Source organism: Ascaphus truei, chromosome 1 (assembly GCF_040206685.1).
Source record: "Ascaphus truei isolate aAscTru1 chromosome 1, aAscTru1.hap1, whole genome shotgun sequence".
Classification (NCBI taxonomy): domain Eukaryota; kingdom Metazoa; phylum Chordata; class Amphibia; order Anura; family Ascaphidae; genus Ascaphus; species Ascaphus truei.
Window position 1 is genome coordinate 321,656,136 of NC_134483.1, and position 276,346 is coordinate 321,932,481.

Here is a 276,346-nt window from a genome sequence, read left to right on the forward strand (position 1 = left end):
CTATTGCTGTAAGCTGAGAGAGCCGGTCCGTGACATCACACGCCGTTTGCATGCAGAAGAAGTGGATATACAGCAGCTGACTGGAGCTTCCTTACTGCGTCTTAACCCAGAGTGGTTAAATTGCTTTTTTATTCCCTGGAGCATGTGAGTGTGTTGGAGCCTCCTTGCTCGAGTGTATTATTAATTAAATTGTGTTGCACTATATTCTTTCTTTTTCTTTACATATGCTGCTTTTTTCGTATTGAGATTCCCAGTGATTGTTCCACCTTGGAATATTGCGCTTTGTGTCCTCCCCTAGACGTTGCCTTGAGTGATTGCGAAATCACTCACACCAGCTGCATCTCCTCTTGGTGATATTAATTTTGTTTATTTTTAATAATATATATATATTTTTAAGGTTGTGCGCTTACTTTCCTTGCACCACATGTACACTATGAGTAAAAATTGTTTTGATATATTTTTATTTTGCCGATGTTTGCGCAGAGAGAGTGGTGGATCTCTCTCTGCTGCAAACACATATCGGCAGAAACGGCCTATCGGCAGGTTATCGAGAGCCAGGCTTTTTTATCACCGGCTCATAGGCGTTTTGCTTTCGCAGTGATTCGCCAGGGATTCGGCCCTTCCTGAATACTGCGAGGGCAAATCGCCAAAATCATGCTTATAGGGAACACTTGGCGAGAGCACTGTTTCGGCTCTTACTGCATAGAGCCCTATATCTTTTATTAAACGGTTATAGTTTCATGTGTATAGATATTGATAACCTGTATATGAACTGAGGGCTTTATAAGTCAGCGGTGCGCAAACTGGGGGGCGCAAGATTATTTAGGGGGGACGCAGGCTGCGTGCAGCGAAACCTGGGGCGGACAGAGCTGTCCACAGGCGTACAAGCTCCATGCTGCTGCTTCTCTGTGACTTGCTGCAGGGCCGGGGCTTCTCTCTGCACACAGACATCCCCGCCTCCTCCTCCTCCTGTCTGTTTTCCCACTGGAGCATGCTTAGTACTCCCCAGGTGAAAGTGTATGACTTATGAGTGTGTGTTGTGATTGAGTGTGTGTTGTGATATGAGTGTGTGTTGTGATTGAGTATGTGTGCAGTGTGTGTGGGTGTTGTGATTGAGTGTGTGTGTTGTGATTGTGTGTTTGTTGTTATTGTGTGTGTTGTGATTGAGTGTGTGTGTTGTGATTGAGTGTGTGTGTGGTGTGTGTGTTGTGATTGAGTTTGTGTGTTGTGTGTGTGTGTGTGTGTGTGTGTGTTGCCTGTGTTGGTTGTGATTGTGTGTGTGTCTGTGTTGGTTGTGATTGTGAGTGTGTGTTGTGAGTGTGTGTTGTGAGTGTGTGTGTTTTGTGATTGTGTGTGTTGTGATTGAGTGTGTGTGTTGTGATTGTTTGTGTGTGTGTTGTGATTGTGTGTGTGTGTTTGTGTGTGGTGTGTGTTGTAATTGAGTGTGTGTGTTGTGTCTGTGTCGGTTGTGAGTGTGTGTGTGTTGTGATTGATTGTGTTGGTTGTGATTGAGTGTGTGTTGTGTCTGTGAGTGTTGTGATTGAGTATGTGTGCTGTGTCTGTGTTGTGATTGTGTGTGAGTGGGGTGTTATGATTGAATGCAGCGGTCCGCAAACTGGGGGGAGCGCAAGATTATTTAGGAGGGCGCAGGCGGCATGCAGCGTCAAAACCTGGTGTGCGCGGGTTGGCAGATGCTGTGCACAAGAGGACAAAAAAGTTGTGGGCTGGCGAAGAAGCTGTGCGCGGGCAGGCAAAGAAGCTGTACGTGGGAAGACGAAGAAGCTGTGCGCAGGCAGGCAAAGATGCTGTGCGCGGGCAGGCAAAGAAATTGTGCGCCGGCTGGCAGGTGAAGAAGCTGTGCGTGGGAGGGAAGGTGAAGAAGCAGTGCGCAGGAGGGCAAGTGAAGAAGCTGTGCACATGAGGGCAGGTGAAGAGGCTGTGCACGGGAGGGCAGGTGAAGAAGCTGTGTGTGGGCAGGTGAAGAAGCTCTGTGTGGGCAGGTGAAGAAGCTGTGCGTGGGCAGGTGAAGAAGCTGTGTGCAGGCGGGCAGGCAAAGAAGCTGTGCGCGGACGGCTGAACAGGATAGTGCAGGTGGTGGCCACGTGATGATGAGAGTGTGCACGTGCTGGGGCTTCGGGAGGTACGGGGGAGGAGCACGCCCCAGCGCTGTGATGTCTAACGCCCCTCCTTCCGGTTTCTTCCCTGCAATAGCACTGTGTTCCTGCTCTCATCCGCTGGGAACCTGCTTTGCTGTGATCCTCTGCAAGTGAAAGGGTATGCTGCCACTATATCACTCATACTATGAATGTACAAAAATAATTTTAAAAAAAAGTAAAAACACAACATTGAAAACGGATAAAATAAATAAATACATAATAGTGTAGGTAGGAGATTGGATGACACTGGGGACAGCAAGCCAAAGAGCAGGTAGAAAAAAGGCAAATGGGAGAAGGAAAAAAGGGAGCGGGAAGGGAAAATTAAGGGGGGGGAAGGGAGGTAGCAATAGGATTGTGTTTGTGCACGTACGCTCTCCTAAACTTGGTGCTTGGGGAGACAAACAAAATTGACTGAAGCGCGCTCAGCAGCAGTCAATACACACACACAGCCACACACAAACACACACAAAAATAGCCGAATCCACGCTTGCAAAATTATGCAGGACACCCTGTGCTCATGCTTGGAGAGTTGGTGATGTCACCGCTCTCAGCAGCAACGTGAACACACTTCAATTTTGCAAGCACGAGCTGTTGGAATATGTAAGTATTTAGACATATTTGTATTTACATTGTATACCGTTTAATAAAGGTTTTTTTTATTTTTCATGTGATTTTGATTACATCAGGCAGGGGGAGCCCGAGAAATTTCATGGATGAAAAGGGGGGCTCAGCATAAAAAGTTTGCTCACCCCTGTTCTAAGTCATGGATTCCGGAAGACCCAGATGGCTACTAGTTTGTGTGTGTTTGTCCGGAGGCCGTACTTGAAAGGCTCAGAGATGCCTAGGTGTTAGGACAGAAAGACCACTGCCATTTTCCGGAGTACCCATATCCTGGCCTGACACATGGCAAGCTAACACCATTTGCCAAAATCCAGACTCTGTGGAGCCTGAGCAGAGGGTGGGCTCAGTATGCAAAGAGGCGGAGGGGCCAAGTTAGCCCATGCCCCCTTGCTACCTGAGAAAAGGTGCCGTCCTGTTTTACAATACTGGCAAATCATTGATTGGCTGGCAGGAGAATTTCCACGCACTGATAAGCTGCCAGGTTAGTGTATGAGGTCCTGAATGCTTAAGAGGGCCTGCAGCCAAAGGATTCCAAGGAGATTCCAAGTGCCACACCAACAGCGGTGAAGTAACAGATGTCCAGGACTTTTTGTGAGTAACTGCAGGTCATTGTAAAGTGCTCTTAAAAGGTGATCTGAAGGAATTTTGTTCCGGAAATGGATTTATTCGTTAGCCCCATGCCCAGTAAGTGTGTTAATCTTGAATTGTGTAACTTTGTGTGTCCCTCTTTTATAAGAAATAAATTACCATTTATTTTACCATCTTGTTTTGCCCAATCAAATGATTCCAGTTATAAAAAGGTGTTGTAGAACCTGGTCTCAAGTGACAGGTCATGCCAAAACGTTCAATATGGCAGTGATTTTATCAAAGCTGCTAGAATAAGACTCAATTAATATAAATTTTGCCAGCTCAAAAAGGAATAAAGTTGGAGACTTTCAAAGCTTTCAAAGGAACCAAATTCCAAAATAATCTAAGTGTTAAAACAGATAAAAGAACACTCCAGAACACAGTGATTACAATTCTGATAGCATGTAATTAGCACACTGGGACTCACTACAAAACAGCTTAATGAATTGCAGAAAAAGATATCTGTCTAGAACAATTAGAATGCTATCACATGGTGCAATACGGAATAAGAGATACTGTCCCGGATCTGCCTGGCAACACATGACAGGTGCTATGGGATTGGATAAGAAGGAAAATTGATAGAATCTGGAGAGCAACTGTCAGTCTGAGAGACAAAGAGGGAGACCAACTGTCAGTCTGAGACAGAAATGGGTAGTGACAGTCTGAGTGGCACACAGAGAGACAGCACAGGTGACAGCTAGAGGGATTATGACAGGCAGCCTGACACTCACAGAGGTGAAAGAAGAGATTGTAGGAGACTGCTAACCAAGGAAAGAGAAAGTGAAAGACAGCAGCACAAATACATCCCCTACACACAGATAAAAGAGAGAGTAGAAGAGCCCACAGCAAGAGAGATCCAGATACTTGCCGGAGGGAGGAGGGAAGGGTTTACAGAAAACAAAAAGGGAGGTGAATTGGAGGCTGTGAGGGGAGGGGGGGCAGCATGTACAGTTCAGATATACATAAAGTTCTATTTGATTACACATACAGCATCCTTATTGAATCAAGCTTTAAGAGGTGTTAGTAGAGATACAGTAGTCCCCCATTCTTGTAGTGGGAAGCCCATGCCCAACTCTCTCTCCCAATTTAAAATATATGAGAGTTTAGTGTCTGGGTACATGTCCTCGGGGAGATCATACACAATGGAGATACAGCCTTTGTGAATAAGTGTCTTAATTGGAGTAATCACTAGAATTCAGAATTGGGGAAAGCATATTTCACTAAAATGCTTAATGTGAAAAATGCTAATGTGGATAAATGTGCCAAGACATACACCAATTGCAGTCAAACGTTGCACAGTACTGCTTTGCACTCCCCCAAGCTATCCTTAAAATTTCATGGCCTTTCATAACATGCACTGCAAATTATGTACATTAAGCACTTTCTGAAAGTGGAAAATGCATATAAAAAAGTGCTTAATGTGAATTAAAGTGTCACAACATAAACCGATTAACTTCCAACTTGGCACATGATATGCTGTACAATCCCCACAACTATCCTGAGAATTCGATGGCTTTAGCTAACATATACTTCAAATGTTGAAAAAGAGACTGCTGAGTCTCCTCCTGAGCTCAAACCACCATTACTACACCTATATACATGTATAATCAATGAACCTTCAATGATAAATGTCCAATTAGTCACAGTGATGTGGAGATGCCAAATGATAGTTCATATATCTTGATAGTGATCACAGATGGCACTGTGTCCCTAAATTTCAAGTGACCGGCAGTAAGGAATAATTCTCACATATAGATAGCACAATGGCATTGGTATTGATAAAGATAAGAATGTTTGTAGTACTCACAGTATGTGACTATTCAGGACTCCTCTGTAGTGTGCATCTCCGCTGGTGATGATTAGAGAAAACAGTTCCTGTTGCTCCACGTGGATACGGGAACCGGAAGAGCACAGTAAACGAAAGCGGGGACCAGACAATGAGGCTGCTAGTAAAATCGAGGTTTTTTCATATAGTGCACATAACAGCATAGACAGAAGAAGGTGAAGTATCCCTCTTACGCGTTTCGAACTCTTACAGCGCTTTATTAAAGAGTAAAATACTCGTGAACTGACTTCCTTGATATAGACAGGGACATGGCTCCGCCTCCAACGTTGCATGCCCTCCGCCAATGAGAACGGGACCTCGTGAGGGACCCGGATGGTAAACAGAGGCGGAGAGAAACGCAAATGCACCACGAAGGGGAAGAAGGGGGAGGAGAGAATACCCGAGCTTCCAATCAGAAGGGCAGCCAAAGGGCAGCCAAAGGGCAGCCAAAGGGCAGCCAAAGGGCGTGAGCCGTTTGCTGCCGTTCGCTGATGTTAGTTGATGTTAAAGTGATGTTGAAGCTGCTCTATTTCTATCTGAAACACATAAGCCCTTTATCCCCTGTACCCAATTTTCCAACTTTATCTGTCCATGAAATGTCTATGAATTACCTGTATAACCCTGTTCTTTTATCGTAACCATGTATTTTTTATAACTCTGTGCCCAGGACATACTTGAAAACGAGAGCTATCTCGCAATGTATTACTTCCTGGTAAAACATTTTTATAAATAAATAAATAAAAAATCAGAAGTACACAACATTACATGACATATAATTAAATAAATACTACAGAAAAAAATATATAATGAAATGAAAAGTTATAAAAACAAAGAAACACCATCCCCTGTACCGTAAAACAAAAAATGGAGTACTAGAGTATAACAAATATTACCTACCTATTATGTTATACTCTAGTACTCCATTTTTTGTTTTTGGTCCCTCACGAGTTCCCATTCTCATTGGCGGAGGGCACGCAACGTTGGGGGCGGAGCCATGTCCCTGTCTATATCCAGGAAGTCAGTTCACGAGTATTTTACTCTTTGATAAAGTGCTGTAAAAGTGTGAAACGCGTAAGAGGGATACTTCACCTTCACCTGTCTATGCTGTTATGTGCACTATATGAATAAACCTTGATTTTACTAGCATCCTCATTGTCTGGTCCCCGCTTTCGTTTGCTGTGCTCTTCCAGTTCCCGTATCCACGTGGAGCAACAGGAACTGTTTTTTCTTTTGCTAACATACACTGCAAATTATTCACATTAAACAATTTTTGTAAGAGGAAAATGCATAATGTGAAAGTGCCTGACGTGTCTTAAAGTGTCAAAACATAAACCAAGTGCATTAAAACCTGAATGAAGAGGGTCCCTCCGGAGGGGATGCCTCGGGGTGGCCATTTACCCACAACTGAAGGTGTGTCTTAATATAAGGAGTTACCGTACCTGCAACACCTGGATACAGTGATCCAATCCCTGAAATGCATCAGGTAGGCCAGCGACTGGGCCAGTTCCATTTACCATAATGTCCTGTAAGGTAACCCGAACCTGGGGTATGACATTTGTGGGGCATGGGTGCAGTCAGCTGCAAAGCTGTCCATGTTCTGCAGGGTCTCAGGCCAGGATAAGTGAAGTGTATTATCCCTGTCCTGATGTTGGGAGAGTATGTGCAGTCGGCTGGGTGACCTCCTAGAATCCTGCCCTCAGAGGTTTAATGGGAGCCCTGCTTAGGAATGCCATCTCTGGGAAAGTGTTGTTGTATTTTGATCTAAAAAGATTGTAAATAAAGATTGTTGTATCCCCATTGAATACTGGTGTGGAGTATAGTTTTTACCCTAACGGGGTGGAGGTACTGTTATGAGTTGAATCATTTTTAGAGTTGGGGATGGTATTTCTGCCATGATATGTCTCCCACAGAGGTGAAAAGCCCACTGAGAACAACCAGGCATATCTTTAGTTGCTCCATGTTTGCCTCACAGGTGGCAAACAGTACCCATAAGGTGCTAGGTAAGTGCCAAGGTGGGTACTTACAGGTCTACACCTGAGAATATGGAGATTTGGGGTAATTTAATCCATTTCAGGAAGAATCAGGTTATTGTTAACCTTTTCCAGGGAGATCTGGAGTAATGTTATCCAACTCAGAGATTTCGTGTCAATATCAGGATCAGTGAAATTAACGTCAATCAGGGAGACTCCTTAAAGTACTGGGAGACTACGGTGACTGAGGTTATGATATATCAGCATCCCCTAGGGTGTTGAGGCAGGGATTGACATTGTTCATGGAGGGCACTGTATAGAATGTGGCCTAGGACAGGTTTCTACCACTACCTGGCTTAAGTATCATCTGCCAATACTGTTAGGGACATCCTGGCAGCTTGGAATTAGATGAGATTGCATGAAGTGAGATTTGTCCCGCCCAAATGACTTTGGATTCTCTGGTGATACTCTGGATGAGCTAGAAGTGAATGTATGAGGTGAGAGTTGTCCAGCCCAAATTACTTGGGTCTCTGGTGATACTCTGAACAATGATTGAGGTGTGTGTGAAGGTTGAGAATGAGGGATGGTATGTTGAGAGTCCCCCCTTTAAGGTACCCTGTTTGGGAGGTTGGTGGTCACTCACAAGGGTACCTCTAATGGGTTGGCCTGAGTGTAACTACTGATTTTCCCCTATCCACATCCCCTTTACAACAGCTTTCATAATAAGTACCTCCAAATCAGGGAGAGTGAAAGGAGGGACATGCACTCACATGTTGCATTCATTCCACATACATCCACAAACACACAGCTTTGGCCCCCTAGTTTAGGGGGGGGGGGCACAAGGGTTAAATAAACATCACTCAAATAACTCCACTTACACAGGGAATGTGGTAAATGGTTAGTCCATTAAACAAAATTATGTACATATAGCCCTTATTAAAGTGCTTAATGTGAATAATTAGCAGTATGTTAGAAAAGAAAAAAGAGAAGCGCGTGCCCCATAGTGCAAATCTGTTAAAAAATGTAATGCCAAACTTAAAAGGTCAATAAATGCACTCCCACAAACAGAGCTGAAAAATCAGCAATATAGAGAAATGAATCTCTGGTGGTTACTCATCTCGGGTCAATACCAGTCTTCCAATGTGTATAGTAGAAGGAAGTCCCCGTTATAACCAGCACAGGACAGTACAGGGTAAGCAGAGAAAACACCAGCTGCCAGATCGTATACATGTGAATCACAGCCTTCCGGTATACAGAGCGCACCATGCACTGGAGCTGCTGGTAGAGAGCTCGTGGACGTCAGCGTGCGTGATGATGTCAGTCGTCATTTAAATCCTGGTCCCAACGCGCGTTTCGTCACCACCACGTGACTACATCAGGAGACGAAGAAATTCACATTAACCACTTTGCATTAAGCATTTTTCACTTTCAGAAAGTTCTTAATGTACATAATTTGCAGTGCATGTTATGAAAAGCCACACATTTGTCAGGACAGCTGGGGGGAGTGCAAAGCATGTACTATGCAAAGTTTGAAGGCAATTGGTGTATGTCTTGACACATTTATCCACATTAAGCGTTTTTCAAATTATGGGGCCTATGCAGAGAGCAGCGCTAATAGCAATCTCGCCATTTTACGGCGAAAATCGAGCTGAAAGCAGCAGAAAAAGGCAAGTTTTAAAAAAAGCGCCATTTTTAATTTTTTTTTCTTGAAATTCGCCGCGCGGCTGGAGAGATCCTAATCTCTCCAGTGTTTTTTTCTGCCGTATGCAGAGAGCCGCGAACGCCATCTAGTGGCTGTTCGCGCCAAAAAAATGGCGCGATTTTCAACATTTTTCCTCTCCACCAAGCAGCTGGCGCTCCGCGGCCGGTGGAGGGGAAAAAAAAAATCGATTTTTTCCCCACTAGTTTCAACAGCGCTTATAGCGCTGGTTGAAACTCTCCATATGCAGAAAGGATTGTAAATGCAGTTTTATGCCCTTTCTGCATATGGAGAAAAAAACTCTCCAATAAAGCTAAATTTTATTTCCCTCTCCAATTATAATTAGCGCTGCTCTCTGCATGAGGCCCTAAGCGTTTTAGACTGTTTTCCTTCAGAAAGGGCTTAACGTGAATAATTTGCAGTGTATGTCATCAAAAGCCAAGGAATTTTCAGGATAGTTGCGGGCAGTGTAAAGTATGTCTTCTGCCAAGTTTGAAGGCAATTGGATTATGTTTTGGCACTTAATCCACGTTAAACACGTCCAAATTAAGTATTTTGCCCTTCTTAAAGTGCTTGACGTAAATAATTTGCAGTGTGTGTTAGCAAACACCTTGAAATTTTCAGGATAGTTATGTGCTGTATACAGCACATCATGTGTCGAGTTTTAAGTTAATCGAGGTATGTTTTGACACTTTAATTCAAATTAAGCACTTTTTATTATGCATTTTCCACTTTCAGAAAGTGCTTAATGTACATAATTTGCAGAGCATGTTATGAAAAGCCATGAAATTTTCAGGATAGCTTGGGGGAGTGCAAAGCATGTACTGTGCAAAGTTTGAAGGCAATTGGTGTATGTCTTGGCACATTTATCCACATTAAGCGTTTTTCACATTAAGGGGCCTATGCAGAGAGCAGCGAATTTTAAAATTGGCGAATTTATTAAAAAGTAGCTTTTTTGGAGAGTTTTATTCTCCATATGCAGAAAAGTGCGAATTCTGCTATGTTTAACATGGATGCGTGTGGCGAGTTTAAATTGGCGAGATGCGCGCTTCAGAAACGTGTAAAAACAAATTCGCGCCTTTTTTTTCCCTTTGCAATGGCCGCGAGCGGCAGCTTCTTGCCAGTTTTTTCTGGCGAGGCAAAAAGGAGACAATCGCGCCATTTTATTGGCGCGAACAGCCGCTAGATGCCGTTCGTGCCTCTCTGCATACGGATATTTTTAAAACTGGCGACATTGAGGTTCTCGCCAGCCGAGAGGCGAGTTTTACAAATAGAAAAGAAAAATTGGCACGTTTTTCGGAACTCGCCATTTTCTGCTGCTTTCTGCGCGATTTTCTCCAAAAAATGGCGAATTTCGAAATAGCGCTGCTCTCTGCATAGGCCCCTAAGCATTTTAGTCTGTCCCATTTCATATTTCATTTGTATATTTGTAATAGATCTTAAAACTCCTCAAAATGGTGTGTTAATCTCGTAATACCATCTTCTTGTAATGCGTTAAAGCTTTTATTGTTACATCCAGTCAGAAAGTGCGGTTTAAAAAGTAATGGTTGGAGTAGGGAAGAGAAAATAAATGGTGTATATAGCGCTATAAGACTCAATAAATAATAAACCAGTGTATGTGAATTATAAAAATAGTGTGTGACCCTACACAATACCTAAATATAATAGGCTAGGCTGCCAAGTATTACTAACCCAAAAACACAGTTAGTGAAAAGCACAAAACAAACAATACAGACCGGCGCCTAAAGAGTCCAATGGGAATAGTTACAGTCCAATGGTAATGAAGTCTCAAGAAGTTGAAATCCAATCTTGCACTTCCAAGCTCCACAGCAAGATGTTAAACCGTGCATGTGATGCAAAGAGAGAAAAGACAAAAGAAAACCATCATAGTGCAACACTGCTAAAATGATATTACGTATAAGACAAACAGGACAGGACAAACACTAGACAAACACAAGCAAGGCTGACAAATAATATAAGAGTTAATTTAATACACACAATAAAAGGACCACTGCAGATGATGGATCCGGTGGGTAAAACCGGAATCCTACTTACAGAACGTCCACAGAATACACCCAGAGATATGCGGTGAGTGATGAACAGCTACAGCCTCAGGTAAACACGTGTCATCCAGGGGTTGCTCCAAACGATGTCCCTTGCTCCGCGACCGGATGTGCATCACCGGGGGTGGGTCTGGAGATCTCCAAGCACTGTCTGCCACTCCGTGGCCGGAAAAACGTCACTGGGGGCGAGTCAAAGCACCGAAACCCCCTTCTCTTAATGCAATGCTGCGATAGCGCTCCTGCAAGTCCCCTGCCTTAGTCCAAGGTATAACTCGAATAAACTGCCCAACGCATTTCGTGCGCATGCGCACTTCTTCAGGGGTATTTGATCACTAGACATGGGATGTATATATACTGACAGAACTAATACTATTGGATAAGGGGAAAACTACCCACAAACCCAATGATCTAATGTGATTGGTCTAGATAACTGTCAGTCATGTCTTGTGTAAACACAGCCTCACTAACAATAATTACAAGTAACAAACGATCACACAACAATAATACTAACACACACAAAATCACCTAAAATGCTTACAAACTCTAAAATGAAGTTATATAATAAAAATCAACATATTATATACATCCTGTCTTAACTCTATAATGTATATGATATTCACAATCAGATGCACGCAAACTGTCTGAACTCGTAGGGTTAATTAAATCCTGGGACACTGTTTCAGTCCGGCTCCACCCCCCTTGTGGACCGGACCGCTCCTTTAGGTCTGACTCCGCCTATTTTGGTCGGGGGATGTACCTCAAATGAGTATTTAAAGACTCACCGACAGGATCAAACTCCTATCCCTCTTCCCCCTGATGAAGCATGTGTAACACGTGAAACGTGCGTCGGGGAATGTAGGGCGTCACGGCAGTGACGTCAATTCAAGTGGCAGCATCCAGATCACAGCAGACGAGCAGGCTTGTATCGTGTAGCGGCATTTTGATTCAATGCACTACTAAATGTTAATCGCTGCAAACATTGAATGTGTTTATGGCATAGTACTGTAGGCTTGAATATTTCACTGCCTATTCATCATTTTCATCTATGCTATACACTAATAGAGCTAAGTAGAGATGGTGTATATATTCCGGTAGTGTGTGTATTACGGCTGCGTCTTCTGAGAACCAGCATTAGCATATACTGCCAGTGATTAACACACACCACCAACCTTAAAGGTGTTTTGAATTTACTTTTTCTGTTTATTCGTGAGAACACAACCACTCTACTGCTACATCTTTATGGTTACAAAGCAGACTCTGTTATATTACACAACACTCTGCTACATAACTGAGTATATACAATGTCATAATATCAACATAGATGCGTAGCATCGTTTCTCAGTTTATATACACGAGAGTTAATTAGAGGCTAGAAACACCCTTTCCTAAGGGGTTTCAAGGTAGCATCTGGTTTTTACAGAGTTCTTCTTTGTCTGCTGATCTATTATATCTACTCCAACCTACATAGACATGGGCAGTTGTCTCTGATACAATATTAGCCTATCTCTGTAGCTTTTCATTGTATACTTATATGTCTGGATGTTTGGATATGAATAGCTAAATAGATTGACCTATTATATTTACCTTAATACACTTACTATTCATATCAGCCACATCAATATGGGGATTTTTAATACTGCATCTGTGTTTTTAAGGTCGATATAGACATAATAAAATGTTATTGTTTTTGATTTCTGGAGGTGATTCTGACAGTACTTACTTGCTGACGCAGCAATTCTGCAGGACAATCCTTTATGTCCATCAATATACCACATATGATTAGAGTGCTGTTTATAGAGGGTTGCCTTTCTGATCAAATCTTTTTTTTGATCAGCACTGTTAATATAATGGTCTAGATAACTGTCAGTCATGTTTTGTGTAAACACAGCCTCACTAACAATAATTACAAGTAACAAACGATCACACAACAATAATACTACTGCTGCGGCCAAGTTTATTCGAGCATTTGCCCGTTCTTGGCCGCAGCAGTAGCCTGGCGCGCGCCCGAGGGTGACGGGTGCGCGCCGAAGCAGCGGAAGAGCGCCCTCCGATCGGGGCGCTCTCCCTACTGCTGCCGGGTCCGCCGGGTCCCCCGGAACCCCCTGCCGCCGTCCCGCGATCGCGGGACACCAGGGCTCTCTCAGGGAGCCCTGGACGCGCGTGCAGGGGGCGCAGGCTCCCGAAGACGCGTGACCGCGCGTCTATGACGCGCGGCACGCCGAGGGGCGGCCACTAGCAAGCCGGGAAATCTCCCGGCTTGCGGTACCGGCCACACTTTAATAAAGTGTGTCGGTAGTGTAACACACACAAAATCACCTAAAATGCTTACAAACTCTAAAATGAAGTTATATAATAAAAATCAACATATTATATACATCCTGTCGTAACTCTATAATGTATATGATAGTCACAATCAGATGCATGCAAACTAGATGGATAGAGGAAATGTGACATGCTGTTGTCAGTCTACCATAAAAATACATATAAAAAATGCTATATCACTATTATTATTTTTTTAAATAAATAAGTGTTAAAAATATAAATATATTATTTTAAAAAGACTCCTAGTTCAAAATCAATGTTAAGGCCATTAGGAGAGAGGGTCTTCAGCTCATAAATCCAATAAGCTTCACGCCTACTGATTTGATTGAGCTGGTTCCCCCCTCTCCAACTAGCTGGCACTGTCTCAATGGCTTGGCATCTTAATCCAACTGGATTCTGGTTATGATGGATGCGAAAATGGTGAGAAACACTATGTGTCGTTAGACCTCTCTTGCTATTGTAAATGTGTTCATATACCCTTCTTTGGTAGCACCTCCCTGTTTGGCCCACATACTGTGGGCCTCAGGGGCACTGAAGTAAATATATCACAAAAGAAGTATGACAGTTAATAAAGGATTTTATGGTATAGATTTTGGAGGTCACATTGGATCTGAAGGTTTTAGTGTTACAGCTAAATGAGCAAGCAGTGCATTTAGTGCATTTAAAAAAGCCCTTGCTGGTATTAGTTAATTTAGATTTAGAATGCTCTAAAGGACAGCTGGGGGCCAATCGTGATTTAATATTCAAGGCTTTCGTAAAAATAATATTAGGTCTAGCCGGAAGACATTGTGCTAATGTGTTATCACATAGAAGAATTGGCCAATGCTTATGTAAAATCTGGTGGATTTTTGGGGCCATTTCATTATATTGTGTAACAAAGGCCAAATTTCCATTAGGTTCTTTATCTTTTAGTATATTCTTACTCTTATATTCCAAAAGGGTATTCCTCTCTATTTTATCTACCTGCAGAGATGCCTCTGCAAGCAGATTCTCAGGATATTTTCTAACCCGAAATTTTTCCTTCTTTTAATTCGCCTGAATAGCAAACTCCTCCTGATTGGAGCAGTTGCGCTTAAGGTGGATGAGCTGTCCCTTAGGAATATTACATATCCAGCCAGGATTATGCTGGCTGTCTGCCCTTAGGTAATTGTTCGCCTGAACCGATTTAAAATAAGTCTTTGTCTGAATCTTATTGTTACTTACAGATATATTTAGGTCCAAGAATTCTATGTGTTGTTTGTTGTGATTAAAAGTAAAAGAAAGATCCCTATCGTTATTGTTAAGATAATCAAAAAACAAATCTAACTGTTCCTGGCTACCAGACCAAACAAAAATCACATCATCTATGAAACGGAGCCAGAGCACCAGGTGTGCCCTGAGTGGACAGTTGTTCCAAACGTACTGTAATCTTCTTCCCAACTGTCCATGAATAAATTAGCGTAACTCGGGGCAAACCTGGTGTCCATCGCCGTGCCACGTATCTGTAAAAAAAATTGTGAATTAAATTGAAAGTAATTATGAGTTAAAATAAACCGGATACTATCTAACAAAAATGATTTACGTGCTGCAGAAATAGTAGGATCTAATTTTAACTTGCGTGATACAGCCTGACCACCCTTACTATGGTTAATTGTTGTATACAGAGATGTAACGTCTGCAGTAACCCATATATATTCAGGCTGCCACTCTAGATCTCTCAATATCTGAAGGATATGTGTTGTATCACGCAAGTAGGATTTAACCTGATGGACCAAAGGCTGAAGGTGATAGTCTATAAACTGTGACAAATTGGAAGTGAGAGATGCTATACCAGAAATAATAGGTCTGCCAGGAGGTTGTCTTATATTCTTGTGTATTTTAGGGATGAAATAAAAAATAGGTGTCTGTGAAAATGGTGAATACAAAAACTCGGACTCATCATGTGATATTGCTCCTTCCTCGAGGCCTTTACTTAATAAAGTTTTGAATTCCCTTTCATATTGACCCAAAGGATTAGCAGCAAGGGGGAGGTAGGTGGCGGTGTCTCCAAGTAATCTCATTGATTCTTGTATATAATACTGAGTATCCATCACCACTATACCTCCCCCCTTGTCAGCAGGTTTTATAACAATTAATTTATTGTCCTCCAACTGACATAATGCTGTCTTTTCTTGTAAATCAAGATTGTCTTTTTGAATTTTATACGATCTACTAGATTTCTCCAAATCTTTAGTCACTATTTCAACAAATAAATTTACCAAATGGCCTTGTGCAAATTTTGTATAAAAAGTAGATCTTTGTTTAAATTTTTTTGGTTGAATTGTACAAGTCTCTATGTCACTTGACCTCTTATCCATCTGGTTTGTGATGGCATCTTTCAAAAAATATTTCTTGAGAGCCAGTTTGCGTGCAAATTTATGAACATCAATATGAAGATTAAAACTATTCAGCCCACAAATTGGTGCAAATGTAAGACCTTTACCTAACACTCTTTTCTCAAAACTGGTGAGTTCATGTTGACTGATGTTAAAGATATTTTGATGTATACTACTATCTTTTAATTTATTTCTATTAACACCTCCTCTTCTTCCCCTGGTGCGTTTTTTTCTTTTTTTGCAATTTACAGGGGGTTGAGGGTCTATATGTGATTTTATTATCTCTACCTGTGGGAATATATGCTTCCTTTCCTTTCTCCACTCTAAAAAAGAGAAGCTGGTTTTGGCTCCCTTAGTTGGTAATGGAGTAAAGGAGACACTGTCCAGCTCACTTTCAGACTCTATTTCTGAAAGAACATGATATTTATTACTGGCCAGAACAGCTTCATGTTTAGCCTCTAATTGTACATTGTATATTTCTTTTGCTTGTTTTTGTTTTAAATACTGATTGGTGTCATGTTGGGGTAACACCCTTTGCGGTTGTGGGATAGGGACGGGAATTGGTATGAGAGGTAGGTAATGAGGTTTCTTAGGCTTATTTCTGTTCTCATTAGGAATCAGATTACTCTTCTCTATCCTACTATGTTTGGCTCCCAGATGTTGATTGCCATTTTTATCATTTGTCTTTTTAGCCTGATTGTCTTTACTTTTTTTTATTCCAGATCCTTTGGCAACCAGTGTCATAATCATTCTTGTCCCTAAAGAACTTACTCTGCTTAGTACCTACTATTTCTAGTTCAATCTGATCTAGTCTCTTTTTAACTGTAGGTTCAATTTCTTGAAGTTCTTTATTAGTTAAAAAGGGTCAAGTTGGATTTTAAAATCCTCGATCTCATCATCTAGCTGCATTAATGTTCTCTTACGTTGATGTATTAACAGCTTCATTAATGCAAAAGAGCAATTGTCTAAAATGTCATTCCATTCTGGAAGAATGGTACATTTTGTGTGTCCACAGTTGGCACTTTTTGAACTCTCTGCGTGTATTCTGTGGACGTTCTGTAAGTAGGATTCTGGTTTTACCCACCGGATCCATCATCTGCAGTGGTCCTTTTATTGTGTGTATTAAATTAACTCATATTATTTGTCAGCCTTGCTTGTGTTTGTCTAGTGTTTGTCCTGTCCTGTTTGTCTTATATGTAATATCATTTTAGCAGTGTTGCACTATGATGGTTTTCTTTTGTCTTTTCTCTCTTTGCATTACATGCACGGTTTAACATCTTGCTGTGGAGCTTGGAAGTGCAAGATTGGATTTCAACTTCTTGAGACTTCATTACCATTGGACTGTAACTATTCCCATTGGACTCTTTAGGCGCCGGTCTGTATTGTTTGTTTTGGAGTAGGGAAGGGCCCAGAGTCAAGCCAGCCTTTATGTCCTATTTGTCCCAATAGAGGAGGGAGCAAGAAACAGACAGGTTGCCATAAATTTTACTAAGGCTTGTGGGTTTGGGTATTCAAAGTAAATTTGCAAGTGGAACAGGGAATAATGTATATTCAATTTCCACCCATCTTTTAAGATTGATAGTAGTATGACAGTTAATGAATGCCAAGATCTTGGCAGCTGATAGGTATAGAGTAAAATAAGGGGGGGTTAATCAGCCTTAACAGTAAGTCTTTCCAATATAGTCTTGTAAGTTACTGTTTTTGTTTCCAAAAATATGCCATTATTTTTGAAGGACGGTAATTGGAAGGGCCTGGAAAACGTATAGCAAAGTGGTAAGTACTGTATATTCATCTGAGGTATGGCAATCCTGCCCGGTCAGGAAATCCCCAATTTATCCCAGGAGTCCATGTCCTCTAGAAGTGTCTTAAATAAAGGGAGTTAGTGATCTAAAATAAGATTATCTGGATCCATATAATACGCATAACCAATTAATTTATTGAGCGATTATTTTCAAAGGCATGAAAACTAGGATTTAAGCATTTCCTTCAGCTTCTGGTGAACTCCTATAGCAAGATACTCTGATTTAGTAGTGTTAATATTGAAGTCTGATATTACACTATAGTTCTGTAAGGCTGTTTCTAAATTTGGTAGACCAATGGGTATGGCTAAGAGAATATCATCGGCACATAAACTCAATTTATACATCAGCCTGACCCATCGTGTGTCCCAAAATGTCTGGATTATTCCTTTTACTTATTGCTGTGGGGTTCAATAGCCAATACTAAAATCAAAGGAGAAAGCAGGCAGCCCTGGCATGTGTCATTTGATAACGGAAAAGGCTCAGAGAGGTGGTCCACCATGTTGACTCTTGCATTAGGGGATTCATAGGGGGCAGTTACAGCCCCCAAAACCCCACTCTAAAAGCCAAAGGTCCCTAGTATTTTAAACATATATTGCCAGTTTAGTCTGTCCCAGAAGAGGAGAACTAAGGGGAATTTTTGTGTGGCATATGCATAATGTATAAGATCTATATTTCACCTGGTGTTGTCTGCTACTTGCCTTCTTGGCACAAACTCTACCTTGTCAGGGTGAATCAGTGAAGAAACGATGGCCCCTAACCTAGTTGCCAAAATCTTAGTGCATAACCTTGTGTTTATGAAAAGCAAAGATATTGTCTGTAGTTTGAACCGATTCTATGATCTTTCCCCTCCTTAGGGAGTGTCACTATGTTTGCCTTCAACATCTCAAATGGGAGTTTTACAAGAGACATACCGTATTGGCCCGAATATAGTGCCTTTTTTCCCCCTAAAAATTTAATTCCGAAAACTGTACTCGTATTATATGTGTACCCTAAAACCTTTTATTTTTCATGTAGAATATCTTCAAAACTTTAGGGTCGTATTATATGCGAGACCATACTATATTCGGGCCAATACGGTAAAGTTATTGAATACAAGAACAAGGTACGGGGACAAAATATTCACAAAAGTCTTATAATATTTATTAGAGAAGCCATATGGGCCAAGTGACTTAATGGTTAAGATCTTTTATAGCTGAGGTCACTTCCTCCCATCTAATAGTGGTGCCTAATTTTATTTGTTTCGATTCATTGACTTTTGGAATAGAAAGTTTACTTAAGAATACATTGATAAGACCTGATCTTGCAGGATTATCATTTCCATCGGTAGTTAAGTTATATGGCTTGGAGTAGTATTGTGTAAAAGCCTAGTTAATTGTACATGGATTTTAGGCCAAGTCATTGTTTTGGTTCCTAATTGAAGTTATTCTATAATTATTTAGCTTTTTCGGAGCTTTTAGACCAACAGTTTTTTTCAAAAGAAGAAGAGGTTCCAGAAATAAGCTCCAGAGGGATGACCAGCATGATGAAATAAATAATCTCCTCAAGAACACAAGATATGAGCAGGAGGATGAAGTTAATATATATCTGTGTGAAATTTGTAATACTGTACAGTATGTAACATTATTTTATAACTAAAGTATCTGGTAACATGTAATGTACTTTGACATCTTATTCTTACACACATATATTGTAACAGCAGTTTTATTTGTTATATTAACACAATTTTTATATATTCACCTGTGTTTGCGTTTCTATGTCACACTCCCCAAAAAGAACGTGAAATTGTTGTATTTCTTACAAATGGGCATCCTAAAAAAATCCACAAAATAAAATACATTAGAATTAAATAAAAACAAACATTTTCCCAAAAATGCACTGATTGTCAATGTGGTTATCTATACCCTCAAAGGGGCATTCCTCCAGAATTCTTAGCATTGTGCACCATGTCAAGAGAGCAAAGTATCCATCTTTGCTAATTATCCTAAATTGTGTAAGGTAGTAAAATCCGAGCAGGATGTAATTTCTCTCCAGAAGGACTTAGATAGACTGGAAATTGGACACGTAAATGGCAGATGAGGTTTAATACAGATAAATGTAAGGCTATACATTTGTGATCATTTGTCATCATATATGTTTTGTCAATGGGATGTAGCATTGGGCACCCCCTGTCTCTTGTTGTATGCAATTGCCACACTCAGTAGCTATCTGGTTGACATAAATATATATTCATCATGTGGTGGGTGTGGGAGTTTGAGCTAGCTGGGAATGTGTGTTAATCTATTTCTGACTGGTAGCAGTCAATTGGAGGCTGTGGCACCTCCCCCCAGAGCTCACTCCTCCTCCTTCACCTTTTTAACTTGGGAGGTCATTTCATTTGCTGCAGGAACAAGACCTATAATGGTTCTTCCCCTCTTACAGAGGTAAAAGGAAGGGTTCACAGTGTAGTGTAATGTAGGACCTGCATTAATTTGGTTATACCTCGACGTTGGTATGCAGGCTTATGACGCTTTGGCCAAAGGGTTAACCAAATAACCAAGTATTTAATATTATTATTATTATTGAAGTATTTTACTTTATACTTTTCATCATATATGTTTTGTCAATGGGATGTAGCACTGGGCACCCCTGTCTCTTGTTGTATGCAATTGCCACGCTCAGTAGCTCTCTGGTTGACATAAATATATATTCATCATGTGGTGGGTGTGGGAGTTTGAGCTAGCTGGGAATGTGTGTTAATCTATGTCTGACTGGTAGCAGTCAATTGGAGGCTGTGGCAACTCCCCCCTGAGCTCACTCCTCCTTCACCTTTTTAACTTGGGAGGTCATTTCATTTGCTGCAGGAACAAGACCTATAATGGTTCTTCCCCTCTTACAGAGGTAAAAGGAAGGGTTCACAGTGTAGTGTAGTGTAGGACCTGCATTAATTTGGTTATACCTTGACGTTGGTATGCAGGCTTATGACGCTTTGGCCAAAGAGTTAACCAAATAACCAAGTATTTAATATTATTATTATTATTGAAGTATTTTACTTTATACTTCTCATCATATATGTTTTGTCAATGGGATGTAGCATTGGGCACCCCCTGTCTCTTGTTGTATACATTTGTGAAACAGGAATAAACAGGCGATTTACAAATTAAATAGGAAAAAATTAGGTCAATCTCAATCCTTGATGGAGAACATTTACAGTAGGAGTGCTTGTAGAAAGCAGGCTTGTCAATAGTGCTCAGTGCTAGGCAGTAGCTACAAAGGCAAATAAATATGGATAGAAGAGAAGAAAGCATAATTTTGCCACTGTATAAAACATTAGTAAGACCACACGTTGAATATTGAGTTATGGGCACCATTCCATAAAAAATATATTATGAACTAGAAAAAGTATAAGGAAGAGCCACCAAATTAATAAGGTTATGGAAAATCTGATTTATGAGGAGAGGCTAGCTAAATTAGATTGTTTACATTAGAAAAGAAGCATTTAAGAAGGATATGATAACTATAGACAAATATATTCAGGGTCAATACAAGGAACTTTCAAAATAATTATTTATCCAAAGTGCAGTACAAATGACACAAGGTCATCCCTTATAGTTAGAGGAAAGGGGATTTTACCAGCACTATAGGGAAGGGTTCTCTACAATAAGGGCAGTGACAACGTGGAATTCACTACCCATTGAGACTGTGATGGCAGATTCAATAGATATATTTAAAAAAAAAAAAAACTTTGGACATCTTTTTTAGAAAGGAAAGGTATGTGGGGAAATACCAAATAAGTAAACATGGGTAGGATGTTGATCAAGGAAGAAATCTATTATTATCAGCCATTATTGGAATCCCTCAACATTGTCATTGGTTTCCCTATATGCACCTCTTCGTGATCATTTGACATACTGTATATATATTATCAAATATTAAGGCCGAGTGGTATGGTTACCTTGTAATTTTTTTCCCCATTAGAATCACAAAGAAATTTATTTTTCCCCTTATAAAACTTAATTGGATAATGTTTCACTGGGGTTTGCCTTCCTCTGGATCAATATACTGTAAATACAAATAGCCTAAATGTAGGCTCCGTGCCGGGTGCAGAAGAGGGGGGATGGCCGCAGTTTTCTGACCACCGGGGCTCCCTCTTGCCTCTACTGCCAGGAGGGTGGGGGGTAGCCGGGTGAGTCGGGTGCCACAGGAGCTCTCTCTGGTGTCCATGTTAGTCCTCACACTTGCGCGGGACATGGGTTGCACATGCACAGGGTAGTGGGAGTGCAGCTGCAATTAGCCAGGCTCCGCACAGGACTATGAGTCCCAGGAGCCCCAGGTGCTGTACATCACGTGGGGCCCAATAGCAAATAGGGCTTCAGAAGCGCGGAGAAGCAGGGTTGATACATTTGGCGTGCTGAGGAGCACATCAGTAGGGAGCAGTACACATAGGAGAGAGGTAGTGTTCCAGGTGCCAGTAGCCCTGGGACTAGGCCAGCTTTCCCCTGTAGGCCCCAGCTAGTCCCCGACTCATGGTAGTGCCAGCACATGGATAGGAAAGGCCCTTTTAGCTAAGGACACCCCCCTTTAGTGTGCTGTTAGTGCTGCTACAGTGACAGAGTCACACAGCGATCTGTGGCCTATGGTCTGGGATCAGACCACGGGTCATTATAGACACTAATAGGGACACACTGCAACGGGAGCTCCCTCAGAGGCGGATGCCTTCGTGGAAGGAGCTGAGAGATCGCGTCATGGGATCACTCTCCGGTCCGACGGGTCAACGCTGCAGTTTGGCCTGGTCTGGCCTAAGACCAGGAAGGTACCCAAAGTGCACCACTGGCCATACACAGGGGTAGCACTACTCCTCACACACTTTGGGGTGGGCCTGTCTTGTGGACACCAGGTGGTTAGGTGCCGAGAGCACCCTCATAACTTTGGGGAAACCTCACAAGGGTGTGGATCAAGTGGTGGTTATACAGTGGGGGTACTGTGTGGGTACGGCCTTGTGTATTATCGTGTTGTCAGTTATATGCCAGTAAATATAAGTTCGCCATATGGTGTGTATCCTTATTCCTTACTGGTTGGTTCATGTGAGGGGTCATCCTACTGCGTTAGGATCTCTCTCAGGTGGAGGAGCTGTATACCAACGAATGTGACCACCGCAGGCTCCCACCCCAGGCCTTCTGTAAGCCACGCAGGTACGGATGCACAGGTAGTTTCCCTTATACACAGGGAAAGGGGGATACATACTGTTCAATTAACTTTGCTTGTTGCTGGTACATGCTGTTTGATGTGTATTGTCCTTCCTTAAGACAGAGTATACAGTATCTGTGTGGGGTGTCTCTACCACATGAGTCAGGGTATTGATTTTTATACAAGAAAAACCTTATCAAACGTGGCGCTCTGTATACTAAAGTGAAGTGAGTAAATACAACAGTGAGGTGTAAAATCAACTTAATAAAAAATTAGTGATACTCATACAAACACATGTAACAAATGCTGCTGTAACCCGGTGTAGGACTGCTCTCTCAGTCTTCGTGACAAGTGGAAAGGTGTAGATCATCAGGAAGCACAAAACATGTGAAAACAAAACACAAATACTGATGGTGCCAATAGTAGTGATAGTGGCGTGGGTAATATATTAGCAGGTCTATATGCAGAATACTCACAAACGTGAGGTGATTATGGACACGTAAAGGTATCTTTGGGAGGTGTGCTGCAAACAAATGCAATCAGGATAGCAATCTGTCATCCACCAGATGGATCACTCCAATGGACCTTAGTAAAAGATAAAACCGGACATTGTGCAGACTGTATAGGATAATTTATAAGTGGTCAAAGATTTACACTCACATGGTCAAAGATTTAAAAAAGCATTCAGATCTCACGCAGTGGATCTCTGCAACCGGTTGAGTGGTGTCTCTGCTATCCCTCTGTGCTGGCGTGCGTGTCACGGATGCGTCTCACCGAGGACCGGAAGTGACGACATCCGCTTCCAGAGGTTCCGGTTGATGCAACAACGTCACTCTACGCGTTTCACCTTCTCGGTTTCTTCAGTAGTGCCGTTAGTGGTAAGTATGAAGCATATATACTACAAGCTAGACTCTCATAGGTGGAAAACAAACAGGATAATGTCTTAAACTGAGATGGCCAAATTGTAATGGTGGGCGGATGGTAAATCGCTACACCAATCATATGCAAGTCCTATGGTGTGTAATTGGGACCAATTAACTAAAAACAATGAATCGTATACAATGAATAATACATGTTAAAAACAAAGTGAGCAATTACCTTGGGTAACCTATCTAAAGTGAAAGCTCATACTAACTAAAATACATAGGGGAGCAGAAAATTACGCTCTCTGCATCAGACATATGCTAGGTTCGTATATTGTTTACTCTTCTTAGTAGAAAGAGCTTCCAAATATATATATACACTACCGACACGTTTTATCCGAGCACAGCTAGCACCGCAAGCCGGGGGATGCCCCGGCGTGCTAGCCGCACTACCTCAGCGTGCCGCGCATCACCGATGCCCTGGTGTCCCGCAATGTGGGGGACGGCGGAAGGGGGTTCCGGGGGACCCGGCGGACCCGGCAGCGGGAGGGAGAGCGCCCCGATCGGAGGGCGCTCCTCCGCTGCTTCGGCGCGCGCCCGGCACCCTCCTGCGCGCGCCAGGTTACTGCTGCGGCCGAGAACGGGCAAATGCTCGAATAAACTCGGCCGCAGCAGTATGGTCTTGGACTGGTCTGGACGCAAGTTTGGTCACATGGCAGCGATATATAGATGACATAATCTTTGTGTGGAAGGGTTCGCCAGAGGACCTGAATATGTTTCTCATGTATCTAAATGACAACGAATTGAATTTAAAGTTTACATCCACTATTAGTGATTCCTCCGTGAACTTCCTGGACCTTACTATTTACTTAGAAAATAATCTTATTAAGACCAAAAATTTCTTCAAGGATGTTGACGCCAATAATTACATCCTGCAGTCAAGCTGTCATCTGAATGTGGATTGCCAATATACCATATGGCCAATATAGAAGGTTAAAACGGAATAGTTCTGATAACAATGTGTTTGAGGAACAATCAATGGTGTTATCAAGGACGTTCACGGAGAGACAATACAAGGATGATGTCATCAGAAAAGCATGGGCTAAAACTGTTAGTACATCAAGGGAATCAATGCTGACCCCTACAACTAAGAGTCCACCTAGTGATGTTATACAAGTGCCATTTATCACACAGTATAATAGGGATGCACATAAGATCAACAACATCTTAAACTCACATTGGTCTATATTGAAGAATGATCCCATCTTTGGAAAACATTTAACAGAAAGAGTTAAAATGGTATATAGAAAAGCTCTGAATATTAAAAAAATTGTGGCCCCCAGTGCCATGAGGAGACATACTATATCCAATCGCCCAAACTGGTTAGACCCCCCGAAAGGATTTGTTAACTGTAAAACGTGTACTGCCTGCAATTATAGTTCTAAAACTATTAATAGTTTTAAATCTAACATAACGCACAGAATTTTTAATATCAAACAACATCTGAGTTGTAGATTTAATTTTGTCATATATCTCATTGAATGCGACTGTGGCCTGCAATATATTGGCAAAACTATCCGCCCTCTTAAGACCCGCATATTAGAACACATTGGCAATATCAAAAGGAAACTCACAACACACAGTGTTTCTAATCATTTTTTATTAGTGCATCACTCAGATCCCAAAGAGTTAACCTTCAAAGCCATAGAACAGGTTATGCCAAACTGGAGGGGTGGCAATAGAAATGCAGCTCTCATCAAGAGAGAATCGTTCTGGATGTTCGAATTAAAAACTATGTCCCCCTCTGGTTTAAATTTAGAATTCGATATTAAACTGTTTTTATAACTGTACTTGAGGACATGAACTAACATTTGTTTCTGTTCTCTCAATAGATTGTTCCTTCTACATACGTATATCTAAGTTTACTTTTATTATTTTAGCCTATGTTTGATATTGATTAGTTTTGTTTTAAATCTACTCTTTTATAGTTTAGGATGTGTTTGGATCCTGCATATGTCTGATGCAGAGAGCGTAATTTTCTGCTCCCCTATGTATTTTAGTTAGTATGAGCTTTCACTTTAGATAGGTTACCCAAGGTAATAGCTCACTTTGTTTTTAACATGTATTATTCATTGTATACGATTCATTGTTTTTAGTTAATTGGTCCCAATTACACACCATAGGACTTGCATATGATTGGTGTAGCGATTTACCATCCGCCCACCATTACAATTTGGCCATCTCAGTTTAAGACATTATCCTGTTAGTTTTCCACCTATGAGAGTGGAGCTTGTAGTATATATGCTTCATACTTACCAATAACGGCACACCTGAAGAAACCGAGGTGAAACGCGTAGAGTGACGTTGTTGCATCAACCGGAACCTCTGGAAGCGGATGTCGTCACTTCCGGTCCTCGGTGAGACGCATCCGTGACACACACGCCAGCACAGAGGCATAGCAGAGATACCACTCAACCGGTTGCAGAGATCCACTGCGTGAGATCTGAATGCTTTTTTAAATCTTTGACCATGTGAGTGTATTGGATTTTATCTACCCTTATAAATTATCCTGTACAGTCTGCACAATGTCTGGTTTTATCTTTTACTAAGTTCCATTGGAGTGATCCATCTGGTGGATGACAGATTGCTATCCTGATTGCATTTGTTTGCAGCATACCTCCCAAAGATACCTTTGGTGTCCATAATCACCTCACGTTTGTGAGTATTCTGCATATAGACCTGCTAATATATTACCCACGCCACTATCACTACTATACTGCACCATCAGTATTTGTGTTTTGTTTTCACATGTTTTGCGCTTCCTGATGATCTACACCTTTCCTATTGATTTTTATACACCTTGTTTGTTAATATTGTGTTTACTTAGTTTTTAGTGCGTTAGGAGCACTATTTATAGCATGGGCTCAATATTTACAGCATATTAGCCTGTTAATCCCTATTCTCCTTCTATATTTCCTATATGCATGAGGAGCAGACACAAGGTGTTAGGGTCACCATCGTGAAGCTCATCTCCTTCTCTGCAAATCTTCTTAAATCTGAGCAGCTGCTAATCCTATGACCACTGTCAAATACACCAGAGAGTCTAAGAATTATTACTGAGTGAGATGCAAAGTTTCCAATTTTTTTTAATTTTTATTGTGTACATCCTCACAGAGTATCCTGGTGACATCGCAAGTAAAAAGGAAGACAATAGGTTGATCTTCCACAGATCCCTTATAACACTGCACAGACAGGCTAGTAGAATAGATAGCAAGAATATGGTGCTTGTATTTCTAAAGGGAGTGGATTAAGGGGAGGACCCTGGTAATTGCACCCAATACTAGGATAGAACAATTACCTAAAATGCCCTATGGGCAAAACAATAAACTTTTATTAAACGTATATATAGACGCACATTAATACGACGCAATAGATCAGAAGGTGGTAAAAACAACTAAAACACAGGCACGGGTATATAAGGAGGTAGTGATTAGATAGATATCAATAATACCACTAAATAAATGAAGTCCTCCTCTGATAGCTCCGGTAGGGGTGGTATGTGGTGGGAGTAATTATGCCTAAATGCAGATAGGCCGATATGATGCACATAAGATGCTAATGATTTATGTTAATGATCAAGAACGCGGTACATACAGTGGCGACAGCCTTTATTCTAACTCGGCTAGCTCCGCGAATTTCAGATTATCCCGGTTATGTGCGGTTTTGTGTCGTTTTCGCCCGGAGTGTATTGCGTTATTTTCGTGCCCGTGATTTAAGCATTTTATTCTCGCTGTCTGCAATACTGCAATGCCGTGTAGAAACTCATGGGGGCGTTTGCGAGCTGTTGTCTTTGAAGTCTAATACCTTCGCGGTTCAACCTACTGTACGTCAGTCTGTGCGTGCGTGCGCGCGCAGTAATAGTAAAATTGCATATTTAAAGTACATGCATTTGCGTGCTGTGCTGCTGTACGGTACTGTATGTCTCATTTGAAAATGCACAGGTGTGTACAGTACTGTAGCAGTGTAAAGGGAACCCTCGCTACTGACATTGTTTGAGTAGCCCTTTTGGCAATATTGTATCTCCTTTCACATGTCAGTGCTACACACTGTATCAAACATTTAGAAACCATATACTGTATCATTCCATATACTGTACTTGCCTGCCCTGTTAGAGGGTATAGAGCTACAGTAGCCTAGAATTTATTTGGGATACATACTCCCTTTTGGTCTACCCTTCTACCCTTCCTCCACCTTATTTTTAATTCGCCGCTAACATAGGATTTGGGTTCCAGGTCTCTGCTCATTCTGACTTAGCCGCGCTGGTTTGAAACGGCTTTCTCCGCCATTACGGTCAATGATAGGCCCTTCCTCGCCGGCGTGACCCTTTCTCGTCGCCATTACTGGTCGGACCCTGTTGGGGTCAAGTGAGAGGGTTCCTAACATCTAGAGGCAAAATGAATTTTATTTCTAGGTGCCCTAGAACAGAAGTTCCCACGCCAATTGGCCGTAAACTTGACCGAGGCCCTAGTTCCCACGCCAATTGCGCAATTACCCTGACTCCGTTCTGTTGCCATGAGAGGGTCACTATTTGCCATGCAATCCTGCCTGAACTAGGACTACATGGTGACCGAATCTGAGCCCTCTAGGTTGAACAGAACCGGAGTTATGGGTTCCAGGTTTCTGCTCATTCTGACTTAGCTGTTTCAAAGCAGCGCGGCTTTCTCCGCCATTACGCTCAATGATAGGACCCTCCTCGCCGGCGTGACCCTTTCTCGCCGCCATAACTGGTCGGACCCTGTTGGGGTGAAGTTAGGGGGTTCCTAACATCTAGGGGCAAAATACATTTTATTTCTAGGTGCCCTAGAACAGAAGTTCCCACGCCAATTGCCCTAGTTCCAACGCCAATTGCGCGATCATTGCTCTTTTTTTACAATGTTGCCGATCTTGCGGCTTTGCGGTCTGGCAGTAAAAAAACAGTGCAGCAAGCCTCGACATTTGTTACACTGTCAAAGGAGCAAATGGAAACAATGTAAGACAAATCAACATGTTCTTTTATTGGTGGAGTCAGTACAAAAACATTTATTTACAAATACTGTACAATGTTGAAACATTTTAAGTGCACAGCAATTCAAAACATCAACAGGTGTATGGTTTACTGCTACAGTACATGTGTGAAAACATTTGTCAGTCAGTATGGTTTACAGTCACATGTTTTAAATACAATACAGTACATTCTTTAATATCTTTAAAATATAAATATATAAATATATAAATATAATTTTAAATAATCCGTTCTGTGGGTCTGAGTGGGTTGAGATTGCACTAGTACAGTCCTAAAGGGCAGCAAACAGGGCAGGTTTTCAGGGCAGCCTTGAAAACCATGCCTGTTTGCGGCCCTCAGGGAGTGGAGTCGTGCATGTCCTGTGTAAAAAAACACACAACAACGCTTTGCTCATTTTCTGCAGTTACTGTAGTCATTGTGTTTTTAATCCGTCCCTAGCCAAGCGTCAATCGGCTGAGTCACCCTACCCTACCAACCCCCTCTCTCCACAGAGTCGTTAATCTTGTAAATATTGCCACCCCCGTCCCAACCCTTAGAGGCTTTGTTTACGGTGACGCTTTGGAAAATCCCCTCTCGAATTTGAAATGTAAATCTGATGTGCACAGCAGTGTGAGAATTGAGAGTAAAAAAATCATTAACTGATTCATGTTGTTTTTTCATTCATTCTTACACTACAGTAAACTGATATTTCATCAGGGAAAAAAAATGCAAAGATAAAAATAATCATGAATAATACATACTGCAGCCTTTATTAAATTCTTCTGGCAGATTTGAAATCGGAGAAACATTTACAAAACATTTGTAAAACATGGAGATACATGAAAAATGGACATTTATACTGAATGAATATTAATTAATAATATATATATATATATAGAAAATCTAATGTTTGTTTTTGGTGCCTGAGGCACAGGGAGTTAAAGTGACTTGCTTTTTATGTACTGTATTTGGGGGTTGTATTTGGGGGTTTATTCATCAAATTATTATGATGAACTGCCTTTTGAAATTACATTAATGTTAACTATTTCAGCCACACACCTCCAGAGTCATTCATTTTCTGCAGTTACTTTAGTCATTGTGTTTTTAATCCGTCCCTAGCCAAGCGTCAATCGGCTGACTGCGCCTGCGTGTACTCTAATCCTTTTACAGATGGGAGCTTGCTGCTTACAGCGCATGAGTCACCCTACCCTACTAACCCCCTCTCTCCACAGAGTCGTTAATCTTCTGCATATTGCCATTGTGTTCTTAATCCGCCCATAGCCGAGCTACAAAGACTCAGTGCGCCTGCGTGTAATCACACCATCCCCCCTCCTAACCCTTAGAGGCTTGCTTTGTTAACGGTAACGCTTTGGAAAATCCCCTCTCCAATTTGAAATGTAAATCTGATGTGCACAGCACTGTGAGAATTGAGAGTAAAAAAACCATTAACTGATTCATGTTGTTTTTTCATTCATTCTTACACTACAGTATACTGTCGGGGGGGGGGGGGGGGGTGTGGTCAATTATTACGAGAACCAGGAATGTGAATAAATATTTATTATATTTCATCAGGGAAAAAAAAATTCAAAGATAAAAATAATCATGAATAATACATACTGCAGCCTTTATTAAATTCTTCTGGCAGATTGAAATCGGAGAAACATTTACAAAACATTTGTAAAACATGGAGATACATGAAACATTTACAAAACATTCTTATTCATTGGTGCACTGTAGGGGTGGTTGTCAATGATTATGATTCGCAGGAAAGTGAATAAATATTTATTTTATTTTATCAGGAACCAAAAAATACAAATATAAAAATAATCATGAATAATACATAATGCAGTCTTTATTAAGTTCTTTTGGCAGCTTGAAATTGGATAACCATTTGGAAAACATTTGGAAAACATGGGGAAACATGAATAATGCACATTTATAAGAATATTATTTAATAATATATACTGTAATGTACTGTATAATATATGTACTGTATACTGTATATACTGTATAGTAATATTATTTTTTCCGTCATTTTCTTTTCCTCATTCTGTCTACAGTACAGTAGTTCATTGAGAGAGGAGAGGTTTTGTGTACATCATTACTGCTGTTTATATACTGTACATTTTACTGTACAAACAGATTAGACTGGACACAAAAAACCACCTCCCCCCAGGCCACCCTTTTTTCCTGAAACGACAAGAAAACAAAAAATGAGTGCAGTTACTGTACTGTACTGTACACTGGCGACACACTTTATTCGAGCTCGGCTAGTCCCACGAATTCGTGTATACCCGGGTGTATTGAGGTTTGTGACTGTTTTCTGCCCGAGTGCATTGGGTTATTTTCCAGGCAGGGATTGAAGCATTTTATTCCCGCTGGCTGCAATACTGCACAGTATATATATATATACTGCATTACAATTCATGAATTTATGCCATCTGGTAGACACGCGAAGCATTGCAGCCTATTAAATCCTAATCATTATCATTTAACAGATCAGCCGCCCGTCAGCCAGGCATGAACCCAGGCTGGGAAGGCAAACGCAACGGGGCTTGTCAGAGGTGAGGAGCGGCGCATTCCAGGTATCTGCCAGGTACATACTGGGTATTTGCTCGAATAAAGTGTGTCGGTGCAGTATGTGCGTACTGTATTATGGCATTGTGTGATGTGTAGAACTACTGTAGGTGGCTGGTGCTGCTTTCTCTGGAAAGAAAAAAATGGAGCAGTTAGTAGGTAGTTACTGTAGTACTGTCAAACTAGTCTACTGTATACTGGAACTACTGTATACTCTGACTACTGTTAAATTCTATGTACTGTAACCTGATGGCTGGTGCTGCTCTCTCTGTAAAGAAAAAACTAATTACTGTATACTCTTACTATCTGGAAAGAAAAAATCTGTGCCATACTTACCTGTATCATACTGTACTTACAATACTACAGCGCAGTACTACTTTCCTGATGCTTGCCCATTACGCGTGATGACAATGGGCAACACAGTGGCAATATGGTCTATATATTTATTGCAGCGTTCCACGGTGAGTACATCGTTCCAAAAACTCATTATGCCTTTCAACAACTCGTCCTTTTTGGAGGGTTTCGCCACTTTCCGGATATGGTCCTTCAGCTGATGCAGACCATTTCGATCGGATTGAAGTCTGGCGATCTGTCATTGGAAAGAAAGGACAATTGGTTTAAGAGCTAAAAACAGTGGGGAACAAAAATGGGACACGGTCTACTGCACTTACTCCGTTGGCGTCTTCACCCAGTTGATGCCGCACTCAAGGATATGCGCCGTTGACGCGTTGTGCTTGGGATCGTTGTCCTGGTAGAAGCGGTGACCATTGGGGAACTCGCGTGGGATGTATTGCACTATCTCAGGCACAATGTTGTCTTGGAAGAAAGCTTTATTCATGATTCCTATAGCAAGAAAAGAAAAGTGCTCAAAAAACTGCACAATAGAACAGTACAGTGCATACGGTAAGGCAACACTAGTAAAGTACAGTGCATTAGGCGACATTATACAGTGGCGACCAACTTTATTCTAACTCGGCTAGCTCCGCGAATTTCAGAGTATTCCGGTGATGTGCGGTTTTGTGTCGTTTTCTCCCGGGGTGTATTGCGTTATTTTCGCGGCTGTGATGTAAGCATTTTATTCCCGCTGGCTGCAATACTGCAATGCCGTGTAAAAACGCAAGGGGGCGTTTGCGAGCTTTTGTCTTTGAAGCCGAGAAATTCATGAATTGTAATGCAGTATATACTGTATATATACAGTATATACTGTATAACAACAACCCCTATAACCCCTAACATACACATACAGTATTGTATATGCACTTCAATGATACTATAGGCCGTCCCCTGGCGAGATGTGTTTGCAGCAGAGAGAGATCCGCTGCTCTCTCTGCGCAAACATCGGCACATTAAAAATTCTTTTAAATACATTTTTATTCATAGTGTAGATGTGCAGGGGGTCTCCGGAGCTGAATCGCGTTGGTTTCAGGTCTGGGGACCCCCTGCTTCTCGATATAAAGCCCCCTTTATGAGGTGCCGATATCCCTCTGCATTTAAAGGTCCCGATCACGTGACCGCGGCATGTAAACAAAGCAGAGGGATACCGGCACCCCCTAAAGGGGCCTGTATCTCGGGTAGCAGGGGGTCCCTGGACCTAAAACCACAGCGGTTCAACTCCGGAGACCCTCTGCACATCTACAGTATGAATAAAACACATATATAAATAAACACTCATTCCTTACCTTTGCGGCTATGTGCTACGGTAACGAAGCAGCATGACTGTATTTTTAATAATATTGTACAGTGAGCAGGGTGTTCCCTGAGCCACAAATCAAAGCTCAGGGGACCCCCTGCTCCTGCACAATATTATTAAAAATACAGAAATGCTGCTTCATTACCATAGCTGATAGCCGCTAAGGCAATGAAGGGGTTAACCCACCGTGCCCGCTTTATTGTGGGTAGCGGGGGTGGGTGAAGGGGGTATTTGGCCCTTGGTGTGAGTTTAGGACTTGCCGGGGGGTTGTGGGTGCACTTAACCCCTTCACGGCCGTAGCAGTTAATACCGCTACGGTCATGAAGGGGTTAACCCCTCCCGTTACCCCCCTGCAAGCCCTAAACAACCATCGTTGGGGCTAATACCCCCTTCACCCACCCCCGCTACCCACAATAAAAAAAATTCACACACAGAAGCCGCCCAAAAAAAAAAAAAAAAAATCTAAATAAATAAATAAATACATGAATATAAATAAATAAATTTAAAATACATTTTTATTCATAGTGTAGATGTGCAGGGGGTCTCCGGAGCTGAACTGCATTGGTTTCAGGTCCGGGGACCCCCTGCTCCCCGAGATACAGGCCCCTTTATGAGGTGCCGGTATACCTCTGCATTTAAAGGTCCCGATCACGTGACCGCAGCATGTAAACAAAGCAGAGGGATACCGGCACCCCCTAAAGGGAAGCAGGGGGTCCCCAGACCTAAAACCAAAGCGGTTCAGCTCCGGAGACCCTTTGCACATCTACACTATGAATAAAAATTTATTTTATATGTATTTATTTATATTCATGTATTTATTTATTTATTTAGATTTATTTATTAATTGTGCTGCTGCTGTGTGTGAATTTTTTTTATTGTGGGTAGCGGGGGTGGGTGAAGGGGGTATTAGCCCCAACAGTGGTTGTTTAGGGCTTGCGGGGGGGTAGCGGGTGCACTTAACCCCTTCACAACCGTTGCGGTATTAACGGCTACGGTCGTGAAGGGGTTCAGTGCACCCGCAACCCCCCCGCAAGTCCTAAACTCACACCAAGGGCCAAATACCCCTTCACCCACCCCCGCTACCCACAATAAAAAAAAATCACACACAGCAGCAGCACAATTAATAAATAAATCTAAATAAATAAATAAATACATGAATATAAATAAATATATATATGTATATATATATATATATATATATATATATATATAAAACAACAATCCCTATACATATATATATGTATATATATATATATATATATATATATATATATATATATATATATATATATATATACAGTATATACACACATGATGAACCAATATACAAATAATGTAGAAGGGTTGTCAAAATCATACTTTACTACAAATAACACTTCTCCATACAGACACACTACATTACAATGAATTTCCTTTAATAATCCTAACTGATCTTACAATCTAAATCATCAAATGCCATTGAAAAACCTCAAATTCCAATCAATACATTGCATTTACATTGTATTTATGATGCATAAAATCTATGCACCATATACATTCTGCAAATGAATGTGAACAATATCATTGCAAGCTAAATACAAATACTGTACCTCCAAACAAGTGAACTATTTTAACCAATCAAGTAAACAAAAATCAATATATAAGTACCAACCAGAAAACAAAATTTAAAACCAAGGCTAACCCTTACAATACCAAGGATTACATCTATCTAATTGTAAAAAACATTATACTGTACACACATTGAAGCATTGCAATAAACAACATACAGTACAGTACATCCCCTGTATCTCCCTGCCTTGAGTGTAATCTGTGTAAAGCCCCCTCCCCCCTAATGTTTCTGTTAAATCTCCCTGCCTTGAGTGTAATCTGTATAAACCCCCCTCCCCCTAATGTGTCTGTTAAATCTCCCTGCCCGTGTTGCTGTGAGTGCAGTCTATGTAAATGTGGGGAGGGGGAGTGGGTTATAACCCCACCTCCTTGACTGTGATCTGTGTAAAGCCCCCTCCCCCTAATGTGTCTGTTAAATCTCCCTGCCTGTGTTGCTGTGAGTGCAGTTTATGTAAATGTGGGGAGGGGGGGACCCGATGTGCATACTGTAAGGTCTAACCACCCTCACCCACTACCCACATACCGTTACCCCCCCCCCCATCCTGGCCATGGCCCCTCCGCTTCTGAAAAACAGACACAAAAATTAAAACATCCAAAGTAATGTCCCCTAACCCCTTAATCACCATAGCAGTTATTAACCGCTACAGTCATTAAGGGGTTAACCCACCCTCACCCACCACTCGGGCGCCTACATACCCTCCCACACTAACCCCGGAACTCACGGTGCTCACTACGGGTCCGCGGTGCCCCCACAGAAGTGGGACCACACATCTTCATCCCCGCACCTACGGGTCGGCGGTGCCCCCACAGAAGTGGGACCACTCAGCTTCATCCCCGCAGACTACGGGTCCGCGGTGCCCCCACAGATGTGAGGCCACCACTTCATCCCCGCATGTGTCACCCGTGGAACCACCAGCCTGATACCCGTGAGATACCCGTAGATACCCGTGAGATACAGGTGGTCTCCAGAGGTCTCACGTGGAACCACGGAACAAACCCTGAATGTAAAAAAAATAAACCTGGCCTATACATTCAATACATACACCCCCCCCCCCCAACACCTACAGTACAATAATGTGCAAAATAACTATTATCCAGAAATGGATAATAGATTAATTGCCCATTATTATAAACATTAACTAGCATATTCAAATAAATAATAAAGTGCTATTGACCTCATCAATAAGAAGTCTCCATCGCCAGCAACATTCTTGTCTTGTCCACAAAATACATTGCCAAAACAAAGCCAATACATTGCAATTACATTCAGATATCAATTAACCCCTTAAACACCTTATCGGATAATAACCGCAAAGGTAATTAATTGTTAAGCCACACTGGCTCGATACCCACCCTTCACCCATGAATTTGTACAGTGGCTTCATCATGCAACTATATATACAGTATATATATATATATATATATATATATATATATATATATATATATATATATATATATATATATATACTGTATATAAAGATAAATCAAGGCACTTCAAAGGCTCCAAAGAAATAGGTGCTTGTTCAACAAAAATAACAGGAAACCAGGTGTCCCACCAAGGAGACAAAAAACAGCACTCAAGGTATATTCAAAAGTGTATTTGAAAAAAAGCAGGCACATATAAATCCAACGTTTCGGTCCTGTATAGGACCTTCCTCAGGGGAGTGCTGGAGAACACTGCCCAAGGAAAACATATATACCCATCACCCACCTTTGTGCATAATCAAGAACCAACTGATTGTAATTAAAAACGGGAGTACTGTAGGCCCATGGGAGCCCTGTCATCACTGTGCAGCAGCTCAGCCTCACCACTCCTCTGTTTACATTTAGCTATCAATGCCAGACACACCGCACATGTGCACCTGCGGGTGGAGCCAGTGAGCACACCAGTCATTCTAAGGCATCCCCCGTTACCATGGCGACGCAACTAAAGCGTCTGTAACCATGGGAGTGTAGGCAGAAGCAGACTGCAATAGGGAGCAGGGGCACTGAGCCGTTTGAACATGATGACGTCACATCACCAGCAGCAACAGGTCCTGTAACCAAAATGAAAGTGCAGTATTAAAAACCCATGAAGAAGTGAAAATATATACTCCAGATGCACAGTATTACTAAAAATTGTGCAACAATAATAAATATACTAATATCACTCTAACATGCTACCAAGAGAAATGAATAGTGAATGCAGATTTGCTTGTAAGAGTTTGAAAAAGCAGACATAAAGGAAAGGAAGGAACAGGAAGGGGGAGTGGAGGGAAAGGGGGATGGGAGGGAAAGGGGGGAGGGGAAAGGGGAAGATGGAGGGAGGGAAATGGGGGAAGGGGGGGAAAGGGGGGAGGAGAGGAAGGGGTGCTAAGGAGCAAAAATGGGGTCACATAATAAGGCAAAAATAAGCCCAAAGATGAATACAGAAACAGATAATTCTAACTACACAGAGGTGACAGATGGCAGTAAGATCCCCAACTTTAACTCATAAATGTATCTCCCTACAATGATACTACTGTTGCTACAAAAGCAACCCAGTTTAAAATCCTCATTAAGTCCTCTGGGTGCCATAGTATCAAGTTCATAGATGAGCCTTGTTTCCAATTGCAGTAATAATTTTCCTCTGTCACCACCACGAATGGACGTGTGCGCTTGCATAATAGGCATGCACCTCAGCGTTGCAAGGCTATGCTTAAAGTTTTTAAAGTGCCTCGCAACTGGTTGCAATTTATGGTCCTCCAATCCAGTGTTGTCGGCCAATGCCTTCCTAATAGATGATCTATGCAGACTAATCCGCTCCTTTAGCATGCGCGTCGTTTTACCGACATAATATAGTCCGCAAGGGCACCGGATAAAGTAGACAACATATCTACTTTCACAGTTCATATAGTCCTGAATAAGGCGTGGTTTGCCACTATGGGGATGTGAATACTGCGTGCCAAGAATAAGGTATTGGCAGTTGGTGCATCCATGGCATTTAAAGACATCTTTTTTCTTACTCAGCCAAGTTGTAGGTTTACCATATTTTTCCACCGGGTCTGCCCTAGTTAATGTATCATCTCATTTTGAAGCCAGACGCCGAGGAGGAAGGACCTCCGGAGAAGAAAGAAGACCAGGGCGTGGCCGAAGAAGGAAAGAAGACCCCGCCCCGCCCGGAAGAAGATAGAAGAAAGAAGAATACAGATGAAAATGAAGATGGATTACAATTAGAAGACCTGTGGATTGATTTGGATTTTTAGTTTAATATTTATTTTTTTGAATGGTTTATTATTTTATGGGTTCCTGTGCCTGGTGGATTGGTTCGTGAGTAAGGTGCGCAATGGGAGTCGGTGGGGGCAAGTAATGGTAAGTGAACTAAAGAAATGTATTTTATTTAACTTGTTAATTTTTTTTAAAGCTTTTTTAACATGTGTATTTTTTTTTTGTGGTATATCATTTCTTGCAACTGTATGTATGTATGTATATATGTCTAGAGAGATATATACATACAGGGTAAGAAATGATGTTGTTTTAAAAGCCCTCTTTCATGTGTTTTAAAATAATTTGTCTTTAAAGTATTTAAAAATTAGATAGATGTAATTGTTGATATTGTGTGCTTGTGTTCAGGGTTAGCCTTGGTTTTAAAGTTTGTATTCTGGTTGGTACTTATATTTTTTCACATTCTAAATTGTTCTGCTCCAGGCGTGAATTAGTTAATTGTTTCATTGTTCGGGATGGACTGTCAATTGTTTAGGGATGTAAATAATGATTGCTAATTGATTTTTGTTTACTTGATTGCTTAAAATAGTTGACTTGTTTGGAGGTACTGTGTTTGTATTTGGCTTGCAATGATATTGTTCACATTCATTTGCAGAATGTATATGGTGCATAGATATTATGCATCATTTATACAATGTAAATGCAATGTATTGATTGGAATGTGAGGTTTTTCATTGGCATTTGATGATTTAGATTGTAAGATCAGTTAGGATTATTAAAGGAAATTCATTGTAATGTAGTGTGTCTGTATGGAGAAGTGTTATTTGTAGTACAGTATGGTTTTGATAACCCTTCTACATTTATTTGTATATTGGTTCATCATGTGTGTGTATATACTGTATATATATATCCAACGATGGTTGTTTAGGGCTTGCGGGGGGGTAGCGGGTGGGGTTAACCCCTTCATGACCAGAGCGGGATTAACTGCTACGGCCGTGAAGGGGTTAAGTGCACCCGCAACCCCCCTGCAAGTCCTAAACTCACACCAAGGTCCAAATACCCCCTTCACCCACCCCTGCTACCCACAATAAAGTGGGCACGGTGGGTTAACCCCTTCATTGCCTTAGCGGCTATCAGCTATGGTAATGAAGCAGCATTTCTGTATTTTTAATAATATTGTGCAGGAGCTGGGGGTCCCCTGAGCTTTGATTTGTGGCTCAGGGAACCCCCTGCTCACTGTACAATATTATTAAAAATACAGTCATGCTGCTTCGTTACCGTAGCACATAGCCGCAAAGGTAAGGAATGAGAACCCCCTGCTTCCCGAGATACAGGCCCCTTTGGGGGGTGCCGGTATCCCTCTGCTTGGTTTACATGCCGCGGTCACGTGATCGGGACCTTTAAATGCAGAGGGATACCGGCACCTCATAAAGGGGGCTGTATATCGGGAAGCAGGGGGACCCCGGACCTGAAACCAACGCGGTTCAGCTCCGGAGACCCCCTGCACATCTACACTATGAATAAAAATGTATTTTAAATAATTTTTAATGTGACGATGTTTGCGCAGAGAGAGCAGTGGTTCTCTCTCTGCTGCAAACACATCTCGCCTCCGCCGGCCTATAGTATCATTGATGTGCATCTACAGTACTGTATGTGTACAGTACTGTATGTTAGGGGTTATAGGGGTTGTTGTTATACAATATATATATACATATATATATACTGCATTACAATTCATGAATTTATGCCATCTGGCGGACACGCGAAGCATTGCAGCCTAGTAAATCCTGAACCATTATCAATTAACACATCAACCGCGCGTCAGCCGGGCATGACCCGTGGCTGGGAACGCGGCATGCTCAGGATGAACAGCGTCGCATTCCAGGAACAAGCCAGGGACAAACCCGTGATTTGTTAGAATAAAGTGTGCCGCAACAGTATTTGATACATTTTACCTTCAAAGATGACAATGCATCCCGGTCCACGCCTAGAGATGGCACCCCACACATGCAGCTTCACAGAGTGTTTTGGCCTCGGCTTCAAAGATATGCGGCCTTTTTTGTGGAACGCAAATCTTGCAAATCTCTCCAGCGACACAGTAGACTCATCAGTGAAGATGCAATCCTGGAAAGTCTCACCACTGTCGATCCATGCCTGGGCCTGGACCACTCTTTTGATTTTGTTTGCGTCCCGTATCATGGGGTACGCTCTGTAATGACAAGGAATAAAAAAATTTAGCGGCACAGTACAGTTTGCTAAACAACACTTTTACCTCCTGTACTGTCAAGTACTAACCTCACAAGTCCATATTTCCATCCAGTCCTGCGTCTCATCTTCTTTATGCTGCTCTCGGATACAGTCAGATTGTGCTTTTCCTGCAGAGTGTTTTTAACCCTTAATGCACTCCTCTCATCATTCTCCTCACTTATTTTGTCCACCAGAAGTGTTGTCTCCCTACAATGTAAAGAAAATATATTGTTTTATTAATATGCAGCATAATAAAATGTATATAAATATAATGTTGTAATATAAATAGAAATATACAAAAAATGTATACTGTTGTACTGTAAATATAAATATACAAAATATATATATACTGTTGTACTATTAATATAATATACAAAATATATATATATTGTTGTAATATAAATATAAATATACATCCTATATATACCGTTGTACGATAAATAGAAATATACAAAAAATGTATACTGTTGTACTATAAATATAAATATACAAAATATATATACTGTTGTATTATTAATATAAATATACAAAATATATATACTGTTGTAATATAAATATACATCTTTTATATACCGCTGTAAGATAAATAGAAATATACAAAAAATGTATATTGTTGTACTATAAATATAAATATACAAACTATGTTGTAATACAGAACTGTACTGTAGATGCACTGTACTGTATGAACAGTACAGTACATACAGTTTTCTATATTTTTTTTGTTAAGTTTTATAAATATACTTACGCGTTAGTTACCCTTGGTGCCCTTTTGCGGTCTCTGTTTTTTCCGTATGCATGATAGCACACGGTGGTTGCTGGCACAACGAGGTCAGAAGTAGCTAACCAGCGCTGGATAGCAGCAATTCGGTGTCCGCTCGTGTACATCTCCTTAATTCGCATGCTGAGATCCTTTGAAATCTTCTTAACAGGCATTGCTGCGAGTAGAAATAAATACAAACACAAGAATGTATATTCGATGTTTAGTCGATGTGTATTCTATGTGCAGTCAATACACAAAATGGATGGTGTATTTATACGGTAATGACTCACATTAGAGTATGCCCACTTTCAACACCTGTACCTGGTCGCCATACATAAAAGGTTACACACTTTGCATAGCCCACCACTCCATGATCTTTATCTGAACTTGCCCTTGTCCAGATACTGCATTGTGCCACCTGCTTCCATGGAGCAACCCCGATTCTATGGACGCAGGAACCCACTCGCTTCTGCCGTGCCTGTCAAGCTGAAAAAGCGAAAGGCGGTTGCCGTTTCCACGCCAAGGGCAAAGCGACAGGCTAAGGCCAATAAAGAAAACCTTCTGCTGACCCCAAAGGTTAAGGGTTTTCTTAGACGTAAGCCTCATTATGTGAAGAAGATATACGGTGATGTACTCTCGACACAAAACGATTGGCAGCCAACCCATCGAATCCGTAGACCACTTCCTCCCATATGCTTCGACGACTCTGCTGTTGCTGTCCCGGAAATCTTCAGCCCATCTTCTCCACCCCCATCTTCTCCGGTTCCATCTGACGACGCTGCCGCCTCTGAAATCGACGGGTCACTGTCTCCTTTGCTCTTGGACGACTCTGCTTCTCGCCCGGAAATCCAAAGGTCACTTTCTCCATCCCTATTCGACGACGCTGCCGCTTCTCCTCTACCGGGTATCCACAGGTCACCTCCTCCACTCTTCCTCTATGCCGCTTCTGTCCATGGAACCCCCATCTCATCCTCCGTTGCACCCATCCCCCCAGATGTCCAGACGCCATGCACAAGAAGCAGCTCGTTGGACTGGATGCTGAATGGGATAAGTGTGGATCTCCCCGGGAATTCTATTGTGCTAGCAAAGATAGATCTGCTTCTGGAGACCATACTAAATGTGGAGCAACGGATGCTACAAATGGATCAACGTATGGATCGACGGATGGAGTAGATAGAGGCTGACATAGCGGGCATACATTATTTGCTCGGTGCTAATGCCCCTGTTTCCCCGCCCACGGAGCAGGGGGGTGACATGGATGTGATGAATGAGACCTTCGACCCCCTTCCATCACCAAGCGCACCCCTCCACCAGAAGATGTAGTGTACATGTATGCCGTTGAGGAGGACATGACAACCCCGTCAAGACCACGCCAGGAGACAACACGGCGACCATGACCGGAGGAAAGCTTCCTCACAGACAACCTACCATCGCCCTTCGCCTCAAGTACACCTGCTCCCAAAGACCTACACCTGCTCGCATCGAAACGGTGCCCGACATCACCCTGTGCGATCTGCCACCGAAGCTCAGGGAGAAGTATAGGGTGAAGAGTGCTGGTGTACCCCACAAGTATGCCTTGATCATTTTTAAGCACCATGTTCCCTACTCGTTGTACTGCGACTGGGCCTTCAAAGTGAACTACGATGGGAATCGCGTAAAAAAGGCGCTTCCTGTCAATTTAAGGAAAAACATTGTGGAAGAAATGCGGCGCGTTTATCCAGTTACAGATCCTGTAATGAAAGGCGTTCGAGACTGCATTTATGGCGTTTTGCGCCATGCAAGGAATCGGCCATGGATGGACAATTATAGAGGACTTTCTGTGAGACCATACTGTTGTGCTGAACTGTATTGTACTGTACATGTATTGTCCTACAGTACCTGCTGTATTTAAAAAAAGGAGATGTTGTTGTGTGTTTTTTTACACAGGACATGCACAACTCCAGTCCCTGGGGGCCGAAAACAGGCACGGTTTTCAAGGTTGACCTGAAAACCTGCCCTGTTTACTGCCCTCTAGGACTGTACTGGTGCAGGTCTGACTGACAGTGTTGCGCACAATCCCACTGTACTGTACTGTAAACAGTACTGTGTTTCTTTAATAAATGAGATGTTACTTAAAATGTTTCAACATTGTACTGTATTTGTAAATAAATGTTTTTGTACTGACTCCACCACTAAAAGAACATGTTGATTTGTCTTACTGTACATTGTTTCCATTTGCTTCTTTGATAGTACTGTATAACAAAATACAGTGTTTCTAGAATGTCGATGCTTGCTGCACTGTTTTTTTACTGCCAGACCGCAAAGCCGCAAGATCGGTAACATTGTAAAAAAAGAGCAATGATCGCGCAATTGGCGTGGGAACTAGGGCAATTGGCATGGGAACTAGTGCAATTGGCGTGGGAACTTCTGTTCTAGGGCACCTAGAAATAAAATTTATTTTGCCCCTAGATGTTAGGAACCCTCTCACTTGACCCCAACAGGGTCCGACCAGTAATGGTGACGAGAAAGGGTCACGCCGGCGAGGAGGGTCCTATCATTGAGCGTAATGGCGGAGAAAGCCGCGCTGCTTTGAAACGGCTAAGTCAGAATGAGCAGAAACCTGGAACCCATAACTCCGGTTCTGTTCAACCTAGAGGGCTCAGATTCGGTCACCATGTAGTCCTAGTTCAGGCAGGATTGCATGGCAAATAGCGACCCTCTCATGGCAACAGAACGGAGTCAGGGTAATCGCGCAATTGGCGTGGGAACTAGGGCCTCGGTCAAGTTCACGGCCAATTGGCGTGGGAACTTCTGTTCTAGGGCACGTAGAAATAAAATTCATTTTGCCCATAGATGGTAGGCACTGTATACCACTGTATACTGTAGAAGACACATAATGTAAATGATACTGTACAGTACATGTAGAATAAATGCATAGTTTTATTTTTTCGGGTTTATTACACAGTATACTGTACGGCCGGATAACATCAGCATACAGTACAATATTATCCATCGAAATCCTCCCATTAGCCGTTTTCTTTTCTGAGGAAAAACAAAAAGAAAAGTTTTAATGTACAGTAATGGTCAGCCCTCTAAAGAAGTACCCAGCCAGCCCCACCAATAATTATCTCCTGTTCATATGTGCATGCGCCTAGCGTTTCACCAATAGTTCACTATCTGCAGTAAAGTACTGTAGAAGCCGCTCAGCCAATGATATTGCTTACAGGAGAATCGCTTGACTTTTGAATCGCACCGATATTTATACAGTATTGTCAAAATAAAAAAAACACAGAAAATAATACGGCAACAATACAGTACTCACCATAGAATTTCCCATTAAGCTGGCGCCGGCGCCGGTCCACTGCTAGTCCAGCTTTCTTGATCATCCACGTCGATAGTTTGCAGCGGGACTAGTCCACCTGTAGTCAGCTGGTGAGGCTGGAAATTGCTTAGGTACATGCAAGCTTCATCAAAACTGCACGCGAAATCTGGCTCAGCCTCAGGCTCAGGGTTGTCACTGACGGTGGGACTGTTATTGGAAGCCGGTGCTGGTGCATTGCTTGGCAGCGACTGTCGCTTCTTAGTTGGTTTTAACACGACCCTTCGCCTTTTGCCGCCTTCATGATCATAGATACCAGAAAAACCCGGTGATAGACACCAATACCCTCCAACAAATTGTGGCTCAATACGATGAAAACAGGGATCGCTACATAACCTATTCCTTACTGCACGCTTCCACGTATGAGGAGTTGGCAAAAATTTGTAAAAGTCATAGTTTTCGATAAAATACTGATAAATTTGAGCAACTGTTGCCATCTTATCATCTGTTGCATTAATCGCGGCCCATATCAAATACGTGTAACTTCTGTCGGGTTTTTGGAAAGCGGGCTGCACTTGAACACTCATGGCGGGCGGTCTCTGGAGAATACTGTAACTGAAACTGGTCTTTGTCTTTCTTTAATATGAAAAGCCTAAATTGATACATTTTTGCAACCTCTTCCTTCAGTCTCAAGGCCAAGGCCAAGTTACAATGGCACACTGTGGTACAGTATCTTTTTTAAACGAAACACCTGCAAGCCGACACATTACTGGTTCGGCGCATTACAATTCATGAATATCTGCCATCTGGCGGACACGTGAAGCATTGCAGCCTATTAAAATCCGAACCATTATCAATAAACGCATCAAACGCGTATCAGCCGGGCATGACCCGTGGTTGGGAACGCAAGATGAACGCGGCATGCGCCAGGTGAACAGCGTCGCATTCCAGGAACAAGCCAGGTAAAAAACGGTGATTTGTTAGAATAAAAGCTGCCGCAGCAGTAGGACTTTTTACAGACACAGTTCCTGCCCCTTGGAGCTTCCAATCTATGTTTTTGGTGCCTGGGGTACAGGGAGATACAATGACTTGTCCAAAGTCACAAGGAGCTGACATAAGGAATTAAACTAGGTTTCCTTAATTCAAACAGTGTAAGTTACACCGTGTCTTTACTCACTCATCCACTTCCTATACTGTATAACAAAAAAAAGATGTTATTTACTCCTAAAATGTGAGCTAAATGCAAAATTCTATAAGCATTGAAAACTACTGTTTCTTTATTTAATTCATGCTGTTTGTTGATGAAAGTCATAAAGCGAGTTCACAGTAATTCCCATGATGTACTTTTAATCTAACTTATCTTTTCATACTGTGCGTAACAATCCATTGGAAATTACAAGATACTGTAGAGAAAAGCATGGACGGATTTTATTAGAGAAGTTGATTTTGGTCTCATGTAAGAGTGCATGCACTTTTCAATATAGGTTCATACATTTACAGCTACACTATTAATATTGTATAATATACAAAAAGATTAAGGAGCCTATGCACTAAGCTCCAGGGAAAAAAATCACCGGGCTGTTTTGCCAGTTTTGACAGTATTGCTGTCATGATATGCAGAAATCCCAGAATACCTGTCATAGCAACATTTGCAAAACAGACGAGTAGCTGGCGACGTGATGATTGCCTCTCTGAAAAGGGTTCACCCAATGATTTCTTTCTGCTGAAAAGAGAGAGCTGCCTCTCCCTGCACAAATCTAGCCAGAGATCAACATGTTTTAATATAAAATGTAATACTAGTGTATTGTAGCAGGGTGTCTCCTGAGCAGAACCTCATTGATTTGAGGTCCGGGGACCCCCTGCTTCCCGAGATATAGGCCCTGTTATGAGGTGCCGGTATCTCCTATGCATTTTATTCCCACGGTCACATGACGCGGGACATTTAAATGCATAAGAGATACTGGCACCCCATAACGAGGTCTGTATATAAAGAGGCACGGGGTCCCCAGGCACATCAATGTGGTTCTGCTCTGGAGACCCCCTGCTCATCTACACTAGTAATAAAAGTTATATTAAAACAGCTGCTACCCACAATAAACATATAAAACACAACAACACGAATAACCACCTCCTCTACCCCCACATGATTGATACCAGAGGCCGTGGGTGTCTGGGGGTACTCGGGTGGTCCCTGCGGGTGTATGTGGGTCCTCGGGTTCTCCCTGCGGGTGTATGTGGGCCCTCGGGTGGTCCCGCGGGTGTCTGAGGGTGCTCAGATGGTCCCTGTGTTTGTCTGGGGGCCCTTGGGTAGTCCCTGTGTGTCCCAGCTGGCCTGCAGTACCAATCTTGTGTCCACAATTGTTATTACAATACATTTAAATAAATACAAACCCCCCAAACACATACAGTACAGTACTGTAATGGGCAAAATAACTATTATCCAGATATGGATAATAACTCATGTGCCCATTATTAAATAAAACATTAGCCAGCTAGCATAAATAAAGTAAATAAACCTTTCTAGTTACCCTTATCATCATGAAGGGTGTCCTCATCAGCATACTGCAGTTCAATGTCCTCCGATGCCAGCAAAAATACAATACAAAATAAAATCTAATAGCACTAACCCCTTAATCACCTTAGCGGTTAATAACCGCTATAGTAATTAAGGAGTAACCCGCCCTCCCACGATACCAACCCGGGAGGCCTAACTACCCACACCGGGACCACTAATACCCACCCTGAACCCATTGATTGGCATAGCAGTACATCATACCCATATAATATGGGCATAATAAGACACTATAGCAGTCAATGGCCCCCCTAATAAAAAAGTATAAAGGGGGAAAATACACAATAATAAAAGACATACACAAGCACCTAAACATCCCAATTCAAGTAATAAAAGCACTAGCCAACCAATTAAATAAATAAAAGCACTAGTCAACCAATTCAATAAATAAAAGCATTAGCGTTTAGGTACAGATAAATACATTATCAGTCAATGGGCAATGAAAAACATAAAAATAAAAAATACAATAAAAAAACCTGTAAAAATACAATTACATACATTCAATATTTTTCTTACTTTAGAAGCATTGACCCTCCGAATCCCGGCGTTTCAGAAAGCTCTTGTACCGCAATGTCATCAAAGTCAACCCAACACCATCCACCTTGAAGATCCGGAACAGGTAACAAAATTCTTCTTTTTATCTTCTATCACCTTCTTCTATCTTCTTCTGTCATTATTTATTTTATGTACTATCTTTCTTCATCTGTCAATTCAACCCCATGGTAAGTCCCAATGGATGTTGTCTTGTCATCTTCTTCCTGTTAAATGGGGCGTCCAGGCCTTATATAGGGCCTGTGATGTCACATTTTCAGGTCAGATGGTACAGCTCCAATCTGATTGGATGCTGTATCATGTGCCTGCCTCTTTTTTTTTGGTTAACGATGTGATGTCATCTCCAAACGAGGTACATCACATCCTTCAAACCACATGGCTATATCACATGGTGAAGCAACCAATGGGATTGTCTTCAATCCCATTGGCTGTAATACAGTAATACAGTGGCAGCCACCTTTATCCTAATGTGTCCGGATCCGCGGCGCTCTGATAATCGCGGGCAGATGCGGTTTTTTTTTTGGTCCGGAGTGAATTGCGTTATTTTAGCGATCGTAATATTAGCATTTTATTATCGCTGTCTGCAATACTGCAATACTGTCTAAAAACTCAGGGGGGCGTTCGCGAGCTGTTGTCTTGGGAGTCTAATACAGTACTTTAGCAGTTCAACCTACGTCATTACACAGTCTGCGTGTGCGCACGCAGTAATTGTAAATTTGCATATTTATACATGCATGTGCAGTGCTGTATGTCTCATTTGAAAATTGTTGAAACGCATAGGCGTGTGGCGTGTGCTGTAACAGTGTCACATTTCGGCATATACAGTACAGCGCTCTCTCCTCGCTCGCCCCCGCACACACACAGGATAATTTACTGCACTGCAGTATTTCAACTTCTTATCTTATCTACAGTACTATACACCTCTCCCACACCATTCCATTGAATGTGTGTCTTTCTGGTTTCAATCACATTCCTGCTTGATAGCTGATGATTACTGCGCATGCGTCTGAAAGTTCACCACTGCTTGCTTGAGTGAGTGACCAAAAAAAAAATATATTTTTTTTATTCTCCTCATTTTTTTTTTTTTTTTTCTCCACAAGCCTGCATAAACCATCTTGATATTACGATATTCAATCTGTGCTGTAGCTTTTGACTGCGACACTGCATTTGACTGCACATGGTTGATTTGTGTGTTTTTTAAGTACTGTATTTGGGGGTGTAGGGATCAAATTATTATGATGAACTGCTATTTGAAAATATGCCATTTCTTTGAACTGCAGTAGAGCTAATCATTCATGCTGCTGTACCCTTTACACCCCTCCCCCATGCACACACACAAGGTTCGCTCAAGGATTTGAAATTATTATCGACAGTCATTCAGTTTCTGAAGCTTGTCATTGTGTTTTTAATCCGTCCCTAGCCGAGCATCACCTCTCTATGCGCCTGCGTGTAATCCTCTTTGAGATGGGAGCTAGCTGATTACTGCGCATGACTCACCCAACCCCCCCCCAACCCTTTGAGGTTTGTTTACGGTAACGCTTTGGAAAATTCCTTCTTGAATTTGATATGTAAATCTGATTTGCACAGCACTGTGAGAATTGAGAGTTAAAAAAACCATTAACTGATTCATGTTGTTTTGTCATTCTTTCTTTTTCTTTGGTGTTCAGTAGGTGTGGGGGAGGGGGGTTTGTTGTCTAAGATTATGATTATCATGAATGTAAATAAATATTTATTTTATTTTATCAGGAACAAAAAAAACAAATATAAAAATAATCATGAATAATACATAATGCAGTCTTTATTAAGTTCTTCTGTCAGATGGAAATTGAGGGCCGGCCGGTGGATAATCATGAATAATGCACATTGATAATAATATTAATTAATAATATATAATATTTAATAATATATATATATAGTAATATGATTTTTTCTGTCTTTATCTTCTTCCTCATTCTCTGTACAGTACAGTAGTTCATTGAGAGAGGAGAGGTTTTGTACACATCATGACTGCAGTTTAGATACTGTACACTTAACTGTACAAACAGTTCACAGACTGTACACGATAGCCCCCCTCTCCCCCACTCCATCCTTTTTTTCTGAAAAGACAAGAAAACAAAAAATTAGTGCAGTTATGTGCATACTGTATTATGGCATTGTGTGCTGTGTAGTACTGTCAAACTAGTCTATACTGGAACTACTGTATACTCTGACTACTGTTAAATACGTTGTAACCAGATGGCTGGTGCTGCTTTCTCTGGAAAGAAAAAAATTGAGCAGTTAGGTGCATGCTGTATTATGGCATTGTGTACTGTATAGCCTCTCCATATTGGACTACAGTATGCAGATAGTACTGTCAAACATGTCTATACTGGAACTACTGTATACTCTGACTAAGAAAGAAAATATCTGTGCCATACTTACCTGTATCATACTGTACTTACAATACAACAGTACAGTACTATACCATACTATCTTCCTGATGCTTGCCCATTACGCACGATCACAATGGGCAACACAGTCGCAATATGGTCAATATATTTATTGCATCGTTCCACGGTGAGTACATCATTCCAAAAACTCAGTATGCCTTGCGCCAACTCATCCTTTTTGAAGAATTTCACGACTTTTCAGATAAGGTCCTTCAGCTGATGCCAGACCATTTCGATAGGATTGAAGTCTGGCGATCTGGCGAAGGGTGATATCAGTGACCACTAAAGGAGCCCTTGTTGATGACATCTAGAGTGGAGGACAACGTTAATCAGACCAGTACCTGCTGTGACGGCCGTGGAGCAGATGCTGTTGCTGTGAATATCTTGTCTGACCCTATGACCCAATGTGGTCTGAATGCTCACAAATAAAGGCACGTATGTAAGTGGAACTTTGTTTTTAACATTAAAAACAGTACTATACTATTTTGCTTTCCCCCTTTTTTTGTATATGGAATTTCCCCCTCTCTATGTGGATCTGGAGTACCTGTCTGGAGACATAAGTTGGTAACTTTGAACAACCACAATGCTTTCAATTCGCGTTAAACACGTGAGTGCAAATTTTATAGAACTTCCAGCATTGAAGCTATTTTGTTGGAGTAGACATTATTGCCCTATTTTGTGTTTCTACTTTCTTTTACATGTCCTGATGTGATTTGCGCACCTATTTCTCCTTCATTTGCTGATTGAATTTGGTTTGAATTCTACGTCAGGAGCTACACTCATTAAGGATAGTATATCATCTGTGTTACCATTGATTTGTTGTGATATTATTTGCGCTTGATTTTTTCTTTTCACGTTCCAAAAACTCAGTATGCCTTGCGCCAACTCATCCTTTTTGGAGGGTTTCACGACTTTTCGGATATGGTCCTTCACCTGATGCCAGACCATTTCGATAGGATTGAAGTCTGGCGATCTGTCATTGGAGGGGGAAAAAAAGGACAATTAGTTTAAGAGATACAGTACACATTAAAAACAGTGGGAAAAAATGAGACATGGTTACCGCACTTACTCCACTGGCGTCTTCACCCAGTTGATACCGCGCTCAAGGATATGCGCTGTTGACACGGTGTGCTTCGGATCGTTGTCCTGGTAGAAACGGTGACCATCTGGGAACTCACGTGTGATGTATTCCACAATCTCAGTCACAATTTTGTCTTGGAAGATAGCTTTATTCATGATTCCTATAACAAGAAAAGAAAAGTGCTCAAAAAACTGCACACTAGTACAGTACAGTGCGTAAGGCACAAGCGTGTGACATACATTTTACTGTACCTTCAAAGATGACGTTGCATCCTGGTCCACGCCTAGAGATGGCACCCCACACATGCATCTTCACTGGATGTTTTGGACGTGGCTTCATAGATATGCGACCTTTTTTGTGGAATGCAAAGGTGGCAAATCTCTCCAGCGAAACAGTGAAGATGCAATCCTGGAAAGTTTCTCCACTGTCGATCCATGCCTGGGCCTGGACCGCTCTCTTGATATTGTTAACATCCCTTATCATAGGGTACGCTCTGTAATGACAAGGAATAAATAATTTTAGAGGTACAGTACAGTTTCTTAAACAACACTTTTACCTCCTGTACTGTCCAGTACTAACCTCACACGTCCACATTTCCATCCAATTCTGCGTCTCATCTTCTTTATGCTGGTCTCGAATACAGTGAGATTGTGATTTTGCTACAGAGTGTATTTGACCCTTAATGCACTCTTCTCATCATTCTCTTCACTTATTTTGTCGACCAGAAGAGTTGTCTCCCTACAATGTACAGAAAAACAACAATCCGGTAAGTTACAGTGCAGTAGGCCACAAGCACAGCAAATCATTTGCAGTAAAAAAAGTATACAATTAGAGAGATCTACTCAATATATTGTTCTATTAATATGCAGCAATATAAACAATATATATACTGTTGTTATATAAATATACCGAAATAACTAAAAAATTAGATACAGTAGATCTACACAATATATTGTTCTATTAATATGCAGCAATATAAACAATATATATATACTGTTGTTATATAAATATACCGAAATAACTATAAAATTAGATACAGTAGATCTACACAATATATTGTTCTATTAATATGCAGCAATACAAACAATATAAATACTGTTGTTATATAAATATACCGAAATAACTATAAAATTAGATAGATCTATACAATATATTGTTCTATTAATATGCAGCAATATAAACAATATATATACTGTTGTTATATAAATATACCAAAAGTACTATAACATTAGATAGATCTACACAATATATTGTTCTATTAATATGCAGCAATATAAACAGTATATACTGTTGTTATATAAATATACCGAAATAACTATAAAATTAGATAGATCTACACAATATATTGTTTTATTAATATGCAGCAATATAAACAATGATAGATATACTGTATTATATAGTTATATAAATATACTTACGCGTTAGTTACCGTTGGTATCCTCGTGCGTTGTTTGGTTTTTCCGTGTGCATGATAGCACACGGTAGTTGATGGCACAACGAGGCCAGAAGCAGCTAACCAGCATTGGATATCTGCAATTCGGTGTTCGCTCGTGTACATCTCCTTAATTCTCATGCTGACATCCTTTGAAATCTTTTTTACAGGCATTGCTGCGAGTAGAAAGAAATACAAACACAAGAATGTATATTTGATGTTTAGTCGATGTGTATTCAATGTGCAGTGAATCCACAAAATGGATGGTGTATTTATACGTTAATAACTCACATTTGAGTACTGCACGCCCACTTTCAACACCTGTACCTCATCGCCATACATAAAAGGTTACACACTTTGCATAGCCCACCACTCGATGATCTGTATCTGAACTTGCCCTTGTCCAGATACTGCATTGTGCCATCTGCTTCCATGGATCAACCCCGATTCTACGGACGCAAGAAGCCACTTGCCTCTGCCGTGCCTGTCATGCAGAAAAAGCAAAAGGCAGGAGCCGTTCCCAAGCCAAGGCCAAAGCGACAGGCTAAGGCTAATAAAGAAAACCTTCTGCTAACCCCGAAGGCTAAGGGTTTCAATACACGTAAGCCTTATTATGTCAAGAAGAAATACGGTGATGTACACTCAACGCAAAACAAATGGTAGCCAACCCATCGAACCCGCAGACCACTTCCTCCAATACACTTCGACGACTCTGCCGCCGCTCTCCCGGAAATCTACAGCCCATCTTCTCCACTACTCGTCCACGATGCTGCCACCGCTCTCCCGGAAATCCACAAGCCATCTTCGCCACTGCTCTTCGACGACGCTGCCGCTGGTGCCCCTGAAATCCACGGGTCACTTTCTCCATTACGCTTAGACGACTCTGCCGCTTCTCGCCCGGAAATCCACAGGTCACTTTCTCCATCCCTCTTCGACGACGCTGCCGCTTCTCCTCTCCTGGAAATCCACAGGTCACCTCCTCCACCCTTCTTCGGCGACGCTGCCGCTTCTCTCCATGGAACCCCCATCTCATCCTCCGTAGCACCCATCCACCCAGATGTCCACAGCACGCCATGCATAAGAACCAGCTCGTTAGACCGCATGCTGAATGGGTTAAGTGTGGATATCCCCGGGAACTCTATTGTGCTGGCAAAGATAGATCTGCTTCTGGAGACCATGCTAACTATGGATCAACGGATGCAGAAGATAAAGACTGACATAGCGGGGATACATCATTTGCTCGGTGTTCATCCCCCTGTATCCCCAACGCCGGAGCAGGAGGGTGGCATGGATATGATGAATGGGACCTTCGACCACCTTACATCAGCAAGCGCACCCCCTCCACCAGAAGATTTTGTGTACATGTATGCCGTTTAGGAGGAGGATAACATGACAACCCTGTCAAGACCACGCCAGGAGACAACACGGCGACCAAGACAGGAGAAAAGCTTCCTCCCAGACAACCTACCCTCGCCTGCCGCCACAAGAACACCCGCTCACAGAAGCACACCCGCTCCCAGAACCCAACCTACATACGCTTGCATCGATACAGTGCCCGACATCATCCTGCGCGAGCTGCCCAGTCCACTCAGGGAGAAGTATAGGGTGATGAGTGCTGGTTTACCCCACAAGTATGCCATGTTAATTTTTAAGCACCATGTGTCCTACTTGGTGTACTGCGAGCGGGCCTACAAAGTGAACTATGAAGGAAATCGCGAAAAAAAGGCGCTTCCTGAAAATTGAAGACAGACTATTGTGGAGGAATTGCGGCGCTATTTTTCAATTACAGATCCTTTAATGAAAAGCGTTCGAGACGCCATTAATGGCATTTTGCGCCATACAAGGCATTGGCCCTGGAAGGATAATCTGGTGGGGTACGCATTTGTTTGACTGTTCAACTGTTGTTTATTTTTTGTAAATGTTTTGACTTGCTGTACTTTAATAAAGGAGATGTTGCGTTTTTTAAATTTTATGAATAAAGATTTTTTTTTAATAACACCATACTGTTGTGCTGTACATGTTTTGACTTTCTGTACTTTAATAAAGGAGATGTTGCGTGTTTTAACTTGTATAAATAAAGAAATGTTTTTACTTACTGTACACACAGGACCTGCACAATTCCAGTCCCCGAGGGCCGTAAACAGGCCCGGTTTTCAAGGTTATCCTGAAAACCGGGCCTGTTTGCGGCCCTCGAGGACTGTAGTTGTGCAGGCCTGACTGACTGTTCTGTACACCATCCTACTGTAAATGTTTTGACTTGCTGTACTTTAATAAAGGAGATGTTGCGTTTTGTATATTTTATGAATAAATAAAAAAATTTAATAACACCATGTGACTGTAAACCATACTGACTGACTGTAAATATTTTGACTTTCTGTACATAAATGTTTTCAGTAGCAGTAAACCATACACCTGTTGATGTTTTGAATTGCTGTACACTTAAAATGTTTTTACATTGTACAGTATTTGTAAATAAATGTTTTTGTATTTACTCCACCAATAAAAGAAAATGTTGATTTGTTTTAAATTGTTCCATTGTCTCCTTTTATACTGTAACAAAATACATTGTTTCTAGAATGTACAGTACTGTCCAGGCATACTGTACTGTATACTGTAGGCATGCTCAGTACTGTACATCACAAGAGTATTAAAACAATACATGCTGTATGGGAATAGAATACGCATATCTACTGGAATACATGTAGAATAAACGCATACTTTTTATTTTCTCGGGTTAATTATACAGCATATATATAAAAAAGTATTGTATACGGTCTGAAAACCTCAGCATACTGTTTCAGGTATTCTATCCTAATCAATAACAACAGCCACTAAACTGTAGACTCCGGTACGTGGTTTTTTAAATCCGATTCAGCAATTTGCAGGCATTGTTACACAAAGCTATATTATCCATCGGAATCCCTCCATTTGCCGTTTTCCGCATGAGATGACAAAGTTTTCATTTCTGAGGAAAAACAAAAGGAAAGTTTTACTGTAATGGTCAGTCCCCTAAAGAAGTTCCCACAGTCAGTCCCACCAATAATTTTCTCGGGGCGTCTCCTGTTCACATGCGCATGCGCCTACCGCCGATGTAATGACATGCATATGCGTTTCAAGAAGGGTCCAATGCGCATGCGCCTAGCTTTTCACCAATTGTGCAGTATCTACTGTAGAAGCCGCTCAGCCAATGATATTGCTTACAGGAGAATCGCTTGACTTTTGAATTGCACTGATATTGATATTTTCAAAATAAAAAAAACAGAATAAAATACGGCAACATTACTCGCCATAGAATTTCCCAATCAGCTGGCGCCGGGCCACTGCCAGTCCAGTATTCTTGATCATACACGTCGTTGACAGGGACTACTAAAACTGTAGTCAGCTGATGTGGCTGGAAATCACTTAGGTACGTGCAAGCTTGCTCGAAACTGTACGCAAAATCCGGCTCAGGCTGCAGGTATCCGTGCGTGGACAGACAGCAAGGGTTGTCACTGACGGTCGGACCATTATTGGAAGCCGGTGCTGGTGCTGGTGCTGGCGCATTGCTTGCCAGCGTCTGACGTTTCTTAGTTGGTTTTAACACGACCTTTCGCCTTTTGCCGTCTGCATGATCATAGATACAGGAAAAACCCGGTGATACACACCAATACCCTTAAATAAATTCTGGATCAATATGAAAAAAACATGGATTGCTACATAACTTTTTCCTTATTGCACGCTTCCACACATGAGGATCTGGCGAAAATTTGTAAAAGTCATAGATTTCGATAAAATACTGATAAATTTGAACAACTGTTGCCATCTTATCATCTGTTGCATTAATCACAGCCCATATTAAATAAGCGTACATTCTGTCGGGTTTTTGGAACACGGGCTGCACTTGTACACTCATGGCGGGAATCTCTGGACAATAACCTGACCAGAAACAGGTGCTTGTCTTTCTTTAATATGAAAAGCCTAAATTGATACATTATTGTAACCTCTTCCTTCAGTCCCAAGGCCAATTTACAATAGACCACTGTGGTATTAAACGAAACACCTGCAAGTCGACACATTACTGAAACGCATTCGTTTTACAATTCATGAATATCTGCCATCTGGCGGACACGCGAAAAATTGCAACCAATTAAATCCGCATTCCAGGTATCTGCCAGGTACATACTGGGTATTTGCTCGAATAAAGTGTGTCGGTGCAGTAGGTTACATTAGTTCAAAAGGATGTGACATTACTTTAAGGGATAGGCCCCTAAGTATTTTCTTCCTTCATACCACAATTAAATAGTCATGAGCAGAAGGATATGTCTATTGTGATAAGTCTACATCTTAGAGACTGTAGCAATACACTTGAGTTAATTTTCAATTGTTGTGTTAATGCTACTTTTTAGTTTTGAGGGCTTTAGACACATATTTACTAAATGGTGCTATTTCATAAGACATTGCTGCCAATTCATGGACAATTCATCAATTAAAGTATTTAAGAATGTTCATTTTTGGTCGCATTCTTTGTGTGTTAATCAGGTGCACAAATAAGGGATCTGTGTTAAATTGGATACGCTCATTTGCATATCATTATCCAGAATGGGGAAAGGTAGAACGTGTCTGAGATTTGAATGTACTTATAAATCCTATCATTGGTGTGCTAATATAACATTTACCCGTGTGCTTATGTTTCACAAATTAGGCTTCCTTGACAGTTTCAAAGGGAATGCATTAGTTGGAAGTGACCATATGTTTGCCAGTTCCATGCAATCACTTAATCTTCTATTTCTAGCAGAAAATGTACCATCTGGAGCTACAATTGTAAGAGCTAAGACGAGTCAAATGTACTTGCTGCAGGCGGGGTGAAATTAATAAAAAGTTTGTAAGAATATAATAATAGGTAAACAATCAGGATATCTCACCCACTAAGACATAATTTACATGAATCAACCCCTTTTTTCCCATTTCCACTTGAATACGACTAAATGTAGCCCAACAGTCCAGAAAACTTTGCTTCAAGGGGTGGTGCATGTGGCGGTAGGGAGGGTTTGGCCCGGGGTTAACGGGGTTACCCCCCAAGGGCCCCCCTCTAACGTCGCCAGGGAGACAAGGGGTTAACTGGGCTGAGGCCCAGAAATGTGATTTTACCCTTGTTATAACCTGTAAATGTATTCTTCCCTGTTCCATTGTAATGTCTGGGTTAATCAGTACCTGCATAACACACACACTGGGTCATCAGGGGTTAATTGTGTAAGCCCAGTGGGCTAGTTAATGCGTTATCTGTGTATTCCCTTTGCCTCATGGGCCTGCAACTGCCTGTGTCAGAGTGTAAGTGATGTCTGGAACATGAGGGGAAAGGGGGGGAATATTTTGACCTGTTTTGCCTGCCAGCAAGGTATTCTGAGCTGGGGTCTTAGAGAAGAGAGGGTTTTAGCACCCCACATGATAGATGCAGATGGGGGACATATATTTTTGATAAAGTGACTTTTTGCAGTTTGTAGAAATGTCCAGAAACCAAATGGTTTGCCTCATCTGAGTCTAGTCACTTGCCTATGCACGCTTCCTCTCTCCCAGTGCATATCAAAAGGGAGGTGTGAATTGGCCAGATTGGAGCCTGGCTTCCCAGGGGAATTGTTTATGCGGGAAGCAGGCAAAAGGAAGGGAAGTGTTTGTTATTCACACCTTCCAGCAAAAGGTATTTCCCAACAGGATATCAAAAGTGGGTAACTTTATTAAATATAAGGATACTATGAGATGTCCTTGGCTGAACCGGCTAAGAATTACATAAGTGTATTGGCGAGAGTAAGCCGATCTTGGGAAGTCTAAACATTGAATATGTAACTGCTGCTAAATGCCAGATATTAATATCTCTATTAATGTTCATATTACAATGTAATTTTTGGTCTTCCTACGAGCGTCAGGTGTCCCAGAATGCAGTAATATATCTCACCTGACTGTATGTATTACGGAGCGGAAGTTATGCAATGATTTGCAGTAAATATGAACTTTTGGTTAAGTCTGAGACCCCCCAGAGTTCTACTGCAGATGTGCCAGCTAGCAGGGGGGCCTGTCCTAAAATGTGTTCCCCCACCAAAGATTGGCTGGAGATAATTGCAAACCAATCCCAGGGTCTTAATGTTACAGATAGAGGGACAAAGGGTTTATAACCTGCTGTTTCCCATCTATCCTTTGTCTTCATTTTTGGTCGCCATGCAATGTCTTGGGCTGATTGCTGGATGAAACTGCCAGTTCAGATGGGACTGTTTTCATTATTTTCATCTTTTACGTAAGTGTCTATATTTTGCCTGTTATTGTATAATCTGTTGTGTTCACCTTTATCAAGGAATAAATTCTATTTATCATATCTAAGTCTCGTCCCAGTTCAAACCCAGGTATATATATATATTTATATATATAGTTTTTGGTGTACAATTACAGCCTGTCGCAAGCTCTCGTGACAGGCTTGTAATTAACTGGTGGCAGCGGCGGGATTGAACTGGACCTGGATTACAGTATTCTGCGGGGTACTGTGATCCAGTGGGAACTTGATGGTAATTGCAAGTTCCTGGGACTAAAGATATTGAACACACAGTGTACAACATATAACACAAGATATGGCACCTCCTCACTGTTCCCCTACTTGTGAGAAGCATTGCCTCCAGAACCAAAGTGCCGGCCATCCGTCTGACTGGAGCCGGGCACTGAGACCAGAGGAGTGCATCAAGTCGGCGCGGGGAACAGCAGCCAGCAAGGCTGAGAGAGAGACAGCAATCGGTGAGCATGAAACCCGGCAGGCTGAGCAAAGATCCACAGCTGCAGCTGCTGTAACCATCACACCGCCCGGAGAGCAGGGAAGGGACCCAGCTCCGGGACGGCAGAGACTTGTGGAGGGAGCGGGTGGTCTTGCACCAGGAGAGGTATTGGCCGTTGCGGCGGCCAGTCCATTTTACCCAGAATTGCTGGCCCTGATGTTTGCACACGGAGAGATGTCCCCAGCAGAGCGGCTCGAGCAGCTGAAGCTGGCGATGATCCGACCCACTTATCCCCTCCCAGAGCCCGGCGCTCCAGCAACTCCGCTCTGGACTCCATTGCCCCTTGCTGGGGTTAGTCCACCGGCGGCGGAGAAGCCCTGGAATGAGCCCGGCGCTCAGGCAACTCCGCTCTGGACTCCGTTGCCCCTTGCTGGGGTTAGTCCACTGGTGGCGGAGAAGCACCGGCAGTCGCTGCGGCACTGCCAACAAATGGGCCACAATAATGCCCAGTGCCCTGACCGTGCGCGGTCAGGCGAAGAAGCCCCTCAGGGCCAACGCTCACGAGCTGCGGAAAAGATGACCCAGTTAGCGGCATCCTCTGATGGCTCCCGCCCAGCCGGGGCGACAACCCTCCTCGGGACGTCTCCTGGAGAACCTGGACGGGCTGCATCAGCAACAGTGGCGGAGAGCAGCGGCCATCCACCTGATCCCGGCGGAGAACCAGCGGCGGCGGCAGAGAAGACGCCGCCACTCCAGCATCCTGCCGGCGGCAGTTTTATTCGGGGGGAGGGACAGGGGTTGCGGGAGGGGGTTATTTTACCAAGTTTGCATGGAGCTGAGTTCCTCCACAAAGACCTGGGACCCTTGTCCTGCACCGTTTTACCTGTACCCAACCCGGGCGCTGTTGCGGCAGCGGCCCGGCGCTGCCCAGCCCAGATGGGGCCGGCGGCGGCCGCTCCAGTCCCCCTGCAATTGGGACCAACGAAGGCGGCGGTCTCTGCGGGGACCAGCAAGGTAAGCCAGACCAAGTCGCAGACTGACTCTGACTTATGTTTCCCTATGACTGTACCCTGTTGTTTCACTCTAGGGGTGACTGGGGGGTGGCAGGAGATAGGGGCACCAGGGGAGGGGAAGGAAGGGCAGCTGGTAGGGCAGTCAGGATTCCCCATTACCCTGGCGGGGCAGCAAGGGGACTCTCAGTTAAGAGCCCCACTGTTGCAGCCTTGCTCTGGGCTGGAGGTATCAGGGGTTGTGGCAAAGTTAGACCACCCCCGGATTACCTGCCAGCCAGGAGCTAAGGTGGGTGCATCTGCACCAGCAACCCTGAGCTCACCTCCGGTAATGGGGGCACAGCTTCAGGGAGAGGGGCTCGCCCCTTTAGCACCCAGCTCTAGGGTAGGATTGCCTGGGAGAGGGTTGGGTGGGCCAGTGGGAACCGGGGAGGGAAGGCAGCAAGTGAGCCAGCCAGATTTCCCCATTACCTTGGCGGAGCGGCAAGGGGACCCTCAGTTAAGAGTCCCACTGTTGCAGCCTTGCTATGGGCTGGAGGTGTTCGGGGTTGTGGCAAAGTTAGACCACCCCCAGATCACCTGCCAGCCAGGAGCTAAGGTGGGTGCATCTGCACCAGCAACCCTGAGCTCATCCCCGGTAATGGGGAGACAGTGTCAGGGAGATGGCCTCACTCAGGTGTCCCTAGGGTCCAGGCTAGGATTAGCTAGGGAGAAGCGGAGTGAGGGGAGGCTGCAGGTAGGTAGCCAGCAGCAGATCTCAGTGAGAGAAGGAGGGCTAGTGGTAGCCAGGGAGGGAAAGCATCAGGTATTGCAGCTAGAGTTTCCCGTTACCCTGGCAGAGCCCCAGGGGGTTTCTCAGATCAGCAACCCCCTGTTGCAGCCTAGCTATGGGCTGGGGGTATCCGGGGCAGTGGCAGGCTTGTGCCACCCCAGGGATACCTGCCAGCCAAGCGCTAAGGCGGTTGCATCTGGAGAGATGCCCCTGAGCTCATCCCTGGTAAGGGGGAGACAAGGTCAGGGAGGTAGGTGCACTCAGGTAGTTCCAGGGTCTGGGTTAGGATTGCCCAGGGAGGAGAGGAGTGCAGGTGGGCTGCAGGGAGGTAAGCAGCAGGCTGAGGTGCTGGGCCTAGGGGAGGCTAGGCAGGGAGGCACCGTGGAGCAGGGGGAGATAGGAGATCAGTGGGGTGTGAGGCAGCTGGCAGAAGCTAGGGATGGGCTAGGTAGGCAGAAGGTCCCTTGTTCTGACTGGCCAATAGTGACCCCTCTGACAGAAACCCCTGGGTTCCCAAAGGAGAGGCTGTGGGTAGATAGGCAGCCAGGGAGGAGAGTCATGAGTATCGCGGAGCAGCTACAGGGTGGCACAGAGCCAGGGCAGGTAGAGTCCCTACAGAATAGTGACATAACCCTTTCCCCAGACTTGGTTGACAGGGAAGCGACGGTCTGTGCTGGATAGCTGGTCTCCTGCAGATGCAGAGACATGCCAGTCTCTGGGCAGTGTGCAGCCTGGACTGCACCGGGGCCCCTTCACCACGGACTTGGTTCCCAAGGCACTGGGTGGGGGGCAGAGGGAGGCAAAGGAGAATGCCCGGCAGCCAAGGTGGAGCCCTGCTCCCCAAGATCTGGACTTTACAATCCACTGTGTACTGGTCAATGCTGGAGGACAATTTTGCCAGGCCAATCCCTCAGGACGTATTGAGTGCGTCAAGAGCGCCAGTGGTATCCCAGGGCCATGGGGAGGCCGCTGGGGTACCAGGGGCCCTTGAGCAGGGGAGGTGTGGCGGTAGGGAGGGTTTGGCCCGGGGTTAACGGGGTTACCCCCCAAGGGCCCCCCTCTAACGTCGCCAGGGAGACAAGGGGTTAACTGGGCTGAGGCCCAGAAATGTGATTTTACCCTTGTTATAACCTGTAAATGTATTCTTCCCTGTTCCATTGTAATGTCTGGGTTAATCAGTACCTGCATAACACACACACTGGGTCATCAGGGGTTAATTGTGTAAGCCCAGTGGGCTAGTTAATGCGTTATCTGTGTATTCCCTTTGCCTCATGGGCCTGCAACTGCCTGTGTCAGAGTGTAAGTGATGTCTGGAACATGAGGGGAAAGGGGGGGAATATTTTGACCTGTCTTGCCTGCCAGCAAGGTATTTTGAGCTGGGGTCTTAGAGAAGAGAGGGTTTTAGCACCCCACATGATAGATGCAGATGGGGGACATATATTTTTGATAAAGTGACTTTTTGCAGTTTGTAGAAATGTCCAGAAACCAAATGGTTTGCCTCATCTGAGTCTAGTCACTTGCCTATGCACGCTTCCTCTCTCCCAGTGCATATCAAAAGGGAGGTGTGAATTGGCCAGATTGGAGCCTGGCTTCCCAGGGGAATTGTTTATGCGGGAAGCAGGCAAAAGGAAGGGAAGTGTTTGTTATTCACACCTTCCAGCAAAAGGTATTTCCCAACAGGATATCAAAAGTGGGTAACTTTATTAAATATAAGGATACTATGAGATGTCCTTGGCTGAACCGGCTAAGAATTACATAAGTGTATTGGCGAGAGTAAGCCGATCTTGGGAAGTCTAAACATTGAATATGTAACTGCTGCTAAATGCCAGATATTAATATCTCTATTAATGTTCATATTACAATGTAATTTTTGGTCTTCCTACGAGCGTCAGGTGTCCCAGAATGCAGTAATATATCTCACCTGACTGTATGTATTACGGAGCGGAAGTTATGCAATGATTTGCAGTAAATATGAACTTTTGGTTAAGTCTGAGACCCCCCAGAGTTCTACTGCAGATGTGCCAGCTAGCAGGGGGGCCTGTCCTAAAATGTGTTCCCCCACCAAAGATTGGCTGGAGATAATTGCAAACCAATCCCAGGGTCTTAATGTTACAGATAGAGGGACAAAGGGTTTATAACCTGCTGTTTCCCATCTATCCTTTGTCTTCATTTTTGGTCGCCATGCAATGTCTTGGGCTGATTGCTGGATGAAACTGCCAGTTCAGATGGGACTGTTTTCATTATTTTCATCTTTTACGTAAGTGTCTATATTTTGCCTGTTATTGTATAATCTGTTGTGTTCACCTTTATCAAGGAATAAATTCTATTTATCATATCTAAGTCTCGTCCCAGTTCAAACCCAGGTATATATATATTTATATATATAGTTTTTGGTGTACAATTACAGCCTGTCGCAAGCTCTCGTGACAGTGCAGATGTTGAAACCATATGTAGCCCCCCTTTGAGAACTACTATTTCAGTAAAGGGGTTAACTGGCTTAATTAGTTAACTGTGTGGGATAATTTATGTAACACACCTCTCTATCATTTGGTGCAGGAGAGATGTCACTCCCTTGTAGGTCTTGTGACCCGTGATGTCACTATAGGGAGTATAGTGGGTATATATAGCTCCACCCAATGTTCTAGAAACAGGTTCTTCAAAGTTCTGACTGGGATCCTCACTGCGAGTCCTGTAAATAGTTTTTTTGTGTATAGCTAAGTGTATTAAGATGTGTCCTGTCACCGTTTATTGTTTTTAGTTAGAAACGTGCCCATTAAGTAAGCTCCAGAAGTAAGGGTCCAAGATTGTTCTCACTATTGTAAAGTAACCTTTTTGTTTATAAAATTTCCTGGTGCCCATCTTTGTTATATTCAAACATCCATGCCCAACCTGCACTTATCCAGCACCCTGCAAAGGCCTGAGAGACTGATCACTGCCAATGTATATTAGTAAATCTTATGTAAACTCCTTTGGAGCCAGGTAAGGAGGGTTAAGCATATATTATATTGTCAGTGAATCTGCTGGTCTGAATTAAATGTGTAGAAATGGGTACTGCATGCACAAGCCAAGATCCGCTGCGGATCAAAAAATGTGCCCATCTCTATACATGATATTAAAGAGGCATAATCATGTTGAACTATGGTGAGAATTCTTTAAATGTATTGTTTGTGTTGTGAAATCAGAAAGAGGAAGAACGTCTTCAAAACAAACTTCTGTCTTTATAAGATCATTGAAAATACAGCAGTGGCATTGTTCAACTCGGATGATATTATCGGAAAGGATTTTTTTTTTAACCCTACATAATCATTTGTAGTGAAAGGACCCCTTCATTTGCGCTCTTACAACATAAACAGGACATTAACTTTGCTCCGTTTACAAGGTAGCAACAATACTATTAGCGATTTGACCATTAAGGAATGCATGTGCTGTAAAAAAAAAAAAAAAAGGAGTGATATTACTGTAAGTAGAATTAATTATGATGATATACTTGATATAGTGCATTGCATTGGTTTTCTACTCAGAATGTGATAAAGTACTCAAATGTCATGAATGCAGTAATCTGTCTCCTGCAATAACACTGCCCATTCCCTTGCCAAGCAAATATACTTGACTTTACATATACAAACTGTCTAACCCTCAAGGCCTATTCGCCACTTTTAACTCCATTCTCCATGCCCAACTACACCTGCACCCCCTTCTACCCTCACGGCCTAAGACCTCGCCACCTACTTCACAGTCAAGATTAAGTCAATCAGGCATGATATCTCTTCATGTCAAGCTCCACACGCAACACCTATCTCCTCTCACACACCTAAGTCCACCTTCAGCTCACTTCCCCCTGTGACTGAGCATGAGGTCTCTGTGCTCATCATCTCACCCTACAACCTGCCCCCTTGATCCTATTCCCTCACATCTCCTCAACTCATGGTCTAGCACACTAAACCCCACCTTTCCTCACCTTTTTAACCTCTCTCTCACCTCTGGCACATTCCCATCTTCCTTTAAATATACACTCATCACGCCCATTCTAAAGAAACCCTCTATTGACCCAGCCTCCCTCCCTAACTACCGCCCTATCTCCCTTCTCCCCTTTGTCTCCAAGCTACTTGAGTGACTTGTATACAAACACTTAACTCACTTTCTCCCCTCCAGCTCCCTGCTTGACTCTTGGCAATCGGGCTTCCATTATCTACACTCCACTGAGATAGCACTAACAAAAGTGGCAAATGGCCTACTCCCAGCTAAGTCTAAGATCAATTCCCTTTACTAATTCTCCTGGATCTCTCTGCTGCCTTTGACACTGTTGATCACCCCCTTCTCCTGCAGACTCTCCACTCTATTTGTAAGGGCTGCAACAGAGGATACAAAGGTGCCCATAACAGACGGTATCCTTCATAGCATCACGCAAACAGGCCATAATTTGCTACTCATGCTATGAAACTACCCTATTCACAGCTTTCACATTAGCAGTCTTAGGGACATTTAGAATAAGCAAACTCATAACAATTAACACATCAGTCTGCTGAGGGGCTGTAGATAACCAAGATGTAGTAGTGGAGGAGAATATATTAAGCATCCTGATATAAAGAGCAAAAAAACTGTTCAAAAAGCTACAGCGATGTCAGAAACTTACAAGAACATCGGGCCACAAGGGGGAGAAAAATAACCCACCCATGAGAATAGGTTCCCCTTAATACAAGACCACTTTAAAAAGATCTTGAAATAAGTAAGAGATTTGAGAAATGTAAGAAATAAAATAAAAGGCAGAAAGGAATCATCAAGGTTCAATGTATACTAGTGATGTACCGAGTACCCGGAATTACCAGGACGCGCAGTTGTGTCAGTCTCCTACTTGGAGCTGTTTTAATGTAGTGCCTTAAGTCTCCTGGCTCTATTTATGCAGACGGCATTAGCTTGATAAATACAACAACAGACAGTGAGTCTGCCTCTCTGCTATATACAATACATGATATATACACAATCTGAGCCTTTCTGCTGGGTAACTCTATGTCAATGGTACTGTGAGTACCAGCTCAACTATACTGAGGGTTATTGTGGATTGATTGCGCCTGTGTCAGCGTCACTTCTCAAGCATATGCATTTAATACAACGATAGGTGTTCGCTGCTATATATATCATTGCAGGATTGCTGTGTCTTTGACCAGTTAAAGGCTCACTGAGTAGGATACGGTTTCCTACAGTCTGCATACACTGGCGACACACTTTATTCGAGCTCGGCTAGTCCCACGAATTCGGGTATACCCGGGTGTATTGAGGTTTGTGACTGTTTTCTGCCCGAGTGCATTGCGTTATTTTCCAGGCAGGGATTGAAGCATTTTATTCCCGCTGGCTGCAATATTGCACAGTATATATATATATACTGCATTACAATTCATGAATTTATGCCATCTGGTAGTCACGCAAAGCATTGCAGCCTATTAAATCCTAATCATTATCATTTAACAGATCAGCCGCCCGTCAGCCAGGCATGAACCATGGCTGGGAAGGCAAACGCAACGGGGCTTGTCAGAGGTGAGGAGCGGCGCATTCCAGGTATCTGCCAGGTACATACTGGGTATTTGCTCGAATAAAGTGTGTCGCAGCAGTACATACTCCAGAGGGGTTAATACCCTGACTTTCAGCATCCACTGTCCTGTCAAACCCAGGAATATTGTATTTGGGTTTGTACAATCATACATTTATTGACATGGTTGCACGCTATTGAATATTTAATTCATTTTTTTAAAACACATAGTACACTACGTTTGGTAATATATGTTTTAAGTAAATTTATTAAAAGTTAGATTTTACATTATGTAGGTGTGCAGTTAGTGAATTCTTTAGGGGACTCATTCATTTTGTGTTCCCCTTCCCCCTCCTTTTGCCCTATACTAGTGATGTACCGAGTACCCGGAATTACCCGGTACCCGGCGTTACCCGGCAGGTTTTCAGCTACCTGGACATTACCTGGACCCGGCAACTGAGAAGTGGGCCCGGCGCCGGGTAATACCCGCCGGCTGTCCAATAGAAACACTTTTGCTCCTGCTCCTATTTAATTCAGGGGTCGGAAAAGGCAGCCTACTGTGGGGTCTAATAGTTAGAACAGGTAAGTGCTGGCTCGCCTAGCTTAAGCGAGACTCACAGAAAATCAGTGAGAGCTTACATGTCTGCGCAATCTGAGGGCTGTTCTATAGTGCGCGCGCTTGCTGCACCGTGTGCGCGCGCAGCAATTATAGATGGCTGAGGTTAATCAGCCTTTCTATAAAAGGACCACGCACGTCAGTGAGCGTGCAGCCTGCCGACAGGGGGGAAGAGTTGGAAAATAAAGATTTCACGCCGCTACCACTGCTGAAATGTATGTATATGTGTGTGTGTACTGTATGTATGCATGTGTATGTACTGTATGCTTGAATGTGTGTGTATGTGTCTATGTGTGTGAGTATGTGTGTATGTATGTGTGTGTCTGCACGTGTCTGCACGTGTCTGCACAATGTTAATAAATATTTTATTTTTACAAATGTGTTTTTTTTAAATAATAAATAATAAATTACACATACATACACATACACACATGTATACACACACACACACACACACACACACACACACACACACTACTTTTTCTGCCTGTCGGTCCCGGCAGCACGGACTGTACACCCACAAAAAGCGTGTGGCACGTGCAAGCACGCGCGCACGGCCACACACAGTATAGAACGGCCCTAAGCCCTGAAATACCAAAAGGGACCCTGACTTTGATTTAATTAAACGCAAAAGTACTACAAATTGTAATGTATATCTATAGAGCAACATTTATCTCGGTGCATGTCTCTCACTCCATTTCCTTTCCTTTCTATTATTAGATTAAAGTTTAGTCATAATCATTTTCCTGAAGTATTCCTGCACCTTACACAACCCTACAAATCCATGATTTATACACGAATATAAATGTTGTTATTTGCACGCACAACCCTTTTTGGTTAATTTATTATTTTTTTAAATAAAGATGCTCTCAGTAAATGAATGTACTTTTTCCATAATAACATATGTTCTGTATGTGCAGCACTAAGGTTTTTTGTTTAACTTTGAATATAAGTTTTGCACAAAGTTGTGCATTAAACACTTGCACTTGTGTTACTTTTATCCCCATCCATCTACCTACAGTATGCAGCCTACCACACACCAAAAGGTTTGTGATTAATACTGTAGGTATACAGCTGGTCTTACAGAACACAAACCTGCTAAATAATACATTATGTATATTATAATTTAGGGCCCTATTGATCTGTTTGAGGTCATAAACTATTGCTTGTTCTGCTTATGAACTATGCGAGTCATGAGAACAGCAGGAGGATACAGTACACCTCTGCTTCCCTCCCAGTACCACCACGCGTCTTTTCCATGTTGCTCCCACGGGTGACAATGAATTAGTGCCCTGCCGCGCCCAGTGCTGTTACCTCCCACCACCCAGGCAGAGGCTTGGCGGGGGAGGGAAGGCAGAACAGTGAGGGAGTCACATCACTTATATCATGTGTTAGTGATTGAAGAGGCTACCAGAGATACTGTACTGCTCCGTCTGTCAGACCTGTGCCCAGAGGAAAAGAGGGACCAGAGTAAGAGTCCCTTCTCTAATGCCCTCAGGGGTTGGAAGCACAGCAGTAGGCGCACATTGTGCACAAGAGGTAAGTGGCTATACTGTATCCATCGGGTTGGCATCACACAGTGTGGGGACACTATTAGAGATCAAGTGGATACTCAGCAGTTAAGGCACAATGGTGTGTGCAATTGCAACTTTGTACTTTCTCTTACCTGCAGGGCAGAATAACCTTCATATTCCAGAATCATTTTCAGACTTCACAGTTCTTTATATCAATGAATGTTCTGCAAGTGGCTATGGCAGCGAAAGGGTTAACCCAGCCCAAGTCAGTGGCATCTCTAGTGCCAGCCAAAGGTTATAACAGAGTTTAGGCAGTGGGCAACCATTGATAAAGCAGCAAGGTAAGCTCAAGGAAAGGAAGACAGGGCAATTGGGAATATATTAACATCTTCAATGTCACAGGGACCGAAGCAAAGTGTTCCTGGCTGCTCTGGCACTGAATGGGGTTACAGTTTTTCCTGGTTTACACGACTACACAGGGGAGCAGATTTTTCAAAAGTCGTGATGCTGGCAGAATATATTATTATTATTGTTATTATTATTATTACCTTATAATAACCATTATTATTATTTTTTAATGGGTAAGTGTTAATTCTTTGTTTTAAGCATCAGCAATAATATACACTTGTTACACATGTGTACTGTAATTATGCAGATACTTTTTTTCGCAAGGTTTTTAAACATTATTTGTAACATCCTAAACAAACCTTGAATAAGCCTTATGTTGCTGAACTAATTTTGCATTGGTCACTGTCTAGGAACATATTGATGGAGGATGTATTTATTAAATTATTAATATAATAGTAACTCACTGGTAAATATTAGTGACAAATTTTCTTTTTGAAAAAACACATAGCATTAAAAATATAGAATATTATTGGAAATAATATTCAGCATAGAAATACATAAATAAATATGAAACTTTTCCTCCAGTAAACTAGTGCAATTGGTTAAAATTTCTGTTTTGTTTGTACTATTCACGAAGCATTCATTACAATACTAAACTTTGGAATAGCTGGTAAATAGCTGGAATCATTTTTTTTTATTGCGATCATAGAGTTGAAGGGTTGGGACATATTGTGTATGATAATGATTTATGCTGTAATCTTTTTGATGCAGGGACTTCCTTTTACTACAGTAGTACTCTTATCAGTATACTATATATACTGCTATGTTTGAATTAGTCATTATGCCCTTTTTTTAAAAAAAAAAAAGGCTGCATATGCAGTATACTTTGTTATACTTTACCATGAAATAACAATATTAAACTGTATTTCCATGTTGCAATTTAGCAAAACATTGCCTATCACAAAATTACTGCTTGTTCTGAGTAAAACACGATTTTACTGCCAGTTCCACATAGTTAACAAAACAACCCAAATTATTAATGCCAAGGACTCATTACAATGCATTTATTTCTATTGCTGAGGTGATACATATTTAATGTTATTTACTAAATCAATAGCATTTGATACATTTCACCCTATAGATTCAGCCCTAATACATCAAATGAATCTATAAATGTCACTAGTGTGTGTAAATATATATATGTGTGTAAATATATATATATATATATATATTATATACACACACACACACACACACACATGCAGGGTTGCAGACCTGTCTAAGACATGTGAATGTGCTCATGTGATATTTTTATTTGCTATGTGCGATACGTTTTTTTGTCTCCTTTTTCACCCACCATAACTTTTATAAAGTATGGTAAACCTATCCAGCCATGAAAATTGCAAAGCCAGTACAACCAGCCTCACACTGATGAGACCCAAAAGGTCAAAACAGCTGTCTGTGAGTGGTTTGACTGGCTCTGCATCTAATCCCATGCTGTGCTTAAAAGCTGTGTGAACAGCAGAGCCTTTGCTTATAAGGATTCCATGTAAAAATGGATTTCAGACAAAAAGTGACACATTGTGTGCCCATTTGCATGTCATTTCCCAGAATCCCTTGCCGCAGTGGTAGCACTGTATGCTAGGTGATAATCATGAAAGGCAGGGTTCCAGACCTGTCTAAGACATGTGAATGTGCTCATAAGTATTGTATTTTATTGTATTGTATTGTATGTCTTTATTTATATAGCGCCAAAAGTGTACTCAGCGCTTTACAAAGAATACAGTACAGGGAATTAAAATAATACAGTAAGTGCAGCAAAATCAAACAATAGGAAAGGAAATCCCTGCCCGAAGAGCTTACAATCTACGATGTTTTATGGGAGACTTACAGAGACAGCAGGTGAGGGAATAAGTGCTGTGTATGGCAGTGCTTGGCCACAATGGGTGGTAGGAGTGGCCGAGTGTGGGATAGCAACCATGAGTGCAGGCAATTGGGATGCTTAACTTGTGTGGTGAGTTTTAAGGTTAGTGAGTATTAGATCAGAAGGTTAATACCATTTACAGGGGAAGAAATGGCAGGGATGCATGGGTGAGTTTGGGTGTGTTTGTCTTGGTTCAGGCTTAGGGGTGATCCCCAGCAGCAGGAAGGAGTAGATAGAGGGTGTGAATAGAGGATTTGTGTGGGGTTTTTTTTATTGAGGGGTAAATAAGTTGTTGGGAGAGAGGTGTATAAATAATGGTGCAGTGGAGAGTGGGGAAGTTGGAGAGAACAGAGATGTTCACAAAGGAGTGAGGAAACTGTAAACAGAAAAAGCAATAGGGAGGGCATTGTGAGATGCAGGAGGAGAGACAGGCCAGGTATTGGAGGATAGGAAGAGTACAAAGAATCAGAGCATTTAGAAAATCAAGTTCTCACAGCTGCAGAGTTGTTGTTGTGCAGTCAAGATCTTCCTCCAATCTTCACCTCCAAATTAATCTCCAAAATTATCTCCACACTTTCAATGTTACACTTTAAGATGTTACACGTAGCCATATGGCTCACAGCCAAAAAAGCCTGCCTTATATACTTGAACACATTCACGTCTAACAATTAAGGGAGGGGTCTGCCTATTCAGTTCATACCAGTTAGATGTTAATTTGATTAAAGTTCCTTCAATTGTTAGATGGAAATCACCCCAGTCATACCTGTTTGAAGAAATCAGAGTATTAGTCCAGATTTTTAGAGAGCATCCATGATTAAAGATTAATGTCCAAAATTATCTCCACACTTTCAATGTTACACTTTAAGATGTTACACACAGCCATATTTTTATCTGCTATATGCGATACGGTGGAGGTTGTTTGTCGCCTTTTTCACCCACCATCTTATATAAAGTATGTATATATATATATATATATATATATATATATATATATATATACACATCTGCGTTGTCCCAAAGGCGGACAGCTTGATGGGACTCCCCAAGAGCTGCTCCCCTCTGCAAAGGACCAGCGTGCTTAGGGTAAACATTTGCTAGTAATTTGTGGAACGTCAAACCCACCCTCTGGAATGTTAATGAGCCAAGAGGGCACAAATAACTTTTTGTTCCTAGCTGCATTGAAAATCAACCACCCCAGTGTACATCTGCATTGCCCCAAAGGTGGACAAGATAGCCTTTGGCACAGCCAAAGGGCAGCCAAAGGGTGTGAGCCTTGTGATGTTAATGCTGCTCTATTTCAATCGGAAAATCACAAGTCCTGTATCCCCTGTACCCAATTTTCATACTCTATCTGTCCATGAAATGTCTGTGAATTGACTGTTTAACCCTGTTTTTTTTTAATGTAACCATGTATTTTTATAACTCTGTGCCCAGGACATATTTGAAAACGAGAGGAAACTCTCAATGTATTACTTCCTGGTAAAACATTTTTTATAAATAAATAAATTATATATAATATATATATATATATATATATATATATATATATATATATATATATATATATATATATATATATATATATATATATATATATATATATATATATAGTGGTAATGTTTGGGGTTTCTCAGTTTCTTGGGTATCTGTGTGTTTATTAACTTTGTGCAGCTGGTCTCAGCTTTTTTGGGAGGTTAGTGGCCCCTCCCCCGAAAGGTTTAAGCTCACCCCTGCCCACTTTCCAAGTTGGCAGGTCTGTTTCATTTTGCTGGGTTACGACAGATCCAATGCAGATCATTCTTCCTGTAATTATACAGGTAAATAAGAATTTTAACTCAGGTAGTGTTAGGACCTGCTACCGGTTAATGCCTTGAAGTTGCAGCAGGCTTTAGACGCTTTGGCCAAAGGGTTAAACTAAATTACCCTTTTTCAAGAGAATTTATAGGTATTGCACTGTGTATTTTTGTCACATTGGAAGTAGCTTTGGGCATCTTTGTTTGTTTTTGTTGTAGTCAGAGGGTGCAAGGTTATGTATAAGCATTACTGTAATTTGTTAAAGCAATAAACTGTATAGGGAAGTATTAAAGTAGTTTACCAACATGGCATTTATGGCTTTAAAAAAAATAAAGCAATGATGGGCGCGCCATGAGAATACAATGGCTCATATATTAAATTCAATTGCTTTAACTGCAGAACAAAACATAGGAAAATATTCAAGCATATTTACAACTGCACTTCTAAATATGCAATATTTGGAAATGTTTTACTTGAAATCCCCTAAAAAAAAATTACAAACACCTACCAGCACTACAATAGGTTATATTAATAAAATCGAAATACATACTGTACATTTCCTAGAAATATGGTACAGATAAAAGCCCAGATAAATTCTACCCTCCCAGTTGTCAAAACTATTTATCTCCTAACATCTCATAGGATAAAGATATTCTGAGTTATTAGATTTTGACCAGTTGTTGACAACTGAAAGTAATTTCCCGGTCCAGGAAAATTGGTAGGTAACGTATTTATTTTTGTTTGAAATGCTCAAAAAAAACCATACTGCTTTAAAAAATGAAAACAAGATGAAAGGGTTCAAATGTCATGCTTGCCTCAAAAGGGTTAATGAAATCAATAAGTCTCAATTTTAATGACAAGATGAATGCTCTAAGTACAATTTTCTGCCATTCTGTTGACTAGGGAAAACTGATTAAAACAACATTTTTGGTTTTTACATAGGCCAGCAGGTGAAATGGGAAATGGCTCCATGAAACCCAAACCACAGCCAGATGGACAACTGGTGAAGTTCTCCATCAGCTCGTGCAACAACAAGCTCCTCCATGTTGATGCTGTTAAAGGGAAAGTGCGGGATCTTGAAAGAGAGCTGAAGAAGAAAGACGAGGAGTTGAAGAATAAAGAACAAATATGTCAAGATCTGCAGGAGCAGTTCAGCAAGCAGACCCAGGTGATTGCAGAGATCAGCGAGGAGCTTCAAAGCAAGTGTGTCCAACTTAACAAACTGCAAGATGTTATCATCACACAGGGTGGGAACACCCTACAACCACCCACCCTTAGAATATTGCAAGCATCGCCAACCAAATCACTACAAGCGTCACCATCCAAATCTTTGCTAACATCCGAATCCAGAGTTTTGCAAACATCACCATTTAAGACTTTGTCGGGTCTGTTCAGCAATAGTAAAAGAAAAGGGGCAAAGGAAGGTGTTTCTGCAGAACCTACCACCAGGACGTATGACACAGCTGGTCAGTCAAGGTTCTCATTTGAGAAAGCACGGGTTAGAAAAGATTCCAGGTAAGCTAAGGCCTTCTTATTTCAAGGAGAATACATCACAAGTTAAACGAGCGGTGACCAACTCAAGTTCTCAAGGGACACAAACAGGTCAGGTTTTCAGGATATCCCTACTTCACCACAGGTGGCTCAATCAGTAGCTCAGTCATAATAATTCAGCCACCTGTGGTGAAGCAGGGATATCATGAAAACCTGACCCGTTGATGACCCGTGAGCAGTTCAATTTATCTTAACTTATCAATGAAGTTGTTGGGTTCTTTAGAAATTTTCAATCACCCTTAAAGTAACTGTTTTACTTATTTGTATTTTGTTAAAAAAAAAGTAGTATTTGTTTTGCTTTCTTCATGAACACAGGATATCAGCTTTTTCTGTATTTATCTGTGATTAATAATGGTATCTTAATTACTATACAAACAATGGACAAAACAAAAAGAACAATTTTCCCGTGGTTTTGTGGCCTGACAAACAGTCTTATCACCAAACTACATTAGATGAAGATTGTAATAGCCCACCAGTGCATTTGCTTACTATGTACATTTCACTTAAATATGCTACTATATTTCTTTTCATTCTAAGAGGCACTGCTTCTTTAAGAAGGTGTTCTAGGCCTCAAAGTAGGTAGAGACTCTCAGTACTAGAATACAGTGCTGCATGTTCATACTATATCTGAAGGGAGGAATTTATCTCTCTGGTCATGGAAGAGCTAATTATACTAGATTGAGACATTTCAGTGTTCCAGATGTTTGTAGCTTTTGCTTTGCCTTCTCCAGTATCCTGAACCACTGTAATATTCTAATATCATCATGTAGCCTTGTGTGGCTAAAAACCTAGATTTATTTAGACAATGAAGGCAGGACCTACCCAGCGATGTCACATTCTTGTTTGGTTGATGCAACTGTATATAAGCGTTCTCTCTCTCCCTCTCCCTCTCTCTCTCTCTCCCTCTCTCTCCCTCTCTCCCTCTCCCTATGTATTTCTCCACCCACTCACTGCCCCCCTCTCTTCCTCATGCCGCTCTCTATCTTCCCCCTCACTCTTTCCCCCTCTAGATCACTTTTCAATCCCCCTCTCTTTCACTCAACTCTCCTCTCTCTCTCTCTCTCACTCTTCCCCTGTTTTTCTCACTCTTCCCCTCTCTCTTACTCATCCTCCCTCCCGGCTTTCACCTCTATCTCACTCATGTTCCTCTTTCTCCCCCTTACCTATCTCTCCCACCCTCTCTCACTCACACTCCCCCATCTCCTTTACTCACTAAATGCCCCACTCACTCAATCCCCTCTCACTCACTCAATCCCCCCTCTAACTCACTCACTCACTCAATCCCCCTCCTTTCAAACCCACTCAACCCCTCTCCTCTCTAAATTCTCTCTCTCCTCTTCTCCGTCTCTCCCCCTCTTCTCTCTCACTCTCTGTCCCTCTCACCTCCCTTTTCTTTCGCTCTTCCCCCTCCTCTTTCACTCTCTCCCTCTACTCTTACTCACTCCTCTCTCAATGCCCCTTGTCGCTCTCACTCCCTTTCCTCCTTCTCTCTCTCTCTCCCTCCTTTCTCACTCTCCCCCTCTCACACTCAATCCCCCACATGCTCTCAATACACCTGCCACCCTCACTCAGTACCCTCTTCTCTCACACAATCCTCCCTCCTCTCTCACTCAAGCCATCCTCATTCAATCCTCCACTCACTCCTTCCTCCTCTCTCACTCACCCCCCCCCCTAAGAATTTTACCTTCGGGGGTAGGGGGTAGTCATCTGGTCCATTGGTGGAGAGGAGCATGAGCCCCGCAGGAAAATGCAGAATTGGGCCCAACTCCTGGGCTGGCCCAACTTCCGGCACCAGTTGGGTACACTGGGAGGGGGAAAGTGATTGGCATGAGAGGGTTCTGCAGCTGAGGAAAGCAGGAGAAACATAGCACACAGTGGCCCCAGTAGCCGGAAGTTAGGCCCAACCTTTGGCAGGGTCAAACATCCAGCGCTGGTCAGCAAGGCCCCGCGGAGCCGCCATGCATAGGGCATTTGTCCCAGATCTCCCCCTGTAGATGTCCCTGATATAAACTTCTTTATATGAACAACAACATATTGCCATTTGAAGCAAATTAAATAAAAGTAATCAAAATTGATGCACCTTATTACATTGACACACAGTGCTGTTTATGTAAAATTGATGCATATTCCATCAGTGCTATTAAGAATAATGTGTTATTCATATTATTAATATTATTATTATTATTATTATTATTATTATTATTATTATTATTATAATAATAATAATAATGAATAAAGTTCAAAAATATTAAAGGGTGTAATGGCCAACCATTCCCAACCAGAACGACAAGTCAATTTTTTTTATTTATTTATCAACTCAAAATGTGTTAGCATTATTACAATGAGCTAGTGCTGAAATCAGCCAACTAACTAAAGCCCACAGTTCTTTTGAAACGTGATTAGAATATTTCAGTTTATCCTTACTGGTTGGAGCTGTTGTTATGAGGTTTTGGTTGGCTGTGGATAAAGACATTGGTACACAGAAGCTGTAAGATACATGCATGGTCGGACTGGTCAATTGAAACCCAGTGAAATACCCAGTGGGCCCTGGCTTCAGGTGGGTGGACCACTCTCCACCTCTTTGGTTCTCTCCAAGAGGTGTTGCATGCTCAGATTGGATCTGTTTCATGACAAAATGTTGATGAATACTGCCTCACTCCTGTCCTGTGCTAAAGACCAGTTGTGAGGGAAACAAGAGGAGTGGGGCAGTATTCATCAGCATGTCGTCATGAAGAAGCTGATTGAATGGGTCAGGGAGAAGCCCAAACTCTTGGCTGAAACATTCCTGCTCCCTCCTTGTGTCACACACTCTTCCTCTTCCCATGTCATCCACTCTCTTCCCCCATGTAATTCTGACCCCTACCCTTATCACTATCTCCCCTAATCCATGTCACTATCTCCCCAATATCTCCACACTTACCCCCACTCATATCACCCACTTTCTCCAACTCGTATCCCCCACTATTAACTCTCATATCTTCCCCTCGTCTCACATCTTCACTCCATTCCACCTCATATCTTCCACTCTCCTCCCCATTGTATTTCAACCCCCACTCCATATTTTCCCACTATCTTCTTCCCCATGCACCACTGCTTCCTAGGTGTCCACTGCTCCAGTGAGTCTACAGTATGTAGGAGTTTATGTACTGTTTGTTTGCATATATTTGAGATATTATGATCCTTTATTTGTAAAACACCAACATATTCCACAACGCGGTACAGTGGGAGTACAGAGTGACATCAATTTCATAAAATGAATGACATACAAATACAGACAAATTAGTGCTGATACAGAAGGTAATGAGGGCCCTGCTCATAAGCGCTTACAATCTAGAGGGAATAAGGGGCAGTGTTGAAACAAAACGTAAAGCGGCTGATGATTGTATGGTGGAGTATGCCTTAGGATGGAGTATGGTCCAACCACACAGCTGGATCTATTAAAGTTTTGGTTTGTGGATGTTAGGTGGTATTAGATAGTATGGAGTTTCATACAACCGTACAGCTCGTACCAATAGGGCTGGTGGGTGGATGTTAGGCATATGTCAGATAGGCTTCCTTAAAAAGGTGAGTCTCTATAGAGTTTTTGAATGCTTAAAGCTGGGAGATACTCAGATGGAGCATGGTGGGGAATTCCAGATAGAGGGAGCAGCACAGGAGACGTTTTGAAGGTGGGAGTGAGAGGAGTTAATAAACAAGGAGGCAAGGCGGATGTTAGGGACAAAATGGAGGGGGAGTTTTGGTATATATATATATATATGGGGATGAGGTATGATATGTAAGGGGGGAGGGGCACAGAATCGTTGAGACATTTGTAGGTGAGACTTAGGTTTTAAATTTATTCTAGAGGATATGGGAAGCCAGTGTGAGGATTTTCATAGTCGAGCAGCAGAGGTGGAGCGGTGAGTGAGTTTGGCAGCAGCATTTTGGATGGATTGGAGTTGGTACAGACAAACGAGGGCATTGCCAACTAGAAGATGGTTGTATAGTTAGGGGGAACAGGATAAGAGAGTATATAAGGGTTTCAATTGCTGCATGAGTGAGAAAAGGGCGTATCCTCTCAATATTTCAGAGGTGGAGGTGGCAGAACTTAGTGAGAGCTTGAATGTGAGGAATGAAGGTGAGTGTGGTCAATGATCACCACTCGGCAGCGGATTTGGTGTGTTGATGCAATTGTGTTACTATTGACAGGGAGGGAGAGTTTGGGTGTAGGGGTGGCAGTGAAAGAATTCTGTTTTGGACATGTTAAGCATCAGATAATGGTGGAACATCCAGGAGGAGATGGCGGATAGACAGATGGGACATGGGACAAAAAAGAGGGGAAGAGGTCAGGGGAGGAGAAGTAGATTTGGGTGTCATTATCATAGAGATGATACTGAAAGCCAAAAGATTTTATTAGTTCACCAAGAGAACGAGAGATATAGGGCGGTAGTTAGACTGATAAGGCTGGATCAAGAGATGGTTTCTTTAGGATGGACATAATGAGTGCATGTTTGAAGGGAGATGGGAATGTGCCCGAGATGAGAGAGAGGTTAAAAAGGTGAGTGAGGGTGGGGCTTAGTGTGCAAGAGAGAGCGGGGGAGATGTGAGGGAATAGGATTAAGGGGGAAGGTTGTAGGGTAGGATGATGAGTGGTGCACAGAGACCTCATCCTCAGTCACAGTGGAAAATTAGCTGAGGGTGGATTTAGGTGTGCGAGGGGAGGTAGGTGGGGCATGTGGAGCATGACCTGAAGCGTTGTCATGTCTGATAGACACAATATTATCTGTGAAATAGGTGGCGAGGTCTTGGGCCGTGAGAGAGGAAGGGGATGAAGCTGCAATTGGACAAAGAAGGGAGTTAAAGGTGGCAAATAGGCATTGAGGGTTACAGAGTACAGAGCTAATATGAGAGAAGAAAAGTAGGTTTGCTTGGCAAGGGAAGGAGAGCAGGAAATTGTAGTGGAATAAATCTGCTGTAGAGCGTGATTTCCTCCAGTAATGTTCCGGAGTGCGTGAGCACTTTTAGAGCTAGCGGGTCGAGCTTGTGTGCCATGGTTGTGATTTAAGTTGTCAGGGGCGATGTGTGGTGGCAGGAGCTGTCTTGTCTAGGGCTGATGAGAGTGTGCTGTTGTATAGAGAAGTTTCCATTTCTTGGCAGGAAAGGTTACAGAGTGGAGAGGTTGTAAATCTATATCTATAAAGATTTTTATTTAAAGTTTTTTCCCCTGACAGATACAATCACCTTGTACGTAGGAAAAATGGAAAGAGGAACTATTCATCAAATTGCCAGATCCCACAGTTAATTACTATTCAGTTGATTGTCTTTTAATAATTGTTAGAATCTAGTACTTCTTCTATTACTGCTACTACTACTAACTCATTCTATTTGTGCAGGTATAGTACATTATATTTTGTCAATGCTCAAATATCTTGTCCAAGGTATAGTCAAGGTCCAGACTTCAGAGAAATATTTTTTACAATGGAAGTGCCCCTTTCCAACAAACACATGCAATTTTGGGCATATCCCATTGCTTATAGTTTTAGTGTATTAAATAACAAATACACACTGAGGAGGGGGGGGGCAATGGGGGCAAAGAGAGTGGCAATGGGGCAAAGAGAGTGGCAATGGGCGAAAAGAGGGTGACAAGGTGGGGGATGGAGGGGCTGTACCTCTGCTCTCACTTCCCAGTTAGTGCAAAGGCAATCATGAACCTATTCATTCATGAAGAAACAACATTGCAGACTGTGCAGGGAAGTGGCACACTTGATATGGTTGTGTAGCGCACAGCATCCAAAAACGAAGGCAGGTCTGGCGAAAACTTTCTTTATTTAAAGCAAGGCATAAAAAGAGGGATGCAGCCCTTCAACGCGTTTCGTGCAAAGCACTTTGTCAAGAAGTGCCTTTACACGATATACAGCCACTTAAATACAAGAGATCGCTCAACTCTCGCGAGATGCGATGACATCATCAGACCGCTATTAACCAATGAGACAACCATACCCCGCGCATGCGCGACGCGATCGAGCCCTGCACAACAACAATCACGGCAAACCACCTGTCTCACTGCAGTTGCGTGTATCTCAGCTGGTAGACACACCGCTAATCAGGAGACCAGCCCTGGCTGCTTAAACCGTGCATACCGGACCCTCCGCCCCGCGCATGCGCAAATAGGTGCTCTCAAATGCCTTCCCTATTGATGAATCAACGCATACGAGCCGCCAAAAATAATATGGCATACTCACATACATCGTCCCACCAAGAGAGGCAATAACAAATTAATACAATGCATATATAAAAAAAGCGATCTGTTTCTACACATACTGCGATGAGTTCGGCCATCAATGTAACCATATATCAAAACATGAAATATAAATTTTTATTATCTATAAATAAAACTAAACTAAACTTAAATATGACCTTAAAATAAAAAGTATACTGCTATACTCATGTAAAAACAAATGTGCTCCCTACTGATGACTGATGATCATTGTATCTAAATAAAGCAGTACTTGAATATTAATATTTTACTGTTGTGGAGAACCCAATAGGAAAAAACATGAGTGACAATAGAGAACATCTATTCACACAATTATATACATGAGGCATTAGTATGAGTTATTATGCTATGAGGTAACAACAATATAATACACTTGGTTGTTATATATTCGTGCCTATTTTTGAGCAACTTTTTTTCCCCATATTTGTTTTTACATGAGTATAGCAGTATACTTTTTATTTTAAGGTCATATTTAAGTTTAGTTTAGTTTTATTTATAGATAATAAAAATTTATATTTCATGTTTTGATATATGGTTACATTGATGGCCGAACTCATCGTAGTATGTGTAGAAACAGATCGCTTTTTTTATATATGAGCGATCTCTTGTATTTAAGTGGCTGTATATCGTGTAAAGGCACTTCTTGACAAAGTGCTTTGCACGAAACGCGTTGAAGGGCTGCATCCCTCTTTTTATGCCTTGCTTTAAATAAAGAAAGTTTTCGCCAGACCTGCCTTCGTTTTTGGATGCTGTGCGCTACACAACCATATCTCTGCATTTGAACCACACGGCGGCACGCATTGGAAGGGAGATTCTGGAGGCTAACAAGGAGTGAGTACCTAAGAGGGGGCTATCCCAATGAGGTGAAGGAGATTGTCCTAGGGCTGCTTCCCCAACCTTCAGGGCTTTCTGATGCCCCCCACCCCATCTTTATGGACTGAGTACATAATCTATGATGCCTTAATACCCAGTGTTCTCCCTTTCCATAGAAGCACACATACAGCACTGTGAGCACCATTGTTCTATCTCTAACAAAGTGGCACACTTGAGCCTGTCACGTGGCTCCCCTCAATGCATTGTGGGGCACACAACTGACAGATCATGACTGCATCAAGGAGGAGGGACTGGGGGAGAGAGGAGTATGTTAGAGGTAATGTTAGTACCGGGCACCAAACAATCTCACGATCCACGACAAAGGAGATGGAGATCCAGATTTGGCCCGCCGTCTGCCTATTCGCAACTCCCACATTAGTGAATAATCCTCAAAGAGGGGAATTCAAAGTGTCTACTTTATAAATCTTCCCAGTGTCAAAACTGGGGCAAATACAGTGCACAAGAAATGCACCAGATTTATCAAAGGAAAAACACAGTCTGTTTTCAATGGGGTTTCTTTGTTTCCTTTGAATCTGGTGCTATTTTTCCCCGTAGATTTGCTGCATGTAAACTTTGATCACAATCTGGACCATTCAACTACCCGGATATATCAATGAATAGTGGAAACTGCAACACGTGGTGAAAAGAAACCGCACTTAAATTAATTGACCACTTGTTTTGTGGATAGATTCCTTTGTGAGTTTTCGCTGGTGCTGTCAACTACAAGATAATTAAAAGGCTTAAATATGTAATAGGTCTGCTCAAATATTGATAACACGTGGCAGATTTCTGAAGAGAAATCACAGGATGGATTCTGCCCACCTACGCATTTCTATTACTGGTGAAAAGTGTAATTGTTGTTTATACAATTCAAAGAATGAAGCATTTCAGGATTGTTGAATAGAAAGTAATTACTAAAACATGTGGAGATTAAAACTGTGCTTAGTCCTCAATGCACTGTACAATTATTTTTCAGTATAAACTTTGTTGATGCAATTGTGAGGGCATAAAAAAGTCTGGACCAATTAGTCAAGCTCTGAAAACTGGTTTGCCATTCATTTTATGACATCAGTCAGTTAGTATTGATGGAAGAAAGTACGTTGCACCTAAAGTCACTTTAGCTCCCTGTGCCTCAATCACCAAAAACATAGATTGTAAGATGACCTGGGCAGGGACTGTGTCTGTAACATTCCTATGTGCTGCGTACCGCGCACTATACTGTAATTGTGAAGCACTTTGAGTCCCATTGTGAGAAAAGCGCTGTAGGAAATAAAGTTATTATTATTCTTTACCCTATTTCAGTAACTGAACTGAAGCAACATTGTAAAAAAGAGTGGGCCAAAATTCCTCCACAACGATGTGAGAGACTGATAAAGTCATACAGAAAACAATTACTTTACGTTATTGCTGCTAAGATGGTTCTACAAGCTATTGAATCATAAGGTATAATTCGTTTTTCACACATGGCTTCTCCATTTTGGCTTTATTTTTGTTAAATAAATCATGACACGGTGTAATATGTCATGTGTTGTTGTTCATCTGAGGTTGTATTTACCTAATTTTAAGACCTGCTAAGGAACAGATGATTGTTATTATATCCTGATAAGTAAAACCATAGAATTCAAAGAGGGTGTACTTTCTTTTTCACACAACTGTATATATATATATATGTATATATATATAAAATGTATTTATTTATAAAAAATGTTTTACCAGGAAGTAATACATTGAGAGTTTCCTCTCGTTTTCAAGTATGTCCTGGGCACAGAGTTATAAAAATACATGGTTACATTAAAAAAACAGGGTTAAACAGTCAATTCACAGAGATTTCATGGACAGATAGAGTATGAAAATTGGGTACAGGGGATACAGGACTTGTGATTTTCCGATTGAAATAGAGCAGCATTAACATCACAAGGCTCACACCCTTTGGCTGCCCTTTGGCTGTGCCAAAGGCTGTCTTGTCCACCTTTGGGGCAATGCAGATGTACACTGGGGTGGTTGATTTTCAATGCAGCTAGGAACAGAAAGGTCCCACTGGGGGACCGAAACGTCGGTTTTTGTGTCTTCTATCAAATATAGAACATTTTTGATATACTTACCTGTGTGCTGTCCCTTGATGTCGTGTTGCAACCGGTATCGTATGGTCTATATATATATATATATATATATATATATATATATATATATATATATATATATATGTATATATATGAAAAGAAGAAAACAAACATGCGCACATCTAGTGTATTATTGATATAAAGTATATATTAAAAGAACATGAAATCAACAGATGCCCACTCACAAAAGTGCTGAAAAATCAAGCATATATGAGATTGGCTCTCATTTGCCAACAACGCTGTACTCCCGATAACCACAAGGTCTTCAGCGTTCTCCTGTGTCACTACACCAGGCGACAAAGTTTTTTTATATGTATGTATGTATGTATGTATATATATATATAAATATATATGTATATATATGAGAAAAGGTTTGTGAACCACTTGGGATTTTCACATATTTCAAATCTTAAATGTCATTAGATTCTAATCTAAGTCCTAATAATAGATAAAGATAACATGATTAAACAAATGACGCAAAAACATGATACATTTTCAACATTTATTTATCCACAAATGATCCAACATTCAATATCCATGTGTGAAAAAGTATGTGAACCTTTAGATCCAATACCTGATGGCATCTCCTTGAGCAGCAAATACTTCAACTAAGCGTTCCCTGTAACTGTTGGTCAGTCTCTCATATTGGTTTTGAGGAATTTTGGCCCATTCGTCCTTACAGAACTGCTTCAACTCAGTGACATTTGAGGGATTCTTTGCATGGACAGCTCGCTTCAGGTCCTGTCACAGCATTTCAATCTGGTTATAAGGGATCTGTCTGGGTACCATGATGGCCTACGGACCAGGTCATATCATGCCCCAAGTAAGATAGGTGCTGACAGAAAGTCAGCCTCTCTCTGGTCGTCTATTGCCAACAGCTGCTTCTGGCCTTTAATGGCAAGCAGCTGCTCCCTGATATTGCTTGTTCAAAGTACTCGTTCCCTGTTCATGCTTGAACTTTGCCCTTGTTCCTGCGTTTTCCTGCCTGTGTTTGAACTCCTACTTGGACCTGACTACCCTTGCCTGCCCAGAAAGAACAGTGTAAAGGGGTGCTCCTTAATTGGATACAAGTGCTTATTTAGTCAAAATCTGACAAGACAATATAAAGAAATAGTGTGATAATCAGTGCAAACGGATATGTGAAATATAAATACATACATGAAATAAAAACACAATGTGAGAAATATAGTGATGTGCACATTAAATATTAATGGTGAAAAAAAGGTAAAAATGCAGCTCAAAACCCTATGGAGAACTGTCCAGAATTCTCCTTGTGGAACAGTGTTGCAAAGATTGGGGAGCGCAAATGTCACCAAATATGAAAAACACAAAAATACAACATGGTGCAATATATTCCAAGCTGAGTATGAACTACCGATTATGATCTTTAAAATTGGGACTTATATTTTCTTAAATATAAACCAGCATGTTCCAAATCACTTTGGTAAGTATTCTCAGGCTTAGAATGAGTAGATAGGCAAAGGAAAAGGGGATCCCCCTTGTGATGCTTGCCAGGAGAAGACTATGCCTTAGTTTAAATCATCATCATCATCTTCATAGCCATAGACAGTTTATAAGACACAGGATTCCAAATGTCCAATGGTAATAAAACAAAACCCGTGCACACACCACTAGCCTATAGTAGGTATATCTTATGTGGTGATCTGGGTAATAAGTGGTGGACTGATCACATAAATGAAGTAACAAATTCTAAGTTACTCACTGCTGACCTTGTGGGATTTCCTGGTCCTGTCGGCGTGCTCCTACCCAGGAGTGTCTGCAAACAAAGTAGAAAGAACGACGGTGCATCTGCTACTAATGAAGAAAAATTGTAGACCAAAAGCTGCAAAGTACTAGGTGCAAAAATTTATTAACGTTACATTAAAAACAGCAAAGGATTAGAATGAGTAGACAATGATCCTGGAATCACTCGTGGCATATGCGATTGACCCTGGCAGCGGAGACTGATTGGAACAAGAGGGCTTTGAAGTCCACTTTCTGTCAATGCATTGAGGAGAAACTGAAGGATGAATTAACTTTCTGGGTCCTTCCCACTGATGTAGAAGACATGATCTCCCTTTGCATTTCCCTCGATCTTTGGATTAGGGAGAGACGTAAAGAGCAGGATCGTTCTTGCAGGGTCTGGTCTGTTCCGTTAGCTCTACCACTTCAGGTCCCTCCTAATGAAGCTTCAAAAGAACCAACGGAGCCCATGGAATTGGGCAATATGATTCTCACTGAACGGGAGAAGCAGCGCCATCGCTCCTTGGAATTGTGCCTCTACTGCGGCGAGAAGGGCCAAATGGTATGAGCCTGTCCTAATAAATTGGGAAACGCCAGTGCCCATCTCCCAGTCGCCTGATGGCCTCCATCCGTTTTATCTTGGCTGGATTATTCAGTGATAACCAAGGCCTTCGTGTATTCTGGAGCCGCCGATATGTTTGTGGATAACGCCTTTGCTCAGCAAGTCAATATCCCTTTCCAGAGAAAAGACGTCCTCTATTGATGGTAGACCATTGGGATTTGGGGCTGTTTTGCAAAAGATGGCTCAACTCAAAGTCACGGTCGGTGTTTTGCACCACCAGGTCCTCCAGCGGGAAGTTATCCATTCCCCAATCCTCGATGTCGTTCTGGGGCTTCCTTGGCTACGTACTCACAACCCCCGGATTAACTGGGTCTTGGGACAGATACTAGCTTGGGAGTCTGCCTGCTATGAGAAATGTCTTCCACCCTGTCATCCTATGGGGACTCTTCTATTTCCTGAAGTTGAAGGCTTACCCATGCTCAAAGCCTATTATTCTGATCTCAGGCGTGTCTTCGACAAAGGACAGGCTAAGGAACTACCTGTGCATCGCCCCTTTGATTGTGCTATTGACCTTCCTGGGATTACTCCACCTCACGGACGTATCCTCTTTCTGAGACTGATGCTAAGGCTGAGGACATACATCGATGAGAATCTACAGCGGGGATTCATTCGCAAGTCCTGTTCTCCTCTTGGTGCAAGTTCCTTCTTTGTGGTGACGAAGGATGGATCCTTGAGGCCTTGTATTGACTACCGGGGTTTGAACAAAATTACTGTCATAAACCAATATCCTCTTCCTCTGATCATCAAATTATTTGATTGTTTACGTGGGGCATCCATTTTTACGAAACACAACTTAAAAGGTGCTTACACGCTTATAGAGATAAAGCGAGGCGACGAGTGAAAAAAACGCTTTTAACACACGCTATGGACAAATTACAAATGCCTGGCAATGCCCTTCGATTTATGCAATGCCCCTGCAGTGTTCCAGTTTTTTGTGAATTAGATTTTCAGAGACATGTTAGACTCCTCCGTTATTGTATAACTTGATGATATCCTCATCTATTTTAAGACCATGAAACAACATCATCAGCATCTTCTTTGCTAAATTCAAGAAGTGTGATTTTGAGACACCCCGGCTTTCCCTTCTTGGCTACATTATCTCAGCCCAGGATCTAGAAATGGATCCTACCAAGGGTTCTGTGGCGCTGGACTAGCTGGTACTAGCTGGTACAATAGTGATTAAAAGCTCTCTAGGGATTTCATGGCTTCTAGAACTATTACAGACGTTTTTTTTTTTATTTCTCCAAGATTGTTGCACCCATCGTGGCTATGACCAAGAAACAGAAACCACATTAATTGGTCTCCGCATGCACAGACAGATTTTCTGAAGCTGAAAAAGCTCTTTTGCTCTGCACCAATCTTGAAACACCCGACCCTCTTCGCCATTTCATCATTGTAGTTGATGCCTCTGATGTTGGAGCAGGTGCAGTCCTGTTACAAAGAAGCAAATTTCAGGGTCAGTTACATCTGTGTTCCTTCTTCTCAAAAAAATTCTCTCCTGCGGAACACAACTACAATGTGGGCAATCGTGAGCTCCTAACCATAAAAATGGCTCTGGAAGAGTGGAGAGACCTTCATGAGGGAACCGACTTGCCAGTCATGATTCTTATGGATAATAAGAATTTGGAATATATTGAGAGGGCACTCAGGCAAAACACTCGTCAGGCAAGATGGGCACTCTTTTTTAGTCGCTTTAATTAAGTGATCTCCTACAATTCCAAGAATGTGAACGCTGATGCCCTATCCCGCCAGTTCTATAAGGATGGATTCTATATAGACACTACGGATAAGGGACCCATCATTCCCCCATCTAAAATTGTGTCTGCTATTACCATGCTCCAACACATTCAGAAATCTCAGGCCAAGTTGCCAGCTGGACTCTCCATTCCTCTATCCAAGCTCTTCATTCCCATTTCTCTTTGGCAGGAGGTTCTATGATGGGGACACAAACCCAAACTTGCAGGCCATCCAGGAGTCCGGAAAACACTTGACTTTCTCAAGCGGACTTTTTGGTGGCCAGAATAAAAAGCGGAGGTACAGGACTTTCATCTCTGCCTGCAGTGTATGTGCCCAAACTAAGGTCCCTTGAACGCTACCTTGTGGGCTTCTGCAGACGTTGCTGATACCTTCCAGTCCTTGGACACATCTTTTCATGGACTTCATTGTGGAGTTTTCTCCCTCTCACGGCATGACAACCATTCTCATTGTCATCGACCGCTTCTCATTTTGTGCCCTCTTTATCCATACACGCAGACATCGTTACCAAGGAGGTATTTCGTCTGCATGGTCTGCCATTACAGATTGACTCAGTCAGGGGGTCTCAGTTCATATCTTCATTTTGGAACTCGTTCTGCAGGCGATTGGGGTTGATCTTCATTTCTCGTCTGCATACCATCAACAATCTAATGGGCAAATTGAATGTAAAAACCAATCCCTGGAATAATACCTCAGGTATTACATCAATGAAAGACAGAATGTTTGGGCAGAGCTTCTACCACTGGCAGAGTTTGCCTGCAACATGACTCCTTGGACTACTCTTACTTCTTCGCAGCATTGGGTTACCACCCCCGTACCCTTCCCCTCCACTTCCCAGCTGTGTTGAGTATCTTGGACCCTCTAGTCCTACCTCTAGGTACAGGGTTAAACAGTGGGGTTAGATACAGGTATGCGACTTGACCATGGTATCTCCCCATCAGAACCCTCATCACTTGAAGCCCAATCCCGCCAGTCCATGGAAAATTTGGGCATCTCACTTTGCTTACCCCAACTAGGACCCGGTGGATGTGACTTTGACGGGGCATGGGCAGAGGCCCGGGCAATGGCGCTAGGGGCTGTGATCATAGGATCAACATAGTCCATCACAGTGTCTCTTAGTCGGGCTATGCCGCGACCTGTAGGGATTCTCTTACTGTCTCTGGCGGCAGCTCGCCTGGCTCCTCTCTTGGCCACTTGTTCTTGGAATCTTCTAAACTCTTCCTCCTCTATGCCTGATCTCCTAAGGGAATCAGGTAGGCTTCCGGGCCTAAGCTCCGTGTCAACCTGGAAGTGATGTCATCATGGGTCGTCGCTGCAGAGTCTCCATACACCTCTGGATCCCGCGCTGGAAGTGCATCACTCACCGGAAGGGGCGGCGGTGGATCTGGGTGGTTACGGACGAGCAGGTAGGCCGCCAGACTCTCTCTCTCTCCAGGTTCTTCTTTCACCTGGCGGAAGTAAGGGGATGGTGGTGTCTTACCGCTCTGCTGGCTCACGATACACTGCGGTTCTGCAGGAGCAGTCGCGAGTCCCATCTCCGCCACACTGGGAGTCGCCACGGCCGTGGGACTTCTACGCGGCTCAGGCCACACCAGCGCTTGCTGTCGGGGGATCTCCGTACTCATCCGCTCCATCTCTCTGGTAAGTGGACTCATCTGTCTTTCACCGCTGGGGTGTTCCGCCGGCCGGCACATCCCCACCGATGACAGGCTGTCTCTCTCGTCATCCGACGAGGATGGCAAATGCACCTTAGCTGGGGAGCCACATCTTGTCTTTGCTGCACCATTAGTGGTATTGGTATAAAGCGGGCCTGCACTCCGTTGGGGAAATTCTGGATAGCTCGGCCTGAGTCCCTTCCGCATGGGTGATGTATGGGACCAGGGCAGCGTTCACATCAGCTTCCTCCACCTCGATCAGCATCGCTTGAGATCACTCTCACGGAGTCACAATGGCGGGGAATGGCTCTGCAGGCCAGAGGTAGAATATGCCACACTGTTGGCATCTTGCTGTAGTACTTGGCGTGGGCCCCAGTGCCCTGCATTGTAGACACAGGCACCAAAGGTACTTGCGGCCCTCAACCTCCACAACTAAGAAGCCTCCTGGAAGCTGGCATGTAGATACACTCAGATCAGCCATCTTTTGCGCAGGGGTTGATTCAGTCAGCTTGCTTGCTCGATAATTTGCTCCTTCTCTGTCGCCAGCCAAACAAGAGTGAGTGTTTTGTGGCTCACTTCCTGCTACTCCTTCAGCTTGGATGGAACACTGGGATTGGCTCTTGTCGTGCCCCCTCCCTCTGGTGGATGGTAGAGGTGGTGCACTCTATTTCTTTGCGTGACATGGGCTCGTCTTTTGGCCAGTCACAGCACAGGGGGGCGCGGCCACGGCTTTCGCGCCACTTTCCTCCTTTAGGTGGGGTTCTGGTTTTGGTGCCAGGACACTTGCACATCTCTGCAAACATTTGTCACACAGTCTGTTTGCATGCAGCACGTGCGCAATCTAGGCTTGGCGGGAGTCGCCATTTTGGATCCTCTGCACCACGCGGTGCATGATCTGGCATAGCAGTCACCATTTTAAACTCCTCAGTGTCACACGGGGCACATGTACCTACAGCCGCCATCTTTTGTGAACCCACTAAGCTCACGGTAGCGCTACTCTTACTGCCATTAGGGCAACTCGTTCCTTTGTACATAATACACTCAATTTTAGCTCTAACCAGCTATAAAACTCATGGCATACCCCATGCTAGGCAAAACGCTATCTTATGTGCATACTGCAAACAATTTCAGACCAATACAAGTACTCTACGGTGTGTATTCTGGTTACTGGCTAGTGTACTTGGGCTTCCCTGCAGTTCTTAGGCATCAATCTACTTTTGGCCACTTATAGTGCAGATCCTATACAGAAGTTCCTGTCCCAAGTTAACCAGGCTACACCCTAGGCATCCTACAACTATCTGCCTCAAGGTGACTAGGACAGCTATTGCTTTGTATCCAGATCTACATCACCCTCTTAGGGCACCGGACTACCCCTAGTTTCTGATGCCCTTCCTTCTTCAGCACTTGCTCTGGAAGCATACATAACTCTGTCTGTTTTGCTTTGCTGAAAACCTGTCCTGATTATCTCAGCAGTGCTTCCAATTGTAACCCTCCTACCCCACCCAATCTCAGATAGGGTCTCCTAGGGAGTCTAATGCTCAGCTGCATGTCTCAGTGTGGTGCGTACCTGCTGGCAACAGGGGGCCCTGAGTCTCCCGCGATGACATGGGGGAGAACAGGACAGGCTTCTGGGGCTGTTCCTCCGTCTCTTCTACTGGTGCAGCACCTCCATCTCCTGCATCCCCCAGCTGTATGGGGTGAAGTACCTACAAGAGAGTTCTCCTTCCCCTCCTCCCGATACACCACTCTCAGGCAGGAGTATAGATAAAAGTGCAAGAACTTTATTTGTCTCTTCTCCTCTCAGTAGACAGGTTACACTGCAGGCTGTCTTCCCTCAGGATGTCTGTGACCTCACTCCCGGCCGAGGGCACCAAGAGTTGGTCTAGCTCTTCCCCTCCCCTCTAGGCAGGGTAGGAGGTATGGGGTGCACACTCTCCCTCCCCGGAGGGAGGCCTCAAGCCTGCCAGTCCTGGCAGCTCTGTCTGTGTCACCCTTGTCCCTTCTACTCCAGGGACAGACTCACACTAAATAGGAAATGGCAATACCATAAGTACTCCAACAGGCACCGCCCCTGTTCTTCTGATTGGACACAGGGCCTGATGACCTGTCTTCACTGCCTCAGTGTACTGCCTCAAGTGGGGAAAACCCATGATTGATCCTCGCACACCTTCCCTTACGCAGGGATTATTTGCCAGGAGGAGGGCAGACCTATAGCCCAAATCACACAGGGCTACACTACTTTACTTCTTTTTCCTACACAGGTGCATCAGAATAGTTCAGAGTTATATATCTTTACAAAAGTGTCTATTATTTTATGAAAAAAGCCTACATTTATCCTACAAGAGTAATAATTCCCTCAGAACAGGGCTTCGACTCGGGCCTTCAACTCTTCCAGCCAGGGCATTATTGGCCAGTAATGCCCTGTTCTTCGGGGATTATTACTTAATTAATGTCAAGAGTAAGTCATTTTTATCTAAGTAGTAAATATGTCAGTCAGTGACTTTTTTCAAGCTGTAATTATATGGCAGCACATTGAATATATTACATCACAGGTAGTTTGCTGTGATACATTTGTAGAAGCAGCATGTGTAGAGCCAGCAATGATAAAGTTCACATGTATTCCAAAATCAGAGAAAGGTCTCCCGACGGCAACTGTTTTAAGAATAAGATAGAAACCACGTGAGTGTTTAAAAATAATTGTTTGATTATTATTTTGTAGCAGATAAAAAAACAACAGTTTGTAAAACCTCATACAGCAAATACAAATATCACTTGTGAGAACATTCACATGACACAGACAGGTCAGCAACCCTGCTTTCCCCCATCATCTCCTAGCATACAGTGCTTCGACTGTAACTAGGGATTATGGGAAATGACATACAAATGACCACACAGTGTCACCTTTTTTGCATGTAATTTCCCAGAATCCCTAGCTGCAATGCAAGTATTGCTTGCTAGGAGATAATGGTGAAAGGCAGGGTTGCAGGCCTGTCTGAGATACGTGAATGTGCTCACAAGTGATATTTTTATTTACGGTGGAGGGTTTTTGTCAATTTTTTACCCACCAATAGTTATATAATGTGTGGATAAAACCTGATAACAACTATTCACCATTGCTCCCTGTTGGGTTACCTTAAATATTTTTTCCCCATTTTGTAGCATGGCAAACAGGAATTATACATTTATGAATGGAATCATGATGGTTTTATCAGTGCAAATACAGTATACCAGTAAAATAATGTGAAGATTGTAGGAAAACAAGAGTAAAACACGCTTTAGTTGTTATTTCTCTGCAGCCGGCTAGAGTTGGTAGTACAGCAAGTTAAAAAAAAACATCTTTGCCTATGTAAAAAAAAAAAAGGGCTGAGTCTTTAAGTGTAACGCCAGATGGAATGCTGAATGACTTTCATCCCAATTAGCTGCCTGGGGTTGCTCATCTGGGAATACAGTACTCTGGCAGGTTGCTCAAGTCACAAAGCAATTAGTACCGAACATACCATAGTGTTTTTGCTGGATAGGTTAAAAGGACTAATAGTAAGGTTTTAATTGATTTTTCTACCTCCAGACTCGTAGCTTTAATTAGCAAACAGTGGGGCTTATGTTAAGGCTTCAGCGTAGTCTTGCACAGCAGTGGAATCTGTCGGCCACAATACAAGTCTTTTTCCGTCCTACGGCTGCCTAGTGATTTGAGCACCATTGCCTTGTTTGAACTTCTCAACAATCCCCCTATTCTATGAACTCCACATGCTATTCTGGGGGGTTATGCAAGACCTCAAACAAGCAAGGGATTCAAAGAAAAAACATTATTTCACAGGATACGTCATTCTTACATTTATATATGTCACATTTTTTTTCAACTCATAGAACTGAGTCTTTCAGCATTGACATTAAGTTTTCATTTTCCCTTTCTGGATCATTTTCTTTTTTGGTGGAAAAAGTTAAAGCTATTAAAATCGATGAAATATTTAAAAAACAAAACAAAAAAACATTTAGGCCGATATCTACTAAGTTGTGCAGTGCCGGAAGGCACCTTATGGCCCATTCAAGCCCTATATATTTTGAAAGATCATTAGGTTGGAACTAATGAAATTGGCTAATGTGTCAGGATTCACATCCAGACATGTGAGCCAGGCAGATGTACGTGAATAAACTTAGATCATTTGGATTTTGTGTCTATTAAACCTGGTCATTAATCTGTACATTAATCATTAACTTGTACATTTTCGCACGGACACCCACTACAACTACATTTTAGGCCGCTGTGTGGTTCATGCCATGGAAATTCGTGCGCTATGGAAAGTTTGAATGCATATGAAGAAATCTTGCTAAGAAAGTACATTATAGTAATCACCCTCCTTACAGTAAATACCACAAAACGACTTGATCCAATCAACTCAGGGTGAGGTGTTTAAAGAAGAATTACATATAGAAATAGAAAATAGAAATAGAAAAATATGTATGATGTATGCAGAAATATGAAACTATTGTAACTATTTTATTCTCACACTAGTCAAAATTAATTCCGTTTTTTGTACTATTTACACTTACACTTTCATGAATAGTACTAATGTTTCAGACAAGCTACAGTACACAGAGAAACAAGCTTTAATGTTTGACTTGTTATGGTTTCACGTGCATAGTGATCTTTTATTTTCCTGAAAAGTGTCATCATAATAATCAGTGACATCTCTATGGGAGACATTTACAGTATCTACAGAAAATGCCACTTATAAGTGACAAACTGTAATTAAGATAGAACTGCGGCCACCAGCAACACAATCAAGATACTGTACAGTAGAATCTCTGTGCGTCTATAAAGGATAGTCCTATTGAATTCCACGGATTTTAAAGAGTTCCTTAAAGTTACAAGTATATCTCTAATTTAATATTTATTTATTTATTTATAAAATGTTTTACCAGGAAGTAATACATTGAGAGTTACCTCTCGTTTTCAAGTATGTCCTGGACATAGTTAATATGACAATTAATACATGGTTAAAAAAACAGTTACATAAATGAACAGGGTATACATTATATACAATGCATTGCATGCAGTTAGAGAGGATGTATATTATAGGCGTATGTAACAGTTATGACCAGATTAAAATGTGAGAGCCTTAGTTTTGAAAGAACTTAAACTGGTGGTGGATGTGAGAGTGTCCGGTAGGTTGTTCCAGTTTTGGGGTGCACGGTAAGAGAAGGAGGAGCGGACGGATACTTTGTTGAGCCTTGGGACCATGAACAGTCTTTTGGAGTCTGATCTCAGATGATAAGTGCTGCATGTGGTAAGGGTGAGGAGCTTGTTCAGATAGATGGGTAGCTTGCCCAGAATGTATTTGAAGGCAAGACAGGAAAGGTGAACTTTGCGCCTAGACTCGAGTGATGACCAATCTAATTCTTTGAGTATTTCGCAGTGATGTGTGTTGTAGTTGCATTGGAGAACGAAATGACAAATTGAATTGTAGAGGGTACCAAGTTTGTTAAGGTGGGTTTGGGGTGCCAAGCATATACTATATCTCCATAGTCTATAATTGCCATTAGCATCTGCAGTGAGATACGCTTTCTGACCAGCAGGCTTAGGGAGGATTTGTTCCTGTAAAGTACACCTAGTTTGGCATAGGTTTTGGATGTCAGGGTATCAATGTGCATTCTGATTGTTAAGTCAGAGTCAAACCATATGCCCAGGTATTTAAAACTAGTAACAGGAGTTAGGGTGGTGTTAGCGTTGGTTCTGACCTGGAGCTCAGTCACTGGAAGCTTTAAAAATTTAGTATTGGTCCCAAATGCAATTGTTACAGTCTTGTCAGTGTTTAAAAACAGTTTGTTTTGGGAAATCCAGTTTTCGAGTCTCAAAAAGTCAGACTGAAGTATGTGTTGAAGGTCGGAGAGGCTATGGCTGTGTGCATATAGGATTGTGTCATCTGCATACATGTGTATTGATGCTTCCTTACAAGCTGTCGGAATATCATTGATGAACACTGAGAAGAGTAGGGGCCCCAGAACAGAGCCTTGCGGGACGCCACAGGTGATATCCAGGGGGTTGGAGTTAGAGCCTGAGATGGACACATGTTGGGAACTACCTGATAGGTAGGACTGAAACCAGTTTAAAGCATGCTTACCTATTCCAGAGCTCTGGAGTTTGTTAAGCAGAATAGCATGATCAACAGTATCAAAAGCCTTTGCAAAATCTAGGAATATTGCACCAGTGAGTTGACCCAGTTCCATTCCACACTGGATTTCATTGCAAACTTTTAGCAGGGTAGTTACGGTAGAGTGTTTGGGGTGAAAGTCAGATTGGAATTATCTAGGGAAATTTGTCTTGTTATAGTAATCGCTTAATTGGGAGTGGACACATTTTTCCATGACTTTAGATAGGATTGGGAGAAGGGAAATTTGCCTGTAGTTTGAGACAGTGTTTTTGTCCCCACTTTTGAAGATTGGGACAACTCTGGCAGTTTTTCAGGTCTTAGGGATATGCCTGCAGACAGGATAGAGTTGACTATGGAAGCAATTGGTTTGGCAATGGCTGGGGCACCAAGTCTTAGGAACCTAGATTGTAGTAAGTCAGGTCCACATTGGCTGCTTAGTTTTAATTTCAGGAGCGCTTGTGTAATCTCCCCTTCGGATACTGGGCCAAATTGAAAATTGTGGGCAGTGTTGGGAGGGGGTGGGGATATATATGGGTACTCCCAGGATGAGATTCAGGTTTGTGGTTTGTGTTGTGTTTCGCTAATAATTTATTAGCACACCCCACAAAGTAATCATTGAATGCATTTGCAATGTCAGTGGGTTTTGTCAGAGTAATATCACCCTTAGTGATATTACTTGGATGTTGATGGTTAGAAGACTGGAATATATTGTTGATAACCTTCCAGATGTTAGCTGGGTTTGATGAATTCTGGTGGAGATTGTCAGAGTAATATTGTGCTTTTGCATGCCTTCTTTGCCTTCTGCACATGTTCCACAGGCATCTGTAGTGATTGAGATCCTTGGTAGTGCCAGTTACTTTGTAGCTTTTCCACAAGGCATCCCTGAACTGGTAGAGTCCTATATGGTCAGGTGTAACCCATGGAAGGTGGGCACCCCTTATCTTATTCTGCGTAGTGGAGCATGGGTATCGCAGAGTTTTAAGAACTTGGATTGGAAATAGTCGAGCGCAGAATCATGGTCGGGAATTAAATCGATTCTGTGCCAAGGGCAGTTGGTAAGGTCAGCCAGAAACTGTTGTGGGTTAAAGTTTCTAAATGTTCTAGTGAGAAGAACTTTAGGGCTTGATTGGGGCAGTTTAATTTTCCTTACACAGTACACTATTGCATGGTCACTGAAAATGTCAGGAAGGATGCCAGAGTATTGGATTCTGCTGGGATTTGAGGAGAGAATCCAGTCAAGCAGGGCATGGTTGTGCAATTTCAGGTTTGTCCATGTGGGTTGGGAAATTAGTTGTGATAGCTTAAGCGATTTGATTTGTATCTGGATTTTGTGGTTTTTAGGGTCAAGCCAATTGAAGTTGAAATCCCCAAGAACTAGCAGCTCACTCTTCTCATTCAGAGAGGAAATGTAGCCAAGAAACTGGGTGATAACAGTCAGGGACTGTAGAGGGGCTTTAGGGGGGAGGTAGATGCCAGCAACCAAGATGGGCTTAGAAAATGGGAGGCAGATTTTGCCAACTAGGATTTCAAAAGAGGGTGGGCTTGCGGAGCAATATAGCAGTGTAAATTGTAAGGTGTCCGCAATATAAAATAACACCCCTCCTCCTCTCTTTGACCTATCTCTACTAGAAATAGAGTATCCATGAATGGCAATATGTGCATCAGGGGTTTTAGGGTTTAGCTATGTTTCTGTAAGAACAATGGCTTTTGGTTTATGCATAAGGTACATTGCTCTTAGTTCGTCCAATTTGGGCAGCAGGCTCTGGATATTCACATGGGCGACAGATAGCCCTTTTTGGAATTTGAAGGGGGTATTCTCAGGGGTATGAGACAGAGTTGAAATGGGAGGGTCTGGCTTAGGTTCAATATCCCCTGATAAAGAGAGTAATAGTAGTAGTAGAAATTTGAGTAGTTGTTTGCAAGTTGTAACTTTATGATGTTTGCCATTTGAGTGTGCGGTGTTTGGTGTGCACACCAAATAATAAACATAATAGTACAGTGTCTAGATAAATTGGAGTGTTTAAAACATAACATTCAATATTTCAAATTAAAATAGTCAACTAATGGTATGGAAGGGGGAGGGGACGGGAGGCAAAAGTGTTCAAAGATCTGGTATAATCAGATCAGAAATATTAAGTGGTGAGTGCTACCAAACGCAAACTATAGCTCAGTAAATCAGTACTCCTCTAATATATGTTGCTTGGATGCTAAACTATGCTGCATTTTACACTATATCATAGTTTGAATAGCAGCAAATATAAGCAATTTATATATACACATGCACTGACAAACACCAACTGTGTTGTATATTTAGGCAATGCAGTGTATAGTGCTAAATTATTCAGGTGTGGCTAGTATAGCTGTAACATATGACCAGATAAGTAGTAATATGCAGATATAAAGCCACAAAACCGTGGTGTGCTTATGCATAAGACCAATGTCCTATATAATGTCCAAACCTGCGGTTGCTACAGTTGGCAGCTACCTTGACATGCAAATGAGGAGTATCAAAAACCAGAGCTGTTTGCGAGCAGATGCAATAGAAATGATCATTTCGAAGTACTTGGTTAGTCATACTGAAAGCAAATATTATATCAGTAGTGCCACAGCTCTTATCATAAATTTATTTATTTATGATTATTTATTTATTTATTTATAAAATATTTTACCAGGAAGTAATACATTGAGAGTTACCTCTCATTTTCAAGTATGTCCTGGGCACAGAGTAAAACAAATAATACATGGTTACAAGTACAGTTACATAAATGAACAAGGTATACATTATATACAAGACATTGCGTGCACAGTTAACGAAAATATATATTATGAGCGTATGAAACAGTTATAGACCAGATTAAAGTGTGAGACAGCCTTAGATTTGAAAGAAATTAAGCTGGTGGTGGATATGAGAGTCTCTGGTAGGTTGTTCCAGTTTTGGGGTGCACGGAAGGAGAAGGAGGAACGTCTGGATACTTTTTTGAGCCTTGGGACCATGAATAGTCTTTTGGAGTCTGATCTCAGGTGATAGGTGCTGCATGTGGTAGGGTGAGGAGCTTATTCAGGTAGCTGGGTAGCTTGCCCAGAAAGTATTTGAGGGTGAGACAGGAAAGGTGAACTTTGCGCCTAGACTCTAGTGATGACCAATCTAGTTCTTTGAGCATTTCGCAGTGATGTGTGTTGTAGTTGCATTGGAGAACAAAACGACAAATTGAATTGTAGAGTGTGTCAAGTTTGCTAAGGTGGGTTTGAGGAGCCGAGCCATATACTATGTCTCCATAGTCAATAATTGGCATTAGCATCTGCTGTGCAATACGCTTTCTGACCAGGAGACTTAGGGAGGATTTGTTCCTGTAAAGTACCCCTAGTTTGGCATAGGTCTTGGTTGTCAGGGTATCAATGTGCATCCCGAATGTTAAGTGGGAGTCAAACCATAAGCCCAGGTATTTAAAACTAGTGACAGGTGTTAGGGTGGTGTTAGCGTTGGTTCTAATCAGGAGCTCAGTCACTGGAAGCTTTACAAATTTAGTCTTGGTCCCAAATACCATTGTTATAGTCTTGTCAGTGTTTAAAAACAGTTTGTTTTGGGAAATCCAGTTTTCGAGTCTCAAAAAGTCAGACTGAAGTATGTGTTGAAGGTCAGAGAGGCTATGGCTGTGTGTATACAGGATTGTGTCATCTGCATACATGTGTATTGAGGCTTCCTTACAAGCTGTGGGAAGATCATTAATGAACACTGAGAAGAGTAGGGGCCCCAGAACAGAGCCTTGCGGGACACCACAGGTGATATCCAGGGGGTTGGAGTTAGAGCCTGAGATGGACACATGTTGGGATCTTCCTGATAGGTAGGACTGAAAACAGTTTAAAGCATGTTTCCCTATTCCAGAGCTCTGGAGTTTGTTAAGCAGGATAACATGATCAACTGTGTCAAAAGCCTTTGCAAAATCTAGGAATACTGCACCAGTGAGTTGTCCCCGTTCCATTCCACACTGGATTTCATTGCAAACATTTAGTTACGGTGGAGTGTTTGGGACGAAACCCAGACTGGAATTGGCTAGGGAAATTTGTCTTGGTGTAGAAATCGCTTAATTGGGAGTGGACACATTTTTCCATAACTTTGGATAGAATTGGGAGAAGTGAGATTGGCCTGTAGTTTGAGACAGTGTTTTTGTCCCCACTTTTGAAGATTGGGACAACTCTGGCAGTTTTCCAGGTCTTAGGGATATGGCCTGCAGACAGGATAGAGTTGACTATGGACGCAATTGGTTTGGCAAAGTCGTAGGAACCTAGATTGTAGTAAGTCGGGTCCACATTGGCTGCTTAGTTTTAGTTTGAGGAGCGCTTGTGTAATATCCTCTTCAGATACTGGGCTAAATTGAAAATTGTGGGCAGTGTTTGGAGGGGGTGGGACTGTAGGGATACTCCCAGGATGAGATTCATGTTTGGGGTTTGTGCTGCGTTTCGCTAATAAGTTAGTGGCACACCCCACAAAGTAATCATTGAATGCATTTGCAATGTCAGTGGGGTTTGTCAGAGTAATATCCCCCTTAGTGATATTACTTGGTTGTTGATGGTTAGGAGGCTGGAATATATTGTTGATAACCTTCCAGAAGTTAGCTGGGTTTGATGTATTTTGGTGGAGATTGTCAGAGTAATATTGTGCTTTTGCATGCCTTGTTTGCCTTGTGCACATGTTCCACAGGCATCTGTAGTGATTGAGATCCTTGGTAGTGCCAGTTACTTTGTAGCTTTTCCACAAGGCATCCCTGAACTGGTAGAGTGCTATAAGGTCAGGTGTAACCCATGGAAGGTGGGCACCCCGTACCCTTATTTTGCGTAGTGGAGCATAGGTATCGCAGAGTTTTAAGAACTCGGATTGGAAATAGTCGAGCGCAGAATCGGGGTCGGGAATTAAATCGATTCTGTGCCATGGGCAGTTGGTAAGGTCACCCAGAAACTGTTGTGGGTTAAAGTTTTTAAATGTTCTAGTGAGGAGAACTTTAGGGCTTGAATGGGGCGGTTTAATTTTCCTTACACAGTACACTATTGCATGGTCACTGAAAATATCAGGAAGGATGCCAGAGGATTGGATTCTGCTGGGGTTTGAGGAGAGAATCCAGTCTAGCAAGGAATGGTTATGCGATTTCAGGTTTATCCGTGTGGGTTGGGAAATGAGTTGTGATAGGATAAGTGACTTGAGTTGTATCTGGATTTTGTGCTTTTTAGGGTCAAGCCAATTGAAGTTGAAATCCCCTAGAACTAGCAGCTCACTCTTCTCATTCAGAGAGGAAATGGAGCCAAGAAATTGGGTGATATCAGTCAAGGATTGTAGAGGGGTTTTAGGGGGGCGATAGATGCCAGCAAGCAAGATGGGCTTAGAAAAGGGGAGGCAGATTTTGCCAACTAGAGTTTCAAAAGAGGGTGGACTTGGGGACCAATTTAACAGTGTAAATTGTAAGGTGTCTGCAAAATAAAATAACACCCCTCCTCCTCTCTTTGACCCATCTCTTCTAAAAATGGAGTATCCCTGAATGGCGATATTTGCATCAGGGGTTTTAGGGGATAGCCATGTTTCTGTAAGAACGATGGCTTTGGGTTGATGCATAAGGCACCATGCCCTTAGTTCATCCAATTTGGGCAGCAGGCTCCGGATATTTATATCGGCGACAGATAGCCCTTTTTTGAATTTAAAGGTGGAATTCTCAGGGGCATGGGACAGAGCTGAAATGGGAGGGCCTGGGTTAGTTTCAATATCACCTGCTAAAGAGAGTAATAGTATGAGTAGAAATTTGGGTAGTTGTTTGTAAGTTGTAAATTTGTGGTGTTTTCCATTAGAGTGAGCAGTGGTTGGTGTGCTGGTTTTTAGAGTTCTCCACCAACATTCAGTAGATAGTGCAAGGCTTTTGAGTAGTCCAGGGTGTATGGTGATGTTGGGTGTGGGCCAGGATGGAGGAGTATGTAGTGGATAGAGGATAAAGACTGTATGTATAAGACATGTACCGCAAGTTGCACTCAGAGCTAAACTAGCTACCTCATATATGTAGCAGGATCCCCTTTACCTGCTCACAAAAGGGAGAGCTGCCTCTGCATTGCCCCTGCATTGCTCCATCGGATCAGGAGAAGTTGCCACGGCCATTTTTGGGAATCAGGAACTTCAATTCCCAGAAGTCTCGGGCGAGAGTTGTGATGGACATCTTGAAATGGCACTGCATGTAATGTTGGTGTCATTATATTATGTACAGTTAGGTCTGGAAATAATTGGACACTGATACAAGTTTTGTGTACCAAAATAAATTCAAGTTACAGTTAACTAATGAATCAGCTTTAATTTGAGGGTAATCACATCGAAATTGGAGAAAGGGTTTAGGAATTACATCTCTTTAATATGTAGCCCCCTCTTTTTCAAGGGACCAAAAGTAATTGGACAATTGACTCAAAATATGTTTCATGGACAGGTGTGGGCTGTTCCTTCGTTATTTCATCATTAATTAAGCAGGTAAAAGGTCTGGAGTTGATTCCAGGTGTGGCGTTCACATTTGGAAGCTGTTGCTGTGAACCCACAACATGCGGCCAAAGGAGCTCTCAATGCAAGTGAAACAGGGCATTCTTAGGCTGCAAAAATAAAGAAGAAAATCCATCAAAGAGAAAGCAGGAACTTTAGGAGTGGCCAAATCAACAGTTTGGTACATTTGGAGAAAAAAAGAACGCACTGGTGAGCTCTGCAACACAAAAAGGCCTGGACGTCCACGGAAGACAACAGTGGGGGATGATCGTATGATCCTTTCCATGGTAAAGAAAAACCCCTTCACAACATCCAGCCAAGTGAAGAACACTCTCCAGGAGGTAGGCATATAATTATCCAAGTCTACCATAAAGAGAAGACTTCACGAGAGCAAATACAGAGGGTTCACCACAAGGTGCAAACCATTCATAAGCCTCAAGAATAGAAAGGCCAGATTAGACTTTGCCAAACAATATCTAAAAAAGCCAGCCCAGTTCTTGAACAGCATTATCTGGACAGATGAAACTAAGATCAGCCTGTACCAGAATGATGGGAACAAAAATGTATGGAGAAGGCTTGGAACGCTCTTGATCTGAAGCATACCACATCATCTGTAAAACACGATGGAGGCAGTGTGATGGCATGGGCATGCATGGCTTACAATGGCACTGGGTCACTAGTGTTTATTGATGATGTGACAGAACATGGAAGGGAAGGGGAGGGTTAATTCCCACTTGTGATGCTAACCAGGAGTAGGCAATGTTTGATCATGATATAAAAATATAAACATCTTCATAGCATAGGACAGTTCATAAGACTCAGGATTCCAGATAGTCCAATGTTAAACACACTTCCATAGATTGTGCCACTAGCCATATAGGTAAGTCTTATGTGGTGGTCTAGGTAAACGTGTGTAGGACTGATCACATAAATGAAGTAAATGGATTACTCACTGCTGACCCTGGGGATATCCTGGTCCTGTCCTGCGTGCTCCTACCAAGGAACAATTGAAGAGAGTACAGGGAAAACGGCAGTGCATCTGCTGCTGCTGCTAAAGATTGGAAACCACAAACTGCAAACCACAAAATATCCTAGGTGCAAAAATTTATTTTAGGGCATAGTAACAGCCAAAAAGAACACTCTGACGCATTTCCCGTGGTATCCCACGCTTTATCAAAGAGTAAAATCACTTACAACGATCACATACTTAAATACCCACAATTCCCTCTCCTCTCCTATGACACTGTGTAATTTGGGCCAATCGGAAGCGTGGGAGGCGTCACTCCCCTCTAGCTGGTGTAAGGCACATTAGCCTGAAGCAAACCCAGCTGTGATTCACATTGCAATTGCATGGGAGGTGAATGTATCCTCCCCTTGATGACGCGACGGCCCTTCTGGCCAATCATAGGCCTTAAAAAACGGGACGCCCTGAATGTCCAGACTGACTGACAGCTTTATCCAAGAAAAGGAATTATTCTTAACTTAGGTTCTAACTGTATATATTTTCTTTGTGTACTGTGAGGGTAATACACAGCAATTTGTGTGTTTTTATGCATTACTCCACTATAGTGTTGATAGTGGTTTTTTAATTGTCTTACTTCATTATATGGATCATTGTTCCTTTATATATTGCAGTGTTGAACAGTGCTAGACATACTGATTTAATGTGTCTTGAGCGATGATCCTAATGTTATTTGTTCTTAGGAGTATACCCACCATTTCCTTTTCTTGGATAAAGCTGTCAGTCAGTCTTTGTTTACATTCAGGACGTCCCGTTTTTTAAGGCCTATGATTGGCCAGAAGGGCCGTCGCGTCATCAAGGGGAGGATACATTCACCTCCCATGCAATTGCACTGTGAAGCACAGCTGGGTTTGCTTCAGGCTAATGTGCCTTACACCAGCTAGAGGGGAGTGACGCCTCCCACGCTTCCGATTGGCCCAAATTACACAGCGTCAAAGGAGAGGAGAGGGAATTGTGGGTATTTAAGTATGTGATCGTTGTAAGTGATTTTACTCTTTGATAAAGCGTGGGATACCACGGGAAACACGTCAGAGTGTTCTTTTTGGCTGTTACTATGCCCTAAAATAATTTTTTGCACCTAGGATATTTTGTGGTTTGCAGTTTGCGGTTTCCAATCTTCAGCAGCAGCAGCAGATGCACCGCCGTTTTCCCTGTACTCTCTTCAATGATGTGACAGAAGACAGAAGCAGTCGGATGAATTCTGAAGTGTATAGGGATATATTGTCTGCTCATATTCAGCTAAATTCAGTGCAGTTGATTGGACGGTGCTTCACTTTACCGATGGACAATGACCCAAAACATACTGCGAAAGCAACCCAGAAGTTTTTTAAGGCAAAGAAGTGGAATATTCTGCATTGGTTGAGTCAATCACCTGATCTCAACCCGATCGAGCATGCATTTCACTTGCTGAAGACAAAACTTAAGGAAGAAAGACCCACAAACAAACAACAACTGAAGACAGCTGCAGTAAAGGTCTGGCAAAGCATCACAAAGGAGGAAACCCAGCGTTTGGTGATGACCATGCGTTCCAGACTTCACTCAGTGATTGCCTGCAAAGGATTCTTGACAAAGTATTAAAAATGAACATTTTATTTATGATTGTGTTAATTTGTCCAATTACATTTGAGCCCCTGAAATAAGGGGACTGTGTATGAAAATAGTTGCAATTCCTAAACATTTCATACAATATTTTTGTTCAACCCCTTGATTTAAAGCTGAAAGTCTGCACTTCTATTGCATCTTGGTTGTTTCATTTCAAATCTATTGTGGTGGCGTACGGAGCCAAAATTATGAAATTGTGTCAGTGTTCAATTATTTCCGGATCTAACTGTATGTATATTATGAGTAATGTGTGTTTATATACGTTGGTTGTATTATTATTAGTGAGTATTGTGTGCTATGAGGAGTCAATCCCGCCTATGCTGGGATCCACTTAGGTGGAGGTGCTGCACTCCATGAGATAGCATCCCAGGCTCCCCAGGAGCGGAGGCTTAGGCTTCCTGTAAGCCTCACAGGTACAGCAGCATGCGTAATCGCCCACGGCTTCCATTAGGCATAGGGAAAGGGGGTTACATTTGGAGGCGCTGCTGATATTTCAGATTTGGGGTGCCCAAATTTAGTACAACCAAACCATGTCTCTACCGTCCCGTCAGAGGGTACGTGAATGGGCCCTGCAATGCCGAGCACCTCCCCGTCACGTAGTCGCCCTCAAACCAGGTTCGAATGTCACTCTCCTTATATGATGTGTGCTTAAAATTGTGCCAGATCCTGGGATTCACTGATGCCCGCCCCTTAGGTCTAGTCTTGGATTCCACCCTCCTATGGAGTAAGGTTCTAGTTAGCTGCAAAAAACAAAAATAGGAGCGCACGAAAATTAAACCAGAAGAAAACTGAATTAATACATATATTTTTATCATGAAAAATCATTCATCATACAAAAAATACACATAATACAGTAATATAATAATAACCTTGTCTAAATTGACACAAATAAATTATGCACGAGCCCTAGCATCACAGGAATAATGGATGTAAACACCCAAATGCACAACCCTAGATTGTGACAGGGAAGGAGAGGTGCTAGGAATGCAAGATGTTATAGAAAAAACAGACCTTAAGCACTAGAAATGGTCAATGGTGGAGCTACTACAAGCTCTAAACAGGGAGTTCTGAAAGTAATGCAGTAATAAGGTGGACAGCTGAGGTTAGCAACGAGGGGAGTTAAGAACGTGGGTGTAAAATAATATAACAGTAGGTGGAAAAGTCTCTGAGGACAGCGTGTAGAATAAAGAGGAGTTCCAATGGAAACCGCTACCTCAGATACCCCCTTAAGCTTCCCGAGTTACAGGCCCCGAAATGTGTCATCGGGGGACAGTGTCACCGCCATCTTTATAGCGTCCCATTCGTGACGTGGCCCCTATAAATATGGCTGCGACACTGTAACCGATGCCCCAAACCGGGGCCTGGTACTCGGGAAGTAGGCCCCGGGTCTCCGAGCCACAAATTTATGCGGTTCAGCTCAGGGGGCCCCCTGCTCCTGCACAATAGTATTAAAAATACATAAATGCTGCTTCCTTACCATAGCGGATAGCCGCTAAGGCAATGAAGGGGTTAAGGCAGAATTGCATGTTTATTGGGGACATTTGCCACCAATAAACATTGCAATAAACAACATACACCCCCTGTGTAATTAAAATACATAAACAACAATAAATACATTAAATACATATAGTACTCACCACCCATGTCCGGCTGCCATGATGAAGGCCATCCTCCTCTTCATCATGCCCATGGCCCCCTCCGCTGCTGCAAAACAGACACAATAATGAAAACATCCAATGTAATGTCCCCTAACCCCTTAATTACCATAGCAGTTATTAACCGCTACAGTCATTAAGGGGTTAACCCACCCTCACCCACCACTCGGGACGCCTACATACCCTCCCACACTACCCCCCCACCCCGTGTGGCCTAACCACCCTCACCCACTACCCACAAGGGAGGCCTACCCACATACCCCCCCACCCCCAGTACCCACAATAAAAACAATACAGTGATACATAATAAACATCATTATATTTATTAAATACATTACCCACCCCCTGTGCCCCCCCATAAATACAAGATTTATCCTTTTACATACAGGGTTCATAACGAAGCCCCACACAAGTCCCCGGTGGGCTGGCGGGGCACCTGACAGACCTACAGGGTTCCAGCAGCCCTTTTCAAACAGGTTCTGGAGGCCTGTTGGTGGGTCCCGCCAGCGCCACGGCCCCCAGGTGGTCTCCTTGGGCACCGTGGGCCACAATTGGGTCCCCACGGTAGGCCCAAGGATGTCTGGGAGCCCCGGGTCAGACCCACAGGTGTCTGTGGGGCCTCGGGATGTTCCCACGGGGGTCTGGGGAACTCACAGGTGTTAACTACGGGTCCGCGGTGCCCCCACAGAAGTGGGACCACACATCTTCATCCCCGCACCTACGGGTCGGCGGTGCCCCCACAGAGGGGGGACCACATAGCTTCATCCCCGCAGACTACGGGTCCGCGGTGCCCCCACAGATGTGAGGCCACCGCTTCATCCCCGCATGTGTCACCCGTGGAACCACCAGCCTGGTACCCGTGAGATACCCGAGGAGACCCACAGGTGGTCTCCAGAGGTCCCACGCAGAACCACGGAACAAACCCTGAATGTAAAAAAAATAAATCTGGCCTATACATTCAATACATACACCCCCCCCCCAACACCTACAGTACAATAATGTGCAAAATAACTATTATCCAGATAGGGATAATAGATTATTTGCCCATTATTAAAAACATTACCTAGCATATTCAAATAAATAAAGTACTACTGACCTCATCAATAAGAAGTCTCCGTCGCCAGCAACATCCTTGTCTTGCCCACAAAATACATAGCCAAAACAAAGCCAATACATTGTAATTGCATTCAGATATCAATTAACCCCATAAACACCTTATCGGATAATAACCGCAAAGGTAATTAAGGGGTTAAGCCACACTGGCCCGATACCCACCCTGCACCCATGAATTTGTACAGTGGCTTCATCATGCAAATATATATATATATATATATATATATATATATATATATATATATATATATATATATACACACACATGATGAATCAATATACAAATAAATGTAGAAGGGTTATCAAAACCATACTGTACTACAAACAATTCTCCATAAAGACACACTACAATAAAATTAATTTCCTTTCATAATCCTAACTGATCTTACAATCACAATCATCAAATGCCAATCAAATACCTCTAATGCCAATCAATACATTGCATTTACATTGCATATATGATGCATCCAATCTATGCATCATATACATTCTGCAAATGAATGTTAACAATAAAATTGCAATCAAAATAGAAATACCTCCAAACAAGTAAACTATTTTATCCAATCCAGTAAACATAAATCAATTACCATTCATTAATGACATCCCTAAACAATTTACATTCCATCCCTAACAATTAAATAATTAACAATTTCAAGCCTTTAACATAACAATTTAGCCGAGAAAAAATATATGTACCAACAAGAATACAAAATACAAAACGAAGCCTAACCCTGACCTCAAGAACACAATACAATATCAACAATTACATATATCTAATTGTAAAATACTTTAAACACACAATAAAGCATAGCAGCATAGACAAATTATTTAAAAACACATCAAATCAAGCTTTTAAAACAACATAATTTCTTACCCTGTATGTATATATCTCTCTAGACATACATACATACATACATACAGTGGCAAGAAATTATATACTACCAAAAAAAAAAACACATGTTAAAAAAGCTTTTAAAAAAATTAACAAGTTAAATATAATACATTTCTTTAGTTCACTTACCATTACTTGGCCCCACCGACTCCCGTTGCACACCTTACTCACGTACAAAACCACCAGGCACAGGAACCCATAAAATAAAAAAACATAAAATAATAAACATTACACTAAAAATCCAAATCAATCCACGGGTCTTCTACATGTAATCCATCTTCATCTGTATTCTTCTTTCTTCTACCTTCTTCCGGGGTCTTCTTCCCGTCTTCGGCCACGCCCTGTCCTTCTTCTGTAGGAGGTCCTTCCTCCTCGGCGTCTGGCTTCAAAATGAGACGAAATAGGCTTTTAAAGGCCTATGACGTCACATTTTCGTCATGGTTCCCACGGTCCTGATTGGGCCGTGAAAACCATGTGTTTTGGCCGATAAAAAAAAAATGATGACGTCACTTAAAGGCAATGAAAGCACAGCCAATCAGAATGGCTTTGCTTCAATTGCCTTTAAGATGACGTCATTAAAAGAAACATGGCCGCCCTCACATGGTACGGCAGCCAATCAGAGCGTGGGAAGTCTATCCCTACTCTGATTGGTTCTAGTACCATGTGACAGGCTTTCAATGACGTCACATCCTTTCTCCCCCAAGCCTCTGTCACATGGTATACTAGAGCCAATCAGAGTAGGCTAGTGGGCAAGACAAGAATGTTGCTGGCGACGGAGACTTCTTATTGATGAGGTCAGTAGTACTTTATTTATTTGAATATGCTAGTTAATGTTTTTAATAATGGGCAAATAATCTATTATTCATATCTGGATAATAGTTATTTTGCACATTATTGTACTGTAGGTGTTGGGGGGGGGGGTGTATGTATTGAATGTATAGGCCAGGTTTATTTTTTTTACATTCTGGGTTTGTTCCGTGGTTCTGCGTGGGAACTCTGGAGACCACATGTGGGTCTCCTCGGGTATCTCATGGGTACCAGGCTGGTGGTTCCACGGGTGACACATGCGGGGATGAAGCGGTGGCCTCACATCTGTGGGGGCACCGCGGACCCGTAGTCTGCGGGGATGAAGCTGTGTGGTCCCACTTTTGTAGGGGCACGCCGACCCGTAGGTACGGGGATGAAGATGTGTGGTCCCACTTCTGTGGGGGCACCGCGGACCCGTAGTGAGCACCCGTGAGTTTTCCAGACCCCCGTGGGAACCACCCAAGGCCCCGCAGACACCTGTGGGTCTGACCCGGGGCTCCCAGACATCCTTGGGCCTACCGTGGGGACCCAATTGTGGCCCACGGTGTCCCAAGGAGACCACCTGGGGGCCATGGCGCTGGCGGGACCCACCAACAGGCCTCCAGAACCTGTTTGAAAAGGGCTGCTGGTACCCTGTAGGTCTGTCAGGTGCCCCGCCAGCCCACCAGGGACTCGCGTGGGGCTGCGTTATGAACCCTGTATGTAAAAGGATAAATCTTGTATTTATGGGGGGGCACAGGGGGTGGGTAATGTATTTAATAAATATAATGATGTTTATTATGTATCACTGTATTGTTTTTATTGTGGGTACTGGGGGTGGGGGGGTATGTGGGTAGGCCTCCCTTGTGGGTAGTGGGTGAGGGTGGTTAGGCCACACTGGGGGAGGGTTAGTGTGGGAGGGTATGTAGGTGTCCCGAGTGGTGGGTGAGGGTGGGTTAATCCCTTAATGACTGTAGCGGTTAATAACCGCTATGGTGATTAAGGGGTTAGGGGACATTACATTGGGTGTTTTCATTATTGTGTCTGTTTTGCAGCAGCGGAGGGGGCCATGGGCATGATGAAGAGGAGGATGGCCTTCATCGTGGCAGCCGGACATGGGTGGTGAGTACTATATGTATTTAATGTATTTATTGCTATTTATGTATTTAAAATGGGCACATTCACTATTATCCCTTTGTGGATAATAGTAATTGTGGCGATTACTATACTGTATGTTAGGGGGGGGGTTATTTCTTTATAAGTATGTATGTGTTTAGACATTAATTTGGGGGGGCACATAATTGGTACTGCAGGCCTGCGGGTAACACCCGAGGGCCCCCGCCGGCCTATAGTATCATTGATGTGCATATATGTGTATGTTAGGGGTTGTTGGGGTTATATATATATATATATATATATATTTATTTATTTATATAGAGATATTTATTTATTTATATTTATTTATTTATTTATTGTGGGACTGGTGTGTGTGATTATTTTTTATTGTGGGTAGTGGAGGTGGGTGAAGGGGGTATTAGCCCCAACGGTGGTTGTTTAGGGCTTGCTGGGGGCTAGCGGGAGGGTTTAACCCCTTCATGACCGTAGCGGTATTAACTGCTACGGTCGTGAAGGGGTTAAGTGCACCCGCAACCACCCCGCAAGCCCTAAACTCACACCCAGGGCCAAATACCCCCTTCACCCACCCCCGCTACCTACAATAAACCTGGCACGGTGGGTTAACCCCTTCATTGCCTTAGCGGTTAGCCGCTAAGGTAATGAAGCGGCCTGTACATGCATTTTTCCTGCCTCGGATGCATGCCGGGGGGCTCCGGTGCAGGTATCAGCTCCGGAGACCCCCGACATCAATCACAGACAGGAAAAAGGGCTGATTTTTTCTAAGTGTCGCCCGTGCCGATGCTTCTCCTCCACCAACTTGCCAACTTTAGTTGGCGGGCTGGATTCCGACAAACTCTCCAATCCGGAGTGCCGATCAGCACCGAAAAGCTGATCGGGGCTTCCTGAATTCAGCCGGTTTAAAAAAGTGCCGATAAGTGGCTTATCGGCAGCCGGATCCCGATAATTTGTTATCGGGATGAAAAGTTGCTGATAATTCCCACTTATCGGCGCTTACTGAATCCGGAGGGCAAAAAATGGAGAAAAAATGGCGAAAAAATGCCGAAAAAGCCTTATCGGGGCTTACTGCATGAGGCCCTAAGTTCTATAGTCTAAGACAGAAAGAAGGGGAAGAGCTGTCCATGTTTATTCAACATACACAGTTAGTTTTATGGACTCTACTTTCCCACGATATAATACCAGACTCTTGATGAATATCGCAGAAACAGTTCTTAAGGGGATCAACCCATCGTATAGCCATCATGATCCGGTGCTCCCTGCTCAAGGAAGCCCTCCTACGTTTGAGGAGCTATTGGGCTTGGTGAAAGGGCATAGGGCCCATACCCTTACACACCCTCAAGAAACGTAAAGACTCCCGCAAGGGAGAGACCATAGGGGCTTCGACCCAGAAGCCTAGTGAGACGGAAAGTGCTGAGGATAACCCTCCTTCAGTGATGCCTGTCTCCACCTCCCGGGTGCCCTGGAACCCGGTCACTATGCCTAGCACCAGTGCGACCCGGGGTACATGCTGTTACACTTGCAACCAAGTGGGTCACCTGGCAAGGGTCTGCAAACAGTCGAAACCCTCCACTGCTACGGCCCGGTCCTATGTCACCCAAATGGAAGAACATCCAACTAGTCCCACCGAGACCCCTCCTACCGGTGATCCCGAACCAGAGCGTCCTCTGGAGGCCTGTAGTAGAGTGGCCCCTACAGCAATAGTGAGAGTACTAATTGAAGGGATATACGCCTCTGCTCTACTAGACACTGGGTCACAAGTGAGTATCGCAGGGGCGCGCAAATTTTTTTGTGGTGCCCCCCGTGCCTTACCTTCTCCGTTGGCCACCCCCCTCCTTACCTCACCTAACCTTACCTCAAATGGTATCAAATGACGCTGCGGGGGATGAATGATGCCAACCTTTTCCGCGAAAGTTCAAGACGTATCGCTCCAAGAGATGTGGACAATGTTAGGGACATTCTGAAGGAGATGGAGACTGCCGGTTTCGTGACCGAGTCCCGCGGTCCCTACACCTCATCCATCATGGTGGTGAGGAAGAAGAACGGCTCTGTATGCCTATTTGTGGATTATCGCACCTTAAACCGTCGCATGTTTCCGGACCAACACACCCTACCCCAAATCGTGGAAATTCTCAGTGCCCTGTTGGGCAGTTAAGGTTTAGCGTGCTGGATCTTTGTTCAGGGTACAATTAAGAAAAGACGGCGTTGGTCTGCCAACTGGGGTTCTATCAATTCACCATGATGCCTCAAGGAATTTGTGGAGCACCTGCCACGTTTCAGCGGCTGATGGAGAAGACCATCTGAGACATGAACCCCCGAGAAAGTCTGGTCTACCTGGGCGACATTATCATCTTCGGTCTGACGTTGGAGGAACATGAGGAGCGTCTCCTGAAGGTCCTAGACTGATTACAGACGGAAGGCCTGAAGTTATCGCTAGACAAATGCAAGTTCTGCAGGACCTCCATCACCTACGTGGGCCACACTATCTCCACTGATGGAGTGGCCACAGACCCCGCCAAGGTGGAAGCCATGTAAACTGGCCTAGGCCTGATAATGTGATGGTGCTTCATTCCTCCGTTGGATTCTGCAGCTATGGTCAGCGATTCGTGGAAGGATATTCCAGTATAGCCAAAGTTTTGAATAACTTATTGAAGTTATGCCCTGAAGGCTCTCGTCAGAAAGTTGGGAATCCAAGAACCCCATTTGGCGAGAAATGGACCTCTGTCTGCGGAGAGGCCTTTCCGATCTTGAAGAAATGGCTACTGAAGCCCCAGTGTTTTCTACGCCGACCCGGAACAACCCTACGTGCTGCATGTAGATGCTAGTTTCGACAGACTGGGCGCAGTGTTGCATCAAAAATATCCAGCGGGACTCCGACCGGTCGCTTATGTGAGTTGCAGCCTGACTCTAAACGAAAAGAATTACCTGATTCACAAGCTGGAGTTCTTAGCCCTCAAGTGGGCTGTAGTAGACAAACTGCATGAATACCTGTACGGGGTATCCTTCGAGGTAAGGACAGATAACAATCTGCTTACCCACATCATTACATCCACCAAATTGGATGCCACTGGCCACAGATGGTTGGCCGCGCTGTTCAACTACAACTTCACCCTGAAGTACAAGCCGGGCCCTCTGAATGTGGGAGCTGACGCTCTGTCCAGAAGGCCCGGGCAGAGCCCAGTCTCTGACGACGGAGAGTGGGAAGAGATTCCCGGTCCCGGGATTCGGGCTATGTGTTTCACAGCTGCCATGCTGGACAGAAACATAGCATTCTCTGAGCTTCAAGTGGCAGATTCACTGGGGTGTCAAGCAGGAGCACTCCAGGAGTATACTGTCGGCCTGAGGGCATGTCCGTAACTCCAGACACTGTGATAAGATGGAAAGAACTCATCCATGAACAGATGCAAGATCCAGTGGCTAAAGCCGTATGCCAGGCTATTCACGACCAGAATCCATCACTGGTGAAGAGTGCCCCAGTGGACACAGTTGCCATACTATGCGAGAATGGGATACGTTCCAGATTGATAATGCTCTACTCTAGCAGGTGATTCCTTACCACAACCATCCGGATATAAGTCAGCTGGTTCTACCCAGGAACCTACAGTATATGGCCCTGCGTTCCCTACACGATGACCATGGACATCTGGGAGTGGACAAGACCTTTGGCCTAATATGTGACCGGTTCTTGTTGTCCAAAATGAGAGAATCCGTGTAACACCATTGCCGCAGATGCTTGCGGTGTATCCAGCGGGAAACACTGTCTACCAGAGCAGCTCCAATGGCACATCTGAGGAGCTCGGATCCCCTGGACCTCGTCTACTGCACCGACACACTTTATTCGAGCAAATACCCAGTATGTACCTGGCAGATACCTGGAATGCGCCGCTCCTCACCTCTGACAAGCCCCGTTGCGTTTGCCTTCCCAGCCTGGGTTCATGCCTGGCTGACGGGCGGCTGATCTGTTAAATGATAATGATTAGGATTTAATAGGCTGCAATGCTTCGCGTGTCTACCAGATGGCATAAATTCATGAATTGTAATGCAGTATATATATATATATACTGTGCAGTATTGCAGCCAGCGGGAATAAAATGCTTCAATCCCTGCCTGGAAAATAACGCAATGCACACGGGCAGAAAACAGTCACAAACTTTAATTTCCCCTCGGGTATACCCGATTTCGTGGGACTAGCCGTGCTCGAATAAAGTGTGTCGCCAGTGTACATGGACTTCCTGTGCATTGAGCCAGATTCGAGGGGCATCGAGAATGTGCTCGTGATCATGGACCACTACACCTGCTATGCCCAAACCTTCCCCACCAAAGACTAGAAGGCCCTCACGGTGGCTAAGGTCGTATGGAAGAGGTACTTCTTACACTACGGGCTACCAAACCGCATACACTCAGAATGAAAGCAAGCTCATCCAAGAGTTGCTGAAGCTGCTCAATATTGAAAAGTCCAGAACGACTCCTTATCATCCTACTGGATATGCTTGGTACCCTGAAGGACTCTGAGAAGGCAGGATGGAGCAAGCATGTGGAGCATTTGGTGCATGCTTATAATTTCACCAGGCACGAGTCCACCGGCTATTCACCCTACTTCATGATGTTCGGCAGAGAAGCCAGGGTGCTGGTGGCTATTCGCCTGAGGTTGTCCACCGATGGAATCTCCAAAATCACACACTACCAGTATGTACAGCAGCTGAAGGACAACCTCCAGAGAGCGTATAGCTTGGCGGAAGATACCACCACCAAGCTAAACAAGAACAACAAGCGGAGGTACGATTGTAAGGTACGATATCGGGAGCTTCAGCCTGGAGACAAGGTTCTTCTATGGAACCTAGGAATACCAAGGAAGCACAAGTTAGCTGACCATTGGAGAAACGCTCAATTTGAAGTTGAATATCAGATGCCCTGTTTACCCCATGAAGGACTCGGAAGGCAGGGTAAAGTTCTGGCATCCACATATCACCTGTTACCAATTCCTCAAGTGAGGGAACATGAAGCTGAACTTTCAGCGGCACGACAAAAAGAAAATTCAAACAGTATACTGGATCCATTATTTGAGGTAAGTGAGGATCCCTTTGAAGGGACATCTTCAAAAACCAACAAAGGATCAGGCCATGGTCCTGTCAATCAGAGACCATCCTCATTTGAAGCACAGTCGGTCTCTAGACCCAAAGAGTCCTATCAACACCCCAAAGGGTGTTAATGACATTCACTCTATGAGAGGGCCAGGGCCTTAAGCCGATGGTAGCCTTTCAGACAACAAAGAATTCAAAGAATTAGAAGAAGTTAGTCGGAGTCAAAGACAGAGATGCCCTCCAATGAGGGTGGCTTACGATTCATTAGGGGCACCCCACTATGAACCTCAGCGTTTGTCTCAGGGAAAGTTAGCCTCCATTATGGTGATTCTGACAGAAATATTGAATGCCATTTAAGTGTATATTGTTGTGCTATTATGTTTTATTATATAAGTATGCAATGCATTTTTATTATATAAACATTGTGTTTTGGTTCTCAAGCTGGGACGTTGAATTCACCACCAGGGGGAGGATGTGCAGGGTCTCTGCATTGCCCCTACATGGCTCCGTTGTATCAGGAGAAGTTGCTGTGGCCATTTTGGGAATCAGGAACTACAATTCCCAGAAGCCTCGGCCGAGAGTTGAGGCGGCCATCTTGGAATGGCTCTGCTTGTAATGTAGTGGACTACAAGCACCAGAAACCTCAGAGGGGGGACAGGGCACATGGTCTGTCCCAGCCAATAGGGTGAAGCAGCATCTTGGAGCAGGATATCCTCTGCGGGGGTCAAGGTTGACTTTGGCAGTCCTGATGGAGCCAGGAAGGAGGAATGTAGTGTCCAGGAAGCAGTCAGCTTCCTGCACTGGCCAGACCTTGCCCCTTAGGCCCCAGATTGGCCCTGTAACTCTAGTGAGTATTGCAGGGCCTGCCATACTATAGGGATTATCCCTTACTTTAGAGGCTGCAGTGTTCAGGGACTTTGTGTGAGACACTCTGGCTGGAGCTCGCACCATGTAGAGGCCTGGACCCTAAGGTTTGAGGGGGTTATGTTTGAGGCCCTGCTGCGTGGGACCTGATCCAACTCCGCTTTACAAGTATTCCCTGGTTGGGCCGTGAACCAGGAAGGTACCCACTCTTGAGTGGGATTGTTCTGTGGACATCAGGGTTTCAGGTGCCCAGGGCACCCTTAGTACTTTGGGGGAACCACCATTATAATTGTCATGTATTATCATGTATTGTTATGTTGTTTCATTATATTATGTATGAGTAAAATGTGTTTATATACGTTGGTTGTATTATTATTAGTGAGTAGTGTGTCCTATGAGGATTCAATCCCACCTATGCAGGGATCCTCTTAGGTGGAGGCGCTGCACCGCGAGAGATAGATTTGGCTTCCTGTAAGGCTCACAGATACAGCAGCACGCGTAATCGCCCACAGTTTCCCTTAGGCATTGACAGGAATCGGCGTTTTCCGCGCTCCTCACACAGAGCACTCTCTTCCCCTAGGGAGTCCCTGGACACACAAAACAATCCTACCTTACCGGCCTCTGCGGCTCCCCGCCCCTGCCGCCGTCGTGGATCACTCCCCTCTGCGATTCCTCTGCTCAGAGCCGGGTGCGCCCACGCCCTCCCACACGCACACCTGCACCCTCCTCTGGCACAGTCCATGCACGTACACGTGTTTCGGAGCGCGCTCCTTCTGCACACTCTTCTTCCTGTCCCCCAGACCTCAGGCTCTGCCCCCACACGCCGCACGGGCATACTCAGGTTTCCAACAAGACTCACCTGGCTTGTTATGCCTGCACCAATCTGCAGTGTTTCCTTGTAGCTTTCCTGTCCCGCCTCCGTTCCTGATTGGATCTCCCTACTTTTTCTAGCTCCTCTCTGCTCTCAGTCTTTGCTCGACATAGTCTCTGCATGGAAGCACTCCTGGATTCTCTTAGTGTTTTCTCAGGTTCTGACATGGCTCGTACGACTACCCCCTCTGGCTCTCGATCTCGGCACTCCTTGGACAACGCACACCCTGGTTACCCCTTGAACACGGCTTGGACTACAACCTACCTCCGCTCTCCACTCCCTGACCTCGGCAAGGCATTCTTCACTCTATCTCTACAACCGGTACCGGCAAGTATTGTCTACTTTACTACAACACTGGCAACACTGGCAGCCTGGCAACACTTTATACCACACTCCGGACACGCTCCCTTTGCTGCGGGTGCATGTATTACCACTTCCCCCTTCAGCTCAGGGGACGGGTCTGGTCTGCGGGCAGCACCGGCGTATCATTATGTCGAGCCCACAAGACGCAGACCAGACCGAACTTAAACAGTTTCTCTCCAATCTGCTTCAGCAAAACCAGGACATGGCGGATCAAATCGTGGCACTCACACGCCAGGTCGCAGTACTCTCAGCCCGAGTACCGACCGCGACTTCGCCAGTTGTAAGCCCCCACTCCGCAAGCGCAGTTAGCAGCTCCGATGTAAAGATTCCACCCCCCAAGCCTTATGCAGGTGAACCTCAAGAATGTAGGGGTTTCCTAAACCAGTGTGAGGTGCAGTTTGAAATGGCCCCCCATCTCTACAATACTGGTCGCAAGAAGGTAGCCTACATTTATAACCTCCTCAGTGGCAGCGCCCTGGTTTGGGCTTCCCCGGTTTGGGAGCGACGTTCTGACCTTACCCAAGATTACCCGGCATTTAAAGTCGAGTTCCTACAAGTATTCGATTCCCCCGCTCGTCGGGAGATGGCATCTGTTTCTCTTCTCCAGATCACTCAGGGACGTCGAATGGTGACACAGTATGCTGTGGAATTCCGGACTAGCCGAGACTAACTGGAGACAAGAGGCTCTCGTCTCTCGTATTCTCGTATTCTCGTCTCCGTATTCTGGCAAGGTCTGGCAGATCCCATCAAGGATGAACTCTCTCGCCAATCCAGGCCGGATCAATTGGAGGTCCTCATTGATTTGGCTGTCCGAGTGGATCAACGTATCCAGATACGCCGCTCAAAGCGTCAGCGCACTCGCTTCCATAACTTTCAAGTTCCTTTCTCCAGTGCTCCCAGCAGCACTCCTGCTCTCCCAAGTGTTACCACACCTCTTCGTCCTGCACTGGAGTTGCCAGAGCCAATGCAATTGGGGGTACAACGCATCCGCACAATGATACGGCAGTTCCGCCACGCCGGGGATTGTGTTTCTACTGCGGATCCATGGAGCATCTGGTTCGGGAGTGTCCACTGCGTCCGGAAAACGGGAACACCCAGTGAGTACAGAGGGGCTCTCTCTGGGTGTGATGTCTCCATGTCCCCTTCATAAAGGTGAACTCCCTAAAAAACTTACATTTCCAGTCTCCCTATCAGGTGATAAGTTCCAGACTTCTACCGCCGCTTTCATTGACTCAGGAGCTGGAGGAAACTTCGTGGACCTTGAATTCGCCAGGCTAAACTGCATACCGCTCGTGAGGAAGAAGGTTCCCATCGCACTCGTCGGTATCGATGGACGTCCCCTTACCCCGGCACACATCTCCTTAGAAACGGTCCCTTTGCTTCTGTCCACACATCTACACAAGGAGGTCTTAGTTTTCGATGCCATTCACGCTGCTGGGATACCCATCACCCTTGGTCTTCCTTGGCTACAGCTTAACAATCCTCTCATTGACTGGACTTCCTCTGCTCCCATCTCCTGGAGGCCGAGGTCAGGCGAGACTTATCAACTGCTGGCCAATACCTCTGTTCCTGAGGTTATTCTACCTTCTGTTTACCACCAATTCTGGGACGTTTTCAATAAGGTACAGTCAGACCTTTTGCCGCCACACAGGATTTACAATTGTCAGATCGATCTGGTTCCAGGCTACTCCCTACCCAAGTCCAAGACCTACCCCTTGTCGTTACCAGAATCTCACGCTATGGATGAATATATCCAGGAGTATCTCAAGAAAGGCTTTATTCGTCACTCCAATTCCCCAGCAGGGGCTGGGTTTTTCTTCGTCAAGAAAAAGGACGGGTCGTTGAGGCCTTGCATCGATTACAGGGGTTTGAACGCATAACTATTAAAAAATCGTTACCCCCTTCCCCTTATTACCGAACTGTTCGATAAATTACAGGGGGCCAAGATTTTTTCCAAGTTGGATCTACGTGGTGCCTATAACCTGGTGCGCATCAGGAAGGGGGATGAATGGAAGACGGCCTTCAACATTCGTAGCGGACACTACGAGTATCTTGTAATGCCTTTTGGCTTATGTAATGCTCCCGCTGTCTTCCAGGATTTCATCAACGACGTCTTTCGTAAGGTACTCAATATTTTTGTAATAGTATACTTGGATGATATCCTGATTTTTTCCAAAGATCTCCAGGACCATATACGTCACACCTCCTACGTCCTTTCCCATCTCCGTGAACACCATTTGTACGCCAGACCTCTACTCCGTTCCTGGGGTACATAATTTCCGATGAAGGTTTTATGATGGATTCCGGTAAACTTCAAGCAGTTACTGAGTGGCCAAGACCCAATTCTCTCAAGGCCATACAACGTTTTTTAGGGTTCGCCAATTACTATCGTAAGTTTATACGTAATTTTTCTACCATTGTGGCACCTCTCACTGCGCTCACAAAAAAGGAGCCGATCCCTCTGCTTGGTGATCCGAGGCCCTCTCCGCCTTCGAGACACTCAAGGAAGCTTTTATTTCCGCACCTATTCTCCGTCATCCCAACATTGAACTTCCCTTCGTCCTGGAGGTCGATGCTTCTGATTGCGGCGCTGGAGCCGTTCTTTCTCAGAGACCCACGCCTCAAGATAAGTTACATCCCTGTGCATATTTTTCCAAGAAATTCTCATCCGCCGAGAGGAACTATGACGTGGGTAACAGGGAACTTCTGGCCATGAAGATGGCTCTTCAAGAGTGGAGACACCTGCTGGAGGGGTCGAAAGAGCCGTTTATTATTCTCACGGACCACAAGAACCTTCTTTACATAGAAAACGCTCAACGCCTTGGTCCACGACAAGCTCGTTGGGCTCTTTTTTTTCTTGATTCGATTTTCACCTTTCCTATATCCCCGGGACCAAGAACGTAAAGGCAGACGCACTCTCCCGAATACATTCTTCTGAAGAGAGACCAGAAGAACCTTTGGAGACCATCCTTCCACAGGAGAAGATCCTCGCCACGTCTTCTTTCAAGAATTTTGACAAGAGTTTGCACTCCCAGAGATGCATTCCCAAGGACTTGCTGATTCCCGACAAAAAACTCTTCGTACCTTCCAAATTTGTTCCAGAGGTCCTGTCTTGCGGTCACTCCTCTAAATCTGCAGGTCATCCTGGTTTTAAGAAGACTACTGATCTCATTCATCAGAATTTCTGGTGGCCAAGGATGTCTCAAGATAATCTGGAGTTTACCCGAGCCTGTCCCACGTGCGCTCAAATCAAGACTCTCCGTCAAAAGCCTCAGTTCCCGACCGCTCCTGGTCCCACATTTCAATGGATTTCATCGTGGAGTTGCCCAGGTCCAGAGGTATGAACACTATCTTGGTGGTTGTGGACAGGTTTTCTAAGATGTCCCATTTTATTCCTTTTAAGGGATTACCCACCTCCCCCGCCATTCTTTGATATGATATCTTTACGGAGCAGATTTTCCGGATTCATGGGATTCCTTCGTCCATTGTTTCTGACAGAGGTTCTCAATTCGTATCCAAATTTTGGAGAACTTTCACGAAGAGATTGGGCATCTCTTCTTCTTTCTCTTCTGCCTATCATCCACAGTCCAATGCACAAACGGAGAGGGTCAATCAATCCCTGGAGAAGTACCTGAGATGTTTCATATCCGATTCCCAGGATGATTGGGCTCAACTCCTTCCGTGGGCAGAGTACACCATCAATTCTGCCAAGAACGAGGCCACCCGGGAGTCGCCCTTCTTTTTAAATTATGGGTTCCACCCTCCCTGTCTACCCATCTCCAACATACCTTCTGGAGTACTAGCCGTAGATGAACGCATTTCTTCCCTCCAAACCGCATGGTCCAGGATTCAGTCTACCCTTCTCGACACCTCTCACAGATCAAAACTACAGGCCGATCATCGTCATCGTTCGGCACCCAGTTACAAGCCAAGAGATTTGGTATGGCTCTCCTCTAAGAATATCCACCTCAAGGTACCATCTCCAAAACTGGCACCTAAGTTCCTGGGTCCCTTCTCTATTTGTGAACAAATCAATCCTGTGCCATTCCGGCTCCAACTACCACACAGTATGAAGATTTCCAATGTCTTTCATGTGTCCCTCTTAAAACCATTCATCACCAGTCACTTCTTTCCGGATCAGACTCGTAAACCGGACCCTATTATTGTCCAAAATAACGAGGAATACGAAGTTCACTCTCTTTTGGATTCTCGCCTATCAAGGGGCCAGATCCAGTTCTTGGTGCAGTGGAAGGGCTTTGGCCCTGAAGAGAGATCCTGGGTACCTTTAAAGGACATTCATGCCCCGGCCCTTCTTAAGTCCTTCAGGAGAAAGTTTCCAGAGAAACCTTTCATGGACCGTCCTGAGGCCGTTCCTGAAGAGGGGGGTACTGTCAGGAATCGGCATTTTCCGCGCTCCTCACACAGAGCACTCTCTTCCCTCGAGAGTCCCTGGACACACAAAACAATCATACCTTACCGGCCTCCGCGGCTCCCCGACCCTGCCGCTGTCGCGGAATCACTCCCCTCTGCGATTCCTCTGCTCAGCGCCGGGTGCGCCCACGCCCTCCCGCGCGCACACCTGCACCCTCCTCTGGCGTAGTCCACACGCAGACACGCGTTACAGAGCGCGCTCATTCTGCACACTCTTCTTCCTATCCCCCGGACCTCAGGCTCCGCCCCCGCACGCCGCACGGGCATACTCAGGTTACCAACAAGACTCACCTGGCTTGTTATGCCTGCACCAATCTGCAGTGTCTCCCTGTAGCTCTTCCTGTCCCGCCTCCGTTCCTGATTGGATCTCCCTACTTTTTCTAGCTCATCTCTGCTCTCAGTCTTTGCTCGACATAGTCTCTGCATGGAAGCACTCCTGGATTCTCTTAGTGTTTTCTCAGGTTCTGACACGGCTCGTACGACTACCCCCTCTGGCTCTCGATCTCTGCACTCCTTGGACAACGCACACTCTGGTTACCCCTTGAACACGGCTTCTACTACAACCTACCTCCGCTCTCCACTCCCTGACCTCAGCAAGGCATTCTTCACTCTATCTCTACAACTGGTGCCGGCAAGTATTGTCTACTTTACTACATCTGGCCTGGCAACACTTTATACCACACTCCGGACACGCTCCCTTTGCTGCGGGTGCGTGTATTACCACTTCCCCCTTCAGCTCAGGGGACGGGTCTGGTCTGCGGGCAGCACCGGTGTAACAGGCATAGGGAAAGGGGGTTACATATACAAAGCTTGATAGGTCTCTGCTCACTGCCCTGGAGCTATGGTGTCGGAACACACTCAGGTCTCCGAGTCCCAATGCTTCGTTCTCTGTGACGTCTGACATCCCAGTAAAATCTCAAACACAGGTTTCGTTACATCAAGAAATTTTTCAAGGGTGGTGACACGATCTCCGGCCTCTGAGTTTAAATACCCTCTTGTTGCCATAGAGACCATGATGCTGTTAGTCTGTAGTCATGGTGCTACACAAATAGCGGAAGTGATACTCATCTGTACTGTTTTTATGTTTATAGAGAGGCAGCTTAAATGAACAGTACATTGTATTTTCAATGTTACCAAGTTTGAGTACAGAAGGGCCCCACTTTTTGACGTTCCGCTCATACGGTGTTTCCGAATGTAAACCTATGCCCATTGCGTTCGGCGCTTGTTTAGTTTTTCCGGCGATTTTCGGCATGACGCGCTCAGCAGCTGAGTATCCGGCTCTCACTAAGCAACAGTTTTTATGCATGCGCATCCGTATTCTCTGTCAGATGCCATTTGTCAGTGAAGCAGTCGGCTTCTCTCTGCATCTCTCTGTTGTCAGCTCTGCATCTCCCAGTTTTCAGCACCGCATCTCCCAGTTTTCAGCTCTATTCAGCTCTGCATGTCTCAGTTTTCAAAGTTGAACTAATGTACAGTACTGTAGAGTACAGTACAGTACATACAATTGTTGTTGTGTTAATTACAGTACAGTACTGTGCTGTACAATGGCAACTAAGAGTAGTGGTAAAAAATGGAGTTGTAAGCCTCTTACATTAAATGCCAGGTTTGAAATAATCAAACTAAGTGAACAAGGTGTGTCTAATGCTGAAATCGGCAGAAAGCTAGATTTAGCTTGTCAAACAGTTAGTACAATTGTGCACTGTAAAGAGAAAGTGTTGAAGGAAATTAAAGTGCTACACCTGTGAACACTACAGTTATAAGAAAACGTGATAACATTATTGCTGACATGGAAAAAGTGTTAGTGGTGTGGATTGAAGATCAAGCCAATCACAATGTGCCTTTAAGCCGAGCCATCATCCAGGGCAAGGCCATAAGTCTCTTCAATACTATGAAGGCTGACAGAGGTGACATAGCTGCTGATGATTCGAAACTAGCCAGTGCTGATACAGAAGCTGCAGAAAGTTATCCACGTGAGCTTGCTAAGGTCATCGAAGAAGGCGGATACACTAAGCAGCAGATTTTCAACGTGGATGAAAGATGCCGTCTAGGACATTTATTGCTAAGAGGAGAAGGCAATGCCTGGTTTCAAAGTGGCAAAAGACAGGATTAGTGGTGTACCGAGGATTACCTGGTACCCGGCGTTACCCGGCGTTACCCGGCGTTACCCGGCACTTTTTCAGCTACCTGGACATTACCCAGACCCGGCAACTGAGAAGCGTTTGGTAATACCCGCCGTCGGGTAATGTCAGGGTAGCTGAAAATTAACAAATCACTTACCTGCAGCAATCTGAGCCAGGGAACCACGTGAACGGAGAAGGTGCGTTCTTATTGGACAGACGGCTGTCCAATATGAACGCTCCTGCTCCGGTCACGTGGTTCCCCGGCACACACTACTCTCTGCTGCTGTGCTGTGTAATGAATTCCTGCTTCTCCCACGTTGGCTGAAGACACTTCTGATGCTGCCACCACCACAGGACCTCTGCTGCTCTTCATACATGTCTCCGCGGTCTTCCTCCACCTTGCAGGTAAGTGCCAACCGGGTACCCGGCCGGGTAGAACTATTGATTTTGGCCGGGTACCCGTTTTTTTTTTATAAATCACTACAACACTAGACAGGATAACTCTCTTGTTAGGTGCTAATACAGCTGGTAATTGCAATTTAAAACCTATGATGATTTATCAATCAGAAAATCCCAGGGCACTAAAGAACTATGCAAAAGCTAGCCTCCTTTTTTATTATAAATCCCATTCCAAAGCTTGGATGACTGGTGTTCTTTTCTCAAATTGGTTCATGGACTATTTTAAGCCTACTGTTGAGGCTTTTTGCAAGAGCAAGAATATTCCTTTTAATATTTTACTTCTCACAGACAATGCCCCTAGCCACCCCAAAGGTCTAATTGGTTTGTACAGGGAGATAACATTTATGTTTCTACCTGCAAATACAACTTAGGGCCTCATGCACTAAAGTCCGATAGAAAAAATCGCCAGGGTTTTTAAATCGCCATTTTTGACAGCGTTGCTATCACAGTATGTACAGTAGAAAGCCCGGAATACCAGTGATAGCAACATTTCAACAAATGGCGAGTAGCCGGCGCCGAGATGATCGGCCTTCTGAAAAGGGCTCACCAAGCGACTTGTTTCTGCTGCAGAGAGAGAGCCGTCTCTCTCTGTGAAAATCTCGCCGGAAATGAAAGTTGTTAAATTTTAATTTAATAATAGTGTAGATGAGCAGGGGGTCTGCGGAGCAGAACCGCATTGATTTTAGGTCGAGGGCCCCTCTATTTTCCGAGATACAGGACTCGTTATGTGACACGAGACATTTACATGCATAGGAGATACCGCTTCATTACCTTAACGGATAAGGCAATGAATGGGGTTAAACACTAGTGCCATATTTATTGTGGGTAGCAGGGGTAAGTGATTTTGATGATTTTGAGAATCAAGTGGAGGAAGCTACTACAAATGTTTTGGAAATGGCAAGGGAATTCGAATTGGAAGTCGAGCCTGAGGATGTGAAAGAATTGCTTGTATCCCATGACGAGACCCATCAGATGAAGATCTTTTTCTGATTGATGAGCAAAGAAGGATGTTTTGCAAAGACGAGTCCCATCCTGATGATACTCCTGCTGTCCCTGCAGAAATGACAACCAAGGCATTGGAAGAAGCTATCAACTTTATAGAAATAGGGATGGCAGCTTTTGAGAGGTTGATCCAAATGTTCGAAAGAAGTTCTAAAGTGAATGCAAGCCTTCTAAACGCGATTGCATGCTATAAAGAAATTGTAAGGGAAAGAAGACGGCAATCCACAGGCAAATTAGAAAAAATACTGTGATGGCGGTTCACTGCCGTCCGGTGATTATAAACAAAACACCAAGCACAATTGATAGAAAAATAAAGAATGGTTGTACAACCATTTTTGCACATTAAATTCTTTATTTTTCTATCAATTGTGCTTGGTGTTTTGTTTATACCCACTGGACAGCAGTGATCCGCCATCCCAGCATTTTTTCTACTTTGAATTTCGGGCAGGAGCACGCCGAACATGCACATGGTATACAGACTTTCTATCCACTACCAGACCGGCGCTGATGTCGTGTCAAGACAGTGAGTACCAGCCGGTTCTATTTACCCTTTAGTGTGTGGAATGCCAGTTTGGTGAGGGCAATGGCGGAGAGGTTGTAAGATTGCCGTGGGACTTTCTTCACAGTACGTTCACTGGCACTTCTGCCTCCCCCTACCCAATATAGCCCCTGTCCTGATAGTGAGTCTGCTTCCACAAGGGTATTGAGATTGTGTCAAGACAGCAGGCACTAGCCGGTTCTTTATTACCCTTTTAGTGTGTGGGACGCTAGATTTTGGTGAGGGCAGTGGCGGAGAGGTTGTGGGATTGCCGTGGGACATCCTTAACAGTGTGTTCATCGATACCCCTGCTTCTCCTTACCGCAATTTAGCACCCACTTTGATGGTGAGTCTGCTTTCACACAGGTACTTCATAATGATTTTGATATCTTACAGTTGCAAGTACATTGCTTTCTGCATATTCTGGAGCATCGGTCTTTGGAGATTTATTCCTCGGTTTTTCTACACATGGCGAATTACATTGCTTTCCTACTTTAAGAAAGTACCATCACAACCTTCAACAGCAACAGCTACCCTTGAACAATCTTCAGAACCAACAAGACCCTGCAAGAGATTCATCCAATTCTCCATCATCAAAACGAATAAGATGTGTTGTCATATGATGATGAAGTGCCAGCAACTTCCTCCTTTCTAAAATAAATATATTTACAGTACAGTTCTGTACTGCATTTCTTACTCTTTACTGTACTGTTCCTTTTTACAGTATATGTTTGACGTCCTATGTGCAAGTTTTGTATTTTTTGAATTTTCACATTTTTTAAAGTTTTTCAAAGTTTTTGGATAATGCTGGGACCATGTGTGACACATTGGAGTGTAGGATTATACATTCCTAAATGCACAGTATTTGGTGTACAGTACAGTGTTGAGTGTTTGTCATGCCACACAATAAAACATGTCTCCAAGGTACCTGTACAGTTCTGTAAGTTTGAGTCTTTGTCTTGTCATGTGTGTTGGCAGGGATGCCGGTTCTGTGCTTGACTGCTGCAGCTCTATATGGAAGCTGCTGTGTGACAGAGTGATGACCACCTCCGTATTTGTAGCGCTGAACCCTCTCCACCCCCACCCTTGCACCTCACACATCACCCTCCCCCCCCACCTATATTTCACACATCACCCTCTGTGTGACTGGTTGCCATGTGATGTTTCCAGGTTGTCAGGGACGCTCTGAGATGACGTCTCTGCTTTGGTAAACCATGCACCTTCCTCTGGGCGATCGTAGAATCAGAAATTTTGCGCTTTGGCATACAATTGGCCTTTCCCTTCCGGGCTGGGTAACGGAGCGTGCACATTGTAAACGGTGCCCAATTTCTAAAAATCATTTTAAGGTAAGCAATGTACGTTAATTTTGTACTGCATGTACAGTATTGCTGGGTCCAACCTTTTCGGCGATTTACGCTTTTCGTCAAGGGCCTGGAACGGAACCCACCGTATTAGCGGTGCCTTACTGTATCTCAATAGGAAGTGCAACATATTGTGCTTATTCAGGCATTACAATGCCATGTTTTAAATAGGAAAGGTTTTGACATCCTAGGACCTGTAGGTTTATATTTTTTAAGAGAGATAAACAGCAAAGATTATACAGTAATAGTGTTAGGTAATATTCAGAGCCAGCAGATCAACTTGAAATGGTAATAACTATATAAATGTGTTAAAGGTAAAGCCTTCGTTGAAACCATTTGGATATTGTGTTTGTAGTTTATAAATCCATTGGGCTTCCTTTTTTTTTTTTTTTTTTTTTAGCAGTAGTGTGTTCAAAATGCCTTTCCTAATATTACATGTAACATGTTCAATTACAATAAGTGAAATTCCCATGAAATTGCCATTGTGAAAATTATTAACATGTCTAGTTTTTTATAGAATGTATATGTTCAATGATTCTGCGTCTGAATTCTCTAAACGTCTTGCCAATATATTGTAGTCTGCACAGGCATGTAATCTGATATATTAAACCCAGTGTCTTGCAATTGATAAAAATTTGTATCGGAATTGTTTAGTTGCGCTTGAGTTACAAAATAATTTAGCTGGTTTCAGATGTTCAAAGGCTTTACAAAAACTGCATTTTCAACATTCGACTCAGGTTTGGGCATTATATAGAACATTGGTCTTATGTATAAGCACACCACGGGTTTGTGGCTTTATATATCTACATATTGCTACTTACCTGGTCCTGTGTTATAGCTATACTAGCCACAGCTGAAGCAGCTATACACTGCGTTGACGTAATATACAACACAGTTGGTATGTGTCAGTTCATTTGCTTATATTTGTTGCCATTCAAGCTATGATATAGTGTGATATAGTGTAGCATAGTGTAGCATCCAAGCAACATATATTAGAGGAGTACTGATTTACTGAGCTATGGTTTGCATTATTTAGCACTCACCACCTGTGCACTCACGGAGATAACATTTGTGATCTGATTACCATGCCAGATCCTTGAACACTTTTCCCTCCCGTCCCCTCCACCCTCCACATTTTGAGTTGCCTATAAAATGTAAAATATAAAATGTTATGTTATAAACATTCCCATTTATCTAGACACTTTACTATTATGTTTATTATTTGTTGTGCATACTATTTGAGATATACTGTACTTATGTCCCTACCCTTAATCTTTATGTCTATTCATGCTATTTCTATCTCAGTAGTGTAGCATCTTATATACCCTTTATCCACATTGCTTTTCCTGAGCAGTCTGCATGTCTAGTTGCTGTTATTCACCATTCTGTTGAGTTCAATGGAGTCCTATTGAGCTACAATGTGTTGCAGTAATCAAACAATTATTCATCCTTATCAGTAACGCACTAACAAAATGTCTTGTCTTTTTCATTTGGTATATGCAAGTGAGAAAAAGCTTATAACAGATGCATTAAACAAGAACCAGTTTCTAAAGAGACTGGATCCTCATCAGATCCGGGATATGGTCGAATGTATGTACGAAAGGACATACCTCCAGGGAGATTACATTATCAAACAAGGAGAACCAGGGAATCACATATTTGTTTTAGCAGGTGCGTATACTGCATGTTTATCCCCAACTACAACTTGTATGTAGGCTAGATGCCATTTTTTTTAAATAACAAAAGCTGAAAACTTTCAATAAAAAAGCCAAATATTAATAGTCAAAGTGCAGGGCCGTGTGGCGATTGAAAACCTCCAAATTCACTTATACGTGGTATAAAATGTATTAAAGCTCCATTGCAAACACTGGAGCTTTAATACATTTTATCCATACCTACTGTATAAGTGAATTTGGAGTGCTACTCATTTCTTTGTGTGGATGCCTGGGAGATTTTCCTTTGAACTCAGCACCCGCAAGTATTCTTTTATATATTGTATATACCGTATGTAGAGTGCAAGTATAATTTTTCGAATGTACATTCATAACCTGTTCTATACTGCCATAATCACTCAATTGTGGCAAAAAAAAGTGATGGCATTCTGGTGAAATTAGAGACATTCTGGCAAACTATTCACACATTTGGTGAAATTATAAGCAATGTGCACTTCTTCAAAAAAGCTCAATTTAAAACCACAAAAATATTTGAGAAGCAAAATTGAAGACATTCAAACGTCTCTATTAGGTGGAATATGTCCTCATAAATAATTATAAGCTTTAGGAAATGTTTGAGAAAAAAGGACGGGTGATGCAAATCCGTTCCCTGGAATTTCCCGAGCTTTCCCTTCAAAATCTGTTCTGCGGGGTAAAATCTGCAGATGGATTGTTTAAACTTCAATCCATGCAGATTCGTTAAAATCCCCTATGTGGCTCTGTTGTGCGGAATTAAAATAACCCTCTCTGCTGGCATTAACCTAAATCCAATCCGAGGATTCTGGTTATTTCAAATCCATTGTTGTAATGTAAGAAAAAAGTACGATGGATTAATCAGTCATAGGAAATAAAATAAAAAAAGCACCGGCAGATTAATTCGTCGTTAACAATTACAAATGGAGCTAAAACTTTTTTGTAATAAAAATGTTTACATTCTGTGCAGTGAGTACATTTTTTTTCTGTCAACAATCAAATAAATGCTATGCACATTCCTACATTGAGCTAGGAAACACATGACTATTAATTAAATAGAGCACCTATGCTAAATAAGGAACATGTGTAACTTGTGTTATGTTGCTTAGTTTCACTGCAACACCTATGTTCTGGAACCTCTTTGTATGTTTATTTTCCCAGTTCTGAGGCAGCCATTACTCCTCAGTGTAATGTTGTTACATTGTTGCTTCCCTTTGGCTTCCCAGCCTGTTGCCCTGGCAACCTCCCTGCATTTCTTAGTCAGATTAACTGTTCCTGACTCCCCCTGCTAGTTGGCATAATCCTTGCCTTATTTAGCCCAGGCAAGCATGTTTCCTTTTTAGTTCTAGCAGCCATTGTGGATAGTCGTACAGTAGCTTGCCTAACACTTGGTAAAGCTATTTCAATTGACCTCTTCCTTACTTTTTCCACCTAACCAGTTCCCCCCTTTTTGTTATTGTTGTGGTTACAATAAAAGTACAAAAGAAAGAAGGACTCTGTGTGCATCTATGGGAGTGAGTTAAACTGCCTGGCTCTACTCACTTGCCACAGTGAGTCAGAACAACCTAGTTTCAAACCGTTATTCCCTGCCACAAACCCAACCTCTATTGCCCTAGGACTGTGAGGGAGAGTGGGAGATAGCAAATGCTGTATCACATTATGTAATTTTTAAATACAACATCAGGACTTGGAGCTGTATGGGTCTATTTTTTAATCAAAACTGCGCATACATACCTTTTCATGTGTATTGAACGTGTTGCTGATGCAGGTTCTGATTGTCATTTTTTACATACAACATGGACGTTATGTAATTGGTGAGTGGCTGCCAAATGATAATTGTCAATTCTGACAGAAATGTTAGGGATGGTTGTAGCACTGCTTGCCTGGCACAGCACAGATGGCACTTAAGGGTCTGGTATGTTTGGGACAAGACTACTAATATATGATGGCAAAATTGCTGATTTTGTGAATCATCATATGACATAGGGTAAGATCACGTAAGTAACTGCACGCAAGCCATGGAGATAATTAACCCCACATTGTGTAGAGCCAGCAGCCAGCCATGGTAATTCCAGCTCCAATAGCATTTATTAAAAACAGGTTGTTATTAGATGCTCTAACTTCTATCAGCCGTGCCCAGGAATTACCCACAAGTCCCATAGCAGGTCAGCATTTCAAGAGATGAAAATCTTCATATATACTTATAAGAACCCATTATTAATAATAATAATCATTTTTATTATAGTTTTGACGATCCCCCCTCCAAAAAAGACGTATGTAGTGGGGGCTGCATCTCAATTTATACTCCTCAGATCCTCCTCCTCATCTACAGATCACGTTTTTTGGTGCTAATTATTAGTCTGTTGCTCTTCAGTGATCGAAAAAGAAAATGTGGAAAAGGCAATTGCCATTTTTGAGACTGAATGGCGGAAATCGAGAGACCAAAGAAACCAGCCGATCCGAGGCAGATCCAAATGTGCAACTTTTGTTCGCCCGTCTGTACTGAAAAGGCCACACTTGTTTATTCAAATACTCCTCAGAGCTAGCATTTTACTGATGTACTGGGATTACATATGCAAAGCTTAACCTCAGCAAACATCTTGGGGCTCTGATGTTAGTGGCCATTTCAAACATGCACTTTGTACTTTTTTTCCAAGGTCATATGAAGCAGTTTATATGGACTATTGTTAGGAAGGCAATCACTAGGGCACATCTTCAATTGTTTTTTTTTTACATTTCTTTTACATCTTTTACAACAAACCACGTCAGACACATTTAATTTTAATTCTGTAGACACACTTGAATGATTTCATGCGTTTTTGTTAAATCATCTGTGGTGTGCTGTAAATATGTTTCTATTTAATGTTGTGGTAACGAGGTTTCATAAAAACTGCATTGCAAAAATGAGGGATCGTTTTAGCATCTGTAACACTCTCTTCACTTAATATAATAACAAAATGTGACCACCTAAATACTGTATGGACACAAAGGCCCAGATCCAGAAAGCTCTGTTATTGACGTAACAAAAGTTAATGCCTAGTTAAGTGCTATGGGTAACTGTAAAGCACACAAACGCAGTGTTAAGTACTGTAGTCAGCCATGATGAGCCCTAGAGTCAGCATAATGGACATTACTGCTAATGTTATGCAAATTAGATGTTCCCTCTAACAACGCATATCCACAGAGCTCCGTTAAAGTTAACACAGGGATTTAATGTTACGTTAGTTAAGCCAAAGCTAAAGTCGGTGATACTCACATCAACATGAAATAGTTCTTTAACAGGGTATGGATAAGTGTAAGACCACAGTTAGTTTTTTTTTTTTTTTTTTAACTATCGTATTGTTATTTACAGGGTTCTAATACTCTCCTGTCTTCTCTATTTTAATTTTAATGAAACATCTATTCAGTCTCTGGGTGGGGAGTAATGCTGCCTTTGGGTAAGACAGGCTTAATGCCATGTTATTTGAAGCTAACGCAAGGCAGTGCTAACTTAACATGGCGTAAAACCTATATGAATGAGATCACTAATGGCGTTAACCTCAGGGAAAATAATGTCTGTTACGGATTTTGAGAAGATGATGTTATGAGCTTTGATTTAACAGAGCTTTGTGGATCTGGATCCAAGTGATTAAGCAGCTCAGACTATAAATGTGGTGCAGGCACCTTCTCTGTGTCAGGGAAGCATGAAGCCTGATTGATTTTTATTTTTGGTGCATGACAAATATGTAGCCTTCATTTAACACTGGACATAGAGAAGTATGAGACATACACCTAGATACTCGCAGTTAATGTCATTCTCTGTCCAGTCTTGAGCAGATATTTTTGTGGTCATGTTTGTTCGAACCTCATCAACCTAACCTGGTAACAGGCCTGCTCTTCTTTTTGACCACATTCCACTGGAGGCAAACAAAAAAACGAACATGAAACATCATTCAATGATAACTCATGGGAAAAATAAATTCCTTTCTGACTCCACATACCTGTAATGCCAATCAGATATCTCCTTGGATCAACTGCCTTCCCATGTTTACTTATTTGGTATATCCCTGTATACCTTTCCTTTCTAAAAAGATGTCCGACCTTTTTTTGAAGATATCTATTGTATCTGCCATTACAGTCTCCATGGGTAATGAATTCCACAATTTAACTGCCCTTACTGTAACAAACCCTTTCCTTTGTTGCTGGTGAACTTTCCTTTCCTCCAACCTTAAAGGATGACACTGTGTAGTTTGTTCTGCCCTTGGGAAGAAAAGTTATTTTGATAGTTTCTTGTATTGACAATGAATATATTTGTATATAGTTATCATATTCCCCCTTAAATTCCTATTTTCTAATGTAAATAAATGTAATTTAGCTAGCCTCTCCTCATAAATCAGATTTCCATAACTTTATTAATTTGGTGGCTCTTCTCTGTACTTTTTCTAGCTCCATAATGTATTTTTTTTACAGAGTGGTGGTGCCCAAAACTACACTCCATATTCAAGGTGTGGTCTTACTAATACTTTATTGAAGGGCATAATTATGTTTACTTGCCTTCCATCCATTCCCCCGTTTAATGCAAGATGAGATCGTATTTGCCTTTGCAGCTACTGGGTGACATTGGGCATTATTGCTTAGCCTGCTGTCTACAAGCATTCCTAAATTCTTCTCCATCAAGGATTCACCTAATTTTTCCCCATTTAATTTGTAAGTTGCCTTTTTATGTTTGTTTCCCAAATGCATAGCCTTACATTTATCTGTATTAAACCTTATTTGCATTTACCTGCCCATGTTTCCAATCTATCCAAGTCATTCTGGAGAGAAACTGCATCCTGCCCTGATTCTACTAACTTACACAATTTCATGTCATCAGCATCTGCTCTCTATGCCAACCTAAAGGTCATTAATAAACAAGTTAAAACGCAGGCATCCAAGTACCGATCCTTGAGATACTCTACTTACAACTTGAGCCCAGTCTGAAAAGGTTCCATTTATGACACCTCTCTGTTGTCTATCTTTTAACCAGTTTTCAATCTATGTACAAATATTTTTACAGAGATCAATTTAATTTATTTTGTACACTAACCTCTTGTGTGGCACTGTATTAAAAGCCTTTGCAAAATCTAAGTACACACATCAACTGGTCTAAATTCATACTTACTTCATCAAAGAAACTAATAAAGTTAGTTTGGCATGACCTATCCTTCATAAAACCATGCTGACTATTAATGTTGTTATCCATTAGTTATTTCTGAATATTATCCATACTAAACTAAAAGTAGCTTCCCCAGTATTGATGTCAGGCTTACTGGTCTGTAATTCCCCAGTTGTGATCTAGCTCCCTTTTTAAATACTGTATAGGCACAGTGTCTGCTTTATGCCAATCTTGTGGTACTGAGCCTGTGGAAATGGAGGCCTCGAATATTAAATGTAATGGCTTGGCTATTACTGAATTTAGCTCCTTAAGAACGCTTGGATGTATGCCATCAGGGCCAGGGGCTTCATTTACTTTCATTTTATTAAGCCGCCTATGCACTTCTTACACAGTTAACCAATTGTTAGGTAATATAGAGGTTGTGGCTTTCTCCTGTGGCACTATTTTTGCAATTCATTCCTCTCTGGTAAACTCAGGTAGTTCTAATCTACGACCCATATATGCTAATTTAGGGGACAGATAAGGGGATATGTACCGCAGCAAAAGTGGTGCAATCCAAGAGCAAATGAAAAAAAAATCCTATTGATTTCAATAGTATTCTTTCCTTTGATACATGTGGTGCAGTTTTTTGTTTGTCCCAGAATTGCACCACTTTTGCCTTGATACACAAGCCACTTAGTTTATGATGAAGTTGTAATAAATAGGGCTGAATTAGGAGACAAATGGCTACTTACTGTTATATTATGACCCACCCATTGTTGCTGTAGTCAACTACAATAGGCATTAGTGTACCTAATTGTATCTCTTAATCAGGACATTTGATCATACGTGCCTTGATTAACTGACTTAACTAGTACTAAAACATACATGAGAGATTATTATTATTACACAATAAAATATGACTGAATTATTTCTACACTACATTTATATCTAAGAACAAGGGCCCCTGTGTACTGCACTCATCGGTGGTAAATATGTGCAAGTTTAGGTCATTATAAATGTTATTGTATTTATTTTTTTCAGATGGGAAAACAGAGGTCTTTCAGCAAAGCAAACTTCTAACATCTATCCCTGTGTGGACAACATTTGGAGAGCTTGCAATTTTATACAACTGCACAAGAACAGCCTCAGTAAAAGGTAAGGTTTGTATATGAAGACTAGCAACTCTTGTAATGCTTTTCCAGTACTAGCAGTTAGGAGAGGCAGTTGTGTATTTCTTAGCATGAAGGTTGTCTGAACCTATTTTGCTCAACCTGTGTGAGTTGGGGGTGTGACAGATGATACTGTTGGGTGGGGAAACGTATCAAGGTGCTTTGCTCCAATTTAGCTCCACTTGCACCCGTGAGTGCCTTTCTAAGTCATTGTAAGAGGGGTTAGGTTAGCAGAGAGTCCGTGCAACATTACAATGGGATTTTCCAATAATTACTGGGGCTGTATTCATTTGTCTTTGGGTCACAAAAAGCTGCCAGGACTGACGTGGCATAAAACAGCTGAGAATAGGTTAACAAAACACAAAACCCCAGCAAGCTCTTTTTGGGAACCCCTGAGCCCCCACAATATATATATATATATATATATATATATATATATATATATATATGTATATAAGTGTCAAAAAGGAGTGCTATTGAGCGTTGCATATGTATATAACAGACGACAGAGAAGCCCAAAACTTATATACATATATATATATATTGTGGGGGCTCAGGGGTTCCCAAAAAGAGCTTGCTGGGGTTTTGTGTTTTGTTAACCTATTCTCAGCTTCAGCAGTTTCAGCTGTTGGAGGTTAGTGACTCCTCCTTCCCATGTTTTAAGCCCGCCCCTCCCCACTTCCCAAGTTAGTAGGTCCTTTAATTCTTCTGGATATAGATCCAATGTGGTCTTTCTCCCTCCTAATAGAGGTAAATGAGAATTTTAATCCTAATAGAGGTATATTAGTATTTTATCTGGCAGTGTTAGGACTTGCGTCAAGGGTCTGCCTTGTCGTGGCTCGCAAGCTTACAATGCTTTGACTAAAGGGTTCAACTAAATGACACTTTTTCAAGAGACGATATATGTATTTTACTGTGTATTTTTGTCATGTTGGATGTAGCATTGGGCTTCTCTGTCATATGTTGTATAATTTTTATTAAGCATGATTTTTTAGTTAGCTAATACATAAAAAAGTTTTTGATAAAGTATGCTTTTTTATTTGTTTCAAGGTTGCACATGCATAGAACATTAGATGCATATGTTTTTTGCACTTCGAGTGAAGAGCAAACTTGAATACATCACATTATAAGTTATTGCTTAACTCCTTTGTAACTCTTATGGACACTCCAAATAGAATATTAAAGATGCAGGTATGAGAAGCATTGCTTAGTGTAAATGTACATACAAAATTAGCATTTGCATTCCATGATAAATAGCATTCTTGAAGTTTAAACAAGTGCAGCTGGTATTGTGCAAACTCAAAAGTAAACACATGATGGATTGTATAGCCGATTTCACATTTGAAATTGGCTTCCAGTTTGATGGTGTCTGAAGTTTTGTCTTTTGCTTCCATCCTTCAGACACCTTCTGTTCCACAGCTATAGTTCTAATTTGTATCTTTTCCATTCCCAACTTCTGTGGCAGGCTGAGTCAGAGGAGACATGCTCTGCTATCACTAGTGCATTTATCTTGGTACCAAGTACCTCGTAGCCTTGTCTAGAGATGGTTGCCAAAGGGTTATAGAAAGTACAGGAAAATTCAACACGGTTATCACATTATTCTAGTGCAAAGGGTTTAAAAGGTTGAACCATTTTCTTGTGATCAGCTGCTGCAGGCTTAGCCTTTCAAAATACACAATAATAAAAACAGAAGCTTACATAATAAGCTAAATACATTTGTAACTTGATTATGGCCATTAGTGTTCTTGAATCGGTCACGAATCTTCGTTGAATTTTAATTACCATAATTAAGTTGCTTTCAGAAATATTAAGCCTGAACATTGTTGCAATTTCCTAGTATTTAACTTAAGCGCTTTGACCAAAATGGATTACTGTTCAACTTTGACTTCACAAATTCCAGTTGCACCATGACATATCATATGCAAAAAACTATTTCGAAGAGAAAATACACTTGCTCAACTGACAACATAAAAATAGCTGGCTTACTGTAAATACTACTACCAGAGCTTAGATACTTTTAAAAGATTGGAATTGATAACCATCTTTTCAATCATTGCAAAGAATTGTTCTATATGCTTAATTGGCTTTATAAACTGCATGGAAGAATCATATTTGAAAAACGACTGTATTAATTTTGTTGAGTGTTCTAAATTATGTTTTAAAAAAAACCCAGAGAGGTTTTGCACCGGTTCTCGCACAATATCTTTGCTAGTGTCTTAAAGAGACAGTTCAAGCGGCACTTTAAAAAAAAAATTGATAACGAATTATCTAGACCATGTGACTGCGTAATGCTAAAGACCCCAACAGTATGATAAATGAATGAATAGATAACCAGATACTTGTAGGGGGGACCCCTAAACATAAACTTGATAGAAGACAGGTACTGGGTTGCAGTCCCGGATGGTAAGCTCACTGATAAGTGACGCTGTTGTAAACAATAACACCAGGAAGATTGAGCATTATAACACCCTATAACGTACCAATTGTTTTAATAAAGTCCTGAACAGGAAAACATGTATATATACCGTGGGAAAGGAGGGGGAGGGGTAGGAAAGGTAAAGGAACCTCTGCTTAAGCTGAATTAAAGTATAGGGTAGATAAGGTGCTAGACTGAGAATGTATTGATTAATGAACCAGAAGAGAAAGAACTCAGTTTAAAGTAGCACTCTATTATCTGTAGTAGGATAGTGTAGTTGATTTAAAAATATATCTTTATTGAATTAAATGTTAAAATATTGGTGCATGGAGTGGAATAAAAAGATCAATGGACACTCTGTCTGATGACTCAGAGTATTTCACATATAGTAATGACAACTTGTGTCTAATAGCTGGAACAGTGCCTGCTGTAGCAGGTCACTACCATTGATTAGACCGCTGTTAGCAGTCTAGAGATGACAGTGTCAGATGTGCTAATAGATGAGTAGTTGCATTCCCCCTGGCCAAAAGAGGAACGTAGTGTACACAGAGGCGGATTCGTTTCAATTGCTATTTGATATAGCCTAGAGCAGCAGAGTATGCTGCATAGTAGGAGGGTGATGGTCTGTAACTTTGTTTGAAAGACTCTGCTAATTCAACACCCATGCAAACAGTTACTGTGGAGAGTAAATTCAGAGTTCCACAGATGCTGGGGTAAGTATCCCTGCTGGCTAATTGTCAGCTGGAAGCATGAACCTTTATGTGCACAGAGTACTTTCCTGGATAGTATGCCTGTGAATCAGATTAAGTAGATGGCGTTCTGAACCATTCACCTCAATAATCGCAGCCTTGTGTAGTCTACCCCCTAAGAAGCAAACCTGACACTGTTCATAAGTTAAAAGAGCCCTGGTCGACGATCGATCATCTCTAGACTGCTAACAGCGGTCTAATCAATGGTAGCGACCTGCTACAGCTGGCACTGTTCCAGCTATTAGACACAAGTTGTCATCACTATATGTGAAACACTCTGAGTCATCAGACAGAGTGTCCATTGATCTTTTTATTCCACTCCATGCACCAATAATTTAACATTTAATTCAATAAAGATATATTTTTAAATCAACTACACTATCCTACTACAGATAATAGAGTGCTACTTTAAACTGAGTTCTTTCTCTTCTGGTTCATTCAGGGAAACATGTAGCAAGCGATTGAATCACTCTGAGTGCTGCACAGTCCATGCGATCCAGAGGTGAGGTGTCCCCAGGTGTGCTTCCGTCCAAGGGGTAGGCTAGTAGAGAAGGAAAAAACTGGAAGAGCACTACTGTAGGTATCAAAAAGGTAGAAAGGAGGGTGCGTATCCCATAAAAAAGATTATTTATTGGTCATGGAAAAACAGGGCAATGGAGAGCCCTACCTACCATTGCCCTGTTTTTCCATGAACAATAAATAATCTTTTTTATGGGATACACACCCTCCTATCTACTTTTTTGATACTTACAGTAGTGCTCTTCCAGTTTTTCTCCTTCTCTACTAACGAATTATCTACGCTGGCGATTGATTCATTCTCCCGTGAACGACCAGCAAAGATCCTGCTTCCCAGGGATCACTAAATGGCTGCCTTTCAGTTTCAGTCAATCATTTAGTCAGTGTAACTCAGCAGCGACAATGTATTCTAATATTATTAAGATAACGTTATCTATTGGTACAGTTTGCAACTCAAGCTGCTGGGAATATTGGCAACAAATGATCACAAACAGGAAACTGTTACAAAGACCTTGTGCGACTGGGGAGTTGGGCTAAAACCTGCTATAGAAATCAAAGGATGCTCCTTAAAACTCATTCAAAACGGCATCTAAAAGTTGAATTAAAAAAAGTAGTAAGTATTATCTAATACTATAGAACTGATTTATTAAAAAAAATAAACACGTGGGATATTGTTTGGATTGCTTCTGTAATCACAGCTACCTCTCTAAAATGACTATCCCACCTGCAATATCTGTTAGACACTGTCCCCTCAATTTACATATGTAATTGAAAACAACTTATAAAGTGTATTTAAAAATGATGGCACAAAAGCTATTTTTAATATTTGTCATGGAAGACCAGGACAATTACACCCGTGATCAGTACACTAGACAGAACTGCAGAGTGGAATAAAAATGAATTTATTGGAAAAAGCTTCTACAAACTTCCAGTACATAAGATACACACACAAACACCCAACAGGAGTAACTGGGGGTGCAACCTAAAGTCCTAGGTGCAGGGACCTCTATCCGGAAGCTTACCCTGATATGTATTCCTAACTTGTACCGTTGTCCTTGGTAGTATGGGCAGCACTGCCATGCTTTCCGCTGGATAGCAGTTTTAAATTCCAAGCCGTTGCTTCACTCCAAATAGCTCTATTCGAAACTGCACACACAGACTGCAGCTCCACCGGATGCTCCAGACCCTTGCACTGGGTCTCCTCAATTCCCATCTGCTTACTCCCTGTCAGCAATTTCAGCTCTGTCAGCACACAGCCTTCACAAAGGCCATCAGGTCCGGAATGATTATTGAGGCTAGGGAGGAGTATTTATACCGCTGTCCAAATCAGGGAGATGCCTGCAAGTCTCGATAGGAACACTAGACCTGGTTCACATGGCTCCTGACCCGGTTGATGAGATTACTGGGGTAGAAAGTGGGCATTCTGGCCCAAAATGGTATGCAAAATGGTATGCCCAAATATGGTCATTCCCATCCTTAACATAGTCCCAGGATGTAGGCAGATACAGGACAATGCTCACTCAATTCCCCTCCAGAGTCACACAATACAGATATAGCCCCAGGGCGTCCAACTATATTGCAGAACAAGTTCACTCAGCAGGTGGTTGACATCTCCCTGGTTCCTCAAAAATGGGCCTAATCCCATCACAGTATCCTGGCCTAGAGTACCAAACTCTGATGTGGTTGCACGCTCTTTAACAGAGCTTTACATCACTGTTTAACATACTTTAAGATTAACATATATAGGACTGGTACACTAAACTGCACATACATAAATAAATACATCATATCATTGATAGGTAGGGGTAATAGCGGGCTTAACTTTTATTTAAGAGCACCCGCATCTACCCCTATCATCATAATATTATTCTATACAGGAAGAGGAGATGGTCTGTGTAAAAGGGACTTATCCCTGTTTGGATAAAGCTGCCTCAGAGCTCTGAATCCATCATTGAGCTGGTTAATTGCAGCCACTGAATTAGCCAGTCTCCACCTGGACTAATCAGAGCTCTGTGAAAAAGCCTTATGTGAGACACAGGAGGGAGATTTTCTTCAGCACACAACGGTGCTGACATGAGGAGAGGGACTTGAATACACAGGAGGACTGTGTATTGACAGCAAGACACAAGGGACCGGAGCTCTTTTCCTGGATGCACAGGAACCTGCCAGAGGCAAACACACCAAGGCACTGGACACCACTGACCTGAAGGGCCACCTGCTTTAAGGTACCACTGAGACTTTGGGGTGGTAGGCTGGAAAGGGGATTATCCTCCCAGTCTTGTAAAAGAGGGACCTGGGAAAGTAAGTTAGCCCTTACAAAAAATAGGTGTTTGTTGTTTTTGTATATTTTTGTTTGCAGTGCTGTTTAAAGGGACAGGCTCAATAAAACCATATGTTAATTTCACCCTAAACGGTCTCCATTTGCATACCTCTGCACACATCTCTTACAGTCTGTTTGTAGCCACATAGCAACCCTGGTGCAGGAGTGAGATGACATTAACATGGCCACATAACAACCCTAGTGTAGGGGTGACATTACTTGGGTCATCTCCTTCCTGTAGGTCCTTTTAGGTATGGATAAAACATGGAAAGTAGGGCAGGACCTCAGTGATCATCTTTTGTTGCATGTGTATGTAGATTGGTGTAATGTCACTTTCAATCAGGATGGAATATGGGGACATTTGAAGCCTCTGAGCCTCATTCACCCTTGTGAATAACAATTCAGCCTTTGTACATTATTTATCTGGATTCCTTAATTTCTGTGCAGGAATGTCTTATACTTTTGCTATTGGGCAGGTTGCATCATTTTCATGCAGACTATTTCTTCATTATTCAGTAGTTATCTACCCAGAAACAAGCTAACAGATAGCAAGGATACTGAACACTGAAAAGAATCCAGAAGGACTATTACCCAATACTAGCAACTCTAATTGTCTATGCCTTATTTGGACAGATTCCCTACCCCTGTCCAGAGGAGTCAGACATGCCTGGGATTAGTGCTATGGGAATTGCAGCATTCAACTAAACTACAAATTACTTGTTAGCAAATCCAGATAGCTCTGCCACAACTTTATGAGTATTGCCATTTACAGTACTATTGCACTGAGCAGATTAAAGCTGCAGACCAAGCAAAATCCAACATGTGTTTTTTTTTAAATAAATCAATTCTGTAATATGAGAAAATACTTGCAGAAGAAAAAAAAATCTGAATTACTTTTTAATGTATTATAATGTAACAAACATTTTTTGTTTCTATAGCAACCATTTACAAAGTCACATCCCCTTCCTCTTCTGAAACAGGCTCTCCGGCATACCCCTTTTTGTGCCCTGCCCTCTCTAGCAGTGCATTAATTGTATCTAGTGATTGCCTGGTCACATGATCTTCCCCACAGAACTTTGCATCTTTGATCCTCCTGCTGCACTGACAGCCATTTAGTGAACCCCCAAGCCAAGTTTCCGCCGACCAATCACAGGAGAACTAAATACATACATACTGTGCGGGAAGACACCTTATGGCCCATTTAAGTGAAGGTCTTATGCAACAGCACCACTTAATAAATATATGCCATGCTCTCACCTTCCAAAAGCAGTGACCCAACATACTGTAGGCATCTGATTTATTTAAAAGAAGGGGTTTGTAACAAATGAAGGCAGACCTACTGTCCTCTGAGCCGCATGAAGAAATGGAAGACAACACGGCTCTGGGGACAGTAAAAGCTGCAGCAACCTGCATAGGATCAGCCGAAAATTGAATTTCTCACTGCCCCGACAGCAAGTGCAATGAAGCTGACTACATGTGTACAGTATATTTTGGTATATAATCTGACACAATGGGGATCATTTATCAAAGCCTCCCGGCAGCAAAACCAAGACAAAACGAGTGGGAAAAGACTGCAGCAGATTTATCAATCAAGAAAATCCCACTAGTTTAATTGTTTTCCTTAATGAATTCAGTTTCTTTGCCCTAGTTTTGCAGCCAGGAGACTTCAATAAATAAGCCCCTATATTTTGACAATGGAATCAGCAGACTTCAGGCACAGAGGGGAGGTAACATGCAGGTCTCCATTAGCTTCAATAGCAGAGACGATGGTTAAAATACACAATACCACCAAAAACATGTCTCTTTCACTGGGTCATTTTCATCCTAGATAGCTCTTGTCACAGTGAGATTATGGCAGGCTGTATAAGTCACACATAAATATATATAACAGTGGATATATATTTATCACTGGGTCTGAACTGGGACGAGACTTAGATATGATAAAATATAATTTATTCCTTGATAAAGGTGAACACACAATAATGTACAAATAACAGGCAAAATATAGACACTTACTTAAAATGGAAATGATGAAGCAGTCACATCTGGACTGGCAGTTCATATAGCACTCTTCATAGTCATCAAGACCCCAAGACATGAAATGACCTCTGGCAGGAAGACAGTGCATAGCATTTCTCTCAGCAATCAAGATGGTATAGAACAGACTGAACACTTGAAGAACTTGAAGAACATGAACAACACTGGATAAGGGCTTGACCACAGATTATATACCTTTTGTGGCCCTATCCTTAACCTTAAGTACAGGTGATTGGTTTTCAATTACCTCCAGCCACTCACTAGCCTGGGAACACATTTTAAGCCATGCCCCCCTGCTTGTTGGAACATGTGCAATAGAGCTCTGGGGTCTCATTTCTGAAGCCCCACATTTGCATCAGGAATGCCATCAGTCTATCCATTTGGAGTTCTGGCAGGAAAACCTTTGTTGAAAGGTGTGAAGTGGGACACTTAAAGACTGCTCTGGTTTGAGCCTCCTCCGCCCTTAGGTAAACAGGGAGGGTGACAAAACCCTTTGAACAATACTTAATTCCTAGACATTGGGTCACCTCTAGGGCCATCTGCTATCCTGGTATGCAAAAGAATTTCCTCTGGGTCTTTGTCCATACCTTGGGACACAGTATTAAACTTAAAACATAAACATATTAAAATATCTGGTTCCGTTGGGTCGGAACCGGAGATACACAAATGCACATTAAATCATTTTTCACTTTAATACAAAAATCTCCGCTAAAAAGAAATCTCAGCTTTTCACTAAATCCCCATTGAAAAGAACGGGCTCCGCCGCCATGGGTTTCAATCGAGCAACTCCGCCGTTGTAGTCACTGGGGTTTCCTGCCATAGACTTTCAATGGGGAACCGCCGCCATTGAAGTCTATGAGAAAATCCACAAATCTTTACATTTGTCCATACTCCGTCTGGTTGGTCTGAGGGGGCTGGAAATGGGCATGCATTAAAGCTGGAACCTTGGCAACATGTCACCCAAATCCCATCCCTCTGGGCATTCCAGAACCGGAGATATGGACTTACACATTTCAACATTTTACACTTAGTCATTTTTTCACCATGCGGCTTTTATCCCATTAGAATCAATGGTAAAAAGTCCCGAACTTTCAAGGGGGTCCATACTCCGTTGGGTTGGTCCAAGAGGGTCAAGGATGGTTCTGCAGTGATGCCGGAGCAGTGACTACAGATACCCCAATCCTTGATCCTCTGGTCCCTCCGGAACCGGAGATATGGATTCCTAAATGACAGCATTTCACACTTAGTCATTTTCAGAGCTGTTTCTGCCGCCGCCATTGAAGCCTATGGCACGACCCGCTCTTCTCGGTTCGACCCTTATCGACCCCCAGAACAGTTTATTCCCACGCCAATTAACGTTGAACTTGAGCTTTGGGAACCTGCAAAATGGTGCCTGAAAAGGTGGGAAAGTTACACAAAGGGCTATAATCACTATACCACTATTAACCCTTGTGCTCCCGGATGGATCCCAGTGTGTGTGTGATGCAGACACTGATTAACAATAAAACATGGGGGAACAGGGGAACAGGGAATATACATTTTCAGGTTATGACAAGGGTTAAATCACACATCTGGGCCTCAGCCCAGTTAACCCCTTGTCTCCCTGGTGAGGTTAGAGGGTGGCCAATCGGGGTGTAACCCCTTTAATCCCGGGCCAAATCCTCTCCATTGTCACACCTCCCCTGCTCAATGGGTGCCTGGTGCCCCAGTCGCCTCCCCCATCCCTGGGGTACCACTGGCGCCCTTGACGCACTCAATAAGTCCTGAGGGATTGGCCTGGCAAAATTGTCCTCCGACATTGTCCAGTACATTGTCCTGGCCACAGTGGATTGTAAAGTCCAGATCTTGTGGAGCAGGGCTCCACCTTGGCTGCTGGGCATTCTCCTTTGCCTCCCTCTGCCCCCCACCCAGTGCCTTGGGAACCAAGTCCATGGTGAAGGGGCCCCGGTGCAGTCCAGGCTGCACACTGACCAGAGACTGGCATGTCTCTGCATCTGCAGGAGACCAGCTATCCAGCAGAGACCGTCGCTTTCCAGTCAACCAAGTCTGGGAAAGGGCTATGTCACTATTCTGTAGGGACCCTACCTGCCCTGGCTCTGTGCCACCCTTTAGCTACTCTGCTATACTCCTGACTATCCTCCCTGGCTGCCTATCTACCCACAGCCTCTCCTTTGGGAACCCAGGGGGATCTGTCAGAGGGGTCGCTCCTGGCCAGTCAGAACAAGGGACCTTCTGCCTACCTAGCCCATCCCTAGCTTCTGCCAGCTGCCTAACACCCCACTGACCTCCTATCTCCCCCTGCTCCACGGTGCCTCCCAGCCTAGCCTCCCCTAGGCCCAGCACCTCAGCCTGCTGCTTACCTCCCTGCAGCCCACCTGCACTCCTCTCTCCCCTGGGCAATCCTATCCCAGACACTGGAACTACCTGAGTGCACCTACCTCCCTGACCTTGTCTCCCCCTTACCAGGGATGATCTCGGGGCATCTCTCCAGATGCAACCGCCTTAGCTCTTGGCTGGCAGGTATCTCTGGGGTGGCACAAACTGGCCACTGTCCATGATACCCCCAGCCCATAGCTAGGCTGCAACAGGGGGTTGCTGATCTGAGAAACCCCCTGAGGCTCTGCCAGGGTAATGGGGGACTCTAGCTGCCATACCTGCTGCTGTACCTCCTCGGCTACCACTAGCCCTTCTTCTCCCACTGAGAACTGATGCTGGCTACCTACCTGCATCCTCCCCTCACTGTGCTTCTCCCTAGCTAATCCTAGCCTGGATCCTAGGGGCACCTGAGTGAGGCCATCTCCCTGACACTGTCTCCCCATTACCGGGGATGAGCTCAGGGTTGCTGGTGCAGATGCACCCACCTTAGCTCTTGGCTGGCAGGTAATCTGGGGGTGGTCTAACTCTGCCACAACCCCTGATACCTCCAGCCCATAGCAAGGAAGCAACAGTGGGGCTCTTAACTGAGAGTCCCTTGGCTGCTCTGCCAGGGTAATGGGGAAATCTGGCTGGCTCACTTGCTGCCTTCCCTCCCCGGTTCCCACTGGCCCACCCAACCCTCTCCCAGGCAATCCTACCCTAGAGCTGGGTGCTACAGTAACGGGGCTAGCCCCTCTCCCTGAAGCTGTGCCCCCATTACCGGAGATGAGCTCAGGGTTGCTGGTGCAGATGCACCCACCTTAGCTTCTGGCCGGCAGGTAATCTGGGGATGTTCTAACTTTGCTACTACCCCTGAAATCTGGGTGTGGTCTAACTTTGCCACAACCCTTGATACCTCTGGCCCATAGCAAACCTGCAACAGTGGGGCTCTTAACTGAGAGTTGGGGAATCCTGACTGCCCTACAAGCTGCCCTTCCTTCCCCTCCCCTTGTGCCCCTATCTCCTGCCACCCCCCAGTCACCCCTAGAGTGAAACAACAGGGTACAGTCATAGGGAAAAATAAGTCAGGGTCAGTCTGCGACTTGGTCTGGTTTACCTCGCTGGTCCCCGCAGAGACCGCCGCCTTCGTTGGTCGCAATTGCAGGGGGACTGGAGTGGCCGCCGCCGGCAACATCTGGGCCAGTAAGCAACGCGACGCTGCAGCAGCGCCGGGGTTGGCACAGGGGAAACGGTGCAGGACCGGGGTCCCAGGTCTTTGTGGAGAAACACAGCTCCATGCAAACCAGGTAACAAAACCCCCTCCCGCAATCCCTGTCCCTCCCCCCACTCAGAGAGGGCTCCGGCACTTTGCCGGAATAGCGGCTCTTCCGCCGCCGTCGCCGCCGCCATGGGCGAGCCCCGGGTAGCTGCCGCAGCAGTACCCGGCGGTGATGCAGGGTTGTCGGCGTGGTTTGTAGGGCTCCGGTCATCGCTGGGAATCGCCGACTCCGCCAAACCATGTGAAACACCAACCTCCCGCACACCCCAACCCTCCCCCCAAATAAAACTGCCGCCGGCAGGATGCCAGAGTGGCGGCTTCTCCGCCGCCGCCGGTTCTCCGCCGGGATCCGGTGGATGGCCGCTGCTCTCCGCCGCTGTTGCTGATGCAGCCCGTCCAGGTTCTCCAGGAGACGTCCCGAGGAGGGTTGTCGCCCCGGCTGGGCGGGAGCCATCAGAGGATGCCGCTAACTGGTTCATCTTTTCCGCAGCTCGTGAGCGTTGGCCCTGAGGGGCACTGGGCATTATTGTGGCCCATTTGTTGGCAGTGCCGCAGCAGCTGCCGGTGCTTCTCCGCCACTGGTGGACTAACCCCAGCAAGGGGCAACGGAGTCCAGAGCGGAGTTGCCTGAGCGCCGTGCTCAGGGAGGGGATAAGCGGGTCGGTGCGGTACCGACGCCAGGAACTGGGTCCACTTCGCCGGGAACCACATCTTGCCCAACGCACACACCAGTGCTAGCTCTTTCAGGGAAAATGGACGGGCCACTGCAACGGCCGTTACCTCTCCTGGTGCAAGACTTCCGTGGTTTCCAAGACCTCCCGCTCCCTCCACAAGTCTCTGCCGTCCCGGAGCTGGGTCCATTCCATGCTCTCCGGGCGGTTTGATGGTTACAGCAGCTGCAGCTGTGGATCTTTGCTCAGCCTGCCGGGTTTCATGCTCACCTATTGCTGTCTCTCTCTCAGCCTTGCTGGCTGCTGGTCCCTGCGCCGACTTGATCCACTCCTCCGGTCTCAGTGCCCGGCTCCAGTCAGACGAATGGCCGGCACTTTGGTTCTGGAGGCAATGCTTCTCACAAGTAGGGGAACAGTGAGGAGGTGCCATATCTTGTGTTATATGTTGTACACTGTGTGTTCAATATCTTTAGTCCCAGGAACTTGCAATTACCATCAAGTTCCCACTGGATCACAGTACCCCGCAGAATACTGTAATCCAGGTCCAGTTCAGTCCCGCCAGCTGCCACCAGTTCATATACAAGCCTGTCACGGTGAGATTATGGCAGGCTGTATAAGTCACACATAAATATATATAACAGTGGATATATATTTATCACTGGGTCTGAACTGGGACGAGACTTAGATATGATAAAATATAATTTATTCCTTGATAAAGGTGAACACACAATAATGTACAAATAACAGGCAAAATATAGACACTTACTTAAAATGGAAATGATGAAGCAGTCACATCTGGACTGGCAGTTCATATAGCACTCTTCATAGTCATCAAGACCCCAAGACATGAAATGACCTCTGGCAGGAAGACAGTGCATAGCATTTCTCTCAGCAATCAAGATGGTATAGAACAGACTGAACACTTGAAGAACTTGAAGAACATGAACAACACTGGATAAGGGCTTGACCACAGATTATATACCTTTTGTGGCCCTATCCTTAACCTTAAGTACAGGTGATTGGTTTTCAATTACCTCCAGCCACTCACTAGTCTGGGAACACATTTTAATCCATGCCCCCCTGCTTGTTGGGACATGCGCAGTAGAGCTCTGGGGTCTAATTTCTGAAGCCCCACATTTGCATCAGGAATGCCAGCCAGTCTATCCATTTGGAGTTCTGGCAGGAAAACCTTTGTTGAAAGGTGTGAAGTGGGACACTTAAAGACTGCTCTGGTTTGAGCCTCCTCCGCCCTTAGGTAAACAGGGAGGGTGACAAAACCCTTTGAACAATACTTAATTCCTAGACATTGGGTCGCCTCTAGGGCCATCTCCTATCCTGGTATGCAAAAGAATTTCCTCTAGGTCTTTGTCCATACCTTGGGACACAGTATTAAACATAAAACATAAACGTATTAAAATATTCGGTTCCGTTGGGTCTAGCAGGTCCAAACTTCCCAGTTCTCATTGCCAGAACTGGGACACCATATGGTCCAAAAAGAGACTTTCTACAACCTTCGGAACCGGAGATACACAAATGCACATTAAATGATTTTTCACTTTAACCGCCGCCATTGAAGTCTATGAGAAAATCCACAAATTTTTACATTCGTCCATACTCCGTCTGGTTGGTCTGAGGGGGCTGGAAATAGGCATGCATTAAAGCCAGAACCTTGGCTACATGTCACCCAAATCCCATCCCTCTGGGCATTCCAGAACCGGAGATATGGACTTACACATTTCAACATTTTACACTTAGTCATTTTTTCACCATGAGGCTTTTCCCCCATTAGAATCACTCGTAAAAAGTCCCGAACTATCAAAGGGGTCCCGAACTATCAACTATCAAAGGGGTCCATACTCCATCGGGTTGGTCCAAGAGGGTCAAGGATGGTTCTGCAGTGATGCCGGAGCAGTGACTACAGATACCCCAATCCTTGAAACTCTGGTCCCTCCGGAACCGGAGATATGGATTCCTAAATGACAGCATTTCACACTTAGTCATTTTTCAGAGCTGTTTCTGCCGCCGCCATTGAAGCTTACGGTTCGACCCATATCGGGGGTCCAGGATTCGGGAACCCGGTTGTGGTCGAGTGGGGGGAAGCTTAGGAACTAGGGGCAAAAATAATTTTATTTCTAGGGCCCCCAGAACAGTTTATTCCCACGCCAATTAACGTTGAACTTGACTCAAGTGATTTTAACTCTTTTAAAGGACATTGTATCCGCTTTGGGAACCTGCAAAATGGTGCCTGAAAAGGCGGGAAAGTTACACAAAGGGTTATAATCACTATACCACTATTAACCCTTGTGCTCCTGGATGGATCCCAGTGTGTGTGTGATGCAGACACTGATTAACAATAAAACATGGGGGAATAGGGAATATACATTTTCAGGTTATGACAAGGGTTAAATCACACGTCTGGGCCTCAGCCCAGTTAACCCATTGTCTCCTTGGTGAGGTTAGAGGGTGGCAAATTGGGGTGTAACCCCTTTAATCCCGGGCCAAATCCTCTCCATCGTCACAGCTCTGCACCCAAAAATATCTGTTTTTGATTTAAACCATTTCTAAGTTGTTATATGGTTCAATATCAAAGTCACTGTGACAGGGTGAATGAACATCACCAGCCATATACCTGGCAAACCTATGGTTAGGCTTGCAGTGCAGCAGTGACGAGGTTAAATTTCAGTTGAGAAGGGCTGCTTAATTAGTCTGACCCCAGCTGCATGTTCAAGGTGTTTTAAAACCCCCAGGCTGTACACACATGCAGGCTAGCTGGTCAGGAGACAGGACTGAAATACTGAAGAGATTACTGCTATAAGGTCTGTTTTCAAAGTACATGTGTGATGAACTGTCTGTCTCCTGCATGCTGAAGAGAAGCTGCCTTGTTTTCTATGCTGAAGAGAAGCTATTTTGTTTTTGTATGCTGAAGAGAAGCTATTTTGCTTTTGTGTGCTGTATGTTTTTAAGGCTCAATAAATAAGCCTTATCAAGAGAACCCGCATGTGTGTTTGCATGTACCCTGCAACATATGGTTTTTGAGGTGGGATTTTGAGAGGCCCCTGCTGTTGAAGGGCCACACACACACAAAAATGAGAAAAGTGGAAGAATTTTAAAAAGAGTTTCTGTGCGAGCAGACCAGACAGCAGGGACTGTTAATGCAGGAGCAGGCCCAACTGCTATTGCAGCAGCAAACCCAGCTCCTAACCCAGCAGCAGGCAGCCCAGGATGAGCGGATTGCCAAGCTACTGACCCAATTCCAGGGTTCTGCCAGTCCAGAACTTGCGAACAAACCCCCGGTGTTCCTGAGGAAAATGGCTCAGAACGAGGATCCAGAGGCTTTTCTACTGACGTTTGAAAGGGTTGCCGAAGCCCAGGGCTGGTCTGCAAACCGCTGAGCAATCGCTTTGGCCCCAGTCCTTATAGGAGAAGCTCAGGCCGCATATCAGGGCCTCCCAGCGGACCAGGCAGTGGATTACAAACAAGTAAAACCGCCATACTGGATCGCTTAGGTCTGACCCCAGAGACCTACCGGCAGCAGTTCCGGAACCTGAAGTACACCTCTAAGATGAGACCCCGTGTCCTCGCTCAGCAGTTATTGGACTTGTGTAACCGCTGGATACAATCTGAGCAACACACTAAGGAAACTATTCTTGAACAAGTGGTGTTGGAACAATTCCTACAAGAAATAACCCCTTCCGCACACTCTTGGATAAAACGCCATGCTGTTGATACCCTAGCTTTGGCGGTCCGACTCATTGAGAACTTCCTTGGGGACGAGGACCAGGCGAGTGTCTTGGACCCGACGGATTTGGCTTTACCGGTGCTTGCGGATGCCCAAAGAGGGAGACCGGACCAACGGGGAAACTACGGCCCCTCCATACGCAACCGCCAAGTGCCACGAAAAGAGCAGTCCTTCCAACAAGGAAGAAGTCAAAATGCCGGGCACCGCCGAGACCCTCATCCCCTTCCTGATGTCGGCTTGTCGCCAAAATAGAGGAACTTCCGAGGACGTCGCCCACAGGACCCACCAGATGCCTGGTCTTAAGTATCTGGTCCAGCGGAGCGCTATCCGCGACACCCTCCTGCGAGGGAACCCTTTCCATGTTCCGCCTGCGGAGAACAAAGCCACCGGCATGTGGACTGTCCACAGATGGATTGTTCCTTCAGCAGGACCGTTGCCTCGGCCTTCACTGGAGAGAATTACAAGCCCTGGCTACTTCCAGCCCAGAATGGGGGAAAAAACGTCCAGGTCCTTGTAGATTTGGGCTCTGGGCAAACTCTGGTCTTCCAGGAACTGTTACCGCCTAACGTGTGTTCTTTTGACTCTCCATGGAGTATAGAATGTATACACGGCGATGTAAAACGGTATCCGACGGCCAAAGTCCGGCTACAGGTAAAAGGTCAGGAGGCCTACCTCGAAGTAGGAGTCGCTGCTTGGCTCCCTGTCCCCGTTGTGCTTGGCCAGGACTGGCCTTTCTTTTCGGACCTAATGGCTCCAGTCTCTCACGAGGAGCCTTATTCTATGGCTCAGGAAAACCCTGGCAAACTGTTCCCCTTCTAGCAGACCTTTTTCCCAATAGACACCGGGTTCAAAAGACTCGGAAGCAAAGACGATCTGCCAAACAGGACTGGTTGCAGAAATCTGGGTCTCAAGGTGACCATTCTAGTAGCCAGAAGTCACAAGTGATGGCTGGGGATGGCCAGAGGGAGGGGGATATGGGCCCTGGAGATTTACCAGACCTATACCTCCCTGATTTTCACCAGAGGAAGACCCAGTCCTTGCTAGACAGTATGATAAAGTGGTCAAAATTGATGAGCAGATATTGAATGCACAGGGGGTGATAGTATTCCCCAATTTTGAATTATCAAATGATATCCTGTATAGGGTGAATAGGCAGACACAAACAGGGGAGGTCACCAGACAGATATTGGTTCCCAAGGCGTTTGTTAAATCTGTGTTCACTCTAGCCCATATTGCCCTTGGTGTGGTCACCTTGGCAGGGATAAAACATTGGACCATATTTCATCCCGATTCTATTGGCCAGGGATGCATAGTGATATTGCTAAGTTATGTGCGGCATGTCCGGAGTGCCAGCTAACTAGTCCGAAGGGACAAAAACCAGCCCCTTTGGTTCCTCTACACTTGGTGTCAGTTCCCTTTGAGAGGATTGGGATAGACTTGGTAGGACTTCTAGAACCTTGTGCGAAAGGACACCGGTTTATTCTTGTAATAGTTGACTATGCAACAAGATATCCTGAGGCGTTCCCCCTGAGAACAGCAACGGCGAAGCAAGTAGCCAACAAGTTGTTGGAGCTGTTCTCACGGGTTGGACTTCCCCAGGTTAGTTGGCAGACCAAGGTACAAATTTTATGGCTAAACTGATGCAGGATGTCTTTAAATTACTAGAGTTCAAGTCTGTTCAGACATCGGTCTACCATCCACAGACTGACGGATTGGTGGAAAGATTTAACCAAACTAAAAGGGATGCTGAGAAAATTTGTAGATTCAGAGAAGAGAGCCTGGAATGAACTTCTCCCTTTTCTGCTGTTTGCAGTGCGGGAAGTTCCCCAGGCCTCCACAGGATTCTCTCCATTTGAACTGCTGTATGGCCGCCAACCCCAGGGTATCCTAGACCTCCTAAAGGAGTCCAGGGAGGAACAGCGGTCCCCTTCTAAGAATACCCTGCAATATGTATTGGACCTCTGGAAGCGCCTAGATGTGGTCGGGCATTTTGCTAGGAAAAATCTTAGATCAGCCCAGGACAGTCAGGAGAGACATTACAATCAAAATGCTTGTATGAGAGTGTTTCACCCAGGAGATCAGGTGATGTTGTTGTTACCCAGTTGTGAGAGCAAACTCCTAGCCAAATGGCAGGGTCCATTCGAAGTACTCCGCCGCACGGGTGATGTGGATTACGAGATCGCTCAACCAGGGTCCAGGAAGGGTAAACAAATTTACCATGTGAACTTGCTGAAACCCTGGAAGATGCAGCGGTCTCTATTCATCCACCCGGTGGAGGAGGAAACGGACTTGGGTCCTCAGCCCCGACGGGAGAACATTGTGGGTGACTGTGGACGGACGTTCACAGAGGTACGCAATTAGGAAGCTTTATAATGTGAAATTATAATAAGGCTTTATTGTGCATTTTCCTTTTTATCAGGAAAACATCCAAACAAGGGGGGGGGGGGACAAAGCTTCCGTTCACTTGGTAGTATTTCTAGTGAAAACACTATGCAATCAATTCACATCTCCATAGTCAAGCATTTCTCCCCAGCCCCAAACATAGCATGCAATAAGCAGATATAAGCAGTCTCTTAAGAATAAAAGTCTTATCTGTTTGTAAGCTTCTCTGCTCTCCTGGATCCGCACCCATGCGTGCACAGAAAATATCAGCATCCAGGTTTTAGAAGTCTTATTTGGTCCTTGTGGTTTGGAGGGAAAATCTTTACTGTCCCTGCTTCAGCTCCCTTGTCTTCAGGGTTTGTCAGCATACAGGTTTAGAAGTTTTCCCTGTGTCTTGAAAGCAGCTCTGCTATTTTTTGGCAGAGCTCAAGACAAGTGTGTCTCCAAGTTCAGCTCAGGTGTCAGCTAAAGAGTTCTAACTTCCTGTTTCAAAAGACAGGCTTTGTAAGCCATCTAATCAGGCAGGTGGTATTTAGTAATTAACTACCAGAGGTTAACCACCACACTGCTGGATTAAAGGCACATTACTGAACAGGGATAAGTCCCCTGTTACAGTGACGATAAAATCCCAATGGGTGCACAGTTGTCCTCTGAACAAAAAGGGGACTTGTTAGAAATAATTACACAATTCCATGATGTTTTTTCTGATTTGCCAGGGCAAACTAATTTAATTTCACATGTGATCGAGACAGCACCTGGGGTAAAAGTACGTTCCCATCCTTATAGGTTGCCTGAGAGTCGAAGGGCCCTGGTAGAGAAGGAGGTACGAGAAATGTTACACTTAGGAGTGATTGAGGAATCATGCAGTGAGTGGTGTAGTCCACTAGTTATGGTCCCTAAACCCGATGGGAAGGTAAGATTTTGTGTGGACCTCCGAAAGGTCAATGCGGTATCCAAGTTTGACGCATATCCGATGCCAAGGGTGGACGAGTTAATTGATGCCCTTGGTAACGCGGAATATATATCCACGCTCGACTTAACAAAAGGATACTGGCAAATAACTTTAGAGGAAAAGTCCAAGTGCAAAACAGCCTTTGCCACTCCCATGGGTTTATACCAGTGTGTGCTGTGTAATAGTGAAGGAATGGCGCTAGCTCTACTAGTGTTCACTAATAATATATAGTGAATAAATTCAAATCAAGTGATATATAAACATAATTCAGTGAAAACGTGATAAATAATGTGGATAAATTAATTAAAACCCCCTGCTCAAACCCAGCTGGTAGGGACTGGTTCCACTGGTCCCCCAATTCGTAGAAATCCGTTTGCAATCCAGGGGGAGCATATAAGGGAGATAAAACAAAATGCAATCTAAGTGTAGACAGTTTGATAATCTATGGGTCAATTCAGTGATGTGTCTTGGCTCGTATGTGTAGCCTACTCACAAGATGCAGATCAAATACGGGCAATAAAGCACAGTGGTCTTTGCGGGAAGGGCATCTATTCCAATTTGTAGTGGAGACCTCCAATCTCAGCAAGACAGCGGTGTATATAGGGGAGGAAAGATATCCATAGTGCAGACCAATCATAAAAAACGTAACTTTTATGGGGTTTTTAAAAATGGACACTTACATTAAAAACATTGAAACAATGCATATATCACAATGCTGTGATAGAAGAGAGTGCTGTTGACTTCTGGCTCACCCAGCACCTCCGGTCTGTGAAAACCACGTGGGACACTGCTACGCTGGACTCTCCACCTCCTGTGTTCCCTCTGGCTCCGGTCCTTGAATTGGACGCCGCTCTGTTGTGTCTCTGGAGCTCCCTCTGAGGCGTGCTGTCCCGTCCACAGTCACTGTGGTTACTGCGCATATCGGGACAGAGCTGCAGGTCGGGATTGGGGGACTTTTACTCCCTGCTGATGCTACATTTGGGTTACTGGGTCATCTATTTTCCCATAATTACTCCAGCGTAGCAGCGTCCCAAGTGTTGTTCACAGACCGGAGGTGGTGGGTGAGCCAGAAGTCAACAGCACTCTCTTCTATCACAGCATTGTGATATATGCATTGTTTCAATGTTTTTATTGTAAGTGTCCATTTTTAAAAACCCCATAAAACCCCATAAAAGTTACTTTTTTTATGATTGGTCTGCACTATGGATATCTTTTCTCCCCTATATACACCGCTGTCTTGCTGAGATTGGAGGTCTCCACTACACATTGGAATAGATGCCCTTCCCGCAAAGACCACTGTGCTTTATTGCCCGTATTTGATCTGCATCTTGTGAGTAGGCTACACATACGAGCCAAGACACATCACTGAATTGACTCATAGATTATCAAACTGTCTACACTAGATTGCATTTTGTTTTATCTCCCTTATATGTTCCCCCTGGATTGCAAACGGATTTATACCAGTTTGTGACATGGCCATTTGGACTGCATGGAGCCCCAGCCACATTTCTGAGACTCATGGATAAAGTGCTGAAACCCCATAGGGCTTATGCCACAGCCTACCTAGATGACATTGTCATTTATAGTAAACACTGGCGGGCCCATCTAAATAGGCTGAAAGCGGTCGTCAAATCTCTAAGAGAGGCAGGGCCCACAGCCAACCGTAAGAAATGTGCCTTAGGTAAGGCGGAAACCAAATACTTAGGGTATGCAGTGGGAGGTGGAAAAGTAAGGCCACTAGCCGACAAGGTAGTTGCCCTGAAAGAAGTTCCGACCCCCCAAACAAAAACGCAGGTATGCTCTCTGCTGGGTTTAGCAGGGTACTATCGGCGGTTCATCCCCAACTACTCGGAATTTGCAGCCCCATTAACGGACCTCACAAAAAATTGTGCCCCATCACAAGTGGTATGGTCAAGGGAGTGTCAGAGAGCCTTTGAGGACATAAAAAGGTGTCTATCAGAGGGTCCCATCCTTTGAAGCCCAGACTTCAACAGGCCTTTTGTAGTGCAAACCGATGCATCAGAGATACTGCACCGACACACTTTATCCGAGCAAATACCCGGTATGTACCTGGCAGATACCTGGAATGCGCCGCTCCTCACCTCTGACAAGCCCCGTTGCATTTGCCTTCCCAGCCTGGGTTCATGCCTGGCTGATGGGCGGCTGATCTGTTAAATGATAATGATTAGGATTTAATAGGCTGCAATGCTTCGCGTGTCTACCAGATGGCATAAATTCATGAATTGTAATGCAGTATATATATATATACTGTGCAGTATTGCAGCCAGCTGGAATAAAATGCTTCAATCCCGGCTTGGAAAATAACTCAATGCACTCGGGCAGAAAACAGTCACAAACCTCAATACTCCCGGGTATACCCGAATTCGTGGGACTAGCCGAGCTCGAATAAAGTGTGTCGCCAGTGTAGGGCTAGGGGCAGTGTTGTCACAACAGTTTGAGGGAGTGGAACATCCGATCCTTTTTCTGAGTAGGAAATTGTTCCTGAGGGAAAAAAACTACTCCGTGATTGAGAAGGAGTGCCTCGCAGTAAAGTGGGCAATCAAGGCTTTGAGGCATTACCTGTCAGGAGTCCATTTTACTCTGGTGACGGACCATACTCCATTGAAGTGGTTAAATAGTATGAAGGACTCCAATGCTAGATTGACCAGGTGGTATATGGCCCTCCAACCCTTCTCATTTGAGATTCAGCACAGGCCTGGAAAAGAAAATGCAAATGCTGACTTCTTTTCTAGAGAAGGGGTGGATGGTCGGGCTTCAGACGTGCGTGGCCCCAGTCACACACTAACAGGGGAGGAATGTGACAGGGTGAATGAAAGTCACCAGCCATATACCTGGCAAACCTATGTTTAGGCTTGCAGTGCAGCAGTGACGAGGTTAAGTTTCAGTTGAGAAGGGCTGCTTAATTAGTCTGACCCCAGCTGCATAATCAAGGTGTTTTAAAAATCCCAGGCTGTACACACATGCAGGGTATCTGGTCAGGAGACAGGACTGAAATACTGAAGAGATTACTGCTATAAGGTCTGTTTTCAAAGTACATGTATGATGAACTGTCTGTCTCTTGTATGCTGAAGAGAAGCTGGCTTGTTTTCTATGCTGAAGAGAAGCTATTTTGTTTTTGTCTGCTGAAGAGAAGCTATCTTTTTTTGTATGCTGAAGAGAAGCTATTTTGTTTTTGTGTGCTGTATGTTTTTAAGGCTCAATAAATAAGCCTTATCAAGAGAACCCGCGTGTGTGGTTGCATGTACCCTGCAACAGTCACCAATATGTATATTTTATTTTTCTTAAAGCAATCAGCAATGTCAGAACATGGGCTCTGGACAGAGAAGTATTTCAGAATATTATGAGGAAGACGGCCCAAGCTAGACATGAAGAATACAGAAACTTTCTGAGAAGGTAAATGGACGGACGGCAGGTGTACTTAGATACTTCTACAAAAACATTTGCTTATTTATGGACTTGGTTAGAAATTAGTTTTCAAGATATAATGGATGCACAGAATCTCAGCTTATTTGGTATTTTATTGTCGATAGTGTTGGATTGTTGTGAACTTTTCTTAGACATTGTTGAGCTTCTATGATCACAGGAGGACACCCGTCTTCTCCTTAATTTGTGTTGAAGACGTATGAGATTTAAACAGTGATACATACTACAATTAATATATCACAATATTGTTGCTGTATGCAAAACAATATATGTATGAAGGACAGAAGGAGCACCTGTTCTTTAGTTGGGTATACTGTCATGGGGGCCTGTTAGCAAAATATATGTAACATTTTGGCAAAGTGGCTAATTTGAGAGAAGCACTTTTAGTATTAGATTTTTTTCAAGCCAATAATTGTTCCAAAATGTATTTAATAGGAATGTAGGGAGATTCATTTTGCTGCTTTGCAAGTGCACCCTTGATTTCTTGCAATACTCTTTTTACTTTTTTTTTTTAGAGTACTTGTGGGGGATACTGAGAGAAAAAAAGTTACATTAACAGTTATTTCTGTCCTTTTAAAAGTGTATCCCTGTTGAAGAAACTTCCAGAGGACAAATTAATGAAGATAGTAGACTGCTTGGAAGTGGTAAGCAATTCATTCTTAACACTATAATTGAGTATATCTGTTCTACCAGTGACCATCAGCATTTGCAGTTCAAGTTTGTGAAACAGTTGCAGCTAATTTGAAGGGTTATTTACTAAGGTCTCTCAGCTTCAACACTAGGACAATTAGTGGAGATTTAAAAAAAGCCAAATCCAATTGGTTCCAGTGGGAATGGAGTTTTTTCTCTTGACCTATTTAATGCAGATTTTTGCCCCAGTATTGCAGCCAGGAGACTTCGATTAATGACGTCTCTTCATCGTATCTCTTTCCTTTCTGCTTTTGATTCTTTGTTTGGAGTATTTGTCCTTTTGTCTAAAACTGGAATAATCTGGCCAGAAATCATCCACTATTTCAAAATTACTTCCCAGTTGTCATAAAGCAACCATAACGGAGTATTGTAATGTGGAAACGTTTTTTTTATTTATCTTGTACATGGACATGTCTTCAGGAGCATTTACATTTTTAATGGAAGCTGAAGTCTCTTTCATTAGGGAGGATTCTAGGTTTGTAGCACATTCTCAAAACGGCATCACAGGCATCAAGGATCATATTTACTAAGCGGTGCTATGTAGGAATACAATATGTGGCCTTTTCAAGTGAATGCGCTGTAGGGTTTCTTCTGGCTCTAGAGGCTCTGCGTAGTAAAATAAGGCCCAATACCGCCAGCAGTCTCATAACATCCTTGTCATGGTGTCCGTGATAAAATTAGTGAGAAACAAGAAAACAAAAAGTACCACTGGTAGTATGAAACATGAAAGTGATTTTTATTTGGTTATGGGCTTGCAATAATGCATTTAACGCAGCATGCAGTTGCAGTTTATGTATATTTTTTCATTTGCAGCTCCGGTGACCCCCCTCTTGCTTCCCGAGATACTTATCTCTGTAGGTGCTGCCGGTATCTCCTTCATGTTTAAATGTCCCTAGTAACATGGGTCAATAAGAAGCCGCAAGCGATGACATCCCGGCTTCCTATTGGCCCCCAAGACATTTAAAGCCGCCATTATGTTAGCCCCAACTAGCCCTGTCGGAGCTGCTACCTGCAGAGATGCTGCCACTGCATGTGGAGGTAAATATCTCAGGATGCAAGGGGTCCCCGTAGCTGAGATTAACATAATTCAGCTCCGGAGACCCCCTGCTTTGATCGTGTAACCCAAATAAATAAATTAAACATAAACTGCATCCTGTAATATTTTTTTACAGCTCCTGTTTTTGAGTGACCCCAGTTTGCGGTTTTAAGTGCCAAACTGAATTGGGCAGTGCAAACTGTACCAATGTGCAGCAGTGGTTGGAGTGTGATGGTACTTGGGTATCACTACTTGTTTTATTTTCACACGCAGGCAACCACTATTTTTTTTTATATTTAGAAACTTACAGAGCAGTTTTACTTTCTTTTGAAAGAAAAGGGGGCATTTATTTTAAAAAGCCCATCTTTTTTTTCCACAGCGTAAATAGTGCTTACAACTTTCTAAAATAGAGTCGAAAATACCTATGCCCAAATGTTTAATAAATGTAGACTTTATTTTTAAAGGTACGGAACCATTGCTCTTTTTAAGTCACTTAGATCATTCTCTATAAACAGGGCATACATAACATGGCAAAGTGGGGGCATATCTGGGCCCATAATCTGCACCATATCTTCTGCAATTATTTTGCCTCATATTTTCACCTTTTTTGCTTTGATACATAGGGGCAAAGATAGCTCAACATAATATTTCCAAGGATGAAAGTCATATGTCAGAAAAAGATGATATCAGCTCACTATTACAGACTTCCTAATTATATTATTTGAAAAAAATAAATAAATATTAAATATATATATATATATATATATATATATATATATATATATATATATATATATATATATTAATGTAAACACTAATTGATGTGAAAATCCTGTGCTCTGTAAGAGACCATCAGAAAATGGCTTCATACTGTATGTTCTGCTTGCCTCTAACATGAAAGAAAGTAAGAGACATTCCCAAAACAATTTTGCCAAAGCACGAGAGAGCTCATTAAAAAGGCTCCTACTGTATGTGTATGTCAAACAAATTGAAAAGAGTGCACAGTAAGCTTGTTTTCTTGGGCAGAAACATGATATGGATGTTAGCCACTTCAAATCCGTGTGAGGGAGCAGCACACTTTCTTTCTGAAGGATTTAACAGAAAGAAACTATTTCAGAGGTGTTGACTCTGTCAGTCCAGTGTTCATCAACTCATTTAGCAAGAAGAAAAGCAATCTTCCATTGAGAAGTATTCAAAGACCACTTTGCACTTAAGTGTAAATTACACCAGCAATGTATCAATGCGTATTTCATAGAAATTCCCCTGGTGTCATTTTTTTTATTCCATACCTTGATGATACAGTGTTTGCTCTTCCATTTCCCAGGGTTTTGATGATGAAATCATTCTGAGCAGGTCTTCTTGGATCTGTTCCCTCCGGAGGGCTCCCCATGTAACGTTACACTGTCACAGATGTTCCGAATTAATAATTCAGCATAATTTCACTGAAGATCGCAATATTTTTTCTTTAAAAGAGGAAATGTGTTTCTAATAGAGTATTTGGAGAGCAGACGTAACCACGAGGGAATTCCAATTTGGTCCCAGATATTAAATCTAGTGGGTTGAGGATTAATGGGAGATAGAGTATATTCCACCCCCCGTCCCTCCTCCTCCCCACCTCTTCACGTTTCAGCACTTGGAATAGGAAGCATTTATATTTATTGTTAATTGTTTCAATTAATTTTTTTCCCCTAATAGAAATATGTTTAATCAATTATAATCATTTGTTTTTCTAGCCACTATATGCCAAAAAAATGCTGCATGTCTATTTTTAGCATACTTAGCATCTGTATTTTTTTATTTGCAGTCCTGAATAATTTTAGTCTAATTGCATATGATGAGCCCAACAAGCATTCGAGCAGTAAATTATCTGCCCTGCCCTTTTCTAAAGCGTTTTCATGGATTCTGCATTAAGTAATGCAGTAACTCACTTACTGTATTACAGCAAACATGTATATGGTACAGAATATATAAAGCCATACAAAGAAACACTTTCTAAATGACACCTTCTAAATTGGATGAAATAATCAGTGATTTAAAAAAGATGCCCCTTGTTTGTTAAAATGTATGATTCTGCAAACATTGGAGAACAGTTGTACCCCTCCATTTCAACCACATACACAGTGAATGTGGATTCATCCCTTTATATATGGAAGCAGTGTAGAAAATGAAATACATCACATTTTGCAAATGAACAATTTCTCTTAAATATTGCTGCACATAAAAATAATACAGACATTACGAGCCCCTTGCGCAAACGGTTTACAATCCAACTTTCTAATTGTACTTGCTGAGGCCTCAAAGAGATGGTTCTGGGGTTTGATCAAGTGTGTATATACACAGTTGTGTGAAAAAGAAAGTACACCCTCTTTGAATTCCATGGTTTTACATATCAGGACATAATAACAATCATCTGTTCCTTAGCAGGTCTTAAAATTAGGTAAATACAACCTCAGATGAACAACAACACATGACATATTACACCGTGTCATGATTTATTTAACAAAAATAAAGCCAAAATGGAGAAGCCATGTGTGAAAAACTAAGTATACCTTATGATTCAATAGCTTGTAGAACGACCTTTAGCAGCAATAACTTGAAGTAATCATTTCTGTATGACTTTATCAGTCTCTCACATCGTTGTGGAGGAATTTTGGCCCACTCTTCTTTACAACGTTGCTTCAGTTCATTGAGGTTTGTGGGCATTTGTTTATGCACAGCTCTCTTAAGGTCCTGTCACAGCATTTCAATCAGTTTGTGGTCTGGACTTTGACTGGGCCATTGCAACACCTTGATTCTTTTCTTTTTCAGCCATTCTGTTGTAGATTTGCTTGTGTGCTTGGGATCATTGTCCTGTTGCATGACCCAATTTCAGCCAAGCTTTAGCTGTCGGACAGATGGCCTCACATTTGACTCTAGAATACTTTTGTATACAGAGGAGTTCATGGTCGACTCAATGACTGCAAGGCTCCCAGGTCCTGTGGCTGCAAAAACAAGCCCAAATCATCACCCCTCCACCACCATGCTTGACAGTTGTATGAGGTGTTTGTACTGATATGCTGTGTTTGGTTTTCGCCAAACGTGCCGCTGTGCATTATGGCCAAACATCTCCACTTTGGTCTCATCTGTCCAAAGGGCATTGTTCCAGAAGTCTTGTGGTTTGTTCAGATGCAACTTTGCAAACCTAAGCTGTGCTGCCATATTCTTTTTAGAGAGAAGAGGTTTTCTCCTGGCAACCCTTCCAAACAAACCATACTTTTTCAGTCTTTTTCTAATTGTACTGTCATGAACTTTAACATTTAACATGCTAACTGAGGCCTGTAGAGTCTGAGATATAACTCTTGGGTTTTTGTGCAATTTCTCTGAGCATTGCACGGTCTGACCTTGGGGTGAATTTGCTGGGACGTCCACTCCTGGGAAGATTGGCAACTGTCTTGAATGTTTTCCACTTTTGAATAATCTTTCTCACTGTAGAATGATGGACTTTAAATTGTTTGGAAATGGCCTTATAACCCTTCCCAGATTGATGGGCAGCAACAATTGCTTCTCTAAGCTCATTGCTGATGTCTTTCCTTCTTGGCATTGTGTTAACACACACCTGATTGCTCCAGACAAGCAAACTGCTAAAACTTCGGCTTTAATAGAGGTGGTCACACTTGCTGATGATCAATTAATCAAGGGCATTTGATTAGCAGCACCTGTCTGCTACTTAGCATCTTAATTCCTATGGAAGCAGAAAGGGTGTACTTAGTTTTTCACACATGGCTTCTCCATTCTGGCTTTATTTTATTAAATAAATCATGACACAGTGTAATATGTCATGTGTTGTTGTACATCTGAGGTTGTATTTACCTAATTTTTAGACCTGCTAAGGAACAGACGATTGTTATTATGTCCTGATATGTAAAACCTTAGAATTCAAAGAGGGTGTACTTTCTTTTTCACATGACTGTAGATAGATAGATAGATAGATAGATAGATAGATAGATAGATAGATAGATAGATAGATATGTTTGGTAAGGCTAAACTCTAAATACAGCTTAACCCCGTTATACCGCGGTCCTCTGGGGCCACCCGCGAATAAATGGCCGGCGAAAATTTTTTTTTTTTGTGTGGTGGTACCGTGTTTGCCGGAGGAGGAAAGCTGAGAACTCTCCCGGCATCTCTGCTTCCTGCTTCTGCTTCCGTCTTGCGAGAGCAAGCTCCCTTAAAGAGACAGTGTGTCTCTGTGAGTGTGTGTGTGTGTGTCTTTGACTGTGTGTGTGTGTGTGCAGTGTGCTGTGAGTGTGTGCAGTGTGCTGTGAGTGTATGCAGTGCGCTGTGAGTGTATGCAGTGCGCTGTGAGTGTATGCAGTGTGCTGTGAGTGTGTGCTGAGTGTGTGCAGTGTGCTGTGAGTGTGTGCAGTGTGCTGTGCGTGTGTACAGTGTGCTGTGAGTGTATGCAGTGTGCTGTGAGTGTATGCAGTGTGCTGTGAGTGTGTGCTATGAGTGTATGCAATGTGCTGTGCAGTGTGCTGTGCACTGTGCGCTGTGTGCTGTGTGTGTGTGTGTGTGTGTGTGTGTGTGTGTGTGTGTGTGTGTGTGTGCTGTGAGTGTGTGCAGTGTGCTGTGAGTGTATGCAGTGTGCTGTGAGTGTATGCAGTGTGCTGTGAGTGTGTGCAGTGTGCTGTGAGTGTGCAGTAAGTATGTGCTGTGGGTGTGTGCAGTGTGCTGTGAGTGTGTGCAATGTGCTGTGAGTGTGTGCAGTGTGCTGTGAGTGTGTGCAGTGTGCTGTGAGTGTGTGCAGTGTGGTGTGAATGTATGCAGTGTGCTGTGAGTTTGTGCAGTGTGCTGTGAGTGTATGCAGTGTGCTGTGAGTGTGTGCAATGTGCTGTGAGTGTGTGCAGTGTGCTGTGAGTGTGTGCAGTGTGCTGTGAGTGTGTGCAGTGTGGTGTGAATGTATGCAGTGTGCTGTGAGTTTGTGCAGTGTGCTGTGAGTGTATGCAGTGTGCTGTGAGTGTATGCAGTGTGCTGTGAGTGTGTGCAGTGTGTGTGCAAAAAAAAAACGTAATTTTTTTACATTTTTGGGGTCCACGCTCAAACCACGTTATAAGCGGATCCGCGTTATAGCGGATCACGCTATAATGGGGTTGAGCTGTAGTTACCAAAACAGATGTCACAGATGTGAAAGTATGTGCATCAATTCAAAAATAAATCTAGCACTCTTGGGAGTTTCATTCATGGAATATTTAATGTGGTGATCAACGTTTCTGTCCCCATTGGAACCTCTTGACAAAGGTTTTAATACAGAGAGAGAGAGGAAAAGAGCAAAGTAGATGGTTATATGGTGTAATAAATTCATTTTGTTGGTATAAAAAGAATGGGTTAAAATAGCACACTCACGAAGCAACCTCCTGCAAAGCCTATACAAAAACCCTAAAACCCGGGGAAAATTTCAAAATAAAATTACTCACAGTCCCAGGACACCGAGGGAGAGGTCTTGGAGCGACCCGCAGGCCCCGAAGGGGAAGGGGAGACACATCCCGGGGGAAGGAGGCTGCCAGTCAGTGAGACCCTGCTGAGAGGAGGCTGCCAGTCAGTGAGACCCTGCTGAGAGGAGGCTGGCGGCCATCTTGGTCCACCCTATCTGCTCACTTCAGCAGTGCTGAAGGGAAATAGACACAGGCTGCCAATAAAGATCTGGGGGGGGGGAAGTGTAAATACAGATATTCCCTTCTCCCTCCCCTCCAAGTAAACCCTACTCTGAGCCCCACTACCTCCTTTAAACTGACCACTGGGCCCAGTGCAGGCTTAGCCCACATGAGAAGGAAAGGACCAAATTATCAAGGAATAAAGGTTCAATCAAAATCAAATAAAGAAATGTTATTAATGTGTGTGTTATCGGAACATTTTAAGAATGAGGGGGCTCATCTCAATTTAAAATTCTTCTGTTTACATAACTCCAAAAAACCCAGCTCTACTTTCAGCAAAAATTGACTGACTAACAACAAATATGCCGCCCACTAAACAACAAAAAAAACCAGCGGTCCAACGCAAGGCATCCCTCTGCTTCCAAAAACAAAGCTCCAAAGACCAAGAAGCGTCTACCGCAGGCGGAGACACAGATTCAGATCCAGACTCTGGAGAAGAGACGGACGCTCCACTTACCCACAAAGAAATTATGGTGTTTGTACAAGAAATAAAAAGCTCTTTCCATTCCGAGAGTTTCTGCCGCAGCATCAGAGAGGAGATTACATCTATAGGAGACCACATTGTGGACTTGGAGGAGAAGGTGGATAACACCGCCCTTGCACAAGAGACCCAAGCGCAAGAAATCGAGGAATTAAAAACTCAAGTCAAAACAATTTTCGAAAAACTGGAAAACACGGAGAACCGTCAAGACGCAATAACCTGCGGATCAGAGGTGTCCCGGAAGAAGTGGACAACCCCCAATTGGACGCATATCTCACTCGGCTTTTCATGTCCTTGTTACCCGAAACATCGGATGCAAAACTTCAGATGGACAGAGCACACAGGCTTCCTAGACTAAAAGGCCTAGACCCAGCAAAGCCACGGGACGTGATCACACGCCTACACTATTTCCGTATTAAAGAGGAAATATTGAGAGCCGATAGAACCACCCCAAATATAGAGCAGGATAACGTTCCACTCCTCATCTTTCCGGACTTGGCACAAATCACGCTGAATAAGCGGAGAATGTTCGCGCAGATCACCAACTCACTGCGGAACAATAAAATCCGCTATCGCTGGGGTTTCCCGTGCAAACTATTGTTCACTTATCAAGAAACGATGTACATTCTACTCTCACCAGAAGAAGGTGAGGAAAAACTACGATCATTGGGTCTACTTGAACCAGAGGATCCGGAGGCCTCTCCAAGGCCTCGTCATTCACCTAATGCACAACGCCAGGCATGGGTGAAAACGCCAACCTCTAGGCGAGCAAAGACCCAACCCACTTGAAAAACTAGAGCTGGATACTTACTTAACACCCATTTAAGATAGCAGGCAAGCCAAAACGTGGTCTGGACATAAGGTACTAATCGAGACGTGGTCCACTCCAGCAACCCACCTAAAAACTAACCAACGGTCGCGGTACCTGGAACACATCGACCAACTCGATCAAGCCACAATGAACACGACAACCTGCACATCAAGAAGTTACCGAGTTTAGTTTCTAAGTTTCTAAAGCGTGCAAGTTCCAAAACCCAGGTTATTTCTTTGTTCACTGTGAAACTGTTCTCCCAAGTTACCCACAAGTTTGAGACATTCAAAGTTTGACAATCAGTTTGAACTAATCCAAACACTTAAAGGGACTGATATACAATGTTTGTTTGAAAGTGTTTTCTAGATAAAAGTGTATTATTTGTAATATAAGTCTTAGACCGATATGATGTCTATAATAGAATTGGTCTCCCAAAGCTCAGCTACTAATTCTTTATTAAAGACTAAAATATTAAAGGTTACGTTTTAGGTAATTTTTTCCATGTTATTTATCCCTCTCCCCCTGTAGACTACGAATGCAGAGTCTGCGAAACTATAGCTGCCAGCCAACCCTACTTAATGCTTTTAAAATTGAGAAAGGATAAGTTGATGTAAACAGTTATAACGTTCAATGCCCCCCATTCTTGCTTTGATTTCCCTGATGTGTAAGATCACACACAACCCAACCCGTACTATTTGGGGTGATTTTGTTTTCCCTTTTCGAAGGCTTAGCTCCTAAACAAAGGAGCACTGCGGCGCTGAGCCGCTGGACCACTGCCCGCCCTCTCATGTTCACCACTATGGCTGGTCCCCCCAAACAATGTTTGGAAGCCAGGGTCCTCAGTTTACCCCTCCCCACCCTCTTTACCCCTCCCCTCCTCCAAGTTCTGCAAGCAGTTGTCACTATCATATAATAATATGTGTATCTCTCGTTGTATATGTTCCCATACCAGATTGTTTCCGAAGACGGATGTACCGACTCTTCAACTACATATAAGTTATCGCTCTGTTCATTTGTATTATAGAACCCTGAACCACCACCATGCCGATTAATATAATATCCCAAAACACCAAATGCTTAAACACCCCCCGAAAGAGACGTATTGCCCTCTCGGAAGCCAAAAGACTGGCAGGAGATATAATTTTGCTACAAGAAACTCATTTGAAAAAGGAAGATCAATCGCTGCTGTTCAGCAATGACTACCCCCTAGTCTACCACCCATCAGCTCCCACGAAAAAAAATGGCGTAGCTACACTTTTCCATAAAAAAATTATACTTAGTAGACAAAACCAAAAGCGATCTCGCTGGGAGAATTCTAATTATTACAGGGTCACTGGACTCCACTGATATAACAATAGTCAACACTTATGCCCCTAACGAAAATCAAGAATCTTTTTTCCAGGAACTAACAAATTTAACTCTCTCTGTCCAGAAAGGCCTTTTAATTTTAGCAGGAGATCTAAATACAATTATGGACCCAAATCTAGATAAATCTCCCAGTCTCCCCCCGCCACAAAAAATTGTTCCCTCTACTCGGGGACTTGTATCTATGACCAAGGAGCTGTTGTTGGTAGACTCCTGGAGATTAGTTAAGAACAAAGTAAAGGATTTCTCCTTTTTCACTCACCCCCATAATATCTATTCTCGAATTGACTATATCCTAATAGACCAACAAATTAGCGATAATATTTCCTCAGCAGTAATTGCTCCCTCTGCTTGGTCAGACCACTCTACACTTCTAACCAAATTGGCTGGCCTCACTACCAAAAATAAAACAAGGTCGTGGTCCTTGAATGAATCCCTACTACTGAACCCACAAAATCTCCAATTAATAGAAAAAGAACTGGCCCAATACTTTGAATTAAACAATACCCCAGAGGTTTCCTCTTTTACCCTTTGGGAGGCCCACAAATCAGTGATACAGTAAGAGGCAAACTGATTGCCCTGGCTTCTCAGAAAAAAAAAAGAAAAAACTAAACAAATCGAAACACTAACACAAAAAACAAATCAGAACTAGAATTTATTCACAAGTCAAGCCCATCTCGGAAAAATTACAGGCAGATAATCTCAGTGAGGGGCGAACTAAATCTTTTGTTGGTGTCAAATGCAGAAAGAGCTATAAGATGGACCCAACAGAAATACTATGAAAAAGTAATAAAGCAGATAGAATGCTGGCACGCAAATTAAAGCAAAAACAAGCCAAAGCTAAAATTCATAACATCTACACTAAAAATGGCTCAGTATCCCACAACCCCAAAATTATAAGTGACGCATTTAAGGACTATTACACATCCCTTTACAACCTACCAGGCCCAATGGGAGAGTCGGCTAAAAACAAAAGAGCAATAAAGATTCGAAATTACGTAGCAGAATGCCGACTCCCCACTCTAGATCCGAACGATATCATAAACCTTAAAAAAAACTATAGAGCCCCTGGAAATTATGGAAGCAATAAAATCCCTGAAAATTGGGAAGGCCCCTGGTTTGGATGGATTTTCTAATCTTTATTACAAGAAATATTCCACAACGCTCCTCCCATTTCTTACCAAATTATTTAATGAGATTCTACTAGGCCTTCCCCCTCCTAGGGATATGCTTCGCTCTACCATAGTAGTAATCCCAAAAGAGGGGAAAGATCCTCTGCTGTGCTCTAGCTACAGACCGATTTCACTGTTAAATACTGATCTAAAACTTTATGCAAAGATCTTAGCCAACAGATTAAATAATATCCTCCCTAAACTGGTTCATCCGGACCAGGTGGGATTCGTCCTGGGCAGACAAGCCCTTGACAACACAAGGAGGACAGTAAATCTAACACACGTAGCAAAACACACAAAGTGCTAATATCTATTACTCTCTTTAGACGCAGAAAAAGCGTTCAATCGATTAGACTGGCAGTTTATGTCAGCTACGCTTTCGCAGATGGGATTCACAGCCAAAATATTAAATAGCATAAACACACTATACTCCACATCAACGGCCACGGTGAGGATGAACAACTCCTTGTCTGATCCCTTTTCAATATCAAATGGAACTAGACAGGGTTGTCCGCTGTCACCTTTGTTGTTTGCCTTAGCCATAGAACCATTAGCATGCCGGCTAAGGATTAATCCCAATATTGCGGGTATTTCTGTTGGCCAGGAAGAATTCAAAATAGCTCTTTTTGCGGACGATATACTATTGACGCTCTCAAAACCTCTCACATCTCTCCCTAACCTTTTTCATGATCTATCAGAATTCGGCTCCCTCTCAGGTTATAAAATTAATAATTCTAAATCCATGGCCCTTAGTTTAAATCTCCCTAAAGAATTAGAAAAATGACTCCAACTAAATTTCCACTTTAAATGGAATTCGAACCATATTAAATATCTAGGGGTCCAATTAACAAAAGATTACTCAACTTTATACAACGCAAATTTTAAACCCTTTTTCGACCAGATAGCTAAGGATTTAACCACATGGAATCCATATATAATATCCTGGTTCGGGAAAATAACCACCATTAAAATGAATATTCTACCTAGACTCTGCTATCGCTTCCAAACTCTCCCAGTTAAAATCTGTCAGAAAGACCTAAATAATACACAGAAGAAAATTTTAAAGTTTGTCTGGCAAAATAAGCGACCCAGAGTTCGTAAAGATATTCTTTATAAGTCTAAATCAGAAGGAGGCTTAGCTCTTCCGAACTTACAAAACTACTATAGATCAGCACAGCTAGGGATAACTTATTAGCTGGCATTCAAACCCAACCGAAAGGAGGTGGGTCAAGATAGAGGACTTGATTTGTTCCCCATGTAAAATAAAAAATCTTCTCTGGCTCAATAAAAAGTCTAGACCACCTGAGATTTACAAGAACCCGGTGATATCCTTTGCCTGTAATCTCTGGGACTCCCTCAAAACCAAGTTCCAACTAACCGATACCCCTTCCTTATGCAACCCCTATTCTCGGACCCCTCCCGTCCTTTTTACACAGGAAACCCGCACTCCCATACCTGGGTTCAAAAAGGACTCACAAGAGTTAAGGATATCCTCACCCAAGGGAAAGTCCCCCCATTCGCTTCGTTACAAATAAACCATGATATCCCCTCCTCCGAATTCTTCAGATTTCTCCAGGTTAGGCATTATATCCAATGTAAAAAATGCTGTATGGTGCTCAGAAACATAGATCAAAAGCTGCAATAAAGTCCTTCAACAGAATAATTCCATGTGTAGAGATCCTAGGGGTACCAGGAGCATTAAACCAAACCAAAATCCTGTGGGATATGACACCTATTTCCACTATGACACGATGGCCTGGATGGAGTTCCACTATTGTAAGTAACAACTCCCACTAGCTAGTGTCCAGTCAGATATACCGCTGTGGAACAATAAGGTGTAAGGTGTAAGAGTAATGTTACTCACGGCTGGGTGGTCTTCCTGGTATACCTCCTCCGGTAGGTGCATCCGGTCTTCCAATGGTCACAGCAAACAATATAGGAAGGTTGGAGCACAACTGAAAACAGGGTGGAACACCCTGTTTCCACCCTCTCTTGCAGATTGTTTTTTCCACCCTGTTTTCAGTTGTGCTCCAACCTTCCTATATTGTTTGCTAGGCATTATATCCAATCAGTCTACAAGCCAAGTCAAGGATGGAAAAAAGGGAAATCCGGCGCCACAACCAGTGACAAACTCCAAGGCACTTCTGAGTAGTAGAAAAACTTTATTGCGATAACAAACGGACAACAGGCTACACCACAGTCTCCCCCTCAACGCGTTTCATGCTCGAATCTGCGCTTCGTCTTGGAGTGGGGAGATGTGGTCTGAGCCTGCATATTTAAAGTAAAAAAAGCCCGCGAAAAACGGGCTTTGAATGTTAACCTCTGAGGTACCAAAACCATTTTAACTTTATCAAGTGCACAGCTATCTTAATAAATGAATATGTCACTGCTATCCATGTAAGTATTAACCGTGTAAACACATATAGTTGTCTCTCTCTTGATTTACAAATAAGTTGTGCACTGGTAATATAACATCAGAGATAAAATAAAAACACTGAATGCAACATTTCTAGAGATAAAACCATTAAGGTCAACATAAAGTATTCAACCCCTTATTGAAGACACAGTCTGTGAATAAAACCGTGTCTGTCCATCCTCATTGTTAATAATAACATCTAAGAGAATGTTTAGATTCAAATTGTATATATGTTAGTCCTAAATGGCAGAAAAACAAAGGGGGGAGGGGGGTGGAAGGGGAGGGGGGGAAGGGGGAGGGGAGGTGGTAGTGGTGGTTGGTGGTGGGGGGGGGGTGAAAGAAAAGAAAAAGAACAACAGGAAGGAGGCAAAAAAAGTACATATACATAATAAAAATCAATAATGAACTCTAATACCAATGATTACAAAAAGAAATTAATAATGAATTACAAAGCAAGATCAATAAATGTCAAAGGAAACAACGCAGGTCCCATTCAGTATTTAGACCATTGGGTTGCAGTGTTTTAAGCGTAAAGATCCCGTGTGCTTCTCGCTGATGTAATATTTTAATACGATCACCACCCTACGGGGCAAAGGAACATGTTCTAATGCTATACACTGTAATGATCCAACTGAACCCAATGGACAAGTATTGAAATGGATAGATACTGGATGCAACATGTCTTTGTTCCGTATAAGCCTTAAATGTTCAAGAATACGTATCTTGAGAATTCTACTTTTAAGGCCTACGTACTGTTTGTTGCATTTACATATTAATAAATATACAACAAAATCTGTTTGACAAGAAATAAATGATTTAATTTTGAACCTGCGTGTCTCTTCTCTATTTGAAAAGTGAGTTGATTTAGTCATATTAGGACATATTTTGCATCGTCCACATTTATATCAGCCCAAAAGTTTTGGAAACAGGGAAAGTGGATTACCATTTGACTTTTTTGAACGAAGCATGCTAGGTGATAATGTATTTCCTATAGTTGCTGCTTTACGGAATACTACACGTGGACCTGAACACACCATTTTATGAATCAGGGGATCTAGGGCTAATGTACCCCAATGTTTCCGAATAATGGACGTAATTGCCCCTGTTTGTTCACTATAATTAGTGACAAAATATGGTGCATCAGTGCTCTCCACCGGATGTTTTTGTCTGGATTGACTCATATTCATGTTAATCAATGTCTCTCTGTCGGTAGAGAGAGCTGAATCATAGGCTTGCTCAAGATCTTTGACACATGGCTCACTGTTCTGCTCGATCTGCCCAATAGCCCAATGTGTCGTGGGTGCTCCTCCCACTTCCTCGGGAGTTTGATGCGGACAGCGGGTCCTATCAACGCCCTTCCTTAAGTATCATTTTCATCTTCAGGGTGACCACATGAGGGCAACCAGTTATACCAATACTAGATGCCTAAGTGTGATTTAAACCTTTTCATGACGTCTCTGCTTGCATGTGATGGAGAAGATCCATATACAGGTGTGATTTCTAACTAACTAACTAACTAACTAACTAACTAACCTGATAAAAACACCTTCATAGTATAAATTTGCAATAAATAAAACCATATACATATAAAAACAATGTGCTAAATTAGTGAAAATAAATATAATTGGAGACATCAATATTAGATAGGGGAAGAATAGCATAGATGTGATTCCTTTGTCTTCTACTAATTTATACGTGTGTGTTCACGATATATAAATACTGTAAATGAAGAAAGATGAACCATATGGGCTAAAACACAATTACTAAAAGACTATAAAATATTAAATAATGGCAGCTACAATACAGTACTGTAGATCAATATCCAGATTGAGGCCATATGGGGATAACATGTTGAGAGAGTGTATCCAGTAACTCTCTCTGCCTTAATCTCAGGAATGTGTCCCCACCTCTTACATCCTGAACAACACTGTCTACTCCCATTACAGATAAACCGGCTGGGTTTGTTATGATATTTAGCAAAGTGTTTCAAAACGCCATGGTTCTGAAATCCAGAGCAGATATTTATTTTACTCTAGAATACATGTTTACCAAAATCTTTTGGTACGAAAATTATATTGCTTATCGCAAGGGCATTTTAAAACATAAACCACCGAACTACAGTTGCAATTAATGTAACTTTTAATTGGAAAGGACTGTCAATTCTTGCAAGACTTAATTTTCTAGGGATCATCAGTTTCCATGTACAGTTAGACACCTGGACGAATTACACCTGTAGCAACCTAGTGGTCTGCCAGTATTCCACAAAGTATCACCATTTGTTACGTCAATAGTATCATTTAAGTTGTTACTTTTTCTGTATGTGATTACTGGTTTGTCTGAAATCTCATTGCATAAAATACAAACCTCCTTCAGGATGCTCCAGTATTTTCTAAAGATTGTATACATTTTCAATGCCCCTTTATTGTAATGGGTAATGAACACCTAGCTTCTTATTTACAATTTATATTATTCATTTTTTTTTGTAATAATGAGTTTTCTCACTTGTTCTAGGGAGGAGTCAATTAGCTTTGTCCTAAAATTATTTTCTTTGAATCTGTTTACAAGCAGTTCTGCCTATATATCCAAGTCTAAATCTAAAGTGCAATTTTGTTTAATCTGCCTAAACTGGCCTGAGGGGATGTTATTTATCCAATGTGGATGTGACTGCTACGGGAGATACCCATTTCAGTTCATCTCTTTTCTATAGATCTTAGTATGATGGGTCCTGCTCCTCTGTTGCATAAACGTAGGTATTCGATGACACTACTAAAAACCAGACCGATATCGTTGTGATTGATAAAATCTAAAAATTAAATGGAAATATTTCTAGTTCCTTTCCAAATGAAAAGCACGTCATCTATGTAGCGGGTCCACATAACAATGTGCTGTTTGATGGGCAATTGTGCCAAATATGCTTATCCTCCAATTGGCCCATGTATAAATTGGCACATGACGGGCAAATTTCGTTCCCATAGCGGTTCCGCAAGTTTGAATGTAAAATTATTTCTGGAACATAAAATAATTTTGGGACAGGATAAATAAAATTGAATTGACTAAAAAGCACGGTTGCTTTTGGGCCAGTGTGACAGGAGGAGGTTACCAGGCTATACAATAAAGGTTAAGCCCTCTGGTTACCCCTGGAACCGTGGGGTCCCTTGTAGCTACTTAAGTACATAAGCCAGGGACCAGGGATAATACATGTGGAAAATAAAGTGACCCATGCTTTTTTATCTTTTCATGTTCTCTTGGCCCTAGGACTGTGAGATTTTTTTGTGTGTCAGTTTTAGGTGGGGTATTTGGGTAGAAATGCAATTGTTTTGTTTGCAGGAGTTCAGGGGCCTAATTTACTTTAATTCTCCCTGGCAAGCAGGCATGATTTGCCGGTACGCAGGGTGAATTACACCAGAGCAACCCAGTGTCCCCACAGACTCCTGGATTTCAAGCCCAAATATACCAAATCCATTTCCCTTATAAGTATCTGGTTCCTCAAAGTATATACTTTATTAAAGTGTATGTTATAATGTTTTAGACATTTACTATAAGACTCTGTACAGTCAGCTAGGGCATTAGGAAAGACGCCGGCATGTCTGTATAGAGTCCATAGTTCAAAGGGGGGATGGGATGTTGAGAGGTGTCGGGGTGCAAAGTGGCCAGGACAAGGCTGTTCTGGCTTGGAGAACAGAGACCCCCTACGGTGAGGACCCTCTGGTCTGCCAGACTCAGTGGAGCCTGCCCAGTAGGTGGCATTGGATTGACTGGGTGAAGCAACAGAATGCTTGCTGTGTTTTACATTGGTCAATCCATATATCCCGCCCACGGGGCATTCCGAGCCGACATGACATGCCCCTCCTCTGACGTCAGCCAGAGGACGAGCCCTTTTTTCCTATTGGCTGGCGGGGACGAATTCCTTTGCTCTGATTGGTCGATCCTCCTACCTCCATGCTGAACATAGAACAGCGGAAGGTATGTAAGGAGACGTCTGGAACAAGGTTCCGCTCAGGGTAAGCCCTCACAAGCGGGCGCCCTGCACCTAGGAAAGGCTAGATCTCATACCCCAGACCCCAGTAAGTGTGTATATTTCTGTATTTTGTGTTTCTGTGTGTTTCCGAGGTCATTATCCAAATAAACCTCATTTCATTTCACTGCCTTGTTTTGCCTATTGACTGATCCCTAAAATATAAATGTGTTAAAAGACCTGGTCTATCGTGACAACCAGGTTTCCATGTTTTTTCCAAGAAATACAAACAATAAGGTGAAAAAGATATAGGCGCTCACTCTACAACCAACGTGATAGATATGGTGATTCAAGTGACTCAAAATTATATGTAACTTATATAATACAGTACACATTGCAATCCATGAATAGTGCAATAAGTGAACACAAAAAAAGTGATACAATTCAAATATGAAGTTGTGACTCCCTGCTCAGACCCTCTGCTTGGACTGTCTTCGATGGTCCCAAAGTAATGCAAGTATTCTTCCAAATCCAGGGGGAGCATAAAAGATATTCAACTAAAAATATAAACAAAGAAAACAGATAGTGTGACAGATGTGGCGATTTAGTTGTAGGTACCTCAATAAATATAAAAAAGAGAGGGACCATTGTGCAGATCAAAATAATATGAACTTTATGCTTAAAAAATATAAAAAACGCACTCACATTCTGTGCAGTAATAAAAGGCATTTAACACTTACAGTGTATGTTGCTTCAACCCGTATGTGACACTCCTGATGATGCTCATGGAAGCGAAACGCGTGGAATGACAGTCCCTGAAACTCTACACATGCGAGATGCTTTATCCAGCAGTAAAAACCGAAACCGGAAGTGACGCCGGAGGTACCGGAAATGACGTCGCAGAGCCCAGGGAGATACCGGCAGGGCTGGGACCCTACTCCAAACAGCTGTTACTGGCAGGAGAAACGTTCGTGGTAATCACAGAGACCTAGGAAGATGCCAGGCAGGGCAGGACGCCACTCCAGGACCACCAGCAACACCCAAGGGGATGGTAGTGCTGAGCTATTCCACGTCATTGAATCACTATACACTGTACTGTAAGTGTTAAATGCTTTTTATTATTGCACAGAATGTGAGTATGTTTTTGATATTTTTTGAAGCATAAAGTTCTTATTATTTTGATCTGCGCAATGGTTCCTCCCTTTTTTATGTATTGAGGTACCTACAACTCGACCCCTACATCTGAGAAAAGATTGCCTGAGTTTTGTATACTGTATGCCTAATTAATCTGTGACACTATTTGTTTTCTTTGTTTATATTTTTGGTTGAATATTTCATATGTCCCCCTGGATTTGGAAGAACACTTTTCCAAGAAATACCTCAATGCTTCTGATCCTTTTACATGGTTTATGCATGTGCATAAGGACTGCACGACACATTACCCATAGGTAGTCTTATTCCCATACTATACTGTCCATCTTACTAATTAGTTGGATACTATCTTTTAGATGTGATTTTAAGGTGGTTACTATAGGCTGAAGTAATGGTCAACATAGTTGGGTAGGTTGTTAGTTGTTGTTAATGAAGCTATCCCCGATAAGGTTTTTATGTATCTTTGGGAGGTAGCAGAAAATTGCTTTTCATGAAACTTCAATCAGCAGGTATTGGTATTCATCCAATACCTTGTGCTCTACAGCAGTGTCCAAAAGTGAACAGAATTGAATCTAATTTATCACATTGTTTTTTATATATATGTTTTTATATATTGCATATTTATATTATGAAAGGGTTTTTATCAGGTTGGTTAGTTAGTTAGTTAGTTAGTTAGAAATCATACCTGTTGTAGTCAATACAAATACTGGAAGACAGTCATTCAAAAGGAAGTAATCTTACCTGTGTTATAACACTTATAGTTTAGCTGTACGAATGATGTCATTTAACTCGTTTCATGACAGAGGTTATCAAAGCTTTCACTGAATTGCTGACCCGTCTATTATCAGAAGGGTTAACTCAATTGGTGCAGTTTCAAATGTTGAACAACAAATACTAAACAGTGTAATTCGGACTGATTTCTGATAAGTGTTATCACTGCCTTCTTAATAGGAATACTATGAAAAAGGAGATTACATTATCCGTGAAGGAGAGGAAGGGAGCACGTTCTTCATCATTGCAAGAGGAAAGGTAAAGAAAAATGTCAGCAATTTAAAAGGTCTGTTAAAGTATAAGACCTGAACTGTACAGTACCTGTATGTGCGTCTTTCCATTGGGCGCATGAATAAGTTGTCCTCACTGTCCGAGATATTTACATGTATGTACATTTATAGAGCAATTCATTATAGAATTTAAAAAAAGCATTTTATTTAAAAATGTAAACTGTATACATTTTAAATAAAGTTGGATTCAATGAAATGGGACTATTAAAACAATTGATATGTGGTTTAATAATAAAGCCACCCAGAACTGTGGAATTAGATGATCATTCATAAGGGTTTTTTTACAGCATTTTATTATAGTGAACTTCCATATTATTATTATTATTATTATTATTATTCATTTTTATTGGCTAAACATAGCAAATGAGTGAAGAGTGCTCCTGATAGTGAAATAAATGATAAAAGCAGTGATCATTCCAATATTAATGAAAATCTAAATTTTCAAACCATTTACGTAAGTGGTGACAGCAAAAGTGTTGATATTAATAACCGCGAAAGTGAATGTGACAAAAAAAGTTAAGCATTAAATATATTAAAGTGTACACGTGACACAAGTCAATAAAATTAAATGAAATGCAGCTCTTAACCCCTTTTCAGAACTTGCTCACAGATTCTTCCAAACGCAGACATCTTCAGAATCTAGGGGAGCGCAGGTACAGAAAAAAGAGAGATCAGGAAACACAATAGTGCAATACTATTTTTTCACAAAGTAGTAGTGTCGGTAATCTAACAACATCTGATGAAGCCCAGAGAGTGAAACGCGTAGAGCTGTGAAGATGCCCCTTCAGCCGGAAACCACAGACTGGAAGTGACACAGACGCATCAACGGGGACGCTGAGAGCAGTGTCAGAGGCGTTAGATCGCAGAGACGTTGTCTTTCCCAAACAGATCTTTGTCTGATATGTGATTTTTATTTGGATAAAGTGTGAGTGCACACTTTGATGTTCCGATTTTTAAACCTATAAAGTTGCTACTGTATATTTTGCTACCACTTGCCCTTTTGCATTTCTCTCTTATACCTCAAGAAACCAAGGGTAACTAAAAGGAAAACACCTGGAGTCAAAGGGTTTAAGCCACCGTTTGCCGCAATGGATTCATACCTTATATACATATAACAAAATTTAAGTGTGACTATATCACATTACCCACTCTACTACTTTGTGAAACATAGTATTGCACTATTGTGTTTCCTTATCTCTTTTTTTGCTACCTGTGCTCCCCAAGCTTGTGGAGATTTAGACATAGCAAAAGCTGATTTGACCAAAATTGGTCAAAAGATATGTGAAAACAGCACTTTAGCATGAACTCATCGGGCAGATTATCAACCACCAGCCCATCTTAGCGCACCGGGTTTGGCGTTATATCCCATTGACTTCAATGAAAATGAATGTAGAAAAGATCAAACGTAGCGGTACTTAATGAATCTGCTAGGTCATTCCTCCTACAATGCAAGTGGTCAGGCACAACAATAGTCTGCTTTGTGAAATGATTTACATAAGGTGGGATTCAGCAGTGCTGCTGTATGTCTGGTTTACACATGTTTGGTATCACACAAAATTGAACAGTGGAACAGAATAATAACTACTTAGGGAATCATTTACTACAGTCTCCTGGCTGTAAAATTGGGACAAAATCTGTGCAAATGAATTGCACCAGATTTATTAAAGGAAAAACTCCTAGGGGACCTATGCTCTAAGCATTCATAAAAATAAATCGCCGGGCCATTTTTTAGAGCGTTGTTATCACGGTATTCAGAAAGCCTCGATTACCTGTGATAGCAAAATTCCCAAAACGGGCGAGTAGCCGGCGACGTGAAGATCGCCTCTCTGCATTTCTTTCAGCTGCAGAGAGAGCTGCACAGAAAGAGCCGCCTCTCCCTGCGCAAATATCGTCCCAAATTATTGTATTTTAATATAAATTGTATTACTAGTGTAGATGAGCAGGGGTCTCTGGAGCAGAACCGCGTTGATTTCAGGTCCGGTGACCCCCTGCTTCCCGAGATACAGGCCCCGTTATGGGGTGCCGGTATCTCCTATGTATTTTATTCCCACGGTCACGTGACGCGAGACGTTAACATGCATAGGGGATACCGGCACCCCATAACGGGGCCTGTATCTCGGGAAGCAGTGGGGTCCCCAGTCCTCAAATCAACACTGTTCTGCTCCGGAGACCCCCTGCTCATCTACACGAGTAATAAAAGTTATATTAAAACAGCTGCTACCCACAATAAACATTAAAAACACAACAACACTAATACCCACTTCCTCTACCCCCACATGATTGATACCAGAGGCTGCGGGTGACCGGGGGTCCTCAGGTGGTCCACATGGGTATCTGTGGGCCCTCTGATGGTCCCCACAGGTGTCCAGGGGTCCTCCGGTGGTCCCCTTTGTCCCTGCTTGCCTGCGGTACAAATCCGGTGTCCCAAATTTATTTTTCAATACATTCAATAAATACACCCTTCCCCAACACATACAGTACTGTAATGGACAAAATAACTATTATCCAGATATGGTGTCTCGCCGCTTCTCAGCATGGTCTCACCACCTTCACTTCAACTTTTCCTGGCGTTAGGATTTTGGGAGAAACTCGCCATTCTAGAACCGCGATAGGCCTCGATAAGCTAATCACGGCTACTAGAATTGAACGAGTGTCAGAACCTGCCGATAAGGGGCTTATAGACGCTCAATCTGCGGGTTTTTTTTGTGTTTTTTGAAGGCTCCAAATTTTGGCGATTCATTATTTTATCGCCCACTTATCGAAGCTTGCAGAATTATAGTAGGCATTTTGGCTGATAAGTGCTCCATAAGTGGCTTATGAGCGCTTAGAGCAGCAATGTGCAAACTGGGGGGTGAGCTTCATTTTCTGGGGGGGTACGACAGTTATAGAGGTCCCACGCTCTCCCCCAGGCATTTAAAGTAAATGCCGGGGGACCGTGCAAGGCCTCTATAATACACTTCCCGGCGTCAAATGACGCCGTGGGGTTTACGTGACATCACGTTACCATGGCGATGTGATGTCACATGACCCCGTGCGTTGTTTGATGCCGGGGTTGAGCAGGGGGGGGGGGGGGCAGGCAGGGGCATGCACAGTGAAACGTTTGCACACCCCTGGCTTGAAGCATAGGCCCCCTATTGTTTAAATTGGATTCCTTTTCTTTGATGAATATGGCTCTGTTTTTGCACTTGTTTTTCCTTACATTTACAACTGGGAGACTTTAGTAAATAGAACCTAGTATTTCTATTTTTCAATCATTGCCAAAAATGTGGCATCAGTGGAAGATTTTCACAAAAGATTTGAAAATTTAGTTTTCCATTGTTGTTGTTTTATGCAAAAAGTGCCTGTACCTTAAGTAAAGAAAAAATTTTTTTATTATAAACTACAATCCTGAATTTTGCTTTATATAAGAAGATACGGCACAAAAATAACTCACGCACACACACACACACACACACACACACACACACACACACACACACACACACACACACACACACACACACACACACACACACACACACACACACACACACACACACACACCTTTGTTGTCTTATATGCATTTCCTAGCCAATTTAGTTCATTTTATATTAACCTACAGAACAGCTGTATATGTCATATAATACCCATTATAGACTAGGCTAGCAAAGTACCAATCTCAGGGGGCTTTCAATTAACACAAAAATATGATCTGAGAAAATGTAGGTACCAAAGAGCAGTTGATACCATGCTGTCAATGTCTAAATGCTTGCCCTTTAACCTCTTGTTTCATATGTCCCTCCCTTGTCAATACGCCTGTCCAGTATTATTCATTATTTAAAATACAAAAATGTTGCTCTTGTCAGCTGCTTTTGTTTTTTGGGATTTAATAATCTTTAATCTCACCAACCACACTTTTAAACATTATGGGTTGATGTCAGTTGGTTGAATAAAATATATGAAAAAAATATGCCGATGAGAAAAAAAACTATATTTCGTAATGAAAATAGCTGAGGAAAGTATGTATCATCCTGCTTTTCATATGTAACAAAATATTTATTATATACCTGGAATACAAGTAAAATGTGGAATCTCAGCGGAAGGTCAGTAAAAGATTGTCAGCCGTTTGCTGCCATTCGCTGATGTTACAGCTGCTCTGTTATTGTTCCTTGGTAAAATATTTCAGCTGTTCAGTATATTGAAGCATGTCCATCTTCACACGTTACCTGCTCTCCCAGCACAATCCCACTTACTTCTTTCCCAATGCCAACTCCTTCAATTAACAAGCAGCTACCGGAAACACACTAACCTTCTGATCCCCGTGTACCATATGTTTCCACTTCCCCTTCCCACTCCAATGGTGTCACGTGGCCGCTGCTCCTAATTCCGTGGCCGCCGCTCCAACAGCACATGCAGCCGGACGCTGCTCTGATGTGCCATCTTTAAATGCGCAGGACATTTAAAATTGACATGTCAGAGTGGCGGTCACAGAACTAAAAGTGCCGGCCACAGCACTAGGAGTGCCATCAGAGTGCCGTTCACAGGACTAGGAGCTTGGGGCAGCCAAAGCTCATTTTTGGCACATTGTACAGTGGAGACCTGCTTGGCCATGAGTTGTCGTGGCGGTGGACCACCGGCGGTGCTTTGGTCACGGCATATCGGCTGTGGCCAAAGGTCCCATTCTGCTTATGCAGGGCCCCAATTGCTTGAACCAACTATAGGCTGCTCTGGCCAGACCGTACATGGCCCTAAGAGGACTAAACAAGACCAAGTATGTGATCTCCATAGATGACATATATAGTTAGCATTTAAATATATTAAACGCTTTCCACAGGCATAGGTAGACAGAATTGGGCAATTGTAGAGCATCTTGATGGATCTCCTTGTGGAGTCTAGACATCCAGATTCGGTGAGTCAAGGGGTCCTAGGATTCTAACTTCCAGGCACTCAGTGGATCATACTAAATGAGTGCTGTATGCTGTGATGAGCTGTGAGGAGCTGTTCATCAGTAAAGCAGTTAGGATGCACTTGGGGAGTCACCAAGCAGAGGTGCAGAAGGACATAGAAAGAGAGATTGAGATGATGGCTATTAAGTGAACAGAAAATCCCATAACACATAAGCATAGCTGTTGTCCTGGTACCAAAAAAAAGATTTACACAGTGTTCTGTGATCTGCCGACCATTTTAAATGCATATCCAATGCCTAGGATGGATGAGTTGCTTGTCCGCTATGGACCTCAACCAAGGTTATTGGCAGTTACCTCTAATTCCAGATGCTCATGAATATTTGGCCTTTCAAAAAAAAACCCTTCGGCTTGTTCAAGTTCACTAACATGCTATTTGGTATGAAGAATGCCCCAACCACGTTCCAGTCTCCTGGAAGTGCTAGAGGGTCACGCTAGGTTTACTTGATCGACATATTAATCTACTACCAGATCTTGGAAGAACATTTAGCCCATCTTGCAGGTGTCTTATCCGGAATAACGGAATAAGGGAAGGCATTCTGACCGTTAAACCGGCAAGAATGATACAGCAAAGGAACAATACCTCAAACACTGTGTGAGTGGGGGGAAACTAAGCTAGAGCACACACAAATAGAAGCAATCTACGACTAGCCATCTCACTATACCTAGAAACAGGTTATGATGTTACTAAGGACTGCAGGCATTACAGAAAGTATGTACCCAATGACAGCAGCATAGCCAAACTCTTGACCAGCTTAAGTAAGAAAAAGCTCCCACGCAACCTTAACTGTTTCCCTGCATGCGAGGCTGCCTCCCACGCTTATAAGCCCTGGCCAGTGCTCTTGTCTTGGCATCCTGAGAATATTCAAAATTATTCATTTTCCAGATGAATGCTTCCACTTATGGGCTGGGAGCCATCCTGAGCAAAGTAGGGCTACACCACTATCGAAAAGGATTCTATCATCTGTGCACTCCGGAAGCTACAGCCCTATCTCTATGGCAGGGAGTTTACAGTTCTCATGGACAACAACCTCTGGGTGTCCAGGGAGAACAGTAAGCTGCTGCTGCTGCTGTAGAGTCTCTCCCTCCAGCAGTACAACTTCACCTTCCAGAATAAATGTGGCTGTGAACATGATAATGCTGGTATGTTGTCCTACCAGCCCAGGCTAGTGGTGGTGTCTGTGTGGACCAGGTGGCCTGTCCGTGTGTGCAGGTGACCCAAAGTCCACATCTTGGGAGTGGGAGGTGTGATGGATTCAACAGGGCTTACAAATAAAGATTAAGCCCAGCCTGCTTCTGCCCACCACCATCAGCTTAAGTCTCTGTGCTCCAGCATTATATATTAGATAACCCCTTTACTTTACTTTTTACCATTATATTAAAGCTCTTTGTCAGTTCATTGTCATTCATTGGATGATGTTCCCTTTGTTTGGTTTTAGGTCACTTAGTATTTAATTTTCCCTTTACCGTACTTGCCCATTGTATTACATTGTATTGTACTGTGCCTGTGTAACCTGGTAGTAGGAAGTGGCTATGCACACCCACTGCGCTTCATAGCTACCTGGTCTCAAATCTCTTGCCCGTTGCAGATTAGATATAGCGCTGTGTAACTGACTTCTCCAGCCAAAAGGAGCAGCACAGCTAAGGCAGGATCGATGGTTCCCACTCAGCACTGGTTTCCCGCTTCTTCTTTGGATTCCTTTGTTCGGGAGCCTGTCCACATAGGCCCGCAGGATTGACTTGGAGATTTACAAAACCACAGCGCTCCCTTATTTGTTACTGGTTTAAACCTCCCTCACACTATAACTGGGAGGCAGGTTTCAGTCATGGACTCCTTCTATTGGCCAGTTTGCAATCTTGGTTTTGCAACACCCTGGGTTAGTCCATTGTTTAAATCCCAGATTCACCGATTGGACAATTTGTAATTCAGCTCTCTCGTTTGGCTGATTCCAGGAGCTCCGATGCCTACCCTTTTCCCAAATCGAGGTGGGCATGGTATATCTACCCATGCCTGGGCTCACTTTCAGTAGCCTGGCCTGGGGAAAGTAAGTCTCATGTTGCTTGCTCTCCTCGCCTTGGTATCTGTAATCATTTTAATCCCTGAATTCCATGCAGCTAGGAAATCAGATTCCTTCCATCAGCTAAGAACATTCTCGCAAGTTTAAGAACTTTCCTTTATGCTTTCCTTAGTGCAGCCAGCCTTTCCATAGGTTTTAGGATTTTATATACTATCCCTTTTGTTTTCCTGCTCTTATCTGTATTGTTAACCCCTTGAGTAATGGTACACTATTTTTTAAATAACCTACTCTTTTAATAGCTCTCTTGCCTAGCTGATTGTAAATTAGCCACTGCATTTATTGTGTTTGGCTTTTTGCTGTGTGGTCTTGGTAGCAGTCCACATCACCCCAGGAACCACGGTGTATTTTTGTAAGTGGTCACAACTCTTTTGAGGGGTTGTGAGGTCCCAGTAACTGGTAGCCAGTGGATAAGAGGGGTTCACTTGAGTATCTTCACCGGTGGGCCTACGTGATGGCACTGTACCTTGTTTTGGGGCATTTTCGGGTAGCCACAGCTTGATTACCTGGCGGCCTGATGAAAATCATTGGTCCCTGTTGCAGGGTACATGCAACCTCACACGCGGGTTCTCTTGATAAGGCTTCTTTATTGAGCCTTCAAAACATACAGCACACAAAACAAAATAGCTTCTCTTCAGCAGACAAAAACAAAATAGCTTCTCTTCAGCATAGAAAACAAGGCAGCTTCTCTTCAGCATGCAGAACACATACAGTTCATCACACATGTACTTTGAAAAACAGACCTTATAGCAGTAATCTCTTCAGTATTTCAGTCCTGTCTCCTGACCAGCTAGCTTGCATGTGTGTACAGCCTGGGGGTTTTAAAACACCTTGATTATGCAGCTGGGGTCAGACTAATTAAGCAGTCCTTCTCAACTGAAACTTAACCTTGTCACTGCTGCAGTGCAAGCATAAACATAGGTTTGCCAGGTATATGGCTGGTGACGTTCATTCACCCTTTCTTCACATGCTCATCTTTGATGCTACTTTTTGGCTCACAAATGTGTAATTGTTGTGTTTTGTCTTGTACAGTATATTAGTTGTACAGTATATGTTGCACTTTGTTGTTACCACAGCACTGTAGTCATTTCATATAGAACCAATCTTGATATTGCCTATATATTATGGTTGGAAAGGAATATTGACAGAAAATACCTGTTATGTTTTGGGGAAGCTTGTGCATATTGATGGGTAAAAAGAAGAGAGAAACGTTGTATAGTGATTTCTACCAATTTGTTGACCATACTAGAACATTGTTTTTTCAATTGCTGTATTTGTATTCCACCTGAGTGGCTGATATTTTCTTTCACAGGTGAAAGTCACCCAGAGTGCAGAAGGCTATCAAGAGGCCCAGTTAATAAAAATGTTGGATAGAGGAGATTACTTTGGTGAAAAAGCTCTTATCAGGTTGGTAGATTTTGTATCCCCTATTTTATTTGCTCTATGGGCTGTGTAATTGACCTCAGCCACATTATCTATTTCCTACCTCTCTTCTTCTATTTTATTCTGTACATGTATTTTTTTTAATAAGATTAGCCAGTTGAATAATGTCTATTTGACTGCTAACCTGTGATCTCTTCAGCTTTATAAAGCAGAACATTTATACATTAGAATCCATTCCATGAAATATTTCTTATAGTTCCAATCAATTTAATTTCACCCCAAATATAATTTCAATTTTTTGTTGTTGTTATCAACATATTTGAAACAAGTTCTGTCCATATGGTGGCATACTTATTGCAAATAATGTGATGCATTCAACAATATTTATAATAATTAAAAAAAAGATATGCTTTGTTTTTTTTTGTTTTGTTTACTTTCCTCAAAACCTATTCTTCTGATGTGTGAGGCAACAAGATAATTACTTCGGTTTTCCAATACATTAACATCCAAACATTTAGATTACAAGATTTGTAAGGCATGGACTCCCTGATTCCTTTTGTTTAACTTCCTGTTTTACACAGTTATGAAACTTTGTATATTACTGACTCTCCCTCTATTGTCGGTATTATAACTATGTAAAGTGCTGTCTACATTGGTTGCACTATATTAATTAACATATACATACAAACATATACAGAATTTATACTCCCAGCAGTTTACAGACATACCATTTTTGCATTGAGGCTGATATCTACAAACTAACACCGACCAACACCTTCTGTTGCTGGAAGACACCTTACAGTCAATTCACTTGCCCAAATGAATAGAACCGCTTAGCAAATGAAATATTTTTCAAGAAACTACATCAAAGTAACTTCATGGTCTTATATATCCAGTATATATATATTATATATCCAATATATATATATATACAGTATATATATATATATATATATATATATATATATATATATATATATATATATATATACACAAATACAACTGTATGCTCATCTGCATGTCTTAGGCAGGTCTGCAACCCCGCCTTTCCCCATTATCACCCAGCATACAGCACTTCCACTGCAGCAAGGGATTCTGGGAAATGACATGCAAATGAGCACACAGTGTCACTTTTTGCCTCTAAAACCATTTTTAACATGGTTCCCTATAGGCTTAAGCTTGCTGCATGGTCACAGCTTTGAGCACAGCCAGGGTTAAGGTGCATACCCAGAAAACCACCCACAGACAGCTGTTTCGACCTTAATGGGTCTCATCAGTGTGGGTTGATTTTAACTGGGTTTCCTGTGGAGGGTTTTTGTCACTTTTTTTACTCACCATAACTTAACTCAGTATTATGGTATATATATATATATATATATATATATATATATATATATATATATATATATATATATATATATATATATATATGTACAGGCATACCCCGCATTAACATACGCAATGGGTCCAGAGCATGTATGTAAAGCGAAAATGTACTTAAAGTGAAGCACTACCTTTTTTCCGCTTATCGATGCTTCGGTACAGGTACTGTAGGGAGCCGGTATTGCTGTTCAGGGCGTGCTGACAGGCGCATGTGCGAGCTGCCATTTGCCTATTGGGCGAGGTGAATCAGTGCGTCACTATTACGGTGGTCTGTAGGGCAGAATAAGTGTCCGTACTCACGAAACGGGCGTATGGGCACAGGGGTATGGTGCCATTGTAAATTTGTTCTTACTCGTGAGTGTATTTAAAGTGAGTGTCCTTCAACTGGGGTATGCCTGTGTATGTATGTATAGATATAGATATAGATATAGATATAGATATATATATATATATATATATATATATATATATATATATATATATATATATATATATTATACAGTATATACTGTACATGGGCACAGATTAAATCAGTTAAATATATATTTTCCCATATTTATTATAAATCACTCTGCTACCATAACTTTGTCACTTGTATTTCTTTTTACAGTACTTTTTTCCTTTTTCTATTTACTGTAGGCACCAAAGTACACCAGAGTAGTTCAATTTTCCTGACATACCACATCACCTGACTCTGTTCTTCCTATAGCCATGAAAGTGAATCCACAATAGATATTTGCTGATGCACTTTCACAGCCAGTAACACTGCCTGATCCTGTTTACTTCCTGCATCTCTCAGGACTCTGGAAAATTCTGCTTCGAAAAGCAGTTTTCAATTTACTGATTAGTAGAATATGTAAGAAAGAACAAGGTTGTTGCATTTGTTGCTGATGGACAGCGCATCTGTTATGGTTAGAATAACTGAAATGTTTATCCTCCCTCCGTAATGCTATCTTGGAAGGAAGAGCATTTTCATGTAGAAGCTCAGACAGCGGATGGTAAATTGTTGCGTGTGTACAAGATGTCATGAACAGATTCCTGTTGATATCCTTCTCTTTAATGTCTCTTCTCTAATCTGGTACAATACGCAGTGAGGATGTCAGATCAGCTAATATAATCGCAGAGGATAATGATGTGGAGTGTCTAGCCATGGATCGAGAGTAAGTAGCACCACATATCACATTTCAAACTGTGTAATCATCAAGGGAACAATTCAAGTGTATTAGACACATTTCTAAGGGATTTTTGTTGCAATTAGTTAGATTTTCAATAGCAATAGATATAATTCTGTGTTTAAAACAAAATACATGGTGACATTTTTTTTTTTAGCTTTTAATTCATCTGATAGGCTGACCCCATAAATTCCTTCCACAAAGACTATAACACACATTTATTAACACATATACACATTAGGTCTGCTTTGTCTTATGGGTTATCCACAATTAGACTCTATTTCAGTTATTTATTTATTTTATTTATAAAATGTTTTACCAGGAAGTAATACATTGAGAGTTACCTCTCGTTTTCAAGTATGTCCTGGGCATAGTTAATATGACAAATAATACATGGTTACAAATACAGTTACATAAATGAACAGGGTATACATTATATACAATACATTGCATGCACAGTTAGAGAAGATGTATATTATAGGTTTATGTAACAGTTACAGACCAGATTAAAGTGTGAGACAGCCTTAGTTTTGAAAGAACTTGAACTGGTGGTGGATGTGAGAGTCTCCGGTAGGTTGTTCCAGTTTTGGGGTGCATGGTATGAGAAGGAGGAGCGGCTTGATACTTTGTTGAGCCTTGGGACCATGAACAGTCTTTTGGAGTCAGATCTCAGATGATAAGTGCTGCATGTGGTAGGGGTGAGGAGCTTGTTCAGATAGGTGGGTAGTTTGCCCAGAAAGTATTTGAAGGCAAGAAAGGAAAGGTGAACTTTGTGCCTAGACTCGAGTGGTGACCAATCTAGTTCTTTGAGCATTTCGCAGTGATGTTTGTTGTAGTTGCATTGGAGAACGAAATGGCAAATTGAATTGTAGAGGGTGTCAAGTTTGCCAAGGTGGGTTTGGGGTGCCGAGCCATATACTATGTCTCCATAGTCGATAATTGGCATTAGCATCTGCTGTGCAATACGCTTTCTGACCAGCAGGCTTAGGGAGGTTTTGTTCCTGTAAAGTACACCTAGTTTGGCATAGGTTTTGGATGTCAGGGTATCAATGTGCATTCCGAATGTTAAGTGGGAGTCAAACCATATGCCCAGGTATTTAAAACTAGTAACAGGAGTTAGGGTGGTGTTAGCGTTGGTTCTGATCTGGAGCTCAGTCACTGGAAGCTTTACAAATTTAGTCTTGGTCCCAAATACCATTGTTACAGATTTGTCGGTGTTTAAAAACAGTTTGTTTTGGGAAATCCAATTTTCAAGTCTCAAAAAGTCAGACTGAAGTATGTGTTCAAGGTCAGAGAGGCTATGGCTGTGTACATATAGGATTGTGTCATCTGCATACATGTGTATTGAGGCTTCATTACAAGCTGTGGGAAGATCATTTATGAACACTGAGAAGAGTAGGGGCCCCAGAACAGAGCCTTGCGGGACGCCACAGGTGATATCCAGGGGGTTGGAGTTAGAGCCTGAGATGACAAATGTTGGGATCTACCTGATAGATAGGACTGAAACCAGTTTAAAGCATGCTTCTCTATTGCAGAGCTCTGGAGGTTGTTAAGCAGGATAGCATGATCAACAGTATCAAAAGCCTTTGCAAAATCTAGGAATATTGCACCAGTGAGTTGTCCCCGTTCCATTCCACACTGGATTTCATTGCAAACCTTTAGCAGGGTAGTTACCGTGGAGTGTTTGGGGCGAAAGCCTGATTGGAATTGGCTAGGGAAATTTGTCTTGTTATAGTAATCGCTTAATTGGGAGTGGACAAATTTTTCCATGACTTTGGATAGGATTGGGAGAAGGGAGATTGGCCTGTAGTTTGAGACAGTGTTTTTGTCCCCACTTTTGAAGATTGGGACAACTCTGGCAGTTTTCCAGGTCTTAGGGATATGGCCTGCAGACAGGATAGAGTTGACTATGGAAGCAATTGGTTTGGCAATTGCTGAGGCACCAAGTCTTAGGAACGTTGATTGTAGTAGGTCAGGTCCACATTGGCTGCTTAGTTTTAATTTGAGGAGCGCTTGTGTAATCTCCTCTGCGGATACTGGGTCAAATTGAATTGTGGGCAATGTTGGGAGGGGGTGGGGCTATATGGGTACTCCCAGGATGAGATTCAGGTTTGTGGTTTGGGTTGCGTTTAGCTAATATGTTAGCAGCACACCCCACAAAGTAATCATTGAATGCATTTGCAATGTCGATGGGGTTTGTCAGGGAAATATCCCGCTTAGTGATATTACTTGGCTGTTGATGGTTAGAAGGCTGGAATATGTTGTTGATAACCTTCCAGAAGTTTTCTGGGTTTGATGTATTCTGGAGGAGATTATCAGAGTAATAATATGCTTTTGCATGCCTTGTTTGCCTTGTGCACATGTTACCCAGGCATCTGTAGAGATTGAGATCCTTGGTAGTGCCAGTAACTTTGTAGCTTTTCCACAAGGCATCCCTGAACTGGTAGAGTGCTATAAGGTTAGGTGTAACCCATGGAAGGTGGGCACCCCGTACCCTTATTCTGCGTAGTGGAGCATGGGTATCATAGAGTTTTAAGAACTCGGACTGGAAATAGTCGAGCGCAGAATCGGGAATTAAATCGATTCTGTGCCAAGAGCAGTTGGTAAGGTCATCCAGAAACTGTTGTGGGTTAAAGTTTCTAAATGTTCTAGTGAGGAGAACTTTAGGGCTTGATTGGGACGGTTTAATTTTCCTTACATAGTACACTATTGCATGGTCACTGAAAATGTCAGGAAGGATGCCAGAGGATTGGATTCTGCTTGGATTTAAGGCGAGAATCCAGTTGAGCAAGGAATGGTTATGCGATTTCAGGTTTGTCTGTGTGGGTTGGGAAATGAGTTGCGATAGGTTAAGCGATTTGATTTGTATCTGGATTTTGTGGTTTTTAGGGTCAAACCAATTGAAGTTAAAATCTCCAAGAACTAGCAGCTCACTCTTCTCATTCAGAGAGGAAATGGAGCCAAGAAACTGGGTGATATCAGTCAGGGATTGTAGAGGGGCTTTAGGGGGAAGGTAGATGCCAGCAAGCAAGATGGGCTTAGAAAAGGGGAGGCATATTCTGCCAACTAGGATTTCAAAAGAGGATGGGCTTGGGGGGGCAATTTAGCAGTGTAAATTGTAAGGTGTCTGCAATATAAAATAACACCCCTCCTCCTCTCTTTGACCTATCTCTCCTAGAAATGGAGTATCCCTGAATGGCAATATGTGCATCAGGGGTTTTAGGGGTTAGCCATGAACGATGGCTTTTGGTTTATGCATAAGGCACCATGCTCGTAGTTCATCCAGTTTGGGCAGCAGACTCCGGATATTTATATGGGCGACAGATAGCCCTTTTTGGAATTTGAAGGAGGTATTCTCAGGGGTATGGGACAGAGTTGTAGTGGGAGGGCCTGGGTTAGGTTCAATATCACCTGCTAAAGAGAGTAATAGTATGAGTAGAAACTTGAGTAGTTGTTTGAAAGTTGTACATTTGTGGTGTTTGCCATTAGAGTGAGCGGTGGTTGGTGTGCTGGTTTTTAGAGTTCTCCACCAACATTCCGTAGATAGTGCTAGGCTTTTGAGTAATCCAGGGTGTATGGTGATGTTGGGTGTGGGCCAGGAGGGGGGAGTTTGTGGTGGATAGAGGGAGTTACATTTCAATGAGGCCACGAGAAAGAACAAAGTGGAGGTAAAAGCAGGTTCATTATGCCAGAGGTAGGTAATGCTGTATGGAGCTGTTTTGAGCCAAGTGTGTGTGCAGACTAAACAGCAGGGGTGTGCCTTTACCTTGGCAAATGTTTTTCTGAATTGCAATGCTTGGGTCTATGCAGTGGGCTGAGTTAGTAGTAATGCAGGAGGTAGTTGTGTGTAGTCAGTGTTGGGAGAGGCTGTAGTGAAATAAGTTGTAAAGGGGTGGGGGGTTAAATTGTGCAGGCAAACAGCAGGGATCATAGTGTGGTCAGAATAGCTCACCGTTTGTTGCCTTGTGTAGAAGAGTTAGTAGAAAAATGCAGTCCCAAGTCACCTCTAGTCAAACTATAGTCTAACTATACTGTATATTCTCACTTAAAAGCTCACTTTAAGATGCCTCACTATTTAATGCCAATGCAGTCCTGCTAATACAGGGGGGGGGGTATTGGTTTTATACAGCTATAGCAGTCCCATGACCCTCCCCCCTCCCCAATAAAATCAGCTTGTTCCAGTTGGTCAATTAGAAGCACATAGTTAAAAAAACAAAAAAACCTTTTGATATTCACACACACCAAAATATCATTACTAAAGGCCGCTGCATAATTCTTTTAGAACAGGACTTGTAGATCAGTGTCATTTGATCTTGCTCCTTCATGCTTTTTAATTTAAGTTTCATGTTATAACAACAGTCTTTTGTTAAACTGTATAGAAGAGGTCACAATCCCAGTAGCAATCCTTAGTTTGACACAGGTATATACAGTACAGTATGGTGTTGTGGGTTTGGGTTCTGAGTTTACAGGGGTTGTGTGTGTAAATATCATGCTCCTTGGTTTTCTTTCATAACATCAAAGAATCATATGGTACTGACTTAAAGAAAGGGTAGAAAACTATTTCTCTTTTGGATTAACTAATAATAAATATTAAAAAAAATAAACTGCAGACATCTTTATAATTTAAAGATACAGACTCATTAACTAAGTACAAAAGTTTACTAAATACAAACACCTTGTAATATCTCATCTACCTTTTTTTTAAAGCTTTTTTGAGCGAGACCCCAAAAGTATAACTCTAAACAGCACAATAATTAGTAGCAATTATCACATCTAACTAATGGGGGAAAAAATACAGTGATTAAGATTGTGTTAGAAAGCAGATCCTTCAAAATTCACTGAGATAGCAACTTTTATGTGGCCTCCTCCAATTTTATTTTATTTTTAAATTTAAAATTAATGTTCTTTGATTTGCTTTCCTTTCACGTTTGTAAGTAGAACTGCATTTTTACAAGAGAACAAATATATTGGGGTGGAAGCCCCAATCAGCCAGTGCTACAGAGCTTTTTGTTAACCCACTGATAGAAAATAATAAATGTCTTTCTGCTTTTGAACCGGATCACATGATATTATAAATGCATGCTAGAGGCTGTAGGCATTAACCCCTAGATGGCACACGGTCTAGCAAGAATATAGAGAGTTGTATGGGGGAAGTCCTAAAACCCCCCCAGACCTCTCTTGTCTCCCTGAACAATATAGAACCTGTGTGCCTGGGGCAGCTCTCATATGGCAGCGGTGTACTCACATATGTCCATGGAAGACTGGCTCTGTGTGCTCCTTTGCTGATGTAGACAATGTAGACAGCACCTGTACCAATGGGTAGAGGTAGATCAGCGTGCACTACGGTGCAGGAAGAAAAATGCTGAGGCTGGACTGTGCTGTATACGAAATCCTTTATTGAGACATGGATAAAAAGAGGAGGGGAAGCATGCCCCTGCACCTCTAACGCGTTTCACCCGGCCGGGTGAAACGCGTTAGAGGTGCAGGGGCATGCTTCCCCTCCTCTTTTTATCCATGTCTCAATAAAGGATTTCGTATACAGCACAGTCCAGCCTCAGCATTTTTCTTCCTGCACCGTAGTGCACGCTGATCTACCTCTACCCATTGGTACAGGTGCTGTCTGCATTTTTACAACACTGTTCTAACTCAGACATTATGGGGCTTATTCTGTATGCTACATTGGCGCAGAACCATGCGATCTGCACGGAAAGCCCCATTGACTTGAAGGGTCTTGACTTGGTAGTTTGGTTCTCCCCTCCCAGGCCTTGGCTGCATCCATAGAGGGGCAGACGCGCGTCCGCATGCTGAGCGATCAGACTGCCTAAAGGCAGTGATCGCGTCTATACAGCATGTGGGCGCGTGCGCACGGAAGCGGGAGGGGGCGTGCGATGCATGTGAAATCAGTCAAAACTGATTTCTCGCGCGATAGGGCGGTCACGTAAGTGGTTCGCCCAATGAGGGCGATCCAGCTCCGTGACATCATTGGCCCGCCCATAGACACGCCTCCGCATGGCTGTACCCTGTATGGACACAGCCTTACTCTCTTCACCAAGGGATTAGCCACCCCGTGTATCAGTTTTTTTGCGTCTCTTTTATGTATAATATGTGTCTGTTTGTCCAACATTATTTTATCCACATTTCCTATTAAAGGTTATATCTTAGTTAATTCACATTTACATAGGATTTAGAGTGCTGATCACAGGGGCCCCTTTTTTCCTTGCCTTGGCAAGGTTCTGTCCTAATACTTTAACACACTCCTAGCAACTTATCCTCTATGATGTGACTGCTGCAAGGGCTATTCCCCTCTCTCCCTCCCCTCCCCAATTACTTAGTATATATCACCCATCATGTTATCTTGAACGTCATCAGTTATTGTCAGTAATAAATCTAACAGTATGTTTTCCTTTAGAAAATACTGGAGTGAACCATTGTTAACACCCATCACCCTTATAATTTCAGTATAACCACCTATACTTAAAAAATATATATGTTTTATGAAGTGATTTTTTCTATTCTCAAACATTATTCAACATTATAAAGTAATGGAGTTGATTTCATATAAATTACCCGATATCATTTTCACTTTTTAATACTTTAGGACATTTAATCAGACAGTAGGAACTTATGAAGAGCTTCAAAAGTACCTTGAGGGCTACGTGGCTAACCTGACCCTTGATGATGAAAGAAGACATGCCAAGTAAGCCAAGAATATTTCCTCTAGTGTCTTCTGTAACTTACTTGTACTTTATTTTATTATTTACAATAATTGTCATTTAGAAATACATAAAACATACAATGCCATTCACCCATGAGTTTTATTATGCAAAACATAAACAGCATAAATTTAGTTATGTTTCATATATAGAAAATATGATTGTATATGCTTATATTGCTCAAAATTCAAGAAAAGCAGTCTCTAATTGAAACATCAGGCCAGGATCTAAATAACAAGAACTGTCAGAAAGAGAAGGGAAAATGAGACCAGGAACAACCCTGCAAAGGTATTTATTATTATTATCATTTATTGGTAAAGCGCCAATATATTCTGCATCGTGGTACAGTAGGGGAACAGAGATTTGATTATTCATAAACAGTTACATTCAAATATGGATGTCACGGGAGACCAAGCACCTTTTTAGCTGGATCATTCATTGAGCAAAACAAGGTAATGAAATAAATTGTAATTTATTCTGCATAAATTCACATACACAATGAAACACAAACACAGATGAAAAGAACACTTACTGGGTGTCTGGGGGTCAAAAACTAGACTCTTCTAGGTGCAGGGAACTCTAAATAAGATTTTTACCCTGACCGGGACTTAGCCTGAAATCTTCTGGTTCCCAAATTGGTGTGAAGTTCCATATGCCACCACTCTTCCGAGAACATGGATGCTTTTTGACCGGGAGCTACCATCGATACTCTGGAACCGAAATCGGCATAAAATCCCAGCCACGACCGCTACGTTCGATTATTAGACCGTAGGCGCTAAAAACGGGACTTAGACTCTGGTGGGCAGACTTTCGTGGCTTGAAATCGAAGCCGGTTACTCTGCTATTCGCGCAAGAGCATCTTTGAAAAGCCTGCCCGCATTTCAACCACAAGAAATCTCAAATCTGATTGGCTCAGGCATTTCTTATAGTATTTGGAGCTTCATTCATGAAACTCATGAATGCCAATCATCGCGTGGGAACTTTCTCAGTAGCCAATCAGAGCCAAGCCGGTATAGAAATCCGGGTCAGCGGGAAATCTGAAATTGCCAAGGGACATGCGCAAGTTTGCCACCTCATCCCTGGCTATCTCATGCCACCCTCTGGGTCAGGCTCCACTAAGTCTGGCAGAAAAAATGGCAGATGACTGCCATTGTCCTCCGGACTTGGGTACTTCCCTGCCACCCAAATGGCTTTCACACTCTGGCATCCTCTGGTTACTTTGAACTCCGATGTCCAGCAGACTTACTGGCACCAACTTGGTAGCCCTGACAGTCTATGTGGGCATCGGTTTCGAAAGTCCCCCTGCCTTATAATACACAACAGTACATTACAGTATGTTACAATGTATTAATAAAAATAGACTTTAATACATCCCTAAGCCCTGGGTATGGGGAATAGAGTAGAAATGTGTACTTTTATTTCTAGCAGCCTTTATTCCCCACACACTATCTATGGGACTTAGACTGGACTCTGAGAGTCTCCTCACAACCTTATCTATGGTTGGAGCACCCACGGACCCAATACAGGTTCTGGGCTACCTAGGCATTACCTGGGGTACCCCCCTTAACCTAGGGATCCCCACAGTTATAGGGACACTTTTCATCCCTTTGCCCATTTACCTTTCTGGGCTATGCTGAAGCAGGGAAGCCTAGCGGTGAGTCACGTAAGCGCTTTCAAGGGGAGATATTGCCGGGACAATGTGCCTACATGTATCCATGAATCAGACATGATTCCCGGGTACATTTTATGGGGAACCGACAACTCCGGACCCCAACTACCAGGCACATTCCGACAACAATTCCTCTTGAAACTCATGCCCTAGCAATCTCTGCTTGCTAACATGCCCGAAAAGATAAAAACACAAAAAATATCTTTATTGCATACAGTATGTAAAAACAATACACTGTTACTGGGTCCAAGAGAAAACTCTCTTGAACCCTTATATACGGATCAGGGCATATCAAAAACAGGCTTAACCTTTATTTGAGAGACTGGTTACCCCCATGGTCACAATGGACAAACATGCAGAAACAGATACAAAGAGGTAATGAGGGCCCTGCTCGTGAGAGCTTACAGTCTAGAGGGAATGAGGGACAACTATTAAACAAAAAGTATAGTGGCTGCTCATTGTGGGATGGAGTATACATCAGGCAGGATGGAGTATGGTCCAGCCACACAGCTAGTCCCAATAATACTTGAGGGTGTGGATATTGGGGGGTGCTAGATAGGGTAGAGTTTGGTCTAGCCACATAGCTGGTACCAATAGGAAAGGTGGGGAGGGTGTTGTGGTTGTGCTAGATAGGCTTCCTTGTAAAGGTGCATTTTCAGGGAAGTTTTTAAATGACTGGAATCTGGGGCTGAGTCTGATGGTACACGGTAGGGAATTCCAAAGCGAGGTGGAAGCACGACAAAGTCTTGAAGGCGGGAGTAAGAGGAGGTGATAAGGCAGGAGGAAAGGCGGATGTGGTGGGCAGAGCATAAGGGGCGTTTAGTATATATTTCGGGATGAGGACTGAGATGTAATTTAGTGCAGCATTGTTGAGAGTTTTGTATGTTAGAGCTAGGGTTTTAAATTTGATTCTTGAGGATATGGGAAGCCAGTATAAGGATTTGCATAATGGAGCAGCATAGGGGAGCAGGGAGTGAGGTAGATGACTCTGGAAGCAGCATTTTGGAAGGATCTTAGTTGGCATAGGCAGATAATAGGAATACCAACTAGGAGAAGATTGCAATAGTCAAGGTGGGGCAGGATGAGTGAATTAGGATTTTAGTTGCAACATGAGTGAGAAAAGGACATATCCTGACAATATTTTGGAGGTGTTGAAGACAGAACTTCATGAGGGACTGAATGTTAGGAATGACGGAGAGATCATCAAAGATGACCTCCAGACAATGGGCTGTTGATGTAATATTGTTGACAGTGAGGGATAGTTTGGTGTAGGCGTGGCAGTGGAAGGAGGAAAAAGGATTAGTTCGGGTTTGGACATGTTAAGCTTCAGGTAACGGTTGGACATCCAGGAGGAGATTGCAGAGAACAGTTGGTGACACGGGACAGGACTGAGGGGAGAGGTAAATTTGGGTGTCATTGGCATAGTGATGATACTGAAAGTCAAAAGGAGGTGTAGAGTGAAAAGATAAGAGGGATAAGGACAGAGTCTTGTTGGGCCCCAACACAAAGAGGGAGTGAAGAGGAGAAGACACAAGAGAAGGCAACACTGACGGAGTGGTTGGATAGGTAGGATTTGAACCAGGATAAGGCTGGTTGCCAATTGAGTGGAGAGTGTTCAGGAGAATCGGGTGATTGACAGTGTCTTGCCAAAGGCAAAGGTCATTACACTCTACTCATATTGCTCAATGTCTCTGCAGCCATTGATAGTGTGGACCACCACCTTCTCCTTCACACTCTCCATATTCTTGGTATAGGTAACAAAGCTCTATCCTGGGTTTTGTTAGAATGGGCGTTATGAGTGCATGTTTAAAAGAAGATGGGAATTTGCTGGAGATGAGATAGAGGTTAAAAAAGTGAGTTAAGGTGGGGCTTAGTGTGCCAGAGTGGGAGTGGAGGAGATGTGAGACAATAGGATCAAGGAGACAGGTTGTAGGGTGAGAATATGAGAGAAGCGCAGACTTCATCCTTAGTCACAGGGGTAAATGACCTGAGGGTGTATTAGGGGAGGTAAGTGTTGCATGTGGAACTTGACTTGTAGACATAGAGATATCATGTCTGATTGACCTAATTTTTTCTGTGAAGTGGGTGGCGAAGTCTTGAGCTGTGAGGTTAGAAGGAGGTGCAGGTGTAGGATGAAAAGGGAATTAAAGGTGGTGAATAGGGGTTTAGAGGACAGAGTGTTAGAGCAGCGGTGAGCAAACTGGGGGGCGCAATATTATTTAAGGGGGGTGTGGGCTGCGTGTGGGGAAACCTGGGGGCGGCCAGAGCTGTGCACAGGTGTCCAGAAGCTCCATGCTGAGGCTGCGCCTCTGCTCTGTGTCTGTGTCAGAGGGGGCGTGGCTTTCCTTCCCTGCACACAGACATCCCCTCCTCCTCCTGTGTTACCTGTCCCAGTTTTCAGCAGCATGGGGGACAGGAACAGGCTTACAGTAGTACTTCCTCCCCCCAGGTGAAAGTCTGTGACTTATGATTGTGTGTTGTGTCTGTCTGTGTTTGGTGTTATGATTGTGTGTGGTGTGTGTGTTGTGATTGAGTGTGTGGTATGTGTGTGTGTTGTGATTGAGTGTGTGTGTTGTGCCTGTGTTGGTTGTGATTAGTGTGTGTTGTGATTGAGTGTATGTGTGTGTGTGTTGTGTCTGTGTTGGTTGTGATTGAGTGTATGTCTGTGTGTGTTGTGATTGAGTGTGTGTGTTGTGATTGAGTATATGTGTGTGTGTGTTGTGTCTGTGTTAGTTGTGATTGAGTGTGTGTGTGTTGTGCCTGTGTTGGTTGTGATTGAGAGTGTGTGTTGTGTGTTGTGTGTGTTGTGAGTGAGTGTTGTGTGTGTTGTCTGTGTTGGTTGTGATTAATTGTATGTTGTGTGGATTGAGTGTGTGTGTGTTATGATTGAGTGTGTGTGCTGTGATTGAGTGTGTGTGTGTTGTGATTGAGTGTGTGTGTTGGTTGTGATTGATTGTGTGTTGTGTGTGTGGATTGTGTATGTGTTGTGTATATGTTGGTTGTGATTGAGTGTGTTGTGTGTGTGTTGTGATATTAGTGCGTGTTGTGTGTGTTGGGATTGAGTATGTGTGTTGTGATTGTGTGTATGTGTGTTGTGATTAAATACAGAGATGTGCAAACGGGGGGGGGGGGGGGGGGCGTACGATGTCCAAAGCTTGGTGCTTCGGGAGAAACAAAATTGACTTTGAAGCACGCTCAGCAGCAGTCAATGCACACACACACACACACAGCCACACAAACACACACAAAAATAGCCCCGATTCATGACCCCCTGCTCGTGCAGGACACCCTGTGCTCGTGCTTGGAGAGTTGGTGATGTCACCGCTCTCAGCGGCAGCGTGGACGCAGCCAATTTTGCAAGCACGAGCTGTTGAAATAAGTATTTAGACATATTTGTATTTACATTGTATACCGTTTAATAAAGGTTTTTTTTTCATGTGATTGATTACACCAGGCAGGGGGGCCCGAGAAATGTCATGGATGAAAAGGGGGGCTCAGCATAAAAAGTTTGCTCACCCCTGGGTTAGAGGACAGAGTGAAGAAAAGTAGGTTTGCATGGCAAGGGAAAGGGCAGTGTTATAGGATGAGAATATGAATTTATAGTGGAGGAAGTCTGCTTTAGAATGGGATTTCCTCCAGTAACGTTCCACAGTGCGTGAACACTTCTGGCTTAGATTGTCAGGGTGACGTGTTGGTGATGGGAGCCATTTGTCTAAGGCTGATGATAGTGTACTGTCATATAGAGAGGTTGCTAGGTCAGGGCAAGAAAGGATAGAGATGGAGCAGTGGGCGTCAAAATGCAGAAAAATGGAGGGAGTCTAGAGTACTGTATATAGGTTTCTGAGGGAAGGGCGTGTTAGAGAAGTTAGAGACTGAGCAAAAGTGTGAGAAAACAAAGTTAAGTGAGTGTCTGTTGCAGTGAGTAGGAGAGGTTGTCCATTGGAAGAGACCATAGGAGGAGGTTAAAGAAATAAGATGGAGGTGCATGTGTAGCTGATACGTGGTATGGTGACAAAGATCTAAAGCTCCGTCCGACCAAGCGCAATTAAACATTAAAGCAACCCAATAAACTGCAAATAAATAGAGAAAAGACATATATCCTGATAGTGGAACACTCCAGGATGCCAACAAGATCCCTAAGCAAGCAATCGGACCTAAAAAACAACCAACATAATCCAGGAATGGCTGGAGCGGGGAGACAGGCGGCTGCAGCACCACAGTATGGCTCCGATTCAGAACATGAATCGGGGCGGGAAGGCAGCGTCGGTTTAGAAAGTGAGTTGGTCACAAAAAATGACATGAAGAAAGACCTGAAGAGCCTGTTTATAGATCTTAAATCCCTATTTCAGTCGGAGATGCAAGAACTGAGAAGAGACATCTCTAGCATAGGGACACGGACCGACGAATTAGAAAAAAAACTAGACTTTACAATAATAACACCTGAAAAAAACAGAAGAAACTACTACTTATTTAAAAACACAAATTACAGATTTGGCTGACAAACAAGAGGATCTGGAGAACAGGGAGAGAAGGAACAACATAAGGATCAGAGGGCTCCTGGAATCTATTACAGACTATGAAGAATTTATTACAAAATGGATGACTTCCGGATAAAACGGAGACTGAACTGCAACTTAACAGGTGCCACAGGGTACTGAGAGCGAGGCCACAGGCAGAGGATCTGCCAAGAGATATAATAATGCGATTTCATTATTACAAAACAAAAGACTCCCTGAGCCAGATCACTAGAAATACGAACCCAATCATTTTTGAAGCAATAAAGTTGCAAATATTCCAGGACCTATCTCCGGTGACTCTGGGCCAAAGCCGCAACTTTCAGCCTGTCACCAAACTACTAAAGGACAATGGTGTAAAGTATAGGTGGATTTTCCCCTTCGGATTATTGGTAGCCAAAAATGGTAAAGCTAGCTCCATGAGATCCCTGGACGAAGGTGATATGTTCCTGAAAAAGGTGGTAATAAAAAGGAAAGTCTCTCACCATGATGCAGAGGATCCAATGCCCGAGACGTCCTGGAGAGAAGACGCCCTCCACGAGGCAGCAGGGAAATGGCGACCATTTAAGAGTACTTGAGGACTTTATGAGACACAGTTGCACTTGGCACCTTTCAATTAACAATTAAAGCTACATCACCCCTTTATTCAGCAACTTGATTTCCCTTCACCCATGGTGGATTCTAATCCAGGTCTTCGTCCGAGGAGAGGAATAGATGCAGACAGGTGATTGACGGGAATGCAGTCGAGGCCCTCGCTGGGACCAGGGAGGAAGAAGAGGAAGCCTTGCGGTCGTCCGGCGCTGCCATGGATGAGGATGTGGACTTGACAGACGGCGATGGAGGTGCATGGCATCGGGAGCAGCGGACGGCACTGGAACAATGGGGATCCAGCGAGAGGTTCTGGGGTTCACAAGTCCATGAACGGGTGAAGGAGAGTCAAGGGGGCTAGGGTACTAGGGAGGAAAGGCAACTGTGTCAGGTTATCGATAAGTTCGGGAAGATTCATCCAGGTTATAAGTTGCAATACAGGTTAGGGTGGTATATCAGTGTTATAAGTTAAGATAGTATAAGGAATTCTCTCTCTCAATAGTTTATGTGGTAGCAGAGATATTAGACATGTAGTTTCTAGACCCACGAGTTAGGCAGAGGAAACATGGGCAGAGGAAACATGGGGTGTCTGCGCCCCCTGCAGGCTTATCAGAGGTACTCTTACATGTTCAGGATACATAAATGCAGGTGAGATAGGAAAGCTGAGGCTGGAGAAATGGGTAAAGGGAGAAGCCATCCATAAAATGACAGGGGTCAAGGAGGTCTCGGATGTCTAGAAGAGCTCAAAATTAGGTGAACTTCATAACTTCAGGTTATCCATTCAGAGGAGGTAGAGCTTTGTTAGAGGGCTAAATATGCCAGGGGTCATTTTTTAGAGGGCCTGATAGTATAAGCGGTTAAAGAGAGATTAAAGATAGATAGTGGAAGGAAGGTGGGTTGTTTGGAAAATAGTAATTTGTTAGTACCATACCGTTGCGCTGGGGAAGGATACGGAGCGTGGATACTCAGCAGTTCGCATGTTCCGAATACAGGGGGACCCCTGTGCCCAATAAAGTTTGTTTTGTTATTGTTGCTATATTTTATCGTGTGTTCCCCCTCCCACTCCCTATTGATCATTCTCGGTTCTTTATCTCTTTTAAAATGTGTCTCCTGCACAAACATTGCATCGTTTTTCATCTTTTTTATCTCTTTAAGGGTCCGTCTCCTTTTCACCGGTGAGTTTAGTCCATTAACACAGATAAAGCTTGGCCCCCTGCAGATGCACTTACCAGAATGCCCTCTTACTGTCTCTGTACGTTCTCGCTACCAATTCGATTGTAAGCTCTTCGGAGCAGGGACTCCTCTTCCACACTATTACTTTTATGTCTGAAGCACTTATTCCCAGGATCTGTTATTTGTTATTTATATGATTGTCACGTATATTACTACTGTGACGCGCTATGTACATTAATGGCGCTATATAAATAAAGACATACAAAGTGCCTATCCTATAGGTCATGTTTGTTGTGGTGTTTGGGTTCGTAGTTGATAGCAACCAACCTTAACTTGTTTCTTACTCTAATCTCTGCCTTCTTTAGTGCCACCTTTTCCTCGAACATCCCCTGCCAATTAAGACTTCGGATACTTTTTCTCTTCAGTGTTTAACCTGTTATAGAAAAAAAAACAATGAAAAATACATAAAAACACACGCACATAAAAATAGCATTAAACTTTCGAACACATTCAGTCTGAAAAAGTCATTCCACATACAGAAGTCTTAAGATACCTCCAGATCAGAGCATTTTATAATACATTTTCGCCCCACCCCAACTGACAAATTTTGAAAAACTCTGTATATTGGAGACAGAAACTAGGGGACTCATATCTTTGCTATATAGAGATGTGGTTTGCTCGGGGGTAGCATACGCAAGAAAGCTGAGTTATGTGCCCCAGTGGGAACAGAATCTGGGGGAACCGTAGAGGAAGGGTTATGGGCGGAGATATTCATGGCAGCGGCTAAAAGCTCAATCTGTACGACGTTAAAGGAGAACGTGTATAAAGTATTAATGAGGTAGTACCTCACCCCGTTGAAATTATCCAAATGTATACCAGGTTATTCCCCATTGTGTCCAAAGCAATGTGGAGGTAAAGCTGATCTCTTACATATGCTGTGGTCTTGCCCTCAGGTGCTGCCCTTATGGGAGCAAATTAGAGATTGGTTACAGAGGGTTTTGGACCTCACAATCCCATTGGACCCCTGGCTGATCCTCCTGAACAGGCTGGTCAGAGTTTTTTTCCAGAATACAGAGTAAATTAGTGGCGCAATTCACAACAGTGACGAGGTATGAGATCGCAGCACTATGGAAACAGACAGAAATCAGAAATAGAATTTGGTTTGTATGCCAGATGGAAAAATTAACGAGTTTGGTTAATGATACTGATCTAAATTTCTAAGAGTCTGGGTTATGTGGTTAGCACAAATAGACATTTCAGGAGTGGATGCTACACTACCGACACACTTTATTGTAGTGTGGCCGGTACCGCTCCCCGAGGGAGCCCTGGTGTCCCGCGATCGCGGGACGGCGGCAGGGAGTTCCGGGGGACCCGGCGGACCCGGCAGTGGTAGGGAGAGCGCCCCGATCGGAGGGCGCTCTTCCGCTGCTTCGGCGCGCGCCCGTCACACTCGGGCGCGCGCCAGGCTACTGCTGCGGCCAAGAACGGGCAAATGCTCGAATAAACTTGGCCGCAGCAGTACTACAATCCTACTGTGATTGTTCCCAAAACACATTCTCCACTGAATCAAGGGGGATAGAAAAAAGACGGGAGGATCATAGGGTAGGATGCCAGGTAAGGGACAGATGCGCGGCCACGCGGGAGGCGTAGCCTAGAGATTCAGAAGAAGAGAAGATCGGAACAGAAGACAAAAAGGGAGAAGGCCGAGAGGAGGACGGACGGACACCCCCCCCCCCCGTTCCCTTCTGATTTAGGTTCCAATTTTTCTTCTTTTTTTTTCTTATACGTATTTATTTTTATATAACATTTGTGTTTCATATGAATTCAAAGTTATGTCACATGGTATGATGGTAAACTTCAATACAATTTGAGTTATAAAAAAATAAGATGGACAGCTGGAGTGGCATTTGGATTGTCAATAGGTATGTTAAAGTCTCCCAGAGTGACAGTAGGTGTGTCAGAAGAGAGGAAGCTAGGCAGGTAAGCTGTCAAGAAATTGAGATGTACAGTAGGCGATAATGACAACAATAGAGGTCAATGCGTGATGCTAAGACCAATGCCAGGAGAAGAGTAATGAAGAATGATAAACGTACTTGTAAAGGGACCCCCAAATAAATGCTTGATTTAAGACAGGTAGTGGGTACGTATTCCTAGATAGTGAACTCCCCACCCGTGTAGGTAAGTATACACAACAACACCAGGAATCATGAACATTTAAAGTACCATAGAAAGTACCTAGAGTCCTGAGATCCATAATTGGGAAAACATGTAGCAAGCAAGTTACTCACTTATGAGGCTACAACGTCCATGTGATCCTGAAGTCGGGGTCCTTTCGTGTGCATCTGTCCGGTGAGTCAATGTAACAAAAAGGAGGAGAAGAGGCAGAGCACTAAAACAAGTATCCAGCAAATAAATGATCAGGAGAGTGTGTGTCCCATAAAAAATAGTTATTTAATGGTCATGTAGAAAAAAGAGGGCCAGAAAGCCCCACCAACATTTCACGCTACACAGAGTGCTTGACAAAGCTGGAAATGACCAGAGCTGAGTTTAGTTAAAGCTGTGCATGTTGCGGATTGTTCAAACACTAAGCTGCTGGGTAACTGAGTGACAATGCCACATAACTAGGATAATTTTTGAAACAGATATGAGCCCAGTCCATTAACAAGGAAATGTGGAAGTGATAGCCCTAAAACAACTATGCTCTTTGAAACAGAAGGCCAATTGATAAACGTGCATCCAGTACATATCCAGCTCTCCTCATCCTAATCTCAGAATTACTGGTATTGTAGAATCAAACTACTGTGATGTTCATTGGGTATGCAATCCTATAACTCTGACAAGATTTATTTGAATGATTAATTCATTACCTGCCAAGGGCCTATTGAATGAAAATCCCATGTCAAGAGATTGACAAGTGCTCAAATGTAATTGTTGTTCATTTATGCCAAGTAAAAAAAAAAAATATATATATATATATATATATATCTAAAGAAAGTCTGTTGCTGGCACTCAGAATAGTCATCTACGTTCAAGGTGCTTGTCCCATACACATAATGTACACGATATTACCTTTCTTGCGGAAGGTAAGTAAAGACAGCACTTCAATAGAATGATACAAATTCAGTGTATTCAGGCATGTAGACAAAAACGAGATGCACAATCCGACATTTCGGTCCTGGAGTGGCACCCCCCTTGAGAAAGGTTCAGCTCCGGGACCGAAATATCGGATTGGGCGTCTCGTTTTTGTCTACATGCCTGAATACATTGAATTTGTATCATTCTATTGAAGTGCTGTCTTTACTTACCTGCCGCAAGAAAGGTAATATCGTTTATATAATAAATATATATAGTTTTTTCCCATCCTGTTACATATAAAAGGATGTACGTGTCTTCAGATGTCAAAAAATAAATATAGGAATCAGTCCAAAAAGCATAACAAGGCCAGTATAATAAAACATGCATGTTCACAACGACAACAAGTACTGTAGATGATTTAATAAATTCCTTCTTTGGCAGAAGTAATAGTGTCAGCTTATTTCACTGGTTTCCTTAGCTTCTTCTTTTTGATGTTAGTTAGTGAATGTACAAACTTGTGTCCATTTTCATCAGTTCCTTATAATAACATTTTTTTTTCAATTCTCTTGTGTAGGAGATCCACATGTGGACAGCAGGTGAAAGCTGTGTCTTTGGAAATGATACAGATGAAAGAGACAGTTGCAAAATTTACATCCTCTGCCCCATTTGAGAATTTACAGATTATCACCACACTGGGTGTCGGTGGGTTCGGGAGAGTGGAACTTGTAAGGGTTTTTACCTTTTCAGAGGCCATCAAAAACAGTAGAAAGCAAAAATAGCTTAACATTTTACTATATATATATATATATATGTATGTATGTATGTATGTATGTATGTATGTATGTATGTATGTATATATATATATATATACATACATACATACATACATACATACATAATACATATATATATATATATATACTCTCTGTATGTGTGTGTATGTATATATATATATATATATATATATATATATATATATATATATATATATATATATATATATATATATATATATATATATATATATATATATATATATATACACACACACATACAGAGAGTAGAATACATCTGGGGAAATTCTCCATAATAACCACCTGTATATGGATAACTTAATTTCCCTAAGGGTAACTATATGGATCTTTCAACAAATTAAAGAAGCAATACTACTTTTATTATTTTTATATGTAATATTATTTGACAATGTATAATTCTGCATTCTTACCTAAACTGGCAATTGTTTAGTGCTCCTGTTATAAATCTGTAGAAATTCTGATTGTGTGGCTAATATCATCACTGTTTCAGTCAGTGTAACTCAGTAGCTACAATGTATCCTTATATTACTAAGGTAACATTATCTATTGTTTCAGTTTACAGCTCAAACTGCTGGGAACCTTGGCAACAAATAATCCCAAACAGGAAAGTGTTGCAAAGATCTTGCACTGCTTTGTGAGTTTGGTTAAAACTTGCTCAAATGAAATCAAAGGATGCTTTAAACCTCATTAAAATGGTATTAAGAGTTGAATAAAAACAAAAACAAAACCAACAAAAACAGTCACTATTATCTAATACTACAGAATTGACTTATATAAAAACCGATATAAGATTTCACGTTTTTGCTTCTTTAAGTAGTAATACGACCTGAAGCTTGAGTTGTGTGTCACTAGCCTATTGATGGAATCAGTAGCACAAATTTAGACTTGATAATGGAATACATTGCTCTAGAAACCAATTTATGAGCCCAAGGACCCTTATTCGCAGCTCCAAAAAAAAAAGATTGGGAATAGATGTACATTCATCTCCCTGATGCCACATACAGTATCTTGCTCAGGTTTTCTCTAAAAACATTCTTTTTTCTTTGTTTGTTTAATAGCCTTATTATCCTGCTGTGATGCTGCTTACCTGTGCTGGAGAAGATTTTTGTTGTCCCATAAATTTAAATGGAGCTGATCTATTATCCAGCACTAGGATATGCTTCACAACATAATGAATAAGGTCCTTAGAGCAGCGGAGTGCAAACTGAAGGGCGCGCCCCCCAGGGGGGCGGGAGATTTTTCTGGTGGGGCGCGCAGGCGGTTGCAGAGGCCCCGTGCCCTTCCCAACGCATTTAAATTAAATGCAGGGGGATCGCATGTGGCCGCGGGGTCATGTGACGTGACATCACATGCGTCAAATGACGCTGCTTGTCATGTGACATCACATCACATGACCCCGCAACGTCATTTGACGTGGATACCAGGTGGGGGAGGGGGGGGGGCACGAGAGCAGGACAAGGATGACAGGGGGCACAGCAGGAAAAGTTTGCTCTCCCCTGCCTTAGAGTATTTTAAATTATGTAGCTAATATAGTTGAATGACTTTTGTAAGTCACTTTTTTCTATGCTACAGTAGTTTTCAGGGTTTTCCATTAAGTAAATGGGCTCTAAAGATAGTGACATTACATTAGATTTTCTTATTTATCAGCGCCTGTTAACTGCAAAACTAGGGCAAAGTAAAGCACCAGAGTCTTACTTTACTTTCAATCTCCTTTTTTTCTTTTGATGAATTTGATACTGGGTTATTTTTTGCACCGCTTGAACTCAGTTTTGCAGCCAGCAGAAATAGCCCTATCTTATTCAATGTCTCCTTTGCTTTCAGGGTGACAACCAATTATTTGTTTCTCTTGGCAGGTAAAGGTAAAAAATGAGAACGTAGCATTTGCTATGAAGTGTATTAAGAAGAAGCACATTGTTGAGAACAGGCAGCAGGAACACATACATTCAGAAAAGAATATTTTAAAAGAAGCGTGTTCTCCTTTCATAGTAAAGTAAGTGTTTTACTGCATTATACATTGTACATGTCACAGTAGTGCTGCCCGCAGACCAGACCCGTCCCAAGACTGAGGTGGAAAGTATAATACCACGCACACGCAGCAAAGGGGCGTGTCCGGAGTGTGGTAATAGTTGCCAGGCCAGGAGTCTTTAGTAAGGGAACCAAAGGTACTTGCCATGTCCGGAGGTAGAAGAATTGTGGTGATTGCCGTAGCCGGGGGTCGAGGGTGCCAGAGGTCCAGGAGGTAGCGGAGCGAGCCGAGATCGAAGGGCGGAGAGAGACTGCATCGTGAGGAGTAAGCCGGGGTCCAGAGCCAGAGGAAGAGTAGAAAGCCAAGCCGGGTCAAACCTGAAAAATACGAAGAACAAGAGCACACACGAATACTAGCCCAACTAGCAGAAGCTATGCAGAGCAATGATTCCCAGGGATAACAGGGGTAATATACGTGGAGGGACCAATCAGAGAAGGAGGCAGAGCGGGGGTGTGCCGTGGAGCGCCTTGTGACTGGTGCAGGCTGTGATCCTTGCCTGTGATCAGCTGTTGAGTGTGAGAGCAGGAGCGGGGCTGCAGCTGTACATGGGGGGCGTGGCTAGAAGGAAGAAGTGAATAAATTACTGCCAGAGGCACGCGCTGTGTAATATCCTCCTGCGCGCGCCTGACAAGATGGACGCAAGAACTGGCGTCAGGCCAGATCGCCGAGTCCCACGCCGAGGACACGTCAGTGGGGAGCGAGGGGCGGCAGCAACAACCTCCGAGACAGGTAAGGAGGTGTTGCATGAGCCCTGCTTCATGACAGTACCCCCCCCCCCTCGAGGATTTGACTCTGGACAATCCTTCCAAGGCTTTAACGAATACTTCTTGTGGAAGAGTTTTAATAGTGTAGGGGCGTGAATATGACCTCGAGGCAGTCAGGTGTGTTCCTCCGGACCGTAGCCCTTCCACTGTACGAGAAACTGGACCTTCCCCCTGGAGAGACTTGAGTCCACTATAGACTGTATTTCATACTCCTCGTGTCCTTGAACAATCACAGGGTCGGGTCTACGCGAATAATCTGGAAAGAGAGTACTCTGTACAAAAGGATTCAATAACAAGGTATGAAAAATGTTGGGTATCTTCATTGCTGGTGGAAGTTGTAGACGGAAGGAGACAGGGTTAATTTGTTCCAGTATGGAAAAGGGTCCCAGAAATTTAGGTGCCAATTTTGGGGTAGGAGTTTTTAGATGAATATTTTTTGCCGAAAGCCAGACCATATCCCTTGGCTTGTATCTGGGAGAACCTTCGCGATGTCGATCAGCCTGGAGTTTGAACCTTCCTGCAGCCTCCTGGAGAGAAGACTGAACCTTAGTCCAAGAGTTCTGAAGTAAGGAGATCCGTTCGTCGGCAGCTGGCACTCCTGAGGGAGTATTGGAGATGGGAAGACGAGCAGGATGGAATCCGTAATTTATAACAAATGGGGATTCGCGGGTAGATTCGTTCTTCATGGAGTTGATGGCAAACTCTGCTCAAGGCAGCAGTTCTGACCAGTTATCTTGGGTCACGGACACAAAACAACACAGATATTGCTCTAAAGTCTGGTTGACTCTCTCAGTTTGTCCATTTGTTTGAGGATGATATCCTGAGGAAAAAGATAGTGAAATTCCGAGTCTTTTAGAAAAGGCTCGCCAGAACCTGGATATGAATTGGGAGCCCCTGTCCGAAACTATAGAAGTGGGAAACCCATGAATCCGAAAAATCTCCTTGGAAAAAATGTCCACGAGGGTGGGTGAGGTGGGTAGGCCCTTGAGGGGAATAAAGTGTACCTGTTTAGAAAAGCGATCTATAACAACTAAGATGGTATTCATTCCCTTAGATCTGGGTAATTCAACAATAAAGTCCATAGAGATATGGGACCAGGGGCATTCCGGAATGGGTAAAGGCATAAGTAAGCCAGAGGGTTTTTGTCGAAGAGCTTTGCTTTGAGCGCAAGTGGGACAGGTGCTGGTGAATTCCCGGATGGTACCAGCCATTTTAGGCCACCAAAAGGTGCGTTGGATAAGTTTCAGGGTTTTTCGGAAGCCAGGATGTCCTGCAGAACGGGCAGAATGACCACACTCTAAGATTTTGGGGTGAAATTCAAGGGAAGCATAGATCCTCCCCCCTGGTACCTCTAGACCACCCGGAATGTTCCTTTGAGCCCTAAGGATCTTGTTCAGAATGTTGAATGAGGCCGCAGAAATTATAAGTCCCTTGGGCCGAATAGTTTCGGGAACTTCTTCGGGTCTCTCCTCCGGAGAGAACTGTCTGGATAAAGCATCCGCCTTTACGTTCTTGGTACCCGGGATGTATGATAGGGTGTAGTTAAATCTGGAGAAGAAGAGTTCCCAGCGAGCCTGGCGGGAGCCCAGGCGACGTGCAGTCATGATATAAAGAAGGTTCTTATGGTCAGTAAGAATAGAAATTGGCTCTCTGGACCTCTCCAGAAGGTGTCTCCACTCCAGAAGAGCCATCTTAATAGCCACTAGTTCTCTATTGCCCACATCGTAGTACTTCTCAGCAGAGGAAAAAAAATTTGAGAAAAAAACGCAGGGGTGCAACTGGTCTTGCGGAGAAGATCTTTGAGAGAGCACGGCTCCTGCACCGCAATCCGATGCATCGACCTCTAGGATAAAGGGCAGACTCTTGTCAGGATGTCGAAGAATAGGAGCGGAAACGAATGTACGTTTCAAATTTTCGAAGGCTGAGGTTGCCTCAGGGGACCAAGCTGAGGGGTCGGCTCCTTTTTTCGTAAGAGTGGTGATGGGTGCCATTATGGTAGAAAAATTCCGAATATATCTTCGATAGTAATTCGAAAAGCCTAAAAAGCGTTGAATAGCCTTGAGGGAATTGGGCTGTGGCCAGTTGAGAATAGCATTGAGTTTCTCGGGGTCCATAGAGAAATCCTTGTCCGAGATGATGTATCCAAGAAAGGGCGTAGAGGACAGATGAAAGAGGCATTTTTCCATTTGGCGTACAAGTGATTGGAACGGAGATGGGAAAGAACGAGCCTGGTGTGTCGAATGTGATCCTGGAGATTGCTGGAAAAGATGAGAATATCGTCTAGGTATACAATAACAAAAGAATTGAGTATGTCTCGAAAAATTTCATTTATGAAGTCCTGAAAGACCGCTGGGGCGTTACAGAGCCCGATGAGCATCACCAAGTATTCGTAATGACCGCTACGTGTATTTAAGGCGGTCTTCCATTCGTCACCCTCCCGAATAAGAATAAGGTTGTACACCCCCCGGAGGTCCAATTTCGTGAAGATCTTAACCCCCTGGAGTCTATCAAACAGTTCAGATATGAGAGGGAGGGGGTACCGGTTCTTGACCGTGATCCGGTTGAGACCCCGATAGTCGATGCACGGTCGGAGAGAGTTGTCCTTCTTTTTAACGAAAAAAAAACCGGCACCGGCGGGGGAGGATGAATGGCGTATGAAGCCCTTCTCGAGGTTTTCACGGATGTATTTGTCCATGGCCTTGATTTCTGGAACGGAAAGAGGATAGGACTTTGATCTAGGAAGTGTGGTGCCAGGAATCAGGTCGATAGGACAGTCGTAGGACCTGTGGGGGGGCAAAACTTCAGCTCTAGTCTTGCAAAAGACATCCAGGAAATCGGAATAGACCTCTGGTAGGTCGATCTTGGGAGTTGACGGAACCGTAATCCCGGGGTGTTGCATGAGAGGAATGGTGCTAGAGATGAGTAGCTCCTTCGGTTTTGGGGCCCATTGAATAGGAATGCGCGCCCTCCAGTTAATATGGGGATTGTGCTGCTGGAGCCAGGGTAGGCCAAGGGTTACCTGGGTCCCGGAGGAATGAATCACATCCAACGTAAGGGTTTCAGTGTGGCCATCGGTGGAAGAAAAGGTGAGGGGAATCGTCTTGAGGGAAATGAAGGCCGGGTTCAAGGGTCGACCGTCGATCCCTTCTAGTCCGATGGGTACTCTCTTCCTAATGAGTGGAATATTATTAAGCTTCGTGAATTCCTGATCCACAAAGTTCCCACCTGCTTCGGAATCAATAAAGGCGGCCACAGAGGCGCGAATTGACGGGCCCGAAAGAGTGACTGGAAGGAAAAGCTTCTTGGGGAGCTCGTCACTGGAAAGGGGGCAAGGAGAAATGGCACCCAGGGAGAGCCCCTTTATACTCACTGGGTGGAGTCGTTTCTCGGACGCAGGGGACAATTCTGAATCAGGTGTTCAGGGGATCCGCAATAGAAGCACAGCCCACGGTCCCTTCGAAGTTGTTGCATAGGTGGGCGGGTCTGTTGAGTCCCCAGTTGCATGGGCTCCGGAGGTTCCAGGGCTGGGAACCGGGACGACTGAGATCTTGGAACTGGAAAAAACCTAGGAAAGGGGGCGACCAAAGGCACAAAACGAGGACGAAGGCGTTCGGAGCGTCGTTCCTGGAGGCGCTGATCCATCCGAATAGCTTGAGCAATCAATTCCTCCAACGTCCTGGCCTGGGATGAGCGGCGAGTTCGTCCTTTACTGTATCCGATAACCCCTGCCAGAAGAAGGCGATGAGTGTCTCCCGGTTCCAACGGGTCTCAGCTGCTAGGGTCCGGAATTCCAGAGCATATCTGGCCACGGAACAGTGCCCCTGTGACAAAAGAAGAAGGGAAGAAGAGGCGGTATCCTGGCGTGCGGGAGTGTCAAACACCTGCTGAAACTCCTGTCGAAAGAGAGCATAGTCTTGGGTTATCTCTGGCCTTAATTCCCAAATCAGGGAAGCCCAGGCCAGGGCGCCACCAGTCAAGAGGGAATACACATACGCCACTTTCTTACGTCCCGTGGTGAACTGAAGAGGTGCCATCTCGAATTGGACCTCACACTGGTTTAGGAATCCGCGGCAGGCTTGCGGATCGCCAGCATGGGGGTTTAGGTGCGGGTATCTTGGTCTGAGACGCCAAGAGATCCGGGCTGAGACGGGGAGAAAACGTCAGGTGGTGTGCACCCTGGAGAGAAAGGTTGGTTAGCCGTTGAGCTAGGTCAGAGATCTGGGTGGACATGGTTTGGTTCTGTACCACCAGGGCCGAGAGAATTTGGTCTAAGGTAGGTTCATCAGTCTCGATCTGGTCTGCGTCGATTGGGCTCTGCATAATGTCACGGTAGTGCTGCCCGCAGACCAGACCAATCCCAAGACTGAGGTGGAAAGTATAATACCACGTACCCGCAGAAAAGGGGGTGTCCGGAGTGTCGTAATAGTTGCCAGGCCAGGAGTCTTTAGTAAGGGAACCAAAGGTACTTGCCGTGTCCGGAGGTAGAAGAATCGTGGTGATTGCCATAGCCGGGGGTCGAGGGTGCCAGAGGTCCGGGAGGTAGAGGGGCGAGCCGAGATCGAAGGGCGGAGAGAGACTGCGTCGTGAGGAGTAAGCTGGGTCCAGAGCCAGAGGAAGAGTAGAAAGCAAAGCCGGGATAAACCTGAAGAATACGAAGAACAAGAGCACACATGAATACTAGCCCAACTAGCAGAAGCTATGCAGAGCAACGATTCTCAGGGAGAACAGGGGTAATATACATGGAGGGACCAATCAGGAAAGGAGGCAGAGCGGGGGGGTGCCGTGGAGCGCCTTGTGGCTGGTACAGGCTGTGATCCTTGCCTGTGATCAGCTGTGGAGTGTGAGAGCAGGAGCGGGGCTGCAGCTGTACACGGGGGGCGTGGCTAGAAGGCCGGAGGAGTGAATAAATTACTGCCGGAGGCGCGCGCTGTGTAAGATCCTCCTGCGCGCGCCCCGACAAGATGCAAGAATCGGCGTCGGGCGAGATCGCCGAGTCCCACGCCGAGGACACGTCAGTGAGGAGTGAGGGGCGGCAGCAACAACCTCCGAGGCAGGTAAGGAGGTGTTGCGTGAGCCCTGCTTCCTGACAGTACATTGTACATAGAAGGTATTCTTAAATCCTTTCCCCCCCCCCCTCGACTGTTTATTTTGTATGTTTTTCAGGGTGCCGAAAGAAAAATGGGAGAGACAGTATATTGTGGAACCGACACTAGTTAAATATGACGGTGGTCATTTATTTACAGTAAGCCTGCTTATTGCAAAACTGAGGGCGATGCTGATGTAAAAACAGCAACAATTTGCAAAAAGACTCATGCAGGAGACACTGTTTCGTTTGATAAATGAGGGACTTTTATTGCACCCAGTCTGCACCAATTATGCATCTGAGCAATTAAAAATAACCACTAAAATGTTTTCCAGCCTGTTCCACTATTAGGACCTGTTAATGTAATTTCTACTTATTTGTTTACTTACAATACATGATTTACCAGTTGGGTTTTTCTTTATATTGTGATATATTGTTCCAGTTTCAGGTTCTTTGGGTGTCATATGGTGGGTTTAATTTGATGTGGGTTCAGTCACTTATCCATTGCCAGACACATGGACAATTGGCATATATATGTTTTTTTTGTGCTCCAAAGAGAATGTGTGTAAATCTATGGAGTATTTATTAAATGTACAAAAGCGTAAGCTAGAATTCATCAGAAAATCATGTCTAAATAACCAGATTCCATTGACACTATATTCCAGAAAATAAAAACGCCATGGAACGCTTTCCTTTAAACATCTTGGTAATGGCTAAACCTTTCTCTCAGTTATGTAATATATATAGTAATCAGGACGTGTACATGAGGTATAGAAATATAAAACAAAAGATTTGTGAAAAACTAAGTATATTCTGCTGATCTGGCTGAGGCACTTCCTTGGTTTCCAAAGTTGAGTCTTCAACGCCATGGTGAAGTCCGGGAATTAGTGCAAGGTCCTGAGACAAATCAGCCACTAACTGCGACGTTTCTCAAAATCAACCAAGCGGTTTACTTGTTACTAGTCATCTTCATGAGTATGTATGTATGGTGTAAAATGTATGGCAAACCAGCATGGAAGCAGGGCACTACGGATTTCTGCAAAACTATTTATTCAGCCAATTTTTGAGGTGACGTTTCGGCAGATACAACTGCCTTTTTCAACGTCACGTCGAAAATTGGCTGAATAAATAGTTTTGCAGAAATCTGTAGTGCCCTGCTTCCATGCTGGTTTGCTGATTCTGGAGTTTTGACTGGGATTCCCTGAACCACTGTGTCAATATCGATAATTACCTTTTTGGCGGGCAGCATACATCTGTTTTATTGTAAAAAGTATGGCGTCATTCAGAAAAGAGAGCAAAAGAGAGACCTTAACACTTGTCACTTTGATTGTAAGCTCTTTGGGGCAGGGACTCCTTTTCCTATTGTTTTGTCGGAAGCGCTTATTCCCATCGTGTTACATATTATGTCATGTGTATTGTAAAACACAATGTCCCTGGATAGCGCTATATAAAAAATGATAAACACACTGTACATTCATACAAGTTGGAGTAGTGTATCAAACACATATTCTTGCTAACTAATCACTTCTACAAACTTTCCACATGAATATTTGTATTTTCTTTTGGCAACTTTTTATTTCATGAGAGTTTATATATTTTCAGATTATACCGCACTTTTAAAGATAACAAGTATGTATATATGCTTCTGGAAGCTTGTCTTGGAGGGGAGTTGTGGAGCATCCTCAGAGATAGGTAATTACTTGTCTGCTGCACCTGGACATTGACTTAAACACATAGGGGAGTAGTGTTCCTACAATAGCGTGTGCTTTGATTAGCTCCGTGTGTGTCTTTACACATAACCTGACATTTGTGAATCATTTCATTATCAAAAATGTGTCATATTCCCAGATGAATCAAACATATACAGTGTTTTTTTTTGTGTAACTATGTAACAGAAAGAGTCATTAGGTTAAATTACTACATACAGTGAATGTATTCACTTATTTAAAAAGAATGTTTATCATTGATGTAATCACATTTTAGATGTTGAAGGAAAGACTTGATGATGCAGTCATGATTTTTATAAAAGCAACAAACACACACAGATATGATCAAAGAAACCATTAATTTAGTATAGTTTGTGCAGTGAGTGTATGAATAGCTTCTGCATACAGACAGAAAATGAAATGTACAGTAGCAGTCAATCTGTAGATATTAGAGACTGAGACCAAATGTTGAAACAGTGTCATGGTGGTACTGTACATGTGTAATGTCAAGGTGTTTCTCCAAAGTGCCCTAATAAAAATGTGTATTCTATTTCCAGAGGTAGTTTTGATGAGCCCACTGCTAAGTTCTGCATCGGATGCGTAACAGAGGCTTTTGAATATTTGCATCAGATAGGTGTTATGTATCGAGATCTAAAGCCAGAAAACTTACTGCTGGATTCAGAAGGCTATGTAAAACTGGTATATAATATTTCTTTATTTTGATATGCATTGGACAGAAGTCATTAATATTTGTTGGTGATGATCATTTGAATCACTGTATTCATGTTTAGGCAAGCAATGTTTCAGGTTTGCCTAGCAATCCCATTTGAATAAAAGATCAGGTTAAGATGGGCATGTAATTACTAAGAATGAGGAGAGTGGCATACTGTACATGATTGAAAGGAGGTTTTTTTGTTCCACTAATAGGTAAATTCTTTACACTCCAAAGTGGCCATTCTGGTCTGTTTTTGGTCGTAAATCCCTATTGACGTCAATTGGCACTTTTAGCCACAAACAGCTTGAGCAGATGCTTTGGACTATTATTAAGTTTACACTTCACTCTTTAATAATACATTGTCATTGTTCTTTGCATCCTTTGAATAGGATTTTCCCTTTGATTTCTTTTAAAGCGGTAATTTATTTCATGGCATTCCCAACCCCCTATTGCAGTGTTAATTGTTCTCTTTTTATTTGATTGTGAGTCTCTCTACATATCTACACATGGGAGATCAAACCCGTTGCAAAAAGGTCTATAACAGAATATGGTTAAAATGCTAATATTTTTTTTAAGTAGCTAAAGGGCTAATAAAGCATGAAAGAAGAAGTTAATAATAGAAAAGAAAGAACCCAGTAACAAAAACAAAGCACCGTTCGTATAATTAGCAGATATTAGAGAAGCAATATGTGTTGCTCAGTATATTTGTTATCAGGTTTGAACCAGGTATTTAATTGACACTGTTGGACGTTGCAATGGAAGCCCCTGAGTTCCAGGATTAATATTATTATATGCTTGGCCTTCTTGGGTAATGAAAAAATAGTCTTGCCAGCCTGCAAGTGACAGGTGGTAACATTATTGGAGCAACATTGATTCAGGTTTGATATAACAAATATAAAGAAGCAGGACTGCTACTTACAGTATAACGGGAACTCCATTTTTTTGACATAAATATATATTCATGATGTGGTGGGTGTAGGAGTTTAAGCTAGCTGGGAATGTGTGTTAATCAACTCTGTGTAGTATTTAACAGTGTCTTATAAATAGCTAGAATGGTAATAACCGCTTATGTTTTAAATAATTCATTACATGATTGTGTAATGATAGAGAAAAATACAGATTCATACATTGATCAAAAGTACACATTTTAACCTCCTTGCTTTTAACGTTAAACATTTTACTTGTGCCCAAAAATGTACATTGGATGCATTGTCTTACAAAACATGCCACTATTTTTGAAACAGCACAGAAAAGGGTCCCTGCTGCCATATAATCTGAATGTAGGCATGTTATAACAAAGAGATTCCAGAACAACGAATGTACTTATCCTTGAAAGGAGGTAGCAAACTATTGCTTATGGAGACATAAGAGTAAAATAACGCAATCTCTAATTGCTAATGAACTCAAAAGATGTGACAGTGAGAAAGTCTTTGTTGAATCCTTAATGTAGTAATGTAACAATGTCACTTAGTAACCATCCTACAAAACCATTTGAAACAGCTTAACAGTCCATCAATATTTGCCTTAAAACAGTTAGTTAGACACCCTGCCGCTGACCTTTAACATCTCAGCCAGAGATCAGGATTTCATTCTCCTTCACAATCAGGCCAGATGTTGTGTAACAGACCGTTGGATTCCTGATGAAAGAAAAGCAGGAATAATACGCAGCTCTCACTGTCTGTACTTTAAATCCCAGGTCGATTTTGGATTTGCTAAGAAAATCTTGTCTGGGCAGAAAACGTGGACTTTCTGTGGAACACCAGAGTATGTCGCTCCTGAAGTGATTTTAAACAGGGGCCACAGCTTCAGTGTGGATTTCTGGTCACTTGGAATATTGTTATATGAGCTTCTTACAGGAAAGTAAGTTTCTCATGACATAATGAATTGCATCCATTCGTATTAAGAATGTCATTTTCTGTGGCTATTTTGTTTTATCTGGCTATGACTTCTGTTTCTAATGTAAGTAGCTTATTATTTGTAAATCGCAACCATATTTCCAGGGTGTATTTTTTGTGTCAGTTTAATGTTACGGTAGATTTCACAAGACAGTTTGTTGTTCTGTTGTTTGGCTCCTGATCTTACAGCAGTGGGATCAATCGGGACATGGGATGTACCCTAGTGTGGGGCTGGGTTTTAAAGTGGTAAATAACACGCACTGACTGTTCAGAAATTCAAAAAGTTTGTCCTACATAGTTATTTTAATAAGCTCCTACCTGTGCGCTGAAAGTACATGGTCATTGTTCTGTACCTCCTGTGAAAAGGATTATTTTCACAGGTTAAGTACTGTCAGCACCAACATTTTATCCCCCCCCCCCACCCCTGTCTTCTATAAAGCAGGAGTCCACATTGTTAAAAAAAAAAATTTTGTTTAATCAATATAATTGGTAGTGGTGGGTTATTAAGTTCCAAATATACACGTGTTCCAGTAATATTTTGTAATACTGTATTTGCAAATAAATGGAAAACTTGAAAATATTCAAAAATGTTAAGCAAAAATAGTCATATAAAGTTTATTAGAGAATAATAATGACTCCTTCCCTCCTGCCCCACCAAAAAAAAAAAATACTTCTGAATTTGTAAATTTCAACATATTTGCCCACCTCTAGTACTACAGTAGGTTAAATTTAAATATTTTCTGCCTCACGGTCTCCCTATGATGGGGATACGTATTACCACTGGTAAGTTCAGTGCCTTTATGAATGTGAGCAGTGCCATTTTAAGTTCCACATATAGATGTGTTTCAGTGATATCCCTTTTACCGATAGCTTTCCAAGCATGTCAGCAACTACGTTAGATGTTTATAGAGTCAGATTTGCAGTACCTTTCTAATGGGCTGCCTTGTTCTGCCTGGTATTTTGGGATATACAGTACTGTGGTAAACTGCACCACCCCTGTCATTAAATCCTACGGAAAGTGATATTATGAAGGTTATGCATTAAACTGCCGACCAAGACACTATCACACACAAACTCCCATTGAAGTGCCCTATCGCAGTTTAATGAATAATTTATCTGTGGCCCAGATCCACCAAGTTCTGTTAAGTGACCTAACGTGACATTAACATAACCTAATATCACCTGAAGCCATAACACATATCTTCAAAGGCCAATAACGTTATGTAAAGAGCATTGCGATAACTATAACAGTGATAATGAGATGCAAATGAGGTAGTACAATTACAGCACATATCCACAAAAGTGTGTTCAGGCTAACGTGGGATATTAACATTACGTTAGTTAGGTCATTCCTAAACTTTGTGTTACACCCAGACCCTTTGTACAGGGTCTGGATGGGTGTAACACCGCAGTTAGGTATGGTTTAACTACCATAGTGCCATTTCCCTCTCCTTTACTCTATTTTGAAATTTTAGTTGAACACCTATTTCAGGGTTTGGATTGAAGTAATGCTAAGATATACTTAATGTGACGTTATTGGAAGCTAATGCAATGTTACATTACAATAACATGATGTTACGTCTATGCTAATGAGATGTATTCCATCCATTGTTGCAGCATATAAATAGGTTTGTAGATACATGCTACGTGTCAGGTGTTACATCTGTATGTTGCTCCTGTGGCAGTGGATTTATTCATATCTGCAACCACGGGATCTATTAATAGCATATAACTGATGTACAATAGTATACTGCCCGCTTCTCCAAAGAGGTACAAAAGAAAATGACACACAACCCGTGTAAGCTCAGAACCTAAACCCACAACACCATATATATTTGTGTGAAAAGGAGTACTACAGGGATTGTGACCTCATGTATTGAACAAAAGACAAAAAGCTCCAGTGCTACATCCAATATGTCAAATTATATAGTTATATCTTTATCTGTTTTTCTTTTCATATGTGAGGGTCATTTTGTTAAATTCTTTGTCCCAAGCATTTTAAGTTTGCAAACTATACAAAGGTATCCCCTCCTTTGCAGGTGCTTTTTGTCTTTTGTTTATAAAATTAGTGTTAAGCAGTACAGCTTGCTTAACACTCAGAAGAGTGGAATCATTGAATATCTTTATAACGCCCCTTTTCATCTCAATCTTTTATCTCAAATAAAAGTTGGCTCCCGCAATTACTTTTTTAAATTTAGTTAAGAGAAAATGCTGCAAAGTTTAATAAATATGAGAAGATACAGACATTTGGGGGTTTTGTTAGCAAAACATAACAATTCTACGAATCTTTTATGAGTGAAAAGTTGCAAAGGAGTTAAAATTGCAGAGAGTGTCGAAAAATGTTTTCACACATATATTATATATGCAAAGTACTGAAAGAATGTACAATAATCTTTGCAATCAATGGAGGATCTGTCGTAATTTTGCCCTGTTGCACATGTAAATGTTCTTGCTTCCCCAGTGTATTAAGATTGTCAAGAATGCCCCCTGGTTGTTTTCCTCCTTGTCCAGATGTGCATGATATCATTAGGATGAGCTCTGTAATACATATGTGTGTTCATGTGGTATGTGTTAACAATTTGAATGTGTCGGTGGTGGGTAAAATAGGTAATGGTAATGTAGTCCATTTTCCATTCCTCGCAGTGTGAGATATAAAACACACACACAGTATATCAGCAACATTGTAATACAAATATTGATTTGCATGGATTTTCCACTGACTAAAAAATGATAACTAAAATAGCACATTTTGCTGTATTCCCTGTAGCTGTTTCAGGATTTTAACAAGAACATCTACAGAGCATTGAATTGCTTGTGGCGGTGCTTTTAAACCGTTTAAGAACAGAACTCTTCTAGACTGAATCCTGTCTCCTCAAAACCTCAGCCTGCCCATTCTAAGCACTTAAATGCATTTTTTTGTATAGAGTATTTTTTGATTAGTTACAGTATACCTTTCTATTTTACAACTCTTTGCTGTATAATATATTTGGAAACTGAAACAAACCTGAATCAAACCTGAATTTTATATGCAGAACCACTGGTACCAGCAGGGACAGGAAATAACCGGGTTATGGCAACAGTATATTGATAAGTCATTTTCACGACTAAATTGAAAGTTTAAAGGGAACAACTCTTATGGATGATGAGGCTGTGTGTCTTCACAATACTGGTAGACTTTAACTTCTTCTAATAAAATAATACTAATAAAGTGTCAGATTTGCCATGTGGATTTTGTGCATTGTGCCCCTCCTGCTGCCATCTAATTAATACAAATAACAGTACTTGTTATAGGTCATTAGTTGTTGCCGGTCTGTAAATTTTGCAGAAGACATTTGAAATATTTGAAATGGTGCAGCTATTCTCAGCTTTGTTATACAGTATATTGCAATTTCTTCGTTTCTAGTTGGCGTGTGAGAGTCTAGCATTAAATTCTGCTGTGAGCGTTACTGTGTATGTGATTAGTAAGAGCAGTTTCTACTTATGTACGCACAAAACTGAATCCCTTCATTGTTAGAGTGGTCTGTATAACATTGCAGAAGATCATTTTCCTGGTACGCCATGTGCACATTTCCAATAATAAACATGATATTAGCTGAAAGTTTCTCTTTGTGAGAATAGTGTTGAGCTTCATTTTCCATGGTGACTGAGGGAAGAAACAAATGTTTTCTCTACATGTTTCTGCAGTTGAATAGAGAGCTTAACTATACACAGTTCTGTTTTTCTTCTAATATACGGTATCTTTGGAAGAATAATTTTTTTTTAACGGGTAATATGTGTAACATCACATCCAACTTATTTCTTTCCAGTCCTCCTTTTACTGGGCCAGACCAGATGATGATCTACAATTTGATTCTCAAAGGCATTGAGAAAATGGATTTTCATAAAAAAATAACGAGACGCTCTGAAGATTTGATCAGTCGGCTGTGCAGGTAAAACACACAATTTTTGTCATATCCTGGAAATGTGCATCTCGTCGCAGCTGAATGCTAGTTTATGTAGAAAACTGTGCAATACAAGTTGATATTGATTGTAGCGATTTGTCTTGGTGTTCAATATCTTCTTAAAATAGTACATTAGAAATTGTTTTTATCTGGAGAGAAACACCTAGGCCCAGATGCCCTTAAGCTCCGTTAGGGCATTTAACATGATGTTAATCTTGGGCAACGTCTCGCTAATGTCAACATTATCAAAAATCAGTAATGTAACATTAACTGAGGTTAGCGGCCGTAGCATTAATATTAGCGGTTATTAGTTAAAATGATATGCAGATGATATTCTAATTAGCCATCATCATTACCATATCCTATCCATTAAACTCCATTAACATTACCAAATGTTGCCCCTCTCCCACCAACACCAATGGGACCAGCTGTGTGTCTTGACCAATCTCCTCCCTATGCAACATCCCTCCCAAAAAACCTTAATGGCTTCAGCTGTCAGACTGGGCCATATTCTTACCTAAGTTACACCTTATACAGCTCAACTCCATTATAGCGTGATCCGCTACAACGCGGATCCGCTTTTCAAAGCTTTATTGCTAACGGGCACACACGGAGACAGAGAAACACGGAGACAGACGGAGACACACACACACAATAAAAATATATGGTATATAACAGATTTAAACATTGACAACAGTCCTAGCTTTCCTGCTCCCACCCCTCAGCATGCAGGGGTCTACAACTCCCACAGTGTGGACACAAACTGCTCTCATGATTTGGAGCTTGTCTTGTTTGTCATTGCCAATCCTGGTTTTTCACTTACATATAATTTATCTGCTGTATTTTTGTTATTATGGAGATCACACTAAAGTATACTTGGAAGGTGACAATTGTAAGAGGGGACACATGCTGTGCTGTGACTCACTATAGGGAGTATTTGCACCCCAGTGCTTCCCACAGCCAGTAATAAGGTGTCACTCCATCACCCCAGACTACAACTCACCAGCATACTGTGTGACTGACAAACACACACACACACACACACACCTTCTCCACTTTCTTTGGCCCCTTGGACAGCTTTCAGAGATGCAGGGGGAGTGCAGTATCTCTGTTCCTCTCCTCTCACAGCACGGCAACACAGGCTCTCTCACACTGCACATGCAGGCACTCTCACACAGGCTCTCTCACACAGCACATGCAGGCACTCTCACACAGGCTCTCTCAAACAGCACATGCTGGCACTCTGACACAGGCTCTCTCACACAGCACATGCAGGCTCTCTCACACAGCACATGCAGACACTTTCACACAGTCTCTCTCACACAGCACATGCAGGCTCTCTCACACAGCACATGCAGGCACTCTGACACAGGCTCTCTCACACAGCACATGCAGGCACTCTCACACAGGCTCTCTCACACAGCACATGCAGGCTCTCTCACACAGCACATGCAGGCACTCTCACACAGCACATGCAGGCACTCTCACACAGCACATGCAGGCTCTCTCACACAGCACATGCAGGCACTCTCACACAGCACATGCAGGCACTCTCACACAGCACATGCCGGCTCTCTCACACAGCACATGCAGGCTCTCTCACACAGCACATGCAGGCTCTCTCACACAGGCTCTTTCACACAGCACATGCAGGCTCTCTCACACAGCACATGCAGGCATTCTCACACAGGCTCTTTCACACAGCACATGCAGGCTCTCTCACACAGCACATGCTGGCATTCTCACACAGGCTCTTTCACACAGCACATGCAGTCTCTCTCACACAGCACATGCAGGCTATCTCACACAGCACATGCAGGCTCTCACACAGCACATGCAGGATCTCACACAAAGCACATCCAGGCTCTCTCACACAGCACATGCAGGCTCTCTCACACAGCACATGCAGGCTCTCTCACACAGCACATGCAGGCTCCCTCACACAGCACATGCAGGCACTCTCACACAGCACATGCAGGCACTCTCACACAGGCTCTTTCACACAGTACATGCAGGCTCTCTCACACAGCACATGCAGGCACTCTCACACAGGCTCTTTCACACAGTACATGCAGGCTCTCTCACACAGCACATGCAGGCTCTCTCACACAGCACATGCAGGCTCTCTCACACAGCACATGCAGGCTCTCTCACACAGCACATGCAGGCTCTCTCACACAGCACATGCAGGCTCCCTCACACAGCACATGCAGGCACTCTCACACAGCACATGCAGGCACTCTCACACAGGCTCTTTCACACAGCACATGCAGGCTCTCTCACACAGCACATGCAGGCATTCTCACACAGGCTCTTTCACACAGCACATGCAGGCTCTCTCACACAGCACATGCTGGCATTCTCACACAGGCTCTTTCACACAGCACATGCAGTCTCTCTCACACAGCACATGCAGGCTCTCTCACACAGCACATGCAGGCTCTCACACAGCACATGCAGGATCTCACACAAAGCACATCCAGGCTCTCTCACACAGCACATGCAGGCTCTCTCACACAGCACATGCAGGCTCTCTCACACAGCACATGCAGGCTCCCTCACACAGCACATGCAGGCACTCTCACACAGCACATGCAGGCACTCTCACACAGGCTCTTTCACACAGTACATGCAGGCTCTCTCACACAGCACATGCAGGCACTCTCACACAGGCTCTTTCACACAGTACATGCAGGCTCTCTCACACAGCACATGCAGGCTCTCTCACACAGCACATGCAGGCTCTCTCACACAGCACATGCAGGCTCTCTCACACAGCACATGCAGGCTCTCTCACACAGCACATGCAGGCTCCCTCACACAGCACATGCAGGCACTCTCACACAGCACATGCAGGCACTCTCACACAGGCTCTTTCACACAGTACATGCAGGCTCTCTCACACAGCACATGCAGGCACTCTCACACAGGCTCTTTCACACAGTACATGCAGGCTCTCTCACACAGCACATGCAGGCTCTCTCACACAGCACATGCAGGCTCTCTCACACAGCACATGCAGGCACTCTCACACAGCACATGCAGGCACTCTCACACAGGCTCTTTCACACAGTACATGCAGGCTCCCTCACACAGCACATGCAGGCTCACACTGCACATGTAGGCTCTCTCACACAGCACATGCAGGCTCTCTCACACACAGCACATGCAGGCTCTCTCACTCTCCCCCTCCCTGCCTCCCTTCCTCCCTCCCCCCTCCCTTCCTCCCTCCCCCCCTCCCTTCCTCCCTCCCCCCCTCCCCTCCTCCCTCCCCCCCTCCCTTCCTCCCTCCCTCCCCCCCTCCCTTCAAACCCTCCCTCCCTCCCCTGCTATTGCTGTCAGAAGCTGGCAGGTCACAAATAGTAACTTTGTTACTTGCAACAAAGTAATATTTCTTCCACCACTTGCATAGCTTTTGGCAAGGTCATTTTTATCTGTTTTTTTTTTTAGTTTGTAGTTAAAATCACTGTCCCCCCCACTTCTCTTCCCATTCTCCCCTTCGCCCACCTCTCCCTCTCCCCTCTTCTCCCCCCACTTCTCATCCCTTTCCCCCCTCAACACCGCCCCATACCCATCACCTCTCCCCCTCACCTCTGCTCCTCCCCTCTCCCCCCCTCACCTCTACCCCCCCTCACCTCTCTCTCCTCGCGCTCGCTCCCCCCTCACCTTGCTTCCCCCTTCACCTCGCTTCCCCTCTCACCTCGCTCCCCCCTCACCTCGCTCCCCCCCTCATCTCGCTCCCCCCCACCTCGCTCCTCCCCTCACCTCGCTCCTCCCCTCACCTGGTCCCCCCCTCACCTCGATCCCCCCTCACCTCGATCCCCTCTACATCTCCCCTCCTCCACCACCTTCCTCAATCCCCACTCACCTATCTCTTCTCCCTCACCCTTGCCTCTCCTCCTCCCTTGGCCCCTCACCTCTCCTTCCCCCTCACTCTCCTCCCCCCCTCACCTCTCTTCTCCCCTCACTCTCCTCCCCCCCTCACCTCTCTTCTCCCCCCCTCACCTTTCCTCCCCCTCACCTGTCCTCCCCCTCACTTCTCTTCTCCCCCCCTCACCTCTTCCCCCCCTCATCTCTCCCCCCTCACCTCTCTCTCCTCACGCTCGCTCCCCCCTCACCTTGCTTCCCCTTTCACCTCGCTTCCCCTCTCACCTTGCTCCCCCCTCACCTCGGTCCCCCCCTCACGTCGCTCCCCCCTCTCACCTCGCTCCACCCCTCACCTCGGTCCCCCCCTCACGATCCCCCTCACCTCGCTCCCCCCTCACGATCCCCCTCACCTCGATCCCCCCTCACCTCGCTCCACCTCACATCTCCCCTCCTCCACCACCTTCCTCAATCCCCACTCACCTATCTCTTCTCCCTCACCCTTGCCTCTCCTCCTCCCTTACCCCCACAACTCTCTCCTCCCCCCCTCACCTCTCTCCTCACCTCTCCTCACCCCCTCACTCTCTTCTCCCCCCTCACCTCTTCCCCCCCCTCACCTCTTCCCCCCACCACCTCTCTCCCCTGCCATTTGCTACTTTACTTCTTTTTCCTACTCACGTGCATCAGCGTAGTTCCGAGTTATATACCTTTACAAAAGTGCCTATTATTTCTGAAATAAGCCTACATTTAGCATATAATAGTAATAATCCCCTCAGAACAGGGCATTACTGGCCAATAATGCCCTGGCTGGGTTAAAGTCCCTCGGCTTCACCTCGTGCCTTCAACTCTTCCAGCCAGGGCATTATTGGCCAGTAATGCCCTGTTCTGAGGGGATTATTACTTAATTAACATTGGCTAAATCTGTGAGTAAAACTTAAAGCAACAACCATACCGCTCATGTTTTTGATATTCTAATGATGCACTTTAAATAAATTCTTTATTTCCATTTAAATATCCTGAATATGTTTAATGTTTCTTTCGTTTACATTTCATGCACTGATTTAATGTGGTTTTACTGATTTCCTTTTTCAAAGACAGAACCCAACAGAACGTCTTGGAAACATGAAGAATGGAATAGCTGACATTAAAAAACACAGGTACAGTATAACTTAAAATTGGTTATGATTAGAGATGGGCGAGTCCAGATTCTCGAAATTCGCCCCCCCCCTGGATGTCTAGCATTTGACCATAATTTTCTGAGGCTCTGATCTGTGTGCTGGGCCAAAGAGAAAATGAAGCAAACACCTTGCTTTCAATTCCCACTCTGATCTCACTGTATATATTTCAGCCACCCCTACCAGTGTGGGCACTGAACTTGTCTTGTAATTAGATAGAGACAAGCCATCTACCACCTGACTTGTCTTAGTCAATCAGTTCCAGTCCAGACTAACTTCAGAGTGTGTATGTGTGTGTGTGTGTGTGTGTGTGTGTGTGTGTGTGTGTGTGTGTTTGTGTTTGTGTGTGTGTGTGTGTGTGTATATATAAAACGGAAATAGCCATGTTAGTCAAGTTGCGATAGTGCAGAATAAATGAGTTCTTCAGTATTAGGTGATACCTTTTTTATTTGGACTAACAATTTATGTCATACAGTAGGACAAGCTTTCGAGAGTTCTCCTCTCTTCAGGTCTACAATACTGATATACAAAGGATTCTATGGCTAAAACAGTGTAGAACCCCCCCCCCCCAGATATGTACTGTAGATACGGTAGGGTGTTAAAAGTGTTTGAAGTCAGGGGAGGGTGACAAGGAAAATGGAGGGGAGAGGAAAGGATGATGGGTGGGGGTGGGGGAGAATGTGTGGATAAGAATAGAGGCAGTCAGGATAATTACAAACAATTTTGATAGGGTGTGAGAAACCCCATATCCGTATTAAGTCCTTTGGTTTTGGTGTCAGAGTCTTATCATTCTGAGTTTAAATGTTTTCCATTCTTGGGTGCGTTTAAACATTCCATTGAGGATTTTGATTTTTAAATCATTTATGGAATAATCTGGTTGTGAGAAATTGTCCCACAGGTGAGCAGTATCTTCCTTCTTCATGATGGAGTATAGAGTGTCTATGCATATTCATTCTGCCTTGTAGTTTTTGGTTGGTTTCCCCAATGTAGCATCTTTGGTCACATTTGTTGCATTGAATCATATAAACCACATTCCTGGATGTGCAGCTGTATGATCCTTTAACATTGAGAGTTCCACGGTTGTGACTGGCTGTTGGATCTTGGCATATATGTTTGCAGAGTTTGCAGCTTTTGTTGCACGGTTTTGTTCCATTATCAGTGTCTTTAAGTTCGTTGACTAATTTCTGTTTGAGGTTTGGTGGTTGCCGGAACACAAGAATGGGAGGTTTGGGAAAGATTTCTTTTAATGTCACATCCTCTGCCAGCATGGGTTGCAGATCTTTGATTATTTTTCATATACCCTCTAGGGTAGGGTTGTATGTGGCCACTAGTGGTATGCATGTGGTAGGTTCTTTCTGTCTGTATTGTAGCAGGTGTTCTCGCAGGGTTTTTAGTGCAGATGTAATAGTTTTGGCAATGGTCTTTGGTTTGTATCCCTTCTGTCTGAACGATTCGGTCAGGGTTGTGAGGTGCCGGTTTCTGTGTTCAGTGTCAGAGCATATGCGGTGGTATCTTATAGCCTGGATGTGTATGATACCTTGTTTGGTATGAGTGGGATGGAAGCTGGAGTTGTGGAGGTAACTGCATCTGTCTGTTATATATATATATATATATATATATATATATATATATATATATATATATATATAATTATTATTATTTTTACTGCCAACTTACAGTCAATAAGTTTTAGTTGGGTAGAGCAACAACTAAAATAACACTGTCCCGGGAGACTCCTGTGGCGGGTAGGATCTCAGTGGCCGGAACAGCAGGAGCATAGTAGGGGTCACAATCAGAGGGTCCGAGGCAGGCGGCAGACAGCGCAGTCAGGTGACAAGCAGGGGTCCGAGGCAGGCGGCAGACAGCGCAGTCAGGTAACAAGCAGAGGTCGGCAACGAGGAGACTGGAACAGAACAGGGGAGCAGGAACAGGTCCGGGAGCAGGGACTGAGACCTGGGAGCAGGGACTGAGACCGGGGAGCAGGGACTAAGACCGGGGAGCAGGGACTGAGACCAGGGAACAAACAGGGACAAGCCAGATTACCAGCAAGGGCCTTTACTATAAACAGAATCAATTACAGGAACAGATCAGGATCAAAGACCGAGGCATGTGCATAGGAGTCTGACTCCAAACAAAGGCAAGGGAACAAACAGGAAGCAGAAGCTATAAAGGACAGAGACAGGAGCAACAAGAAGACAGACAGAGGAACCCCAGAGCACACAGAAGGCAGCAGCACACCCGGTGGACAAAGAAGAACTATGGCTAGGCAGAAGGTCTAGGAGACCCTGACATTACTCCCCCCTCTCGAGAGCGTTTTCCGGACGATCCTCCAGGCTTAGCAGGGTGTCCCTGATGGAAAGCCGACTCACGATGGCCTTCGGACAACACTCCATGTTTCACAGGAACATAGCAATCAGCAACAACTCCGGACAACCCTCCAGGCTCTTCAGGGAAACCTTGATGGAAGGCCAACTTAGTGTGTATGTCAAGTGCTGATGGGAAATCTGTGAGAGGGCCATTTATCCTCATCACACGAGCGTAGGCATCAGCATCAGGTACATTAGGCATAGCAAGGAACTTCACAAGGGATCCGTCTAACGTCATAGACGCCACTTGCCTCCCCACACGCAGAGCTCCTTCTCTTTCTCTAATGTGACAGGTCCCTATCCTAGGGCATGTCCCTGTGACCACCCACCCTCACTAGTGGGGAGTCAGAGCCTCAGCTCTAGCGTGGGGATTTCTGGCCTAGGGCAGAAGCTCGCAGCTCTCTGCCTCCCTTCTTTCCCCCTCTGTATCCTCAGCCTGACTGACTCATGTGCTTCACAACATTGTATCAAATCCCCTGCTGCAGAGAATCTGCCAGTCTCAGTGGCTGGCTGGCTGCAGGTGATAGGGATCATAGGGCATTCCCCAGAGGCTGCTGGGAGATGTAGTCCACTCAGGACCTCTTTTCTATGGGAACCGCATGCGCAATCTCTCCTGCGCCTGTGTGAAGCTGTAATGGCCGCCGCTACGCTTAACTGCGCCTGCGTAACTTCCAAGAGCTCCTGCACACTTGTAATGGCCACCGCTACCCTTGCCAACCTCTGCGCATTGTGCAAACCTCGCGTCACAACCAAGATGGCGGCGCTCACCGGGAGAAGTCGCCGTCTCCTTCCCCCACTGCCACAGGGGTAACACAGGGGGCAAAGGGACATCAGGGAAACTGGGAGTGACCCCCATACACTCTCCCCTGGTGAAAATACCAACGTCCCCGCTTGGAGGACAGCGTCACCCAGTACAAAGATATATAATAAAAATGCAGGGCATGATATATATATAACTTATCACTTATGCTTTGTATGAATTGGCACACCACATAACAACCACAGTAATACCCGAGGCCAGCTGAGTGTTAGCTGCTTGCTGAGACCAATTGTGGGGAGCCCCTAACTGATAATGTGGAGGTACCTCACTTTGGCTTTTGTGAGCCTCCGCCTGGGTAATCTCTTGGAAATCATGCGCTGGGGTAACAGTCACTGGTTCCATACTACTTCCTCCCCCTGGTGGAAGGAATAGCACAGTGTCTCTTGGCCAGACCTTTACCTGGCCATCCGAAGCATGGATGCTGTAGGCCAGGAGATCTTGACCTTTTCCGCGGTCCACCACATGGTGAATGGAGCGCTCCTTTTTGTGCTTAAAGGAGGCAATCTTCACGGGATCACTCACAACACAGTCCTTGTCCCTAAGCACTTGGGAGGCTTCCACTGGGAAGCGAGCGATTAGCAAAGTCTCGGTACTCAATGTCTTTACCACATCCTGCAGGGGGTAAAGGGTTGGTGCCTCACCACTGCTATGATTCACGGTGGCCAACAGGTCTTCGGGGACGCAGTCAGTTCCCACCTCGGCTGTCTTGGGACCTGTCCCCGACACTTCTGGGGAAGTCCACTCACTTTCCAGACACTCGTGAGCGTTGGATCCCAGTGCTGGGACCAATTGGGTTGGAGCGCACGGGCTCACACTCAGTTCAATCACAGTAATACTTATGGCAGCACTGGACATCATGATGGGGCTGTCTTTCCTCTTCACCTGGACGATAGGCGGTGGGTACTGGTCCCCTCGCACCACTGGACAGCAATCTTCTAAGGGGGACACCTCCGCCAGGACGCAATGCCAAGTGGAGCCAATCGCCCTGGTGGCCAGACTTAAGGAGCTACCGTGCTCCGCGGTCACCTGGAAGCTCACACCCGACACCCCGGGGCAGTCAACTCACCCTTGTCATCGTTAGGTACTGATCCCAAGCCTAGGACCGACGGTACCATCATCTTAGGCCGGACTGGCCGTAGTAGGGCACACGTGCCCAAAGCAGGCGAGGCAACCGGCTCTTTGTCCTCAGCTTCACTTGTCATCTGTGGTTCCATCTGTGGTTCCGGCATTGAAACCAAATCTGGAACCACGGTTAGGACGCATGGGCCCTCCGTAGTTGAGGTAGGCTGGTTAGCCGCATCTTCCTCTGCGGGTTCCGTAGCACACAGCAGCACTGGTTTTAGGAACTGTGCCTCGCAGCAGGCACACTTGGGGCATAGGCACCTGACGTACCTTTTTCCTTCCACTTTCACTACCTGAACCCCTCGTGGTCGCTGATGGGGATCAAAGTTCATACCACCGGAGAGTTTAAGGTCTTTCTGTAAGCACGGGCACAAAAGAAATGTTACATACAGTCCCTCTGCTGGCCAAACACCAAACAACTGCACATGTGAATCGCTGCATCCTGTACTGTCCTTAGTGGAGACAGCAGTTACTGATTGAGAATCGCTGTGCTTGCTCTCCCTGGTGGACTCCAGTGGAGGAGCACCTTCTTCCAAGGAGTGATTCTGTCTCTGCGCTGAGCCACTCACAGCGCAGGGGCGGGGCTCTGGTTTTCGTGCCAGACCCGGACAGAATTCTGCAACAATTTCTTGCACAGTCCTGGTGCTCGACCGACTTGGTGGGAGCCGCCATCTTAGGTGTGACTCACGGCTTGAGGGAGCCTCCATTTTAATCACAGTCTCATCAATTACACTATGACTCTCTGCATAGATAGGGGGGTAGCCTTCTGGTGGGGCCTCTGGTTTTCCTGGCATTTCAGGGTAGATAACAGGACATCATACTTTAGTGAGTGTTCCAAGGAGCAATATTTTGGATGGGCCTCCTTCTCTCATTAAATCTTGTTTGGCCCTCACCAACACTGAGCACCACACTCCGTCTGCATCTACGCAGCGGCCTAAGACTTTTGCGCCCCATAAGCCGGGGTACTGACCCAATATTGAGCAAATATTACAGGAGGGAGTTTCAGCAGGAACTTGTCCTACAGCAAGAGTTTGTGAGGGCGGGACTTGCCCCTTTAATGCCATTCGTAAACTTCTTGGCAGGATGGCAATGATAACGAGAACAACATATTTTATACTGAATTTGGTCACCCCAGGTTTGGCTCTCAGCAGCGCCTCCAAATGTAGCCCTCTTACCCCACCCTAAGTGAGATTGAGGTGGGTAGGTGTATCTGACTACTTATCAGTGTGGTGCTGTACCTGTTTGGCAACCAGGAGGGCTGAGCTTCTGCCACGGGGAACCTGGGGTGAATTACTCTACTACTACTATATGGTGCAGCGCCTCCACCTGCGATGGCTCCCAGCAGAGCGGGAGTTGTTCCTCGCAGGACACATACAAATGAACACTGGATGTGAAATAGCAAAGGGCTTTACTGAACATAACATATCTCTTAACGCTCTAATGTACTGACTTATAACTCTATGATAATATCTTATCACTATACCCACTGAAGACACAACTAGCCACACAACTTGCAGGGCCTTGTACCCCACACCTTATTCCCTGAGTCCCAAGTGTCCCAAGAGTTATGCAACCTTAGGCGTGATCAGTGCCTGTGTGGTACCGGTAATGGTGGTGCACTTGGTGACTGTACCTGCCGAGTGTGTCCACACTCGGCATGATGAATCTTCACAAAGGATCCATTGATCCTGCGATGAAACCTGCCTCCGCGTGGGGAGATGTCCCACCAGACGCTCCCACCGTGAAGACTGTCTCTTTCCTGAAGATGTCTGTTCCCAGACCAAACTTGCCAGGCCACGTGCACACAGCTGTGTCCCTGACTATATTAGAATACACCTGACTGCTGAGGGGATCCGTTCCCTATCTAGGGCATGTCCCTGTAGCAGCTCCAACCTTTCAATGACTCAGGGCCTAACTGGGCCTGGGTTATAGGGCCTCCCCACACGCAGAGCTCCTTCTCCTCTAATGTGACAGGTCCCTATCCTGTGACAGTCTCTTAATCAGCATCCTTCACCACCTTGCATCAGATGTTCCTCTCCTCTGATGTCACACACACACAGTCTTAGGCTGCGTTTATAGTCCCTTGCGACGGCGATGCAACATCGCTCCGAAACAAGTACATTGACTCCGTAACAAGCGCTTATTGTAAGCGCAATGGCAACAGAGCGACAGAGTGAGCAAAAATTTCGAAGCCAGGTAAATTTGTTTTTTTTTAGAGACAGTCGCCACATGTGACTGTATCTAAACCAATCAAATTGTGTGGCCCGTCCCCTTATTGACATCACTGGCCTTGTCGCCAGCGACGTCGCTAAAAATCAAATTACAACTTTCGCTAAGACACAGCTGTCTTTTACACATACAGTACAAATGTACAATGTAATTCTATCCCGATATACCTATAGGGACCACATAGAATCTACACACATTAATAGTAATGCAACACCCTCTTACATTTCTACACCTACCCACACCATTGGTATACACTCCCACTCAACACACTCCTTTTGTAAAGCGCTGTATACACTGTGGGCTTTATAAATTTATATTAACACACATACATACACACACACACATACATACACACATACATACATGTTCTATCACAATCCCAAACTAACCGGTACATCGAAAGCTTTAGACACAGAGCCAAATCCACCACCCTGGACAAAGTAAGGAAACAAGCGTATAATCTGACACTGATCGAGAGGAGAGCCGTAGAATCACGGCAAGGCCAACCACAACATAACGATCAAACTTGCGGAAAAGGGAGGAGCAGTGGTTATAATGAACACCGCAGACTACCTACGGGAAGTGCAAGGACAACTCTCTGATGCAAAGTATTACACCACACTGCAGGAGGATCCAGCAAAAAAATACATGAGAGAATTCAACAGGATCATTAAAACACTCCCGATCTACACAAGAGAACAAATTCTGGACCTAATACCAGCTAACCCAAAACCTGGCATATTGTACCTGCTCACTAAAATTCACAAAGAGTGTAACCATAGGCGCCCCATTATCTCTGGATCTGGCACACTGACTGAGAATATTTCTGGCTGGGTGGAAGGCATTCTAAAACTACTTGTCGGGAACACACCAAGCTATGTCAAGGACACTACAACCTGCTAAACAAACTTAATGTCATTGGCCCCCTCCCAACAGGAACACTACTAGTAACCATGGATGTAGAATCAATTTACACACACATCCCCCACAAAGATGGGATTTCAGCCTGTAGATACTATCTGGGACAGCAGGAGTCACTCACAGAGACAGTGCATCGAATTTATTCTGACCAATATCTACTTCATATTTGGAAATGACACATACCTACAGACAACCGGGACCGCTATGGGCACTCGGATGGCACCACAGTATACCAATCTGTTCTGCGCAAAACTGGAAAGTGAATTTCATTGAAACCTTTTCACTTGAAACCCCTTACATACCTTCGGTATATCGATGACATCCTCCTGATTTGGACCTCTGGTGAACAGGACCTCATAGAGTTCCATGAGAACTTCAATACGTTAAACCCAACCATCAACCTCAAACTCACCCATTCCCCGGATGAAGTATATTTCCTAGACACCACCATTACTATAAAGAACAAACAACTACAGACTTCTATATACCGCAAGCCTACAGACAGAGCCAGCTATTTGAGGGACAACAGCTTCCACCCCACACACACTAAGCAAGCAACCATCTACAGTCAAGCCATACGATACAACCGGATATGCTCCGACAAAGCAGACAGAGGCCAGCGGATTACAGACTTGAGATCGGATTTTATAAACCGTGGATATAACCACAGAATTGTAGACCAGCAAATCCACAAAGCCACCAGAATACCAAGAAGTGAGCTCCTTCAATACATACAGAAAGAGACAAGTGACAGGGTACCTTTTGGTGGTCACATATAACCCAAACCAAGAAGCCCTACGCAAGATCGCCAGGGAACTACAACCCATTCTCCAGGAAGATACAAGACTGCAACAGGTCTTCCATGAAACACCCTTATTATCATACAGACAACCTCATAATCTCAAGAAAATGATGGTGAGGAGTAAAGTATTCAACAGTACAACTGAATGCGGGACAAGACCATGCCAGGATGCAAGATGCAAAACCTGTGCAATGCTCCACACAGCGGACACAATACAAATACCACACAGGAATCTGGAGTACAAAATCAGAGGAAGGTTCACCTGTTCCTCCAGCAATGTTGTGTACTTCATCATGTGCATGAAATGCCCAGGGGGCTGCTACTACATAGTTGAGACGGGACAGGGGCTAAACAAGTGAATGAATCTGAATCGCCACAGCATCACACGCGGAACAATACAGTCTTGTCGGCAAACATTTCTCTGACTCTGGCCATAAGATTAAGGATCGAGAGAGAGAGAGAGAGAGAGAGAGACATAAACATAAAACATATTGTTATTTATTTTCGTTATTTTTACTAAATAGATCGTAAATGACATAAATACCTAAATAGGAAGCAAAATACAGCTCCAGATTACATGCTGGTATAACTTTTCCATAATTCAAAAACCAAAAATGTTTGATGAGTTTTGGCAAAACCAAAACACGGATGTCAGATATTGAGGTGTGGGGCAGTAAGTAAGAGGCGAGAGAGGGCTTCAGATACAAAAGGTGTAGACAGAAGACATAATTGAGCAGAACACAAGAGGTGAGGAGGGTTATACCATATCAAGAAATCAGGGCTAAAATATAATACCAGAGAAAGGTCAGTGTATAGAATTTAAAAAGAGAAGGGGAGTTTTATAGGTAATATAGGGTTTAACTGGAAGTCAGGAGTGAGGTTTCAGCAGGAGAGAAGAAGACATATTTGGGAAAGAGTGGACTGATTCCAGGAGCAGAGTTTAGGATAGATTGAAGAGGACGTACAGTAGGAAGTCTAGAAAGTACAATATTACAATAGTCAAGGTGATGATAGTACTTCAACATAGTGTATTAAGTTTGAGTCAGCGAAGGGTCATCCAGGATGATATTGCATTCAGAGACGTTTGTCTGTTTCAAACGTAAATGTGTGAGTTATCAGGATATAGGTGATATTTGAAACCCCAAAATGTAATAAGGTCACCTATAGAGAGCATGTTAGAAAAAAGAGAAGATGTCCAAAGACAGACCCCTGCAGTACACCCACAGAGAGATCGACAGAGGAAAATATGGTGTGAGAGGTTAGAAGAAATCCAGGATAGAACTTTGGATACAAGTATATGGAGAATGTAAAGGAATAGAGTGCTGCATGATATCAAAAACAGAAGAGAGGTTGAGTAATGTATGTATATATGTATGTATGTATGTATGTATGTATATCTTTATTTATATAGTGCCAAAGCGTACTCAGAACTTCACAAAGACAATACAGTACAAGGAATTATAATAATACAACAATCGCAGCAAAGTCAAACAATAGGAAAGGAAATCTCTGCCCCAGAGAGCTTACAATCTAAATGGTATGTTGGGAGACTAACAGGGACAGCAGTTGAGGCAATAAGTACAGTATATGGCTGTACTTGGCCACAATTGTTGGTAGGAATGACTGAGTAATATAAGCAGGATGCAATAATGACCTTGGTCTTTGGCAGCATGAAGGTAATTATCTTATTTTGTTAGGGTTTCAGTGGAGTTAGCAGCATGGAAATCAGATTGTAGAGGGTCTGGGAGAGAATAGGAGTGAAGCAATTGGAACAAGCATGAAAACACAAGGCGTTCAAGGAGTTTGGAGGCAAAAGGAAAGAGACAGGGTGATAGTTAGAAAGACAGGTAGGGCCCAGGGTGTTATTTTTGAGAATATTTGGACATTTTTCATGCTTGATGGAGGTTGGAAAGGTGCCAGAGGAGTGGGAGGATTTGAAAATGTGAGTGAGAGTAGGGATAAGAGTGGAAGCAAGAGGTTTGAGATTAGAGGGAATGAGGATAAGAGAGCAAGTGGTAGAGGGAGAGGAGGAGAGCAACAGAGACATTTCCTCTCCTTGACAAAGCAGAAAGAGTCAATTAAGGCAGAAAGAGCGATAGCAGGAGGAGGTGTAGGATACAGAGAGCATGCCTTGGAAAATGGAATCGACTTTAGCCTTCAAATAGTCAGCAAAGTCACAAGGTGTAGTGGAGAAAGAAAAACTGTTTACAGGTGGGGTTCTGAGGAGAGAATCAAAGACGGAGAAGAGGTGGCATGGGGTTAGACATGTAAATGTTGTCTAGTAAAGAAAAGTAGATTTGAGGTGAAGAAGCTTAGAGTTGAGCGCAAATGGGATGAAGTGATAGAGGAAAGGGGGAATTGGAGAAATCAGAGTGAGAACAGTTTTTTCTGACAAGAAGTCAAGATACTGGCCATCCTTGTGAATGATGGTTATAGCCCATTGGTGAAGGTCAAAAGAAGATGTTAGGGAGAGCAAGCATAAAGCTCAAGGGAGAGTAGGATCATCAATATGTTAATTGAAGTCCCAAAGGAGAAGAAAAGGGGAGTCAGAGTAGAGAAAGGAGAGCCAAGATTCAAAGTCAAACAGAAAGGTAAGGGGATGAGTAGACATTGGTGGCTGATAGGTGACAGCCATCTGGAGAGAGAGAGGAAAGAAGAGCTAGACATTAGGAGCCTCAAAGGAATAAAAAAAGAAATAGAGGGAGGCATAGGAAGAAGCCAAGTGTGGAGAGGACAATGCCCACACCTCCACCCCTGCTTTTAGGGCAGGGGGTGTGAAAGAAAGAAAGGCTTCAATAAAGAGAGCAGCTTCAAGTGCATCATCAGACTGAGAGAATAACATTTTAGTTATACAGTAGCAAAAAAGTGCAGAGTGATAGAAGAAAGTTATGCAAAGAAAGGAATCTGTTAGAAAGTGAACGGCATTCCAAGGGGCTTGGGAGAAAAGGGAGAGAGGCAGGAGGTAGTCAGTGCATTAGTATGAGACTAGAAGAGTTGGCACTATGACGGTGGCGAGTAGAAAGGGAAAGGTGAGGTTGGAGGCAGGTAAAGATAAACAGGGACTAGAACTGAGTTAGATGTCCCCAGAAGCAAGAAGGGGAAGCATAATGAGAAAGAGGTCGTGTATGGAGGATTTGTAAGTGTGTATTTTAGTGCAGAGTGCATTGCTGAGTGGTGAAAGTGTGCATGTAGGAATGGAGGAGTTGTTAGTGTGTATTTTAGTGCAGAGTGCATTGCTGAGTGATGAAAGTGTGCATATAGGAATGGAGTTTATGAGAACAGAGAAGTGGCGAATAAAGAGCAGATGATATATAAAATGGCATTAGAAGGTAGTGAGGAGGGTGGCATGAAAAGTACAGTTTGGACAGGTGTAAGGTGAAAACAAACAGGAATCTGTTTTCTTGAGTGTTGGTTACGAGATTTCCTGTTCATCGCATGTTCAACACCAGTTTAGCTCCATGTCACTTAGAAACTGTTTGCTGTTTCATATTTAAATCAGATCTCATAGGAAGTATTTACTTAGAGTTCTTCCATTGGTTTGAACACAAACAGAAGATCCCTTCACTCAACCAGATATAATTTAGTAATTTATTTTTGTAATCTTTGAATTATGTTTTTATGTGGGTTCTGCTTTGGGATTAGTGATAATATATACAGCAATATAACGCTAAGAAAAAAAGAGAAAAGTAACCCCTTCCATAATAGTAGAGCACTCCTTAATAAATTAAGAGAAAGTAGGTCAAATACGAACATTTATTGTTGCTATGCACATATTGAAGAAATTAACAAAAATGCTTAATTGTGTGAATATAAAACCTAACTTTTACTTGCTATAAAAATGAAAAACTGCTTACTGAGAAGCTAATCAAGTTAAAAAAAAGACTCATATGAGTAACAACAAAGAGAGTAACAGATTGCTTTATACTACATTGAGAGAAAACTATTGTTATTTTGTGTCTATGTACATATTGTAAGGATCAAAAAGTTAAATGTATCTGTGCCAGAAAGGGCAGAGAGACAGAGAGGTGGGTAAAATTCCAAATAACAATTGTTTTCTTTGAACGTAGCATGTAGTCTTCCACCGGATTGTCTCATGAGCTTTGCAGGATTCACTAACCCCTAACAAGCGTTATCAGCCCTGACGCACGGCTTTTCTTTCTATACCATAGGGTGTTCTTCATTTTTTTTTTCACCCTCATCTTTGTGTGTAGCAGTTGTACGTTTCACTGAACTCCCATCTTCCTCTATGGGCAGAGGGAGCCCAATGTATTTTGCTGGACATAGGAACTTAACTTATTTCTCTTCAGTCCCCATTCTCAGCTTTGCACTCCCTTAGGCGTCTTCTGTGCTTCATTGCTCGGCCCTCTCTCAATGCAAATTAGAAGCTTTGTATATGCTGCTGTTACATATGGATGAAAAGACTGGAACATAAAAAATAATATACAGTACATGGAAGTGAAAAACCTTTGCTTTCAATGGGATTTTTGTATTTGGCAAATCTGTTACACGTTTGTGCTGTAATTTTGCTGTTGGGAGACTTTGTTTAAACAGCCAGCTAGATTCTTTGGTGGGAAGCTTGGTGCTAAAGAGGGACATATGTGCCATTTACTTAAATTAAAAGTGGTAAAGTATACAAAATCAACATACCAAATAATGCTTGCAACTAATAATATTTTTATTTCTGTAATCAGGTGGTTTAATGGTTTTAACTGGGAGGGGCTGAGTGCCAGGAGTCTTCCTTCACCTTTAAAACCCGAGGTACGGTGTACATTTTCTGAAATTTACTTCTTGAAATGTTTGCTTTTAAGGATATTTAAAAATGTAACTTATGTGTGTTGAAGAATATGCCTCGTGATTACTATAAGCACTATAATAAGTATAAAAAGAAGCAGCATTGTTCATATGATGTACATTCTATATTAAAGAGTATACAGTGTGTCCACCATTAATGAAGACATTTGCACAATCTATTCAATGTTTGTCCTCTTATAAATCCTCCAATATTCGTCAAGTGTGTCTTGTAAAGCTCCTGCATCTCATTGGTGATCCCCCAACATCCGTGGACCCTTCGGTTCATGGGTGGTGAGCCCTGTGTGGACCGGCTGTCCACCAGCCAAATAGGGGAAACAATATGTCCGATGGAGACATGGCTCACTCTGGTGTCGCAGCTTTCTGTTGGTGACCCAGGCGGACCTATTTGTAGACCACAACCATATTTGCATGTAGATTATGTTAAACCAAACACAAAAAATACACACATCCCTAGAACTGGGGTGGTCACCATACATCAGGAGACCACAGAGGAGCTCCAGATTTCAGGTAAGATTTAAAAAAAGAAACAAGCAGCCAGCATTGCTGCTTAATTGATCGCATTTCACAATTAGTTTCTATATTTTCACAGAAAAAAGGATTTCCAGGCTTCTGCCATGTATACACTTTTACTGTATATGTTTCTTTTCATATAGGGCCTGATTCAATATTCTCCAAAGCAGCAGATCGCACCTCAGTTGGCCGAGAACTGCTATTGAATTGAATAACAGTTTTCCAGTAATCGGCCACTTCAGAGAATATTGAATCAGGGCCCATAATCCTGAAAAACATAACATATTTGACTTACTGTATGTTTATTTTTACACTTGTAGCTAGAAGGCCCCACAGATCACAGCTATTTTGACAGCTATCCACCAGATGAAGAAACACCCCCGGATGAGCTGTCAGGATGGGACCAAGATTTCTGAAAGACTCTCTCAGCAACACAGCACAGACTCCTCTAGCAGTGGGCTATACACAGTCTCTAATATGTCTTGATGGCTGTTAAAGAAAGCATGACGAAGCGTTCCCTTCCGTCATGGCTGAAAACAACAATCAACGACACACAAACGAAAGGCAGCTTTTTCCTGGCCAGGTTTATAAATGATAACTTAGTTCATCTATTTGTATGCAGTCATGGCTCCGATTTGAGTAGTATTGCAGAAGAGCTGGAGATCTGCAGGTTTTGTATAAAAGAATAATGAATGTATGCAGTCCCTAAGAACCTTGCACACTGGTTGTTCTATTCGTGATGGCAATAAAAGGTAGACATCTAATTTTTTTCCATCTTTTTAGTAATTATATCCCTGTTGGAATGCCTTAAAATTATGAATCTAACTTGAAGGACATATTGTGATACAAGTACCAGGGTCAGTAAACATGAGGTTCAGGTATTAATTGTGTGTGATATGGTTGGGGGCTTGGCCTTTACCCACACAGACTTCATTGCTTTGTGATAGGCTGGCACAGGATTAGCATAACATCTGACATTTTCTCATTATGACAAATGTTGGATAATATACAAAAACAGGAGTTTTGTCCTGGTAACCTTTACTGAAGCAGTGTGACCTTATTACACTAAATAGACTAGTAAGTGTGTAATTACAAAGCAGTTCATGTAACATTAAGTAGCTTGTATTTAACAATAAAATTAAAAATACATCCAAGAGCAGTTGTACTTTGTGATGATTTCGATAAAGTAGTGGTACATACTTATCATGTAGATAATTGGGTGCCTGCTGTATGTGCTAAGGGGTCTATGTGTCAAGACAATTGTGGCACAAAACTAAGGTATTTTCATCCTGCAACAAAAGACAAAAATACCCAGTGCTACATCCAATGTGACAAAATACATAAAGTTGTGTGAAAAAGAAATTTGAATTCTATGGTTTTACATATCAGGACATAATAACAATCATCTGTTACTTAGCAGGTCTTAAAATTAGTTAAATACAACCTCAGATGAACAACAACACCAGAGTGTTTACCTGCAATTTCACCACGGTGTCTACCATGGATTAAAGTGCTTTTAACCCTACATCTGCTGGTGTCTAGCCCCTAACTTTCACTGCTGTGCTCCACTTTATTTCTATGTGAAATCTTCTTGCCGCTATGCACATCAGGCGTGACGCACGCCAATGGACTAACTGCCTTGAAACTGTGAGTATTCCTCTTTTCTTGATTCAATGGATTTCGGGATATTGACTGTGATATGAATGCCATTCTCCAGGGTGAAAAAATCATAGTGGTGTTTATATAGACTCTATATTATAGAGGATTGGTTTGTTTTCAATTACCAATATCAAACTCATTCATTGGACCTCACACACCATATGTCCCCATATAGGAGGTTATAAGGCACACATGACTTAATGAGTCTATGAGGCTGGATTATGGTTTTTCCTTATGCTAACAATTAGCACCCTTCAAGACATGATCATATTATAGTGTCTTACTATTGCTGAGCACCGACTTCTGGAATTTCTTCCTATCATTGTAAATTCATGAGTATATTATGTTAAACTTTGCTAGATAAATTTAGGAGACCCCAGGTCACTGGACAGCATATATCCCAATGGATAGTGCATTTTCTGGGACGAGGGGATAGTTAAAAGTATTTCCCAGAGTGTAGTTGGGTAGTGAGGCAGTCCCTTTACACCATAGGAATGGTAAACTCATCATGAGGGCTAAAGGATAGAAGACCTCAGGATTCTAGGGTTTATGACCAAAGAGAGTACGTTTCCTGGAAGGGTGGGAATGGATGTCAGTGGGCCCCTTAAGTATTGTTAGTTAAGTAGTTTTAAGGTGCACTGTTAGATCATGAGTAGGAGACCCCAGGTCAATAGTGTATGTTCCCAGAATGAGGTAAAGGGGATTCTGCAGGGTGTTTCCTAGAAGCAAAAAAGTGGTAGTGCGCAGCTAATAACTAGTGAACAACAAATATCAAGTGAACAGTGCACCGTGATTAAACAAACAATATTGTGGACCTTAAATGTGGATCTTGCACTAATCGTGGGTCTGCAGCCTTTCTTGGGGGTGGCTCGACACCCCAGGAACTAGACAAAAAACAAAAGAACAAGGCGCACAACGCACATAGTGTAGTAGAGTTAAAAATGTGACTTTATGGTTAAAAGTAAATATATCTGCGTACATCAAGTAAGAATAAACAAGCAGTTGGTATATTGGTTTACCACACCAGGAGATGACACTGTGCGACGCCCTTGGATGGATCTCGGCATGCAATGGGTCAGGAGACGTCTCATCTGTCCCTTACAGCGTCCTCCGTTTAGGGGTAGTGTGGATATGTCCCTTGTAGAGAAAGCCCCACAGCACACAGCTCACAGGATAGTAAAAGAGCCGCAGGAATCAGCGTCTGTGGATCACTGCACCGTTTGCCGCCACTCCTTGTTGTGCGCTCGGCGATGACATCACGAGTCGCTCCGCAACTTCCTCAATGCTTCACGTGGAACGCACAGCGTGCGTGTCAGTCCAATGGTACTTGGCAGCGGGGAGGAATACTAGGCAGGCGGCTTATGAACAGTGTCCAGAATCACACAAGATGGGGGGAGAAGAGCATAGACACCTCTCTTCCAACGCGTTTCGTAACACTGGGTTACTTCTTCAGGGAATGTATATCCCTATATCCCTATCCCTAAGCCGCCTGCCTAGTATTCCTCCCCGCTGCCAAGTACCATTGGACTGACACGCACGCTGTGCGTTCCACGAGAAGCATTGCGGAAGTTGCGGAGCGACTCGTGATGTCATCGCCGAGCGCACAACGAGGAGTGGTGGCAAACGGTGCAGTGATCCACATACGCTGATTCCTGCGGCTCTTTTACCATCCTGTGAGCTGTGTGCTGTGGGGCTTTCTCTACAAGGGACATATCCACACTACCCCTAAACGGAGGACGCTGTAAGGGACAGATGAGACGTCTCCTGACCCATTGCGTGCCGAGATCCATCCAAGGGCGTCGCACAGTGTCATCTCCTGGTGTGGTAAACCAATATACCAACTGCTTGTTTATTCTTACTTGATGTATGCAGATATATTTACTTTTAACCATAAAGTCACATTTTTAACTCTACTACACTATGTGCGTTGTGCGCCTTGTTCTTTTGTTTTTTTGTCTGTTTCCTAGAAGCAGCTGAAGGCTTCAGGATTTATTCATGTAAATAGGCATACATTAATGATATGGGTATATGAGAAATGTTGAGTGGAACAAGATTTTAAATATACCAGGGGGTGAATTAACCACTGACAACCATTCAGACTAAGGCTAAATGCTGTTAGTGGGTGGCATAGGCCCCTCACCAAACACCTTAAATACCCACCTGCTCCTCATCTCCCTCTGTATGCAAGCGTTTGTTTCCTGCCTCAGTGGTTGCTGCCTCAATGTTTCTCTGCTGCCTCATCGTCAGCTGCTTCAGAGTGTTAGTGCTGCACTAGCCAGCGTCTGACTCTCTAGCAACTATAACTGCTACCTGCACAGCCTGCTATCTTTCTACTGATTTCACACAGTCCTGGCTCTCTCTCCCGCACCCTCCTGTAGCTCCCCTGCCATCCATTGCCCTCTCACCTCCGCCAAACTCTCTAATCCTCCCTTTATCTCCCCATTTAGTCCCCATAAACTCCCACCCTCTCTCCCAGCTACCCTTCTTCTGTCCCTCTCTTCCTCCATCTAACCTTCTCTGGGCAGGCTCCACCGTGGCCCACCTCTCTAATCTTTTTGGACAGGCTCAGCCCAAGCCCGCCTCTATCTTCAGACAGGCTCTGGGCATGCTCTGTCCCCGGCCACCCTTTCTCTCCAGACAGGCTCTGACCCCAGTCATCCTCACAGATGGCAGCCCCCTCTCTCTTACCTTAGCTAACGCACCTCCCTCCCCCAAACACTCCCTTGACTGGGAAGGGGGAGGAGAATGTATGGGCTTACCTGGGGGAGGGGGAATGTATGGTCCTGGGGGGAATGTATTGTGGGGAAGGAGTGGAGAAGGTTTTGGCCAGCCAGAATGGGGAGAAAGTATAGGGGGGGGAAGATATGAGCCTGGGTGGGGGGGAAGAAGGTTTGGGCCTTGGTGCGGGGTGGGGGGAGATACTGATATGGAAGTAACACATATATGACTACTATTGCTCATTATCAGCGAAAGCTGCAGCTGCTTGTTTTCAATTCAATTCCAACTTAGGTAGGTAAAGGGTTGGTAGAACAGCAAAGTCCAAAAATAAGCACCAGTCAACTCAGCAGGTAAGTAGAAAAATAATAGAAAGAGGGGGAGGTATGAGAAACCAAAAAGCAACTCACAATCACAAAAGTGGGCTCCCACCTATGCTAATTTATATCTAGGCTGGTGGGAGGAAACAGTGGTCTTCAGCGATGCCCTGGAAGAATACACGAGGTATATCGAATGGTGGGGGTGATATATTGATGATATTGTCATGTTGTTGAATGGGCCTGGAGAAGTTCTTAAACAATTCATTGACCTACTAAATAGTAATGATCATAATTTGAAATTGACATGCGAAACAAGCCTAACAACGCTAAACTTTCTAGATCTAACTATTTCTAAACAAGCAGATGGTAAACTGACAACCACAATCTATAGGAAGACTACATCCACGAATAGCCTGTTGTGTGCTGATAGCCATCATCCCCAACATATAATCAGGAATATACCCACAGGCCAATTCTTGAGACTTCGCAGGAATTGCTCAACCATGCAAGAATATAAAAATCAGGCTGGTGATATGAACTCTAGGTTCATACAACGTGGCTATACCAATAATTCTGTACACAAGGCATATGTAAGGGCTAAAGATACATCACGGACAAGCTTATTGAGTGACAGACAGCATATGGCAACAACAGGCAATAAAGTCATAAGGTACATTGGTACGTTCAACAATCAATAGAGTGAGCTACGTAACATCTTTAGTAAACATTGGCACATCTTATGCAGTGACCCTGATCTGCAGAAGGTCTTGAAAGAGACACCAACTATGACCTGCAGAAAAGCCAGAAATTTGAAGGATAGACTGGTTCATAGCCATTTTTTAATAAAAAAGTAAGAAGACATGGCTAGGTGGCATTAAACCAATCGGGTCATATCCATGCGGCAGATGCCGGGCATGTCCATTTATGAAAGCCACCAAAGAAATCCCAGACCCGGTAATCCCTAAAGTACATGGTATTAAAAATTTCATTAATTGCCAGACCACCTGGGTTATTTACCTCATCTCATGTAGATGTGGCATGAGATACGTGGGTAAAACCCATAGAGCCCTAAAGGTAAGGGTATTAGAACATCTAGGTTTCGATTCGGAATGAACTAGATACCCCGATTGCATGTCACATCCACCAACATCATAATGGCTATCAGGGATCTCTCACTTTTTGTGGGATTGAATATATACCATGGGGCCCAAGAAAAGGGAACTGGGATAAACACTTGTTACAACGGGAATGCCATTGGATTTTTACCTTACAGACATTACAACCTAACGGACTTAACGAGGGATACATCTATACCCCTTTCCTGTAGAACACTTTTTGCTAGTGTGTTGTCTATTATGCCACTAACCAAGTATTGTAAGGATTCCAAGAGATCAAGTGATAAAGTGGAACCTTTAATATATGTTATTGGATTTCACTAATATAAATCCAGGTCCCTTTATCTCCTTAACACACACCATCTGATTATATGAGTGTACAATCTGGGTGATAGTGAGATGATGTATGACTCTGAAAGACACTATCTCTATGTGTAGCATGTTGTAGACGTACGTTCACAGAGGTACACAATTGGAGACTTTTGTAAGGTGAAATTATAACAAGGCTTTATTGTGCCTTTTCCTTTTCATCAGAAAACCATCCAAACACAGGGGGGGGAACAAAGCTTCTATTCACTTGGGAGTATTTCTAGTGAAACACTATGCAATTAATTCACAACTCCCTTAGATAAGCATGTCTCCCAACCCCAAAACATATAGCATGAAATAAGCAGATATAAGAAGTCTCTTAAGAATAAAAGTCTTATCTGTTCCTTGGAGGGAAAATCTTCTCTGGTTCAGCTCCCTTCCCTCAGGGTGTGTCAGCATTCAGGTTTAGAAGTTTTCCCTGTGTCTTGTAAGCAGCTCTGCTGTTTCTTCTGGCAGAGCTCAAGACTGTTGTGAGAGTCAAAGACAATCTCTGCTCTCTCTCCCAAGTTCAGCTCAGGTATGAGCTAAGGAGACTAATTTCCTGTCTCACAAACAGGCTTTTGTAAGCAATCTAAATCAGGCAGGTGGTGTTTATTAATTGACTACCAGCAGTTAACCACCACACTGCTAGATTAAAGGCACATTACTTGAACAGGGATTACTCCCCTGTTACACATGTGTATATTTAATCACATGCTCACTACATCTACAGAAGATTAGTGTAGTCTAGATGTACAAATGAGCGTCTTTACGCCATTAGATAGTGAATAATCTAAAAATAGAGGGATACGGGAATGCAGTGGGGTCCTAAACTCCTTAATGTCCGTTTTGACTCTTAGAGGTGGACACTTTAAGGCTCATACACTCCTACACTATGTCTCTAACAACATAGTATTCTCTCAGAGTACATACAGCTAACATATACAGTATCCATGCCATTGAAGCAAAACGTGGGCTTTTGCATCACTAAGAAGTAGAGATGCAGAGACAACAAGCACTTTAATTAATTTGGAATGGCTATGCGACATTCGCTGAATTCCTCTCTAATATCACCTAGTTTGGACACTAGCACTCATAGGGATCCATACTATACTAGGTCACATCTAGATTTGATCACTGTTTCATAGGTGCAGGTAGGGTTTGTCCCTAACCTAGTGTAATTAACTTCTGTAACACACATTAGAGTACAACATTGGTACTGGTGAGTCCTAATATCTATTCATATTGAGATGGGGATCATTGTTTAATAAATAGGAACAACCATAACAGGCTTAGAAGAGGTTAACACCCGAGATACGTATATAAGCGTCATTGTCTTGGTTGTACCGCCCATCTTGTCCGCGATTGGCCAAAAGAGATATACACGCCTCTATCAATGCGGTTAAGTATTCTTTGGAGTGACTGGATATCACTCCTCCTACCTTGACAAAGCGCCTTGCGGGCGTGAAACGTACGTCGGTTTTACTGATGTCACTCTCGTGACGTCATCAGGGAGCGCAGGAGTGGAGCTGCGAGGCGGAGTATACGGAGAATTCACAGCTTATACAGGTCGTATCAACCTGCTATTTGGGGCTAACGATCATCTGTATACCCCATGCTTTATACTAATGACAACCATACACACTATATACAGAGGCATGATATTATATCACAGCATGACAATCTCTATATACCACACTCTGTATATTATGTGTAGGTATGGAATGAGCACATTGCCTAAGTACTGAGGTCTCGCTGTATCCAGTGATACTGTATACTGTGTACAACATTGGATAGATATATATATATATATATACATACACCTTTTGAGGTATATATTCGGCGTTTGGACATCCAAATACTACCTTGATCCAACACCTCGTCGTACTAAGATTGATAGATCATATACCTCCATGCTCCTTACCTTCTCCCCTGTTTGCATTAGATCTATAAATTACAGAGGTCTGAGATGTGCTGCATGGCAGCTATAGACATATAATTTTCTCCATCCCTGTGTTTTTCGTTCCCTGTTATTTTTATCCCGGATATTAGTCTGTTGTATATATGTTAAATAAAGTATTTCACTACCATATTTGTGAGTGGGCATATAGGGGGTTTCCCCCAGGATTGCATATTTCCTTGCCCACTTTTGTGATTGTGAGTGCACATAGGTTGCTTTTTGGTTTCTCATACCTCCCCCTCTTTCTACTATTATCTACCCGTATGCACCCAATCTGTTCCTATTAACAGAGTATACTATACATAGGAGAGCGACAGTATTTCTATTTTATAAGTAGAAAAATAAAAAAGTTTTATTGGTTACATAAAAGAAACAAAAACCACTAAGGACAGAACAGGACAATTCTCCCACAAGTTTCAGGCTATGCAGCCCTTTCTCAAGGAGTGTAATGGGGCAGGATGGCAAAGAGTTTAAATAGCCCCTCCTCTGAACTCAAACATACCTGAAAAACATGCAGGTGATTATAACATGTTGTGGTATCAATTACATATGCATATGTCTCTGTGTTGAAGGCAACCTTGCCAATCAATTGGGCGTGATTAGATACCGTGTGCAGGTTTAGGTATCTAATTATGCAGAGCACATAATAAAGAACATATTCAAAAGCACAAATCCTTAGCCACTGACTAAAAAATGATGTAGAGTGGACTGGCATGGATTGCCCATTGTATTGTAACCAACTGAGACTTCTTGTATGAATCCAAAACAAAGTATTCAAAAATAAAAGTACCTTGTGTTATCTAGATATATACTGTATAATAAATTTGGATATCAAATAGTTGTGTCAGAGATGATTAAATACTTGCCGATCACAGAGATAATATGACACATCATAACTGTTTATATCTGGTTAGTAAAGATCAGCAATCAATGTAAACTGTCAAATAGCATATATATAAGACCTAACAACATTTGAGTAATGCAAAGAATTATTAATGCAATTATTGAGTTAATACTTGAATAGGATGAAGTATGTATCGTACTTATATAATTTTAATCCTATTATAACTCTATAAAAACAGGAACGGGAACACAGACGATAGAGATCAAATCTATGAATTAATGAAAAAATGATGGTGATTAGTAATTACTAATCATCCATTACCCAAAATAGGCAGAATTAATATATACTATACTTTCTTCTTCAAAGCAAGAGAGAGAGTAAGTGTAATGAATCTATTGTTGGCTGTCTTTGTCTGTCTTTTAAGTAATGACAGTACATGCATGTTGAGTAATGGTGCATATGTTCAGTATTCAAACTTGAAACAAATGCAAACTACTTTTTATAATTGATCATAGAATAACAGAGATGCATTGATAAATGACATAAAAACAAATCACAAAAAAACACCTGAAACAGATATTTGGAGTGAGAGGACCAAACGCCATATAGCTAGAGAAAATATTTCAAATCCCATTGGGTATTGAGCCCATTTGGGATTAGTGTATCTAAAGAAAATATCCAATGAGCTTCTCTTCTGTATAAAGCGTCCGTCCTGTTCCCTCCACGATGGTGAATTTGAACCTGCTCGATGGCAATACATTTAAAGTTAGCAAGGGAACCATTCTGACATTCATCAAAATGTTTGGACACTGGATGCACATGGTCTCATTTGAGAATGAGTCTCATGTCTTCCATTATCCGAATTTTGAACATACGTGTAGTGAGACCAATATATCTCTTATTGCAACCGCATATGAGCATATAGATGACAAATTCGGAATTGCAATTCATGAATGCAGTGATGTTGTATGACTTGGCACCATCCATATTTGTAAATGTTTTTGTCTTAGGTATATATGGACAAACGTTACAGCAACTACAGGGGTAGCAACCTGTTCGTTTTGGGAAAAACTCCTTCTTTTTTAGAGTTCTATCATTTTTAATCACACTTGGAGTTATCGTTATCATTATGTTGCCCAAAGTTTGTGATTTAAAAAAAAAAAAACTTTGGATTTATTGCTGTAATATCTCTCAAAAGAGGGTCAACATTAAGAATGGACCAATGTTTGTTTATGATCTGTTTTATTGCATATGCTTGATTGCTGAAAGTTGTTATGAAGTATGGAGGGTCCAGGTCAGACATGTATGTATCTTATCCAGCTCTCATCAATTTCCTCGGACCTTGAGTACTATTAATCAACTCTCCTCTGTTTTGGTTAAGAGCGTTTTGATTAGCTTCACGTAATGCTTTTTGTTGTATCCTCTTGCAAGGAAACGATCAGTGAGCTCTGTGGCTCTGAGATGATAATCTTCAAGATTCGAACAATTGCGGTGTTAGCGTATGTATTGGCCATATGGTATTCCTCTGAATAGACTATGGCTATGTACACTACTGGCGTGAAGGAGAGTATTTCTGGAATGTTCCTTCCGGAATATGTCAGTGTGGATCATCTGGTCCAGGCCTACAAACAAATTTAAATCAAGATTAGTGAATGTGCTGTGAATGGTATTGTGAAGTGAAAGTGAGATTGAGTGAATTATGATTAATGTAATCTATAAAAGTCATCAGTAATTCAACAGAACCATTCCATATTAATAATAAATCATCAATGTAATGACAATAAAAGTGTATATGATGACGATATGGGTTCTTCTCTCCCAACACGTGGGACTCTTCCCACCATTCCATGAAAAAAATCGCATAGGATGGTGCGAAGCATGTGCCCATGGCTGTTCCACGTGTCTGGTGATAGAAAGCCCCTGAAAAAGAAAAATAATTGAGTGAGTAAAAAGTGTATGCTGTCTAAAAGAAAAGTGACATGTGCAGGTGATAAGGATAAATCATGTTCTAAAAAGTGTCTGGTTGCCTGAAGACCATCTGGATGTGAAATAATAGTATATAAAGAAGACACATCTAGTGTTACCCAAAGAAAATTAGGGGACCATGGGTAGTGTTGAAATAAAGTAAGAAGATGAGAGGTGTCTTGTAAATGTGAAGGCAGTGAGTACACAAGTGGTTGTAAATAATGATCAATGTAAATTGACTAGTGTTCATCCAGTGACCCTATACTAGATACGATAGGATGTCCCGGTGGTGCATTAAGAGACTTGTGAATTTTGGGAAGGTGATGAAAAATAGGAGTGATAGGGTGCGGGCAGTGCAAGTAGTCATATTCCTTATCAGAAAGAATTTGAAGAATTTTACCCTCTTCCAACAATTCACAGAGCTCTCTGAGAAAGGAGTTGGTAGGATCTGAGTCCAAGGGTATGTATGAGAGCTGGTCATTCAATTGTCTTGTTGCCTCAGCACAATAATATATGCGATCCAGAATGACGACAGCTCCCCCTTTATCTGCGTTTTTGACCACAATGTCCGTGTTATCTTTAAGGGAGCAGAAGCTCTGGTCGCAAATTACCATTGTGCCAAGGCTGAGTAGTGAATTGAATTCCTTTCGCCAAGAGAGATAGATCTCTTTCAACCATTTGTTTAAACAAATTAATAACATTATCATTTGCAGTATCTGGACAAAATTTGGACCTATTGCATAGTCCTGATGGTTGTTTGCCCAAAAAACTAGTTGATAAATCAGGTGATTCCATGTGTTCTTCTGATAGTTCTATCATGTCATGAAAAAAACACTGGTCACGAAATGACATTTGGTTTCAGATGTCAAAAATTGGTAACGTATGTTCAATATTTTTGCGAGTCAAAGAGTGGGAATCTTGAGTGGTGCTCAATAGCACTCCTTTTTGACACTTATATACAAATATATTTTGTGGGGGCTCAGGGGTTCCCAAAAAGAGCTTGCTGGGGTTTTGTGTGTTTTGTTAACTGTGACAGGGTGAATGAACGTCACCAGCCATATACCTGGAAAACCTATGTTTAGGCTTGCAGTGCAGCAGTGACGAGGTTAAGTTGAGAAGGGCTGCTTAATTAGTCTGACCCCAGCTGCATAATCAAGGTGTTAAAACCCCAGGCTGTACACACATGCAGGAGATCTGGTCAGGAGAGAGGTCTTGAAAGTAAACTACAAGCAGAGAGAGATGAAAGACTATTGCAGCAGCAGGCAGCACAGGATGAGCGGATGGCCAGGCTGCTGACCCAATTCCAGGGGTCTGCCAGTCCAGAACCTGCAAACAAACCCCTGGTTCTCCTGAGGAAAATGGCTCAGAACGAGGATCCAGAGGCTTTTCTACTGACATTTGAAAGTGTTGCCGAAGCTCAGGGCTGGGCTGCAGATCGCTGGGCAACTGCTTTGGCACCGCTCCTCATAGGAGAAGACCAGGCCTCATATCAGGGCCTCCCAGCAGATCAGGCAATGGACTACCGACAAGTAAAAGCGGCCATACTGGATCGCTTAGGTCTAACCCCAGAGACCTAACAGCAGCAGTTCCGGAACCTGAAGTACACCGCTAAGATGAGACCCGGGTCCTCGATCAGCGGTTATTGGACTTGTGCACTCGCTGGATACAACCCAAGGAGCGCACTAAGGAGGCAATTCTGGAGCAAGTTGTTTTGGAACAATTCCTACAGGTAATACCCCCTTCCGCACGCTCTTGGGTAAAACGCCATGCTGCTGAAACCCTAGCTTTGGCGGTCCAACTCATTGAGAACTTCCTTGGGGCTGAGGAGCAGGTGAGCAGGTGACCTGGACCTGATGGATCCGACTCCACCGGCACTTGCGGACGCCCAAAGAGGGAGGTCGGATCAACGGGGAACCTACTGCCAATCCCTACGCAACCGCCAAGTCCAACGGAAGGAGCAGTCATTCCAGCAAGGGTTCAAATGCTGGTCCCCGCCGAGACCCTCATCTACTTCCTGATGTCGGCTCGTCGCCAAATGAGAGGAACTTCCGAGGACATCGCCCACAGGACCCACCAGATGTCTCCAGTATCCAGTCCAGCGGAGTGCTATCCACGGCCCCCTCCTGCGAGGGAAACCTCTCCATGTTCCGCCTGCAGAGAACAAGGCTACCGGCATGTGGACTATCCACAGATGGATTGTTCATTCAGCAGGACCGTCGCCTCGGCCTTCACTGAGAAAATTACAAGCCCTGGCTACTTCCAGCCCAGGTTGGGGGAAAATCCGTCCAGGCCCTTGTAGATTCGGGATCTGGGAAAACTCTGGTCTTCCAGGAACTGTTACCGCCTAACGTGTGGTCTTTTGACTCACCATGGAGTATAGAATGTATACACGGTGATCTAAAACGGTATCCGACGGCCAAAATTCGGCTACAGGTAAAAGGTCAGGAGGCCTACCTCGAAGTAGGAGTCGCTCTTTGGCTCCCTGCCCCTGTTGTGCTCGGCCAGGACTGGCCTTTCTTTTCGGACCTAATGACTAGAGTCTCTCACGAGGAGCCTTATTCTATAGCTCAGGAGAACCCTGGAAAACTGTTCCCCTTCTCAGCAGACCTTTTTCCCAGTAGACACCGGGTTCCAAAGACTCGGAAGCAAAGACGCTCTGACAAACAGGACTGGTTGCAGAAATATGGGTCTCAAGGTGACCATTCTAGTAGCCAGAGGTCACAAGTGATGGCTGGGGATGGCCAGAGGGAGGGGGATATGGGCCCTGGAGATTTACCAGACCTATACCTCTCTGATTTTCGCCAGAGGCAAAGAGAAGACCCAGTCCTTGCTAGACAGTATGATAAGGTGGTAAAAATTGATGAGCAAATATTGAATGCACAGGGGTGATAGTATTCCCCCATTTTGAATTATCAAATGATTTCCTGTATAGGGTGAATAGGCAGACACAAACAGGGGGGTCACCAGACAGATATTGGTTCCCAAGGCGTTGGTTAAATCTCTGTTCACTCTAGCCCATACTGTCCCTTGGGGTGGTCATCTTGGCAGGGATAAAACATTGGACCATATTTCGTCCCGATTCTATTGGCCAGGGATGCATAGTGATATTGCTAAGTTATGTTAGTGGCGAAACGCATAGAGCGTGACCCTCAGTGTGCTATCTGGAGGGAGAGAATCTGCCGGGAGGTCCTGTGAGGTCAACTTCAATCGGCGGAGGAACCGGAAGTGACGTATCGGCTCCGAGCAGAGGTGTAGGACGGAGACCAGGGGACGCAGTGGCGGTGTGACGGGATCCCGAGAACGCGACTCAGCTGCCACCTTTACCCCATACCCATGCTGTGACCCATTTTTAATCTTGTAAGCCTTCATTTTTACCAGTGTTGGATAAATCGCTTTGGTATTTTATCTGGGCTCTGTGTTTCTCTTCTGATGTCCACACTACCTCCTATTTTTGCTCCTAATTTTTGCCATTTTTGCCATCTGGATATCTATTGTTGGACATTGCTGACATTATCTAGTGTGTCTCATTTGCTAATTTAAGAGCTTTGCCACTACTGTGTTTTGTTTTAACATAACTGCCTTATGGTAGTTTTGTATATTTTTTCTAGGTAATTTCGCTCCCCTGGTTTTTCCTTTTATGCTTCTCTTTGGCCCTTGAAACTGTCCTCCAAGGGTTTGAGTGTTTTATTTATCACCTTTTTGCACGGCACATTATTTTGATTTATTTGTCACTATATGTTCACTTTCACTGTTTAGAGGTTGATATAGTGTTAGAGCGCCATCTAGTGTATTTTTGTAAGGGCTGCTTAATTAGTCTGACCCCAGCTGCATAATCAAGGTGTTAAAACCCCAGGCTGTACACACATGCAGGAGAGCTGGTCAGGAGAGAGGTTTTGAAAGTACTGAGGAGATTGCTGCTATAAGGTCTGTTTGCAAAGTACATGTTTTATGAACTGTTATGTCCTGCATGCTGAGGAGAAGCTGCTTTGTTTGCCATGCTGAAGAGAAACTGCTTTGTTTGGTATGCTGAAGAGAAGCTATTTTGTTTTGTCTGCTGAAGAGAAGCTATTTTGTTTTGTGTGCTGTATGTTTTTTTTAAGGCTAAATAAATAAGCCTTGTCAAGAGACCCCGCGTGTGTAGTTGCATGTACCCTGCAACATTAACCTATTCTCAGCTGTCTCAGCTGTTGGAGGTTGGTGACTCCTCCTTCCCAGGTTTTAAGCCCACCCCTCCCCACTTCCCAAGTTAGTGGGTCCTTTCAATCTACTGGATATAGATCCAATGTGGTCTTTCTCCCTCCTAAATGAGGTAAATGAGAATTGTAATCCTTATAGAGGTATATTAGTATTTTATCTGGTAGTGTTAGGACTTACAGGGTCTGCCTTGTCGTGGCTCGCAAGCTTACAATGGCCAAAGGGTTAAACTAAATGACCCTTTTTTAAGAGAATATATAAGTATTTTACTATGTATATTTGTCATGTTGGATGTAGCATTGGGCTTCTCTGTCGTCTGTTGTCTATTTCCAGTATGTACCTGTCTGGTCTTAAAAAATCTTTTTAAGGATAATTTTCTAGTAAACGTGTACAAGTCTACAACAGTAGAGAAAAGATTGAAGTCTCTATTGGGAGCAAACGTTAAACCAAGATCTAATACTTTTAACTCTGCTTGTGATAATTGGTATTTCGAAATGTTAATAACATTTGTGTTTTTTATTTTCAATAACAACTCCTCTTGGATGGATTTGTTCCTGGATTGTGATTTCGTTCTGTGTCCTTTCCTTCTTCGTTTTTTGACAAAGTATTGTGTCTAATGGGAGGATTCTGACTCACATATGATTTTCCTGAGGAACTGGCTTCATCTGCTGATGATGCCAAAGAGTTGTATTCAGAAAAAGAAACACCATGTGTAGTGGATTTGTTATCTGTTATTTCTGAATCTGTATTTCTTTTATTATGATGTTTAGATTTGTTTTGTTTCTTTAGAATTAATTTAGATGGTTTATTCACTTTCTGTGAATGTGTCTCCTTTGTGCAAATTTTTTGACTTGTGTTTTGTGCCAGATATTTTTTCTGTCGCTACTTAGCTGGCCAAATAGTTGCCGCCTGCCAGTTATGGGGCTCTTGTTCCCATCTAACCCTCTGTTGCTGCAAGATTCTGAATTCACTTCTCCTCTAAGAGCTTCCTCCCCACTTCCCAACAACTCATGCACTATACTTAATTCTTCCAGTCACCGTACTCAAGTGGATAGACGTGGCAGGAACGATTCACCACTTAGGCAACCCACAATTTGCAATGACATAAATACAGGGATACTTCGCCCCCATATGCTACCTGATGCATTAGTTCTCGTTGTCGTCATGCCCACGCAAAACAGTATGACTAAAACAACATAAATAGTGATGTTCTGGATGTGGTTTCTACACAAACAAGGTGTTGACATTGAGAAACCGTCAGAATCTGCAAAACAAGGATGCAAACAAGAATTAAAACAATGGTATAATTAAAAACGAGCACATCCAAACTAATGCACTTGAACGCCCGAGTTGCACCCCACGTCATAATTAAAAAATAAATTCCATAGTTCATTAATTGTGTCTTTCACATTCTTTAATTCTGCAGTATTGTATAGATTACTGCTTCCCAAATATCTAAAATGGCACCACTCAAATTTTAGGTATAGTCTTCTTACCACAGGAGTTATCAAAGTTCACATTTCTCGGCATAAGGTTGAAAAGACACGTGATATTGGAAGATTAATTGGGCAAATCGATATGGCTGACCCCAGCAGCGTTTAGCATATCCTTTCAAAGGTATCCATGGGTATTATGGAAAGAGGGATCTCAGCTACTGGATCCCCATTGACTGGGATACAGGTGCATTTACGCCTCCGTGATTCAGTTGCCGCAGGTGTGCTTTGGCAAATAGGCAGGGTAGCCAACAGCCCTCTCATCCCATGTACTCAATGTTTCAAGGTACCCCATCTATAGATTGTAAGCTCCTTCAGGTACGGTCTCTTCTAACAAGTACAGTTTGTTTCTGCACATGCCAAGTGATATCCATGAACATTGTACCATATATTACCTTTCTAACCACTTTTGATAAGATTAAAAGAGTTGACCAAATGCACACGGATTGAGAGTGGAAAAAAAAATTGAGGATGCCATATTTTCTTTTGAAATATCTGTCACCCATGGCTTTCAGAAAACAAAATTGTTTATCCCTGAAACGTCAATCTACAGTAAGCATTCATTCAAGGTTCGTGTGTGGGGGGCAATCTCTAGAATTGGACCAGGACCTATAGCTGTATTTGAAGGTAAGCCCACTTCCGTTTTAGTGTTGTGAACAGCAAATGTATCTTAACATTACCCTGTCCCCTTTTCCATCAAATAAAACAGTGTGCCATTTCTATTGTATCTCCAGGTATCATAGATAAAGCCTACTTCCAAGAGGTCATTATTGCTCAGGCAGCAGTGATGATGGTAAGGGGGTAACCAGGCTCCAAATAAAGGTTAAGCCTGTTGGGTTACCCCTTATCCGTGTGTTGGGTTTATAGAGTGTCAGCTCTTGAGCCCAGGGTTTGTACATGCATAACCTGTAATGTGCGGTTATAAACTATTTTATGTGGTTTTTCCTTTCCAGGAGTGCCAGCAAGCAGAGGTTGCTGTGGTATGAGTTTCAATGGGGGTTTTGCGGAGAAGTGTTGTCAGATTGTTTCTATCAAGTCAGGGCCCAGACAGATTTGCTGGTTCCCCTAAAAATGTACCCAGGAATCAGGTAGAATGGATGCATGTAGACACAGTGTCTCGGTAGAATCTCCCCTTGGAAATGCTTTCGCGACTCACCACTAGAGGTCCCCTGCTTCAGCACAGATCACAGTACTCAAATCATCTATAAGGTTGTAAGGGGACTTTTAAAAGTCCAGACCTAAGTTTATTTTGTAGAGTGTGGGGAATATGGCTAGTAAGAAAAAACATTCAGCTTCTTATTCTATTTACCATAACCCACAGACTTAGGATATTTTTAAAGTGTATAGTTTATTGAACAGTGTGTTTTAAAACATATGCTTTGTGCACAGTAAAATGAGGCACAGGGATGAAAAGTATCCCTGTAGCTGAAGAAACCCCTAGGTTAAGGGGGGTACCCCAGTTAGTGCCAAGGTGTCCCAGGGCCTGTATTGGGTGTGTGGGTGCCCCAACCGAATAGGAGGTACCCCAAAATGTATGCTGTAATAAAGTATGGTTCATAGGGTGTTATACTGTATGTATAAAAATCTATGCAGTCAGCCTAAGCATTTGCGTAGGAGACATGATGTCTGCCTAGCCATTTGGCATCAAAGGGAATCCAGAATGTCGAGGTGTCGGGCCATTTGGTAGCAAGGAGGGGCAGAAGAAAATGCCCCAACAGTAATCTCAGACTCTGTGGAGCCTTCCCTGCAGATAGCCATGCCCCTTTCTCTGACATCATCAGCCAGATGAGCCCTAGTCTGATGGCGGCGGAGAAATTTCTCATGCTTTGGATTGGGCTATGGTATTTTTGAATGAAAGTCAGAGGTATTATAACCCCTTGCGCCCATTAGATAGAATGTTTTGTGTGTTTTCCAAGATAGAGGGTTGTTGTGTTTTCCAGGGGTTCTCTCAAGGTTCTAAAGATTCTCAAAGTTTTCTCCAGATGCTAGGATTCTAAATTTCAAGTCTCCGGCAAGAAAAGGGCTGCTTCAGCTAAAGCTGTCTGGAATAGTTTCGGTCCTATTTTTGCAACTGTTATCAGGGGAAAATCCTTATTAGATGCCTTGCAACTAGAGGGTCAAGCTTTGTACCGCAGTCCCAAGTAAGTGTGTTTTTTGTCTGTATTTTGTGTAACATTGTGTGTTTGCCTTTTCCTGTGAATAAATTTTAAAAAATGTCATTATCTTATTTTGCTCAATGTATGATCCGGATAAAACGGTGTAAATGGCCTGGTCTCCCGTGACAGCCGCACCCTACGTTGAATACTTCACATCGTGCCTGCGGTTCTTCCAAGACAACAACCCAAGACACAGTGCATCTGCGACATTCATTAAGGAAAGTGGAATCAACTGGGTCAGAACACCTCCAGATTAAGTTACTATATTATGCACTAGTATACTGTATAAAGCACTGTAGTATTGTGCTGTTGTGTGTGTTTGTAAAGGGGATATAGAAATTAAAGGGGATATAGAATTAATGGAATGAATGTATAAGTGTAGAAACTTGCAACAACTACATCAACCGTATCAAAAATGTGTTACCGGTGGTTATTGAAAGAAACAGGTGGGCAACAGAGGCGTAATAATAATAAATCAATGTACAGAAAATTATTATAGTGTCAGTTGTAATTGTCATGAAAATGTTTTGTTTTTAATTCTGTTGTAATGTTCCATTATCAAATTTCTTTGCTTAAAGATTTCAAATGGGCTCAGTACTCTGAACAACAATAGACAGGATTTTGGGAACAGCTGACTAGAAGCGACTGTTGATGGCATGTGAATGGCTTTTTCAAATTGACACTTTTGGTAAAAAGGACTGGCTGAGGGAAATGGGCCAGTAATAATCACCCAATCCACACGCAGAGGAAGGACGGAGTGATTATGGTTCTGTACAATGCATGTATTCAGTGTATTGCAAGAATGTATTGAAACCTTTGTTACACGATTATTACAAAGGCAGAAGACAAGTGGCACCTAGCTATGGCAGGGTCGGGAGCATTCCCATGCTTTATGCTTAATGTGGCTACAGTGCCAGGCGAGTAAAGACGGCAGCAGTGCCTGATGGAAAAAGGCTGAGGAGAGTATTCTGTTTGCTTAATAACCAAACTGTATTTTTTTTTGTTTGCATTAAGCTACAGCCGAAGCACAATACAATGGGTGGGGGATAAGTAGAGTTGGACAACGTTGGGTGAAAAGGTACTCCCGAGAGAGGCTTATTAAAGTGTTTTTGGTGACATACATTTTCAGCTAAAAAACAGGAATTATGCCTGATAAATCAGGAGAGTTGGCCAGTAATATGCAATATATGAGGTTTTAAGTATATAAATTGGATGTCCCAGATGGTTCAGGTTCACTACTATTAGCTTTGATATGTCTGTGATCTATAGTCTGATTAAAGAATGAAGATATGCAATCACTTAAAAGGTGATTTTATTAACTTCCATGATCTTTAGTGAATGGTCCCAAGTACGGGAAGGGAACATTACAAATAAAGCAAGCTTACATATCAGCAGTGAAAGTGCCTCCAAATTACAGTATCACTGACCTGTAGAATATAAAACTCAACCTCCTCAACTCAAAGCTGCAGCTAAAAAATATTTTATAGCATCTAAATGGTAGAAACGTTTACAAATAAATGAATGCTAAGTAACAAATAAATTAAAAGCATTTTAAATGTTTCTTTCCATATACAAATATATTTTTTTCTGAAGCTTTACTGTACAAGCATGTCATGTCTAGCTAAAACATTTACAGAAGCATATTTTTTATAATACATAAGTAATCAATAATTGCAGACAAAAAAGGAAAACAGAAAAATAAGACTGAAAACAAGTTAATTCTGCAAAAGAGAATATTATTTGTACAGGATGTTTCCTGCCCTAGACAATCAACTACAAAATAATGTATACATTTTTTTTATAAGCAAAAAATTGAGCAACATCATCAATGAAAAAACAATAAAAAAATACATCAGTCAATGAATATGTCAAATGAGACATTAAATAAACTGAATGTTACAACTAATTCAGGAACATAGTATGTGGGTAAATACTATATACAGATATTACATTGGTAAATACTTGGGTATTAAACGACAAAATGAAATGTTTTTATTTACATGGCTCTTCACCCTGACTCTCTTCACCCTCACTGAGAGTTACATATTGTAACTCTCCAAACTTTATTGCATAGCCAGCCAAAAACCTCACATGTATAGCAAACATCTAATGTTGTTGAGTTAATAATAGAATCAAAGGAAACACCTCTTGAACGCATCACTCGAACTGGAGCTGCGTAAAATCCATGAATGCCATTTAATAAGTACCAACAGATGAGATGGATACAAAACGTATATCATGTAATTTTTTCATTGCATCAGAGGTACTCCCTCTTTCATATGCATTCAATTTAAAATGGCACAAGTGCATGTTTACACTAATGTCTGGAATAAAAATATATTTACCATGTGTAAGCTATGGGGTTTATCAAGATCTGATTCAGGTACACTGTGAACCAAGCCTGTTTGCATATACTGTATATAGAGTATGGTACAATTTTTGTGCCCCAGAATTTTTCCACTTTTGCTTTGATACATAGGGGTCCACTGTATGTATTAATGCTGTTTTATGAAGCAAAGTTGGCATATCTAAGACATTTCTTACAACAGATGCAGAATTTTAGACCTACGCCAGATATGAAGGATTGTTTATTGGCAAATAAAAGGGGAAAAGAATGGCGCACAGAGATGCAGACTGTGTTACATCTCTCATAATATGTGTACCATGTAACTACTCCCCAAAATTGCCTTGATACACAGACACCATTGACTCGATTGAATCCACATTTTCTAAATGAGAAAACTCATCCATGCCTTGTACAATAGACTGGACTTGAAGACTTGTTACCTGTACATGATGGTCGACTACAATCAAGTACTTTTTGGTCATTTGCAAATGTGAGCTATTTAGCTGCAACTACAGTATATGGAGGTCAGGTAGCAAAGCACAAACAGATGTAGCCTGACTACATTTCTTAGCGACTGTGGTGGTGCAGTCTTGCTTTCCTGCAAGCCACAGTTGTGAATAATGCTGGCAATGACAGTCAAGGCTGCATCTGACCCTCAGCCACGCTACATTGTTTTTTTTTTGCATACTGTAAATGCGTGGGGTCATGAGTCAGGCTACATCTGTATGTTACACATGTAATTCCCAGTAACAACTACTTTTATTTACACCAATTAGTTAGGAAGTAGAAAAAGTTGAATATTTGAGCCTATGCTAATATAAACTTTATAAAAGTTCTTCTCTGTAATCTTACAAATTGAATTTTTTTTCTTATTGTCCTGTGGTATGACTTTATAGAAATTACAGAATAAAGCAAATGAAGGGGGTAAAAAAGCAATACTTAAATAGAAATATATTTTGTGTATGCTGGCTTTCTTCCCACTTCAGAAAGAAAAATCAATGTCGCACAAAAACGGTACACCCCTTGTCCTCCAGAATACCCAAATGAACTATAATTTTCCCCTTCATCTTTCCTATGATGGTGTAAAGCAATGCATGCGAGCCGCACCAGAAGCATCAAATCACTGGGTAACTCTCCAGCAAAGCCGTGTGCCAGTCTTTCCATCTGGAGTCAGGCATAGGCAGGGTAGCATATCATAAGGCTTTCTGTAAGGGCTTAAAAAGATGTTCAGCCTCTTTGTTTGCTCACGTTTGAATAAAGCATGTGGTTTTAACTCTTTCGCTGCCAGAGAGACTAGCAACCCACTGTAGTTCCCTCGAACCTGACACCGAAGAGGTTTCGAGGCTGCTTTGTTGGAGAGTTAACAGGGGAAAGAGTCAAGTACTGGCATTTTTGCTCCTCCAATGCACGCTTGGTCTAGTAATTCTTCATTTTACATTATACATAAATAAGGGACTATGGGGCCTATGCAGAGAGCAGCGAATTTTAAAAATGGCGAATTTCATAAAAAGGAGCTTTTTTGGAGAGTTTTAATCTCCATATGCAGAAAAGTGCGAATTCTGCTATGTTTAACATGGATGCGTCTGGCGAGTTTAAATTGGCGAGATGCGCGCTTCGGAAACATGTAAAAACAAATTCGCGCCTTTTTTTTTCCCTTTGCAATGGCCGCGAGCGCCAGTTTTTTTTGGCGAGGCAAAACGGAGACAATCGCGCCATTTTATTGGCGCGAACAGCCGCTAGATGCCGTTCGCGCCTCTCTGCATACGGATATATTTTAAACTGGCGAGATTGCGGTTCTCGCCAGCCGCGAGGCGAGTTTTACAAATAGAAATGAAAAATTGGCGCGATTTTCGGAAATCTCCATTTTCTGCTGTTTTCTGCGCGATTATCTCCAAAAAATGGCGAATTTCGAAAATTCGCTGCTCTCTGCATAGGCCCCTATGAGATGCATGTATTAGGGCAAGAAGATGACATTTTGGTCCCTATTTACTAAGTGGTGCTAAGCCATAAGACATCTTACTGAGTTGCTTAGCACTGCTTAGTACATTTGTCTTATGTCGGTAAACTGACGCTAACAAAAGATTATTTTAACTATTTTGCCCCTGCTCAGAAAGTGGTTTAGGGAGAAGTTAGAAGAGGTTTCTAAAGGAGTTAGACAATACTTTTAATATAGTGGAATTCATCAATTCTTTTCTTCCCTTTTTCTCTGCATCAAAAAATATACCTTGTCTATTGTTGTGCAACTTTCTCTGGCTATTGTACCTCTTGTATGTGTGTAAAATAAAAGCAACTTGATAGATACATTTCTTACATTTGTTGAGGATGCAAGCCGCATAGAGAAAAAAAGACACAGGGCCTCATGCAGTAAAGTCCAATAGAAAAAATTGCCACGATTTTTAATTCGACATTTTTGACAGCGTTGCTATCATGGTATGCAGAAAGCCATGAATACCAGTGATAGCAACATTTACAAACATAGTGAGTAGCTGGCGATGAAATGATTGGCCCTCTGAAAAGGGCTCACCTGGCGAGTTGATTCTGCTGCAGAGAGATGCCTCTCTCTGCACAAATCTCGGCCAAAATAAAAAATGTTTTAATTGAAATTGTATATCTAGTCTAGATGAGCAGGGGGTCTGCGGAGCAGAACCGCATTGTTTTCAGGTCTGGGGACCCCCTGCTTTCTGAGATTCAGGCCCTGTTATTGGATGCCGGTTGATAACATAGTTTGGCGGGGGTCCCCGGTTGTTCCCCACGGGCGTCTGGGGGTCCTCGCGTGGTCCCCATGGATCCCTGCTGGCCTGCGGTACCATTCGTGTTGTAAAAAAAAATTAAGATAGCCCACATTTCAATAAATACACCACACCTCCACCCCCCCCCCCCCAAACACATACAGTAATGTAATGTGCAAACTAACTATTATTCAGATGTGGATAATAGATAATTTGCCCATTATTAAACAAAACATTAGCCAGCCAGCATAAATAAAGTAAATAAAACCGTTCTACTTACCCATGCCATTATGATGGGCATCCTCGTCAGCATACTGCAGGGCCATGTCCTCCATTGCAGAAAGAATACAAAAGATGCAATCTAATGGTCCCTAACCCCTTAATCACCATAGCGGTTAGTAACCGCTATAGTAATTAAGGAGTTAACCCACCCTTCCCCGCTACCCACCCGGGAGGCCTAACCACCCCCCCGGACCTACTTTACCCACCCTGTACCCATTGAGTGGCAAAGTATTACATCATATCCATATAATATGCACATGATAAGCTACTATAGCAGTCAATGGTCACCCTAATACAAAAGCATGAATGTCCAAAATACACAATAACCAAACATATACAACGAGTACCTAAACCCCCAAAATAAAACATTTAAAGCACTAGCCAACCAATCAATTACCCAAATAAAAACACTAGCCAATCAGTTAAAGAAATAAAACCACTAGGCATGCAATAAAATCATTAAAACCACTAGACAATCAATTACATAAATCATACCACCAGCCAAACAATACATTTAATACATAAAAGCAGTAAGCAACACATCAATTAATTAATACAACCACTAGGCAACACATAAATGAAAAGCAGTAGCCAACAAAATACGTAATTTAATAACAACGCTAACCAATCTGTCCAAAAACAAAATATACAAGCCATCATAATTCAAAACAATGTAATCAAAACAATAAACAGAAAATATAACAGTCAATAGAAGAAATGCATTTGGCCAAAAATGCATTGGCTACCACTGTATTCATCTGTAGTCTAAACAGGCACAGATTAATACATTAGCAGTCAATGGGCAATGAAAAACATAACCAAAAATAAATCCAATAAAAAAACCCTGTAAAAATAAAAGTACATACATTCAATATTTATCTTACCTTTAGAAGCTTTGGGCCTCCGAATCCTGTGGAATCAGGAAACTCTCGTACAGTGACGTCATGAAACTCAATACAAAGCCATCCACCGTGAAGATCCGGAACAGATAACCAAATTCTTCTTTCTTTAATCTTTTCTCATCTTCTTCTTTCTTCATCTGTGATTATTTCTTTTTCTTCTGTCTTCATCTGTTAATCCAATAACCCCATCTTAAATCCACGATGTTGACCCGTCGGCTTCTTCAGCTCAAATGAGACGTCACGGCCTTAAATATGGCCATATTTAAAGCCGTGACGTCTCATTTGAGCTCAAGAAGCTGACGGGTCAACATCGTGGATTTAACATGGGGTTATTGGATTAACAGATGAAGACAGAAGATAAAGAAAATAACGAAATAATCAGATGAAGAAAAAAGATGAGAGAAATTTAAAGAAAGAAGAATTTGGTTACCTGTTCCGGATCTTCATGGTGGATGGCGTTGGATTGAGTTTCATGATGTCACGGTACGTGAGCTTGCTGATTCCACAGGATTCGGAGGGCCAACGCTTTTAAAGGTAAGATAAATATTGAACGAATGCACTTTTATTTTTACAGGTTTTTTGATTGGATTTCTTTTAGGTTATGGTTTTAATTGCCCATTGACTGCTAATGTATTTATCTGTGCCTGTTTAGGGTACAGAATAATACAGTGGCAGCCAATGCATTTTTGGCCAAATGCATTTCTTCTATTGACTGTTATATTCTCTATTTCTGTTTATTGTTTTGATTACATTGTTTTGAATTATGATGGCTTGTGTATTTTGTTTTTGGACAGATTGGTTAGCGTTTTTATTAAATTATGTATTTTCTTGGCTACTGTTTTTCATTTATGGGTTTCCTAGTGGTTGTATTAATTAATTGTTGTGTTGCTTTCTGCTTTTATGTATTAAATGTATTGTTTGGCTAGTGGTATGATTTATGTAATTGATTGCCTAGTGGTTATAATTTTTATTTATGCCTAGTGGTTTAAATTCTTCAATTGATTGGTTAGTGGTTTCATTTAGGTAATTGATTGGTTGGCTAGTGCTTTAAATTTTTTATTTTGGGGGTTTAGGTTCTTGTTGTATTTGTTTGACTATTGTGTATTTTGGACATTCATGCTTTTGTATTAGGGCGACCATTGACTGCTATAGTAGCTTATCATGCCCATATTATATGGGTATGATATTCTACTATGCCTATCAATGGGTAAAGGGTGGGTATAGTGGGTCCGGGGGTGGGTGGATAGGCCTCCCGGGTGGGTAGCGGGGGAGGATGGATTAACCCCTTAATTACTATAGTGGTTATTAACTGCTATGGTGATTAAGGGGTTAGGGGCCATTAGATTGTATTTTTTATGCATTATTTCTGGCAACGGAGGACACGGCCCTGCAGTATGCTGACGAGGATGCCCTTCATAATGGCAGGTGTAAGTAGAACGGTTTTATTTACTTTATTTATGCTGGCTGGCTAATGTTTTATTTAATAATGGGCAAATGATCTATTATCCATATATGGATAATAGTTATTTTGCACATTGCTGTACTGTATGTGTTGGGGGGGAGGTGAATTTATTGAAATGTAGGCCATCTTTATTTTTTTTTACAACACGAATGGTACCGCAGGCCAGTGGTGACAACCAAAGGGCCCCCAGACACCTGTGGGGGCCCCCACGGAATGTGGTATCAATCCTGTGTATATAAAAAAAAGAATTATGGTTTTATGTGGGGGCACAGGGGGTGGGTGGGTTGTGTGTTTATTACATATTGTAATGGTTATTGGTGGCCTAGGAGGTGGGTAGTAGGGCTGTTGTGTGTATTTTTGTTTATTGTGGGTAGCGGGGGTGGGTGAAGGGGGTAGTAGCCCCAAGGATGGGTGATTAGGCCTACCGGGTGGGTAGAGGGAGGGGTTAACCCCTTCAATACCTTAGCGGTATTAACGGCTAAGGTAAGGAAGGGGTTAAGTACACCCGCAACCCCCCTAAACAAAGGCTTAAACACCCACTAAGTTCCAAATACCACCTTCACCCACCCCTGCTACCCATAATAAGCATGGGACTTGTGGTTAACCCCTTCATTGCCTTAGCAGTTAGCTGCTAAGGTAATGAAGTTGCCTGTAAATGCATTTTTCATGCATCTGATACATGCCGGGGGTCTCCGGTGCTGGTATTAATGGATATCAGCTCTGAAGTCTCCCAGCATCAATCCGGTGCAGGAAAAATGCGTCTCGCCTCTTATCGGCAGCTTCTCACCACCTTCTTGCCAACTTTTTCTGGCAGGACGATTTGGAGAGGACATCTCCATTCTTGAACGGCGATCAGCCTCGATAAGCTTATCGGGGCTACTGGAATTGAGCGAGTTTGAGAAACTGGCGATAAGTGGCTTATCGCTGCGCGTTTGGCGATTTTTTTTCTCAGCAAAAAAACCCGGCTTATCAGGGTTTACTGAACCACTGTAGGCTTTTTTGGCGATAAGTGGCATAGCGCTGCTTACTGCATGAGGCCCATAATGTGCATCAACAATTAAAACCTCTCCAAATTACAGAATAGACTTCGGCGAGCACTTCAAAACCGGAAATGATAAACAAAACGTTAGCTGAAAGCATACTGTAGTATCCCATGTTAAAGTTGTTAACATAGTTGTTTCTATCATATAACCTTGAATCAGTGGTCTTCACAGAAATCACTAATATACACCTACCATTGAGATTGCTTAATTTGCAATGTTGATTAATATTAAAAATGATTGCAAGGTGAGAACGCTGATGCCACTTTTGTCACTTAATAAGGCTCTGATTTTTAAACCAGCAGTTATGTCTTTATACATTTGTGTTATAGTGCAAAGATACAGAGATGCTGCACTCTTGGTGGACTGAGTGGTCTTCATCATTGAATACTCTTAGCTGCACCGTTTATGGTAACCCTATCCACTTCAACTGCTTTATTGTTTGCACTGCTGCACACATAGCAGTGTGTATGAGCCCCAAAGTCTTACTTTATCCCACAAAAATAGAAAATCATACATCATGTGTATTGCCCATTTGAAACTTGGTTTAATGCTTGTCTGTAGAAAATGTGTTTAATTGTAGCTGACTAGTAACATAATTTGAATCCCCCAGCACTTAAGTGGTACTTTAATATTAAAGGTTTTACTACTAAACAATCATTGAAAATACAAGTGAAATGCCTCAGTCATGTAATACCTTTTCTATGATCTTAACATCTGTTTTATAATTTATGTTTCATAGTTTTGAAACATATGTCCAAATTCTCAAAGACACAAATGAATACTAAATATATATATACGATGCAAACTGCTTTAGCAATTGGTTAATAAAGTTTTTATCTAAGGATGTAACCGCAATTCTAAAGTTGAAGTTCTAAAGTTGTAATAAGCTTACTGTAGTAAAAAAAGAAAGATTGGACCACAAACTCTAAAGATGCAGTGGGCTTCTTCGTTCCCTTTTCGTGGGATGTGTTGTGATATTCTGTGCCATCACTGCCATTGAATCCTATGGAAACTGTGGTGTTTTATAAAGGGATTTGGTGTCTGATCGCTAGGAACATTGAGATTGTCTACATCTGTAAATGGGGGACTGGGCCTAGCAATCGCAACACTTAAACTTATTTCTGCTTTTGCTCAAAATCAATGATCATGTGAACAATGAAAGGGTTATCGATAAGTATTGTTCTCAGTGCTTACTTGTATCTATAGTGTATACCTGCCAGTTTTTTCCCCACCTTTTTTAAATAGGATTAAAGCAGGGGGTCCCTGTAGCTGAACCTCATTAATTTCAGCTCCGGAAACCCCCTTCTTCCAGAGACACATAACTCTGTAGGGGCACCGGTATCGTCTCCGGCTCGCTAGCTGCAGTTCACGGAATCGCCACTTTCAAAGCTCCCACATGCTTTGGGCGAATAGGAAGCTGTGATGTAATCCAGTGCGGCTTCCTATTGGCCCACGTGATGCAGGGGCTTTAAACTTCCAGGAGATAGTGGCACCCTGTGGAGGTAAGTATCTCTGGAAGCCCGGCGTCCCTGGAGCTGAAAGGAATGGGGTTCAGCTCCGGAGACCCTCTGCTTCAATCCCATGTAAAATAAAAAATAAATGTAAAAAACGACCCGCTTGGATTGCTTTAAATTACTTTTTTCAGTGGTTGGTATTGGCAGTACACATCTTGTTGGAAAGGGATGTATCAGGGCCTAATGGAGGAGAAGCTAGCTAAGAGCATACCCACATACCTATCCACAGTTATACATTCCCAGGAGTTCGACCTAGTCCTAGTTCTTAAAGCAACAATTCGCCTAATTTTATTTCACCCCATTTTTTTACAAGCTGGGAACACAGAGAACACCCCCCCCCCCCCTTTGTGTTTCCCTGTGAGCTGAACTTTGAGAACATTGGTGCTCCTTCTAGCTGAAAATAACATGGTTCAGCTCTGAAGGACCCCCAGTTTCAATCCTGTTAAAGGGGGGTTAGTTATAGGTATAACTGCACACATATTATAGCTCATCTCTAAATGCTATCAGTTATCAAATATAAAATCAGGACTGGACGAAACCATGTAGATAGGAGGTATGAGTGTATGCTCCCTCTGGTATGTTCAACCCAGATAAATGCTTGTTTTAGAAAAAAAAATAGAAAACCTCAATACTAGAAGCATCTATTATTTGCCCATGTATCGACACTACTGGCATGGTTACGTATGACTACTTTACAAAGAAACAATCCACCGACGGATATTACACAGCGGAACGGATTTTGAATGGAAAGCTCAGGAAATTCCGGCAAACGGATTTTGATAGTCTCTTCCATCCCTTGTCATGAATAAATATAACAATGACTATGATAAATACATGTGATAAGCACAACACTACTTATCCGCAGCTATCAAGATGCTGAGAAAAAATAAAGGGGGGCCACATTTCGGGAGCCTGGAAGTCGTGAGAGCTGCACTAGAACTGCGGGTGCACCTAGGCTTAAAGACGTTCTTTGCTACTCTGACTTTTTGCACTCTTATCTCTTATCTGTATTTGTCTGGTCTCGTAGGAAAGCAAAATATTCTTTTCTTTTGCCTTATAAAGGGAAGTACTGCTGTTACTTTCCATAAGTGGGAATGGGCCTGAAGATGGGGTCAGCATCCAAAAAGTTGCCGCTGTTCTGTAAATACTTATTTTTTGTCGCATGTGGTTTCAGTGATTTTGTCTTTTTTTTGTGTGCAAACTTTATCTTACGTCACGACTACACGGTGCAAGCCATATCTTGTTGGTGAGCTCAGCATCTTTATACAGCTGCAGCAGCCGTTATTCAAACACTTCACGCGTTGTGTACATCGGAATACCGATGTCATGACGCGGGATGTCATCCAACCGTACCGCCTTAAGACCCGAGTGCGGTGAGTGCAGAAAATGGCATTTTAGAGTTCTGGTTTTTAAACACCTGAAATTGACACAGTAACACAGTAGCACAGTACTGTACACATTGCAATTCATTCATTTCATTGCACCCAAAGAAACAGAATCCATGAAATTCAACAAAGCAACCACGATAAGCGCGGGTACCTGGGGCGATTGGCCGCGTTCATGCTGCGTGGAGTACAGCAGAGCACACGAAATCGGTGCCGTGATTTGTTTGAATAACGGCCGCTGCAGCTGTAGCTGTGGATTAGTTTTGTAATTTTGCCTATCACCTTTATTCATCATAGCTCATTGTTATACTTCTTCATGACATATTCCATTTGTGATATAATGACTTTTGCTTAAACATTGTGAGAACTATTGTTGTGTATTTGTATTGATCTATTTCTACTATCATTGGTTACAGCTAAATGCTATGTCCACTTATAATATCTTTATTTGTGATACTAAAAAAAATAAAGCATAAACATCTTTCATTGCCTACCTTAATATCATGTTAGTCTACCTTGAGTGCAGGATACCATTATTTATCCAATTGTTATCTTTTTGGGGCCATGGAGTCCTTAGGTTTCCGTGCACCATTTCACACTGATTTTACGCTTTACAATCAGGTGTTGCTGATTTTCTATTTGTCTTACTAAACCTAGAGATATTTTACTTGTAGCTTTAAAAGGGCTGGTAACAGATTTGCTGAATAAGCCCTTTAACTTAAAAAAAAAGTAAAAATGTATATGAAATAACAACATCTAAATATCTTTCTGTAGATGTCAGGTATCAGGTACCATTCATTCATCATGTATGTGGTGAACAGTATGACATTTCATGATTCATGCACACACAAACAATGACATACAATTATATTAAGCAAAGGTGCTTATCTGGCCTCATGGTCACTTTTTGGAATTACACATACTGTACTATTTAGGTCTGTGACCGCTGTCCGTGAATGTCATTTCTGAGTGCAGGGTTTGGAAAAAAATGTATTCCAAGTCGAAGTTGAGCCATTTCCCACTGAAGTTTATATTGGATTAAAATAGTGGTCCAGCAAGAAAAAGCAAACAAGATAACTATACCAATAAATCTTGTATCCTTCTAAGAGAAGCAAAAATCAAATTATTTTGTGTGCCATGACACACGAGAGTTAAATAATGCTTCTTAATGCTTCCATCTTCTTTGTTTCTATGCCTTTCCCCTCTTTCAAGGTCTTTATTTCACTTGTGCATGTCGTTCACAATCATGTCTGTGGCCGAGTATTTAAAAAGGATTAAAAAAATTGCTGGCAAAAAAATAAAGAATAAGAAGGTGAATTAAGTTTGGGTATGTTTCACCTTCAATCTGAATCCTAAATGTCAGATACCGCATTCATGAAACACATATATATATATATATTTCCAGGTTATGTACACTTACTGTACTATTATACGCTGCAAAGTCAGTGACATGCAAATCACCTATTTCGAGCATGACCCTGTTCATTCTATGGTAACAGATGTTTGCTTCACTTATAGTAGAATTAAGGCTGGAGGGAAAGTTTGCAAAGAAATATTTTGTATATACAGTATATATATATATATATATATATATATATATATATATATATATATATATATATATATATATATATATAGTATAGGTATCATGACGAGATGGATGCTAATATTCTAAAGGCACAGAACAACAGCTACAGCTGTTTTTATTTTTTATTTTTCTCTGGTACAAAAATATATGTATTTTTGGAAGTTTCCTGAAGCACTTATTTTTTCCTCGACAAGAGCAACATTTCCATTACAGTTTCCATAACAGTCACTGTTCCAAGTTTAGTATCACTGTTAATTAAAGGAGGTCCGTATTCTGGGTTTGTATCTTTTTGCATTAGTGTTTCTGTTTGCCTGGAAAACCTTTTGAACATGATGTATTGGAAGTGCAGAGATGAAGATCACTTTTTAAACTTTTACCAGGTCACTTCTGAAGTGTTATCTGCAGGCACAAGACTCCACTTTCATGTTGGGGTAATTCTTGAGCACTACATTATCGTTTTCATCAACGAACAGAACGGTAAGAGAAGACATCTTTTGTGGTACGCAGCATGGGTCAGGAATCCCGGGCACCACACCCACCGCTCGTGCAATGCTCTGGATAGTAGCATGATTTGATGGCTTCAGGGACTGTAAAAAAGCACATAAAAAGGCGTTATGTGTGTGCGCAAAAAGATGCCAAATATATCTACGAGACTTAAAGTTAGAAATATACCTATGAATACAATAGATCCAGTCTTAACATGTGGCCCCTGAGCCAAATAAGGTCCTTGAAGGGTATGTGAGTGGCCCTCGGACTATCTGTTCCTGCTAATTTCAAGACAAAGGTCCAAATAGGGGGCGAAATGTTGATCTCTTAATAAACTTTCACCTTTTGCACTAAAAGTCCTCTGGAGTACCAGCTATTTACTTTCTTCACCTGCTAATTTCAAGACAGTTCCTAATGCAGTTAAATGCATTTTTTTTTACACTTACAGTCACTTTACAGCTAAGATAATAAAAATATATGATGCAACTGTTAAACATTTTTGTAACCTTTACACAGTTATTCTTTTGTTGGAAGCATTACCTTTTACATTTTTGTTGTAAATATCTAAAAATACATTGCAATATATTCCCAGGTTTCATACCTCCAAAAAAATGATTCTGATCTTGGAAAAGTAGCTAAAGCCACGATCCCGTTTGGGTCATTTTTTTCCTATACTGTATTTGGAATGGGAGTGTGGGGGTGAAAAGATATGGCTACCAAATCTTTGCAGGATCCGTGAGACAATAGGAAGCCACAACATCATCGGTTTCCATTTATTATTGAACAATATTAACAACCATATTACATTTTCTATGACGAAGCAACAGTATCTGGGGGGTCCCAGGAGCTGAAAATTGTGAAATTCAGCTTCGGAGGAAACCCCCATATACAGTTGCACCATCATAGAAAAGTTAATATGGTTGTTAATATTGTTCAATAATAAATAAAAACAATGACAAAAAAAGAAGAACCCAGGCTGCTTTAACTAGTTTTCCAAAAGGGTAACATCAGAAATGTAGACTTACGTCACCTCAGATATGGGGGATTTGGGGGGACAAACAAAATGCAAAAAGAATGGAACATAGAAACGCAGAATGTGATATCCCTCATTATAACCTGTGCCCCATGTAACTCCTCCCCAACTCCTCCAAGACACAAGCTGGGGCAGATGGGGCAAAATGTCAGCACAATGCTTTTATACATAGGTGCAGGGTTATCAAGGTCCCCTGGTTTTGATACCCCAGTTTATCATCTCCTTTAGAAATAATGGCTTGTTTTACACTAGAGCTGGGCAAAGTACGGTTACAGTATATTTTCCCAGAATTGCTGCTCTTTTGGTAGACCCCTTGATTTCAAGGTTTCTTAATTAACAACATATAATTATGCCATTATTCTTGATTTATTATTAAGACAGCTTGGTTAAGTACTACTGTATGTTTTGGACTAAAAACATGGCCTGTTTGGTAGCCCTGAAGGAATTAGCTTACCCTAAAGATTTAAGGCAAGAGTAGGAATGAGTGCATCTGTAGAAGCAAAAAGCTACACTAACACCTTTAGTTTTAGCAAGTAATGTAAGTGAAACACAGGACAGCTGCTAATTGCCGAACCAGTTGTAAAATTAAGATGAAATTCAATCTGGACTAAATAAAAGGGGGGTGCGGAGGGGGTGGAATGGTACTGTGGTGTAGGGTTTAAATTGTTGGCAAAGCTTCTTTTTTCCAGGTCTGTCCAATCTGTGTAAATTTAGTCTCTCTGTGCCATTCAAGAAAATACCTTGTCTTAGTTGAAAATAATTGATTTAACAAAAAATATATATATGCTCATATCATTACCTATGGTGCGTGACAGTATCACATTTTTAGTTACCACTTGGAAATATATGCCTTTTTTTTCCTTCTGCGGATAAACTCTAGCCATTCCAGTGCTAATTGATGCTTAATGTCTTTAAAGGTCCTATGAAGCATTGCCAAAATGCAATATTCGCCAAAAGCACGAATACTATCTTAAGCATGAGTCACACACACTAACAGGGCACACATATTTTTACAGATCCTTACAACCTAGAAGGCCATGCCCAGCTGAAGGCAACATAATTGTGCAGGTGTGGTCCTTAAAACCCAAGTGACACGTAGATGCCAGGAACTATTTTTCTTTAAGATAATGTCATAGCTTTCTCTTCTATATCCTGGTTATATACTGTACCTCACGGTCATATCTTTAGCAACCTTCAATTATAGAGAAAGAC

The 276,346-nt window shown here is 42.7% G+C and overlaps 2 protein-coding genes across 3 annotated transcripts in view; one reads left to right on the forward strand and one right to left on the reverse strand.

Annotated features, from left to right (window-relative positions):
- The first annotated feature begins 67,996 nt into the window (after window positions 1-67,996).
- PRKG2 (protein kinase cGMP-dependent 2) lies at window positions 67,997-242,963 on the forward strand. 2 transcript variants are annotated; one of them, XM_075606512.1, is made up of 19 exons: window positions 67,997-68,130; window positions 73,114-73,686; window positions 128,189-128,355; window positions 134,527-134,640; window positions 157,379-157,484; window positions 158,095-158,158; window positions 177,231-177,308; window positions 185,671-185,765; window positions 188,216-188,284; window positions 194,895-194,993; window positions 206,603-206,753; window positions 208,697-208,833; window positions 216,319-216,408; window positions 216,980-217,121; window positions 218,834-218,997; window positions 222,839-222,961; window positions 227,932-227,994; window positions 240,964-241,030; window positions 241,915-242,963. In XM_075606512.1, the coding sequence occupies exons 2-19, from the start codon at window positions 73,127-73,129 to the stop codon at window positions 242,008-242,010; spliced, it is 2,385 nt and encodes a 794-aa protein (XP_075462627.1). In that variant the 5' UTR covers window positions 67,997-68,130; window positions 73,114-73,126; the 3' UTR covers window positions 242,011-242,963. The 2 variants fall into 2 exon arrangements, with proteins under 2 accessions (XP_075462627.1, XP_075462633.1); XM_075606518.1 differs by lacking the exons at window positions 67,997-68,130; window positions 73,114-73,686; window positions 128,189-128,355; ... (3 more) ...; window positions 177,231-177,308; window positions 185,671-185,765 and adding an exon at window positions 187,859-188,122 and having other exon boundaries at window positions 241,915-242,872.
- A 30,707-nt stretch (window positions 242,964-273,670) lies between these two features.
- Window positions 273,671-276,346, reverse strand: part of BMP3 (bone morphogenetic protein 3) — a 45,471-nt gene continuing 42,795 nt past the window's right edge. Inside the window, exon 3 of the mRNA XM_075606527.1 lies at window positions 273,671-274,202. Coding sequence (XP_075462642.1) covers window positions 274,011-274,202 — 192 coding nt within the window. The 3' untranslated portion in view covers window positions 273,671-274,010. The remainder of the gene's footprint in view (window positions 274,203-276,346) is intronic.

Coding starts and splice junctions, on each gene's coding strand:
- PRKG2 (XM_075606512.1), top strand. CDS start 73,127: ATGGGAAATGGCTCCATGAAACCCAAACCACAGCCAGATGGACAACTG. Junction 73,687..128,188: donor CGGGTTAGAAAAGATTCCAG/GTAAGCTAAGGC, acceptor GGTATATGCAAG/TGAGAAAAAGCTTATAACAG. Junction 194,994..206,602: donor GATGAAAGAAGACATGCCAA/GTAAGCCAAGAA, acceptor TCTCTTGTGTAG/GAGATCCACATGTGGACAGC.